Here is a 288,358-nt window from a genome sequence, read left to right as displayed (position 1 = left end):
AACGCCTTCTTTTTTTACTGCGAATTAAATCATGCTTAAACCATTCTGGAATTTATTCGAGGAAAAAAGTGTTTCAAATTTACTTCGTAATTTTTAATATAGATATTTTGAGTTTTTATGTACTTTTGCCTTGTCGGGAACTGAGAACTCAATTATTTGAAGGAGAAATACTGAATCGTCTGTGAAAAACTGTTTCTTTTTTGTTTTGTTTGCTAAATTTCTTTTATACATCTTTTTAGATTTATTATAGTATTTGAATAGAACATGTGGCAAAGATTAGATAATTCTTCAAATGATATAAATTTATATGTATTCTGAGTTATAATATGCATGAAATGTAACGCTGTTAAGTGAACCTAGCGCCAGACTGTCGCTATGGTAAACAAATACAGTGAATTTTAAGGATTGTATTTATTCTATTGTGGTTTATGCGCTATCGATGAAGTAGATGTAATTTAATCCAATAAGTTGAAATGAAATGCAAGAAAAAATGCGTATAATTTAATATTCAGTACAAAATCATGGGTTGTACATATAAAATTTTTTTTCCTAAGAGATATAGTGTAAATAGAACATGTAAGTGTTATATAAGAGGGCGCAAATTACATTACTTTCATACTTAGTGGAATGCAATTTAAATTCGTACAGCTAAAATCGTGGCTCGATTCACCTGCATCTTGCAAAAGTTTACATAAATTTATTCTCGGTATACGGAACTTAGACGTTCTTTTGAAACTTTTCGTAAGTGGAAATGGAGTAAAGCAGACGAGAAAATGTTCTGCATTTATAACACAAATATTAAGAATGTTTTGAACTCTCTTTTTAAAAATGATGCATTCTATTATATGAAATAACAAATAAAATCGAAATGAAAGCAAAAGAAAGAATGATATGCTAAATAAACTGTAGTCTCAATTACTTAGGTAATTTACCCTAAGACTCCGATGTAGAGCTAAGCGAGTCGTCGTTATGTCTAAATAAAAAAATCTGTTGTGTACACCACATGACTTCCTTGTACGGAATATTAAATTATACGCATTTTTTCTTGCATTTCATTTAAACTTATTGGATTGAATTAAATCTACTTCGCCGACAGCGCATAAACTACAACAGAATAAATGCATTCTTTAAAATTCACTCTAGTATTTGTTTACCATAGCGACACTCTGGCTCTAGATTCACTTAACAGTATTATATTTCGTTCATATTATAACTCAGAATGCACAAAATTTATATCATTTGAAGAATTATCTAATCGTTGCCACATGTTCTATTCAAATACTATAATAAAGCTAGAACTATGTATAAAAGAAATTAAGCAAACAAAACAAAAAAGAAACAGTTTTTCACAGACGATTGAGTATTTCTCATTCAATTAATTCAGTTCTCACTTCGCGAGAAGGCAAAAATACATAAAAACTCAAAATATCTGTATTAAAAATTACGAAGTAAATCTTAAACACTTATATCCTCGAACAAATTCCAGAAAGGATTAAGCATGATTTAATTGGCAATAATAAATGAAGGCGTTATCTTTGCTGTTGCGAAGCTAAGTTTCTCTAGATTGGCAACAAATCTAGTAGTCTGCTGTTTCAAATGTAAACAATCAATGACCGCCATAAAAAAAAAATCTGATGTGTACACCACATGACTTCCCTGTACGGAATATTAAATTATACGCATTTTTTCTTGCATTTCATTTAAAGGTGCTACTTTGGTAGACGGCTGCACGGATTTTTGGCGATTTACGTTGGCGCTATTGTTGGCGCGATTTTTACAATCGTCAGCCATCTTGAAAAACGCTATTTTTACGCAAAGTAAAGTATTCGAAACTTAAAAAAAATAAATATCGTTAAAAGTAATGGATTAATTTTTTGTTGAAAATGTCGTTTTTTAAGATGGCAGGCAAGTGTAATAATAGCCTTACTTTAGTATAAAATACTAAAGTAGTATGAAATACTAAAGTAAGGCTATTATTACTTTCATATAGCAAAAAGGAGAATAAAAACACCGCTATAAAAACATTGTGCCAACGTTTAATTAGATTAAAATATTACTGAAATTGAATATCGAATTAAAAACCATCCTACCAACATTTACAAGAATTAGAATATTATTAAATTCAAATACTTTAAAATACGTTATGTAAAATATAATTAACATTAAAACATATGTGACAATAATTATCTCAGCAATTTTTGAAACTAGTGTATTCATTTTTTTAACAAAAATTGAAGTATACAATTATAAAATAAAAGAAAAATATGTACTTACATTTTTTTGAGTAATTTAACCTCTTGTTTATTGATAAGTACCACAAAAAAAATCGAAATTATAATTGAATCGGCTCTTTTAACCATCTTCATCTGTTATCCACATATCTCGCACTTCATTGAAGAAGCAATTAGCTAGGTTTCCTCAAAAAATTTAAAATAAATTTCCTCTGACGCTATTAACAATTTATAAATAAATCTTTGATTAGGAAAGACAGGTTGGCCAAAATAAGGTCTCAAAAGGCAATTTTTTTATTCCAATACCTATAATTCTTGGTAATTACCAATAACAACATTCATCTTCGAAACAGAGATATCCATTACATTTGAAATCTGACGAATTCGAAGAGATGAATAATAAAATTTTAGAATGGCGCGGTAATGCACAAATATTCAGTAACCAATCGGGGAACTGATTACATCACGCATAGAATTAAAATGATTTAAATAATCATTCATAATAAAATCATTTTTAAAACAAATGCAAAATTAAATTGTATTTTAATATTTAACAGCCATAAATAATGTTTAAAACATTAGATTAAATTTATAGATAATAATAAAACCAATTACTTTTTAAGAATGGTGACGTCATTGATTACATCATCAACAACATAAAAAATTATATAAAATATTATAAACAACAAAATTTTTATTTCAAATAAAAATGTAAAATTAAATTGATTTTTAATATTTAGAAGCCATAAATAATATTTAAAACACGGAATTTATGCATATTAAAACGCATTATTTTTTTTAATAGAATGACAACAAAGTATCGGTTACCATAAATAACATATCCAGCAATGGGTTTACCATAAGTTGTATTACTCGCCAAAAGAAAAATCGCCAAAATCCGTGCAACCGTCTACCAAAGTAGCACCCATTTAAACTTATTGGATGGAATTAAATCTACTTCGCCGACAACGCACAAACCACAACAAAATAAATGCACGCTTTAAAATTCACTATATTTGTTTACCATAGTGACACTCTGGCGCTAGGTTCACTTAATATTTCGTTCATATTATAACTCAGAATGCACAAAATTTATATCATTTGAAGAATTATCTAATCGTTGCCACATGTTCTATTCAAATACTATAATAAAGTTAGAACTATGTATAAAAGAAATTAAGCAAACAAAACAAAAAAAGAAACAGTTTTTCACAGACGATTCAGTATTTCTCATTCAATTAATTCAGTTTTCACTTCGCAACAAGGCAAAAATACATAAATTCTCAAAATATCTGTATTAAAAATTACGAAGTAAATCTTAAACGCTTATTTCCTCGAAAAAATTCTAGAAAGGATTAAGCATGATTTAAATAATAAATGAAGGCGTTATCTTTGTTGTTGCGAAGCTAAGTTTCTCTAGATTTGCAACAAATCCGCTACTCAGCTGTTTCAAATGTAAACAAGAGCAATGGCCGCCATCAAATTAGGCTTAGCGGCACTTAAACAATTTTAAAATTGTTGATAATTCTAAAAATATTGCATAGAGATTTACTAAAGGCATAAAACCCTTAACCGGAAGATAAAAACAACATAATTCAATCATTTTTAAAGCAAAAAATGTACAATTTACAAACATATAAGAGTAAAGAAACTGAGATTACTGAGCCGGGTAACAGAGTGGATATATTTATAAATATATTTATGTACGTTTGGCGCGGTCGATTGAAACCAAAATACGAGATGCACATCTACATGTTATAGTAGTCTTATATACAAAATTTCTACGTTCTGAGGCTACTCGTTTTTGACTTATGATAGGTACGTACGTACGTGCGTACGTTTGTACAGACGCCACGAAAAATTCTCTTCAGAATTCATTTTAAAGCAGTTTTTTAGTTTTTTTGGAGGAAAAGAGTCTTTTATTCTGTCCTTATGTACAGATATCACGCAAAAACATCGTTAAATTGTATTCGAAAGCGGTCAAATTGGATATTTTCGTTGAAATATGCTGCCTGAAGCTTTTCGCGATTACAATACTTCCTTTTTACTTCGTACAAAGAAGTAAAAAGGTTTAGAGGCACTTAAACAACTTTAAAATTGTTGATGATTCTAAAAATATTGCACACAGATTTATTAAAGGCATAATAACCTTAACCGGAAGATAAAAACAACATAATTCAATGATTTTTAAAGCAAAAAATGTACAATTTACAAACATATAAGAGTAAAGAAACTGAGATCACTGAGCCGGGTAACAGAGTGGATATATATATTGTAAAGTTGCGCGCTTCCAACCTGCACGCAACAGAGTGGTGACTGCTGAAAACTGGAAATTAGACAGAGTCTTGAGAAGGGTTTAAGTCCCTTTTTATTCAACTTTAGAAATTACAAATGCGTGCTCTTGACGCTCACAAACTACGCAGACCCGGCCATAAAATAAAAATAAGAAACTAAAAAGAGATACTAACAAGTGACTAACTACGAGGCTCTCTAAACGTAACTAACCTCACCGCGTTCTAAAATACCGCTGATAATTCAGCAAACTCTGAATATTACGTTGAAAGATTAACAATTTGCCGAGGCAAGCACACAGGCCGAAACGCGTGGTTCTTCAATTTCTAACTAGCCACCTCCACACTCGTGAAGCAAGAAAAAAAAACCTCTTTCGAACTCGTTTCCTTTCTATTTAACTCAGAACTTCCGCTGATAATTTGAATCCTTGCACGTTCTACTAAAATTTACATACTCTGGCATTGGCAATTCCAGGGGAAAGTAAGGCTTGACAGGAAAGATAGTTTAAACTTAAAATAAATGTTAGTTAAAATAAATATAAACCCTACATTTGCCGCTGCGAGAATTTGGAAAACTTGGAAGCAGGTCCTACAAACGACCTGTTGAAAAGTTTCTACAATTCTGAACTAAATTTTAAGAGCCTCGTTTACATAAAAAAAATCTGTTATCTCACAAGAGGTATAATAAATTTCTATGTATACTTATTTAAATCTCTCTTCTTACAGCAACTTTTCCTGGACTTCAGCAATCAATCTTGTTCTCTTCCTTCCAGCATCCGGAAGGAATAAGTATCAGTATCTTTCTAAATACATTATAATTTATACTTTCTTGCACTGAATAAGTTTTTGTTTTTGATCGATTTTTTTCCTTAGTTACTGCTTAATTCACATTCATTCAAGTATTCAACCATGAATTTAACTTTACCCTGGCTCTCCACCATGTGTGGTGTCAAACGGGAATATTCGTGTTTTAGTTTTGCAACACTTCCCCTAACCACAATGATTTGTTAGAATTCAACGACCAAATAGACACACCTTACTCGACATTCTACAACTCGATGAGCTACTTTAACATTCTTAAAATTCAAGTGTAGGTGGAGAACCCTACAAAACACATTCATTCCAACTTCCCCCTCATTCATCTTTAGACATGCAGGCTTTCGCTCTAAAGCATGGTTTTATCTACAGTTTAATACTTAAGTTTGAATTGATTGCTTTTGAATTGATTGAATTGATTGCTAAGTTTGAATTGCTACTTTTAGCATCTAAAATTTTATGCTTCTAGACTAAATTCTACTTTTACATAACTTTGAAGTATTTACGTATATTTACAAAATTCTAATACATATGATTTTTACAATTTACCATAAAATGAATAAGAGAAAAATAAATTTTTACTTTACTCATTCTTCGCCAAGCTGGCGGCACTGAAACTAAAGTTCGTATTAATACAAGAATACGAAGTTATTTTTATCTTCGGCCAAATTTTGGCTTTAACATAACAGAATTAGTCTTCCGACCAACAGAAACTGCTTGTTCTTAGATTTTATACTTAAAGAAAATAATACTTTTGCCTTAGCTAAATAAAGAAAAACAAAACTAAGTCTCAACCGAGACACATTGACTTCCGTCAAAACACAGAACTTCGTATTTACGCGTAACATTTCGGAACAAAAGAAAAAAAATTATAGAAGATTTTAACTTATCTTTGAGTTTTCGATGATTGGAACTCCGCCATTCTTTTCTGGCAGAACTGCTCCCACGTTATAGGTTTCATGGACGTCAGTCTTCTCCTTAATGACCTCCGAGTGTCGTCCACGTTAATTTTTCTTTTTTGCCCTCTGCATGCTGGCCTCTTGGAGTGGTAGTCGTCGGGTTGCTGTCTTTTCCGTTTTTCCCCTGGACGGTTGGTCTTGGCGTCCTCCGGTCTGGAGTCATTTTTGAATTTCTTCTGTTGGTGGTGGTCTTTTCGTTCCTCCTGCTATCTTTTTACTTTCGGGAACGGCGGCCTTGTTTGCACCTGACTCTCTGGCCCTGGGAGCGTTCTGCTCGATGTATAATTTCTACTGCGATACGTTGTAAGTGGTGTTTTCCTCTTTACCAAGGTTTCTTTACGCGGCGGCTTTGCTTTCTTGTTTTTCTTAAATGCTGGAGTCTGAAAGTTTTCGTTTCTTCTTTTCGGTACCGTCGCATGGGTTGTAGAAGGGCTAGGTTTCTCTTCAGTTCTCTGCTTCTTGGGTGGTGGAACGGGTGACGTTACTTCTGGACCTTCTTCTTTTACGCTTGAGTCCTGCAAGAAACTTTTAAGGATTTCAAAATCATTTTGATTATAATATTTTTTCACCTGGTCGGGACTTGCTTTACAGATTTCCCCTCTCTCGTTCTTAAGGTACAATACGACTCCTTTGATTTCCTGAATTACATAGGGGCCTTCAAATTTTGGAGCTAACTTTGCAGTAAAATTGTCTGGGGCACTTGATAAAGAAAATCCCCAACTTTAAAATCTGCTTCACGGCGTTTTCTATCATAATATACTTTTTGCCTATTTCTAGCCGTATCCGAGCTTTTAACCGCCTTATCAATAAGCGTTTTCACGTCTTTCTGTTTAAATTCTTGCTCTCTTTGTTGCACAAAGAATAATTTATCTAAAGGCGTAATTAACTTTCGGCCTAAAAATAATTCTGCTGGGGTTTTTCCCGTAGTATCGTGATTTGCCGTTCTTAAAGCATAAGCTAACTCATTTATGTAGCCATCCCAGCGCTTGTGATGTGTGCTAACGTAACTGCGAATTATTTTTACAATGTTTTTATTAATTCTTTCTGCTATGTTTGCCTGTGGTCTGTACGGAATCATTTTGATATGGCGTATGCCAAGTCCAGTGCATATGTTTTCAAATATTTGACTAATGAATTGTTTACCGTTATCGCTAATGACTTTTATCGGTGCACCGTATTTTAAAATGTATCTGTGTAAGAATGCATCTGCGACTGTTTTGGCTGACGCGCGTTTAAGTGGAACAATTTCTGTCCATTTTGAAAAATGATCTACAATTACTAAAAGAAAACGATTTTTATTTAACTCACTCTGGGGGAAAGGACCAAGAAGATCTATGCCTAAAATTTCATTCGGAAATGTAGCGCGAATGCTATTTAAGTACCCGGCCGGGCTGTAATTAATATCATTTATTAACTGACATTGATTGCAGGACCTGACATACGCAGTTAGTATTTTGTTTAATTGCGGGAAATATACCGCCTCGTGTACCCTTTTTAAAGTCTTTCTGACCCCTAAATGACCCGCTGTTTTCGCGTCGTGTAATTCCTTCAAAATGCTTAATCGAAGCGAGGCTGGGATGACTGTTTTGTACTCGAGATTTTCGTTTGTTGTTTTCGTATAAAATAATAAATTATGTATTATTTCATAGTTTTCTGCTCTATTTCTTATCGCATCGATATCTGTGTGTTCAAAGCTTTCGGGGTCTTTCAAATATGTATAGATACTTCCAAATTCAGGATCAGCTTTCAGTTCAGCGATAATTGTATCTCTAGAATCTAAAATTTTTGAAGTCAACACAGCGCATTTAAGTTCATTACCTTCATCGTCCAGTTTTATACGAGAAAGTGCGTCAGCTACATTGTTTTCCTTACCCGGTTTATATTTTATTGTGATATTATATTCTTGGAGTTTTAAAGCCCATCTTATTAACCTGGGCGTTAGATTTTTCCCCGAGTAAAGTCTACCAACAGCCGCATGATCCGAAAAGACTGTTACTGGCGCTTTGCCGAAATAAACTCGAAATTTGTGTACAGCCATTAATACGGCTAATGTTTCTCTCTCTGTAGCTGTATAATTCCTTTGTGTATGATTCAACGTTTTACTAAAAAATGCCAAAGGATGGCTATTTTGCATAAGAACCGCACCCACAGCATAGTCCGACGCATATGCTGCAATTTCCAGGTTTTCGTCCCCCTCCGGGAATTTCAAAACAGGGGCATTGCTTCCGCTGTCCACGTGAATTTACTTTTCTTTCTTTTAATTACTAACAAGGGTTCAACAATATTAGCGAAATCTTTTATGAATGACCGATAGTAAGAACATAACCCAAGGAAAGAGGAAAGTTTCTTGGCGGTGTTGGGAGGTGGGAAATTCTTGATTGCTTTTATTTTTGAATCTTGAGTTTCTATACCCTTTTGCGAAATTTTATAACCCAGATATTTAAGTTCTTTAGTTGCGAACTTGCATTTTGAGGCGTTAATTGTAAGACCGGCCTCTTTTAATAATTTAAAAACTTCTTCTAGATCTTTAATATGTTGTTCCAATGTACTACTCGTTATAATTATATCATCTAGATAGATTAAAGTCGATTTTCCTAGGACAGGCTTTAGAACAATGTCCATAGCTCTCTGGAATGTTGATGGGGCCCCACACAACCCAAAGGGCATACGTAAAAATTCATAAGTGCCCGATTTTGTTATAAACGCGGTTTTATGTATGTCTTCGGGTCTCATAACTATTTGATAGTAGCGAGACGTTAAGTCCAAAGTAGTCATGTATCTAGTAGATTTAATCTTTCTAATTCCTCTATAACCGGCAAAGGGTGAACTGGGAATTTAGTAATACTATTCAGTTTTCTGTAATCGATAGCAAACCTCCAAGCCCTTTTATCCGAAGGAGGAAACTCGTTCTTTTTCCTACATAGTACGACTGGACTCGTTTACTCACTATTTATGGGCGTTATTATTTTGTTCTTTAACATTTCCTGAATATGTTCTTCTATAATTAGGTCTTTCTGTTTATCATAGCGATAAGGTTTAGTCCTACAGGGTTTGTCGGCAGTTAACTGTATCTGATGCGTAACTATTTGACAGCTAGCAGGCCGGTCTGAAAACAAGTTTGAAAAAGTACTCACCACTTGCTGGATGGCTTGACTTTCATGGTCATTCAAATGGCTAAGGTCAACTTGCGGTTGTTCCACTGGTTCCACCACCCTGCGGTCCATCTCCAGCACAATAGAACTGTCTTGAAAATTCAGTTTGGCCCTCGCGGACCTTAAAAACTCCATACCTAAAATAAGTGGATTTTGCAGATTTTTACTACAAAAATTAATACTTTGAGGCTTTCATCTTTTACCTGTATGTTTAATGATAACTTCCCGATGCATTGACAGGTTTTTCCTTGCGCCGCTATAATTTCTGTGTTTTTGTTTTTAAATAATCGTAACCTATAAAAATTCTTTTTGAAAAATGTATCACTCATAAAATTAACTTCTGCTCCTGTATCGATGAGGGCTTCTACTGGTACATCGCCAACCAGGACTTGTATAATTGGTAGATGTGAGTTCTTTACGATGACCGTATTTAAGTGTCTTTTTGAGGGTTTTTTTAAAACTTCCGGGGTCTGGACCCTCGCTTTCACAGGCCCCTCTACTCGTTTAAAGCTTTCCTTTCAACTTCTGCCTTCTGGGTACGCGGACGTTTGTTTTCAAATTTCCTTTTTGGGCCTTGACCTTCAAGGTTCGATGAGTTAGCTTGATAGCTCTTTCCCTCATAAGAGCGGTTTGCATTTCTGGTCTGCTCATTTGAAGATTGCCTTCGGATACTTTGAGAATACGATGCCCCTCTAGCTTTTTCCGCTATTCTGCGATCTTGAAACTTGACCGCCAATTCGAAGAGCTCCTGCAATGTGCTTGGGTTTCTAATTTCGAAGTAGTCTTGAACCGCGGGTAACAATCTTGGTAAGATTATTTCAATAATCTCCGCGTCGGGTTTCTTCCCATACAGCATATCTGTCAGCTTAATTTTTCGCAGAATAAAGTCCGTCAACTCTTCTATATTCCATTGATAGAAACTATATAGTTCGGCTTCTAGCCTTGCTCGATCTTTAACTATGGGGAAGGCCTTTAATAACGATTTTTTGAAATTTTCAAATGTATATGTCTGGCCTCCGAATTCCCCCAATAAAAATTTGCCTATATTCTTTCACCATAGCGCGGCCTGTCCTCTTAGTGCAGATGTGGCGATAGCAACTTTTTTTCTTTCAGGCACAGGGTAGAGCTGAAAGTGATTGTCGAGGCTTTCTAGAAATATCGCCACCGAATTTTTTCCGTCGAAATTGACGTTTGGCTTGATTGACGTTCTCAACGTCTGGACCAGGTATCCAAATCCTTCCAATTGGCTTGCCATTTCTTGTTGTTGTCCCGCGGCTTCCATCCGATTTTCGGCCATTTCAGTTCGACAAGTGTTCGGGCGCCAATGTAAAGTTGCGTGCTTCCAACCTGCACGCAACAAAGTGGTGACTGCAGAAAACTGGAAATTAGACAGAGTCTTGAGAAGGGTTTAAGTCCCTTTTTATTCAACTTTAGAAATTACAAATGCGTGCTCTTGACGCTCACAAACTACTCCGACCCGGCGGTAAAATAAAAATAAGAACCTGAAAAGAAATAATCACAAGAGACTAACTACGAGGCTCTCTAAACGTAACTAACCTCACCGCGTTCTAATGTACCGCTGATAATTCAGCAAACTCTGAATACCACGTTGAAAGATTAACAAATTGCCGAGGCAAGCACACAGGCCGAAACGCGTGGTTCTTCAATTTCTAACTAACTACCTCTGCGCTCGTGAAGTAAGAAAGCACACTTCGAACTCGTTTCCTTTCTATTTAACTCAGAATACTTCCGCTGATAATTTGAATCCTTGCGCGTTCTGCTAAAATTTACATACTCTGGCATTGGCAATTCCAGGGGAAAGTAAAGCTTGACAGGAAAGATAGTTTAAACTTAAAATAAATGTTAGTTAAAATAAGTATAAACCCTACAATATAAATATATTTATATACGTTTGGTGCGGCCGATTGCAACCAAAATACGAGGTGCACATCTACATGTTATAGCAATCCTATATACAAAATTTAATCTTTCTGAGGCTACTCGTTTTTGAGTTATGCGAGGTACGTACGTATATACGTTCGTACAGACGCCCCGAAAAATTCTCTTCAGAATGAATTTTAAAGCAGTTTTATTATTTTTTTGGAGGAAACGAGTCTTTTATTCTGTTCTTACGTACAGATATCATGCAAAAACATCGTTAAATTGCATTCGATAGCGGTCAAAATGGATATTTTCGTTGAAATACGCTGCCTGAAACTTTTCGCGATTACAATAGTTCCTTTTTACTTCGTACAAGGAAGTAAAAACCGAAACGTACTAAGGGTGTAAAAGACCCGTACAACGGAAGGCACGCCTTGTGCTTAGAAACTCAGCCAGCATTTATGGCTAGAAATCAAAAGCAAAGAATTGAAATTTAAACTAAATCTAAGTAGAAATTAGCCAAAGATTATGCAGAGATATCTGACGCGTATGTTGGCTCTAATTTACACCGGCGTGACAACACAAGTTTCAAGAACAACGCTGTAGACAGAAACGCTATCATAGACTAACAACTAGTAACGTGGTCTTCAGCAGACGGAACACGCTCTGACTAAAACAATCTCAAACCTTCACTTAAATCCACGCGAGCTAAAATTTGCATTCTGGCAAGAAAACGAAAAGAGAGAAGTGAGAGTAGTTAATTGACTTAAGTACCTTAAAAAACTAGCGTATAAATGCAATTAACATGCATAAAACATAATTTCGTTTTCACGATTCGGAAAGATTGTGTGTATTTTTAAAGGTTAGGAGTGATTGTTGTGATAATGTGTGTTTGGCTAGGTTGCCAGAAGTTAGGTAATAAGAAATACAGGGGTGAAGCTAGAAAAAAAAAAAAAAAAAAAAAAAAAAAAGACGAAAGGTTAAATGGTCAACTAGTTCCTATTATTTGTATTGTTCAGTTATGGAAATAATCATATTTGATGCTCTCTATGTCGAAAGTTGAGATTTGCCATCTGTTGTAACTAAATGAATGTACATAAAATGCTTGAGATGTCACAGTGTGCTTGATTGCTTAGTTTTGCCATTCTTTTTATTGCATATTTTTGCAATAAAGCGAGATCTTAATATTTGCTTTGTGCACTTTTTGCCATTTTTTTGCACTCTTTGCACAAAAATTAAATTTGAATACTGTTCCTACCACTTCTCGTAAAAACGAAAAATTCTTTTCGTATTTCTTTTTGTTAAGGAAAATAGGTAACATATATCCTTCGTTAAATGAATGAATGAAACGAATTTTAGAGAAGTCGCGTTACTTGCTTTAAATTTTTTTTAATTTTATTTTTTATTAATTTTTTTAAAGTAAATAAAGGTATAAATGTATTAACGTTTTAATCTTAAAAGGAATATTAGTTAAATAGTATCTAGATAAATGTGGGGTAACTAGAACTTAGTTTATTCTAAATTCTCTTAGGTAGCACTAAAATAAAAACTCTTTTAACAAATTTAGTTAATTTATAGCTGGGGAAGAAAACTCCCTTTTCAAGTAAAGTAACATTTTTTCAGACGATCATTTTCTCTTGCAGGAAGTTAGATGTATGCAATGAGTTGTGGGTGTTCTCCAGTTTGTTATTCTTCGTGGTAAAGAGCTCTAATGGTAACAAAGTGTCAAGATAAAATGAAAAACGTAAATTCGAACGAGGAAACATATTGAACAATTTGGAAATCTTACTGAGTATCACAGATGAAGATGTTTTCTAGACTAGAAAAATTTGCATATAGTCGCCTTCTTGGCATGCCTTCGTGATGTGGTGGTCTGTACGCTGGGTGCGTATTCCAAAGGTTCGAGTTTCGATGCCCGACGAAGGCGTTTGCTCATTTCACATCTTCTGTTTCCAAAAATATCCTAATGACTCTGCACGTTAACATAAATGGAAATAATGCTAGAAGAAGTAATGCTAAGGTAGAATTTATGAAATAGTTCATGCTAAGATAGAAGATTTTATAAATGAAGACTGACAAAAGTAATGTTGAGAAAAGCAAGCGAAAATATTGTTTAGATAGATTAAATTTCGATTGCAATGCTAAGCATTTATAAATTAAAATGTTTGATAACTGTATTTTGCAGCATATGCCTGAAATGCCTGAAAACATGAAAATGTCTTGAAAAAAATTTATAAAATTTACAGAACATACGAAAGAAGATAAGATTGGTTCAAGGCGTGAAATTCCAGTAACAGAAAATGAGAGTTTGCAGGAAATCTTAACAAAAGCTTGAAATCTTCGAGTGATTTTTATTCATTAAAATATGGATCTTACCTTATAAGCTTATATATAAACAGCATATTCAAAGAAAAAACGTTTATTTAGTGCTTTAATGTAGTTGAAATACCTGTCATTGGAAAAAGTCTTGCAAAAATAACTTTAGTTTTAGTTACTAAATCACTTAAAAATTATAAATTACCTGTTAGTAAAATTTAATAAAATTTAATCAGGAAAAGATGGATCGAAACTGAAATACATGTTGAAGATAGAGTTTAATAATAATTGAGAAGATTTCCATGTTATTCAGAGCATTAACATAAACTGGGTATTGTTACTGATTTTTAAAGTTAGTACATGTGTAAATTCTAAAACTTTTTTCTTCCATGGAAATATGTTTTTCAGAATTGAATTTAAGAGAAGAAATATTAAAAAAGAAACCTTTTGAATGTTGTTAGATGAGATAAAAATAATCCCATTAAATATGAAATTCACTTATTTCTTTTTTCCAAACCTGTGTTGAATCGAAATTGGATAAAACATCCATATAAACATAAAATTGGAATGTTATTATTCAAAAACTACGTGTACGGGAATTTACATTTCGAAGTGGATAAATGTATGGTTTGAAGGCTGTTTACTTAAGAATTGTTTTAAGTAGGCATCAATAATTTTATTTAAGAATCATTTTACTCATAATTCATTTTATTTATGCAGTAGACATTAGTTTTATTTAAAAAGGGTCATTAATTCTTAGAAATATATTCTAAAGGTGAATTAAAAGATTTCGGGATTCTCCGAAGGTGCTTATACGGGAATTCCCATTTAGGTTTTTCTTTATCTTTTAAAACTCTATTCGTGAGATCCATTCTAACATTCTACCTTTTTTCTTTACCTTTTAAAACTATATTCTTTAAAACTCTATTCATGAGATCCCTTCTAACATCCTACGTTTTTTCTTTACTTTTTAAAATCATATTGCATATTCTCTAAAACTCTATTCATGAGATCCCTTCTAACATTCTGTTTGCTATGGCGGGACATGTTCAGAGTATTACAGAACTTACTGTCATCAAACATTTCGGTTGAAAACAAAATGATAAGTAACAATTTTTGGATATTAAAAACTTTCAAAATAGTTTACTTTCCTTGCAGAACATATTGTTACGAAATGAAGGCTCAGCTGAGAGAAGGCTAGCTTCCCCGCCTTGCCAGAAAGTGCAAAGAAATGCAGGGTTGCTATATTAGACGGGAAATCGTTCATTTGGAGACAAAATTGGCGATTTATCGTATACGGAGCGAGAACATTCTAGAATGAATTCCTACCGGTTTCCCCGAGAATGTTCTCCGGAAAACCGGTAAGTCAGGTCAAAAGCTACATATACTCTGCCTGTACGCTGAGTAGAAGAGTATCTTAAAAGTATGATGAGTTCAGTAATAGCGTCGTGACTTCAAAGAATATCTTGAGAATGATCAGCCGAGAAGAAAGCTGTAATTTAGTGCTATGCCACGAAGCTGTCTTCACTGTTGTAGCCTGAAGGTTGTGTTGCTGATCGTTTATTATAGTTTCTCGACGCCTGTAGACGTGTCTTTAGAACTTACCTGTATAATAATGGGGAATAAATTGTGTTTTGATTTTTCATGAAGTGTTATCGTCAACTTCTCCAAATCCATGAACCCGTAGAACGCAACAATATAATAAACGTACGAAATCTATGACACATTGCAATGTGTTTTGCATTGCAATGTGTTTTGCATTGCAATGTATGAGTTTTCCATCTATGACACATTGCAATGTGTGAGTTTTCCATCATTATTCTGAAACGGGAGAAGATGCTTTCAACACATTTGTGGTGAAATTGTTTTGGTGATGTTTGAAATTTGTATTTCTGGTGTTCGAAGAAGCATTCATTCATTGTAAATGCATTTTATTTTATTGTTCTTATTTTGTAGAATTTTGTTCATTGTTTAGTATGAATTTCTGACGTTATTGTTTTTTTTGAATTGTTTGTAATTTATTTTTTTTATTTTAGTTTATTTTGTTGATTAGTGCGCAATGCCTATATTGTGCAATTCGTAGATTTAGAACGCTGTGTACATGGTGTTCTTTGAAATTTATTGTTGTTATGTTAATTTATTTAAGCGAGGTGTGCGTAGTTCGTAGATTCCTTCGTTGCGTAGATTGTGCAATTCGTACATTTTTTTTAAAAGTTTAAACAGAATGCTGTGTGCATGGTATTCTTTGAAATTTATTGTTGTTATGTTAATTTATTTAAGCGAGGTGTAGTTTAATTCGTAGATTCCTTCGCTGCATAGATTGTGCAATTCTGTGATTTTTTTTTTAAGTTAAAATGTAGGGTTTTCTTATTTTGCATAACAAATTTATTTTAAGTTTGATTTTCTGTTCTAAACTTCTCAACTTCCCCTCACATTCTCTCGTCAGGATGTAAATTTCAAGTTAAGTGAAGTGCTGTTTAAACGTGTGAATATTTCAGTTTATTTAGAGCGTGTTTCGCTAGCAAAGAGCACGTTTCGTTGTTATTTCGCGGTCACGCTAGTAAACCTCTTGGCCTTATCAGATTAGTATCACGCCGGACATTTCTGTGAGTCCACCTCTTAGGCGTAAACCTAAGTGAGCTCTTGCACTATTTTTTTCAAGTTTGAATTGTGTTATATTCTACGTTTTAGTTTGGTGGACGGTGTTTTTGTAACGCATGAAGTCGGTGCCTTTCTGTTAAATTAGTTTGAATTAATAAAGGGTTATTTCTCACCTTTCTTCTGTGCTGGTAATTTATTCACGCCTGTGCGAGACTTCGCCAGGTACATTGTAGGATCTAATTTAGTTTATGTGAAATAATAGAGATAGGTCTTATAAAAACAGATCGTTGTGTATATGGATTCCTGTCAAATATTTTTGGTTAGAAACTTTACGTTTTTGCTGTCTAAAGTTCTTGTTTTTGTTTCGGATTTTTAGCTAAAATTGTGTGTTCAAAACGTGGTTTTTGCACGTGCGAAAACCGCATTTTTGGAGACATTTTAGGCTTAAAGTTCGAAATGTAGACAAAAAATTTAGATAGTAATATGGCAGTTTGGCGAGAAGTTCGTCGCCAGGGAAGGGCGTACATGAGAGCAATTCCGAGATTTTACTTAATGATAAGTGCATATCGTTTGTTCAATTGGAATTTCAGTGTATGTGAGAGTGTAGAAATTTAAAGTAAAAGAAAACCTATTGTTTAAGAGGGAAATTCGACTTGTTTTTTCTAATATTTATTTATTCACAGGAAAGTAGATCTCATGCATGGTATATTGTAAGAAATTTTTATGACCATTTTAACCAGTTGTATTCATTCAGAATCGATCACTTTAAACAATTAGTATTTTAGTTAAACTTCGAAAACTAAAAAGAGAAATTCGCATTTTTTCCAATGAATAGGGCGTATAGGCGTTTGCAAATAAGCTTTGGAATTAATAAGGATATAAAGTAACGAAACATTTTTAAACGTGCTATTTTTAAACGTTGCCACTTTGGGTTTTAAAGCTTTATGCTTTTTATACTGCATGAGATTAATGAAAAAATTGCTGATTACTAATAGAAAAAGACCTTATAATTATAAGCCTACCAGCGGCCGAGCGGTAAAGTCGCTGAACACTGGTAGTTCGGTCCTCGGTTTGAATCCCGCGGACGGGCTGCCGCTGCATGGTTGCCCTCGTGGCTTTCCCCATGTGTAACTTGCATACGAGCCAGTTTACCTTGGAAAGTACTCCATGAAAGCACCCTTCCCTTTAGACGGATAGTTCTCGAGGCTAATTACATAAATCAAACCTAAAAATACCTTATGATTATATTTTTAGATCACACAAAATATCATTTTCCCTTTAACGAATTTAAAGTACTTATAGGTAGATTTCATATTCAGTTATCTGTACAAAGCTGCTCTAAATCGTTCAGCAATAATTAGTTTATCATAACAAAAATGCCGTACTTACATTAAGTAAAAAGAGTTTTCAGCATATCTAACACACGTTTTAACTTCTTTGGACGAAAAGAAGAAATAAATATCGAAAAACGTCGGCTAATTCGATACAGAGTTGAACAGAAAGTGCAGTAAAATAAATCATTGTTCTCACTTAGATAATTTAAAGTCAGTTTTGAATTCCAGGAAGTGTTCTTTCTTTCCGGAACTCAGCCACCTGATGTAATATATTCAGATGGCGCAAAGGAATGAAGTAATGAACCTTTAGGAATTTTTGCCTGATTTATTATAAAATGCATTTAGTTTGTTTCTACATGCAAAAAGTATTTTTAATTAGAACTGGCAACGATACAGAACTGAGACAAACATTTCTTTCTGCTCTGATAAACTGTTATTTGTGAATTCTATGTTATTTGTATTTTTATGTTATTTGTATTTTTATGTTATTTGTATTTTTATGCGTTAACTATTTAAAATTTTTGCATTGTAAATAGCTAGCAAAATAAAGTAATGCATTTGACTTTATTTTTTACACGTGAAGAACAAAATTTTTAAACTTAGACTTACATTTTTACAATTAATTCATAAATATACATCATTACAAATTCACAAATATAATTAAAAACATGTTTTGTATTTTCGCATTGGTGGCGCCCTATTGAGAAATGCATCATAATGTTTAGAAATAATAATTTGTGTTTCTTTTACTTAATAACTTGTTCGTTATTATGCCTCTTAAGAAATGTAGAAAATTTAAAAAAGCATGCATATTTCGTCAGATTTTGCATATATGTAATTCTATATAATCTTTATATTTCAAAGTAAGCAATATTTATTTAATTTTTACTAATTTAATTTTCAAATTTTGTAACATATTCAAACATATTTCTTATGTTGTTCACGCATTTTTATTGTTCGAAATGTGTATCATTCAACTTTCTTTAAACGCTAAATAAATCAGAGTAAATTGTGTGGGCTTTATGGTTACTGACGCAGTTTCAAAGTATTTGTTTTCGTCACCTTGCTTATATTATTGATAAAAATACGAAACATATAATTTTTAGTCAATATACAAAATAAAAGCGTTTCTTTTGATTACTTCCTAAAAACATACTGCGATCTAATAAAATTTTCCCCAAGGTGTTGCTACTTAAGAAGATGCTCCAATGAGTTTCAAAATTTCAGATGAAGATTTTAAGTGTTTAACCTACAAGGAAGGTCTCAAAAGTCTTGAACTCTTAAGTTTCCATTAAAAAAATACATACAAATCTGCTGATCTAGAAATATAAAACAGGGAAAAATTTAGCTAGTTGCATAGATAACCATTTAAAATATAAAAATAAGAAGATTTAATGATAAAATGTTGTTTGACCTTTTTCGAAATTTTCAAAGCGCAGTTTTGAAAATTCACCAAGCTGATTGATTTGCTCAACGGAAATATAAAATGATTGATGCACATATAAAAAGCAAAGAATTCCTTCATGAACATACACATACACAAGGTTAAAAGAAAGGTTTAACTGAACTGGTGGAAATTTAATCTTTCAAAAGTTAGAATACAAGAAATTCTAGAAATCATTGCACTGCAGAAAGCCATCTTGTATTGTAGCCATTTTATCACAGTAAAAAAAAAAGTTTACATGATAATAAATATATTGTCTACGGATTAAATGCTTAAACAAGAATGAAATGCAGTAAGAATGATCAAAGGAGTAAGTTTTTTTTTGCTCATTAAATTTTGGTTCTTCCGATGAAATTAGAAATTAATTTTAGATTAATAGCGTCTTTTAAAGTGTATAAAATCAACTATATTAATTTTACTTAGAATTATATTAAAGTGCAAGTAAATACAAAATTAAGTTTTGTTGAAAAAACTGAAGGGGAATTTTCAATAAAATATTGAAAGCAATACGTGAAAAATTGCAAATCCATTTGCTTATTTAGAAAGGTATGTGATAAATAAACTGACAGCGAAACCGATGTAAACTGAAGTATAAAAATTTAACTACATTTGGCAATGCAGCATTATTTTGTGAATTTTAAGAAATTTTAAAATTCTTTCAAACTTCTTCAAAATCCCCATTAACATTCAAAAACTCAATATTTAGTAAACTGTTTTTTGATCTCTATAAAAGCAGTGGTTCTTAACCTTTTTTTCCGCATACTTTCCTTTTGACACTGCTAGAAAACCATTCTTTCCCTCCTCTCCCAAACTTTAAAAATACACCTATATACTTTTATTTTGATTTAGATTACCTTTAACCTGTTTTATAAATTAAACAACGAAAGTATAGGAAATGTAATAGAATGATGGTAAATACCATATTAAATAAAAGTAGTTTTTTGTGTTCAAAAACTAAAACTAAATACTTAAGAACTAAATAAAAGGCTGACGCCCTGAAACTATGAAATTCCCCCTTGGTTGAGAGCCCCTGGTCTGTAAATGTTAATAGTTACTTTTTTTACTCTGACGTATTTCTAGACGAGTAAACTTATTGCACATTTATGTTTGATAAAAATTGAGCTTTCAAGGATGAGATTTGTTTAACAACAATGGTAACCTGTAAGATTTTGAGGTCCCCAAACATTTGGGCCCCTAGGCTTTGCAAGAGCTTGGAGTTTGACTGATTTTTCCGATACATGAGCTTTAACAATTTAACAAGTTTAGTTTTATTGAGAGGTAAATGACTTGTCTCTTCTTAAATTATAATCTTAAAGCGAAGAAATATTTCAGATCTAAAACCATGTTCCACTTTCGTCTCCTTATCCCATTCTGATTTATCGTCTAATCGATTTTATTGATGCATCTAGTTGCTTGATGCTTCTAGAAGTAATTCGGTTTCATTAATTCTTGTTAAATCTAAATGCCTTAGTTCGTAATTTAGGATTAAAGCTCATGAATCGAATCTTGATCTGTCTGTGACAATCTACGATGGTCTCATGTGTCATGATGAAGATGGTGAATCTACGATGTTATACTGAAGATGAGCAGTTGAAGATGTTTACTGAAAAAAATCTTATCCCTTTATTAAAGGAAAATATTCACATAAGTGGGATATTGCATTATTCAGGATTTCCTGACGTCGTATTAGAATTCACACACTAACTGAAATAAACTTAGACAGGGAAAAGTGTTAATACATAAAAACTAAATGAAGCGTTATAACAGAACATAATACGTTGCTTAATTAATAAATAACAACGATTTGGTGTATATAATAATACATCATTCGAAAAATTACATAGGCTTATCATATACGGTTTGGTAAAATAATGAGCTATTCCAGATTTTATTTAAGAATTTGATAAATTGATACCTGATTCTGAATTTGACACCTGATGTTTGATAATATGTGGGAAAGTTCATACCTTTATTCCAAAAGACCTCTTGAAATACTACATATTTTTAGGGCTTACATGTTTGTTGATATCTCTTTAAATAATATAACTACAGATAAGCGGAAAGAAATTATCTATAAAAATTTAACGATAGATATTAAATTATAATATCTATAAATATCTAATATAGATATTAAATTATAATAAATTAATATCTATATTAGATAATTATAATAATTATAATAAATAATCTAAAATAGATATTAAATTATAATATCTATAAAAATTTATATAAAATTTACTATAAAAATTTAACGACACGCAGCTAAATAAACAGCTGTAAATAGCTCCAGCAGAACGCAGATATTAAGAAATTCATCCTTAGTATACAGAAAATCCGAAGTTCTCAATGTCACTAACAGAGTCAGTAAATTCTAAACCGCCGTCAACTTTCAGGTAAAAAAAAAATGAGTTTTACCTGCAAAGCAAAAGTTATGATCGCATGGAGAGAACAAATATGGGAAAAAATTATTATTATTAAACACGCTGAAAGTTGCTGCATCAAGAGTGTTTTGGGAAACGGCAAAAATGAACGTAGTGCTGACGAATAAACACGACATATATATATCCCGGAAGAAAAAAAAGTGCTAAATTAGCTGTTTAGTATTTTTTTTATCAGGCTAAAGATAGTAATATTATTAAGCATAGACACATTAATTATTATTCTTACAAGTAAAACCGATTTTGCTTAGTTTCTAGTAATTATTTTACCTTTTTTGTCAAAATAAGAATGAAAACACCAACGATCGCGTTATTTATTTTCCATTTACTTAGATATTTACATTTAAAACTTCTTGAGTAAGTTTCCTGAAAAAGCGTTTTAAAAACTATTTTTCGAATCAAATAATTTCCTTTGTCTTGCTGAGCTGAATCACCATATTGGGTAGAAAAAATAAATCTGAGGCCCAAGTTAAAAAAGTAAGCAAAATTATTTATGAGAGCAGATTCTTAGTTTCCTTTTAAAGAAAAAATTCTTTCAATGAATATAGACATATTTTTGATGTAGATAAATAGACTTGAGAACTTTTTTCTGGAAGTGATTTAGCATTTTTTTATTGATCCTTTTCATTGATTTCCATCTTGAAAGCACGTAAAGATTGTATTTTCTGTTTCAGATCAACTATTCTTAATAAATATAAAAATTCTCTTACATGTTACATTTTCTTAATCTCTTAAGATAAAAAAGTGAAAATAAGCATTATTTTGAGATTGAAATGGGCTGAAAAACCAGAAAGGAGCTGTGATTAAAAAAATAAGGTGAAAATATGATCACACGAAAAAAATCTGATGTGGACACCACATGATTTCCTTGTAGGGCTTATTAAGTTAAACACAATTTTTGCTGCATTTCATTCAAACGTATTTCCTTGAACTTCATTTGAGGTATATTTCTCATTCATTTAATTCAGTTCTTACTTCGCGATAAAGCAAACATACCTAAAAGGTCAAAATATCTTCATTAAAAATAGTAAAATACACAAAACGTAAAACACCAAATGCAGTTAAAAATATTTTACAATTAAAATTAAAGTTTCTACGCAAAAAACTAGGAATTTAGCCAGCGGACCAGAAAGTAGGCTTTTCGGTGCACAAAGCTGAAAGTTTACTTTTGGGCCTCACTTGGCAAAAAGACACGGAAGGTGCAGAAAGTGACCTAATTCAATATTCTGCTAAGTTTCAAATGTAACCAAGTATGGCTACGCCGTTAGGTTTAGTTGCACTTAACAACTTTTAAATTGTTGATAATTCTACAATTATTGCATGCAGATTAACTAAAGGTATAAAAACTTTAACCGGAACATAAGAAGTACATAATTCAATCACTTTTAAAGCAAAAAATGCACAATTTTCCAACATATGAGGAAAAAAAACAGAGATCACCAGCCGTATAACAGAGTAGGTATATATGTGTATATATATATATATATATATATATATATATATTATTCTATTTATATTACTTTCGAAAGTATATATATATATATGTGCAAGATAAAAATATGTAAATCAATAGTATAGTTTAAACTAACTATAACCCTTTAATTCTCTCTTTCCCTGTTCTAAAAATCGCAATAACTTCTCTGGATTGCGTCACTTCTAGATCACTCCATCTTGCATGAACTGCGCAAAACTTATGACGTAACGCTTGGGAACTGAAACGTTTTAAAACTAAACCAAACCTTCCCTCTTGGTGAACTCTTCCCTCTTGGTGAGTTTTCATATTGGATATCTACGCACTTCAGCTTCTCTCTGTGCTTGGACTTCTTTATCTCTCTCTGCGCTCAGCGCTGCTTGGACGTAATTTCGCTGTGCTCGCTTCCTGTCGCAACAATATCAAAAATGCAAATGTTTTTGAATAGGCACGAGTAGAGTGTCAAGTGATTGTAAGCATTAACGTCAACTGGAAAATAAAAATGGAATTAAAACCGCCTCGAATGCTAGGTTTCTTAGATATTACGAAATCAACATATTAGTATACTACGCGATAAGATTTCTTCCTCTTCCATAAGGATCTACGATCTCTCCTATCTGGGTATTACTCATCAACACTGCTCTGTCTTTCTCTTGCTTTCATTACATATATATACATATATATATATATATATATATACTACTCGTTTTTGAGTTTTGCGAGACACATACATATGCACATACGTTCAGACGTCACGAAAACATCTCTTCTGAATCCCTTTTAGAATCCTTTTTGGCAAAAACAGTCCTTTATTCTGTACGTACGTACAGATGTCACGCAAAACCATCGTTCAAGTGGTTTCGAGATCAGTTTAAATGCATAATTTCTTTGAAATATGCTACTGGAATGTTTTAGCGATTACAGTACTTCCTTTACTTCGTACAAGAAAATAAAAATAGAAATTCAATTTATGTCATTTGAATTTTAAGCTACTTAATTTCGAATATAATTGATAAAAAATATCGGGCAAGCGTTAATTTATAGTTTAGCTGACAAATTACATATCGTTTTAGCTACGAGTTTTTTATTTCTTTTTTTTTTAAATATTTCTTAACTTATACAGTAGTCATTATGGGCAGGATTTCATTCTGTTTAGCATACTGAGATACTCCAATGGTATATTAACGATGATCATTAACACTTCTTGTGTTAGAAATTCAAAGAAGTTGCAGTATTTGCTTTATAAACCAGTGTCACGAATTAGTCTAAGAATTTAATAATTATCAACTTATCATGCTATTAATGCATAATTGACCTACGTATATTACTTTGCGACATGAATTATCTATGTCTGCAAATGAATTAAATTCCAGGACTATTAAACAGTATCAAATTTCACCTCCAAATTCTTTAAATGAACTCAGCTATGCTTTAATACATTTTTATCTCAATAAATTTTATACCCGAATAAAAGAAAAGACACGTTAAATTGAGGTAATCTTTTCAGTTTGGAAAAGGAATATGATGAATGATCGACAATCAAGAAAATAATATTATTATGAAAATTCTACGTTCCTATTCGATGCTAACGTAATACTTCCACTATTTCCACTAGATGGCAGCTAGAGTACTTTTAAGTTAGGTCAGCGAAACTTTCTTTTGCGATATAAATCACGAAATCGGCCGCGTATGTAGATGTTATCCTTGAATAGCAGAGAATAATGAGGTAATGTAAGAACAGGTACCTTTTCAATAAGATAATATTGATTTTAGAAAACAGATGTTTCATAAATATGAGAAACCGCATTTTGCTTTTGTTACAGTTTCAAAAATTTGCATGCTATTTAGGGAAAAAATTAGTATTAAATAAAATTTTACATCTATAGGTAGACAATTGTCCCAGATTTCTTAAGTATTTCAGTCATTTATTAGTATTAACTCGTTTATGTTTGATACATATCCGTCAAATATAAAATTTTGTAATTAAGTCTGTAGTTCATTAATCATTTCACAGTGATTAATTGATTTTTCAGTACATTTGCATTAAATAATTTCAAAATATTCTTACAGTAGCTGTAGATGATATTGCATTTACATATTTGCTACGCCTGAATTAAATGCTAAGGAAAAGCATATTAAATCTTTCAAGATTTTTGATCATTTTAAAATGAACTAAAGAATTCTTACGTATCAGTTAAGCATAATTAATAACTAGAAATTAATCAGTTTTCGAGTTATCTCATAACATTCAGATAGACTAAAAATGTGTATAGAACAGAATTATTTTAGGAAAATTTTGTAGCTAAAAGTTTGCCGGGCCGGGAGAAACAGTTGAACATGTAAGATAATAATCCAATTAGATCCTAAATGAAAGCAACTGTCTTAATAACAACTGCAGAAACTAAGGTATAATACAAAAGTATGATAAGTAAAAAAACTGCATCCTGCATTCATGTATAAAATTTATTTTGAATGGGAATGAAATCCCATTAAAACTCCTTATGGATTGGCAATATAATTAATTAAACTAAGAGGTAGATTAAATTGAAATAATGAAATAACAGCAAAGTTTAGATCTGTACAATGATAATTCTTCCACATTTCTTAAATATTTCAGTCAGATCTTCCATATTTTGTATGTTTAAAAATGTTAAACCATTTTTGAAACTCAATAAAAAGTAACACTCAGATCATCTACATTTTTAGAGCACCTAACGATTAAAATCCCATTCTTATTTCATTTTTACATAAGCATGCGTGCTATAACTTATCCGATGCTTAGAAATGGAAAATAGCATGGAAACGTCAAATGTTGTATCCGCAGGTAAAGATCAGCAATTAAGAAACAAAAATGTAGTTTACTGAACCTAAATTACTAAATTTTACATTTTTATAGTAATAAAGTATTGGCAGGATATGGGTCGTTATCTAAGAAGAATGCATTCTGTTTTGTGTGCCATCATGTTCTTCAACGGTTTTATAAAATGTAATGACTGGATATTTCAAAAATTTAATGATAATGCAAGATCTTGTTTACCACAAGCAAGATTTCACTGTGTGAAAAGCAAGTTTACATGATAAGCCAAGCACTCTTTTTTTAGGTTTGTAACAATATTTTTCGCTTTAAAAAGTAACTGCACTAGTTTTGATTATAATTAGATCTTATTTATTTCCTTCTTTAATAAGTACTTTTTATAGTTATATGGAATTGACAATATATTTTTTATGATGTTTTTTAGATGCAGCTATTAAGAGCAAGCAAACATATAGTTAAAAAGTGATAAATTTTAATTTTTCAAAAATTTGTGAGCAAAACTTCCTCTTCCTCAAAACAATTTGTAATTATGCCAAAAATAAGCAGAAATTCATTTTTAAAAATTGTACGTATGAAATTGCGAAAAATAAAATTGAAGATACATGCATCAAAGAAGTCAGGTGGGGGTTCTAACACTGAGGATTTAACATGAATCATGAATATTTGCTTTCTGAAAATAGTGAAAAATGTTACGTTATAGATCAGTTAGCAAATCATTGTCACTGATAAATTTCAATATACTTCGGAATGATGAATATATTTTCTCTGAAATCTGCAGTTTACAATCTCGAAAATCAAAATTTTACAAATTCGAATCCTTTATTTTCAGTGAAAGAGTGCAGCTGAGTGTATGTTATAAATTTAATGTTCCGGTTACGTAAATATTATTGAACATACTGAATAATCTTTGCAGCTATACGTTTTCAAAATTCTTTATATTATTCGCTATTTTTTTATTTTACCCCCCCCCCCATCCGAAAAAAAAATCATTAAATGAAAACAATAATATTTTTGGAAGTACATGAAGTTTGGTTTTAAGGGCTTCGCACCGGGAAAATTGCCCAAAAAATATGTGTTCCTATAGTAGAAGTCGGGAATAAGACATGAACAGATCATTAAATGTTAGTAATGTTACTTTGCTAGTAACATTACTAACATTGCTTAGTAATGTTAGTGTTGCTTTTGCTTAGTTATAAATTTACTAAAATATAGCTTGTGTTTTACATTTATGACTTTGGTATTAAGTTATAAAGACTGTTAAACTTTTCACTTGGGAAAAGGACAAATAAATGAGTGCTTGCCGGGAACTAAATTACCGATCTTTCAGTTTACTAACCAGGTATGCTAACCACTACACCAAAACAGTAAACACGGAGGAAATACAGAATTTCTCACTGATTAATCTGAAATAGGAAATAAATTGATTTGAGTGTTCCTTGAATATTTGGTTGTTCTCTATACTGTATCTGTATCTGCATGTTCCTTAAACGTGATGATGTCAATTCAGGATGATCTGATAAACTAATCTGATTGTTTTGTGAATATCTTATTGTCTTTTATACTGTGTCTGCAAGCACGTTACTTAAACGTGATGGCGTTAATTCGGAATGATCTAAAAATTTACTAAAACTGAGCTTGTGTTTTATGTTGATTATTTTAGCGTTAAATTATAAAGATTGTTAGGCTTTTCAAAGAGGAAAAAGGTTCTTGCCGAGAGTTGATCTACCGATCCTCCCGTTTATTAGATGTACATCGAGGGCGGCCAGGACTCTTTCCTTTACATACACGTCCTGTATTCACAAACTGTCGATAGCATATGGGAATGATATCGACAATACAATCCTAGAACAATTATCGACAATGATCCTATAACAATTGATACTGATACCAAAAGGACTGTAGACATTTATAAACTGCTTAAATATGAAAACGTAGTAACTCTAACATTCGTTTTAATGATTTAACTTTGTGTTATTCTTACAAGCTGAACACTGAAAACGTGTTCGTAAAGAAGGAACATTGTAAGTTGGGTCATGCATAACCCGCAAACCACCCGTCCCACTTAAAAAAATCTCAAAGTCAAGAGTTTTTATTACTATGAAACATATTGAATTGTTGTCTAAAACATTTATAGAAAATCTGTATTATCTAGAAATAAGCATAATATTTAACTTGATGTATGTTTCGCATTGTTTATAAGTACCTAATATTTAGTTGCTAATTTTTCGCAAAAATTAAATTTAGTTTCAAATTACATGCAGTATCAGTTTTATCTAATAAAAACTGATATTTAGAGCTGCAATGAAATATTTAGTTAGAATAAAAATAATAGTCTCAGATAATGTTTTTTAAAGATCTCCGCCATTCTTTTTTACCTACACTAAATGCGAAACCACACGCAGCAGGCATAGACAAGTAGAAATTCAGAGCTGTTAAATGATTTTAAACGATAATCAGAATGCAAATTGTGTAAAAACAAATTTGATAAAAATGGGCTTCTCTGAAAGCTTCAGCACATGGTCGGTAAAATTCGGAAAAATTAGATCGTGCAATGAGCTGTAGCATTCCATTCATATGCTTTTGTGATGCAATAAGTACCACATCAGTCCAGCAATCTTAAGAGTACGAATTCAAATCCGAAAAAGGACACTGTCCGTTTTCTGACCTTAATTTATGAAAAACATTTACTGTGACAGAAGATACGTTTTCTAAAGATGATTAAATTCTTGCATGTTTTGCCATTCCATTGCTTTGCTTTACATAAACCGCTTTAATGCAATGAATGATATCACGCTATATGGCCAAAGTAATCCATATGAAAGTGTAACTGATTCCGTCCAGAATTTTGCTGTGATACCGTCATCCAAGTCACATAGTTTCATATTTTTCGAAGCCATCCGATGCGTTTGATCATGAATAAATCAAAAGTTCTGTTTGGATGAGATCGTTCCATCTTTGTTTCGGATATATGAAACTCATGACCTTATTATTCTGAGCTCACTGTTTCAGAACTTAGAGTTATACGGAAATGGCAAAAGTTGCGTAAAGAAGGATATTGAATTTATAACTACTTTTCTAACTTTATAGTTCCCTAAATTTTTACGAAAAGTAAAGTGAATGCCGGAGAATTTATTTGGTAAAGATTAATAGAAAAATTATTTTCAGTATACAACTGGAAGTTGTATTGGAAGTTGTATTGTAACTATATTGAAGCAGTAGACCATATTTTTATTAAGTAATTTTTAGTTAGGGATTTTAAAATTACTTTTAAAAATGAGAATTTCACAGTAGCCTCAAACAGAATTTTATAAATTAAAAAAAGGAATATTGCTCTTTCTTAAACAAGACATAAGCAGGATAAGAATTAAAAAATTATGCAATATGCAAAGAACAATTTATTTTAAAACATAGGGAAACTGATTTATATCAGATTGAAGCTGTAGTCTTTGAAGACCGTAAATCAAATTTTAATTCTCATAAAATTCCCACCAGAGTAGCCAAACTCATATGAACTGAATTAAAAAAGATCACTAAAATTTCTCATTAAAAAATATAAATTTTAAGCCAGAAAAGGAGAAATTAACGAATCTACCATAATTTGTCGCTGTTGGACGTGGTCGCGAATCCATCCATATTCAACGAAATCATTTAATCTGAGATACTTACTTTATTTTCAAGTTATTTTCTAAATAAATTTACAAACATCACCTCATTATTATTCCTCTTTCTTTATCCTTTCAATACATTTCATGCTCAATATATTTTATGCTTTTTTTCTCTTTTTCTGAACAGACTGAATTCTAATTTTTAATTTTATTACATTTGATTTTTTTTAATTTTCTTCATTGAAGAGGTAATAATTAAACAGAATAATTTTGTTTCTTGATTTAAAGAAGCCTGCTTTTCAAAAAGATAACTAATGTTAAAGAATCTTGGATTTCGACTAATTTAAAATAATCTATTGGTTTCTTCTTTTAATTTATAGTGTCGTTCTCTTTTGTTCAACGTAAACTAGATTAGATCCTACAATGACCTGCCAAATTCTCGCACAGGCGTGAAGAAACAACCAATGCAGAAAAAGGGTGAAACTAGCCCTTTATTAATTCAAAATAGTTAACAGAAAACGGCACGGTCTTCGTGCGTTACAAAGGCACCGTCAAACTTGCGGTGAAAACTAAGAACGTAGAATATAAGTTAAGTCAAATCTAAAATAAGAAGTAGTGCTAAATAGTACTTAAGTTACTCCTAACAGGTGGACTCACAAAAACCTAATAGGCGTGATGATAATCCGATATGGCCAAAAGGCTTACTAGCGTAACAGCGAAACAACAATGTAACGTGCACTCGGCTAGCGAAAACACGCTCTGAATAAACTCAGAGATTCACCCTTTTAAATATGCATTTCACTTAACTTTAAATTTACATCCTGGCGAGAGAATGTGAGGCGAAGTTGAGAAGTTCAACTAAAGAATCAAACTTAAAATAAATTTGTTATGCAAAATAAGGAAAACCCTACAAATTAAAATACATAATAATATAATAAAAATCATTGCTTTAAAACGTATTAAGCAAACATTTATTCAGTGTTTTGGAAATAAATGTATATAAATGTGTACTAGACACATTAAGAAAACCTGTCTCCATCATGCAAATTAAAGTTCATACAGCTAATGTATCAAAATCGGAAACGATATACACAGATATTGCACCAGCCCAGTATTGTTTTTATCTCAACATGATTTTCATGCAAAAGGTTTATTTGATTTCGCCAGAATTCATGTCACCAAAATCTCATCTTAATCACATCTTTAGCTAAGGTTGATAGTAGTACATTGCTCATGTTATGCATTTGTTAGTTTGTGAGTTACACGCATTAAAATAAAAATTACAGAAATCTTTAGAAAATTTGATGTATCACTCAAACTTTGCGAGACAACGAGATAGACAAAATTATTAACTATATAAAGTATCTCTTCCGCCTTCTTAGCATGCCTTCGTAGTGTAGTGGGCAGCACGCTGGACGCGTATTCCAATAGGTCCGTAGTTCGATTACCGGAAAGGAAGTTGCTCATTTTTCACTTCTCCTGCTTCCAAAAAATACCTAATGTCTCTACAACTATAAACTCATATGGCTCATGTAATTATTATGAATCGCCATTCAGAATTACTATACATGCGATAATTGTATTGCTACATGCTATGTATATACTACATTTATGTCACAGACTATAAATCGTTTGCAGAATGTATTGCTTTGATAGAAACATAGTTATAAGACTTCGCAGTATTAGATAGTATTTTCATTTGAGGTGAATATAAGCCAACTCTCCAGGTTACTGTCTTTGTGCTCAGGCATAGGATAACAAAGACAAGGAGCAAAATACCATGTTAATCACATCTTCAGCCACGGATAATAGTAATACGTTGCTCACTCTATGCTTGTGTTAGCGTTGTGAGTTAAACGTATTAAATACGGTTTAAAACAAGTGATGCTTAACGTGATCTATTGGTTAAACATCCGAAGACAGTAATTTGGGGTCAGAAATCAGCCATCGCAATTCTTCTCTGGGAACCTTCCTGACAACACAAGGTATCTTCTATCTCGTCTGATCTGAAGGGGCGCAGAACGAATAATATGTCTGATGATGACGATCTAGATCATTAAAATGGGCTTAGTGTGTTTGTTGTTACTATTGTTTTTTTATCTTCTTCGATATCAACCTTGCCAAACGCAAACATTTGGTCGTAAACCTTTGATGTGTAGCATTTGATCCTTGACGTGCAATCAATGATGAAAATGAACCAGTGGAAAAATGGATGATTAAAAACGGGTCAATGGCAAAATATGGAGCTTGTTCTTTACTATCACATGTGATAGAGAGAGTTCATGAGTGATATTTATTTCAGGTGGCGGTAGTTGTGCTTTAGGGCGCATTACCTGCACTGTCAGTGATGCGCCAAGTATATAGTGAAAGCATGTAAAACATTAGAAGGCATATTACATGACAAGAAAAAAAAGCAAGTTAAAATAAAAATATTCTAAGAAACTGCATTCAAGTCTAAATATCCCAAGTCTAATCATCCCAAGCCCGAAACTTCCAGCGATACTAGAAGACAAAAACATCTAAACTTGTTGAACTGACGCCATTATTATCCATCTCTGATTGGTACTTAACAATGAGGAATATGCAAAGGATCTCAAAGATTCTCACGGTATGTTACTCGCCTGAAAATGGTAATACTTTATAACAAGTGTATTCCCCGTTTTCGGAAGTATAAACAGGATTTTCTATCCCTTTTATCTCTGACTGGCGAAACTATTTCCAAATGTCTCCTGTAGGTCAATGTAAAGATGTAAAACAATAGACCAACACAATAGGTGAACAATAGACCTTCTCAGTCCAAAAAATATGAAATGTACAGTAGGATATGGAGGATATTATTATCTAAAATGAGCTGATGTGCAACTTTAAAAGCATTTAGTGTTTGTTATATATTAAATTAGTGATATGTTAAATTTATATCTCCTTGGACAATGAGTTAAAATGAGAAGACAAGGAAAGAAAAACTAAACAGAAATTTGTTATTTATATTAAGTCTTTCAGGCTTTTGTTCAGAAGTTAATTTAAATGTTTAGTTATATACTCTTCAGCTATTACTGAAGAGTACATCCGGGTAATAGTAGTTAGAATATTCTACAGAAACTAGTTTTTTAGGATGAGCATTGGGATATTAAAATAAATAGAACCTGGAAATATTATATTTCTAACATCAGTATTTTGGAGACAGTTTGGGTTTCGTTTGAGTTTGGAAAAAATTTAAATGCACGGAATGCTTTCACATATAGGTTTAAATGACCTAATGATTAATGCAGTTCGAGATTTTCACTGAAGAGATTTAAATTTCTATTGCAGTAGCCTCTTAAATAGTTATTCAAAATTTAATATATCAAAAGTAAAATATAAATACCACGGAAACTTAAATACCATAAAATATAAACTTAAATACCATAAAACTTACTTTTATACGACATATTAACAATTGAATATTTTTTATCTTATTGTAAAGTTAAGCTACTTTCCTAATTATCAAAATGGTACAGTATTTATTCGATTTAAAAGTTTTAGATGTGTGGCCAAACTTCATGTCATAAGAGCCTCACATGAAAGAATTCAATAATAATCAAAAGTTATAATTAGATATTTAGCTCAAATTGGCTGTATTTAGATTTTATATCTAATTGCAGTATAAATCAATTTACGATGATATCTAAAATTAAGGCTACAAATATAAAACATGAGGTACCTCTACAGAAAATTGGTTTATTATAACGAATATTTATACACAGATTCCGAATACCAACTAGGCAATCTATAGTAAAATAACAGAAAACAGAGGCTGAAGGTAATGCAGCCGAAGCATTAAACCTCATATCTTCAAAATGATCCGTTAAGAACGTGGCTGGCCATCTAGTACAGTTCTGCATGCTTCACAGGAAACCCTTATACTATAAATGAGGTTGTTGATCATAACTTAATGTAACAAAACCTATTCTCCTAAACACGAGAATTTCAGTATGTAAGAAGTCCTGGGAGTGTACTGACGTCAGGCAACTACTAGTTCTAAAATATTCTAGATATGCTCTACTGTCTGTAGGATTTAGGTCGGTGACTTCGCTAGTCAACAATACAATGAATGTTTTCTTCCGCCGGAAAACAGTCGACCATTCAAGCTCTGTGTGGCTTCATGTTATCATATATAAAAAATTAAGTTTCTCTACAGCTCGCTGGAAAAGCCAAGCATAAGGTTCAAGAATTTCATTCCTATATATCTGAGGGTCACAGAGCCTGACTGGAAGATTTGCAGTGTTGCTGTTCAACAAAATGCATTGCTACAAGAATTTTAGTTCCACCAAGTGATCGATTTTTCTAAAGTTGGAGGGAAGGCAGCAAGCCTCAAACACACCTCTAGACGAATATTTGGTCGACCTCTAGACGAATCACTTTGCACACTAAATCTTGACTCATTACTGGAGAAACCATGGCTCAAATCATGTTTTGCTTAAGAAGGGTGAGTCTGACTCTGCAAATAATGGCTCTCTTCCGCCATTGGTTGAGGAAGATACAAGTTGTGACTGAGCGTAAAGGGACTGTTGGACTACTATATATGATTAGCCGCTGTCCAGCCGGTATAAAGGTTATTTATGCTGACTACTGTAGCATTTGGCTTGGGTTCAAATCCCGGGCAAAGTATGGATATTTTCCTGCGTACAGTAGCTGTGCGGCACTCAAAATACATGGCGAGCAGAAAGTCTTCTCGAGAGGTTAACAGTAGAGGAAAAGGGGTCGAAAATTTCCGACCGCTCTCCGAGTGTGTACTTCTTCAAAAATTGGGCTGAAGCTTAAAAATTAACTAGGTTCAGAAATACCTCAATAACCTGTGGTAGTACAAAGATGCTGGCCTAGCTTTTGCTTGTACCTGTAGACAATAAGCCTGGAAATTCTTGTTCTAGACGCATCACTGAAATCCTAAGATAGCTTTCGAGTTGTAACATCCGTTTTCGGGCAGCCAAGTCGCGCATCCGCTTAAACAATGAGAAGTTGCATGTGGTCACACTCGGGCTGACGCTCCATCCACTTCAACACAGTTTCAAGGCCAGCATACGCTTCACTAGCTGATGGTCCCGTGTCTGCTTCAACTTCGACATTAAGATCTTCTTTCCGACACTTTTTTCTCTCACACTTTCAATAAGATCATCATCATTTAGAATCTGAAACCTAGGGTCTCACGACTCACATACCATCCATATTCTGCTGTATCCTCAGCGCTAACTTCTGAACATCAGGAATTTTTGAAAGAATGTTTCTAATTCCTCAAGTGAAACGCCATCCTCATCTGCTCCTGTCTCTTTCCTTTCCTTTTATTGAGCTTCTTGTTATTTTTTCTCCTCCTCCTCTTTTTCAGTTGATTCTGAAAAATTCTGAAAGCGATTTGGATAGTCGGAGTTCGAATAATTGGAGTTAAACTGTATATAAAACTCTGGAATATTCTTCAGAGATATGCGTACAAATGTTCACAATACCACGCAGTATAATCAGTAGTTATACTTCAAAATGCTAAAATTTTTAAAATACAACGCAATGAGATGCGTATATAAAAAGAAAGTTAACTCCAGTTTATCTCATTTTATGCGGAAGAACAACTCGCAACAGCAGTAACTAAGCAACGATCTAAAAAACTGAACTGAGATGTTCTCTCTCTGGCTTTTTATAGAATTCAACCGGTCAAGAGATATTTCTAGCAATTTCTTCTTTTCGAGATTTCTGGAAAGCAATAAAAGGATGGAATTACTGTTACAGCTAACACAATGGTCAATTACATCCATTCGATCTGAATATAAATTACCGAGATATCGATTTACTCAATGTTAAATGTAGGTGCTCCTGTATTTTTTACTTTTCCGGCATAGCTTTCTCTTAAAATTTGTCTCGTGCTGCACTGTGCGGGAAAATACAACAATTTTAATTAGAATTCTAGTAAGCTATCTAAATACAAAATACGCAATAATATTAATGTACTCCCGTGACTTTCTGCTATTCGGAGAGTCATTACTAAATCTATAAATAGCATCATCATAAGAGAAAGTCTCAAAAATGGAACTATTTCTTTTTTTGTTAGTTACTTGACAGTAAGTGCAAGGAATACAGTTTAAAATGATTTTATTGTGTTAATCATATAATAAAAATAACTAAAATATCAAATTATATCTTTATTCAAAAGAAGTGTCGTAACACCCCTGCTAAAAATGACCCGTAGAAACCCATAAAATTTTTTTTACGGGGAATTGGCCTACGGGTACCCGTACAGCTCTGCGGGTACCCGTAGGCCGAATCCCCGTAAAAATCCACAGACAAAAAACCGTACAACTGTACGGGTACCCGTAGGCCAAATCCCCGTAAAAACCCATAAAAAGAAACCCGTACGTTTGTACGGGTACCCGTAGGCCAAATACCCGTAAAAACCCATAAAAACAAACCCGTACGGTTGTACCGGTACCCATAGGCCAAATACCCCTAAAAACCCATAGAAAGAAACCTGCACGGCTGTACGGGTACCTGTAGGCCAAATACCCCTAAAAAACCTGTAAACAGAAACCCGTACGACTGTACGGATACAAGTAGGCCAAATCTCTGTAGAAACCTGTAGAACTGTAGGCACTATAAACAAAATCCCAGTAAAAACCCATAGCCAAAAATCATAACTTTATGTACATATCCATTTTTTTCAATTTCCATTAAAAAATGGATTTTCCGTAGGTCTATGCCTTGTAAAAAATAGTAAACAAAAGCATGTACACCTATACAGGCACCCATACGCGAAATCCTGTAAAAACCACTACATAAAAATCCACAGACCAATAAAGGTACCTCTTGGAAAAATCGCTGCACAAAACAGTAAACAAAAACCCATAAACAGAACCAATAGCATTATACCATAGTGGAGTATCTATACATAGAATTGTACATAGAACGGGTATCCATATACAGAATCCCTATAAAAAACAATACACAAAAATAGAACTGTAAATCAAATTTCCATAAACACATAAACCAGCAGAAGTACATAATTAGCACTGATGAAATGTACAGAACTAAATGGTGGAGAAAGCATGTAAAGTAATTTTAAATAAAACTAAATGCGAATAAATAAAAATTTTAAAATATCTAAAAGCCTACGAGCCCCTGTACTTCTTAATGCACGTCCTATAAACATATTACAAAATATTTGTATAAATTCTCTTTACAAAATTTTAAACTACCTTTATATAATTCTGAAAATAAAATGAATAGAAAGATAATAACCAAAGTCATGATTCACAACCATCGAATGATATATGTACATATATATATATGTAAGAAAAATAAGGAATATGCAAAAGATTAAATTAGCAGCGTAAAATTAATTTTCCTTCTCTATTCTAAAAGCAGTAATCTTTCTGCACTGCATCATTTCGAGATTAATTCATGTCATATAACCCTTACATAATTTGATGTTGTAAAAGAAACTAAAACTCAAACAGCCAATAGTAATTTTACAGCAGTATTAACTATCAAATACCAAGTAAAAATGCATAGAGAACCAAAATTAACTCGGTCTGAATTAAGATTTCACCCTTAACATAACTAACGCATTTGCTTTTTACGCCTAGCATTTGGCCTAGCAGTCTATCTGCTCCTTGTTTCTTACTACACATTTATCAAAAATGTTAATTTTTGGAATAGGCATAAATAATGTGCCAACTTGTTTGTGGCCGCAATATATTTGCTGAAAGAAAAGTTGAATTAAATCTACCTCGACTGCCAAATTTCTTATTCATTGTGGATTGGAGTTTCAACCTCTCTAAGCCATCAAAATTCTTGCTGTTCATTACGGATTCAGCTGCTTGTATTCGACTACAGAATCTATTACATATATATATTATCATTTCATTTGATGGTTGCGAATCATTACTTTGACTGCATATATATTAATGATTTCATTATAAATATATACATATAGTACTGTATCTCACTGCATATATTTGTATTTCAGTTCTTTAATTGGAAAATTAAACAAATGTATTTAATCACATTAGCTAGCTTGTTTAACAATTTGATACCTAATGAGAAATGTATTGCCAAAGGATGGTACTTTCTAGCATCTGCTTAAATTTTAAGTTACCTACAATGCACTAAACCAAATTAAAAACAAAACTAGAAGAAACCCAAATTTTCAGGAAGAGAAACATTATTAACAAGCAAGCAAAAAGAATACGGGACTTGCAAATTAGAAACTTAACATAAAGTTCAAATTTAGCATACTTGCTATCCCCCTAAAGCTCGCTTACCAATGATAGTAACACCCTGCAGCTTATTATGACACGCATACACATAGATGTTTTGCGTGAAAGGATGAATCCTAGAATATAATGTAGTGAAGAAATAATAATATACAAACACTGTGTCGACCTCTTATTACAATACTTTGAATGTTACCTGTATCTCTCAAAAGATAAATGAAACATGAAGATAACATAAAATAAACTTAATAATACCCAAAATACAATAAATTATATTGTAACAAAACAAATTTAAAAAAATTTACAAGTTTCAACAAATACCAATTCTCAACGCACAGTTCGGGAATTAAGGAAATATCTCATAGCGTATAATGTTTTATTCCGTATCTCACCTTTAGTGCTATATAATCTTCCACAGATTTTATATAAATAAAATCTATAACATAATGGGTATTTATACTATATGTAGTTCTTGATGTAAAAAAGATCAACTTTCGTACTGTAAAAATTCCATCTATGTGAATAAGTATGAATATACTCATATACACATAATTATACTAAATAACTAATTTAATGAAACTAAATTCCTATAGAAAAATGGGGAAAGTATAGAACCGCCCACTGCTTGGAGTGTTTTTAAGGATTGCACATACTCGGTATCCATGTACACATCCACCTATTTTCACTTAAAAAAAATATCCCAGAATTGCACAAAAATGCCATTGTGCACTCCTTTGATTTATTAATGTACACATCGACCTATTTTCCCTTAAAAAGTCAAAAGAAAATTGACAAAAATCTAATTCCTTTTACTTTTTTAAAAAGTGCCAAATAAATAAGTGGGCGATTCTGCACTTTACCCGAAAAAATATATAAAAATACCATTTACCTATATATATTAATAATATATTATCACACGAGGTTTTTCATATATCATCTCAAAGAAACATAAATTTAATTGAAGCGATCCATTATTGGAATAAATTTGAGTTAGTGTTTTAGGTGTAAGTTATTTAGATTTCTATTGTAGAAAGAATACTTTAGAAAATGTATAGAAATATTATTTTGAACCATAAAAATTCTAAATAGTAAAATTTAAAGTACTGAAAAGGTAGCTATTGTTTTTGACAGTAGATTATATAATATAAAAATACCTCATGCTGAGCATTTTCTGAAATTACAATGCCAAATGAAATTTATATAGTCCAGTATTTAGCAATAATAACTTTTTGTAAACAAATGTATCTATATTTGCTTAATTGTAATGACAGTAATTTTAACTGCATTTGTATAAGACTGTACAGAAGATTTATTTATGTGGGTTTTCATTCGCAGAGAACAACCGGATTCTCTGTAGAAGTGCTTCCGAAAATAATGTTTAAATATTACTCTAACTATACTTGAAAGCAATGCTATAACAGTGCCCTTATAAGACTCATGATCCGAAAAGCTTTGGTTTTAATTGTCTCGTAAAAACTTTCAATTACCTCTGTAAAATTCATACCCACGTAAAAATTACTACACCGAAGTCAATTGATTATACAGCAAAACGTTCCTAAAACAATCAACTCCACAATTCGAGATAATGCCAGTTTCCTGTAGCCTGACAAAACTATGAATGATTTTTTAAGTCCTGTTATTTAATTATTGTCCTGACAAATGTGCCATTATCAGAGGTGATCATTTAAGAAAATAACCACTATATGAGGTTTCAACTTAATGTAATTTTTTTCAAATAAATAATTCACTTTTTATACTCCCAAGACTAGTACATTTAAGATTACATAAATCTTATTCACAAATCTATTTCTATTTCAAAAGCAATTTATGAAAAACACATTTGAAATTTTCTTCATCAAACTAATAATAATGAAAATTAAAGTATGCATAAAAATGATTATATGTGTTTTAACAAAATAGCACAAAATATTTAATGTAAAAATGTGGTTCTAGTCTCATACTTGTAAAGAAAAATAGACCAAAAAGGAAAAACAATATAAGCTACTATGATCATCTAAATTTTCACATAATTTTAGTAGTGGAAAAACATTCCTTAAGCTTGTATGTCTTGTCTACCCCATTCAATAAGTAATAAACACATTAAATATTTCAATGTTTATTTCATTAATAAAACTTACCTTTTTTGCTCGCGAAATATAATTAGTACATTTTCTAAAACATAAAAAAAACATTCTTTTTGCTCGGCCACATCACATTAGTCGAAAAATTGAAAATTCAATCATGCAAGATCAAGTAAGGTATGCTCAGATTTATTAGTACATAATATTCAAATGATAAAGCATCTACATGAACAAGCTTTAAAAAAAGTATTTCTAAACTGTAATCAAAAAAATAAATTTTCCAAAATACAGTTTCAGTAGAATGCAAAAACTATATTTCTGCATCTGCACACTGAACCAAATTATCAAGTCTGAAATTATCACTGTTCAGTCTTTAAGCACATTGTTTTTCAGGTTAAAAGTAAAGATGGAAAATCAATTTCACGCACAGGAACTCCATTTCACAACTAGTCAGTTATCAGCAACGTTCTCTCAAACATTAGACACGATTACACGTGCATGGCTTTAGTTGTATATTCATAGTCAGTGCTGGTATTTTATTATTTATTACAAATTTCTAAACAGTAAAACATAGTAAAATTTGTAATACAGTACATCCTAGTAAATAATATATTGCATTACTACAACCACGAAGAAAATAACACCACCATCGCACAACAATAACTAGAGCGGCGCCATATTGCTTGTTTGGGAAACTTCTGAGAGTGGGGGAGGGAGGGCAATTTTTTTCCTCACGTCAGCGTTAACAGGGAGAAAAGTTTTCCGATTGTGAATGAACTTGTTCGCGTTAAAGAGATGTTGGTTGATACCGGTGTTTATTTGTAATATCAGAAATGTAATTGCTTATGTGTGTGTATTCAGAGAACCAACTCGTAGCAAAAACCACGTCTCTAAGACGACCGCCTCTGAAAGAGACCAGTATTTCTAAAAACATAAGTATACTTTGGTATTGAATATTCCCTCTGTAAGGCGACCATTCACAAAGAAAATTCTGCAAGTGTGTCTGGTCGCCTTAGAGAGATTCATTCCGTAGATGCAATCTCCCTAAGGCGACCACCTCTAAAAGATAAACGTATCTCTGAGAACGTGAGTATATACTGGTATTGAGCATCACCTCTCTAAGGCGACCACTTGCAAAGATGAATTTTTATTTGCGGCTGGTCGCCTTAGAGATACCTCGTTGTGTGTGGTGTATATGATTACTGTTAATTTTTCCGAAAAAAAAATTAAATCAAATAAATAAGCATATTTAGTAAAAACCCTCTCTAAAATGACCACCTGCGTTTCCAGGTTACTCTGATGGTCTTAAAGAGATCATATTTTCATTCTGTTAATTTTATTGTTTACAAGAAGTCTATTAACGTCAGATAAAAAAAAATAGCATAAACCCATATAAACCAACAGAAGATTTATTATTATATTGATACCAGTAAGAAAACGAGTAAAAGTCAATATAAACCTATACAAACCAGTACAAAGTTCTGCCATTGAAATGTTGGTTGTATGGGTGTCAATTGATACCAGTAAGAAAAACCCACAGAGATCAATAGAAACCAGTAAAAGTCAGTAGAGACCATCAAAAATTCTATAGGTACCAGTATAAAGTTTTACTGGTTTCTATGGGTCATTTTAAAACCAGTAAAAAAAACCCACAGAGACCAACAGAAACCAGTAAAAGTCAATAAAAACCCATAAAATCTTATGGGTACCCATAAAAAGTTTTACTAGTTTCTATGGGGCATTTTTAGCAGGGACGATCTCTGTTGCAAATTATATTTTAAAAGTAAAATTACTATTTGCTACACAGTATAAACCACATTTTAAGCATCAAAGAACGGTTTATCTGATCTATTCATTTACATCCAAGTTTTCCGATTTTATGTCTTGTCCTATGATTATCATTTGTTTATCGTTTGATAACTGATTGCTTTCTTTATTAAGTTCACTAATTAAGTAATTAAATAATTATCTATTATTTGTTTCATTAGTATACTTATGTATACATAATGAAATGAAATGATGAAAAGGAAATTAAGCGAAACACTTTTGTTACGGTATTATAATTAATTTTATAAACTAAACAAAACACAGTATTATAAATTATTAAGACATTAAATTAGACTAATTACATAATGAATAAGTTCTAAAAAGAAATACACCTTGCCTACCCCCCAAATGGGCAACTCTATATCTCCCTTTCTACAGGGTCGATTGAAGAAATTTAAATTGCGGTTTTCATGTCTCGAAATCACGATTTATGATATATATAAGATTTACATTTAGCATTGTTCTAACATAAGTATTCTGACACAAAATCGTACTTTTTCTGAAATGTCATACATGTGGTTTTTCCATATTTCGATTCTGCAACTCAAATTATACCAAAGTGCCATGTTCTGTATAAATTGCAAAAGTACATTTTAAAAAATTAGCTCTCAAAGTTTTAGCTTCTCAATGTTAATCGAATTTGTTATATTTTTCATTGATATCTTGTTTTATTAAGCTTACTGGATTCCTTTTTTCCCGATTCGAAATTTAGGTTCAATTCAAATAAAATTCGCAGCTATTTTCTGTTTTGTTTTAAAAATTTGTAATTTTTAGTAAATTTTTATAATTTTTTCGAAAAACGTTCTTAATTATATCCTATAAAATTTTTACAATCATCTTAAACTAAATGTATTTCTAGGCAAACCTAAAAAGAATTGGAGTTTATTTTTTTTTTGAAAATTTCTGAAAATATACCAGAATTTATATATTAGCACGTTTTGATTGGCAAATTTGTTAAAAGCGATAATAATGTCAAATATGGCTTCCGCACTTTATTAAAGTTATTTGAAAGAATGAACGGTGCACCTTTTATTCTGTTTGTGCACAGTGAAAGAGAAAGGAAAGTAGGTTACCATAAATTAAGAATTTGGTCAAGTGAATCAATCATTCTCGGCACAGATATATAAAAGTGCACCAAGATAAACTTTAAATTCCTTGATAAGTTTCTTACCAAATTTTATAATATTAAGCATAGTTTGAGGCGCAGAATCGAAATATATAAAAAATCTGTATGTTATTTCAGATAAAGTCAGATTTTGTGTGGAAAAAAGTATGTTAGAACAATGCTGTGTATAAATATAGTATGTACCTTAAGTGGCACTTTAGAAGCATGAAAAACGCAAGTTAAATTTTAGCAGCCGGCCCAGTAGAACGGGTAATACAGAACTGTCCCACTTTTCTTTTGTGCAAGCTGTACTTATTAGAAGAACTCATTAAAATGAAACGAAACAGAATAAATTAAGCTGGAAAATAAAGCAAACTAAAAATAAATATACGAAGAAAAAATTCGTGTGAGAAATATGCATCAGAAATAAAATTTAAGATGGGAAAATGAGTTGGCGTCCTAATTTTTTTATTAGAGAAACATAGGTTGTTCAAAAATTTTGAAACCCAAAATAAATATATCCGCAATAGTAAGGTAAACAAGCTTTTAAATGTCCCACGTAATTTAATCCATTTCTAATCTATTAATAGCATTGCAAAAGTTTTATTCGTAATCCTTTCTAGTGAATATCTTATTCTTTATTTAAGTAGCAGTTTTGACCACAACTAGAATCATCATATATATGAGAAATCATTACCACAACCAGTAATGATTCCTCATATATATTAATATAGGCACACAGACATACATCACATATAATGTCAGACTAATCATCATCTAAAAATAGTTCAAACGATTTCAGATACTAAGTGATTATAAAATGAGAATACTAGTACTACGTTAAAATGAAAAACTTTTCAGAATTTACCTGTAAAGGTACTTTTTCACCCATTAAGGTATGATTGTGGAGAAGGTGAACTTACACTGCCCATGACAAAAATAAATTACGCTTAAAGGAAATGCGCGTGAAATGTAAGCTTGGTTAAAATGGAAGAAACAAACAGAACGCGAAGTATTTGCATATAAATTAAAGCAATAGTAATATTCGATATAATATAGTCTTTTTATTATAGGAACAATGTTTATTTTAACACTGGTGGGTCTAATTTATTCCTCTTCTGAATAAACAGCATAAATCCGTCTATAAAAGTCTGGAATCTTTTCAAATTTTGAGAGGGCAGGGGTTTACCACATTATACCATGGTAAACAGGAAAGAGAAGAAATAAATTAGAATTATCACTTACAAGAAGCATCATAATAAAGTATCGAAGGGTTAATATCAAGTTATCTCCAGAACTATAACATGGAGAAATATGTTTTTGCATTATAATACCTAAGCGTACATTTAGAAAAGAAATATAAAACTACTTACACAATGGCTGAATTTCAATAATATGCAATGTTTTTTGCGTAAAATTGTTGTACTGAGAGAATAGCTCATACAACTTACGAAAAAATGGCTTTTATAAATTACCCAGAAATGATTTTAACTTAAGATATTTTTTTAATAATTTTATTTCTCTTTTCGAAAAAGGATTTTTTAGCCATATTATTTTAAATTTTTAAGATAGGAAATACATTAAAATATTTTATGCCAGAAAAATGAATGACTTGTATACGCATAGTAACATTATTAGCCCGAAATGGTTATTAGTCTAGAAACGCGATTTTGCATCGAATCAATATAAATTTACAACTTCCCTTTTCATTCGAGTCTATTGCCATTCGGCAAAATGTATGATATTTATCTTTCTAATTGAAGTCTGTTGTGAATTAAAAAACTGAGCTATCTGAAAACAATAGACAGGGATCCTAAGAATACTTGTTTCTTTATTCATTTAAATAATAAAAATGCCTTTAGTTTATGATCTGCCCAATTAAAAACATCCAGTATTCATAATTTATCGAGTTAAAAACATTCCTCATAGAATGACGTTATATATCTCTTTACTATTTATTTCATTTTTTTTGTAAAACTTTAACGTATTTTTGATTAATAAACTCAACGACTCGAAAGCCAGCAGTGGCAACATTGGTTGGAATAAAACATTTTTATGTCCAGCGCGCAAGACTGTCTATCGGAAATTCTATCGAAAACATTATGCTGTTTTTAATACATTGTAATTATTGTGTTGAATTGATTTTTTTGTGATGCGAGCGCGAAGACTATGAATTTAATAAATAAAGTTAACACACAAAGTGTTAATAATAGTAATAATAAAGATTTTGTAAGCCATATCACAAGGAAAACAGAATATGGAAATGATGTGCTGAGAAATGACCGAAAGAAAATAGAAAAATGTATGCTAACACTTAACACTGCATTGGGAATTCTAAATATATGCTGCTGTACCGATTTTAAAATTTTTATGATTTTGAGGTTGAATTATATATGGCGGAAGTGGAAAAAAAAAGATGCTTAATAATAAAGGTAAAACGACAGGGGTTAGCAGAGTGAGTGCAAGAGTAGACTGGCAGATTGCGACCTCAGGGAGAACGTAAAAAACCTTAATGAACTCTTTTGGCTGACCGTTAAAAATCTGAAGTCTTTCAGATATTTTCATTTTCTTTTACTTATTTGGGGGTATCTAAGAGGATCACGTTTGGTTTGCAGACCACAGAGGGAAAAATACTTTGTTAAATCATCGGCGGGGGGTAACTAAGGAATTTTCCTCTGACGATGGTGACGGGGACCTCTGAGACTTTTCTTTTTACTATCTTTTCTTTTTACTGTGTAGGTGTTCTTCAGGCTTCCATGGTAGCTCGACAGAGCCGGAAATTTGTATGTTTCCTCCCGCCTCAAAAGGAAGCTGTGCTCTGAGTTTTCAGTTCTTTCAAATTCTTAAATCTCCTTCTCAAAAGATCCTAACATCATTTGACTGCATTTAAGAGCCTAGACCTTATTTCTGTTTAAATCTCACATTAGGTAACGATCAAAATACATGAAAGCGTTAACAGAAAGAAACGATATAGATATACGGAGAGAAAAATTTCTTAATATAGCATTTTATATCTTGACTTTATAATCCATTAGCATACCATTTGTATTGAAAATTGTGCTTTTAGTTCACTACTGTTAAGAAAGGACATGCTATTCAATTTGGCGAATATTGGTCAATTGCATTTATAAATGTCAAAAACTACATAATATAAATAATAATATTAACTTCATAACAAATACGTTAACATTTATAAAACAAATAATAATGCTAATATTAATATGGTAAAATTGTAAATCTGATTTTTATGATTTTAAGCCAATATCTCCTTTTTTGGAGGTCTTTGAAATAGTTTTCCAACAGTTTCGACCTAGATATACAGATTATACAGGTAGTGAAAAAATGCATTTATAATAAAGGCTATATTTCTTTCCGATGAAAAAACAATCAAAGCTATATTGCGTTGCCGTTTTTTGGTAAATATTCTATGACTCGCGAATAATTATACCTCTTGGGCCAGGGATGATAGAAAGACAGTAATGATCAAAGTGGAGGGTTGGTGGAAGCACTACTAAAATATTTTTTATTGTGTACCAGATCAAGAGCCGATTCGAGTGGCATCTACCCCAGAATAGTTTAGAACAGTGGTCTCAGATTTAAACTGAATGCGGGCCAAATGCACGATCTGAAAGCATGTTCCAATTTTTTAAAAAAATAATGAGAGAGAATTTATATGCTTTTGTGCATTTATATATACATAATAAATAAAGAAATACAAGGTAAATAGCAGTTCAAAACCTAATCTAATGCCATATTCAAATCGGAATAAACACATGCAACCAACAAAATACCAGATGCACAGTCGCAAACAGCAAGTAAAAGAGGACAAAACCAAAAATGAAATAAGAAATGTACATCTTTTGCTGCATCATCATCAGTGGTTTGGTGCAACAAAGAAGTAAATAAATCAGCCTGTTTTTGAATAAGTAAAGACAAAAATTAAAGTTTAAAACTTAAAATAAACTTAAAAAAATTACCCTTATTATTATCAGTCGAACCGTTACAAGCCGAATCAAACTGTAAAGACATTAGGATTTTTTATGGTGAGAGACGTGAAAAATGAGCAATACCCTCGTCGGGACTCGAACCTTTGACCTCTCGAATACGCGCCGAGTGTGCTGGCCATTACACCACGAAGGCATGCCAAGAAGACGAGAGCAATACCTTATATAATCCCCCTTTTAAAGGGCGACTGGGGATTAGGAGACCCAATCGCCAAATCCTGGTGGTGGAGAAGCATCATCCACAGCCTTTTTAATTTCATTCGTAACTGTAGAGACATTAGGATATTTAGAAGCAGGAGAGGTGAAGAATGAGCAATGCCCTCGCCGGGACTCAAACCTTGGACATCTCGAATACGCACCGAGTGTACTGTCCATTACACCACGAAGGCATATTAAGAAGGCGGGAGAAATACCTTATAAAGCAATGTAAAAGTTGAAAAAATACAGCATCAAGACATTAAACAAATTTTAAAATGATTAAAAACATTAATTTGGGCAGACCGATTCCAAAACAAAAGAAAAAAAAATATGCCAGTATAATCAATCAATACATGAAAAAATAAAACATATGTAAATTTTGAAATTGTATAGGTCGGGGTCAGATTAAAAAAAGAATTATACCATCAAAATTATAAACAAGTAAAAAGCTTAAAAATCCCATAAGCTCTCTTCTAGAAATGGTGGCAAAAAGTTATAAAATGGCGCTCAAATGTTCCTGAAAAAATATGGAAAGTGCATTCAGGATTAGTTTTTGGCAAATTAATGCTGAGTTTCAGGTTATAAAATTCTTCCAAAATTAATGATCCAGGTGGCTTGATATTATATGAAAGTGAACCAACAGATCTTGTTCATAATGATTTGGAGTGGTATGGTTAGTGGATAAAGAAGATTTAAATTCTTGTGATACAGTTTCGTTTGACTGACATGGAATATGTCAAGAAAATGAATCTTTAGGTTAATGTCCTAGTTAATCTAAATCAGAACTCTAATTCTCTTGCTTTAGATCGTATTTTTGCTATTAGTAATAACTATATGTTCGCGTATTAAATTTTGTTTGCAGGTTATAGTTTATTGTTAAAGAAGAAATATTGTTTGGTCTTCAATGACTAATATTCATTAAAAGGTGTGGAATCACCGTGAGTCATTCTGTATGAGTCATTCTCAAGCATGAGTTGATAATTACGTGAAAACGAAAGCAAAGTAATGAATAACGATTCGCTAGGTTGGCATCTTGGATATAAGTTTCTGTAAGATGTGGAAGTGCCCAGTGAATAAGCCAGTATATTTCGATAACTGATGAAATGGCGACTGTAGCCGAGGTTTTAGTTATAAAAAATCTGTAAAATAACAAAAAAGGTTTTCGTTAAGTGGAGGAGTTTTATTTAATGCCGAAGTGAAATTGAAGAGCCAGGATACTCCATGCTTTTTAGTTCCTAATACGGAAATTCATTATACCTTTAGACTGGATTTAAAATTACGCTTTAAAAGTCTGTAAGGAAAGTAGCATTAAGGTAACGGCCAAATTTATTTCCTAACTCTATTTCAAGTGTAACGATCTCATTGAACTTATCTGCGAAACATGGAAGCTTTAATGAAATTTATGAAAACACGTGCTGTAACTCTAAATTTAATTTATACAAAGCTGAAGTGACTGTAATTGCACAGTGGCAAAATGAAATTATGCTCCTGAAAATTAATTAAAAAGAAGAAAATTCTTGATGAACTGGACTTAAAGATTGATGCTCTAATTACTGGAGAAGTCTTAAGAGGATGAAATAAATTCTTCTGAAGAATATAACGAAACATTTATTTATCATAAAGTAAAAGCAGCCAATTGCTTAAAGTAAGGTAACCATACTTTTAAAAATTTTCGGTCCCTGTCCCGATTTTTTATAACTCGTTTTTTGGTCCCGAATTTATAGCAATTGTCTAGCAACCGCCCCGAAAATCAGTAGTGTGAGAACGAAAAAGTTTGAATGCCTATATTTATTTAAGTAACGTAGATTGCAAACTGAGAATACAAGCGAAAGTTAAAAGACGCGCGCCATACCGGCCGTATAAACAGGAGAATCCCCATCTAGCGTTTACTTAGAAAAATTGTAGAGGGGGTGTTCTTATTTAAAAATTTAAAAAGTTAAAAATCTGTCATGTTCTATTGTTTTGCTACTATTAAAATTTCATTAAAATTTCCAAAATTTTAACTACTTAGACTACTGTAAATTATGCATATATTTGGAATAACTATATATTCTGCAATTAACGTATTAATATTATTTTCTTTTGAAAATTAAAAGACTTAATTTTTCGAAGCACAATAGTATTCACTTCGGAAATATTTACTAAAAACTCAATTACTCAGGCGTAGTAGAAGTATTTAATTGTTAATTTACGTTATGAAACAATAAATTTGGTATTTCAATAAACTAAAACTAACCTGCTATCAGAATGGTATTTAAAATTTAATTTCCAAACGATTCATGTAGCAAATAAAATCTCCTGAAGTATTTAAATTTATACATATCGTAATTCATCTCAAACTTATCAGCTTATCACTAATTAATAAATAAGAACAGATGTTTCATTTTTATTCTACACTAAGGTTTTAAAACTTTAAAGCCTCTGTCATTAAAATGCCTATATTTATTTAAGTAAAAAAAACTTTAAAGATCTTTGATATTCTGATGTATTTTATTTATATTCTTATATTTTACTTAATCTTATGCTTTAATTAATCTTTCTATTTATATTGTTATATTTTAATCGAGTGATGGTTTGAGCATTGAAAATATTTTTGTTCACTTTTAACTATCATTATTTGCTTATTTAATTAGTAAATAGCAAACCTTAGAACGTTCATTATGCTAGTTCTAAAATTTTGCTTTATTCCTAAAAATTAATGACTTTTTTTTAGCATTTTAAACCATCTAAATCGAATTATAGGTTCTAGAACTTACCTCATAATTTTCTGCGCCAGACATATAATATAGGAAGCCCCCCCGAAAAAAATTGGAAGCTGATGATTTTTCTTTTTTTTTTCTGTTTCAAGGAGCGCATCAACCGAATTGGTCGTAGCGGGCAGAAAACCGGAGAAAGGCGGGCGAATTGCAGCAACTGGTGCTTTTCGCGCGCTTCATGACGTCACAATGACGCGCATCACGAGCAATATAAAAGCGCGTCGTTTTGGAACGCCCAAGAATTTTAGACAACAATTTCTCCAATAGATCTGCAGATACACACGGTCACCGACTACAGCAAAGCCTGCAATTAGACCCGGAGAAATTCGTTCCTGACAAAGCTATCTAATCCTTCCGTAGAATCGTTCCTTCTCCTTGTGAGTACTACCTAGGTTTCAAATGCACTTTTGTTTTGGGGCTCAAATTGCATTTAAATTTATGTTAAGCATTTAATACTTTCAAATGTTGCACGAAATTTAAAATATGCATGCAAAGAATATTTCATTGCCACCTTTTTTTCATAATTAATCATTCGTAAAAATGCAAATTATAAATTATGTTTGTCTTTTCTAAGGTGTAAAGCATGTTATTTTCTCAGTTTTTCTAACGAAAGTTCATATTTTATATGTAAATTACACCTGCACCTATAATTTTGAGATTCCAGTGAGTAATATTTTACAAACAAATCAACCAACCAACAAACAAAAATATACAGAATTAAAAAATTAGATAAAATCTTTGGAATTTTCTTTTGTTTGAAACAAAATATGAAATATATCCCCATTCTTTACTTTTCAGAAATCTTACAGGCAAAGATTTAAATTGTTTGTATGATTCACGGAGTTAGGAAATCTGTAGAGAATTTTCACACTTGTTACTTTACCTATAAGAATTTGAAGAAATATATTTTTTCAGAGCTGTCTTAAACTTTAGTAACTTAATAAGGTATTTCTAGATTAATATATAATTATTGTACCAATAATGATATTGGTCGTTCAGAAAAGATATAATATATCGATATGCATATATATATATATATATATATATATTTAATCATGGGAAAATATTTAAATAACTATAAAGTTACTTAATAACTACTGATGTTACAGAAGCATTTTAGTAAAATTCTTGAAATTAATGCGAACAATTAATTTTTTACATGATATTTCTTTTACATTAAATAATAATATAATTATTTCAGTTTTAGTGCAGAGAGTATTAATATATTCTAAGTACAGTATTTGAATACTTACTGATGTTTTTTGAACACATTATTTCATAATAGCACTAGCAAAATTGCATGCAATTCGATAATTTGAAAATGGCTATATTAGCTCAAATGGATACTTGTTTTATATAATACGTATTTAACGAACTATTAATCAGACATACCTAAAGATTTAATAAAGCATAATTATTTTACACTTCAAAAAAAGTTGTAGATTTTATTAAGAAGTCACAAAACATTTCTTAAGCGTTACTAAATAAAAATGCTAATAATGTTCCTATAAAAATTTAGGATATTCATTCTGCGTAATATTTATATATTAAGAAGCACTGTATTTTACAAGAAATAAAGCGTATGTTGAAAATATTGCATTTAATATTATAATATGGATAGATATATTCATAGAAGACAATGAAATCAGAAGACGTGCAAAGATAGAAAAAGATATCTAAAATGCAAAAGCAAGAAAATTTACAGCAAAATGACTTTCATAAATTTTTATGAATCCATCTTATGTTAATTTAAGAAATGCTACGGTATTTGCTTAAAAATATTAACTAAACTTACATTATTGCTGTCTGTCTAATTCATGAATTGTTTGCTACATTCGCTTTCTAAGGTTTTGTGCTTTATTAAAAGGAGGCATAATTTATGAAATTAATGTATGGAAATTGCTGTGGAGATGTAACTTGAATTTTCTCAAAATCAAGCGCCCATCGAACATTTAAATTTTTTGTCAATGTGAAGATTTTACAGATTTATCATTTTCGCATGGAATTGGCAATATCTATCTGTTAGCAAAACAAATATTGTTTACGTATAGAGTGCATAAATATGTATTAATGTAATCTCATTTTCCTCTTTTACTCTTGTTTACACATGCAAAACACAAAATATTTTATTTAATAATGACATAGCACATAAGAGGAGTCGGGCTTTCCTATATCGACAACATTAAATTGGCCATTTCAAATGTACCTCTTCTCAGAATTTACTGCAGATACATATTTGAAATTTTTTATGTAATTAAAATACACCTTTCTAATCATACGGAAACGGGCTTTTGAAAAATTTTGAGTTTTAGAGTACGTAGTTTACAGAATATTGAATTAGGCATAGTAAAATGTAGCACTTTTTTCACAAGAAAAAAAAAAATTCTAAAACTTTTTTTTCTTACTTTATCACAGAAAGCTAATTTTAGTAAACATTAGGAAACATAATAAATAAGGCATAAGAAAATTTCATACCTGTGAGCAGTAGTTCCAGAGAAAAGGTACATCGAGTATAAAAAAAATCACATTTGGAGAAAAACGCAGTTTTATGTAAAAATACTTATTTATCAAAACATCTGATGATAAATTAAAACTAGACTTTTTACAGTTCTAATTTTCATAGAGATTAAACTATGGTATTTTTAGAAAAATGTAAATACAAAGAATTTGAAAATGCAAAAACCCAAAATCACCATTTTTTGGAGATTTTTGGCCATTTGGAGATTCCATTACTCTTTTAAGAGTGTGCGTGAAAGAAGACTACTGAAAAATAATTTCATAATGCGTCAGCCAATAATAATATCAGTTTCCAAATCAGAACTTAAAATTAGCCCATAAAAATAAAGCTTAACTGAAATCAAATAAGTTTAAACCAAACTTTCATTTTAGAGAAGTGACATTCCTGCTGTCGCTTGCTGACCTGCCAACATGCCAACTCATATCTCTCTTTTATCAAACGTATTGTCAATAACGATGTAAAAATGAGATCGAGAACGGGCATGCAAGTTGCCCCCTTCGCGCTGTGTAATTAAAGTTAAATTTGCTTCTCAAGAGTTGTCCAGGTATGAAATGTGTTCAATCGGTTATGAATGATGCCTTTATGTTTTATGCCATCAATTTCTAAAACATTGCATTTACATACACAAAGTAAGAAGGAAATTATTGCACAAATTAGCTATGAATATATTTCAATATTTAAGAAATATCAACACTTAAGTAAGAATTTCAGTTTTAAATAACATGTTAGGAAAGCGAAATTACTATGATTGAAACTGCGAAATTACTATGTAAATTAAAAATTGCACGAAATCATAAGGTTTTAATGGATAGTTGCAAATGTATATCCGCTTGAAAATACTGATGGAAGCTAACGAAGTGTTTCCTTCTACTCGTTGGAAAACTAACCCCCTCAGTGCAAAAATTACTGATCCCAGGCATTGCAAAATGGAAGAGTTTGTCGATCAAGACAGATATCAGGTCTGTGGCATGGGGGCACTCTAAATATGCTGCAAGCCGGAAGTCTTCTCGAGAAGCTTGTGGTAGGGAAGAGGGGAGGGAGAACTTCGAATCCGTTTCTCTGTCATGCTCTCCATCTGAAATGGGGTCAGAACAGAGCAAAGTCGTACTATCACTTGCATGGTACTGAAGCCTGTTGCCAACGACAGACACAATCTTGCATTCCTTGCCACTATAAATTTCGTAGAGTTATTCTGATGTTACTGTCAGACAGGTGAGATAAGTAACAACAGCAACAAGATTTTTTCTAAAAATGCTGTTAGTAGAAAATATAGATAACAGATAGTGATAAAAATAGATATACGATTTTATGGACTAGATAGGCTTGTTGCAGTGACTGTAGAAGAGCAATTAAAAATGCGCGAATAAGGCCATATTGAGAAATGTGTTAAGTATATTATACTATTACATGATGCCAATGTGTTAAACAAAGAATTACATTTTTCAGGTGATAAAAATTTGAAAACTGAAAATCTCCGTAAAGATTATTATCGTTTTAATTAAGTGCTATTTTAATCAGCACATTTTAAGAATATATGAGGATTAGTAATATTTCTGTCAAGATCTCTTCCAGATTACCTGTGCTTTATTCTCAAAATAAATTAAAAATTCAGTTTGTTCAGACGTTTTTCAAAATCACGTATATTATAAGTAAAACATTCAGAAATATTTATGAAATTTCTATACATTTTTGCAAAGAATCTGTAGCAAAATAAGTCTGAAGTCAACGATTGCTATTTACGAATATTTTAGATATTTTGCATACTAGCACAATCATATTCTTCAACGTCGAAACTTTAAGTTCAAAATGTAGTAAAAGTGATATAAATATTACTACTGTCTTGCAATTAGATTAGTATTGTCATATTTTAAAACTTATATTTGCAGTACTGTACAGTCTCAGTCATTCTCTAGTTAGCCAAAGTGCCGCGTTAGCCCAGATGAATTTATAATGCGCCGTTTATTTATAATTCACAAAAGCTTTGCTATTAATGCGACATAAACCGCACGAAAAATTCACACTGAATTTCTCAATCTAAGGTAAAGAAACGCAATTTTTTTACATCGGTGTATTTAATTATGGCAAAGCACACTAGGGCTATCTGCCTAAGAGGAGGGATGCTTTCGTGGAGGACTTTCTAAGGGAAACTGGCTCGTATACACGTTACACATGGGGAAAACCGCGAAAACGCCCATACAGCCAGCCCGTTCGCGGGATTCGAACCTCGGACCGAACTACTACTGTTCAGCGACTTTACTGCTCGGCCGCTGGTGGGCCTTTTTTTTAACATCGAATAATTGACAAAATTAAAAAAACAAATCATTACATTACATTATTAAAAAAAAACATTTACATTACGTCCAAAGCGGCACATTTTGAACATTTTGTGCGTCACCTTTATTTATTAATATGTTCTTCGCATTTAAACCATAAAATTCAATTCAACAGCAATATCGCAAAAAAATTTTAAAATGAGCATATCTTTAGAATTTTCGATACACAGTCTCGCACGCTGGATATAAAAATGTTTTTTCCCTGTACAGTGTTGCCATTGCTCGCTTTGAAATCATTTTGTTAATAAAAAATTCTTTAATGTCTGACAAAGTATGAAATAGATAATAAAACAAATTTCAAATTCCAAATTAGGGCTTCTAAAAGCCCATATTCAGTGGAGGATTACGTTATTCAAAATTGGATGGCTCTAGGTACCATTGTTTTATCACAATGCGAGAAGCATGCATACATTTATGCAGGTTCTTCATTATTTAATATCTTTAAATATAACACAGGGCGATAATATTTCGTGACAAGAATTTGAAAAGTGAAACGGACATTTAAAGTTTTCGACGCAAAATGCCAAAACGAAATGAATAGCCCTTCAGAGATAACGCCTTTTGAGTTAAAAATCCAGGTAACACACAGTACAATGAACAAAATACAGGTAAGACAACCCATTTACCTAGAGTGTGATATTGAGAAGATTAGAGAGTGTTATGGAAAAGAAGGAAAGCAAAAAATTATAAAATTAAAAATACATAATAGGACTACTTTAAGAGAGCTCAGAATAATAAATGCTTCATAAAAGACATATTTTTGTGAAATTTTATCATCTTTTTAAATTTAATATTACACAAATGATTTTTGCTCACACACAACTAGTTAAACTGAGAATGCATCTAAAATTGCTGTAAATATGAGTTGTGCAAAAAATGGTGAACTACAAGGATATATATATGAATGTGCATTTTTTTTTGCTTTTACATAACATTAAATTTTCAAAATTAAAAAAGAGTTAAATAGGATATTGCAATGTACAAATTAGTGAATTGTTTTGTAACTGTAATTTTTAGAGGTGGGACGTATCTTAAACGTTCTAGCATTTGAATATGAATATCGAAAAAAGTTCTGGAAGCACTCTATACAAAAACTTAAAAATCAACTTTATTTAAAATTAAATATTTTTATCCAAAGCAAAACTGATATCTGTGCTTTGTTAAAAAGATAAAAATAAAAGTATTCAAATCAAATTTAGTGAAATTTAAGAGACTGGTTAATATAGTTTAGAAGTGCATGATTTAAAGCTTAAACACTGAGGCTCATTTTCCTCCCATATTGGTAAACACATTTGAGTAATAGTTCAAATGTTTTGCAGTTTTTCAGACTATATCTAGAATAAAGCAAATAAAAAGGGGTGGGGCAGATTGTTTTAAAGGATAACAATATAATAAAGGGTAAACATTAAACGCGAAATGCTAAATTTTTCCAGAACACTAAGAATTAGCAGGTTGTTTATTTTAAGAGTTCATAAAAATATTAAATACTCATTTTTTAGAACAATCTAAAATAACACAGGCCATGGTAGGAAGCATTAGAAGCATTCACGACCGTTTAATGATACATTATCGATGCTTAGAACTATCGAAACAATTTGAGAATTTCCAAGGAAACGTAATGCACTGATTACTAAAAAACGATGACAGATTTAGCTAAATAACGTACAGAAATAATGTGGCATTCAAGGGGCTCCATAAAGTGATATTGATAATCCAAGTGAAATCGCGGCAGTTGTAAAAGTTATTTTTCATGGACACGTCCTTTGGATGCTGATAAAAAGTAGTCTTTCCAAAATTTTGAATTTAAAACATTTAAGTTTCTTTTAGATTAGGATGAGAAAGATTCAAATGCTGAAAAAGGCGCGAAGATTCTAACTCTCAAATCTAGACTTATAGATTCGTAAGATTTGAGTATTCGAGCATAATATTTTCAGCAATTTTTATTCTAATGTGCGTGGCTATTCATTTTATCTGAGTTTATAGCTATTCAAGGTAGCAAAAGTTTACATTATCTAAGATATCGCTGTATATCTGCTACTCAAGGATTATCATATTTATCCAAATAACATGATTCTGATGGTAATAAGTTGTGCGTCACACTGAAGAAATTTATGCCTTGAATACTTTACTTATTTATTTAAGAATATTCCCTGTATATTTTTTATGTACTTTCAGTATATTATCTCATTAACTGAACTGTGAATAACCAAAAGTTGTTGTTTTGACCTGAGGCTATTATGTAATTTTCAGCGAATAAATTGCATTTATGCAAGGCATAATCTGTCAGCCACAGAATATTTCCCGAATTAAAGAAAAAAGCTCTAATTCGAGAAGCTTCTTGGTAATAAAGGCCGAACCCACGTAATTTTCAAGCTTTATTTTAGAGTAGATTTAATCAAGAAATTTTGTTTCTAAAAGCTTAAATGAAAAATACCATATATTTCACAGAAAAATATTTTGAAGAAAAACTTTATAAAAAACTTCCAAAATATTTACGGCTTTGAATTTCACTTATTAGTAATATATAATTATTAGAGCCTAAAACTAATTTTGCGTTACAATATTTTAAAGTAACTGAAACGGTATTAAGTTATTTGTTACTTTATTTTTTCAGTGTCAAGTGAGTAATTGTACATTTAATAAAAAGGAATTTAGATTTTCTGTGTCAAAATAATTTAATAGAGTGATACTGTAATAATTTTAATCCGTGGTAAAAGAAATTGATGACATATGTCTTACGTACTTCTATTGTGTAGCGGCCAACACATCGAACCCGTTATATGGAGATCATGTGTTCTGCTTTGTGGAAAACTTTTCTATAAAACTACCCAAAAAGCACTCTAAGTCTGGAGTAGATTTTAAAACACTATCGATTTCAAGGGTAGTTGCATTATCTAAGATAAAAAAGCAAAAGTTTACATTATCTAAGATATCGCTGTATTTCTGCTACTCAAGGATTATCATATTTATCCAAATAACATGATTCTGATGGTAATAAGTTGTGCGTCACACTGAAGAAATTTATGCCTTGAATACTTTACTTATTTATTTAAGAATATTCCCTGTATATTTTTTATGTACTTTCAGCATATTATCTCATTAACTGAACTGTGAATAACCAAAAGTTGTTGTTTTGACCTGAGGCTATTATGTAATTTTCAGCGAATAAATTGCATTTATGCAAGGCATAATCTGTCAGCCACAGAATATTTCCCGAATTAAAGAAAAAAGCTCTAATTCGAGAAGCTTCTTGGTAATAAAGGCCGAACCCACGTAATTTTCAAGCTTTATTTTAGAGTAGATTTAATCAGGAAATTTTGTTTCTAAAAGCTTAAATGAAAAATACCATATATTTCACAGAAAAATAATTTGAAGAAAAACTTTATAAAAAACTTCCAAAATATTTACGGCTTTGAATTTCACTTATTAGTAATATATAATTATTAGAGCCTAAAACTAATTTTGCGTTACAATATTTTAAAGTAACTGAAACGGTATTAAGTTATTTGTTACTTTATTTTTTCAGTGTCAAGTGAGTAATTGTACATTTAATAAAAAGGAATTTAGATTTTCTGTGTCAAAATAATTTAATAGAGTGATACTGTAATAATTTTAATCCGTGGTAAAAGAAATTGATGACATATGTCTTACGTACTTCTATTGTGTAGCGGCCAACACATCGAACCCGTTATATGGAGATCATGTGTTCTGCTTTGTGGAAAACTTTTCTATAAAACTACCCAAAAAGCACTCTAAGTCTGGAGTAGATTTTAAAACACTATCGATTTCAAGGGTAGTTGCATTATCTAAGATAAAAAAGCAAAAGTTTACATTATCTAAGATATCGCTGTATTTCTGCTACTCAAGGATTATCATATTTATCCAAATAACATGATTCTGATGGTAATAAGTTGTGCGTCACACTGAAGAAATTTATGCCTTGAATACTTTACTTATTTATTTAAGAATATTCCCTGTATATTTTTTATGTACTTTCAGCATATTATCTCATTAACTGAACTGTGAATAACCAAAAGTTGTTGTTTTGACCTGAGGCTATTATGTAATTTTCAGCGAATAAATTGCATTTATGCAAGGCATAATCTGTCAGCCACAGAATATTTCCCGAATTAAAGAAAAAAGCTCTAATTCGAGAAGCTTCTTGGTAATAAAGGCCGAACCCACGTAATTTTCAAGCTTTATTTTAGAGTAGATTTAATCAGGAAATTTTGTTTCTAAAAGCTTAAATGAAAAATACCATATATTTCACAGAAAAATAATTTGAAGAAAAACTTTATAAAAAACTTCCAAAATATTTACGGCTTTGAATTTCACTTATTAGTAATATATAATTATTAGAGCCTAAAACTAATTTTGCGTTACAATATTTTAAAGTAACTGAAACGGTATTAAGTTATTTGTTACTTTATTTTTTCGGTGTCAAGTGAGTAATTGTAGATTTAATAAAAAGGAATTTAGATTTTCTGTGTCAAAATAATTTAATAGAGTGATACTGTAATAATTTTAATCCGTGGTAAAAGAAATTGATGACATATGTCTTACGTACTTCTATTGTGTAGCGGCCAACACATCGAACCCGTTATATGGAGATCATGTGTTCTGCTTTGTGGAAAACTTTTGTATAAAATTACCCAAAAAAGCACTCTAATCCTGGAGTAGATTTTAAAGAAAACACTATCGATTTCAAGGGTAGTGGTTCCCAGCGGCCTTTTTTTCGGGAGTAAAGGATTTTTTTAAAATTTACTTTTGTATACTTATTTTTTCGTTAACGTTATTAATTCTTTATCCCGAATAACTGAGTATTATAAGTAAAAGGAAAGGAAACTCATTTCTAAGCTATCATAAATCTCTATTTGAAAGTGAAACATTTCAATATAGAAGTGAAAATTTTTTTTTTTTGGGGGGGGAAGGATCTTTAAATAGTTACAGTAAAACCAGCGGTTTTTAAGGTGATCAGACATTGGTCCTCTTGTTCAGAGAGCAAAACGTTTTGCTAATTTTAAATTAATTTTAATGTTGTGATAAATAACTTAAACCAATTTTCTTTTTTAAATTTCCCTTTTAACGTTTTCGCATAATTGTTTTAAAACCTATTATAATTATAGAGTTTAATGCATTTGTTTCATTTATAATTTTCTTTAGAAATTCTATAATTTTTTTTCTAGCTTTTCTGTATAATCTATTTGTAAATTAAGTATTAAAATGATGGACTATTCCAGAGCTTCTTAAACGTTTTTCAATCGCGACCGCTTTTTATCACTGAGAATTTTTCGCGACCCCCAGGACCCCATAATATTTACGAAAATTTTGTGGGACCCCATAAGCATTGCGCAAATCCGACACACGCGTGTGTGAAACTGTCAATTTTTTCACTTGTACTGTAATATACTATTGCAGTTTTAGGTCATTAAATTTAATTTCTTATTTTAAGACATAGAACAGTGTGAAAATTTTAAATAAGTAACAGACGAAATGACAGCGTCACGTGCTGCAGGTGCCGCAAATCCCCTGAGGTCGCTACCCATAGTTTAAGAAACGCTGAACTACTCAATTATAAACTGCCATTAATAATAAATAAATAAATAAAACCAATGTATATTTCGAGAAAATCGGTGCCAAACTTCTCTTCTGCGATTGCTGAAAGTGTTATCTTTTACAAAGAAAGCAAAAATATTCTGAGATACAACACACTTCTTTAATTTGAATATAAAAGTACAGGAAATAAATAAATAAAGAACTGTCTACGTCAGATCATCTCAAGATGGATCCTAAAGAATCTTAATCTTAAAGAATCTATTAATCTTAAAGGATCTGTTAAGCTTAAAGAAATTCTGCAGCATTTCTTTAAGATTAACAAAAATCTATAATTAAAATTACACGTAATTTAAATTAAAAATATTTTTTCACATCATATAACAGAAATATTCCTACATAATTTAAACTTAAAAAATTTTATATTTTTCCTCACATTGTAAAGTCTTTTAGAATTTCTTAAAAGCAGCTATGAGCATCAGATAAGCTTTCACCAGCAGTGGAATTCTAGACCTCCTGACTCTTAGCTGGACGCGCTTCCAGTTACACTACGAAGGCACACGGTAAGGAAGAAGACAATTCCTTACAACGTGAATGATTGTTTTTCTTTTCAAATTTAAAATATTTATGCTGTAGTTTAAATTTCTGAGATCCGTCCTTCTTTGATGTCTTTTCCACAGTTTGGCTATGGTCAGGCTTATTTGATATTCACACATCTCTGTAAGGAAGAATGAAAAATTAAAATCCTATCCAATGATGATAACTAATAATAAAAGAACTCTATGTCTCTTCACTTGCGAAATATAGAATATGCTGAGCAAAGTAATGCTTTCATCCAGATATAAACGAATTGGTATATAGCCCGTTATGCTTTGAATTTTTAACGTGCGTAAGCAACTCTGATATTTATCTAATTCAACTTATGCATTTGTTTAAAAATGATTTTGTTCTCTGGTCAATGTGTGATCTTATTCGCTGATCTTGCAAACAGTTATTCTTAACAGCATTTTCTTCTCTACATAATTGATTTTATCATGAGATATCGTTTACCACTGGCAACGCTAATGCTGATCTAATACAATGCTTTATTTTTGTATCTTAAAATTGATTAAATTTACGATGATTCATTATAAGGTGGTTTACAATATCCCCCTCCTTCCTTGAGAAATGCTAAATTTACTTTGACACAACATTATCATTGCAATCAGGTACTAGCGAAAATTTCAAATGTTGGTAAATAGCAACTGAATGAATTGATTTATCAAATGATTTTTAAGTTAAAAAATTAAATACTTTCGGACTTGACTGCTTTGATTTCAGAGAACGAGTCTTTTGTGCAAACCGAGGCTCTACCTATACATATAGGTACATAAGTAAATAAAGTTCGTTGAATCAATAAGGAAAAGTCTGATAATCAGATGATTTACTACTACGGCATATTAAATTATGCACATTTTTCCGTATACTTCATTTAAACTTATTTCCTCGAATTATTTTAACTTAATCAACCAATCAATAAAAGCGAGTTGAAAATGACATCAAAAATTGTAAATTTTAAAATTAAATCTCAAGGTCAATGTTTGACGAACTTCTTTCAATTTCTTTTAATTATATTTTTTCATAACGCGTATAAAACGTTTTCAAACATAAGTACAGGAATCTAGAGACTTTATATTAAAAGTTAGATTTTGTTATTTGTCTAAAATTAATTAAAAAAATTGACGTTGCTAGAACGTGAATATTTTTGTTAATTAAAACACTTGTGTATTTGGAAGTATATGACCACGACGACTAATTGCGATCTAAAGGCAGGTTAAGGACTTTTAAGCCAGTTAAGAATGACATATATATCTTTTTGGCACTGCTGATTTCAACAAAAAAGGAGGTGCACAACTAGATGCTATAGCAGTTTCATATACAAAATTTCAACGGTATACGGCTAATTGTTTTTGAGTTATGAGACGTACATACGTACGTACATCATGAAAACATTCCTTTTGAACTTCTTCCAAATCCATTTTACAATTTGTTACAGAAATAAGAGTCTTCTATTCTGAGCTTATACAGACGTCACATATATAAATTGTCGCCCAAATGGATTTGGGTGCAGTCAAAATGGATGTTTCCGTTGAAATATGATACTCGAAAGTTTTTCGAGATTGCAACACTTCCTTTACTTTGTATTATCAGGTTCAATGTTTCTTCTAACTTTCTTCGGAAACATACAATGACCTGACTAGAACAGAGAGCTTACTAAAGCTATGTTCACTAATTGTAGTAAGTGGACAGGATACAGACGAAGGGTATACAAAACCCTTTATTTTTTTCTTTATATACAATGACTTCCGTACTTCGGAATACAATGACCCTCCACTCGGGGTCTAACTTAAAAGATATCAAAATAAAACTAAACTCTAATTTAACTTTAGAATAAGATTGGCCTTATAATAACAGAAAGCGTATGTAGCACAGAGACTGTGAACACTACAATACGTTTAATTTATCAAGAGGATTAAAACCTCTGGCCTGGAAGGCAAAGTAGCAACTGCGTAACTTCTAAGGTAAGCGGCCTGCTTCGAACTCACGGCTTCCTCTCTTCTGCTTGGCAAAAAGGCCACACTTAAATACTTGGCGTTCGCCAGACAACTTTGCATAAACTCCTTCACGCTTATAATTCTGGCCGGAAGTAGAAAATAAGAAGTGATAGTAAAGATTTAAAATAAAATAAACGTTAGTAAAACTTAAGATCCTTACATACTTCCCGCCAGAGTTAATTAGTTTGAAACTGAGGTCTAAAACGACCTTGTTGAAAACTTTTAGCTCTAGAAACTAACGCGAGGCCAACCTTTAACAAAAAATGCTTCGCTAGAAACTAGAAAAATTTAAAAGAAAGAAATTTGTTACAATAGCAGCTCCCGGAATATACAACAATCTTTTTTCTTTTTCATCTGTACTGCATCAAAACAGGAGCTTTATTCAATTCTGGTTCCTTCCAGAGATCTGGAAGGAAAACTAGTTTAATGAAATGTTACAGAATGACATTGTAAATAACATATAGAATATACTTTTCTTAACATTCTTATTTCATTCATGACTATTTTAATTATCTCTCCCCGTGCTCTCTGACATGTGTTGTAAAAACACCAAACACGAATGTGTTTCTGTCTATGTGTTCAACACTTCCTCCTACAATCAAAACACTAATGTGTTAAAATTCAACATACGAGACCTCTTAACACACCCTAATTTCAACTCTAGACCCTGAGGTACTATTCTGAAAGTGGCTAACTCTAAAGTGTAGCGTCAGAGAGCCTAACTACATCATTCAACCTTTAACACATATTCACCATGATTTAATCTTTACAGTCACACGAATAACAAATTTTTTTAACATTACTTTCACTTTTACCATATCACGTTATTTCTAAACATTCAAAATAACAGTTCACATGTATACAAGAACATATCAAGATGCCGTTAATTTTACACATTTGAAAACATACATTAGTAGTACATTGTTAACTTCTATTCTTTTCAAAGCAAGTGCCAATTCTTTCTACATTGAAATAATAGTACATTTCAAAAAGTCTTTCAGACTAAAACTTCTTTCTTGTTAGAATGTTTTAAATAAAATTTATACAATAACTTTTTACAATATTTAAGTCTTTATACAACGCTATTATACATCAACTTTAGTTTTACGCGCGAGTAATTGAAAAACATAATAAGAAAATCGGTCACAACTCATTTCTCGCCCTTTTGGCGATAAAGGTAGACCTCGCATGAGGTAAAACTTCTTCAAATCTGCCACTTGCAGTAAGAATGAAAGATTAACTTAAGTTTGTAAAGTAACACAAAATTTTACTTATCTTTGTAATATTCAGACATCCTTTTCTGGGCCCAGTCTTTAAAGGTGCTGCAAACCGTAGCTTGGTTGATCCTCCTTCTTGTACGGGCTCGCCCTTCAGTGCTTTCCTCTGGAAGCTTCCGTTTTTCACCACTACGGCCACCCTTGAACATCTTCCTTCTGTCCTCTGCTTGTGGTCTTGGCCGTTTGAAGGCAGCTGGTCTTGGTGGAACCGGGAAACTTCTGTCGTGATCCTGCTTGGACCTCGTTGTTGGCCGTTCAAATTTTTCTTGTACTTTTTCCTCCGCCGCTGATGGCCCTTCCGCAGTTCGGCGACTTTTGCTGCGGAGAGTTCTGTCGGATGAGTCAATCTTCCGTTTCACAGCCGGGTTATAGTTGCCGTCCTTTCTCCCGGTCTTTTCCACATACGTCGTCCTTCTCCCTTCTTCATTCTGGGGGTGTTCGTGAACTCTGTTTTTTGGACGGTGGAACGACTTCTTTTTCTTTGTACCTTCAATTTTTCCGCGGGGCAATTTTCTTTTCACTTGCTTCTGTCTCTCATTGGCTTGCCCTTGTACTTGTCGTTTTCCCACCTCTGGAACTTGTACCTGCGGTGTCTGCCGTACCGGATCCTGCAAAAGATCTGAAAAGATTTGCATTTTATTACGGTCATAGAATGGTTTTATCTGGTCAATGTTTGCGGAACAGGTTTCACCATTTCTTGCCTTTAATACTACAACAGCGTGAGTTATTTTTTCTATAACATATGGTCCTTCAAAGCGTGGGAAAAATTTGGCAGTTTTATCTTCTGGTGCTGAAGAAAGTGAATGCTTAATTTTTAAAACTTCATCCCCTACTTTATAAGTTACTCCCCGTCGTTTCAAGTCATAATAGAGTTTCTGTTTTCTCTGTGCTACTTCTGTATTCTTTTTTGCTTCTTTTATTAGTTTTTCTATATCACCCATTTTAAATTCTGGGGCTCTTTGTTGCACATAAAATAGTTTATCTAACGGTGTTATAATCTTTCTGCCTAGAAATAACTCAGCAGGAGTTTTTCCCGTTGTATCATGTTTTGCGGTCCTAAGGGCGAAAGCAAATTCATTGACATAGTTATCCCAGCTTTTATGAAAATTTTTAACATAACTACGGATAATTTTCACTATATTTCTGTTGACCCGTTCCGCTATATTTGATTGCGGCCGATACGGGACCATTTTTAAATGACGTATGCCCAGTTTTTGGCACATGTCTTCAAATATATTACTTACAAATTGAGGACCATTATCCGATATAACTTTTAGGGGCGCCCCGTATTTTAAAATATATTTATTTAAAATAGAATCGGTAACTAATTTCGCGGAGGCTCGTTTTAAGGGAACAATTTCGGTCCATTTACTAAAATGATCAACTATAACAAGGAGATAGCGACTTTTGTTTAACTGACTTTTTGGGAAAGGGCCCAATAAATCGATACCGATTATTTCATTTGGAAATTCGGATTTAATACTATTTAGAAACCCGGCCGGGCGGAAATTAATATAATTAACGGCTTGACATGTTGGGCAGGACTGGACATACGCCCTTGTTAACTTTTGCAGTTCAGGAAAGTAGACTGCCTCGCGTACGCGTTGAGTAGTTTTTCGAATGCCAGCATGAGAAGCTAAAGGGCTGTCATGGAGCTCTTGCAGGATATTTAATCTAAGACTAGCTGGGATAACAGGTCGAAATTCGTTGTTGGAATTCGTAGTTTTTGTATAAAATAATAGACCATCTATTAGTTCGTAATGGGCCGCCCTATTTCTTATCGCCACAATATCTTGGTGGCTAAAATTTTCAGGATCCTTCAAATACTCATAAATACTTCCAAACTCAGGATCCTTACCCAGTTCGGTTATTACAGTTTCTCGGGAATTTATTGTACACGCTGTCAGCATTGCAACTTTTACGGTATTACCCTGTTCGTCTAATTTAATTCGTGACAGGGCATCTGCTACGATATTTTCCTTTCCGGGGGTATGCTTGATTACCAGATTATATTCTTGCAGCTTGAGTGCCCATCTTATTAACCTTGGGGATAAATTTTTTCCAGAGTACAATCTAGTTACCGCCGCATGATCAGAATATACTGTTATCGGCGCCTTTCCAAAATAGACTCGGAACTTTTGCACTGCTAACAGAACTGCAAGTGCCTCTCTCTCGGTCGCGGAATAGTTTCTTTGTGTTTGATTTAAAGTTCGGCTAAAAAATGCTACTGGCTGCTGATTTTGCGAAAGTACCGCTCCTACCGCATAATCCGAAGCATCCGCTGAAATTTCTAAATTTTCATCCTTTTCAGGAAATTTCAACACAGGGGCTTGCGTTAATGCTTGTTTTAATTTTTCGAAAGCACTATTGGCTTCGGCCGTCCACGAGAATCTTGCCTTTTTCCTTTTTAATTTTAACAATGGCTCAGCGATAGCCGCAAAATCTTTTATAAAGGACCTATAATATGAACAAAGTCCTAGAAAAGAAGAGAGCTTCTTTGCCGTGTTTGGAGTCGGATACTTTTGTACAGCGATTATTTTTGATTCATCTGTCTCGATCCCTTTTTGCGATATTTTGTAACCTAAATATTTTAATTCAGGGGCTGCAAATTTGCATTTTTCGACATTAACTTTTAGACCGGCCTCATTTAATAAAGAAAACACCTGTCTTAAATCCTGTACATGTTGGTCTAGATTATCACTAGTAATAATGATATCGTCTAAATAGATAAATGTGGACTTTCCGAGAACAGGTCTTAACACAATGTCCATGCATCGCTGAAATGTTGCTGGGGCGCCTGAAAGGCCAAACGGCATTCGCAAAAATGCATAAGTGCCAGACTTGGTTATAAAAGCAGTCTTAGGCACGTCCTCAGGCCTGATCCCTATTTGAAAATAACCATTCGTTAAGTCTAAAGTTGTCATAAATTTGGTTGATTTTATGTTCCTTAAAATTTCTTCTATAATCGGTAACGGATATACCGGATATTTCGTTATGGAATTTAATTTACGGTAATCAATAGCGAATCTCCACCTTTTTGGATGCTCCAAAGGATAATCATTATTTTTCTTACATAAAACCACCGGACTAGCATAACTACTTGAGATAGGCGTTACGATCTTTTTACGTAGCATATCGGTAATATGCCATTCTATAATTTTTTCCTTATTCTTATCATACCGGTATGGTTTTTGACGAACCGGCAATGCATCTCCGGTGTCAATACTATGGTTAGTAACCTGGGTAAATCCTGGAATATCACTAAATAAGGAAGCAAATTCACTTACCACTTGTCGGATTCTATCTTGCTCGTCATTAGGCAGGTGGTCGAGATTTACCCTTGGCGGTTCAACCTTTTCTACACACACTGGTTGCATCGTCAGCTTAAGAGACGCTTCATTAAAATCCAGTGTAGCTTGTGCGTCTGAAAGAAAGTCTATTCCTAGTATTAAGTGTGCTTGCAAATTCTTTACTATAAAAAACATCACCTTTACTTGTTCGTCCTTGATACGGATGTACAAAGGTACTTTACCTACGCACTTACATTGTTCTCCTTGCGCCGCTAATACTGTTGTATTATCCGCATTATATATGCGGTATTTGCGAAAATACTTTCTAAAAAAGACTTCTGCCACACAGGAACACTGCGCGCCGGTATCCAGGAGTGCGGTGGCCGGGATATTATTTACCAAGACTTCAATCTTCGGAAGAGTTAAATTTTTCACCATTACTGTATTTAACTTGTAGGAAGAGGGGTTTTCGTGGCCTTCGGATTTCCGCACCCTCTCGTCAGCAGAAATCCGTTTTAGTTTAAATTATTTTTTCTTTCGGTGCTTTCCTTCTTTCTCCACTGGCCTTGAGACTTTTTTCCTGGGTTGCTATTGAACTGTCGACGTTCGCCGGCTGTTTTTGAATGCTCGGGTTTCCTTGCCCACTGATTCGCTTTTTCTCCGTAGCCATGTGCTTGAGTTTGCTGTAGTCTTGGCGTACCAAATTGGTTTCGCTGTTGATATTGGCGTCTTCTTTCGACGTCCGCCGTTCTTCTACTTTCAAACTGGATTGCTAGCTCAAATAATTTTTCCAGTGTAGTCGGATTTCTCAATTCAATAAAGTCTTGCACTTGGGGTAGTAACCTCGGCAAAATCACTTGAATTATTTCAGGATCCGGACGGTTTCCATACAAGAGCTTGAAAACGTGAATTTTTCTTAAAATAAACCTGGAGAGGTTTTCCATTCTTTGTTGATATATACTGAAAAGTTCTGTTTCTAATTTCGCACGATCCCTTACAACAGGGAAGGCTTTTAGTAGGGCAGTCTTGAAATTTTCGTAGGTATAGGTGGGACTTCCTGCTTGACCCAAGAGACTTCTGCCGATACATTTGAACCAGTTAAGCGCTTGGCCCCTCAAAGCGCTGGTAGCTAAGGTAACTTTTTGAAACTCGTGCAGGGGGTAGAGCATGAAGTGGTCATCCAATTTTTCCAAAAAACTGGTTACCTGTGAGTTTCCATTAAACGTTGCTTCCGGTTTCATCGAAGCGCGCATGGTCTGGACAATATACCCAAATCCTTCCAGGGCGGCAGCTGGCATTTCTGGATTCTGAGCTGTTTCTGCAGGCAGCACAGGTTCTTCTTGAAACTCGGCCATGGTTATTCTTCGTCGGGCGCCACTATCAGGTTCAATGTTTCTTCTAACTTTCTTCGGAAACATACAATGACCTGACTAGAACAGAGAGCTTACTAAAGCTATGTTCACTAATTGTAGTAAGTGGACAGGATACAGACGAAGGGTATACAAAACCCTTTATTTTTTTCTTTATATACAATGACTTCCGTACTTCGGAATACAATGACCCTCCACTCGGGGTCTAACTTAAAAGATATCAAAATAAAACTAAACTCTAATTTAACTTTAGAATAAGATTGGCCTTATAATAACAGAAAGCGTATGTAGCACAGAGACTGTGAACACTACAATACGTTTAATTTATCAAGAGGATTAAAACCTCTGGCCTGGAAGGCAAAGTAGCAACTGCGTAACTTCTAAGGTAAGCGGCCTGCTTCGAACTCACGGCTTCCTCTCTTCTGCTTGGCAAAAAGGCCACACTTAAATACTTGGCGTTCGCCAGACAACTTTGCATAAACTCCTTCACGCTTATAATTCTGGCCGGAAGTAGAAAATAAGAAGTGATAGTAAAGATTTAAAATAAAATAAACGTTAGTAAAACTTAAGATCCTTACAGTATAAGGAAGTAAATACGGAACAATATCTTCTTTAAAAATGTGTTGGATTTTTGTGTTAAAATATGAATGCAGCTTCTTGTAATATTTTGAAAAGTTAAAATTAATTTTTTTCTGAAATATCGCAGTAAATCATCGAAATCGTTTTTCAAGGACTACAAGTCTTCCAGCGATATTATTTTATCAGAATTACTCCTGAGGCATTGACTAATAGAAGCGAACGCTGGTAAGGGACCAACCCGTCCCTTAATGGCTGAGTCAGTATATCCTGGAGTCATTCATCAGGTACTAAATTCTTGCTAGATGTCATACTCTATAGATTTATCTGTTACCTCACTCCCGAAGGCTTAATGTGGATCGACCCGTTTTATTGTCCCCTGTGAAGTGCTTTCTTAGACCCACATTCCAGCTTCCATATTGTGATCTTAGTGTTTAATAAATTATTTTTGTTGATTAAAAATGTAAATTAGGTATTATTGTTAATGACTTTATTTGATCGAAAGATGCTCATTTGATGTTACATATATGAACTGTAATTACACACGAGTGCAGCATAAATTATTTGAAGGAGATGAATATGAAATCAACTGATTTTCGCAATAAACGGCAAGTACTCTTTGAAAACATACCAGTTGAAGCGATTAAATGATTTCAGAAAAAAATTAATTTATAAATTACTCTTATAATTTTATTTTACTAGAAGAATTTATGTATTATTTTAATGCTTATAGTTTTGAGGTAATAACTTCCTTTTCAAGTGTAAAATGAACTCAGATTCAACTGGAATTTTAGCCGAAACGTAAATGTAACAAAAGAAAATCTAGTAGTAGCCCTCTGAGGAGATAAGAAAACTGCCGAGCAGTAGCAAGACCATGCAGTAAACGAGGCAGCATGGGGATATCTGGTTTCAAATTATCCTTGCTTCCAAAATGCACTTTTTGCTCATTAATAGAAAGCTGAGTGACTCTTAGGCTGTGCTTCCGCAGACGAGCTATATACAGTCTTTGACTTCATATCTGAAGTATGTTTAGAATAAGATGCTTTTAATTATTATACCTTTAAATTATTACACCTTTAAATTATTATATACAGGAGACAGGAGACCATCAACAGAGCCAGCTGCACCCATCATTACGATTTTCAGCTTTTGTGCTCTATTAATGGAAACTATCTACCATTCACTATCAGCGGCATTTATTTGAAATAAAATTTTACAAAGTTACAATATAGTTGTGCAAATATACGTATGAGATACAGAGACAGATAAATTATTATATACAACAATCTATTCTTGTAACATTTAAAAATTAGGTAAAAGTTTACAATTGGATGCCCCTTGTTCTTTTTTTGGAGATTCTTTTTTGACGCCAAGATCGGCGCCAGGAAGGCACAATTTCAAGGTGGTTGTTATACAGAACCAAAATAAGAAATCAAAGAATTGCACAAACTCTGTGTCCATGTACACATCCATCTATTTTCACTTAAAAAAACAGAGAATTGCACAAACTTGGCATTGCGCACTGCCTTGACTTTTTCCATGTACACATCGATCTATTTTCACTAAAAAATCAGGAGGCTAAAACGAAGATAAAACTATCATGGTAACCAGAAATGGGGTTTCATCACTAAAATTGAACAAAATTTGCTGCCAGGCGAAAAGGCACCTAATTCTGCACTAGAGCCAAAAATTATATTTATTAATCAGATTCTTGTAACATTTCAGTTCGCAATGAGTTCAACTCAGAAGAGGGAAATATAAAAGAAGTCATTCTTGAAAATCTATACAAATGTTAGATTGCTTTAAAGTTAAGAAGATTCTGGAGACAAAAATTTATCGCAAACTTACCAGATCACCGGATCGAATTTCTTTGAAGTCTTTCCAACCCTTTATGAATTCATAAAAGCTTTAAAAATAAATCCTTATTAACATAAAAATATGTTACTTTTAAATTTATTAGAATAATATTTTGATTGTTAGGGAATATGAAACAATTTAAAGATAAATAAAGTCATCTTTCTAAACCTTACACGTTGTAAGTTTAAAAATTTTAAAAAGTCACGCATTTTAAAGAAGATAATTATTGGAGCCATAAGCTTCACAGCTTCACTTTGCGTTGAAGGGAAGATGCGTTTTATATTTAACTCAGACTTTTAGCGAAAATATTGTTATCTAAGAAATGATTGCATTTTGCGCATTATTGCCTATTACTTGAAAATTTCTCTCTGCGGAAATTAAAGTGATTACAAAGCTTGTGGAGACTAAACTTTTATCTTCCTTTATCAGTTATGGGCATGAATGAATTTGTGGCAAAGTCTGAAAGTATAGACTTTTTACCCTCATTAGAAACATGATGTCAGTTATAAAAGTACAAATAAACTCTCATTAATTAAATAATGTAAATCTTGCTTATAGCAAATTATGAAAAATGAACGAGTTCTTAAAAGAAAAAAATCTAATGTGTATACCACATAACTTCCTTGCGCAGAATATTAAATTATACGCATTTTTTTTTTGCATTTCATTTAAAATTATTGAATTGAATTAAATCTACATGGTCGATAGTGCATAAACCACAATAGAATAAAAACACTTTTTAAAATTCACTATATTTGTTTACTATAGCGACACTCGGGCGCTAGGTTCACTTACAGCGTTACATTTCGTCGATATTATAAGAATTATCTAATCGTTGCCACATGTTCTATTCAAATACTATAATAAATCTAAAACGATGTATAAACAAATTAAGCAAACAAAATGAAAAAGAAACAGTTTTTCACAGACGATTCAGTATTTCTCATTCAGTTAATTCAGTTCACATTTCTCGACGAGGCAAAAATACATAAAAACTCAAAAATTAAAAATTACGAAATAAATCTGAAACACTTATTTCCTCGAATAAATTGCAGAATGGATTAAGCATGATTTAATTCCCAATAATAAAAGAAGGCGTTATCTTTGTTGTTGCGAAGCTTACTTTCTCTAGATTGTCAGCAAATCCGCTATTTTGCCAAGTTTGAAATGCAAACAATTATGTCTGCCATCGCAAAATTCATTAGGCTTAGCTGCACAAATTTTAAATTGTTGATAACTCCACAAATATTGCATGCATATTTACTATAGGCATAAAAACCTTAACTGGAAGATAAGAACAACGTAATTCAATCATTTTTAAAGCAAAAAAAGCACAATTTACAAAAATATAAGAGTAAAGAAACTGAAACTGAAACCTTGTATGATCTTAAATGAATTTAAGATCATACAACATTATACATATACATATATTTATATACTTTTGGTGAGGCCGATTGCGACCAGAATACGAGGTACACATCTACATGTTATAGCAGTCGTATATACAAAATTTAAACGTTCTGAGGCCATTCGTTTTTGAGTTATGCGAGATACGTACGAACGACGCCACGAAAAATTCAGAATTCTTCAGAATTCATTTTAAATTAGTTTTATAATTTTTTCGGTAAAAAAGAGTCCTTTATTCTGTCCTTACTTGCGGATGTCACCCAAAAATATCATTAAATTGCATTAAATAGCAGTCAAAATCGATATTTTCGTTGAAATATGATACCCGAAATTTTTCCCGATTACAATACTTCCTTTTTACTGCGTAGAAGGAAGTAAAAATTACCCATCATGTAGAGAACTACTTATCTGTACTGCTAAGAGAAAGTGTCTACACAGTACAGTTGAAATACCATTAATATCATTTTTACAATTAACACTTACTTCTAATCGGTACCGATCATCAGTATGTTAAAACTATAAATCTGTATTATCTTTTCCTGTAAATGACGATTAAAAATGGTGCAGTATTTTAATCATCTTTCTAGTTATGCCATATTAAACTTTTATCTACGAGTCACCTCACTGTAATACGAGCGTTAGATTTCTAAAGCATAGTGTGTGATTCAAATTCGTGTTATAGATAGGCTGTTCACACATATTTTAGACAAAGTTTCTTTGTTTGAAAAAAAAAAAAAAAAAAAACCTTCTGCTTGGAATTATTTTAACTGCAACTATATTTTTGAAAGCATAAATTATCGTCTGCTACTTGTAAAAAAACTTCTGTTTGGAATTATTTTAACTGCAAATATATTTTTGAAAGCAAAAATTATCGACTGCTACTTGGCAGTTTTGTTTTCATGCAAAATGTCGTATTTAAAGAAGCAGTGGATGGAAGGTTATGTTTGTGTTCTTTCCGAAGAAATTATTCGTATCTAGTTATTAAAAAACGTTGTAAAAGCCATGTATTTTTAATATCTAAAGTTACGGTAAATATTAAATAAATAGATATGTAAAGCTAAAGGTAATGTTGTTAACAACAAAGGGAATAAAAGTCACAAATTTAGCTTCAAGTGGAAAAATTGTTCCATATACGTATCCAAGGGGAGAAAAATGGAATGTTTCAAATGTTGCAAAAGTAAGATTATTTTGTAATTTGTTTTATTATCTATTTCATATTTTGTAAAATTTTAACGAATTTGAATAACAAACTCAACGATTTAAAAGCGAGCAATGACAACAATGTAATTTTTACTTTACCTGAAACTTAATTTTTTTAATGCAGTGTTAGATGTGTTTAACGCGATGGCTGAAACTGCGACATATCAGAATCAGTTCCCGCTCCCAGCAGACGTTTTTCACAGGCAGGCGAAAGGAAACCGTATGAACTTTTGCGAGGAGCCCTCTTGGCATCTATTCGACTATTCACGTAAGCAAGGACTCGTCTTACTTCAAACTTTAAGAATGAGGAAAAGAAACAGTCCACAAATTTGAGGATAAAATTCAAAAACCATTGCCCCGTGGTTTCAGTAGCGTAGAAGGAAGAGACTCATCTTTAGACTGACAAATAGTTTAGATGCGATTCCATATTAAAGCAAAATTTTACAAATTCACATCGAAAACCTCAGAAATCAGAAAACTGTTATATTCTGCTGCAAAACATAATGCATATGTAATAATTTTACTGTCATTAAAAGCATTATTTAATGCTATTAAAAATAACCTTTAATGAATTATGGGCATTAATAATATACAGTTTTTTAATAACAATTGACCGAAATTTGCACATGAAAAGAAATTTCGTATCAAAATTGAAGGGTAGGCTGTTTTAGGGATATTTCACAACATTCATTGCGTAATTTGGGTAGGTTTAATGATTTTACCGGCTGTTAACGATTGTTTAATAATGAAATTTGATAATGGGTTTATTGTTTAATAATGAATTTTGATAATGGGTTTAAATCATTGAAAATAAACTATATAATGATGAGTACATTTTAAAAATTTAAGAACATAAACACTTATTATTGCAAACAAGTATCTTTTGTGTAAATCGGTATCATTTTTTCAATTTTTATAATTTTTTCAAGGAGCTCTGAAAATTAGTTTCTAGCGAATGGTAATTGCTTTTAACTCCATTAACAAAGCTGCTTTTATGGAAACGTTGTCGTACCGTGTTTAATAATTACGAAATAAATGTGCGTGACCTGGAAAATTATGTGAAAAAATACCAGTTAATTGATGTAAAATAGTTCCACGTGATTGCAGTCTTTAATTCGAAATGTGTTTTCTTCTAAGCGATCTAATTAGTAAAGTAAAAATAATTTGTATGTATGTATCAAATTATTTATGGTAAGTTATCATCATAGAATGAATCTTAATTTAAATAGTTTCCGTTCTTAATGAGGCATCTGAATCAGAAATGGGGTATTATATTTTAAAGGTATAAAGAAATGATAAAGAGAGCTATTGTTAGTTAAAATTGCTTATTTTAAATGCTGAATACATTGTTAAGTTAATCATTTAAAAAGTATTTTATCTGAATATCTTAACAACATTCTATGCTCCATGTAAAGTTCTCTAAATATTTAGAACGGAAAATATTGCTGGAATTCTATGCTTCAAGATCGAGGTAGAACTCGATGCCCAAGGTAAGAGATTGACAAGATACAAAAAAAATATCTGAAAGCTTTCAGATTTTACATTACGCCCAAAGAGACGTGTTTTTTCGTACACGTTTCAAAGTTCTGAGAGCATTTCGGCTAAAAATATTTAAAAACAGCATGTCTTTAGAATTTCTGATAGACAGTGTCGCGCGCTGGAGATAAAAAATGTTTTATTCTCTACAGTGTTGCCGCTGCTTGCTTTAAAATTCTTGAGTTTCTTAATAAAAAATTCATTAAAGTTTTACAAAATATGTAATAGAGAAGGAAACAAATTCCAAATTCGGGCTTCCAGGTGCTCATATTCGAATGGAGAACTACGTTATTCAAAACTGATGGCTCTAGGTTCCGTTCTTTCTTCACAGTGAGAGAAATAGTGCGATGATATTTGGTGCAAACAATTTGAAAAGTGATACAACACTTTTAGTGATTCGACGCAAAATGCCGTTTCGAGGCTAACAGACCTTCTGGGCTAACTCCCCTTTGGGCTAAGAAAAAGAGGGCAATTTGTATTCACTTTGAAGATCTAGAATACTTTATAAAGTTTGGCATGCTTTGGTAGCATAAATTACTATCAAACTTCTAAAGATGATAACCAAATACTGCTGTATCCGGACTGAGTTACAAAGTCTTAAAAAGGTTTTAAAACAAACATTTTTATTAAATTGGAAATGGAACATAAATGCACGACTTGTGCTTACAACTCCGCCAACCATTTGTGGGGAAGTAATTTAAAGTAACAGTAAGTTCAAATTTAAAGCTAAGCAAGTACTCAAAGACTACACAATTATATTTAATGAGAAATTTATTCACAAATCTAACCGGTAGCTTAACCGGCATAAGCATTTAAATATCGGCACTATAATGCAAAGCGTAAAAAGGAAGTCTTATCTAAGCTAGCAAAAACCTACCGATGTGGCCTTCGAGAGGCTGAAAACGCTTTCTCTTACAATCAAACAATCTCAGCTTAAGTACTCTAGATTATTTTGCATTCTGGTATGTAAACGGAATGAAGAAGTGACAGTGAAGATCTAAATCATAATAACTGGATAAATAAACAAAAAAAATCTGAAAGGTTTCAGATTTTAAATTACGTCCAAAGGGGCGTTTTTTTAACGTTTTGTGTGTTACTTTTATTTATTAAATCTCATGTTCTTCGCACTTAAAATTTAGTTCAGTAGCAATGTTGCAAAATAATTTTAAAATGAGCCTATCTTTAGAATTTCCGATACACAGTTCCGCGCCCCTTGGAGATAAAAAGGTTTTTTTATTTTTTCAAAGAAAGGTGTTGCCATTGCTCGCTTTTAAATCGTTGAGTTTGTTAACCAAATTCGTTAAAGTTTTGCAAAATATGAAATAGATAATAAAACAAATTACAAATTTCAAATTTGGTCTTCCGCATACCCATATTCGTAGCAGGATTATGTCATTCAAAATTCGATGGTTCTATGTACCGTTGTTTTATCACAATGCGAGAAACAGACATACATTTATGCAGATATTTTATTATTTAATTTCTTCAAAATAATGCAGGACTTTAACATTTGGTGGCAACAGTTTGAAAAGTGAAACGGGCATTTATAGTGATTCCACGCAAAATCACAAAACAAAAACAATAGTCCTTTGGGGACAAAGCCCCTTTGGACTAATAAAGTGACAATGTTAAGTTAATCGATTTGGTCTTTTGTAATGATAATTCTACGATTTCTATACACATGTATGATCTCGAACAACATTATTATCCACGTATATAACACTTTAATTTATTAAAATAATACTGTCAAGCAACAGAACACTCCTTAAACTTCTTACGTTGAGAAAATGCAATTGATATTTTAAAAAATATCACTTGTTTTGAAGCTGACAAAATACTTTTTAAAGCTGAAGAATTACTATTGATGTTTTATTAAAAAAGACCCTCAATCCGCGTTTGAACTAAGTGATCTGCAATGACATGAACAACTATTAAAAAACAAATTCTGTTGAATATTTTTTAATATTATAACACAAAGCCTGTTCATAAAGAATCTTTCCCCAAGCTGGGATGAAGAGCAATTATCTCATTCATGTATTTGAAAGAAATTACATTTCAAGTAAATTGTTTTTATTGATGGAATTAAATTAATTTACGTAAAGAAATATTCTGTTAAATGAAGACCTTAGGGTAAATTTTAAGATTGAATGCAAAAGTGTAAAACAAGATAACGCCAATTTGGTTTCAACTACTTAAGGCCGCTGTAATTTATTTTTTCTTAGAATAAATAAATAATATTCGTAGATAATATGTTTGGGAAAATTATTTCTTTGCATAGTCTTTTGCTTTTAATCGCAATTCTTTAACTACTAAGCACTAACCAAAGAACTATCAAAATAGATACTAAGCATAGAAATGAATAAAAATAACGCTTTAAGATGTAAGATTTATCTTAAGTGTATAACAGTTATTTTTAAGTTTATGCATCTTTCCTATCTCTCCTAGCTTCAGCTTACAAATTTCTTACCAGAATGAGTTTTTAGAATCGCCTTTAACGCAAATAAGAAGGAATAGTATTTAAGTCGAAGTTCCACTGACTTCAAGAGATAGAGTCAGAATTTCTGACTAGCGTGCGTTTGCCTTTTGGCCACGACTCTCTGAGCTGTTACAACGTACGGCCGTATTACGGGTCCTTGATAGCTTCTCTAGCAAATTCGATATTTAAGGGCCAACTAGTTTAGAATTATGTTAGATTTGGCTAAATCTCTTTAGTGAGTCATTAGTCAAGTTCTTATTTCTTACACTTTTGTGTTTAAGCTGGAGTGGAGGCTTTGTTGTAAGTCCTGAGAAAAGGACCCTCTATACACCTTTAGTTTGGGCAATAAAGGATAATTAACCCTTCTTGAGTTTTACGTTTCTGTTTCTGGACTTAAGCGATTATTCGCTTAGCAGTTTACTAGGGTCCTCCACACTTAGTTAATAGATAAAAGAGAGGAAAGCTACAAAGTAAATTTTTCATTGCTCGCAGAATGTTTTATTTGCAGAAAAAATTTTAGAAACCCAATAAATGCATCCTATGAACTAGGCCATATTAAATATTTTAATCGAAAAAAGAAATTTCAGAACACCTGTTTTATTTTTTTTCAAATGTCTATGTCTTAAAAAGTTTAAGCGCATATTTACATGTATTTCTGAGCATAAAACCTTTGCAGTATTTAAACTTATAGAGTCATTAGGTTACTTTGGAACAGGAGACATGAAAAATGAGCAATGGCCTTGCCGGAACTCGAACCTGGACCTCCCGAATACGCGCCGAGTGCCCCACCATTACACCCCGAAGCTGGAAAGAAGGAAAATATCTCATAAACTTACTTCACAAAATGGAAGTGAATAATAATAAAAACTGTAGAAGCATTAGAAAAGATACACAGTGCTGCATATTAGAAATTATTAGAAAAATATCATCACCAATTGGTTTTCGCTGTATTGTTTAATTATTGTATTATTGTACATAAGCAACTGAAAATGTGTTGCAAAATCAACGAACGCATTGGAGCTACAGTTTTATAAAAGTACGTTTTGTCTGGTTGGGAAATTATGAACTGATTTGGTATCACACAAGCCCAAACCTATCTTTCCAACTGCAATAGTAAAATTTTCAACAACGCAATGAAATGAGTGTGTGTGATTATGGCAAAGCCTCGAGGGCTATCTGCCTAAGGGGAGGGATGCCTTTCGTGGAGGGCTTTCTAAGGGAAACTAGCTCGTATACACGTTACACATGGGGAAAACCACGAAAGCGCCCATGGAGCCAGCCCGTTCGCGGGTTTCGAACCTCGGACCGAACTACCAGTGTTCAGTGACTTTACCGCTCGGCCGCTGGTGGGCCGCAATGAAATGAGCCGCTTAAAATTGTAACATACTTTTAACAACATTTTATACCTTTGCAGCTGCAAGTTTTATTAGATTTTAATATAATTAATAAAATTATTTTTAACACCACATATTAAATATTTTAGCTATAGAAATTTTTATACCATTTAAAATTTGTTCCTGAGAAGATATCAGTTCATTAGCTGTAAAGATCATAAGTTGGAAAAATATTTAGTTTTTAAATATGTTCTCAGATAATTGAAGAAGACAAATATATACTAAAAAAATCGAAATTAGTTTCCTCTTGGATATATTCATTGAAGAATGCAGCTCATATTGTTTTCAGCAAGGAGATTAATAATTCACGGCTCAAAGGTATCAGTTTAAGAAGAAGAAACTAAGTCATGTATGATAAATATAGTAACAGATGGCTTTTGGATGTGTATAATTAAATCATTTGATGATACAATTTATGGAAGCTGAACGTTTCGATTCAAAGTGTTAACAGATGTACAGATGCAGTAGAGCGTTTTTATACGTAATTTAAGTTTCGAAACATAATTGGTTAAAGACATAAAATATTTTAAAGAAATTCTAATTATATTTGAAAAACATTGCTTCATTCAATTCTTTGTGCGTAAGAAACTATTGCATGCGTTTTTATGCTTGAGCATAAAGCACTGACTATTATATCCATTTCGGAAAATTCATAATTTCCATCTGAATAGCAATCTTATTTTCTCATTTAATATAGAATTAATAAAAACTTGTGTTGGAAAAAATGTTGTGTGTTGCGAAACTTTGGAACTTCCAAACTTTCCGTTTGATTTGAAATTGTTTGGGCTGTTGCTTACAGCAGTGCTTCGCAAATTTCATTTCTTTCGAGCCTTTTAACAAAGAAATATAGTTGTCTTATTGTGCCAACAAAAGAAACATTTTTGCTGATCTCTGAAAGAGAATTAAAAATGCAATCTTTTATATTTGTAAAAAATATTATTGAAACAAGTATTTGTTGGAAATTAAATGTAGAAGTTGTTTGGTATTAAGTTTTCTTCAATTATTGAATTCACACGTGTTTTCTTGGAATTAATGTAAAAGACCCCAAAAATTTGCCATCTTTTCGTAGCTTTAGTTGAGTGGAATAGAAATCGAGAAATATGAGGAACGAAATAGATTTTCTAAGATATAGATAAATAAGCTGCAACTAAATAAGTTAATGTTGCCATTTAGTAAATTTAAATTTAATTATTTTAATGAACATCGAAATAAATTTAATTCAGAGTGATTAAGTTTAATTATTTAAAATTTTACTTTCAAGAAGTTAAAAGAATATCCTAGTAATAATCCTATTTAGGGTAAGAATACGCAAGAATAATCCTTGTTAGCGCAAAGTAAAGTTTCCTTTTTTTTATAACTTTGGTACTGAAGCGCTATAATGCCTTTTGATGCCACCTCTTTGTTTACAAACACTACAACGTTTTCAGTTGATCTGAACTGTTTTATTTTCTTTTCTTCTTTTACTGGCACATTTTACTTATTTTTTTATAATATAAAAACTCCAGATGATATACAATATCTAAAGGTGTCTAACTATCCGGTTACTTCTGCTACCTGTTAACTCATAGAAGTTTCCTCTGTAGGTCGACGAGCTGTTACGTTTATTTAATTCTGTCCTCACTTATGCTGAATTTAACATAAAATATTATTTTAAGTGCACCGTATTTTACAGCACAAAATTAGTCTTTTTTTTTTTTATTTTTTTTTATTTAGCAGTAGTAAATCAAGGGTGGTCCAAAATTATTGAAAGCATTTCATATTTTGGGGGAAAAAAGAACAAAATAAGGTGAGCACATGTTTATTGATTTCTTGAAAAAACAGTTTAAAACAGTTTTACCCAACAAAATTTTAAACATTAAATAACTTTTACATGAGATCTATTTGTGGCACGCAATTCAAATGTGAAATTCGCTCGGTGTTTTGGACCACTATGGATATTAACAGAGTTACCCTCTCAGGAAACCTACTTGAAGCTACACTAATTTGTCGGGCAAACAAACCTCAAATAATATCTGTCACTTACCAACATACGCCGTTTGCAATAAAAGCTGCATAAACCTCAAGAGTGAGCGAGTACGTGACGAAACGAGGCATATAGGATATAATCAATACAAACTTTTAGTCAACTTAAACGAAATGTCACATATGTTTTTAACAAAAACAAAGTAGATCACCCGAAATATTTTTCTCATTTTACTATATATTATGTTTCAGTTCTTTTAAGAGTTTATATGCCATCGCCGATATATTTCACAGCTCGAGAAATCTACCGAATAGTGTTTAGTAACCTGGTTTACAGGCTAAAAACAAGTCGTAGAATATGAAAACGATATGAAATAAATGTCTACTCTAAATGCCATTATGCAGTATGGGGTATGCATTCAAGGTTAGAGTCGGCTATTGAATGTGAATAAAAACAACTTCATTTTGCCATAAATGATGAAATTTTAACATATGGTTAAGACTAGTTACTGAACCAAAAATTTGTTCCATGTACTGGGCACCAGTTTTTAGCTTTACGTTGGCTTAAAGGATGTTTATTCAACTGTGCACTATAAAAATTCTACGTGCCAGGCTTTTGTCTACTAAAAGAGAAATAATCAATCTGGACTAGTTCATAATAGCATCTTGCTGAGAGCTGAAGTTTCGAGCATGTTAAAAATTAAAATAAGCACTCACCAAAAGAGTTAAAGGAACATGCTTCTCATAAGTCTTGGAGATTATGCTTATAACCCAATGCATTCATATTTATCAAGGTGCGTATAGAAAAATAGACTTACCTTACGAGGACTTTATTTTATAATATTTTAGCCATACGCTGTCAAACGGAGAATTCCACTAAGACTAGCCACAAATGCGCCTTGAACCGGAAATAATCCTCACTTCGATTTATAATCGGAAAGCAGTTACAATATAATAATATTATACTTGAATACTTCAACTTTCCTCAATGAATTTAGACTTGTGATGAGAGGTTTTTAGACTAAGACTAATAAGAACTTATTGAAATCTGGATTTTGAGAATACTTAACGGCCTGACTGTGCAAAAATATATGCCTTTTTATAAATACACTTATAAAAGAAAATAATACTAATATTGCATACGTAATTAAAAGAAATTTATAGCAGTAGAAATCTTATTGTAAACGTAAAACAACTGCTCATTTATTAAACTAAGGAAACAAAATCAGCTCATTCTCAATAGAAATGTCGATTCCATAAACAAAAACAATTCAGGCAGGCAATCCTAAGTTCCATTTAAGGTCGTAGTGTGTTCACTAAATCCTCCCAATCGTCTAAAAGGGTGTGTAATTTTCCGAGATTAACGATTTAACGTTGAAAAGGTTTCTGTTGTTGAGGTGTGCTTTAGGAGAGTTACAGGAAGTAATTTACTTTTAGGAAAGAGCATTTCCGAGCCCTTAAAATCCCAGCATAAACAAAACTTTTCAGTATCTGCAAGTGAAATGACTTGCAACAAAGGATATTTATTCTTATAGCCTGGGATAAAATAATCAATTAATTGTCTGTTTTAATCTATCAGATTATAAGGAAAAATATTCAGATTAACATTTCTTCGGATATGTAGCAGTAAAGTAATACTGAATATGTTGTGTGCATTTGTAACATAAACACAAATTCGCACAATTTTATGAAAGCAACCTCAGCATTGTTAAATAAAATGTTCTGGGAAAGATGCATATGTTCTTCCAATAGTAAAAATTTTCATTAATAAAAACATTCATTGCGCTTTAATTCGATGAAAATAAGAAGTTGAGAACACAATTAAGTGAAAAAATTTCAGAAAAACGATCAATAAATATTTAAGTAAAACTAGCTGCGAATTTAACAATGAGCATTGCTTTACAACGGAGGGGACAATTCATTTCCAAAATGAGTCACCTTTTTCGTAACTCCTTCCTAATAATTCTTTAAAAGAGCTGAATTTCAAGCTGTAATGATTACTGAAAAATGTTCTAAGTCAATAAATTTATTCTCTAATATATCGCTGAATTTCGCAGCCAAAGGCGCAGGAAATGTAATAATTAATTGAAACATAATAAATATCCGATAAAGCTTCTGATCTAAAAATTCTATAAAATTTATAGAATTTTTAGCCCGAAGGAGCATTAGTCCAGAAGGGCTATTATTATATTCTCAAAACGGCATTTTTCGTCATTTCAGCATAAACTGCGAATCACTTTTTAAATTGTTGCCCTCAAATATTATCTTCCTGTGTTATTTCAAGAGATTAAATAATGAAGAATTTGGATGAATGTATGTATGTTTCTCCCACTGTGAAAAACGACCTACTGGGCTAACGTCATTTGGTCTAAAAGGGGGCAAATGTTATTACGATCGTCATTGCTTTCAGTATATTTTTGATAATCATATGATAGATATAGTAAAATATGCGAAACAAAATGGTTAATTTTGTCTTTTATTCTAGTAATTGTATGCTATAAAACCCAAGTTTTCAGCATTACCACACGATTGAGAGAAGCTATAATAACTTATATCGATAATTTTATTTTACAATTCTGACATTTCAGTCTCCGACTGGATGCAGTAAAGCATAAAGCTCTATATTCATAATAGTGAAAATTTTTACAAGTAACCAAACAATGGCCATAAAGTTTAAGACAACATAATTGGATTTCATAAGAACAATAAAGAACCTTGTTCGTAGAATTTTACAGTTGGTCACGTACCTGCATTTCACTTTGCCATTTGAAAAGACCATTTTGTTGCATAATAGTCGTCAGTTTTCTTCTTCAAATCGTGAAATGATTTCCCTCGCTTTTTACCAGGCATTTGTTTAACAGGCATTTAAACAAGGTTCTGATCACGTGCTTCTGCAGTTTCTTAACAGATGTTAAAACATAATAAAAGTATATTTTATTCTAGCATGGCATGGAAGTTACAATTTTAAATAAATGTACAAGTTAACAGCGCGTAGGAAACATATGATGTTTGTACATTTATGCAAATCTGTTTTCTCCTAATTTTATTACCATTGAGAGAAATACCTATCCTTTCCATTATAAATATAGAGCTTTTGTGGGAAACGTTTGATAAGATAAAATGCCATAAGCGGTGAAGAGATTATTTCTATGAAAATTACACCAGATATGTATCTTTTTCTGTGAACGAACATTGAGTGTTCTTTTATGACAATATTTTCTGTCCGCTATGTTCTTTAATTATGTTTCATTGTAATGATTTCCAATTATGATTTCCATTCGTTAAGATTATGTTCATATGATTTCTGCCAACTAAAGATTTTTGATTACTATTTATATATATTAGTAGAGAAAGTTAGACACATCTTTTACATTTAAATGTAATATAAAGTAGTACTGCAAATGAGAATCACTAAATAAAAAGGAAAACTTTTTCCCCTTAATGCTCAGTCCTTTTTTAAACTTTATAATATAAAGTAACATGCATTTTATAGCATTAATAGCTGCATAATGATGAATGCGACTTATGTAAAAATTTTTAAGAGAAAAAAATATGACTCCGCAGCAAATTAAATAACCATAATACTGAGAAACTAAGTAAACATATTATTGATAAATATTGTTTCCTTGTATTAAAAAGTAGCAATCTATTTAGTGAAGTTTGGGCGAAATAGTTTGGGAAATTCCTAGTTTAATGCAATGGATGATCATTGTGCTCGAGTAATGCTGTTCGAGTGACGCTGTTCGACACTATAATTCTGCTACCGATTAAATTTAGTCATAAGATTTTATAATAAATATGACTTTTCGTTTCTTGCAATATATAGTCTCTACTGTGTAATAAACTCAAAGTCCTCCTGCCCTGTTAGACTTGACAAAGTCTTATGAGGGTTATCAATAAGCTTTACTTTTATTTAAGCTTCAATGAGTGGAAAACAAAAGCTATGCATACAATCGAAATTTCGCCACTTGCGGGTATTTATTACAGTTTACGCTAGCTATTAACTTTCCATTAATTTAATCAACAAAGGAATTTAAATCATTATGATTGGGGTTATTCTTAAAAGCATATATCCAAATATTGAACAGTTGTGCGAGTATCGGTAGGCTTATCTCTCTCATTAATGTGAGTACCAATATTTTTTTTTATTTTTTAGTTAATAAGATAAAGATTACGGGAGCTGTAATAGCCTTGAATTATTAAAAACGAATATAAAGTTTCTTCTATTAGCTTAATAATTTAATAACAATATAAAGTTATACGAATTTTTATTAACTGTACTTTAAAAATATAAGTATACAAGAAGTAACATATGCAAAATATTGCTTTTAAAGGGAATACGTTTAAGGCGGTCAGCAGAACATTCTAATTTATAAAAAGTAATCCAAACTTAAGAAGACGTTTGAGAAGTGCTAACTTAAAGAGATGAAGTGATGACTAATACAGAAACAAAGCTATACTGTACCCAATAAAAAGAAGGAAATAATTCCTCAGTTCGTGCTACTTATGCTTTTAAAGAATTAAGTTTTTCTTGGTTTTGGTGCAGAATTTCTCGTGGGGTTGGTTTTGGTCAGAGAAGTTATAACTCCTGCCCTTACTGTCCTGGTATATAACTTTTTCCAGTACACACCTTTCACCGTCCCGCCAAATTGGCCAGGAATTAATTTCTTCAGAATTAATTTTGTCTCCCCCCTGGGAGTTGCCAACTCCTATATTCTTCGAGGTTCGTCGATGTCGCTAGGGCTGGTTTAGATACTTTTGGCTCTAGTTGAACGTTTTGCTCTACCTCCGCTGATTTTTGTTGTTTGATTTCTAATTTAATACTTTTCGGCGTGTTATTGTATCTTAAGTATATACATTACTTTGATGCAATATAATAAAATATGGATCTGTTAACTATCGATGTAAGTACATTGCGATCTGTTTGCCTATTGTTGTGGAGTGATTCCCAGCTCAGCGCAGCAGGTACATTATATCTCACTTAAGGCATTCAGATTTATAAGGGGTTACCAACAGAAAGAAGATAGGAAAGAAAGTGATTTATACCGAAAGATAAAAATCTCACCAATAAATCTGCACTAAGACATTAGAGGCATTTTGCAACGAAGCAAGTCACTTCACAAACTAGTTATTTTGGGGTGAAGGAAACTACAGTCTCTTTTTTTTTTAGTTTGATATAAAGTATTTTAGGAGAATTTTGTGACTTTACACGAGCAAATACAAATACTTTACTTATACATTCGCAAAATTTTAAATAAATAAATGATATTGACAAAGGAGTAAAGTCAGAGACAAATGCCTTTAGCGTGCTTATTTTCCTTAAAAATATGTCACTCAAAGAGAATTAAATACATAAACGTGCTGTATCAGCAAAAGCAAAAATCATTTATTGATATTATATGCAGGAGACCACTTTTACATTAACCTTTAAGAAGACATGTTTACTTACTCATTTTTCTTCCCACAAATAAAAAATAAGGTACTAAACAAGCGTGCCTGCATTGGGTATTTACGCTTCAAACTTTCTCGAAAGCAAACATTATGATCATGATGTTTTATTTCTTTGCATAAGAATTATTATGAAAAATTTTTTTTTGAAGTAGATGATTTTCTCTTAAGATGTTTATAATAATAGTGCGAATAGAAAACCGTTTATGCAATGTTTTTTTCTCGATCTCTGTCTGGAGCTTAAATGCATTATTTTCGTGTTTTTGAGCTTTAATGAACAATATAGTTCACGTAAACGTCTAGTACTTAAAAGGGGATTAACAGATTTTTCTTTTCCTCTTCTCTTTTTATAAGGGAGGAAAATTAAATTAAGCATGTTGCATCTGTTATTGCAGATTAAAATATTTATTTGACAAAAGAATATATGTAAATCTACTTCATGATTAATGATGAAATACAATTGCTCTGATTACATGTTTCTTTCTTGATGACATAGAAGTGTTCAATAAGAATCTCTAATGTGAATAATCGCACATCGTTATTTCTGGCAATGAGCAAGCCAACTACCTCGCCAAAGAAGCCAGAAATGGTACTCAGCTTTCCAACAGCTTAACCCTTTTTCATGCAAATGCAATAGCCAGCCGAAAACTCATCTCCCAATAAGTTAAGAAGAAAAATTCTATTCCTGAGCCAAACTTCAACAGTGTTATTTCATCTACCATATGCAGACTGAGAACAAAAGACTTTGAAGGAATGAAAATATCTCCTGATGATTAGCGAAGTTATAGTTACTGCCCTCACTGTCCTGATACACAACTTTGTTAGATTCATACAGGTCCATACTGACTAGAGTCATCAGAACTAATTTTGTGCCCCATCTTCAGAGTGCCAGCTCCTGTATTCGTCGAGGATTATCGACGTGGTTATGGCTGTTTTAGATACTTTTGGCCCTATTACACCTTTCTGCACCACCTTTTGAACAAGATAACAACAACAATGTGAATATAAGGTTTCTTTCTGAATATGTGAACTATATGTTCCTTTCTGAATGATCTCGTTTAAAGAACATATTTTATTTTGATGCAATATAGTAGAATATGGATTTGTTAACTATCGATGTAAGCACATTACTATCTGTTTGTCTATTGTTGTGGAGGGGATTCCCGGCTCAGCGCAGCACGTATATCTCACTTGAGGCATTACGATCTGTAAGGATTTAAGATTAATTTAAAAGAAAAGTCGTAATTCAGTTAGCATGTACAAAAAACAGAAATTTGAGGCTTTGCGTCCGTATGAGTTTATTATAACTTTATATGCAAAGTTTTATTCTTTGAGAATTTCAGTTCCAATTACAAGCTTTATTTCTTCTTACTTTCAAACTCAATGCATTTGCATTCAAATAAGTCTCCGAGTGAACGAAGCAGATGGATTCTCAGAGACTTTGATCAACTTCTTAGTAATGTAGTACCTTTCGGTAAATGAACTAAGTATTTACTAATTTACTTGCCTGGAGTAATAGAAGGCGTCTCCTAGTCGTTTACACATTGCTATTTGGTTATCAATCGTAGCTATTTTTGTTTGAGTGTTTTTGTACACAAGGTTGAAATTTTTATGTTTCAGTTTTACCGCATGTTTATTTTGTTTTATTCACAGTTGGCCCTGTTTTGCTTGTATTTCAAAACCTTAAACTTAGGACAATGCCATTTAAAAAAAAGCAATGATAATTTAGACAGACGATTCAAATGTACGCTGAGTTTTACTTACAAACTCTGCATTTTACTTTAGCATGTTTTATATGAAATTAATTCAGATTTTACAATAAGCGATTTTGAAAATAAATAAGTTACAGAAAATTTATAAAGTAATAAGAAGCCTGCTAGGTTATCAGAAATAAAATGCTATTACTTAACGCAGCAACTGTTTAGAAGAATAAGAAGCAAATAAAAACGTATAAGATATGTAAAGCAAAAGAGAAGACTGGAAAATAAATAATAACCAAAGGAGGGCGGGAAAAATGAATTAGAGTAACTTAAAATTTCAGAAATTTTTGTGTAACTGAAAACTCCAGCCTCTATTCAAGATGTTTTTAAATAAATTTCGCTGAAGAAAAACTCGAATTTATATTCCCGATTTGTAAATTTATTTAGTCTCTTTATTTTACGTATCTTTACTAACAATTCAGAAATTCTGTAAAAGTAACTAATACTTTACATTCATGAATAAATAAAGCAATAGAAATTCGATCTACACCAGTGTAAAAGCTTTGCAATTTAAATCTACAAACAAATATTATAGCATATATATTCATATTTGTCATGGGTTTCCCAAAATGCCTGGTATTGACTGTAATAAATTAGATTCATACCAACAGAAGCAATATTTCATGCAGAATAAATAAATCACAAATATTTACAGAATATTCACTTTCTGTATCTGGCATCAATTTTAGTATTACCAAAAATTTAAATACGGTCATTTTAAAAACAAACTAGAAATTCTTCTAAAAATATTCCGTTTGAATTAAACTGAATGATGTTACTATGACAAGAACTCCAGCAGTAATTTTCCGAATTGTGACTCTACTATATAAAATGCTTTTATTTCTTTCAGATACCTTGTTACAAATCAGATTTTTTTCTTCGTTACTAGCAGACGTTCTAATACTTGAATATTGTTTTGGAAAAAAAAGAATACATGAAATATTTTATTCTCAAAAGTTTTATTTCGATATTTGTAAGTAAGGCGGCGAAACATTCATTCAGGTATAGATTTGATCCTTTAGCAGCATACATGATTATTTGTTTTTACAACTGTCGTGTCACACTTCAAATGGTAAAGGAATATTTTTTTTAAGAATGGTTTTAAAGGAAGACAAAATGCTTAGAAAGATTTCTTTTTAAGCATATTATTTTATTATTTGTTTAAAAAAAGATGGCTTACTCTCTGGTTTGTGTCTCCTGTAACAAAAATTTACATTCACTAATTGGATGGGATACAGATTGATAGTGGCAGAGTAAAAAATACAATTTTTCATACTAACATTTAGGTTTTTCGGTGCAGCAGATGATAAAAGACTCTAAGATAGAATTTTTATGAAAATCTACTATAGCCTAAGTTTTAGTAGAATAGCACATAGTCTGTGAATAAACAAATTTTGGATGTGACTTAGGATTTATGTATATTTTTTATCATAACTGTATACAGGCTACTTGCAACAGTAAGGAAAGAGGTTTTTACAATTTATTGTATGAAATAAGTTTCAGTTTCGTTAGATACATACAGTGCGTGTTAAGGCATTAAATGTTCATAGATGCATTAGATGTACATACATCTGTAGAGATCTGAACAGAAACAGCAGTATCGAGAATTATTCAGATTGCTCAATAATTTGTTATAAAATAATAAGTTTTAATACGTTTGAGCTTGTTGATTATATCGATAGTATACGAAAAAATAAAAAGATAACAGCAAAAACTCAAACTATTTAAGATTTATTACTTGAGAAGGATGAGTAATTTAGTGATTGCAATCGTAAATCAAAGCGATTGCTATGCAGATTCTGAAGAGGGTGGAGGTTTAGAAAAAAAAATGAAGACACCAGCCTTTTAGGAGCTTTTGTCAAGAAAAATGGTACTTCGATTGAAAAAAGCAGGTAGATTTAGAAAGAATGTTCGAACTCGTACTCATAATATCACGTTACACCTTTTTGAATTTAAAAGAACACACCGACTTCAGAAACTCCAATTAGGAAAACAGGAATCCTTTGATAACGGTAGCATTGAAAACTGTGGAAATAATTTACGCATTCAGAATAAAGGTAGTAAAATCTTCCCATGAAAGAGATGAGTAATTTATGTTGTTGAATTTCTCGCCTCAATAAAACTTTCAGGCGTTTTCTCCTTTAGAATTAGCCTTACTCACAGCATGATGTCGCAGTTCTTTATCAGCCCGAAGGAGCGTTAGCTCAGAATGGCTGTTAGACTCGAAGCAGGATTTTGCGTTGAATCGCTATAAATGGCTGAATAACTTTTCGGATTATAGCCATCAAATATTATCGCCCTGTATTATATTCAAGGAAATTTGATAAAGAAGAATCTGCATGAATGTATGTTTCTCGCATTGTGGAAAAACGATGGTACGCAGAGCCATCAAATCTGGAATACCGTAATCCTCCACCCGAGCGTGGTCACCTGAAAGCCCGAATTTTGAATTTCGAATTTCTTTTATTATCTATTTCATATTTTGTAAAATTTTATAAATAATTTCTGATTAACATACTCAAAGATTTCAAAGTAAGCAGTGGCAACACTGTACGGAAAAAATATTTTTATCTCCAACGCTCAAGACTGTCTATCGGAAATTCTTAAGATATGTTGTTTTTAAATATTTTGTGGTATTGCTGTTGAATTGAATTTTATGTGGTTTGAGTGCAAAGAAAAGGATGTTTAATAAACAAAGGTTTCCCAAAACGTTAAAGAAAACGCATTTTTGGGAAAATATGAAAGCTTTCAGATATTTTAAAAAATTTTTTACATTTTCTTATTTTATAATGTAGCGCAAATAATTTATTTGAGTATGGAATGAATTTAAATGCTATTCTTTTTAAATGTTTACATGCATTATTAAACGAGTTTACTCTATTAGCTAAAGATCAACTCATAAAATGAAATAATATGCACTAGCTAACATTCCTTCAATAGTTAAACCATTCTGTAGATATTAATTTAATTTGATAAAAATTAACTTTAGAAACAACTCGAAAGTTATTGCCTTACTTTCTGAAAGAATGCAAAGCAGATTTAGCTTTGCTAATTCATTTATTAGAAAATTCAGTCAAATAAAACTGTTCTTAAAAACATGGAAAAATCAATATAAAAATATAACCCTGCTGAAGGTTTGTTAACGCACATAAAACACATCATACACTCCAAATTTCTAAATATTAAATGTTCTTGTCTCTGAAACGAACTAGCCATTCAAGAGAGCCGATTTCCAAGTACTTCTGTTGTGCTGTTTGATGCTAGAGATTTCTCGTGAATAAAGCTCAACTACTTGAGTATTTAGTCTGCTTTGAACTTGTCGAAATGTGAATTTCCGTTCTTTTGTATAGATGGTTTCAACAGCACTTGACAACTAGCTCAGCATTGTGACGAAATCCTGTGGCTATGAAATGACTGAAGAATGCTTAAATTCGGAAGATGAGAAATAAAATTTAAGTTACAATGAAAAATAAAATTTAAGCTATAAAGAAATTCTAGAGATCTTTTATTTGAAAGAAATGTATCATAAATAAAAGGGGAAACATTTCTTGAATTTTAAATCATTATATGGAACTATTTGGAGTTCAAGGAAAAAAGAACAATTTCTATTTATGTTTTAATGTTAACCGAGTTTTTGATAGGATAATTTTAGTAAAGGCTGTTGAAAACTTTTCTCTCGAATTATCATTCATTATCATTCATTGTACATCACAGTGTCTAATGTTAAGTTAGTTACGTTGGATGAGCTGTATATTTATTATTTTATCCAAACATTTTTACGAAATAAAAATTTTCTCGTTAGAGTATACGTAGTTCTTATCACAAAGTTAGTTTTCATAACGAAAAAATGAATAGATTTTGATAACGTTACAGAAAAATTGACAATAATAAATCTGAGCATTATAATAAATCTTAAGTAAGTACCAGATTATAAGTACCACCTTCTAAGTGCCAGATTTAGACTCTTTATACGGTGTTCTTTTCTTTCGCATTTATATATCAACACATGCAAATGACGTGTTTGACATTTACGAAATAATAGCATTTCCAAAGATCGTCGATATATGAACCTGGGCCTAATTCCCTTAACAAATGCTTCCTAACTATTAAATTTTATAGCTGGATAATGAGAGAGATTGAAATACATCTAAAGTGTCAAAATAGTACTATAAAATGTTATACAAAAGTGATATTAATGTCTAACGTAACCATACGTATACAATATACTAGCATTATCATACGCTTCATAAAATCTCTCGCTTTACAAAATCTTTAAATAAGAATTCTTCATTTACAAAATAAAAGTTAAATGAAAAATCAATGAAAGTTTTGCAGATGGTTTCGCCTAAAAGCACCTGGAAAGATACTGTTGCCATGATAATTAATGCCCTTTATGCAATTCAAAAATTAAAAAAAAAATACTTTTAAAATTATATAATATGCATGAAAAAGTATAAAACTGATTTTTTTGTTAAAATACTAGTTTTACTTGTGAAGATTAGTTTAAACCTAATGATTTCTTTAACTGATAAAAGAATTGGGATAAATCTCTAATTCAGAAATTTTTGATTGACTATAAAAATGCCATTTGGAATTGATTTCTCAGAAAGCGAAATTCATAACATTTAAAAGTTTCACAAACGTCATTATACTCCTAAAAATATAAAACACAATGCTATAGGTCTTCCGGGTCAGTTGCAACAAAAATGGAACCCATGAAGTGACTGTAAAGACATCTAGGTGGCGTCTATATTATTCAAAAGAACGATATATTATATATTTGCGTTACAGAAAAAAAGAAGACTATCAAATGCTAAAATAAAGTGCAATTTCACATAAACATATTTCCACTAGCATTATTTATATCCGGATAAAAACTGAATAATAACTGAAATTTTTATGTCCATGAAAACAGTTTAGAGATAAGTTACAAATAAATCCTCTGTTTTGGAAATTAATGATTCAGTTTATGATAAAGTGGTATTAGTTTAAATTTGTAACTGCTCGGTTGAAAATACTATATATTGTGCATACCTCTCGAATTCTGTACTTAAAAATATGAAACCTTTTTCTTTCTTAACAAATAAGGGATAAGGAAATCCTTTTTACTTCCTTGTGCGAAGTAAAAAGGAAGTGTTGTAATCGCGAAAAATTTCGGGTATCATATTTCAACAAAAATATCGATTTTGACCGCTATCCAATGCAATTTAATGATGCTTGTGCGTAACATTTGCAAGTAAGGACAGAATAAAAAACTCTTCTCCCCCCAATAAATTATAAAACTGATTTAAAATGAATTCTGAAGAGAATTTTTCGTGGCGTCTGTGCGTACGTACGTATCTCGCATAACTCAAAAATGAATGAACTCAGAAAGTTGAAATTTTGTATATAGGACTGCTATAGCATGTAGATGTGCACTCGTATTTTGGTTGCCATCGGCCGCACCATAAGTATGTAAATATATATATATATGTATCCACTCTGTTACTCGGCTCAGTGAGCTCAGTTTCTTTATTCTTATATGTTTGTAAATTGTGAATTTTTTTTGCTTTAAAAATGATTTAATTATGTTGTTTCTATCTTCCAGTTAAGGTTTTTATGCCTTTAGTAAATCTGTATGCAATATGTTTAGAATTATAGACAATTTTAAAGTTGTTTAAGTGTCGTTAAGTCTAATAATATTTTTGACGGCGGCCATTGCTTGTTTACATTTGAAACAGCAGACTAGTGGATTTGGTGCCAATCTAGAGAAACTTAGCTTCGCAACAACAAAGATAACGCCTTCATTTATTATTGCCAATTAAATTATGCTTAATCCTTTCTGGAATTTTTTCAAGGAAATAAGTGTTTAAGATTTACTTCGTAATTTTTAATATAGATATTTTGAGTTTTTATGCATTTTTGCCTTGTCGCGAAGTGAGAACTGAATTAATTGAATGAGAAATACTCAATTGTCTTTGAAAACCGTTTCTTTTTTGTATTGTTTGCTTAATTTCTTTTATACATGGTTTTAGATTTATTATAGTATTTGAATCGAACGTGTGGTAACATGTGTGTGAATAGAACATACTATTGAATAGATTAGATAATTCTTCAAATGATATAAATTTATATGCATTCTGAGCTGAGTTATAATATTCCCGGACTCAAGTCACCGTCCCACAGACACAATACCCTTCACAATCTCAATTGCCACTCTCACGGAATTATTTCAGCAGAGCTGGTAACGTCGCGCTTTGCGCGATACACTATGGTAAACAAATATAGTGAATTTTAAAGAGTGCATTGATTCTGTTGTGGTTTATGCGGTATCGACGATGTGGATTTAATTCAATCCAATAAGTTTAAATGAAATGAAAAAAAATGCGTATAATTTAATATTCCGTGCAAGGAAGTCATATGGTGTACATATCAGATTTTTTTAATCTATTAAAGGATACTGAATATTTTACTTAATGCGTTTATTTTTTGTTAAGATTCTGTTAAATTCTAGATCTTATTTTTTATAAAACTGACCCATAATCCAGCAATGAAATTGTTTTCATAAAAACTGTATTATTTCATTAAATTACCTAACTAACGTTCAAGAAAATTTGTAATTTGAAACACATATTCGGAGTTATTACCCAAAGACATAATACCTATAGTTGTCTGTTTTGAAACCTTAAATAGATTAATAATATATATTTAGTACTTGGACCACCTAGCTTAGTAAGGACAGAATTTGTTTCGTTATTTAGGTACCTTTTTTATTTCAGTTAATTTATTACAATTAATCTTCTCTCCTTATGGGTTTAGTACAAATGCATAAAATATCTAGAAGTTTTCTTATATAAACGCTACCGAGTGTTTCATGGCTCGTACTCATAAATTTCTCTTAGTACTAGATACAAAAGTTCTTTTTTGTTTATCTCAGAGGAATACGTCCAATTTCCACTGCACGCACATGAAGCTACCACAGATACTGGACTAGCAAATAACGATTTAATCATTTATCCACTGCTCTTAATAAGATTCTTAAACAACTCTTCAGAGATATAAAAAAGGAAAAAGAAAAGCTTCTCGGTTATCGTAATTATTTTTTTTGCTTCTCAATGATATTTACGTAAAGAATATAATATGTTTTCTAATTTATTAAGACATTTCAAAATTAATACCTTTTAAGTAAATAAACATTAATATTTGATTTTAAAGAGAATTGCTTAAATTCTTCTTCAGAATGTTGGTCAACTGTTTTCTAAGCTGGCATTTTTCTAATGGGCTCATATACTGAAATTTGCGAGATATATGAGTCCGTTAGAAACATATGTCAATATTAAAGTTGAACATTTTGTCATATAGATTACAGAGAAAATAAAAATCCGCAAAGGAAGGTGTTTAAAAGTGTAATGTGCATTATCTGGAGACAAACACAAGACTTTCTAATAACCGACTCAATATATTAAACAGAACATTACAACATAAGAACGCATGCGAAAGATGACTTAATTACTAGCAAAATTAAATAATTTTTGGTAATAGTTAGATCAAGGCGCACATTAATATTGCGAACTTAACAAATATCATTCTTAGTAAGGTAAAAAATATTACTTCGGAGAATTCAAATAGTATCTCTGTGTCTCAGAGACACAAACACGATATCTGTATTAACTCTAATATATCCAATATATTTCTACTTTTTGTTCGAAATGAGTCAAACAGAATAGAAAGCGAAATTTAGACTATTATTAAATATGAAGTTATTAAATATGACCAAACTTTGATTCATACTAAAACTTCACTTTTAATTTTACTTGCATTAGATAGTAAATTATATTATTATTATTATCAATATATCTTCTGGTACAAGTAGGGTAATAGATTTAAACAAATTCAAACAGATGTACAGTAATGCTTATTTGGATGCTAAATTTATTATTAATTTGATTATAACAGACAACTTCAGACCCATAATCCATCACATTTAATCGCAGAGATGTGATGAAATGTTCTGTAAAATATTGGCTGCTTTATCTCGATACAAATACATCGCTATTTTGAAAACAAAACAAAAACAAAAAAAACAAAAAACAAAAAAAAAAAAAAAAAAAAAAAAAAAAACTCTAAACTTAATTTTTTAACTTTTTACATGAAATTACGTTTAACTTTTATTTATAAGCATTTTGCAGACGTATTTTTGAATTCCTCGTTTCTAAAATTTGTGTGTGAAAAGCTTGCCATAAAATTTTCAAAATCTTAAAGCGGGAAACGAAGTTAGTCATTCAATTAACTTTAGCGCGTTTTCTATACGCAAGAAGTTTGATCTAGTTATGAAAACACCAAATAAAAAAAGAAACGGCTTAAATATACTTAGAATATTTTCATTGTAATAGAATTTAGCTCACTAACAGTATGAATACTTACTGGCAGATATATGCTGTATTTTTCTTTCTGAATTATTGTATTAGGATCTGATTCTTCTGAGCTACCGATATCTGCTTTTAATTAACACAAGAGTCTATAATATTAGCTTCAGAATCTAATTGCACTGATTTTCAAAACAAAAGTTCTGCTTTTATTCATTGTAAAGTGACTATTATTTCAAAGTGGGACTGTTCTGAAAAATACGTAAAGGTGGAAGTGCACTGAAACCTCCGGGACGCAAACAATCATGGAATCAAGGTATTTGTTTATTATTAAAGAAGTGAACTCATCTCTTAATTCGAAAGTTCGTGGATTAAGGAAATGTCTGTTAATGGGACATGTCCGTCAACAGAAGTTCAACTTTATGCGACTTTCATCTGCATTAACTAGAGGAATATTTTTTTAAGGATCCGACAGAAGGTATAAGGTATTATGGTTCCTATAATGACTTCCGTATCTCTTTTTGAAGCATGTTCTCCTCGTTTTACGAATACACAGCGCGCTTGTAAAACCTCATAAGCTGAAACGCCTTGAAGCGTAGATATGATTAACATAAATTTAAAAGTTTAAGCAAAGTTTTTTAATGTTACCCCATCACCAAATAAATATATAAGTCATTTTAAAAAATCTTTTGAAAATTTGAAAAATGTATGTTAAATAGGAAGAAGAAATATCACGTGTTCAACGCCTTTTACCTCTTAAAATTCACGCAACGGTCATCACACTAAAAAGTTCAAAGGTAGTCAAATCGCAGTCGAGCGAAATCGTCTACTAAACTCTTATTTTGTAGCGAGTGAGATCGTCTATTAATCTTTTATATTTTATCTATCAGTTCTATTAATCTCTTATATTGTATTTGTCATTGTGGTTGCAATTTTCTATGCCTCTTTGCCTTAGTAGTGAAAGTCCAACTTTGTTGGGCGTTCTGGCTAAAGCGAAAAGCTTGAATTAAAGCAGTATGCTTAACGGTTTCGAATGCACATTTCTTCCTGACATTCAAAAAGTCATAAATGGTTTTCTAAACTTGCCTGTTATTTTGAATTTCGAGTCACACTTTCTGCACTCATTACACAAAGCAAATGTTGAAAGATATGTTTGCTTTCATCGTTTTCTTAGTAAAAGCGAAAATAGTCTTAAGATTGCTTTCATAAACTGAAATATAGTAATAGTTTAGGACTTTAAAAATGATGCTAACTGTTTAAATTTAAATTGGCATAGATATTTAAAGTATAATATTTTCCCACACTGGATCTCTGTAGAAAAATTTTAAAGTTACATAAAATTCTTTAAGATTCAACTCAACTAACATTACTGATAAAATCTTATTTCTATTGAAAGAGTTACTGAATCTGCCCGTGTGTGTTCTTGCGATATAAATGTTTATCAGAATATTGTATAAATGTTTATCGTGTAATAACTGAAAGAACCATAGTTCGAAACCTCACAAGAATAAAGTTGATTTTTCATCTTTCTTGTTCCCTCAAACGAAACAGTTCCTACAGTGGTAACAAAAGTAAGTATACTATGGCCAATAACTCGTTACCATTTTGATTTGGGCTACTGGACCTCGTATCTGTCTTCAATTGATTTTGAGGTTGGGCAGAATATGAGAAATTATAACATTCATCTAAGCGTACTCTTATATTGAAATGGTTAGCATATACAGATAATAACAAATTAATCCGCAACTTAGCTATTGATCAGGGTATAGCTGAGTTTTGTTTCCAAAAGCCTACTCTGTATCATTATTAAAAATTACAGCTTATTTCATAATGTTTAATAATGTTTTAGTACCTTATTTGTTATTATCGTGATTTACTTGTATAAACAGGGAGAGGAACATGAATCCAAATTTATATTACGAAATGAGGCTTTAAACAGAATTTTAATTAGAAATAATTAATACATATTATAGTTAAGAAAGCATAATAATTTAAACTTTAATGTACTATAAACTTAAAAGCTCATAAAAGAGCCTTTTCTATTTCAATCAAACCATTCACCTTTTGAGAAATATTTACTTACAATAAAGTGACATCAGCAATCATAGATGAGCAGTGTCATAACTGATTTTCACAATACTGAATATGTCCTTGAGGAGTAAACAAAGGTGAGGCGTTGCGAAAGGTTTTTATTGTTTTACTTCATCACTTGTACGGACTAAAAAAAATCTAGTACAAACAAAGTTACCAGTCGCCTGGACCTGGCAGTGAACACAGAACCGGCCTTGAAAAGTCCTGTAACTTGAGTAACTAAATACTTTCTGAAAGAGGCTACAAAATCACAGATCAGAAACTAACAGCTGGTCAAAATTTTAATTTGTCAACCAAGTGTACCTTACACTTTGAGATTCTAGCCTTAACCGAGGTAGTGGCTATTCGCAAAGTGGGAAAGCTGGACGGCAGACAAGCCAATATTAATCCAAACTCTCATACGGTTACGAGTCACTTCTCTTACGTTATACTAACCTGATCGTCAATTTAATCTGTGTCATTTCTGGATTGAGTGAGCCCGTGACGAAATCAGACAACAGAAAAGAAGTAAATTAAAATCAAATTGGGTATATTTATATACATACCCAATTTGATTTTAATTTACTCATATGATATTTGATTTTAATTTATCATTGATTTGATTTTAATTTATCATTGATTTGATTTTAATTTATCATTGATTTGATTTTAATTTATCATTGATTTGATTTTAATTTATCATTGATTTGATTTTAATTTATTTATTTTAATTGAGTACTGGGAACAAAATATTGTATATAATATCTATATTGGATACCTCTCTCTTATATATATATATACATAAAGAAACATAATAAAAGGCTAAAAACTAAAAGCAGATTTTTATACCCGCACTATAGCTGAAGGATTGAAGTAAAATAGACTTACAGCATCTAAAGTTAAAAGTAAATTGGAGTCAAAGCAAGGCAATTTCTCAACAATATTAATAATTGAAACCGTGTATAAGAGGTTTAACACAATATCTAAAACAAAATAAAATTAAAAAATAATTCATAATAGTACAAACTCTAAAAATAAAAATGAAAATGCAAAAGGGGAAAAATATACAAGATAATAAAAATATAAATTAATCTCCTTTTACTCTGAAACTCCAATTCAGAACTCATCAGGGGAAAATGAATTAAAGCTCCCTAAAAGTTGATTAATATGTTTCGAAACCGTGTTTCGTTCTCCTGGTTCATTTAAGATTAAGAACCGAAAAAAAGAGTTTATTAAAATTTCATTTAAAAAACTAAAATTCATATAAAATCGAATCTCAAATTTACCACTTATCGCATACTTTTTCCAGGAATTTTTTGTTTTTCCAGTGTAGCTTTGAACTCTACAAGGAACACAGTTTGGTCGTCTGAAGAATTAAGTACACTTTCATTTAGTAGGTCATCCTAAGATTTCAGAAAGTTTGCGTTTTTTTCAATATTATTTTCTACTTAGTTTCCAGTTTTTAGCTGATTGAAGCTCAGGTTTGATTTTATTATTTAAAGAATCTTTGTGAAAAGTTTTTCGTTTTCTTTTGATATTAAAATTTTAATTTAGCATAATCAAGGATCACCCAATTTTTGAGTGTTGTTTAATGATAATTTGTTTTAAGGTATATTTGTTTTGCTCTTTAAATTTATATGATTTTGAATTTCGGATTTGCATATAATTTTACACAATGTAAAGTTTTGTGGGTTTTTTTTTTTTTTTTTTTTTTTTTTTTTTTTTTTTTTGAGTAGTCCGGTTAGCACAATAGTATGTTTTATTCGTTTTCCAAGTGTTTCAAAGGCACGTTGAGAAAATCCTGGTACATTTGAAATTAGATTTTTCGTTTTATATGAATTTTAATGTCTTAAATGAAAATTTAATAGATTCTCATTTCGGTTTTTGATTTCAAATGAACCATGAGAACGAGACACGTTTTCGAAACATAATAATCGACTTTTATGAAGCCTTAATTTATTTCCCTTGATTAGTTCTGAACTGGAGTTTCAGTAAAAGGAGATTAATGTATATTTTTATAATCTTGTACATTTTTTCCTTTTCCCCTTTTCATTTTTAATTTTAGAGTTTGCAGTAATATGAATTCTTTTTACTTCCTTGTACGAAGTAAAAAGGAAGTATTGTAATCGCGAAAAGTTTCAGGCAGCATATTTCAATGAAAATATCCATTTTGACCGCTATCGAATGCAATTTAACGATGTTTTTGCGTGATATCTGTACGTAAAGACAGAATAAAAGACTTGTTTCCTCCAAAAAAATTATAAAACTGCTTTAAAATGAATTCTGAAGAGAATTTTTCGTGGCGTCTGTACAAACGTACGCACGTACGTACGTACCTATCATAACTCAAAAACGAGTAGCCTCAGAACATTGAAATTTTGTATATAGGACTGCTATAACATGTAGATGTGCACCTCGTATTTTGGTTGCAATCGGCCGCACCAAACGTATATAAATATATTTATATATATATGCACTCTGTTACCCGGCTCAGTGATCTTAGTTTCTTTACTCTTATATGTTTGTAAATTGTACATTTTTTGCTTTAAAAATGATTGATTTATGTTGTTTTTATCTTCCGGTTAAGGTTTTTATGCCTTTAGTAAATCTGTATGTAATATTTTTAGAATTATCAACAATCTTAAAGTTGTTTAAGTGCCGCTAAGCCTTTTTTTATGGCGGCCATTGATTGTTTACATTTGAAACAGCAGAAACAGCAGACTAGTGGATTTGTTGCCAATCTAGAGAAACTTAGCTTCGCAACAACAAAGATAACGCCTTCATTTATTATTGCCAATTAAATCATGCTTAATCCTTTCTGGAATTTTTTCGAGGAAATAAGTGTTTAAGATTTACTTCGTAATCTTTAATATAGATATTTTGAGTTTTTATGTATTTTTGTCTTCTTGCGAAGTGAGAACTGATTTAATTGAATGAGAAATACTCAATCGTCTGTGAAAAACTGTTTCTTTTTTGTTTTATTTGCTTAATTTCTTTTATACATCATTCTAGCTTTATTATTTATTATAGTATTTGAGTAGAACATGTGGCAACGATTAGATAATTCTATTCTTTAAATGATATAAATTTTGTGCATTATGAGTTATAATATGAACGAAATATAATACTGTTAAGTGAATCTAGCGCCAGTGTCGCTATTGTAAACAAATACTAGAGTGAATTTTAAAGAATGCATTTATTCTATTGTGGTTTATGTGCTGTCGGCGAAGTAGATTTAATTGAATCCAATAAGTTTAAATGAAACGCAAGAAAAATGCGTATAATTAAATATTCCGTACAAGGAGGTCAAGTGGTGTACACATCAGGTTTTTTAAATTTTAATTTGCTTTAGATATTGTGTTAAACCTGTTATACAATATCGCAATTGGTTAATCTTTGGATTATGGTAACTTGGCGATTTTTGGCGAAAATCTGGCTACCAACTCTGCTACAGCAACCTTCTAGTTTGTTTTTGGACGCCGTTTTGTTTTCACGAAGAAAAGGCATGCTTTTTTTTTTAATCAACATTTTTTTCCAACAATCTGCTAGCCAAATTACGCTTATGCTAGAACTTTTATGGAACTAAAGTGCTTAGTCATGACGAAGATTAGGTGCGAAATTGGGAGGAAGTGCAGAATCGCCCACTGCTTGCTGCGTTTTTTAAGAATTGCACATACACGGTATCCATGTACACGTCGACCTATTTTCACTTAAAAAAAACATCCCAGAATTGCACAAAAATGGCATTGCGCACACTCGTGACTTTATCCATGCACACTGCTAAAGTCCTAGCTAGTAACCTTTATCGCCTTACCAAAATGTCGCCAAACTACCTGTTACCATATTCCAAAGATTAGCCTCGCAATTATTAATATTGTTGAGAAATTGCCTTGCTTTGACTATAATTTACTTTAAACTTTATAATTACAATTTACTTATAACTTTTTGCTTTTACTATATTTTACTTTTAACTTAGAAGCTTAAAGTCTATATTTTTTTATATATGCACACCCAATATATATATCTATATATATGTAGATCTCGTTGTGTATATATATGTATATCTCTATACATAGTATTGCCTTAAATTAATACCGCATACTGCTGTCGTATATTAATTTCGTAAATATACGTATTTCCTATATTAAGTATTACTGCCGAAATTATACACTTTGTCAAAGCTTTTGTTAGCGACAGTAAGTGATAAATTGACTCCTATTTTTATGTTATTTCCTAAAGAATAATGTGCTATTTTTTTATTCGATTGGCTTAATAGAAATTTTAGATTTATTTTATACATCCCTTCGTAATTGAAGTTCTCAAAGACAGAGGGATAAGCCAATTTTGGAATGAAATCCAACGTGTTTCTAAAATTTGATCATGTTTCAATAAAATATTATGTGTTATTTTAGGAAAAGAATAATAAATAAATTTCATGAATTTTTTTTATCAATTTGTTTGACATTTAAAATAAAGCTACAGGAAATTTTGTAATTTTAATAAAGTATTCGAATTTTTTCGGTTTAAATTTCAGAAAATCTGCTGTTTTTGAAAACATTAAAATGTTTTGAATCTTTAAAATCTAAAATGTTTGCCAACTTCAAATAATTTGCACTAAAATGAAATAAACTACACCCACTAAACTTTCGAAATAAATTATGTACTGATAAAATGTTTTCTCTTCTAAGCATTTTTTAGTTTTTGTTAAAAGGAAAGTAAATAATTATTTCTTATCAGGTAAAACTAAATTAATATATGAAACCTAAGAAAACATAATTTTTTCAATCATGTGATTTGGCAGTAGATGAAAAAGAAGTGTTTGAATGCCTTATTTCTTTAAGAAAAGAATCTTAACAAAATTTTCTTAAAATGCTGTCATAAGCATTTTTATACAAAACTATTGTCAATCTAAAGGTTGCTTAGTTTTAGACATGAGATTACATATCCAAATATGTTGATGAAGTATTTAAACAAGTACCGCGCTATCTTGAATATATATCTGTATATTGAGGATTTTTATTTCAGATATACTATCAAAATTTGATTAGAGATTGTTAGAAAATACTTATCTTACAAAAATATAGAAAATCTGTTGAAATAATTTATCATTTATTCCTTAATTTTTACTTCCAAAGAAATTTTGGTTGCTTTGTTTTATAGTATATTGTTGTATTTAAATTATTGTTCACTAAACGTACTTTAAATATATCCTCATATATAAAATCGTGATTTTATAAATAAAAACTGTTTTCCCTCGTAAAACATTTTCAAAATATTAAAAAAATAAGCTTATATGCTTCAATGTTTTATATTCTCCACTGTTTGGTAATAAGCCATTATAATTTTCAAGTCTTACGCGTTAAGTATAAAAGTTAAGTCTGCTTTTTTTTTCTTTAAACTGGACTCTTAGAAAAATGATCCCGCTGCAAGTAAGCTGAACTCTATAATATGTTCTAAGAAAGCAGCTTCTTAATGTTTTACTCAGAAGCATTAAATGAAGCATCTGCATCCAAACCTTTTTCTAAAAAACAGAAAATAATATGAAAGTTTAGAGATTGTTCTTTAAAACGATGGAAAGGATAAATGTTTGATGAATACTTAAGAAAGTTTACTGAAGGCAAAATATTTCAGTACATAATTCATCTAAAATGAGTTTATGAAATTAATTTGTTACCATACATGAAAAATACATACAAATTACATTTTTATCCAACAATTTCATTAATTTTAAGTGAAAATATCCTAAATTAATTAAGTTGTAATTTAAAACCAGCTTTTATACAGCTTCTTTAAAATAAAATGAACATTACATAAGGCAATATCTGTTCTTTTATTTGAACTAAAAAGGTAGAGATTTATGTCGATAAAAATATAAAAGAAATACTTTCCTTTCGGAGTACATCTTTGTTAATTTCATAAAAATAATAAAAAAATATATTTTAAACTTATAAAAAAGGAAATAGCTTCCTGTTTTGATTTTTATTTATCACCGGTTAAAATATTTATATGGAGAAATTTAATATTTAGGTACAGAATTCTTCATACCGTGTATACTTAATGACATTGAAAAAAAAAACAAAGTAGAAACAATGTTATTTATATATGTAGAAAGAATATGTGCGAAAACCTTAAAAGTGGAAATAATGATTAGAATAATGAAGAAAATATGTTGGATTCTAAAACAATGAAATTAATCATTGCTAAATAATACTTAAAAATGATTTGTTTCAAACTTAAAAAAGCCTTAAGGTAAGGAATAAATAAATTTTTAATTCCTTAAATTAATTTCTGCTGAACTATATTATGTTTTCTACAATTCTAAGATGTATATTTCTTCACATAGCCCACCAGCGGCCGAGCGGTAAAGTCGCTGAATCCTGGTAGTTCGTTCTGAGGCTCGAATTCCAGCAAACGGGCTGCATCGGTGTTTTCATAGTTTTTACCCTGCGTAACATGTATACGTACCAGTCTCTTTTAAAAAGTCCTCCACGAAGCCTCCCTCCACTTAGGCAGATAACTCTTGAGTGCTTTGCTATAATCAAATAAAACAAACAAAAAGAAACCTTTTCCCCGTACAAAGGTTGCTAAGTACGGGGAGGACGAATCACGAAGTCTTAGAATCGCAGTTTTTCTGTGTTACTAATTATTTTAAATTGTTAATTTAAATACTGTTGTTGGTTTTAAATAAAAATCGATTGTTGACTGTTAGAAATAATATAACAAATATCTTCTTTTATTTTATTTGCTTGAAATGGAAGTCTTTTTTTTTTTTTTTTTTTGAAATGATACTGAAATTAATAATACTGAAAATTCTCAGAGAATATTATTACAGAAATTTACAATTGTGTAACTAAATTCTCTTTAATTTATTTTATAGGGTCCTAAATGTATAATATTAATTTAAAAATCCTATGGGACTGAGAAGCGAATTATTGCTTCGTGTATGGGGAATATAGTATAAACAATAAAAAGGTTATTATGGAGTCTTATGGAGATTCAAATAACCTTTTTATTTAACTTTAATTTAAATTGAAGGCATCACTTGTGCATACAAACAAAAATCCGCCCCTCGCGGTTAGTAAGTTAGCATAAATTTTATTTTGCTAAATTTTTACTTAATTTTTTAAAAATTAATTATCTTTCTGTTAGAAGCATCGTAGCCGGAGATTACACAGATTTGGTCTAACTAAGCTGGATCAAAATATTAATTGTGAGTTTTACCTTCGGTTAGAAAAATGAGTAATGCTGGAATATTAACATAAAATACTCTCCCTTTTAAATAATTTTTAACCTAATTTGCATCCTCGTGAGGCTAACGGAAAGGAGAAGCAAATGGCGAAATTTTAAAATTTGGTTAGCACCTTACAATTTCTTTTCTTTATTTTTATCTATTTTTTTCATGCATCGCATCCATGAATAGAAAGAGACAATGACTGTTTTAATATGGAATGTAATGAAATTTATATCAAAAATACTGTGCTAAAGTTATCTGAATAAAATCAATATAAATATCATATTACGAAACTGAAATAGACTTTGTACAATTATCTTCAAGTATATAGTAGAAATTTTAAACTAGAGTAATGTTTATCGATTCTTCTTACACAGAAAAAAAAATTGGATAAAACAGAAGATAGACTTCGTATAAAAGACATGGCTATCAGAATACGGTCTTTTTATATAGCAGAGTCTTCTTTCATAATTTAGTGGATTTTAGAAAGATATATTTTCATTCAGTTCAATGATACATTTTTTATTATGCAGGTGATATGTAGGATTTAAAACAATTTCATTTGTTATATTTAGATTCCATTGTCAATCATTTATCCGAGACTGAAATTAAAAAAATATTATATTTTAATGGTGTCGCGAAACATTATAACGCTTTAAAATTTCTTAAAAGTATCTTTTAGAGTATTTTAGTTTTTATAGCATTGCTTCTCTTCTTTTGCCGCCGAATTCCGTTCTGACTTTAGTGTTAAAATGACTGCAGACATAATGCCTTAATTATTTTCAGCGCTCAAATATTCTTGTTTTTCCATCGAGATCATTTATATCAGAAATAAGTAAAAGATTTTCGCTTTCGGTACGTTAATTGAGGAAGAACATTTTTGGAACATAAAAATGTATTATATCACATTTTTAATATTTATTCCGGATATATGAAATTTCAAGTAATTGGAATTGAGAAAATCGAAATCCTGTTATTCATAAAAAATTGCAAAACTTGGAAGATATAATAAAAATTTGAAATGCTCAGATTATTGAATGTAGTGTAAGACATGAAAGTAGAAAAGTGTCGAGCTGTAAACTAATGAGGATTCGAATAGACATCAGAACTACATTTATTAGACTTAAAGAAATAAGAATTCCAATTATAATGATTATTGTTTTCCTTACTTTAATACAAAAGCTTAATGTTAATTTATTTACATGTTTGTAATACACTTGTTAATGATCGAGCTAAAAAATTTAATGCAGTACGACATTTAAGCTTCCATGTTTTAAGTTGTTAAGTCTTTTATTTTAGGGTAATAAAATGTTTATATTTAATTATTGAAATTAATTATATTGAGCTTTTATTTTATGGAAAAAATATAACTTTTATGTTTAATATTAGCAGAACAAACCTAAGAAGAAAGATGATTTTTTTTGGTCTTTTAAGGCTTCTATAAATGAAAACTAATTTAATTGTTTTACTTTTGTAGAAACAAAACAATTATATGCAAACAAACTTTTTAACCACAAGTAAAGACAACTCTAGTTTATCTAGAGTTTTAAATTTTCAATTATTCTTTGCTTCCATTTAGTAAAGATTTTTTATTTTAGTATAAATTTTTATTGATACAAAAAGTACTTATTGAATATAAAACGCATTATTGTGTGAATGTAAAGAAGGAAACAAAATAAGCAAAGAAAAAAAAATAGGAAACAGAACACAGAACAAGATTTAGCACTAGAACGGCCAAACGTTTCCATGTATTTTTCCCATGGCATGTTCTTGTATAAAAGACAGTTTAGTTATATTTTTAAATTTAAATTTTTTTATTTTAGAAAATTTCTTTATGTTGTTTGCGAAGCACAATCTCCTTTTTATTACTTCATAATTCGGCCATGTAAGAAGGTATGTTTATATTTCGGTGCTAACAATATTTTTATTATTTATATCATTTGAATGCAAATGTTTCTAAATATCGTATGTAATTCTTACTTGATATATGAGCGATCTCTCTTTGCATGATCCAAAGGTTTAAAGTTTCATGATATAAATTATCGTAAAACAGATGATCTGATCATTGCCTTGCGTAGAACTTTTGAAAATTACTTTCTACTCATTTTATCGACAATGTTCTGCAGGCATTTGGTTTTATTGCCAAAATTTTTTGTTTCAGGAGTTTTTACAATGTGCTTTTACCCCACAAAAATATAGAATAATCAGTACAAAAACAATTCTGCTTTATGTTTCACATAATACGCTGAATAAATTATTTTGATTTCACTTTTAAATTATCTGAGACATTTTCCCATCACTAGCTCTAAAGAATTACCTATTATATTTCTCCCTTTATTTTATATGTTTTCATAATCATTAATCACATATTCCATTAATCTTCTAGCCACGATTAGCATTTTTCTAAAGTATCAAACACATTCCGAACGTATTTTGTTTCTATATCTGCATGGAGTGGAAATTTTAACAAAATATACTAATAGAAGAGATATAATTAGGCAATGAAATAATTATTCCTTTTTCAAAATACATCTTTATATTAGTATGATTAAGCCCTTTGTATTTGTAAGGACAAATATATTTAAGCGAATTAGGCGAAAACCATCAGACGTACGATAAAAATTCATTAAAGCATTCCTTTTAGAATCTATGTAAGTTTATTAATATCCTACAAAAATGTAAAAAAGGGTACGATAAATATTCTTCTGTGTTGAAATCATAAAATCTGTCATTCTAGTGTTAAAAGTATACTTCTTCTTTGTTGCTGTTAAGTTGGCATATTACAACATAAACGACTTGAAAACTTCCTGATTTAAAAGTTTTAATAAACAAAATCACTGAAGAGTTAAACAGAATTTCTTCAACATTTATCAAAAGTTACTCTTATAAAGAACTTTAATTCTTTCACTCATCGGTTGTCATTTCCATCTTACTAAGTTCGAAACAAATCTTCAAACAAATCACTTTTTTCACTTTAAATCTTTGTTCACAAGAAATCCAGAGCCTAAAAACTTTAATTTTTGAAAGGAAAATGGACCATTTACAAAGTAAGCTATGTTTTGAGGATTATTTGCAAGTGAAAGGAAACTGTATTTCTTTTTCGGGGAAAATTAATCTGGCGTAATACCAAGAATCCAAAAAGCCGTCTTAAAAAAAGTAGAATTCTCAGTCTTGAAGACAAGAAGATTAGAAATACAGAGATGGAGCTTAGCCATAACTTCAGTTTAGAAGAATCTGGATAAATAATTATCTTTTCAGTATTGTTTTTGTATAACAGTATATGCAATTTTTATATTTTCATGACTTAATTATTTCATAAATATATCATTACAAGTGGCATAGGTTATGAAGAACTTAAGGACAACTTGAACGCATTATATGACTCAGCAGAATATTTTTGGACTGCATATTGGATATTTTATTTTCTTTTAAACTAATGGAAATGCTTACTAAAACAATTCATTAAATACGTTATTAGTTTGAATACGAAAAGGTGATTTTCCACTTTTGTTATTACCTGTACCGTTTTGAAAACTATATATATCATTTCAACACAGTACCAAGCTTCAGAACGTTAATTTTTCCAAAGTTTTAATTTTAACATGAAACTTGATGTATCGTCTTCGATCAAAATGTGGTATTTGAAGAATTAAACTAAACGTTTTGTAACACACCTTGAACACAACATTAATTCTAAATATGTGGTCCCATGTTACGTAAAATATCTCGAAAACTATATTTGTTTTGTCTTGTATTTGAAGTCATCTTATATTCAGGCTATTATAGCCCATTTTACATTATTCATTTGAACTGCATGTAACTTAATATAACAAAAGTTACATTTGTGAAAAATGTTTTTTACATCTGTACAAAAATGAGTTTCATCTAATCACTTTCCTTTTTTATAATTTATGTCTTACATGGAAACATAAGATGGGATATTAAAAAAGGTTTCAACATTTGCTTGAAATGTAAAACAACTGCAGTATTAATATTATAATTGCTTTTGTATGATCAACAGTGACAGAAATACATAACGTAAGTTTCAGATTTTATTTCTCTTTTTAATTTCTGTATCATTTATTGTTTCGTGACTTGTAGGTTTTCCAGACTATCCAACATGCTTGTTATCATTGAAAAGATATTTTACAGAAGTACAAAAATTATTTCCGTAATATGAATCCCATTCAATATTGAATATGAATTTCATTTAATACTGAAATAAAATACATACTATTGGTATTATATGTTCAATAATTTATGCAAAACGTTTTATGTAAACTCTACATGACCTTCTGATTTCATTTAATTTCTATCTGGCGTACAGATGTAATGAAACGTTCTTGATCATTGTCAAATGTACTTTGCATTCGCTACAGATAGTGTGTCTAGAAATTTTTAAACAGGAGCTCATAAAAAAGCAATCTCATGAAAAGAATTTAATGATTGGTTTTCTTCTACTCATATTCCTTCTGTTATTACTTTGACATGTCCATAGGCATCTAGATAGCGTCTAGAAAGTTTTAAACATATGCTCATTAAAACAAATCTGTTGAACACAATTTAATCATTGCCTTTCTTCTATATATAATTCTTCCTGTTGCTACTTTGAAATGTCCCTAGATATCTTCAAATGAGGCCACAGCTTGCACACGTTTTTGGTTTTGGTAATTTGAAAAATAGTACCTTCTGAAATCCGATTTCATTCACATACAACAAAAATCAGCGTTATATTTACAAAATCTTCACAGGACTAGTTTCGATAGTTTTATCGAACCATCATCCTCGGCTGCAAAACCGCAAATGAACAAGATAGGAAATAATGATTAAATAAGATAAGAAAGCCTGGACAAGAATAGGCAAGTGGCGTCATCTGTTGATGAAACCAGAACTAAAACATAATTTCTTTAAAGGTCGAAGGCAAACTTGGATTGGAATTAGGATCGTTAACTAGAACAGAAAGATTTTTATGAATGTGAAATGCCTCTAGAATATCCAGTTTTTGTTGTTTGACTTCTGAGTTAGTATTTATTCGGCGTGTTATTGTGTCTTAATTATAGAAGCCCCAAACAGGCTTATTTTTTGCTTTCTTTTTTGCACATGGTGTGGTCGCCATTTTGTGATTGCATGAATTTCGGGAGGTACTTTTTTGCAATTTTCAAGTCATGTTTATGTTTTGTATATTTGGATATTGTGCTTTGCTTGTCTGATTTCATACATTTTGCTTACAAACGTTTTATTTTGTATTCATTTCAGTGAGGGATTTTTCTGCTGTTTTGTGTGTGCTTTATTATTGCTTAGTTAATTTAGTTCGATTTTCTGCATTGTTTATCATGCCTTCATCCGTTAATCGTTTCACTAAATTACGCCAGAAACGACAAAAATTCCTGAATCATCTTGACTTTTTACTTAAATGTAAATGTAAAAAATTGATCCCCAATTTTATTCAAATCAAATCTAATCAAAAACCTTCGAGTCGCGTTTCAAGAATTCTGTTAAATTGCAAACTTGCCTTACTTCGGTCCGTGATAAGGGATACACGTCAACAATTGTCCAAAATTGAACATGAACTCTATAAGCTTCATCTGGAACTCGCTAAAGCATATCCAAAATTCACTGCCCTTGAACAAAAGTCTTGGTCTAGAACGGAGAATGCAGTTAATCGTCATAAAAACACCCTTGCAGTTAAATTCGATAAACTTCTCTTACAGTCTTCCAGTTCAAATAGTTCAAAAAATCTTCCCATTGTAAACATCAAGCCAATAGTTAACATTTCTAATGTTAGTTTTTCAGAAGAACAAGAGAGAATTCTAAAATATAATTTGAACTTCTCACAAATCTGTAAACCTTCGATTCCAAAGATTTTGGCTCCTATCGAAAAAGGTTTCAAGTTCAGTAAAGTTTCAGATTCACAGAAAGAAATGATTAGGCATTTTATCGCTCATAATGTGAAATTCAATAATAAACCTTTGAAACCAAATCTAACTGCGAGAGAAAGAGCTACAATGCGCGAAATTCATTCTAACCCGGATATTATCATTTCAAAGGCCAACAAAGGTGACCAGATAGTCGTCATGGATAAGAACACTTACATCGATGATGTCACTAAACTCTTAAACGAAGGACCATATAATCCGATCCCTAAAGATTCTTCACCTTCGGACTTGTCAAAAATAAAAACTGCGATCAAATCTTCGCAAATCATTTCAAGCAACTTAAAACATTCGCTTATCCCATCTGTTGCGAATTGTGCCAGGTTATATGCTCTTCCCAAAATTCATAAAAGTGGTATTCCGTTCCGCCCTATTGTATCAAATTTAGGTACTGCCTCGTATCCATTAGCTAAATATTTAGTTTCTAGATTTTCAACTATATTAGACAATAACATTTACACCATAAAAAATTCAATAGAGTTTGTAAAAAAGGTTAAAACATTTCTCCTAGTAATTTACTCATGGTTTCTTTTGATGTAAAATCATTATTCACCAATGTCCCAGTGGAGGGTGCATTAAGATGTCTAGAAATCGGACTTCGCGAATTTCATTTCTCTTGCATCGAAATTGATGAGCTAATTTCTCTCAATCAACTCTGTTTGAAACAAACACATTTTGTTTTCCAAAATAAATATTACAAGAAAACTGAGGGATTAGCCATGGGAAGCCCCCTCAGTCCCATCCTGGCTGATATCTACATGCATTATTATGAATCAAAATTGTTTGAAACTTTAAACTTCCCGGCATGGTTCCGCTACGTAGACGATAATTTTATTCTGTTTGAAGGTAATAAAGATGATTTAAATAAAGTTCTTTCAACAATGAATTCTATTAATCCTGCTATTAAGTTCATTTTTGAACTTGAGACTTGCAATTCTCTTCCGTTTCTCGACATTCTCGTCACACGTGACACATCCAACTTCAGTACTATGGTTTACCGTAAAACTTCATCGGTTTGCCTTCCATTACACTTTAAATCATGTCATCCGACTAAACAAAAGTTAGCTTCATTTTATTCCTATGTTTTCCGTGCTTTTCAAGTTTGCTCCTCCAAACTAGCCCTTGATGAAGAACTAAATTATTTAAAAGCAATAGCTATTGACAAGGGCTTTTCACCCAACATTATTAATTAAGCAGTTAAAAAATTCTCATCTCAACACACTAAAGGCACACTCTTGTTTTAGGAGATTATAAAAATTCTGTTGTCATTCCCTTCTTTCCATCAATTAGCTATAAAGTTGCGCATATTTTGCAGAAATTTAACTTTATGGTTATTTATTCTGTCATCAATAAAATTCCGAGTTCCATACTCAAGGACCGCATTCCGGATATGAATTCCTGGGGTATTTATAGGATTCCTTGCCAGTGTGGTTTAATTTACATTGGCCAAACTAAGAGAGCCTTAAAAGTTCGCGTCAAGGAACATGAGGCATATGTTAGAAAAAAGGAAACACAGAAGTCTTCTGTTGCTCAACATTGTTGGTCTGAAAATCACACTTTCAATTTTTCTGCTGCCAAAATTATTCAAAAAAGTCTTCCATTGGAGAACTGGATTTTCTAGAGGCATTTCACATTCATAAAACACTTTCTGTTCTAGTTAACGATCCTAATTTCAATCCAAATTTGCCTTTGGCCTTTAAAGAAGTTATGTTTTAGTTCTGGTTTCACCAACAGATGACGCCACTTGCTTATTCTTGTCCAGGCTCTCTTATCTTATCTAATCATTTGCCTATCTTGTTCATTTGCGGTTTTGCAGCCGAGGATGGTGGTTCGGTAAAACCATCGAAACTAGTCCTGTGAAAATTTTGTAAATATAACGCTGATTTTTGTTGTTTGACTTCTGAATTAGTATTTATTCGCGTGTTATTGTGTCTTCATTCACATATATCAGGATGACTAAGAGCAGTTCAACTTTCTCTTGCAATAGATAGCTTCACTATGGATGCGTTCTGGGAAGAAAACTTAAATGCTGTCCTTCGTTGCTTTTTGAGTCAATAACAACAGGAAGCTATTGAGCCGTATTTAGCAAAAATTAATGTCTTTCTAAATGTTAGAAAGAGTTTCATTGCTAAGTGCACTTGAATAGTTCTATACTGAGGTAAAGTGTGTAGATGAGTCGGCTATCATTCTAAAATGTTAGACGAAAATGTTTATATTGTTTTGCTGTCATTGCCGAACTTGAAAATCTAGCCTTGCGTTTAAATGATTAAATGATTTTCAGTTCGAGAGGATCTCAGGTCAACGAATTGTTCTTAACTGGTATCTTGTCAGTTTTACGATCTCACATCTACTACGATGGCTACAAGGGAGGCACCAGAGGCTCATTTGTCTATAGATATAGTACTTACTCGCAAGGGGCTGACGGAAGCCAACGTTCCTCCTGTCGATTTCATATGATTGATGTTAGAAAAGACTTAAGGACTCCAAAATCAAGTTAGATTTGGAGCCAACGTTGCAGATGAACTAAAACACTGACAGCAATATTTAATAATTCAATTGTATAGTGAGGAACGTTTGCTCAAATTGGTTGAATCTTTTGAGATCTGTACGTCAAAATGCCTGAAGACGAAAGGCCACCTGCAGTTGGCAAAAATTCAGATTCTGTTGCCATTTAATGAGGAGTTGATCAACATAAGAGAATGTGGAAAGCCACTTTCACACTAGCTTCCATTCCACGTTTTCAGACTGTATTTGTGCAAGATACTTCTGAATTTCAAATATCAAAGTTTGATATTCAGGCAACAACCATCTCAGATATGGGCCTCAACCAGATCTAGAAAATGAAACCGACGGTGAAACTTAGATTATACCTGCGAAAATCGCTACACGAAGCTAGACTTTACCTCCGGTTTCAGATATCTCTCAAGTTAACAAATACTCTTCACTTAGCGAACAGAAGGTAGAAGTCTCTACAATGAATGTTAATCAAATTCAAGATAATTCAAAAAGAGGTCACATTCCTTAAATTTTCTGTCCCAGACCAGATGTAAACTGGAATCTGTTACTTCAAATCTGTTCTGCTATTTCAAAAGCATGAAGTAAATAATTTTATGGAATTATCCCATTTGACTACATTAATCTGCAATATCAAACCTCAGAGGAAAGAGAAAAAGCTATTTTCTGCCTTCAGAAAGCAGAACTATAATACAATGCCTCTCGGTTGAGATAGGATATCACTATTATGGTGGTTTTACTTTGATTAACTGTGGTTATTCCAAAAAGGAAATTTTTGAGCTGCCGCTTTAAGCGATCGATGTGCCGGAAAAATGATAGAACTTGATCATTTAGAGGAATTAAAAGTCATAACAAGATTTCTGTAGGTGAACCTCCAGAAAATCATTACCGATGGTCAGATTCATCTGGCAATCATTGGTAAAACTCGGGAAGGAAGGTTTGACTTCATTCCCCGTGTTGCGCGCTACTGTGTGACGTGCTAGGCACAGAAAAAATCGAATTTGATAAAACGTTTGAAATTTGAACCGGTTTCGTACCCACATCGAGGTGCGTAATACTTCAATCCCGGTCGCGTTACGACGATAAGAGGGATGTGTCGGATTTTCGGATGTAATACTAGGCTCAAAGAGTACCTCCGTAGAAGGTGGGCTGCCTCGTAGGTGCTGGATTCGCTGAAGGAAGAGCTGCAGGAAGCTTGTGACTTCGGTCGACTTCCACTGGTCTTTCCGTGAATCGAGCTTAACCCCGAACTTCCTTGAAAGGAGATGTACTTTCTTTTCCATGTTACGAATGCAAATAGATCTCCTAGGGGATACAGGGATATATACTAATAAAAATGACAACTCTGAGTAGTGTAACACTCGGTTCATGGCTCGATAAAGAATGCAACCAGCTACGAGACTTGGTGTGAATTTCAAGACACACACTGAGCACTGATTTTTTCGGGCTAAGGAGATTGAATAACTGTCTTAATAGATTGAATAATAGTATTTCCTGGAACGTTTAGGCTTATATATAGCAAAACAGTCTTCAGATTACGATTTTTATTCCATCTGACAACTGGAGTAACTCCCTATAAACCCAAGAAGTATCCTCTACAATACTTCCAATGCGCTTTGGACAAGGAGAGCTGGGCTGTTTCAGTTCTTGGTGCTTTTACTGTAAAAAGGTCATCTTCCATCATCCTTAGCGCTAGACGTACATCTCTCGCATAAGCTTCACATCCTGCAAGTCCAGACATATGAATCAAGTTCCAGATGTTATTCTCTCTTCCCTTGGAGGATCACTTGCCATTTCGATTCTGGAATCTAAAACAACGTCTCCTTCTCTACTTAACTTCTGTCTTCCAACAGGAATGCTCACCTTCACATGGTTATTTTTTTCAAACTTATTTCATTAATTAGCTTGTAACGGGCCTGCTAGACCATAAATAAGCAATAAAACATAACGTACAAATGTAATGAAGGAATAGTAACATCTAAAAGAATGTGTAACAGCATAATTTTAAAGTGAAGTTTTAAAAGCATCTTTATTAAATACAGCCAGGGTGAGAGTATTTACAAAATCTATCAGTTAGATGTATCATAAATTTCAGACAAATATCAGTTAAATGCATTGAAAATTACAAGAGATATCACTAAAAATAAAGTAAAGATTTAAATTACTAGGAAATTCATTTGCGTTTTAATCAGTTAGTTAAGCAAAGTAAATTTTTAATATGATATATAAATTAAAACTCTTATATTCTGTCAAATTCGAAAGCTTGACTGGTCGAATAGATGATATATACCGTGGAAGCGTAATATAATGCAGTAGAAGCGTAATATAATTGAACGGTAATGAGAGTAGAAATAGGACTAAGTTATTAGCTAAGGAAGATATAAGCATAGGAAACAGAATGTACTACAGAAGTGGAAAAAATAAAATTAAATTAAATTTCAAGTTTTAGAAAAAGCTTTAGTAAAACGAGAGACTTTAAAGCTGTAAAACGCTAACTTACATTTTCATCAAACTTCCAAAAGAAGAGAAAAGGATTCGAACTTCATATATCAGCACAAAGGTTTTAGCGATCCTTATTAATTTCTTATATTTTAACATAAATACTACTGGCAGATGCCACAGATTACAGGATGCATTCACGCAGCAAGACGTTTCATAAGACTGTAAAGTAATTGCTGTATTCCTATATGTGTTGCGACTTTCTTTGAAAACTTTATTTTCAGTGACATTGAGTTTTTACACCTCTACAGTTAATTGAAAACAGAGATAAAATAACAATCTGCTAACTGAAATTTAAAATAAAAACATTATAAATAACTTCGATGTACTTAGAATATAATTTATCGCTGAAAATACAGCATTGAATTGGGTTACTGACTTTACAAACGTGTGGATTTACTTAAAGTTTCTGCATCATGGTGTTATACGCTATATTAGACTAAAGCAGCTAATTGTGTTAAGAGCCTTGATCAATTTTGGAAGCGATTTTTGATTACTTAGGCTTGAGAAACAGAACTGATGACTGAGCAGTTAAGAAATTAGTGAAGGTTCACTTGTCAGCCTATTCTGGAAAGTTTCTCCCATGGAATATCTGAAAAATTTCGAAAGCAATTTACATTTTGTAACGCTGATGTTGCCAGAAGCAGCTTAATATTAATTTAATTAAATTATTTTTGAAACTTGTAACAAAGACAACATGGCTTTTAGAATTCTTCTCGTTACTTAGAGATTTTGCTTTGGAAATAAAAGTTGGATTAGTTATTTGCTCTGTGATTATAAACAAAGAGTTTAGAATATGGATTTTGAACAAAATAATTTTACAGAGTAGATCAGCTTTAGACTACGAAACTGAATTATTTTCTAATTATAAGTAAACCGAAAGCATTAGTAAGGAAGTAAGTAATTATAAGTAAACTGAAAGGATAAGTAAGGAATTATAAATAGTCTTCGTACGTTTGCTGTTAAATGACAATATTTCATTAGCATTATAAATGATGTTATGGTATCTGTCAAAACTCACAATTTTCAAAGTGTATGAAATTTTATATTTCAAAATTAACTTTTGCTACAAATGAAGTTCCTTTATACAGCAATCAAGTTCATAGATACTTTATAAGAATAAAATCCTTTTTTGGTTCAGTACTCTCAGCAAAAAGAATTAACGGTTAGATTTGAAAATATGAATTATTTTAGCCTAGCAGACAATTTTTTGCAGGATAGTTGCAAATAGTTTAGCGTAGAATAAATTTTAAGCAGATGGAAAATTGAAGCTGAAGTGAGAATACTATCGCGCTATGGTTTTCTATGATTTTAAAGTGGTATTATATCAAGAAGGAAGCGTTTAACATCTACATTTAGCATTTGAAAATGAAGATCCATTTCTTTTGTATTCAGATGGTTCACAGAATTACAGAGGTCACAACTCTCATCAGGAAGAACACACAGTAATCCCCAATAATAACAATTATAACAATTATCCCAATAATAAAAATTATAACAATTATCTCAATAATAACAATTGTCAACTGTAATCCCAATAATGTGTCTGTCATACGGAAAATGTTAATCGGTGACAATCGCTGCACCTACCAAATGATACAGAAGAAACTTAACACTGGATCCGCCGCCATACATAAAATTGTTCATGAGGAATTGTATATGAAGAAACTATTTGCCGTTAGGTTCCCCATAATTTAACTGAGCATCGAAAAGTGGAACGTGCCAAAATTAGTAAAGAAACCCTTAAATTACTCAAATATAGTAGCTATCACATTATATCTAAACTCGTAACTGATGATGAAATGTATACCTCGAAGGTTATATTTGATTTAAATAATTTATTACATTCGCTGAGTCTCGTAGAGATATGATACATAATAATTTAATCGCCTCATCTGTAAGATAAAAATTGAGTTTCAGGTGTTTTATATTTTAATCATTAATTTTAATTAAATAGAGAAGATTTGTCTTCTTACGTTTACTGTTAGATGGCATTATGTTATTAGCATTTTAAATGATGTTGTGGTATTTGTCAAAATTCTTAGTTTTCAAAGTTTATGACATTTTATATTTAAAAGCAACTTTTTCTTACAAATGAAGTTCTTTTTTATATTAATCAAATTCATAGATACTTTATAAGAATAAAATTATTTCTTGGTTGTTCAGTACTCTAAGCACGCAAAGAAAAATACTAAAAACTTTCAAATTGTGGAAGATTATTAACAAAGGAAATGTTATGAAATCATTAAACCTGAGTTTAATGTAGTTTCTGGTTGTAATGTAACTCATCCCATTTTCATAAAATATGCACTTGGATCATAAGAAAAAGCGAAAAAATAAAAGTATTAGTTATTCAATTTAAATAAAATTTTTGATTGAAAATGTATTATATGAAAAATTATAAATATTTCCATAATCGAATTAATACCGATAATGAAAAATAATAATATTTTTTGAATAATAATACTTTTTTCAATTTATCCATATCCTTTTTACCCATATTTCACTGCTATATTTAAGACTAAATTACTGGTTACTGTAGGATGATAGGAGACATAGGCTAAATCGACTACATTTAAGAAGTTAAAAATTCCATTAATCATTTATCTTTTGAGATTACTATTTTCGATATTAAAGAACAAAATTTTGGAATGCAAATCAAATGAATAGTTATCTATTCTCGTTTATTAAATGTAAATAGTGCAATCAGATTAAATAAAATTTCCTATTTTAATCAAGAATTTTTTTTTTTTTTTTGCAAGTCTTTATTTTCAGATTTGTCATAAAAGATTACATAAAGGCTTCTGGAGTACGTTTCTCTGATTTCGCTTGAATAACTTTCTGGTTTGCTAAAAGAAACTTTTTCGTAAGTTGGATTGCAGAAAACGCTGAAATTTTCATTTAACATAAAAAAAGTTTTTACCTTGTGCAATTGAAGCCAGTTACTTTTCGTTTATTCGTCCCCTCAGAAATTTTACTACTGCTAAAATTCTTACCCCCGAATTTTTTTTCTTTTCCTGCCTCATGATGGAATAGCTTTAGCATTTTGGTTTAGATGGTGTAGTAGAATGCCTAGGACAGAATTTCACCGCAGGTAATTTTATAACCTTATTAATTATTCTATTCAGAGAAAGAAATTCTTAAACATATTATTCTCATGCAGCGGAGGCAGCTGTATAATCTTATAAAGTTCTTTCCTTTTTTTGTTACATTTCATCATATTTCAAATAGTCCTTTATCAGATTCAAATCAGCAAAAATGCATAGGATTTTAAGCATTATAAAATCATTAAATTTATTATTAATTGAAAGATAGTCGTTTATAATAAGATTAGTGGTTAAAATTTTTGGAACCGTTCACATATTCGGATCTGACTATTTTCAGAACGTAAATAATGTGCCGCGCTATCTACCTGTTTAAAAATGTCATTACGAGATAGCTAGAAATGTTGGATTTTAAATTGATAAAATAACTACAACTTATGTTAAATTCATAAAATAAGTATTTATCAATTAAACAATATTTCAACTTTTCTTATAGCTTCCAAAATTAAATATACCTTAAAATAAATATAGTTATAATGAAAAATAAATATAGCTATAATGAAAAAAAAATATAGCTTAAAAATAAATATAGCTATAGATAAACATAAATATAGCTATAATTAAAAATAAATTTAGCTATAATTATAGCTTCCAAAATTAAAAAATTACAACTCTTTTAAAAGAATAATTATAAAGCCTACTAACATTGGATGCTACTCGATTGGCGTATGCAAATCAGCGAAAGCTCTTCCTACGGCGAATATCCCGCGATTCTATTAAGACGATGGATATGGGGAAATGGAGCGGTTATCAGCAACCCTCAATGTAATAGGATTGGTTGAAGCTATTTCGCTCTTAAAGCTTTCCTGCGCTGCCCAACTGGGGTAAAGGTTATAAGGTATTTCTCCCGCTTTCCAAGCGTCCTTCGTGGTGTAGTGGTTCTGCACGCTGGCCCGGTATTCCAGAGGTTCGTGGTTCGATTCCCGGCGAAGGCGTTGTTAATTTTTCATCTCTCCGGCCTCCAAAAAATATCCTAATGACTCTACAAGGTTAGCGACGCTCAGTGCCGTACCAAAGAGCATCGTTTCGATACTCGAGAAGGCAGGGATGTTTGTAAATACATAGTGTCTATGCGGCATGGGGACACTTTAAATTTGCGGCAAGCCGAAAGTCCCCTCGAGAGGTTCGTGGTAGGCGAAGAGGGGTGAAATATCCTCGTATCGTCTCACTCTGTATGCTCTCCATCAAAATTGGGAGCTGATGATACTGTCAGACAAATGAGATACGTCCCAACAACAAAGCTTTCCTGCTTCTCTTGTTTTTATCACCCAGTCAGATTGCTAATTACATATAACCCTAGGAGTCTTTTAAATATATTAATAAAAACACCACTTTGTAATTAAATTAAATTTTTTGTAACATTATTAAAATGCGTTTTGAACTTATACAAGTTAAATGTTAGAAGCATTAGCAATTTTCAATAAGCACAAAATAAGATACTAATCTATGCCTTTAACATCAGTGATATTCGTGGGGATGCAATTTCAAAGCAATTAAGTCTTCTGTGCTACTTAAATACGGATGAATAATTTAAGTGAAAATAGTAAATTCAAAATTCTACGTTGATATAACATTAATAACTAATACTTCAAAAATAATAATAAATGTAAGATAGCTTTTTTGGAAATCCTTCAGCTAGTAAATAACCGGAAGCAAAAACTAAAGAAAATAATAGACAGACTGCTAGATAAAATAACAAAACTTAAAATTTATTTTCCGCACTTCAAAAATAAAATATTCCATGAAATTTTGACAATATTGAATTATAAAGAAAATATGAATTTCTTCAGAAATTTAAAAAATTACATTCTATGAAGATAATTTAATGTGCATAATCTCTTTCCTCATGCATTTAAATTTTTATTTCATAAAGCCTCATTAATATTATCAAAAACTTACAGAAATATGATGATGAAAGATTAAAAATTATAATTATGAAATACGAGGGCCATCCAGGAAGTAGATTACGTTTCCGTCTGTGTCCGCTAGGGGCGGGGCTAGCGCGGCTATCTTGGGGTCAGAGCGTTGCGCAGCTCAGTCTGCATCTACCCGTGCTAGTGAGAGGTTCGTGCTGTGCTCCGTTCAGATACTGTGACGGTTTGAAATGTCTGCGTTAATTGAAAATCCCGCGAGCTGCGAGGTGCGCTCAGTAATAAGGTTTCTGACTGCAAAAAACTGTAAACCGATAGAAATCTATCGGCAGCTCCGTGAAGTGTATGGGGACAACATTATCACTGAAGGTGGAGTGCGTCAGTGGGTCATAAGATTTCAAAATGGCCGAACCAATGTTCACGACGAAGATCGAAGTGGGAGACCCAGCATAGTGACCGCCGAACTTCTCGAAAAAGTCGATGCTAAAGTCCGTGAAAATCGAAATTTCACAATAACGGAACTTTCTTTGAGTTTTCCACAAATTTCGCGAAGTTTGTTGCACGAAATCATCAGCGAAAAGCTTGGTTACCACAAGTTTTGTGCAAGATGGATTCCAAAAATCTTGACAGAGGACCACAAAAATCAGCGAATGGCTGCAGCGTTGAACTTTTTGGACGCTTACCATAAGGATGGTGACTCTTTACTCGATCGCATCGTTACTGGTGACGAAACATGGGTGAAACATGTGAACTGTGAAACGAAATTGCAATCAATGCAGTGGGGGCACACAAGTTCTCCCCAAAAACCCAAGAAATGCATGCAAACAATGTCGGCAAGGAAGATGATGGCGACTGTTTTTTGGGACAGAAAAGGTGTAATTTTGGTGGACTTCCTGGAAAGAGGCACTACAATAAACTCTCAAAGGTATTGCCAAACTCTCCAAAAACTCAGAAGAGCAATTCAAAACAAGCGCAGAGGAATGTTGAGCTCTAAGATCTTGTTGATTCACATTTGCCGGCCCCACACGGCAAATGTCACTCGTAAAGTTCTTGAATCTTTTAAGTGGGAGTTGTTTCCTCATCCGCCGTACAGTCCCGACCTGGCACCGAGCGACTTCCACCTATTCCCAGCAATGAAGAAGTGGCTGGCTATGCAGCGTTTTGATGACGACGCACAGCTGCAAGAAGAGGTAACGAAGTGGTTGAAGGCGCAGGCGGCCGAATTTTTCGACGAAGGAATTTCCAAGCTCGTACATCGCTACGATAAATGCCTTAATTTGTATGGTGACTATGTAGAAAAGTAGTATTTGAGTGTGGCTTTCATCTGTATATAATAAAATTTGTTTCCTATACTTTGTTTATTTTTTTATTCCAAAACGTAATCTACTTTCTGGATAGCCCTCGTATATTAAGTAAATAATGTGAAACAGAATAAGCAGACATTTCAAAGTTGCGTCATAAAAATTTTAAAGGAAAAATAGATCACTATGGAGGCCATACAAGGCAAATAAGTTTCTTCGTTATCGTCTTTGTGGTATACATAGAAATGCGTCCTATAATTCTGAGGCTATATAGTGAAACAGAAAATTTATGTCTTGTTATAATTTAAGAGATTTAATTATAAAATGAATTTCATTCACAGATTCTTTTCATATTACTTGCAGTTTTTATGCCCCTGTTCTTGAAAGTTCCTGTTCTTCTGAAGTTAAATGAAATCTTTTCAAATTTAATTTAATTAGAATAAATTAAATAAATAAAATGTAAAGCAATAAAAGTAAAAATTAAACGAATTAAAATTTGCTAAAGGAGTTATTTAAAAAAAAAAAAAAAAAAAACAGAAGGTTCCTATGATATATTAAGAATAGTGTTATTACTTATTATTATTAATTAATGTTTTTCAACTTTGTCAAAAACTTGAATATTACAATAAATAATCATAAAAATATACTCTAATTTAAGCAAAACTAATTTAAATTATATATCTTATATTTTTAGAGGGTAATGTTTTAGATAACATTTTACTCTAATTTATACTTATGATCCTTAGATAATGTTTACTTATTCATTGCTGTATTTAAGCCTCAAGGAATTTGGCTCCTAGTTATAAAATATGTGGGGAAAAACGTGCAGAGTGTTCCTTTTGCTAGAATTCGAATCTGCGTCTAATTGTTATATTTCAGCATAATATTAGGAATTAGCAGGTTAGTATCAGCCATTTGGGGACTAGTGGACTAATGTTTTAGCGAGTTCCGAAAACAGAAAGTTGAATTTATATGTTGAATGTGGTAAAAAAATGCTCTTCTAGCAAAATCCTGTTTTTGTCCCCAAATACAATAACAGTGACAAGTAGTTAGTTACTCTGAAGTTTATCATTTTTAACAGAAGATAAATTATGATTAATTAAACGAAATTGTAACTTGAAAAGTCAACCTGGAATATATTAAAGAATATGGATATTCTAGATATATTTTGAATTATATTCATATGGTTTTCGAAAAAAAATATAAAAATAGAAATTAAATAAAAAATATAATAATAAAATATATTTAAAACAGAAACCCAAATTCCTTCCTTCCATTTCATTTACATAAAATTAATTGCTTTTATAAAATTGTCTATAGTTGGATAATTAATAGGATAATTAAAGATATGCATTGTAGCCAGACGATTATTAAATTTTGAACCGAAACATTTTGAGCTCCTAAATTATTAGACAATGAAAATGCTTACTGTTACACTGTACTTTAAGAACAATTTCGAAAATGAAATAGCTTAATTATGATCCACTTTACCATATGACCTTATTTTTTCTCCTTTTACAGAGGTTGAATTACTTAACCGTAAAGCTGGCATCACTAAAGCTCCTATTAATACATCAGACATGCGAGATTATTACGATAGCCATTACTTATGCCAAAACCAGAAGACTAGCGCCCACCTTCAATCCCTTTTGATTGAATGCACTATTTTAGCAATTAGGGAAATATACTCCAGTGGCCTCAAGAGATGTTATAAATAATGAGATCGGGTAATGAGATCTGTTTCATGATAATCTTCGCAGCAGTTCCCTTCCCTTTTTAATTGATAAGTATTGGATTAAATCTTTTAAAAGGACTATAGCTCCCGCTCAGGTGAGAGGGTAAAAAGGAAACATTTATCAATACTAGGAATAGTGTAGGCATAATTTAAGCATTAAACATTTCGAAGAAGGCTACTGTTAGTCTGGGAAATGCTTATAAGATTTAACGTTTCGTAATAACGTATATATTACAACAATATTATAATCTGAAGGCTGTCTAATTTATTTCATTCAGGTAAAAAAAAAAAAAAAAAAAAGGGGACAGTCCTATATCTCCCGATCTACTGGGCCGATTGACAAAATTCAAATTGCGTTCTTCATGTCTCGAAAGCGCGACTTAGGATATATATTAGATTTATATATAGCACTATTCTAACATAGGTATTTTGACACAAAATCGGACTTTTTCTGAAATAACATACCATTTTTTTTTACATATTTCGATTCTACGACTCAAATTACGCCTAAATATGAAATTTTGTAAAATTTGGAGCAACATTTACGGAGAAATTCACAAATTTATGTTGGCACTTTTTTGTCAGTTTGCGCCAAGAATACTTCACTTGGCGAACTTCTTAATATATGGCAACCTAGTTTCCTTAGGGAAAAAAGTCACCATCGTTCCTTTTTTCCAAATAATATTCTTTATATTATATATTTTTCATTATAACTTATTATTTTAAGTAATTTTTTCTATTCGAATTTCATTTTAATTGTTTAAGTTGCACGTTTTTTTTTTTTTTTTCTTTTTTTTTTTCGAATAACTGTTTTAAAAATTTCTATTTACCTATTCGAACTGCGTAAATAAAGGTGCAGCGTTTATTTTTTTTTTTCAAATAGTTTTCTTTATATATATTTTTCGTCATAGCTATTATTTTAGGTCATTTTTAAATTTTTATACTTTTATTTTAATTGTTTGTGTTGCATTGTCTATTCAGATAATTGTTTTAAAATTTTCTATTTATTCCATCGAACTGAGCATTTTAAATATACCGTATTTACGCGAATCTAATGCGCATCGTTTTTGGCTAAATGTAGTATTCAAAATTGGGGTGCGCATTAGATTCGATGGCGCATTAGATTCGAGTGCAAAGTTCACCGATGACGTCAACCAAATTTCTCGACTACATTTACTTTTACATTTATCGTTGACACATTATTGCATAGAGGATACAAACTGCAGAGTACGTAGTCACGAAATGGAGGGCAAACAGAGAAGAATGTCATATGACGCTACGTTCAAACGTAAAGTAATTCTTTATGCTGAAAAAAATGGCAATAGAAAGGCAGGGAGAGAGTTCAACGTAGCTGAGAGCAATGTTCGCTTGTGGCGGCAACAGAAATTGGCACTGTTTGCAACTAAAGCTAGTAGAAAGAAATTCACTGGTCCTCCCAAAGGAAGATCTTTGTAGATCTTTGAAGATCTTTGATTGTAAAATCTTTCAAGAAATGCTGCATTTCAAATTCATTGAATGGCAGTAACGATGACGTGCTCTGGAACGCCGAGGATGACGATGACGATGATGAGGAAAGAAGAAATGAATCTGCTTCTGACGAAGAGAGCTGCGAGGATTCCAGTGATGAAAACATTAGTGAATAAAGACGTTTACTATTAAGCACTGATTGTAGAAACTGTTAGCTAGATAGAAATGTTACGATTTATTTCATGCTCATATTTTACGATAAGTACTAATAACAAAATACTATATACGGTGCTAATTAACAATGATTGTTTCACATGACAATAGCCCACTAATAGGTTAAATCTATGTTCTGCTACTTTATGTACAAATCCATTGTTGTATAAAATATGTTATCTAAATTTAAATAAAATTATCATACCATTAATTGATAGTTTATATACAAATCCATTGTTGTATAAAATAAGATTCAATAAATTCCTCATATCATTGATGCGCATTACATTCGCCGACAAACAATTTTTTTATTATTTAAAGTTTTAAAATGGGGATGCGCATTAGATTCGATGGCGCATTAGATTCGCATAAATACGGTATTTATTAATATCAATTTTCCAGAATTTGATTTTATTTATTTGAACTGCGTTTTTTTCGGAAGAATACTTTGTAACCCAGACTACGATGCGTTTGAAAACTGCATAATATATTAAAAGAGAAAATACAGTAAAGCACAGTTTTACACGCCTTTCAATGTTCCGTTCAGAAAAAATATATATAAATAAGAGAGATGTATAACCGATATTTTAACTTAGCATGACTTGCATACACTGCTTTAAACAGTTTTATCATTGTGCCCATTGCTTTACACAATTTTATCCTACATTTGGTTTCTTAAAATGTTATTCATATTTTAGTCAAATATTTTATTTTTGAAATCGCAAGAATCAAATATCATAAGATTGAAAAGTTTTAAATTTAAAAAAATACGAATACTAAATTTTACGAAAAAATTTATTTTTCTTCTCTGTTTCTTTAAGCATTCTGAAAGTATATTGAAAAGTATCCAACTTTTCGAAACATTTTGGTATTTCTGACAATCATTTTAAATAAAGTTATCGCCTTCCATTTCATAAAGGCCCACAAACGGCCGAGCGGTAAAGTTGCTGAACACTGGTAGTTCACTCCGGGGTTCGAACCCCGGTAAACGGGCTGGTTGCATGGGCGTTTTCGTAGATTTTCTCATGTGTACCGCGTATGACAGCTGGTTTCCCTTAGAAAGTTCTTCACGAAGTATTTCGTCACAGCCTTTATCAGTCTTTAGAGGCTAAACATTTTGAAGCTATGAGATGAAAGGAAAGACTGGTTTCATCAAAAGGTTTTGGTTTATTTTATTATGACAAAGCACACTACGGCTATCTGCCTAAGGGGAGGGATGCCTTCCTGGAGGACTTTCTAAGGGAAACTGGCTCGCATACACGTTACACATGGAGAAAACCACGAAAACGCCCATGCAGCCAGCCCGTTCGCGGGATTCGAACCTCGGACCGAACTACCAGTGTTCAGCGACTTTACCGCTCGGCCGCTAGTTTATCAGGAAGGGAAAAAACATCTTTAAGTGACATCCACATACATCACTGGATAAACTCCTGAATCTTCAAATAATTCGACTGAGGAAATCATGGGATTCACCATTTATGATACGATATGATGTTCTATAACGTAATTTACACAACCATATAGTTTAAAACCAGTCGCTCTTCACTTTAATCTGCAATGATATCGTTTTGTCTTTTCTGTTAACACAAGCTCAATTGATGGTATTTGCTGGTGTACTCGTCCAAGTGTTTTCTCTTTGAACACCTAAATTCTTTGAAGTATCCTGAAAGTATATTCGAAAGCGTCCAACTTTTTGAACATCTTGGTACGTCTGACAGCCCAATTTCCCAGCAAATTTTTGCTTACTTTTCCCCTAATTTTCTTCTTTCCTTCTACAGTTATTTTCAGTGCTCACACAAGAAAATTAAGATTTTTCGACTGCTAGACTTCCATACATTTTGCATTCTTGTCAATTTTTTAAAATATCAATTATATGAATTGCGTTTCAGCTAAAGACAGCTTTTCATTTTTTAGTCATTTTAGCTATAAATAAAGTTTAAAGCGAAGTCCAAAGGATAAATAATTTAATTAAAAGATTTTTGCTAAATGACAAAGAAATAAAACAGTCCAGCAGGGTTTATTCTGTACCACAGAGTGACCCGATTCTTATATCGGCTGAAACAATCTAAATCATATTAAAGATCATGTTTTTTTATACAATCTATAACGCGAGAGAAAAAATTAGCTTCTTAAAACACGCTTTCTAAGAGAATTAATATAAAAATTTATATTTATATATATATTTTTTAAAGTTGGGACTTGAACCAAACTGTCAGACTTTTAAAGCTTATTTTACATGGTGGTTATTATTAAAGTTCCACTTTGAAATGGTCATAAAAGGAAAACTACCGGACCAAATGTTATCAAACTTGGGAATCGTGTAAAGGAGGTTATGAGAATTTATTTTCGGCGGAAAAAAAAAAAAGAGTTCAAAAACTCACCATCAGGAAAAATGGCGCTGTATACAATATTGTTAAATGAAATAAGACACGAAAACATCTGTTTAAAATGTGTTTAATATTTTCCGAAACGTGTTACAAAGCATGTTCAATGTAGCGTCCAGCATTTTCCGAAAGCAAGTTAAATCATGTTACTGCATTCTCAACAGCAGCTCTTAGCATATCAGGTTTGGTTTTGGTTTGGTTTATTAGATTACGGCAAAGCACTTGAGGGCTATCTGCCTTAAGGGAGGGATGCCTTCGTGGAGGACTTTTTAAGGGAAACTGGCTCGTATACACGTTACACATAGCATATCAGGAGGAATGTTATCAGTGTATCACATTTTTCATTTCTGCCAAATTGTTTAGATTATCACCATAAACAGTGCTTTTGAGATAACCTCATAGACAAAAGTCACAGAGGTTGAGGTCTGGTGGGAAGAGGGGAAATGTTGGCCTATAAGACGTTCATTTGTGAAATGTTGCCTAAGTAACTATGCGACACTCTTGAGGTGATGCCCAGCCCTGCATAAAAATCGTAGTATCTAAAATGCCACGTTACTGCAGTTCATGTATCACGAAACATTTTAATATTGGCTCTAAGGAACTGCAATCGCAGTGGTCCAGCTGTCGACTGCTCTTCAGAAAAAAATGGTTCAGTTATAAAACTAGCTGTCATTCAAGAGTAAACGGTGTGAAATGACTGTTATGCAATCGAATGCAGTAGGAGAATGCAATGGAACTAGATAGATAACATGAGAGATTTCTTTGGCCCAAATCGATTAAAAGCGTTTTGAATCAGTATCTTCATGTTTTAGTGCTGAATTCAGGCTTAAAAAATTACAAATTAGCGATCTGTAAGAAAACGATTTCCAGATTGTACGCACTTGTGAGAGTGATTTGCGATCTCACATTTTCTAATCGCTAATTCGTGGTTTGCACGGACGAAATTCTCACTTACAGGGATGGCGCACTCGACATTTATCGAATTTAACGTCTTTAAATAATAATTTGCCTACTTCAAAGTTTCTTAAGGGTATACAACATATTAAACCCGTTTAACAAAAGGTTAAGTTAGATTCCGACCCATATTTCGTTTAACAATATTGCATACAGCGCCATTTCCCTCCCTGGTGGTGAGGTTTCGAACTTCCTTTTTTCCTCCAAAAATAAATTCCCATGACCTCCTTTACACGATTTCCAAGTTTGATAACATTTGATCCAGTAGTTTTCCTTTATGACCGTTTCAATGTGGAACTTTAATTATAACCACTCTGTATATTATTAAATTTTAATTTGAAGCTATGCGTTATATGTATACCATGCGTAAAATTTTCGCTTTTATGGAAAAATAAAAAATCGAAGCAAATATACTTAGTATAATGGACCAAAACTGAAAACATTTCCCCTCCCTCCGAAAATAAAATATTGAAATTTCGAACTTGAATTTACTGGGTTATCGAAATATTTAATTTGACTTATCTTCTAAGTCCTAGTTCCGACAACAATTCCGTCAATAATTCCGAATTACTTAAGCTAAAGTTAAAGATTTAGTATATATTCACTGTATGTTAATAAAGTAATCAGAGTGGAATAAAAATAGATTATAGAATTTACGCTGATGTAACTTTTTGTCTGACTGCACAACATGTAATGGAAGAGAAGGTTTGTAGAGATCTGTTTTTCACATGCCTCTAAAAGTAGATGTCATATTAATTTTGTCTCTTCAATGTCAAAAAACTTTCCTTTGAGAGGCAACTTTAGTTTTTGAGAAAGAAAAAAAATCACAAGAAGACAAATTTGAAAAACATGCAGGACGATTGAATATACATACTTATTTTCCGAACACAAGCGGTTCTCCGACTGGTTATTGAATAATGAAAAGATGCATTGTCATGCAATACAAAACATTTGGAATACGTTTTCTGGTTGAATAACGTAAGATTAAAAGTCATCTGCTTAATTCACATCCATTTACAAGTCAACTACTCGGGCAATTGCAGAATCGTTTTGATCAGGAGCTTGTAAGACAAACCTAATATCACTGGATTTAAACACTTCTTTAATCTTCCGAGAACGTTCCTTCTTTAGCTCATATTCCAAGAATATTAAGTGAATACAATTATTGCCAAAGAAATTGAATATTCATTTGCACTACGGCTTGGTAGTTTACTAACGAGTTAACAAAACTTAAATTCTGCTTTTTGTGTCTAAGAATACAACAATATTTTAAATATTTACAAATAAAATATTAAATTGGAGATTTAATTGGAGCCTCATCAGTTGCCTAGCATTTGAAAAAGAAAATATTGTTAAATACTAATTGTTTGCTGCTCAGTCTAACCCAGGCTGCATGGTTGGTTTTCGTAGTTTTTTAGATTCTCTTTACAAAGATTCTCTATGAAAGCATCTTAATCAAATAGCTCCCATGTTCTTTCTATGTTCAAATAACCAACTAACCTAGTTTAAGCGCGATTTCCAAGTGAAGTTACTAGTAAAATCCGAATACTCATTAAAAATCCTGTAGCTAGCCAATCGGGAGTAACATGAAAGATACGGAACCAATAATTGAAATGTTGTTACGGTACGCTGTTTCTTAACTTAGATGGTAATTCCTTAATTAAATAGCCCACCAACGGCCGAGCGGTAAAGACGCTGAACACTGGTAGTTCGGTTCGAGTTTCGAATCCCGCGAACGGGCTGGCCGCATGGGCGGTTTCGTGGTTTTCCCCATGTGTAACGTGTATACGAGCCAGTTTCCCTTAGAACGTCCTCCACGAAGGCATCCCTCCCTTTAGGCAGATAGCCCTCGTGTGCTTTGCCATAATTAAATAATCCAATTCAATCCTTAATTAAATATAATTGATTTGTAAATTCTACTAGAACTGACGGTAAGAATTGAAGTGGAAATAAGTAATATGTTGTGCAATCTTGATTAATATTGTTGCGTGCGTACGGGTTCGTTCTGAAATGAATGCACAAGTCCGATGAAAAATGAATAAAAATTTATTATTATTACAACAAAAATGCTTAAATTTTCTCAAATTATCATGCAGTATTACAATATCTCACAGTAGTTATCTTTTAACTACTCAAATGTACAATAGAACGTAATTCAAAACAGCTAAAGAACGCTAATCCGCGAATTCGCTATAATCAACAACAGCAGTTTTCTAAACAACAACAAACTAAGCAACTAACTACAAACTGAGATGTTTTCCTCCTTTTATAAGATTTTAAAATCACGCGCTAGAATTTTCCAGTACTTTCTCGAAATCAAAAAGAGATATTTATTTATTTAATGCACGCGCTCTTGTATTTTTAATTTTCCGGCTTAGCTTTCTTCTTTTAATATTCGTCACGCGCTGCACTGCGCGGGAAATAAAACCAATTAATTTATAATTGAACTAACATTAGCTTTTTTTAAGTACCGAATTCGTAACACTGCCCCCTTCCCAAGGACTGCACGTCCCGGGCAGTACAATCCCTGGAAGGAAGCTAAACTTACAACTGTGGCATACATGCATTAATAAGCATTATATTACAATAATAAACAAGATGAACAATAAATGCAATAAATAAAACAAATCAAATGCTATCAAATACAATTCAAATACAAATCAAATACTAAATGCAAATCAAATACTAAATACAAATCAAATCAAATACATATTTAAAAAAAAAACAAAAAGGACCATGGTCTGATACTATTTACAATTATTTACATTACGTACTATGGCCATTGTAATGAGCTAACCTGTCGTAATATCAGGTTTAGACTTTAGGTTTAGAGTTCGAAGACTTACGAATCCGAACTACGACGTCATTCGTGTTCAGCACTGTATATGGATCATCCGAAGGTGACTGTAATTCAGGCCTGACTCCTTTTCGTCGAATCGGGTTCCACAACCACACCTTGTCTCCTTTGTTGAATCTATGTCCAGTAGCTCTCGCGTTGTATCTGGTCTTGACTTTCTCCGTCGCCAAGTTGACTCGCTTTCGTGCGAAACGGGGCATCACTTCAAAACGGGCCTGGACATCTTGGATGTGTTCCTCAGGCGATGAAGGCGCATCCGTACGGTGGTCACAAGGCAGACGAAGGTCTCGACCGAAGAGCTTCTGAGATGGAGAATAGCTGGTAGTCTTGCGTTTCTTTTCGACCCTAGCATGATTTCGGCGGCTTCCCGAGCTGGGTCTTTCGGACAAGGCGTCGGCATTTCCAAGTGAGGATCTCTTCTGAGGATGGATAGTCATGTCACCAGATGCTGAAAGCAGTTTGTTGTTTTTGAAGTCTAAGGAAAAATTGTATTTCCTTAAAAAGTCCAATCCGAGTATGCATGGATCTGTGATATCCGCCACATAAGCCGTGTGATGGTATTTGCACGGAAACTGAATAATGAAGGTGAGTTGCTTACATTTTATGGTATTTTATATGAAACTACTGAATTAAATTAAAATTTTAATATGGAAAGCAAGTTTACATGTTTATAAAGAGTAACTATATTGTAAGAATTTTGCTTGGTGCAAGGTTTTCATATTTTTCTTAACCATGGTAGAATGAAACTCTCTCACAGTAAACCATGCAACACAAGAATGGACTAGGTTATTTAATGTTTTGCCAAAATAATTTTGAATTCCAAAAATTTCGCTTAAAATACGTTTACTATTTGGAGGTTAATTTCTCTTTAACAATTCATGTATATATTGTGAAAGATATAGCTTTCTATACAGAACCTTCTCAACATGGTATAAATTTTATTTTTCAGCTTTGTATTATGCAATGAATACTTAAGAAAAAAATCTCCAAAGTACTAACGAAGGCAGTTCATTCACCAGGATTCGAACCTAGTCGAAAAACCAGTGTTCATATGTCTTATCTGCTCGGCCACTGGTGGGCCTCAAACTGAAAATAGAGTTTTCTTTCGATACTTACAGTATTTCATTTTAAATACAACTTTTGATTACTGATATTTATATGATTTAACGGATTATACATTTTGAGCTAGATGGTTGAGATTATTTTGAAGGCTACGTAATTCACGGCCAATGACTTAAAAGAATAATGCTTTGCTGCCAACGCTTGAGGAATAGGTATTTTGCTTCTACATGCATTATTTACAGCAAGCCATTGTTACAGGCTTATTAAACCTTTGTTATATCTGAAATCTTAAAAATCGTGTAACATTAATACACAGGAATTCTATACTTGAAATTTTTCATTACAATCACAGAAACATAGAACTTATTATTAAGTGATTGTTCAATGAAGCTCGATGACTAAAAGCTCAAAGAGAATTTTCAGTCCCTTCAGCTGCAATAAAAACAGTGTTTTAGTGAAAATATAAGATGAACAAAGCTCATACATTTTTAGGGCTTAAGAATAAATGGAACGCAAGACACTAATTTCTAATAAACGCATTTTACATACGGGAACTTTTTCTGTACTTGTAAAACTTTTGATGCATCCCATAAGACAGAGCTAATATTTAAGATTCTGGAAAATTAGCATCCACTTCCGAAACTAGAAAAGCAAAGCAATCAAATGATAAAGCTAAAGAGTTATTCTTAGAAAACTATTTTTGAAAGTAAGTTGAGTTCCTAATCGTTTTCCCTGTAAAAGGGCTTTTATATTTCTGCAAAAAATGTGAACATATTTGCTCTGCTGTTTTTTAAAATGACAGCACTTTACTCAAAATGTTATGATAACTAAAAAAGATTTGAAAGCTTTCATATTTTACATTACTTTCATAGAGGCGTTTTTTTATTTACATACACATTACACGCTTCGAGAGCATTTGGGCTAATGTTCCTTTAGGCAAAAAATAAATAAAAACTGTCTAGCTTTAGAATAAAATTTCTGATACACAGTCTCACACGCTTGAGACAAAAAAAAAAGTATTTTTTTAAAAGGGTTGTCATTGCTCGCTTTGAAATCATTCAGTTAGTTAATCAAAAATTCGTTAAAGTTTTACAAAATATGAAAAAGACAATGGAATATTTAAAAAGAGTATATCTTTAACATTTCCAATAGACAGTCTCGCACACTAGAGATAAAAACATTTTTTCTCGTACAGTGCTGCAATTGTTCGTTTTAAAATCATCGAGTTTGTAGAGACATTAGGATTTTTGATGCTGACAGACAGGAAAAATGTGCAATGCCCTCGCCGGGACTCGAACCACGGTCCTTTCGAATACGGGCCGAGCGTGCTGACCATTACACGACGAAGGCATGCTAAGAAGGCGGGATAAATAACTTATAAGTTTGTTAATAAAAAAATTCATTAAAGGTTTAAGTAATATCAAATACTCGATAAAACAAATTTGAAATTCAAAATTCGGACTCTTATAGGATTTCCTAATTCAAAATTTGATGGCTCTAGGTACCGCTGATTTTTCATAATGCGAAAAACATGTCTAGATTCATACAAATACTTCATTATTTAATTTCTTTAAATATAATAGAGGACGATTATATTTGGTGGCAACAATTTGAAAAGTGGATCAGACTTTTATAGCGAACAACGAAAAATCCTGTTTTGAGACTACTGTCCTTTTGGGATAACGCTCCTTTGAGCTAATAATATAAAAAAGAAATAAACTTAAATATTAAAAAAAGACACTACTTAAACTAAAATTTAGGACTTTACATATTAAATGAACAGAAATATAAGTGAGTTAGAAAAAAAAATGGTTTTTAGAGCTAAAATGTAAAGACAAAATTACTTGTCATCGTTACCATTACTGTCAGTGAAAATCAAGTATCTCTAGATAATGAAAGAAGCAATGTAATGACTGGATTTTAATTTCAAGAGCAATTATTTTAAAAAAGAATTTTATTCTGCGGCACAGGTATGCAGTTAAATTTTTTTTTCTAAGTATGCTAATGATGTAAATGTTTATAAAAAATTACATCTAGATGTATATTATGTCATATCAGTTACACCTACAGTCAAACGTAAAATAAAAGTAAAATTACGATGGAATGCATAATTTTATATATGCAGCGCTCTTTTGTTTCATACAAAAAGCAATTTACTGATATTATTTGAAAGATACAATAAATATTTTATGAACAGGGATTTGAAACCACTATAAAAATTGACAGTTTTTCTGGGAGCATATATGATAAATTTGGTGGGAATGTAACTTTAACTAAAGTGAAACACAAAGGATAATAAAAATCGTAATATTTTTAATTCAGAAAAGAGAACTATCAGCCTAGAAACGACTGTATTCGCATTGGTTTTATTTTTAGAGTTAAGTTACGTTGCACTCTGGCTCGAATGATATGTGTTAATACACTTGCAGAGTTATTAGGTTATTTTGAAGTAATAGACATGAAAAAATGATCAATACCGTCGTAGGAACTCGAACCTAGACCTCTCGAACACACGCTGAGTGTACTACCATTACACCACAAAGGCATGCTGGAAGGAGGGAGAAAATACCTTATACACTAACAAGTAGTTATTCTGTTACTGATGATGTTTGTCGCTCGATTGCAGAAATTGAAATTTAGTTTGTAAAAAAGAAAGCAGATAATGCAGACAAGTTTCGTGAAGCTAATTGCGTTAATAGTGCACAGACCAAGTCATTTTTGAAAAGTTCTAACTTTTACTACATCATTACTGAAGATATAAACTTTTGACTTAAGGGATAGACTCACTTGTAGCAAGTTAGCTTTCATACTACAGTTTTGTCAATGCCCAGATGTAAGCATCAAAGTAAGAGTCAGTCTAAGAAGATTTTATTTCTAAAAGAAAAAAAATCACATCTCCAAGGTCAGGTGCAACTTGTTGAGCTATATGAATTATAATTAAAGATAAAATTAACTGAGAAATAAAAGTATGAAAATCAGTTTATGTAAGGGACGGTACTCAGCTTAGGTTAGTTTAATCAGTGATAATTGCCGGCAAGTGTAGAATTCCTCTGACAGCTTTTATGTCTTCTGAAAACAAGCCAAAATAATATCCATGGAAAGAGGAATTCGACTATCTACAGTTTGTCTCAAATTTTGAACTTACATGCGATGAATTCGGTAGTAAGGTAATTTCAAGTAAAGCAAAACATTGAAAGGTTAGATTATAACTTTAATTCAGAAAATACGAAACATCTACATAGAAACACCTTATTGAAGTCCATTTATTTTTTGAGTTACTCAAACACTCGAAGCATCATCTGGACAGGAATAGTTCGAAACGAGAAGTAACGGAAAAAGAAACTTGAAAAACAGCTTGTACGCAGAGTTTATTTGCATCACTAAATCTTACTTAAAAGTAAAACATTTTGGTTACTCGTGAATGTATGTGACTAACCATTTCTGGTAGGAAACATTTAATACATAACTCAAATAGCGTACTCATATCTATCTATATAAAGAAGAATGTCTGTATGTTTGTTCGCGATTAACTCAATCACTACTATAACTATCGTCACCAAACTTTCTACAATTCTTTTCTGGCTCCTGGGAAAGTTCGATGCCCTTTTCTCCCCCCCCAAAAAAAAAACTGAATTCAGAGATATTAATTAAAAACTCTGAAAACGCTAATTTTCGCCCTCCTTTTGCCGAGTGGGAACAGTCTCGCGCATTGGAGATAAAAATCTGCTTTATTTCGAGAAGTGTTGCCACTGCTCGCTTTCAAATCATAGAGTTTGTTAATAAAAAAATTCTAAGTTTTACGATGAAATAAAAATAGCATTGCCAAACTTTAAATACATTATTCCCGATTCCAAAATATCGTAGGAAGCCATTTCGACTGTTTCTATCTTCGTGAGACTTTAATCAGCCGAGATATTAATCAAAAACTCTGAAAACACTAATTTTCGCACTCATTTTTTCGAGTGGCAGCAATCTCGCGGCGTTGGAAATAAAAATGTTTTATTTCGAAAAGTGTTGCTACTGCTCGCTTTCAAATCATAGAGTTTGTTAATAAAAAATTTGTAAGCTTTACAAACATCCCTCCCTCTCTCTCTCTCTCTATATATATATAAAGAAGAATGCCTGTTTGTGTGTTCGCGTTATTGATTTCTGATCAATTATGATAAACGTTTTGGCATATTTAATCGATTAAATTGAATATAGGTGAAATATTGGATGGAATTTGAGCTTCTTCTGACCATTTGATTATAAAGACGAAAATCATTAAAAACTGAGTGTCATTGTTACTGATATAATGATTCATGTAGGTTCCTTATCGCATCATACTGAAAAATGTGTGACTATGAATCGTATTTCTTGCATCGTTATTAGAGAAAGATTACAGCAGTATCGTTCTCTCTGTTGTTAGATGCAATACTCTCAATCTAACTTACATCGTGTACTTCCGCTAGTGTAATTAAACAAAATGTGAAAATTATGGTCCGAACTCACTCTAGTTAAATAAACTTTAGCTATGTAAATATGAGAGGTTGACTTAGCAAAGAGCTCTACAAATAGAACGTTCACTGACTTCTTATAATTGTCTTTCAACAGTCTTATTATAATTGTCTTTTCAACAGTAGAAAATTTAGTACCACGAAATAAAAATTCATTAGAAACAGTTTTAACTCCTTTCTGCAGCAGCGGTTTTCGGTAGCTCTGTTGCTATTACAAATGACTGTAACTATAATTTCTTCTTTACCTCTTTCTTCTATTTGCGTAATGAACTAATTTGCATCTTACGGAAAAGCTGAGATTTTACGAAATTAAAACTTGTATATATAATAACTAACTCCCCATTTTTAAATTAAAAAATAGTCCCATGTTACTAGCTTCTCTAACTCACATTTAATGAAGTTAGTAGTGCAACTACCAGATAGGTAAACATTAATTTAAATGATGAATCAAATATTCTAAATAACATTCGAGGAGATTAAAATAATTGGTTACAGGATTCTTATTTAAACGGAAGGAGGAATAAGAATAAAAATAAAATATAACTTACTAATTTAAGAGAAGCTTTCTAATGTAAATTCCATACGTGAACATAGTCTTTCTCTATGTAAAAAATAAAACGAAAAGCGAAACCGAAATGAGAATATAATATTTAAGATACAAATCTAAATGAACAATGGGAAAATGTAATTAGTATAAAACAATAAAAATCAGATTAAGAGCTGAAATGACAACGTAGCGAAATTCACATTTACATGAATTCTGTACAACAATAGCCATAAAATTTAACATAAAAGAGGCCTTTATTCATACTTACCGGCAATTAAACAATGTCTTGTGTAATTTCTCTTTCCAGTATTTCAAAACTGATTTTAAATTTTCTCTCATGCATTTTAAAATACATTTTAAAGCTATGTATTAAGCCTCAATTTAGTAACGGGTCTATTACTAGAGGACATAAATGTAAAACCATTTATCAAATAATGTGCAGATTATAGTTAAGTTTACCAGCTGATCTTTCGGAATGTGTGTTAGAGAAGTTCGGCATTTCTCAGGTTGTCTAGTTTGATAAATGTTTCAGATTTATAACTTTTGATAGCTGTAAGGTATTTTATTTGTAGAATTTTGACATATAGTTGCAATTTCCTTCCATTTTCTGTCTATGAGTTCGTCAGGTTGGTTTATTAGATTACGGCAAAGTACTCGAGGGCTATCTGCCTTACGGGAGGTATGCCTTCGTGAGGACTTTTTAAGGGAAACTGGCTCGTATGCACGTTACACATGGGGAAAAGCACGAAAACACCCATGCAGCCAGCTCGTTCGCGGAATTCGAACCTCGGACCGAACTACCAGTGTTCAGCGACGTTACTGCTCGGCCGCTGGTGGGCACATGAGTTCGTCAGAGTTTACCGCTGAGGTCTGAAAGCTTCACGTATTCGCCAAGTGATTATGTTAAGTTACTTGGCCATTGTCTCCTGGTAGGAGAAAAGAGTCGGAAATTTCCGCTTTCAAGCGTCCTACAAGAAGAAAAATCAGAATGGGGAATAAATGTGATGGCCATAAGATGGCATTATGTGGTGAAATAAGATACAATGGAGGAACAACCTGTGATTCTTCAAGGTTTACAGGAATGTATCTTATTGCATAGTATGTAAGTTTGCGTGTTTCGCTTTATAGCTCATTATTATGAGAGATCTGCATTGATGATTCACAATATCGCATTAAATTTCATCATTATGGGGAACAAAATTTTATACTCTATCTCTGGTGGCTTGATTATTTCTGTTGTGTGAAATGCCCATCCTTTATTCATTCTGTTTTCACAAAAAAATTTAAATTATATTGCTGTTGTTCGTATTTTGAGGTTTTTCTGTAAATTCTCACAGAAAAGAAAATTAAAGCCGCGAGAAATGTGACTGATTTGGATTACAGAATCATGTTGCTTTTGGCAATCTACCAATCCTACTGTTTGCTGATGCCGATTACTTTTAAGATTTCAGCTTTTTAGTAATTTATTTCCGTGATCAGACAAAAGAAGTTAGATATTGATATTTAAGTTTTGATATTTAAGGTAGATGGAACTCTGTAAGGAATATAGCTTAGCCATACTCCTTACAGAGTGTTTCTGATAAAGCATGAAGTAGAATAATTTTCTGTATTTAATTTTGCTTGTTCTGTTTACAATAAATGTCAATATCTCATATCTAAATTAAAATGTTTATTTTTAGCGTCATAAGGCGGCAGTTCTTCCCATATTAAACAAATTCAATGAAATATAGGTCACACAAATTAACATTCTAATTAATAATGTTATTACACCATGAAATATTAGTTATAATAACTATTGAGCAGAACTACGTTCAAGGATGTTGTATGTAGAACTAATTTACATAATAATTTCAGATGGGTTTTTAAGGATTGAAAGGCTCAGAGAAATACTCTGCGCGTCTGCATATTTCAGCTATTTTACAGAGAATAATTAGACATTCTAAAAGTAAAATATATTCAAAAATGTACTGTATAATGCACTTTACATTTACAATATACTTTTACTTTCACTGCTCCTCCTATATATCAAAGCTTCGCTCTAATGTCAACATTTAACAGAAGATAAAGAATTCTTTGTTTGTATTGCATGATATGGTTTGTAATATACAGAAGAATTAAAAGTTTGCTTTTCTACCACAGCACTGGAAAAACTGAAACGCTTGCATGAATCCTGTATGAGGATTTGTGGTCGATGTTACAGCCGAAAACATCTCAGCAAAAACATCGCAGACGAAAACGCCGGGAAGAAAATAACGCAAGGCGAAAACGTCGTGGTTCAAAACATCGTGGAAGAAAAAAAAGCAAAGAGAAAACAATGCGGTTCTAAAACATCGTGGTCGAAAATAAGGCAGTTCAAAAAAACTTCGCAGTTTAAAAACATCGTCGTCGAAAATATCATGGTAAAAAAAAGTACGTACAAAAACATCGCATGACGATAACATCGCACACATGCGTATTTCAGGTTTTAAGTTTTAAACGTATTTTCTCATAATGATTTGGTAGATCAAGAAGGAAAGAGGGTGAAAATGTTAACGAAACTTTATGAATAAACAGAAACAAAATTTAATTTTCACGACAACAGTAACAGATTAAAAACATGAAAGAAAATAATTTGATAATTAACTAAGAAATTTGTATAGAGGTAACTTAATGCAGTTATCTTCCTTTTTCTAAACATTTTTAGACTGTATTTTTCATGAAAAATTATCAGTAAAACTTAATAGAAAAAGTTAATAAAATTTGTAATTAACTATGTAAATTTACCATTAAGTGCTGTAAGTTATATTAAGTTTATTATCATTTTGAGTTTGCAAATGCTTAAGTTTCATTCTTACGTTTTCAGCAGAAAGTTATTAGTTCATTCAAAAACATGAAATATAAAAGCAAAAATATCCCAAATTATTATGAGAAAATGCATTTACTTTTAAAACCGGAAAAACGCATGTGTGCGATGTTATCGTCATGCGATGATTTTGTAGGTACTTTAGTTTTCACCACGATATTTTCAAAGACAATTTTTTTAAACTGCTTTATTTTCAACCACGATATTTTAGAACTGCGATGCTTTCTTTTCTCCCACGATGTTCTGTACTACGAAGGTTTCGCCTTGCGTTGTTTTCTCCGTGACATTTTCGTCCGCGATATTTTCTGCAGACACCGTGATCGAGACTCTAGGAAGATATGAAGAAAATAACACTGACTGCATTTGAATGATATATTTTTTTTGTTAAGGCTCTGTAGGTTTATGCTATAGCTGGAAGGTTGAGTTAAAGCTCCAATAGACTGATAGCTGCAGAGAGAACTACACTGATAGTGAATTATTGTTGACTTCTGAAACAATCACAAAGTGGAAAGAAGGTTACAATTGGCCTTTTCATTCAAGCTTAAACTGAACAGAACAGCTGCAGTATGTGACATAAACGGACTTCCCCTACCTTGCGGATATTTAAATTAACACGACAGAACGTGAAACTTCAATGTAGGTAACGTAGTCTGGGACAACAAGTAAAATAACCTATTTAGGGCTGGCTCAGATATTTACCTGCGAGAATTTCAAAACGTCTGCTAGCAAGACAACCTTAAGCAGAGACAATCTAAACCGGAATACAATCTTTAGCTGTAACTGTAAGACGCGGTTGACAGACACTCTCATTTAGACATTTAAAGCCCTCGGCTTAAATATAAGTAACAAATAATTTGCATTCTGGTGAGAAATATGAAAAGAAGTTAAGGTTAGTTAGTTAAGATTAGTCAATTAAGTTTAAGGTTAAGGTTAGTTCGTAAGTTAGTTAAGATTAAATCATAACAGTTGTTTAATTAAAATAAAATACTTTACAGCTTATTTTCGATTTAAGCTTATTTTAAACTTGCAAACCTTTTTTTATAGTTAATTTATAAGACATTTAATTTCATGGTAAATTGCGGACACTAAAATAACGGAAATATGAAGGGATTAGTGTGTAGTTTCTATTTTTTAATCCATACACACTCTGTTAAACATTTAAAAAAATGTCAACTGGAAAGGTGTTTGATGTTCAATATTTATTTGAAGACGTGGGCTCACACTTAGCTATTTACAAAGAAAAATCCATACATATAAACACATAATAAGGAAAACAAAATAATAACTATTCTGTTACCCATTTAGTTAAACTTTGGAAATGAGAAAAGATACCTACTATACAATTTCTGAAATGCAAGTTGCTGCCACATCACAGAAAGCATAAATAGCCAGCATAGATTAATTTGTTACAGTACTGTTGCTAATGGTCGTATTTAATGACTGTCTTTACGAAAGAACGACTTTCAAAGAGAAACAGAATAACTTAGTTTCTGTAGCAATTTACTCCAAGACCCCTATCTTAAATTACAAACCGGATAATTAGAACACTTATTTTTAATTAGAAATTAGCGAATCGAAAGAGAAAGAGAGGCTTTGATACCTCTCATCTTCTGATGCCAAAGCTCATCGATAAGACAAAAAGAGCTTCTTAGAGGTGGATTAAAATTGTATTTTCTTCATCTAAAGAATGCGTTCATCCAACCGAAATACTTAACATAACACAATTCATCATAAAAAGCAATTTGTTCGAGCCTTTTTTTTCCTACATACATCTAAGTCTTGCATCTCTGGGAACGTGTCGTATTTGCGACCATCTGCCAAGCATCACAAACGACGTGTTCTTCGAGAGTAATTTGTTGGAAAAAAGTTTTTCTGTTTTAAATTTCTTTTGCATTCAGAAGATATGAGAATTTTCGGTTGAAAAAGAAACATTTGAGTACGGGAAAAGATTTCGATTTAAAGAATATAAGTAAGAGATTCAGAATGCTGATCATATTGAAAAATACTGTAAATAGTTGCTTATTTCATCGCAGTTACATCATCGAAAGATTACTGTTGAATGGAAGAGGGAATGTGAAATAGTTGAACATAGGTATTTGAAAAAATAACGTAGAAATTCAAATCCAGTTGCGCAAGGGAGGAATATATTTTACTGAAAAATCTGATCAGTTACCTCAGAAAGTATTTTGTGAAAAATGAATAGAAAATGATCTGTTTTGGCTGTACATATCTTACGAATAATGATCAGAAAATTTCTTTAAAATAAATTCATGGAAAAAATGCGTGCAACGGTTGGAATGAAAACCGAAAATAATTCAGTCATTTCGTTTCGTGCAAAATAAAAACATTTAGTCTTCATAGTTCTCACTGTCCTTTACCAGGCAAATTGTGTTTTCGTAAACTAAAGAGTGATAATAGAAAATAACTACTGTTTATTTTTTTATGAAATCTGTAACATATTAAACTTCCAGAAGGTTCTCGGCCAGAATTCAGTTGGAGTTGGACAGATAGACCTTAAATGCTCTACGTTCGTTAAATAAATCCAATCCAATAGTATTTAGCTTTACTTTTTAAAAATAAAGTTAAATAAAGTTATCAAAACTCTGAACAGAATGTGTTAAATTTCTGCGTTCTTTTCCTAATGAGGGGGAGGGAATAATTCGATTGATTTTAATGTTAAACAGCATGTACCAACATTTCCCTACGTAACCAAGACTTATTATGCATATTCGTTCACTGAGCAATTACAAATACCACAAAATGTTTTTTATGCCAAAAGAATGGCGCATTCTCCATATTAAACGCTAGAATAAACCACAAAATTATTCATTATCCTTGAAGAAGTCGCTTTTGACTCTCCTACATCTCAATACTGGCAGCTTACTCTTTAAGTAATTAGTAGCCTAAAACAATAAATTGTGCAAATATTGATAGCATTGATCTTTTTATCAGTCCTCGTTTTTTATGATTTTTTGAAGACTCTTGGGTTCGTGGATTTTGTCTAGCCTGCGACTGGATCATATGGAATAAGACAACAGCAACAACATTAAGCTACTAAGAAAACGATTATATTAGATACCAAGTATTCACTTTATCAGAAACTTTACGACTGCATAAATTGCTCAGAAGCATATATTAAATGCATTATATATTTTGGATACATAGCACACAACGTATGCTAGAGAAAGAAAATGTTGACAAGAATTAGAAACTGAATGAAGAACTAGAATTAGAAACTATTAGAAACTGAAAATGCATTTCAGTAGTGCATTTTATTTATCAGTATCTAGGTATGTGTTCTCTTTTGTAAGGCAAATACATCAGCAAGCATCTGTATAAATATTAGCGGTAAAATATTGCAGATGTTTTGTTTGTTACTTTCGCTAGACATCAAGCACAAGATGTTTAACTATATTTTATGGCAAGTAAATGATAACGTGTAGTTTCTATAACTAGTTTCCTCATTCATATATAATCATCATTCATTCATTTCATATATAATAAAAGTTTATTAATTACTTTAAACGTCTTTTGATTTCCAGGTTTTCTTGCAAAATTTCTGCATTGCCGTAACAGTTTGCAGAATTTTCCAATATACTATTTCAAAAGCATTTTCACATGAATTGAGCTGTGTACTTAAATCCCCAGAACTCGAAAGCTAATGGAACTTCAACTCTTTTTAAATGAAATACTGCTTATAATATGAAAGAGATTGCATCTCAAATGTATAATTATTGTTTGAAGATAAAATATGTTATCTTTGATTTTCGATTTCATGCCCTAGACCTTGATCAATACTCCATGGAAACTTTAGCGGACTGTTTTGCAGGTTTGACATCGTTTTTGATCATATTCCGTTTAAATAGTTTTGTGGTGCATTTTGAAAACATTTTAGCAGTTTTCCAGCATTCGAGCTGAAAAGGGAGAAGCAATTAATTCATTTTATAGGTTTCTATCCCTATCTTTCTTGTTTCAATATATGTTTCTCATGCGTACGTTTAAGTGTTGTTTAAGCTTTAAATTTAAGCATTAAATTTTCAACAGAATTTTTAAGTATTTTTTAGCAACAGCTAAAAAAAAGACACATTTCTAAGTTTGAAATTTTTTTGACTAATGTTGTTCTTTGAAAATGCAAATTTTTGAACCCAACAGCAAATTTCACTTTTCAATTATCAGAGGGGTTACGTTGTGGTAAAAACCTCGTAAAATAGAAATGGCGCTAATACCTTTCAGTATATGGCATACCATCAATCGTAGTATGATACAGTCTACCTACAGCATGCAGTGTATTAACCTGCAGCTGAGTAAAGTATTAAGACGTTAAGCTTATTTTATATAGCAAAGAGTTGCATATTTCAAGTAATATATTAAATTCTGCAATGAAAGTAAAACATATGGATTTATGTTAATCATCAGTTATGTACACAACTGAAAGCACACTGCACTTAAAGAAATTTCATAAAAAATTTCATAAATAAAATTTCATAAATAAAAATTTCATTAATAAAAATTTCATAAATAAAAGCATATAACTTGAACTAAATAATGGATATTGCAGATTCTGCAAAAGAAACTAAAGTTAATTAGTGCGATCCCTGCTGTTGAAATTTAAAACAGCTGGTATAATACTTGCTGGTTATCATTAATTGCTGAATGTTTGGCAGGTGTTCACTTCAGCAAGATATTTTAATTACAGTTTACTTAAATTCATTTTGACAAACATTCATACTGACAGTTCGCTTGACTTACAGTTTATTGTCATGTTTTCATTATGTCTGCCTTTTCAGTAAGTAGCAATAACTTGGGTTTACTTTTCAGTTCTGTGCCAACACATACCATTCAAAGCATATATTCGTAGCCTCGAAAATGCTCAAAAATCAGAATTCGATTTACATTTTATATTGAAAGCGTTTAAAAAACATAATCGTACAGGAAACCATTATAAATCGGCGATTATCTGTAAACTTGATTCACCATGAAATTGCGCATCATGGAAAATTAAACTTCAGCAAACATTTTTATGTCTTTTATTGTTCATTACATTTGGGTCTTTTGCCAAAGACCGAATATTTCTCGAAGAAGTTGTAGATACATTAGGTTATTTCGAAACAGGAGACATGAAAAATGAGCAATGCCCTCGCTGGTACTCGAACCTCGGAACTCTCGAGTACACGTCAAGGTTGCTGACCACTACACCACGAAGGCATGCTAAGAAGGCGGGAGAAATACCTTATATACTCCCGCTTTTGAAGAGCGATTGGGAATTAGGGGACCCAATCGCCAAGTCCTAGTGGATGTTCGAAACAGGAGATTTGAAAAATGAGCAATGCTCTGTTCAGGACCTCTTGAATACGCGTCGAGCGTGCTGACCACTAGAACACGAAGGCATGCTAAGAAGGCGGGAGAAATACCTTATAAAGTTATTCAGAGGATGTATGCACTTAATTCAATTGATCTTCCTTCGATTCAATCATTTTTATCTCAAACTCTTCATTTTAGTACATCGTTAGCCTAACAATTGCAAATATAAAAAGTTATAAAAGTCGCAAGTTACAAAAAGTTTCATTTTCTCCTCTTTTCTTTCTTCTTGTTTCATCTTTCAATAGCAAACATATGTGGTTTATTGTTTATTTCGAATGGCAGAGAGGATACATCTTCCTCCCTATTTCCAAACTACAAGTACATGTATCATTTATTCATTCACTTGAAAGCTGAAACTTATCATATGTGGCATAATATGCATCCAGGCTTTTAAGTTCTTATAAGTTTTCCTAAATGCATCCAATATTTGCTTGAATTTATTGTTTTTACCTACCGTTGATTGATTTTGAAGAATTCTTAATTAATTTTCTGTCGTCATATAAAATGAGAGTAGTTACGTAATTGCCAAAGCACAGATATGAAGAAAATTGATTTGCATTAAGAGATAAATGATAAAGACTATATATACTGAAAATGGACTGTTTTTGCAATTGCTAAGAAAACCGAGGTGCTTTGTATGTCTTGGCTGCAGTGCCAGTCACTATATATACTATGACTATATATACAAAGAATATATACTGAAAATGGACTGTTTTTGCAATTGCTAAGAAAACCGAGGTGCGTTGTATGTCTTTGCTGCAGTGCCAGTCACTGTTAGCATAACTGGGAAGTTAGATGGAGGGTTGGTTTACGCAATAAACACCATATTGACGCAGTGGAACTATTAATATCAATAAGAATTACAAATACAGAACTAAAATACTCATTTACATTACTGAGCCCACCAGCGGCCGAGCGGTAAAGTCGCTGAACACTGGTAGTTCGGTCCGAGGTTCGAATCCCGCGAACGGGCTGGCTGCATGGGCGTTTTCGTGGTTTTCCCCATGTGACGTGTATACGAGCCAGTTTCCCTTATAAAGTCCTCCACGAAGGCATCCCTCCTCTTAGGCAGATAGCCCTCGAGGCTTTGCCATAATTACACACACACATTTATTTACATTACTGAAGTAAATGTATGAAATTTCTAGAAAAAAAATGGACATCATTCTGCCATATTCCTTCGATAATGAGGTATATGAATGCTCAACGGTACATTGTCAAGTCATATTCAAACTGTTTCTTCTGGTTTCCTTAAAAACTTGTCCCCCTTAGTGGTTTCAGTAAAATGATCAATTGTCCATACAGCTAGGATTTCTATTGCCGTTTCTAAGAGTTATTTCCAGAGCCATTGACATCAAGTTATGGGCATCAAATGGGCATCTCACGTTAGGGGCACCAATTGGGCATCTCATTTGCCAATGTCATGGGCATCAGCTTCTCAACTGGGCAAGCCGATTACGTGATTTAGATTCATCTGTCTTTTTCCTAGGCGCTACTTCAAAAACAAGAAGGGGGGGGACTATTACTAAATTATAAAGACTAAGTTTAGAGTTGTGCACGGTGACTTCATCAAAAGACGTACTAACTCGCAATCATATTTTTACCACTTCGACTTTAGTCGATAATTCAAAAGCAAAATCATTGTATTTTCTGCGACACAAACCAAGATACGATAGAAGGATAGCAAAATTACCAATAAGTGCTCGTGCATTTTGTAGAGCGGTAAAGGTGGAAGAATGACGAATATGACAAAAATGTTTGATAACTTTAAATAAAAGTTAAATTTTTTTCCTTAAACATGCAAAATATTTTAAATTTCTTTCTAGCTAGAATTTTAATATAAGTTCTATAATTTATATAGCTAAATATAATTTATTTATATGGTATTATTAAGGATAAAACATGTAATTCCAGTATTAAAAATGTCGAAAACATCCCTTGATAACTGAAATACGTTTTTACTTATTTTGTATCCCGAAAATTCACTCAAATTTAACAAGCGATCTAAGGAAATGAGAAATATAAAACATTTCCGAAAAATCAATTCTTATGTCCTCAGTGAATGTCTTCATGCTTATCGATCATATTATGGCGAAATTTATTTCTTTGTGGTTCTTCACTTTGCTCTAGTATGTACCTAAAATAGCGTATTTTAATTGAATTTATCCAATGCCTTCTGATTTCAATATTATTAGTGAAGGCAGCAAGTATCTCGAAAAAGACGGAAGAGAAGCAATTCATAGAATTCTTCATAACAAGTTATTGAAGTTTTAATAAAATTTTTGGAACAACTTTCGGCATTTAATTAAAAAATGTTATCATATTTGCATGGTCTGATATATGGGGAGATAAGTGCAGGCATTACCTACGAGATGATATCTAGAATATATTCATAAGAGGAAGTAGAAATATGTGAAGGTTTCGGAGTACATACAATGTAACTACATGTTTTTATGAAAAGGGAGTTAAATATACAACGACTCCGTAGGTTCTTATCCGGCCTTTATTTTTGCAATCGTTGATCATAGACAAATACTTCCAATCATAAAAATATTTTAGATAAGGCAAGTATTTTCGTTTTTGTATTTCGTTTTTAAAACTAAATAAACCTTGAATTAAAAAAAAAAAAATAAATAAAATAAAAGCTGAAAGGTTTCAGATTTTAAATTACGTCCAAAGGGACTTTTTTAACGTTTTTTATGTTACCTTTATTTATTAAATATCATGTTCTATGTGCTCAAACCATAAAACTCAGTTCAACAGCAATATCGCAAATTATTTTAAAATGAGCATATCTTTAGAATTACCGATACGCAGTCTCGTAAGCTGTATATAATTTTTTTCCCAAAGTGTTGCCATTGCTCGCTTTGAAATCGTTGAGTTTGTTAATCAAAAATTCGTTAAAGTGTTACAAAATATGAAATCGATAATAAAACAAATTTTAAATTCCAAATTAGGGCTTCCACAAGCCCATATTCTATGGAAGATGACATTATTCAAATTTTGATGGTTCTAGGTACCGTTGTTTTATCGCAATGAGAGAAACATACATATATTCATGCAGACTCTTCATTATTTAATTTCTTTATAATAATACAGGGCTGTAATATTTGGTGGCAACAATTTGAAAAGTGATTCGCCGTTTGCAGTTTTCAACACAAAATGCCAAAACGAAATTAATAGTCCTTCAGGGCAAACAGCACCTTTGGACTAAAAAAAATATGAATATATATACTAAAAAGAAAAAACATCTGGGAGGCCTTAGAGTTTAGCGGTCGCTGGAAAGGTTTTTTTTAAATTTTAATATGGTTTATCAATAGAGATTATCGATAGAGATGGCACAAATTTTAAGCGAATATTATTTTATATGACACCGGATTAACATATATTTAGAATTACATGGGAACTTTATATTATTTGAAAAAAGAAAAAAATATATATTTTAATTCTATAAAAATATTTAATGTTTTTAATTAGATATATCATGAATTAAATGCGTTTTTTTTTGAAGGAACTAAATTAAATATTAAAAAAAACAATGTTTACAAGAATTGCATCTCTTGCTTTTAAATAACTTAGTTTGTTAATCAATAACAAACATCTTAAATCTGAAAGACAAATGTCTTATATTTCTCCGAACGGCAACCGGCTCGAATGAAAAGTGAAGCGACGCACTTACTGTCAAATATATTTAAAGTGGATCAATGGAAATTAGTGCTTTGAGACTAACAGATTGGGCTAAAACAGGGACTTTTATATGATTTTCTGGTCTATATTTAACAGATTTTATTTATTCTTACAAGAATAAAACACAAACCATTTGATACTCGTAAACAAATATTGAATGAGATATTTAAAAATTTATATTTTTTTTTTGGATTTTCTGGACCAGAGAACCAAACATAAGCATTCCATGAGAGGTCTTTTAAAAATGTATTACAATATTTCGAGATTGATGTTTTTCGGTTTAATGTCATTTAGTGGTATTCCTTTGCGATTTTCAATTGTGTAACCTTCTTTCATTTATAATTTTGGTATTTTTGGTATTCCGAAAGCATTATATCAAAAGAAAGCATAAATTTTCAAATGCTAAAAATACATTCATTTTCATTAGTGTCCTCCGAAAACATGACGGAGAAATCAACGCAAAGCGAAAACGTCATGGTACAAAACATCATAGAAAAGAAAGCAAAGAGAAAACATTGTGGTACAAAACATCGTCATCGAAAATACGGCGGTTTAGAAACTTTGCAATTTAAAAACATCGTCGTCGAAAATATTGTCGTAAAAAATAAAGTACCTACAAATAATTTCATGACGATAACATCGTACATATGCGTTTTTCAGGTTTCAAAAGTTGTAAATGCATTTTCGCATAATAAATAGGGAGCTCAAGAAAGAAGAGGGATATTTTTATTTTTATATTTCATATTTTTGAATGAACTAATAAAGTTTTGTTGAAAAAGTAAGAAGGAAACAGAAGCATTTAAAACTTGTAGAAAATTAAGGCAACTATAGCACTTAATAGAAATTTGAATTTGAATTGTTTATTAACAAAGCTCAATAATAAATTAATCTTTTTTATAAAGTTTAACTCGCAATTTTTCATGAAAAATAGAGCCTAAAATGTTTAGGAAAGGGAAGATAAATAACTCTTTGAGGTTACCTCAAATTGCTTAGTTAATTATCAAATTACTTTCCTTCATGTTTGTTAATCTGATATTGTTTTGACGAAAATTATATCTTGTTTTGTTTTCGTTTATTCTTAAAGTGTCTTTAACATTTCTTGCGCTTACAAATTTTTATGCGAATATGTATTTACAACTTTTAAAAACTGAAAAACGCATGTGTGCGATGTTATCGTGATTAGTACGTCTTTTATTTTTACTACGATATTTTCGACGGCGATGTTTTTAAACTGAGAAATTTTTGAGACGCGTTATTTTCGACGACGATATTTTGTACCACGATGTTTTCTGTTTGCTTACTTTTCTCCACGACGTTTTTGACTTTTTTTGCCGTGATGTTTTCGACTGTAAACTTTTCATTTAATATTAAAAATATTACTATAAATACAATTCAGTTTTAACATTTTAGAATTATAATTTAGTTATATAAAAACAACATTGGACTCGAATTACTTTATTTTTAATTTAGGCAAATAATGCCATAATTTACGATGTGCCCTGTTACTATTTCGTAGTACTTGAACCCTGTTACTATTTCGTAGAAAAACGAGTTCTGTAAGAATCTGTAAATACCAACTCCTTTTTTTAAAAGAAATAGGATTGATAAAAATCTTTTACGGATGTCCGCATACCAGGTCTCGTCATTTAATCTACTCGAAACTCTTTCCTAAGCAGATGCTTCATTTGAGCTTCATAAAAACGTAAATATCTCGTTTCTGAACTCGTTTACGGTCCCTTAGTTTTCAGGAAGTATGGTTTCAGATTTTAAAATTAAGTATCTCTCAAGAAGTTTGTCATATTAGTGTGAAATATTTTGTGTTTTATTTTTCATAAGAAGTACTATAATCTAAGTATAATTACATGGAAAGGGAAACTGTATAAATTGTTGTATTTTAAAAGCTGATTTTTTTAAACTTAAAAATGCTAAATCTTAGTATTCGTTTCATTTAAAACATTTTTATAACAGAGCAATATGCTTTCGACGAATGGCTTCCAAAATAAAGGACTTTTTTGCAGACAATGTATTACAAATTTGTTTTCAGAGTTAAAGTGCTATTTGGGGTAGAGAATAAATCACATGTTTCTTTAGAGCGAGATAGAAGTCTATTAGCTCATAAGAAAGAATAATTTTAAGTAATATTTTATCTGAGCTTATTATTAACGTATACCAGATGACGCATTTTACAGGATAGTGTAGTACAGAAAGTGTACTTTTCAATTGTGGTAGATTTCTTAGATTTATTCGATTATAAAGTGAAGTAACAAAAGTTTTGCAGTTAATTTTAAAATCATATGCCACAAAAGATTTGGAAAACAAAAATAGAATTAGATGATGCATAAGCACTACAAAAATTACAAAATTATTTATATTTTACAATAATTCGTATATGTAGTTAGTTACTATACTATACATTTCTCTCTCTTTGCATAATGCAATATATTTTAAAAGCATGCAAAATTAAAAAGCTTAAGATTCACGGCTTTGGCTTGATGGCAACTGTACGTCGAGTACGTACGCAATAGGGCGGTAAGAAGAATTCCGGATTATTCCTGCTTGTTATAATGAAATACATAACCAAAAGGACAAACAAACGATGGATTCAATATATCACATAGATTTGAAGGGTACTAATATCAACTAATTTAGCAATATGTGTTGATAGTCTAGTGAAGGGGTTGGCAACCTTTTTTTTCTAGGTGCTAATTTAGCAATAAGAATTGAAACTTTAGTGAACGCATCGCCAGCACATTTTCCTAGATATGCATCTTTCGAAATCGCCGGAATTCCGTGGGCATCGCAGTAATAAGGAAATGTCTCTTCGCTTTACGTTTCTTAGCAATCTCTACAGTTGAATTGCATAAGCAGAACACACGGTTTTCTGTTTAATAAACAAAGGAAACAAGTTTGTTCTTTTCAGTCAATATTAAATACGATGCGTCTTTTGCTTCTTATCTCTTTTTTATATGACAGTACTCTACTTACAACTTTAAATACCAATTCCTGAAATAACAAATTTATATACGAAGAAAGGTTACGGATGTAAAATGTAGCATCGCATGGCTCGATAGAATACAGGGTAGAATAATAGCGACAGAACCATAGTACACTGTATGCGGAATCACTTGTTTGTAGCCATCGAAAATTGTTTCAACTAGTCATGTTCTGTTATCTGGATGTAAATAAGAATTAAATTTTTATCAAAGGCTTGACAGCACAATCAATCGATACATTTGTTGAAATAAGAATTTTTTCTAAAGGTATTCCTTAAAATCATGAGCGTTTGTTGTTCAAATATTGTAATTTAGAACTTAGGTATTTGAACAACGAGCATGTTAAAATTGCTTCGTGGGCATCTTCGAGCACGCGAGTACCACATTGATTATCCTTACTTTAGTGTCGTATACCCAAGTGCCTCTAGTATTTAAGTTCGATCTTGTAAATATACTTTAGATTTAATGTACATTGCGCAGACAAAAAAAAAAAAAAAAAAAAAAAAAAAAAAAAAATGGGACAGTTCTGTATGTCTCGTTTAACTGGGCCGATTGACGAAACTCAAATAGCGTTTTTCACGTCTCGAAAGCGCGACTTAGGATACATATTAGATTTCTATATAGCATTATACTAACATAGGTATTTTGACACAAAATTGGACTTTTCCTGAAATGACATGCCAATTGCTTTCCATATTTCGATTCTACAACTCAAATTATGACTAAATATTAAATTTTGTAAAATTTAGTGCGAAATTTACGGAGAAATTCAAAAAATTATCTTTGTGAATTTTTTTCAGTTTTTTTCTAAAAATAATTTACTTAGCGAACTTCTTAATTTATAGCAACCTATTTTCCTTTTCTTTTTTTCATTGTATACGAGCGGGGAAAAAGTCTTCGCTCATACTTTCAAATAATTTTAACGAAGTGCGTATTATCGTTTGGCGTTATTATCGCTCAAATAAAGATGCCAAATTTCAAAACGCTGCAATACGTACAATTATGTATATCTTAGAAAGGTTTGAATAAAAACTCTAATTTTTTGCAGGTGAGCATAGAAATATATTTACTTTAAGATGATGTTAAAAGTTTTAAAGGTCATAATAAAGATTTTTTTCGAAAAATTTATAAAAAATATTTAAAAATACAAATTTTAAAAATAAATCACAAAAAATGTGCGAATTATATTTGGATTAAGCCTAAATTTCGAATTCTGGAAGAAGGAATCAAGTAAGTTTAATAAAAAAGATATTAATAAATATATATCAAATTCAATTAACATTGAGGAACTACACTTTTGCGAGCTAATATTTTAAAAACTACTCGTAACGATTTCTACAAAAGTTGGCAGTTTGGCATTATTTGAGTCGTCAAATCGAAGTATGAGAAAACATTAGCATGTAATTTAAAAAAAAGGCCGATTTTGTGTCAAAATACCTATATTAAAACAACGATATATATAACCTTAATACATATCGTATGTCGCACTTTCGAGACATGAAAAACGCAGTTTGAATTTTGTCAATTGGCCCAGTAGAATGGGAGATATAGAACTATCCCTTTTTTTTTTGCGCAGTGTACTCTAAACTAAGGTAATTTGATGACATAAAATTGTGCAGTTTTTAAATTTCAGTGCAGTGGTAAATAAATTATGTGAGGTCAATCAAAATTTTAAAATAAGTTTGATGTTAATGATTTTCTTCATCTGCGGATTACTGTAAATAATTAAAGTTACTTACTATAGTAAAAAATAGGATGTTCAGTGTATTAGGTTCATTTTTTAATTTCAATATATTTAACCGAAAAGTGTTCCTTCGCAAATAGGAAAACGCCAGTAAAGCATTTTATGCATGGCTGAAGAGTTCGGTTTGTGCATCTGTATAAAATCATTCATGGAGGCGAATTGCAATTCGTAAATTTCTAATTATATCTCAAAAGAGAATTTATTATCAAAAATTTAGGAAGTTAAAAAAATGTAAAACGTGATAAAAATAAATGAAAAAGGATCACATAGCACTTGCATAAAGTATGGCATTGGAAACAGCTTTTATTAATCCGAAAAACTGTAAATATTCTAAAACGTTATCAATTCCATATGCTTTAAATTTATTCTATTTTAACTTTTATCGGTTTGCCACGTAATTAAAGTGATACAATATTTAAATTGTTAAATGCGTTTACTGTTTATAAATTGCTCAACTAATTAACTAATAACAAACTAACTTTAACATGAAAATTAAAATAAGGATTTTATGCATTGCTAAATAGTTTCAGTTAAAGTCAGTGCTAAATAGTGATCAGTGTTTTACATTCCGCATGCGTGATGGGATTTCAGTCTATTTATAAGTTAAAATCCCTCGTTAAGGACTTGGGAAGTTTCACTTCTCATTTCAGAACGAAAACTATCGAAATAAGAAAGAACTAGTTTATTATTTTCATAAAATATAACAAACACTTTGCTAGACGGCATGTGACTATCATGCTATAGCCGAGGATTTAGCACATGGCATTAGAAACGTCGTTTATGAATTGCGTTAATAATCTAAATGACGATAAAATTATGAATTAGATACGTAATTAATTACATCAAATACTTACATTGTTAAAACAGAGACTGGGATTATTAAGACATATGTATAGCGCTTTTAAATCTCTCAGCTTGTTTCATTAATATAAGCAATGTGATTTCTCTGTCAAATTATTTTAATGCTAACTCTGCAAAGGAAAAATTGTAAATCTTATAGCTGCGCTTTAGCTGCAAATGATTGAGAGATATTATTAAATTCTTAGAACATGTATAAAACTGGAAATAATTTTTTGCCATATAAAAATAGCCATGAAATCTAACCTATCTATCCGTATTTTAGGTCAAAATAAGACTAAACGAACAAGTTTTTTTTACTTCCTTGTACGAAGCAAAGTAAATATTGTAATCCCGAAAAATTCTGGGTATTATATTTCAACGAAAATATCTGTTTTGACTGCTATCGAGTGCAATTTAACGATGGTTTTGCGTGGAATTTGTACGTAAGAACAGAATAAAGGACTCTTTTTTACCCCCATAGAATTATAAAATCGATTTAAAATGGATTCAGAAGCGATTCTTTAGTGGCGTCTGTACGTATGTATGTATCTCAGAAACGAGTAGTCTTAGAACATTGAAATTTCATATACAGGACTTCTATAGCATGTGGTTGTACACCTCCCTTTTGGTGGCAATCGGCCACACCAAAAGTATATATATATATATATATATATATACCCACTCTGTTACTCTGTTACTCGTCTCCGTGAGCTCAGTTTTTACTTCCTTGTACGAAGTAAAAAGGAAGTATTGTAATCGCGGAAAGCTTCAGGCAGCATATTTCAACGAAAATATCCACTTTGACCGCTTTCGAATGCAATTTAACGATGTTTTTGCTTGATATCTGTACGTAAGGACAGAATAAAAGACTCTTTTCCTCCAAAAAAACTAAAAAACTGCTTTAAAATGAATTCTGAAGAGAATTTTTTATGGCGTCTGTACGAACGTATGTACGTTCGTATCTCGCATAACTCAAAAACGAGTAGCCTCAGAACGTTGAAATTTTGTATATAAGACTACTATAACATGTAGATGTGTACCTCGTATTTTGGTTTAGTATTTGAATAGAATACCAAACCAAAATACCACATGTTCTATTCAAATACTTTGTTATAGTCTTTGAATAGAACATGCGGCAACGATTAGATAATTCTTTAAATGATATAAATTTTGTGCATTCTGAGTTATAATATGAACAAAACATAATACTGTTAAGAAAACCTAGCACCAGAGTGTCGCTATGGTAAACAAAGTGAATTTTAAAGAATGCATTTGTTCTATTGTGGTTTATGCGCTGTCGGCGAAGTAGGTTTAATTCAATCTAATAAGTTTAAATGAAATGCAAGAAATTTAATATTCCGTACAAGGAAGTCATGTGGTGTACATATCAGATTTTTTTATTCTTATTTATTCTTATATGTTTGTGCATTGTGCATTTTTTGCTTAAAAAATGATAGAATTATATTGTTATCTTTTGGGTAAGGTTTTTATGCCTTTACTTAACCTGCATGCAATAATTGGGGAAATATCAACAATTTAAAAGTTCTTTAAGTGCGGCTAAGCCTACGTTTTGTTTAACATGGCAGCCATATTTATTTACATTTCAAACTTAGAAGAATAGTAGATTTATTTCCAATCTAGAGAAACTAAGCTTCGAAACAACAAAGTAATGTCTTCTTTTATTATTGCGAGATAAATCATGCTGAATACATTCTGGAATTATCATTTAAGTTATTAAATTATCTCATATATTATTGATTCAGCATAGCGTCCATAACAAAAAAAGTCAGTTTGTACGCCTTCAGTGTCTTTTTGCAGAGTGAGACCAAAAGTAAACATTCAATTTTTTTTCAGCGAAAAATCTGCTTTCTTGCCCGTTGGCCGAATTGCTTGTTGCTATAATTTTAATTGTAAAATTTGTTCTTTAAATTGTTTTAACTGTATTTATATTTTATATTTTTGAATTTTTAATAAAGATATTTTTAGGTTTTACATATTTTGCTTTGTCGCAAAGTGAGAACTTAATTAGTTGAATGAGAAATATATCTCGAATGAAATTCGAGGAAATAAGTTTAAATGCAATGCAGCAAAAATGTGTATAATTTAATATTCCGTACAAGGCCGTCATGTGATGTACACATCAGATTTTTTCATTTTCGTTTTATCAAGGAAAGTTCTTGAGGAAATGTAATAAATAGAAAAATAGAACAGAAAATTAAAATTTAAAAGACGAACTTTAAAGCTATGCAAACCTTTTCTGTACAAGGCTTTCTTTTTCTCATAAAAGTACCTTTCATTTTTTGAGATTATATTACGTAGGTCTTTCCTCTTCAAGAAGTAAAATATTCTAATTTACAAGTATTGAGCATCCTGTTGAAGAAAGTTTGAGGGAAAAAGGTACGAAGAAAGAATAAAAAGATAAGATTTTTCAAGCGTATCTGGTTGAAGATAAAATTCTTAAATAAGTTTCATAAATAACTAAAAATAAATATAAATAATAATCGTAATTAAAAAATATATATGTGAATTGAATTAAAGTCTCGCAGCAGTTTAATGCGGATTGCGATTTTTTTTTATTTAAATAAAAAGAATAAAAATTTTGTTTATGAATGGAGAGAAACTTTAACAAAATAAATTCTTGGCATGCGATATATTTTGACATTAAAGAACCACTGAAATTCAAAATAAACATTGCATTTTTATCACAATCACAGAAATTTAATAATGCATAAATAAAGAGAGAAAAAGTGCTAACAATATTTGTGGCGTATAACATTGACATATTACCAACAGCATATTTATCACAGCATCTCTAATATAATTTATTACAGATGTAACACAACTTGCTCTATCTAAGCGTAGAAAACTAAATTTTAACAGAGAGAAACATTGAAAGGTGGTTTCAGTAAATTATGCAGCATATTGTGCATTGATGAAAATTAGTTTTGGAGAATATAGAGCATATTTAGAAGCAAATAAAGGAAGCAAAAATAATGTTCTTTCTAGAAGGACAATCACACAAAGCCTTGGATGCATTAGACAGATTGGATTCGTAAAACGGAGTGTAAAGGAAAACACTCTCAATCTTGGTAAGTGTTAGCTTTAATTGAACTTTTCGCTGCAACGGGAAGCCTCGCTGTCGTGCATATGAAAAGGCCTATTTAAAGTAAATAAGCATTTGCCTTGTTACTTATATCACTTAATCAGCTTGCATAAAATTTACGTATTTATTTCATAAAGTCGAGTGTATTTTAAATTATGCTAAAAATAGTGAAAAATATTCCATTCTTACATATGGTATATTTCTCTAATTTAGGCGTAATTATGAATGTTTCTGTTTTTATTTAACATGGGCAGAGCGACAGTTATGAATTAGTCTTTCTAATGCAGCGATTTCCAGACTTTTGGCTGCACATTCTTTGGTAGTGCATTTCTAAAACAATCTTAAGTAGATTTTATTTGCATTTTATACCATGCTAATAAACGCTCAGTAATGAAATAAGCAAAGAATAGAATAACAAGATGAAAAACGCTTGCATATATGATGCATATACGACGTCGTATGTTATCATCGAAAATTCAAAAAATACATTACATTTAAGTCAATATAGTATCATTGGCTTACGCTACAGTTTGCAAAAGTATACATCACGCTAATTAACGCATTATAATTGTTATTTTAAGTTCTTAATTGTTATTTTAAGTTAATATATATAGAAATAATATTTTTACAAGACATAACAAAGTCCCAATATTTGTATAAGACACACAATCTTTGAGCATGTTTGATGGAAAAAAGTTTTTAATTTTAATTCATTTGGTATTGTGAGACACTGCCTTAAACATGGAATTTTAATTAAATTATTTATCTTTTGGAAAGAGTTATAAAAAGATTAACAATTACAAGACTACCTATTTAGTTATTCAAAATGACATTAATTAGCGAAGTCATAGATACAAACATACATGCACTATTCGGAAAGGTATTCGTATGAAATACTACAGATGCGTATGATCCATGAGAAAGGAATTTTTTTATAATTTTATTCCTTTTTCTAAATATATTTATAAACCCGGACAGAAATTACGTATAGCTTGAAGATTAGCTGCGAAAACAGTAAAAATATCGCTCTACGATCCTGCATCTTTTTTACGTTACGTTAAAAAATACGCAGATCTTTAGTGTAACCTCCTGTAGGTGTAGTCTTGCTGATGAATGGCACCCTTGTATCATGCATGGATCACTAGTTGATTAACTGAATAAGAAATAGCATGCAGGGAATATTTTCATAAGGGTAAAACATCTTCATGGAAAACGTTTTAAAAGAAATCGTCTTTTATTTACGTCATGATATATAATACAAAAAGGAAGTTATTAGTTAAACTGAAACACATATATATTACACTATCTAATTTAATTTGAGAAAATACTATCGAAATGAATCAACTAAAATTTCATAGTCACACTCAAAAACGTTTTAATATAAAATAGTATAAGCTGAAATTTTTAATAGGCATACAAAGTCATTAAAAACAATTGTACTGCAGTATTAGTTTAACTAGAAACAAGTAATCATAATAAATGTTTCATTAAAATGTGATACAAGTAATATTTAAATATGTTTAATTTATGATACTAAAAATATAAAAATACAGAGATGATAAATTAATTTCCCAGGAGATCACAATCGCTATACTAAAGCATAAAATAAATGAGGATTTAAACTTAAAAGCTAAATTGCTCATAAACACCACTAGAGATTAAACGGCCATTCATTGTTAGCTGAAACCGTTTATGACTAAAACTAAAAAATATATATATAATCCTTGTATACTAAAAGAGAATAATAATTTGTTTACATCATTTCGGTATTTTTCAGATACTCCAGAATTCTATTAATTTGAACTAATTAGAGGAAACTAGTTTGGGATAGACCTTTTTAATTATATCACAGTGTCGATAATTAAAAGAAAAACAAACACATATGTCTTCGTTAAGAAAAAACTACGCACGACAACTAATTTCCACGCATTTTTATTACTATTTACGTATTGTTCATCGAGCTCTACTATCGAACCAGCTTGCTTTAAGACGAATTATACTCATTCACTTTTAAGCTTATTAATTATCTAATAATTTTACAATATGAACATAGCTGATAACATACTGTTATGAATTTTGTACATATACGGATAATTTTAGAGAAATTATTTGAAATTGTATTTTTCCGAATAATGTAACATGAAAATCCAGGGGGAGGATGCTCTGCCAGAAAAATAAGAATGAAGGGGCAAGTCTATGTAACAGTGAGTAAATGGCTATCTCACTAAATTGATCAGATATAGCTAAACTGGCAATGGACAAATTTTTGTCGCCACATTTGGCAAGAAATTGCCAAAACTCGCTGAACTTGGCAACTAATTGTCGATGTTGTGGTATGGTCCATGTATTTCCGTAATAGGTATTGTCGTTGAATAAATGTAATTGGTATTAGCTATAACTCTATCTGACCCTCTTATGCCTTCCTGTAATTTCGAGAAGCAGAAAGTACTAGAAATATCTCAGCGCGGCCGTGGGAAAACTATATAAGACCGGAGAAAGCATCTGCCCTCAATTGTTGTTGTGAGTTGTTAGATGAGCGTGAGTTCGGAATACTGAGGTATCTCCGGGTTAGCTTCCTCTTTAGAGGCGTTTTGCATTTCGTTGTGTTTAAACGTTCTTAGTAATTTGAAGTGTAACTGCTGATTGTACTCTACGAGACTATGAACACCTGTTCGAGTATTTCTGTGAAACGTTCTAGAACTTCGAAGTGTTTCTTTTAATAAAATACATTTTATCAACCTGTCGTCGGACTTGCGTGCATTCAGTCTATTAAAAATCCGTACACATACGCAACAATATTAAACCTCTGCTACAGCACACTTTAATATCTTGTTGCTCGTCACAGAACAGCGACCATAACAGCATAATATAATAATGATTAAAAAGTGGGTCGTGGTTCTTACAAATTAAGGTATCATTAACACTCACATAAAATATGATAGCCTTTAATTTGTAGAAAAAACTTTAGGTATTTTTGAAAGCAGAAGACATGAAAAATGAGCAACGCCTTCTTCAGGAATCGAACCACGGACCTCTGGAAACGCGCCCAGCGTGCTGACCACTACACTATGAAGGCATGCTAAGAAGGCGGGAGGAAATGCCTTATAAATTATACTGATATTTGTATCATTAAAGAGACCGTTCAAGCACGCATTTCAAATGCACACATAATACTAAAAAAATCATGTTCGCACTAAAATAATATGTAATACGAAAAAAAAAGCTTCATTTTACTGAAAATCTTCGGATTGTTTACTTTAATAAATGTAGTTTTTAAACATCATCTTCTAAATATAGATTAATATTTTGTTAAATCCGTTTTAAGAGCAGGTGCATTGTCGTTGCTGCAGTGCAGAAAATGCACTACTTAATAACTAATTATGAGTTAAGGGATATAAAATAAAAGTTCTGGATTTTATTGCTTTCACAGGGCAAAGTCCATTTGTAAATTTTATTTTCAATGCCTTGGATAAAAAACATACATGAACAAAGAGCATAAAAGCTAGGATTAAATAAGATTAATTTGAATTATATATTCCGTTAATAATCTTTGTCTTCCAGTAGATAAGAAGATTACTGCCAATTATGTTATATTCTTTCAGAAGACAAGAGCTATTTTATTTCGAAATATACAGCACGCATTAAACGAGGTATCTTTCGAAAATTTGTACTGTTCCTGATTTAAGAATTTCCTTCTATACAAAATAATGTTCGAAAAATGTGTACTTAAAATTTGTGACGATAGCAAGTACATCTTCCCAGAAAACATTTTAAATATATAAAGCTATTATTGTAATGATGTGTGAAAAATCCTGTTTCATGTTTGGCATTGAGGCGATACGACTGTTTCTTTGTGAGAACAGTGAAAGGAATTTTAAAGAACTCTCATTTTTGTATTAACAGTTGCTTACGTTTTTATTAGCAGTAGCCCTGTCATAAAGCTAAATTGTTGTAAATGAAATAGCCAATTTTAACTAGTTTTAAAAGGAAAGACTAAAAAGAAGAAGAATACAAAGTAATTGAGTAGAATACTTAAACAAAGTACAACCCATTATTAACAACAACATCAACCCATTTTTACTGACAACAACATCACTCCATTGTTACCGACGTGTGGTAATGTTATTTGTACGACGGTTATAAAAATCAACATGTGTAAAAGTTTTTAAGTCCTACACTGCTCTAATAAATTGATGCATCGCTGGCAAAACATTTATGACGTTACTGAAAAATGGTCTTCTATTGAAGGAATATCAGGGGAGTGTGGAAGACGAGGCACAATTTCATATACCAAATGCTTTATTTGCTCTGTCACTAGCACTGCCGTATGAGGTTGGGTAATCTCCTCTAGTGTAATAAAACTCCCTATTACTTTAGGATAACACCCAACCGCCACAAGTATTGCCTGCTTAAGACACAATTTATCATGCATTGAACACATATCTATACAATATCGAACTGATTTAACTTTTCATCTCGTGAAAGGAATGGTACAAGATCACAACACCGTAAACACTATCTTCTTTCGAGGAAAAATATCTGGAATCCTTACAGAGCGTTTTAATTGTCATGAACCTGCACGAGTGTCGCAGAATATCCATTTCTCATACACAGTCACAATTCGTTGCAGGAACCTTTCTTGTTTACCTTTGAAGAGAAGAGCCCTCTTCCAAACGCTGTGCTTTGGTTTCATTAATGAGCTCGTAAAGCACCCATTTATCGAGCTTACTTACTGTTAGTATTTTCGCCAAGTCCTGTGAAAGAGTTAAAAAGTGGCATTTAATATCTAGATCATCTCTTCCACAATTTACCACAGATTTCATTCGAATAAATTCTTAAATTCTTAGAATCAAAGATTTAGGATGATGTCCATACTTTTGTTAAAGTTATATAAATTTTAATTGACATAGTTTATTGATATGCGTTTTGCAGGTAGAATTCAATGCTTAATTCTCGCGAGCGATAGAAATACTACACTTGCATCACTCATGTGTACATTGACACTTGACATAAGAAACTGCGCTAGCCTCAGCGCTTGCTTTCTTCCATAAGCAATAGAAATTAAACTTTATTCAACGCCGTTTCATTTGCAACAGCCCAGTATTATTATCCGAAAACTATTAGTAAAAACAACAATAATTCTGCACATGTAAAAATTCTATTTTACTTTTCTAATACCTATCTTATTCTGAAAGGTTCTGGAACATGTTCCTCATTAGAGATTTTTAAATATTAAATAAAATGAAATTATACTATAATCTTAAAGTTATCGTTTACTTTTTGTTTTCGATTTCAATGTTTACTTACACATGGATCCGGTTCATCTTAAGAGGTGTGGCACAGAAGTCTTCTGGAACTGTTTATCTCACGTTTTGAAACAACTTCATTTGCATGGTACATCGTTCGAATTGCTATCAATAGAGTAATGCAGGGCGAAATTGGGTAAAATGTCTGCGTGCTATACACTATTTTTATACATTTTTATGTATCTGTTGGTAATTATCTCTGGGTCTCACTGCCAAACGCTGAGACTATATGACAGCCTGATATTCGCCATGATCAGGTGCAGCCTCCTCGATTGACTGTATCTGAACTAGGGACATCTTTTCACAAATTTTCTTCTACTTAGACTATGTCAAATGAAATTCACCTTTCATCACTCTAACTAGTAGTTTGTGAAAGGAATGCCGAACAGATAATTCGTAGTAAAGGATATTTTATATTTTACTTAGGCTGAACTTATTCATAGAAGGTTTACATAAAATTTCTCCACAATGAGTACTGAAACGAAAGAAGGGCATTCAACAGAATAAGATAAGCAGAAATTATGCTATGAAATGGTCACAAAACAAAACTTTCTGTACAGAATCGAATGCAATGAAAAATACTATAAATAAAAAGCACGCTCATGGATACTATAATATGTGCATGATTCGAATTACGCATCACTAGTAATCATAGAAACAACTCAGCGCCATTCCAGAGACTGGTAGATGCATTAAAAGCCTGGAAATGTTTGAGAAATGCATGAAAAGAATATTAGTTCGTTTCAAATGTTCTTCTGGTGTAGTCGTAGGGTGAATATTTATTTGATATTCAAATGCCTAAAAACATCAGTTGAGTGATATCGGAAAATCCGGAAGACCTTGAGATGGAACCATCTTCTCGAATTCATTTACTGCTTGATGTACATTTGATTGGAAAATATGGCAGCTCTTAAGATCGGACTGTCTTCTCGAATCCAGTTAGTTCTTGCTGTACATGCGAGTAAGAAGTGTTTTCGAATGGAATATTACTTGATATTGACTCTTGGCTATAATATGGAAGTTGATTATCAAACAGCATTGCAATTTGTCATGAATATTCAGACAGACGTGCATTTTTAATTCGTAAACAGTCAACAAACAGTGAATGAGTGCAATTCCTAACCCGGGTGTACGTGGATTGTTTTATCTACTCCCTCTTTTAACGCCATTTTTTCCACATCGAAATGAGTATGTGATTTATTTGAACGAGCAAAAAGAAAGATTTAGCACGTTGTAGACTATGTGCTTAGGATGTGACTTGTGGAAATATCCCAAATTGCGATATCTTTCTCAGTACAGCCTTCGAATTACTATTTTCCCCTTTTATAGTTTGCGTATTCTATATTTAAATAGTCCGGTATTGTGTGGCCATTAAGTGACGTCACAATTACTGCCTGTAATGTCTATTTCTTATGAAAGCTATAATAGCAAGCATTCCTGACTAAATGCTTTTATATAGGTTTTTCGATTGCAGACACTGCATCACTTATCTGCACATGGAAAACATAGATTTCCTTTTCTTTAGAACACAAAATAATGTTCATATTTTCTCAATCTATCTTCTCTTTTTTCTTTTGTCCACCTCCGCGGATCAAGCAGTAAGCTTCTAGAATTATGTTGTCACTGACATGACTAATATCTCACAGTTCGTAAATACCGTGTTTCCGGCCATACCTTCACAGAAAATTATTTTCTTAACTTAATCCAAAGAATGCATTTCCAGCATTTAGCGTTTCATTTCCATGATACTATGTATAACCTGAGACAAGAGTAAGTTACACTTTTTCCGCATCCTTCTACACAAAACTCTCTTGTCTTATATGTTGTACAGACATAAGTATTTTTTGGAAGCAGGCAAGATGAAAAATTAACAACGCCTTTGCTGGGAATCGAACCAAGGACATCTGGAATACCGGCACAGCGTGCAGAACCACTACAACACGAAGGCACGCCAAGAAGGTGAGAGAAATACCTTATATAGTCCCCCTTTTAAAGGGCGACTGGGGTTTTTAGGGGACCCAATCGCCAAATCCTGGGTGTAGAGAGTCATCATCTATCACCCTTTTAGTTCGAGTGCCAGTGTTCCAAAATAAAATACATTAGGTATTTTATTTATAAATGTATTTTAACTAAAATAAAATACATTAGGTATATCCAAAATAAAATACATTAGGTATTTTATTTTGGAAGCAGGAAAGATTAAAAATGAGCAAACGTCTTCGCTGGGAATCGAACCACGGACCTCTGGAATGCCAGCCCAGCTAGCAGAACCACTATACCACGAAGGCACGCTAAGAAGGTGGGGGAAATACCTTATAATGTTAATAGCTTTAATAATCTTGCTATGCATTTCTTGGTTCAATTTGTTTTTCAAAAACTTTAGAATGTGCTGATCGACTGAGATATCGTCTTAAGTTCTATACACTTATATAATTTCACACATTTGCTACTGAATTTAGCATCTTGCATGCTTGTATTTGTAATTATCTATTATAAATCGTTTTCAGTATTTAAATGCATAGCCAAATTTTAAATAAAGCTATGTGCCTTTGATTACAAATTAAAATATAATAACGTATTTAGAAATGAAGTAAAATTAAAGTTCATTAAATTAGAAATCCAAAATAAGTCCAATAAGTCCAAAATTGTACAAAAGTATAAGCATTAAAATTCCAAATACGCTATTTTACACAAAAATATTTGGTAAGTTCTATGTGTTCATATTATTTAAATAATATAACTTATAGAATGGCAAAATAAGTATGAAGATCTGAATTTCTTATGCGTAGTTTTAATCTCTTATTCTCTTTCATTATTTTTGTATCACTTAGAAAAGCAGACTAACGCAGATTTGTAAAAAAAGAAAAAAAAAAAAAAAAAGAAATGGAGCACATATCAATTTCAAATTTGAAAATTTTCATCACTTTGAGACGTTTATTTCTTGTTTCAGTATAGGAACTAAGTATAAGGATATATTTTGAGCTTCAGTCAGAATATTATTCTCTTTTTCGTTTCTTCCGATTTCGTTTTGTGGGAAGAAACTGCAATTTAGTTTTGGGGAAGGAATAAAATGCAATATGCGCCGAAAGGGAAAAAGAAAACTCTAGAACATCGCTCACAAAAAGCAAGCATAGTTGAAAGCTCTGAAGACAGTCTAGATAACTTGATTCTAAAGGTACATAGCATGCTTGTAATGTAATTTTAGTTCCGGGTGCGAAGTAAAAAATAATAGAACGTGTTTTGTCACCTCAGTTTCCCGACTTTTCCTTGCATTGTCAAGATTTGGTTACTACGCATGCGTAAAAGATGAGCTTTTAGGAGCAATTGCGAATAAAATGAACCGCTATTTAATCCATCTTTTGAATATACTTTTTTCTCTCATAATTCTATCATAAATTCTAGTTACTGCATGTGTGATTCACTTAGTCTTTTAAAAAGCATTTCTGTTCGATGTATTCAGCACAAACACTAAAGTTTGAGCTGGCTTGCATAGGTAATGCTTCATTTTATGTTCAGATTTGATTCGCGCTCTGATTTTAATATTTTTTGTTTAGAAACTGCATTTGAACTTTTAAATTAATGTTATAACACGTTATAGTTTTCTTTGCACTTTTCGCGACAGTATCCATTAATTTAATTTAAATTTATTCAAGTAAACGTTTTGGGTGTATAAACACTAACTGCTCATATATTATGTATTTATCAGCGAACTATTGCCTAAAACTGCATATAAACAGTTTACGATGTTTTCATAAGGATAAAATTACTCTCTTTTATATTTATTAGTAATTCGTAAGATTGAAACTGAACACTTTTATGAGCTTTTTTGTTCATTAATATTTCATTATTTTTTGTTTCATATATTTAGTTGGCCCCACAAATATGCCAGATAGCTATACTATGTGCTAAATATATACTAAATTTCTTATCGATAAGATTTAGATACAATTTTAACAGCAGAATTATAAAAAGCAGCTAAAGATTAGAAATTTTATAGAGGAAGTATGGAAATATGGAACTTTGTTTTCACTCACAATCTTCACGAATAAAAGTAGAATTCTCTTTAACTACTTAAGTACCTTTAGTTTGCTTGCACTTAGGTCGTTACGCGGTACCCAATTTTTGTCTTGTCGCGAAATTGTATTTTAAATTTATACGTCTACTTGTTTAAAAAATGTTAAACAAATTTATTAATTCCATTATGAAATATATACTTTACAAAACTTCTGTCAGAAACAGCAAAACAAAACTCCTTTTTTTGTACTGAGATAAGAACAAACAAAGAGGAATAAAGCCACGTGAAAAGATTTAAAGCAAAAAAGTAGTTTCAAGGAAGTGCTGGCATTATTGCAACGACAGAAGAAGACAACTCAAAAAATAATATCATATATTGAAGAAACACAATGGAAATAACTAATGACAAAATGAATTGTCCATGCACCGACTAGAAAAAAATGAATACCATCAAAATCGTTAATCATTAGAATTAAAACACAGCGAAATATCGCTAAGAGCACGATTTCAGACGATTTTCTCTGGCGTGGAAGTGTCGTCTTAGAGAATATGATTACGGTAATATTTCAGTACCAATATTTACTTATGTTTTCAGAAACAATTGACATTTCCAGAAATAGTCATTTAGAAAGTTATTTCTGCAAAAGGTTAATAAACTCTATTTCATTGTTTTTAAATAAGACAAATACAATACTGTTTGCAATAGTGTTTCTTTTCTTAAACTCATTTCTATATATTTAATTTGATCACCCTCAGCAGTTTCTCCTTTTGCAAACCAAGCATCTGAGAATTTAAATTATTCAGCATCAAGGAATCTATTTTAAATTAGAAATCTAAATATATAATTTTTTGCTTCCGTTATTATCATTTTCTGTGGATCAATTACTTATTCTGAAAGGAAATAAATTTCAGAAAAGTCTTTCTGTTTTAAATTCACTAATCAATATTACCCTTTTATTATACTACAAAAAGAATGAAATATACCTACACAAAAGTTATAGAGAAACCAAATACACATCCTAATGTAACGATAAAATTAAAAAAGTATTGCTGTAGAAAACTCTAGCTGTTACATTTAAATAATCAGGAATTCATTAATGTTTTAGCTAGTATAACAATGTTAACATTTCAATATATATTTTTGCAGATTCCAACACTCCACTCGCCTTCTTGTCAGTGAAAAGAAATGGAAAAAGAAATCAGTTTTCGAATCTTTTTCGCAGTTCTGGCCCTTATGGTGTGTTGCGTATCCTCATTAGAAGCTCAGATGGCATCCAGGTAACATTTATGCTTAACTATATTGTTTATTAAAAATATGAAAGGTTTCAGATTTTAAATTACGCCCAAACAGGCGTTTCTTAACGTTTTGTGTGTTACATTATTTATTCAATATGATGTTCTACGTACTCAAACTATTAAATTGAGTTCAACAGGAATATCGCAAATTAGTTTTAAAATGAGCAAATCTTTAGAATTTCCGATACAGAGTCTCGCGCAGGAGATAAAACAATTTTTTTTCCTTGCCATTCCTCGCTTTGAAATCGTTTAGTTTTATAATCAAAAATTCGCTGAAGTGTTACAAAATATGAAATCGATAATAAAACTAATTTCAAATTCAAATTAGGGCTTCCACATGCCCATATTCTATCGAAGATTACGTTATTTAAATTTTGATGGCTTTAGGTACCGTTGTGTTATCAAAATGCGAGAAACATACATACATTTGTGCAGATTCCAGGATGTCGTTTCAAGGAAAACTGACTTGTGTTAATGTTGTATATGAGAAAAACCACGAAAACCAATCAAACAGCCGGGCCATGCCTAAGTTCAAACCTGCCTTGAATTACCACTATTCAGCGGTCAATTAAAGAAGTAAAAAATGCATTAAACATTGCCACTTTAAAGAGTCCTGCCCATTCTCCATATTTCGAAAATAAGTATTAGAAATGTGCGTGTGTGTTTGCATTAAGGACGCGCTATCCATAATCACCGTAAATGTAAAAACGTACAATGCAGTAATTTAGAAAGCCAACTTATTTCACCTCAACAGAAATATTCAACAGATTTTGCAAAACTGATCGACTACGTTGCCAAATCCTGCTAAAGAAAAAAAATCATATTGTTTTTAGATTGTTTTTAAATGCTAATTTAAACCATGTTTTTAAATATTTATTCTGTTGGATCTACGCTTTGATCAAAGCTTCTACCCAGAAATCTTTTCATCTGCGGTGGTTTAACGGATTAGGAAACTTTGTAACAAAAAGTATTTATTTTCTTAAAATAAATAGAGAATGCAGTCAGGAAACAACTGTCGGAAACTTAAGTTAATGTGATATCAGAGAGAAAAATTATTAGCTATGCGATTAATCGCATAAACGATCCAGAGAAAATATATCTTAGCAAGGTAACTTGTTTAAAATGTCAAATTTTACGAATTACGAAAATGCGGGAACAAAAATGAAGCCACATTCGAACGAAGTAGCTTACTATTAGTCTACACGTATGTATCAACATAACAACTTAGGGCCTAGTAAAAGACCAGCACGTTCTATTTGATGCAACAGGGTTAAAAGCTCAGTTGAATTTTGAGTGAAGCTTATGTTAGCTTTAGTTGTAAATTCTAAAAGGCTTCAGGTAATAAAAATCTGTTCATAGGGAGAAGACTGACTTGGCAAAATAAATTTGTTTAGGTAATCAATGTAGATAAACTCTTGAGGTTGTAGAATAATTAGGCTATTTTGAAGATGTGAAAAATGAGCAATCTCCTCGCCGGGACTCGAACCTGGATCTTTCAATTACGCGCCGAGTGTGCGTCTAGTTATACAACGAAGGCATAGTGGAGGTAGGGAGAAAATACCTTTTCAGGTTTTTATTCAAAACAATGCAGAAATAAAACTGGAATTTGTCTTTGATGGAAATGCTCGTAAAACATATTCTAATTATGTGTATATGAAATACATCTTCAACATAAAAAACTTAGAACCTTACTATGATATTTTTAAAAATATCAAAATTGGTAAGATTTGCAAAATTTAAATTTTACAATATATGAATTTTGTAGTACATATAACAGATAAACAGAGCAAAAAATCTTTGGAACATTAGTAAGAAATTTTTAAAACTGTCTAGATCGGCAAGATCTGTGAAATGTTAATTTTTATAACCGCTAGATTTTCAGTAGACCTTAAGTTTAATAAATTATTCAGCTTATTAAACATCTTAATTTAAATCTGAGACTTAAAGTTTTAGTTTAAATTTTTACATTAAATCTAATCTATGCTTTAATTTTCTTAATTTGTAATAAATTCCTTTAAGAATTTATAGAAGTACAGCGGTCTAATTACATTAAAAAATTCTAAATGAAAGTAAAAAATAATTTCGAAATGCAGATTAAAGGGAAGAATAACGGAAATTTAAAAATTTATTTTTCTCGCAGTTAAAAATGTATTCTGCAACGATGATATTCGAAATAATCATAAATAATGTAGAAATTAGGCTATATTATTGATTATTCCTTTCCTAAAATAAGTGTTCATGAGTTCCGTTTTAATGCTTTGCTACGAAATATGCATTATGTTTCTTTAGTTTGACCATTGTGTTTAACACCAATGATTATAAATGCTATGAAACAAAATTAAAATCTGATTTACAAGTTTTGTCAAAAGAAAAGGAATACAATTTTAAAGATCCAATTTATAGAGAATCCATCCAATTTATCAGCTAACAGAAACCTTAAGTGTGATGAAAACAAGACTACGAGAATTTGTTGCAAAGGGAAAAGAAGTAATAATAATAGTAAGAAGGAAATTTTCTTCAAGCATTTTCAGCAATACAAGAATAATTTTCTCTTTGCAGAAAACAGTATATATCAAAATTTATCGTAGTCTTATCGGCATATATCGAGTAGTTATCAGCATATATCGAAATGTACACTTTTCTCTGTTAAACTAATGCTAGTCAAAGAAAAGTTTGCTTATTTTAAGGAAAAAAAATAAGATTCTGTTTTTCGAAACATGTGCAAAAGAGCCTATATATGTAACTTCTATTCTTAGGTAGTTTTCATTTGATTTTATGTTAGAAATATTCCTTGTATGCTATTCGCGATTTCTGAAAACTTTTGAAATTTATAATGCCATTCAAAAAGATTTAAAGCGGAATATATATCGGTTGATATTTTAGACTTCAAAAACAACTATAATCATAGATATGTAGATCAGATTTTAGAGTTTTATCTGCTGTCTGAATTTTTCATACTCTAGATTACTGCATGTTTAGATTCAGAAGCTGTCGTTGTTTTTAGCCCGAGGTTTTCTACAAAAGGCGTTATTACTACAAAAGGCGTGATGAAGTCTAGAAACACAGAAAAGGAACATGGTCAGGTAAAACTGATTTTATGATTGTTAAATGTTATGTGCTTGCTTAACAGTTCGTTATAAAAGGGCACAAGCGTGTTTGAAAATAAATTTATAGCATTTCCAGGAAACAAAATATCAATGCAATTTACCTTAGGAACTAAACATTTGTAAGAAAAATGTTGAACGTTAATTTGTTAAGTAGTATGATAAAAAAAATTATACTTTATGCCAATTTTTTATGACAGTTATGTACGCAGTTATAAACCTTTACTAAGTTATAAATAGATTAACGAAATGGAAAGGAAACGCAAGATACATTTTTTAAAGGAATCAGCAGAAACAGTTGATTCTGTGATTTCACATATGGCGCAGAATTTCTTGATGAAATATTTGTATACTGAGTCATTCAGCCACGTTGATAGAAAAAATAAAGTGAAAGCAGTTACCTAATTCCTTACTGACTCCTGCCAACTGTAAATGATTGCAATTAGTATGTAGAGAATTTGATAAGACATTTTTAAACTCATTCAAAACAGTTCAGGGACAAGGAAAGCTTACAATTTATATTAATCTATTTTATACATAGATGAATTTTATATCAAGGTAAGGCCCTGTTATCCATAAAGGCCTTCAGGCTTGCCATCCATCTTCTTTGCTTGTTCTAATCCAAGTTTTCAGCTCTGTTGCTTCGTTTTTGCAGAATTCTTATTCAAGTGAACTTTGGTCTGCAACACGTTACCTTCTTGCCAGGTGTAATTATCAAACATCTCTTGGATTATTTTCTGGCAGATAATTTTAACATGTATCCTACACATCTTCTGTATTTATTCCACTCACAATTTCATTACTTTCCATACAATTGGCAATGAAAGTAGGAACAAAAAGTATTTCGAATAATAGCAAGATAATTTACTTGTACAAAATATCAAAAACCTTTTTTTGAACTTTTGTTAACTTTCTACTACGTACAACGCGAAACAAAATTTACAGTTCTACTTTTCCCTTTCTACTGTACCGATTGACGAAATCCAGCTTGCGTTTTCCATGTCTCGAAACGGGACTTAAGATATATATTAGAATTTTATATAGCATTGTTCTAACATAGGTATTTTGACACAAAATCTGACTTTTTCTGTAAGAACATACCAATTGTTTTCCATATTTCGATTCTGCGACTCAAATTATGCCTAGATATTAAATTTTGTAAAATTTGGTGCGAGATTTATGGAGAAATTTAAAAATTTATCTTGGCGAAATGTTTTCAGTTTGCGCCAAGAATAATTCACTTAGCGAACTTTTTAATATGTGGCAACCAATTTTCCTTTCCCTGCCATTATGCCGGAGAGAAAAAAAGGCACCTCTTTCCTACCGTTTTAGATTGTGCATGAGCAGAAAAAAAATCACAACGTTTATACTTCCACATAGTTTTAGCAAAGTGTCTAAACCACATTTGATGTTTTATGGCTTTCAACAAATATGCCAAATTTAAAAACGCGCCAATATATAAATTCACGTATATCTTCGGAAATTTTTAATAAAAAACTGTAATGTTTTGCAGGTATACTTAGAATGTGATTTAAGATGATGGTAACATGTTTACAGATTATAATTCAAAAAGGTTTCTGAAACATTTATAAAAATTATTTAAAAATACAAATTTAAAAAATAAATCATAAAAATGGGTGAATTTTATTTGGAATAAACCTAAATTTCGAAATGTTAAAGGAAGAATCAAGTAAGTTTAATAAAAAAAGAGAGGTTAATATATATATACCAAACACAATTAACATTGAGGAGCTAAAATTTTGAGAGCTAATCTTTTAAAAACCACTCCTGCGATTTTTACAAAACTTGGTAGTTTGGCATAATTTGAGTTTTAGAATGGAAATATGAAAAAAAAAAATGTTATTTCAGAAAAAGTCCGATTTTGTTTCAAAATACCTCTATTAGAACGATGCTATATATAAATCTAACACATATCCTAAGTCGCGCTTTCGAGACATGAAAAACGCATGATGCCATATGGGAAAAATTTTATTGCTATACTAAGACGCTGAAGGTATCTTTAAATAACTAATTCGTTTATGCAATTAATCGTATAGCTAATACTTTTTCTCTCTAAAATCACGTTAACTTAAGTTTCCCACAGTTGTTTCCTGTCTGCATTCTCCATTATGTTAGTTATTTAAAGATCGTGAAATAACTAATTTTGTGTCTGAAACGTACTACCTACAGATTGCAATTTAAATTTTACTACCTACAGATTGTGCTCAGAATTGTAATCGAAAGAGGTGGTATTACTAGAGGCAGCAATATTGTTACTACAAAGTCAATTTTCGTACAAGATTAATATTGAAATTGTAATTTCATTAAGTACCCCTGATGTTTGTATTATCTGCAAGATGTTTAGTTAGGCATGCGTATTATTTTAAAAGTGCTCAATAGGATTTTAATTGGAATAGCATTTGCCACAGATGGGTTAAATTTGAATAAAGTTTCAGATGAAATAATTTCGTGTACTCTGTGAGAGGAATCATTATTCCGCTAACATAAATTATTACCATAAAGGGAGGGATATGGCTTTTTTAAAAGAGGGAAGCATAGCTCAAGGTGTAATATACACTGGAAGTTCATGATTTTCATCAAAAATAATTCCCTGCACTTATTGTTCTCAAAAGAAGGTACCCAAACTATGGCAGAACCTCTCCTGCTAATAGAACATATCTAATACTCACGCTACTTCATCCATATTTCGAGTATGGTTTGATACTCCATGGTTTGATAGTAATGGTCCATGGTCCTCCAGTTACTTTGAGTGCCACCAACACTAAATTGGGATGAGATTTTCTGTGCTCTGGTGATGATGTCTCTTTCAGAGTTTTGAATGCAAAATATTTTTATATATTAATATGTTTTTGAAATGACATAACTCCCGGTTTATCATAGGTTCTTTGTTCATGTTCTTTGTTGTTTATAACTCAGAATACCCAAAATTTATACCATTTGAAGAATTATGTAATCGTTGCCACATGTTCTATTCAAATACTATAATAAATCTGAAACGCTGTATAAAAGAAATTGCACAAATAAAAGAAACAGTTTTTCTCAGACGATTCAGTCTTTCTCATTCAATTAATTTAGTTCTCATTTTGCGAAATGCCAAAAATACATAAAAACTCAAAATATCTATATTAAAAATTACGAATTAAATTTTAAACACTTATTTCCTCGAATAAATTCCAGAATAGATTAAGCATGATTTAATTCGCAATAATAAATGAAAGCGTTATCTTTGTTGTTGCGAAGCTTAGTTTCTCTAGATTGTGAACAAATCCACTATTATGCAAAGTTTCAAATGTAAACAAACATAGCCACGATAGTAATAGAAAAGGAGGCTTAATCACACTTAAAACATTTTTCTATTGATGATAATTCCACAATTACTGCATGCAGGTTAACTAAAGCCATAAAACTCTTAACAGGAATAACATAATTCAATCATTTTAAAGCAAAAAATACACAATTTACAAACATATAAGAATAAAGAAACTGAGGTCACCGAGCCGAGTAACAAAGTGGATATATATATAGATACTTATATTTGTATATTTTTGGTGCGGCCGATTTGCAACCAAAATACGAGGTGCACATATACAAGTTATAGCAGTCCTACATACAAAATTTCAATGTTCTGAGGCTGCTCATTTTTGAGTTATGCGAGAGACGTACGTACGTACGCACAGACGCCACGAAAAATTCTCTTCAGAATTCATTTTTAATCAGTTTTATAATTCTTTTGGGGAAAAAGAGTCCTTAAGTGCAGATGTCACGCAAAAACATCGTTAAATTGCATTCTATAGCCATCAAAATGGATATTTTCGTTGAAATATGATACCTGAGATTTTTTACGTTTACAATACTTCATTTTCACTTCGTAGAGGAAGTAAGAAAGATTCGTAACTGTTTAAACACTCTTCATCTATCACAGTGTTTTTCAACGTGAGATGAACAGTCAGAATCTTAACAGTAACGTCTTAATGTTTTGGCACTTGTTTCATATGTATATAGTAGCAGGATATCCTCTATAACTAATAATTTTTAAGATTATAAATAACTATATCTTAATGTCATGGGGAATTATTAAAATATTTTTAAGAAACTGAAAAGGATATCTATCTTGAATATCTTTATCTATCAGTAACAAATTTGCACTGATAAACAGATATACATTATAAGTAACTACTTAGTACTGTACCGGGAACATATAATTAAATCCTAAATACTTCAGCGGATAATGTAGAAGAAAGTTTGACGCATATTGCTAATAAAGAGATTTTGTACCACAGGGAAAAGGAGACATTCTGATATTTACGCTTTCATTATGTCATTTGTCCCTATTAATGAAAACTTTTATACTGTATCCTGGTATCTTTGCAATCTATGTATACAAGTTTTGAAAATGCTTTAAAGAGTTCATTTACGTACGTCGCTCGGTAAAGGACTGAAAACGTACTGTTTAAATTGAAATATTGTTTGTTAAATATCTCTATACTTCTTCAGCTTCCATTTACTGTAAATTTAACGTGAAATTTGAAACTTGTATCTGTGATTTTCAGTTTCCAATGCAAAGCTTTCTGATTTAAGATGTTCTGTCCTTTTAAATTCTTAAGAAGATCAAAGCATATATTGCCATACTTGTTCATTTAATTAAAATTTAATGGGACAATGTAGTACTCTGTATCTTGTCAACGTATTCACAAATCTAATTAATAGCACCTCTGGTTTGAACTTTTTGTTTCTATGCCGTTCAATATATGAATATTATCGACGGCTTTCATGCAATTCAGAAGCTAACTTGTTTATTTAATATCCCTTTAAATTGTACTTTATCCGTTGCAAAACATCCAATTGCATACGAATTGCCATTAGATTACTAATATGTCTGAACGAGACTTAACATTTAGATAATTAAATGCAAGTATTAAAGAAAAAGCAAAAAATCAAATGGTCGCCTTTTCAAATTTGAATGTAAATTCGTTAGAATTGCATTATTATTTACGGCAAAATATGTGAGGACCATTTGCTCTAGGAAAGAAACTCCTTTTTCAAACCTTTTTTGTAAGAGAAACATGACATATGCTTGCATTACATACAAGAAAGCTTGATACGCGTGACCTGCTCAACCACTGAAATGTATCTTTGAAATAAATTCCCAGTTTTCTGTGGCTGTATTGGTTTTGATAGTTAGGATAAGCTGGGATTCATTGGAACTTTCCTTAAGGTTTTTGAAATACAGATCGTATAAACACTTTATTGATCAAATCAAAGCAGCTTATCGTATTAACATAAGTTTGAGAATAGTCGTTTGAACACCAGCCCCTTTCTGAGGGTGGAGAGTAACGGTAACCCATAAAGAGAAAATTTGAGAAAATCATATGGAAATTTAATCTCTTTTTCTCACTCAAGCGTTGATGCTGATAATTCTCAAGATTTTCCTGCTTTTTTATTTTCTACCTTTCATTTTCTAATTCTTTAAATGCTTTCTTCAAGTCTTCCGAATGTAGAAATTGATCTCTGTTCCACTTCCATAGGCTTACATCGCCCGAGAACTCAACAGGAAGTGATTATTATCTGATCAAACTACTTAATAATAAGGCAGCTAATACTCATTTTAGCCGAAAAAAGACATTCGTTGGAAATATTATTTACGATTACTTCGGTATTCCTAACCATTGCCTTGAATACCTGTAAATAATCTGTCATTTCTCCTCTCTCCGTCGCTTGTCATTGAAAGAAATACGCTTGACTAAACTTTGTTGATACGAGAACAATTACGTAGAGTAGTTTGCGAAACGTGCAGTGCAGTGCCAAATAGAGATGTATGAAGAATTGCAATGAAATTCTTTCAGTTTTCTGAATTCATTAAACCCGGAGTGAAAGCCTCATCTACCGCTCATCTTCGCTATGAGAAAATTGATGATACTCACCATTATATACTCCTTTTCTATCCCATGCATTTTCCTGACAAGTTTTAAGCATATTGCTTGTTAGAAAGTCATTTTTTCACGACTATTAAAGAAAGCTTTTGCTCTAATCTAATGAAAACTAGCTTAAGAATTTCCGTACACACTAACTATATATAGTTACAGAACTAAAGTGAAATGTTTGTATCCCTTTAAGTATAAATATGTTTTTCGAAATAAAGACAACTTTTAGCTGATAATGTAACTATGTAAAGGTAAACCTAATTAATCATTTAACCACACCTGGTTAAAACTTCCTATATTTTGGCCAGCCTCCCACCGGAATAGTGGTTACGATGACTGCAGTGCCGAAAGGCCCAGGCTCGAATCCCTGAGAAGGCATGGATGTTTCTAAATATACAGTGTTTTTATAGCATGGGATCATTCTAAATATGGGGCGAGCTGAAAATTCTCTGGAGAGGCTGTTGGAAGGGAAGAGGGGGTAGGAGACCCTCGGACCGTCCTCCAGGGGTGTTATCCATCAAATTGGGGGCAGAACTGAGCAAAGTCATAGTATCATCTGTATGTTGCTCAAGGCTGTTGCCACGACAGGCGCAATCTTGTACTTCTTGCCATGATGAATTTCGTGGGCTTGTTCTGATGTTACTGTCAGACAAGTGAAATAAGTCACAACAACATACTTTGGGCGAACTCTCATCTTCGCATTTACTAGAACATATTCCAAATACTTATTCCAAAAACATAAAGAATTAAAACTTAATTAAAAGGTTTACTAAGGAAAGCTTACTACTTTACTATTTTAAACTTAATTAAAGGAGCTACATCTAGAAGTACAACTGAAATTCAACAAATTTAGTCACTGCTGCGGTGTCCGAGAGATTCGAGTACTAAATATATACATTACAGAAGTTAATTCCAAATGATGCTTCACTAACTTGGTTCTAGTTAAAGCGGCTTCTAACTCAGTTTAATAAATATTAGCTGGCATAGCTGTGTCTCTTTCACTTACAAATTCATTCGCTATTTAATGAAAGCAACAGAGAGTACAGACGAGATCTAATTAAAAAATAATTTGTTAACTATAATAAATTTTACAATTACCATGCAGTTGCTCAAGAATTTTCTATTTTAACATTGTACTGAAAGTATATGGGTAAAGTTTGATAATAATTCGAGTTTACTTTTTACATAACACCATTTTTGGATGGAAATTATTTCCAATTGTATGGATTGCATTGGTTTCCTGAAGATCTCTCTTAATTCTTTGTATATTATAAGGGGTAATTAATTCTTCAGCTAATGTTCTTATCTTACAAATATTTTCTTAAGGTAAAACAATGTAAATTACCCAACCCTATAATAAAATAGATTATTCAAGATAATATAGCTCTCTTATGTAAGGCATTTGGCTAAGAGACCATAATATAAATTACTCAAGAATTATAATAAATATATTTCCTAAACCATTAGACTATAGTTATCCTACTTGAGCTGTTCCACGAAGAACGTAAGTTGCCATATACTAATAATAAATAAATTATCAAAACACTATAATACCCCAACTCCTTGAACTATGTAGTTCTAAGATTATAATACAAATCAGCCATAAATGAGATACACTTCTAAGATTACAAAATAAATCATCCGGAAACACAATATTACAAACTTTCAAGAGACACTTTAATATAACATTCTCTCGCTTAAAACATTCTGCAATGCACAACATAATTTAAGTTATAATAAAGACTCTAATTCTATTTTTCACCAAGGTTAACTTATTGAGAGAGTCTGTCTGCCTGTTTTTTTTTAAATATAGAAATAAAACGAATATTAATGCAACAGTACTTAAGCAATTATTGGCATACTTTATCAGATCCCAATTTAATGACATTCCTCAATTTACTAAATAGGTTTTCTTTTTTCCAAAAAATATAAATTAAAAAATTAGATTTAACGAATACATTTTTCCTAGCTATCAAATTGCTAAAACAGTTAAAATATTTCCAAGTTCGAAGTTTTTAAATAATTTAATCTGAAAGAGCCAATTTAGTAAGCGTTTAATAAGTACATATAAATTCTCATCCTAGGCAAGTGGGAATTATCTTTACTTCAAGTACTGATATAGAATATTTGTCTTTTAGCACCACAATTTACAAGTGAGCTACAGCTCTTGAGTGGTAATTCAGTCTTTTGAAATGAAATGAAGAATGCTACTTGCCAGACAACTACAGAAAAATTTGGAAATTAAATCTCAAATTACTATATAAATTAAATGGCAGTATTATAATTTAAGATTCGTGTAATGTAATGACTTCGGAGACTTTTAGTAAATTAAAAAAGTTGCACTTTTATTAAAAGTTGCCATTAATTGCAGAGAAGAAACAGAATCAAATTCCTTGGAGTGCATATTTCCACAGTATAAATCCTTTCGCTCTGACGTATCGGCCTTCTATATAACGTGGTAATAATGCAGCAAGCTGTGGATTCTTTGCTGAGTATATAGAATTATCAAATGTCGTGTTTGCGAATGCTCTTTCGGGTGAGCTGCAGAAAATTTTGTACGAAATTTGAAACAGGAAATGGAATATTTTCTGATTTTTCAAAGAAATGAAAAAATCTGGAGGCTAAAATCTTCAAAACAAAACAAACAGTCTTTAATAAATTTCTGTTATTAGGTGGTAGGGATTATTTTAAATTCCTAATGCTTATTTTTAATTTTGAACGCCTTTCCTTGTTTCCCACTTACAATTGTCAGCCAGAATGAGTTTTCAGTATCGCGTTTTATGTAAATGAGGTAGAACCAGTATTTATAGGAAGTCTCGGTCACTTCCGAAGAAGACCTCAGAAGTTCAGAGTACAACGTGTTGTGCCTTCTGGCCACGTCGTTGCTTTGCTTTAAATTTACTACCGGCCGTATTGTTACGTACCTGTTAGTAATCGCCGGGGAGGTTTAAATAAAGGCCAACTGTGTTAGTTATTTTTGTACAACTTCGGCTAAGTTTTAGTTTAGTAGCATTAGTTTGGTTTCTTATTTTCTATCTTAAGGCAAGTCCGAGAGGGACAGACTGTGAAATATTTAATGTCCCGAGAGGGACAGACTGAAAATAAAATGGCATTTTAACACTTCTTGTGACATTGGTTTTGCAGATTTAAGAAGTAAGCGAAGATTTGCTTCACACTTCTCAAGATTTCTAGTTGCAAAGGGCACTCAATTTAACTAGATTAAATTAGATTTTTAAAAATGTATTTTTTACTACCTATGTAAAACACTTGTTATTTATTTGGTTTGCTACGATTTTCATACTTATGTGTGTACCTGACATCCGTGTTCCATTTCATACTTTTTAGTCCAAAGGGGCAATTTACCTTCAAGGACTATTAATTTAGTTTCGGCATTTTGCGTCGTAAACTTTAAAAGGCTGTATACTTCTCAAATCGTTGCCACCATATATTATCGCTCTGTCTTATATTTAAAGAAATTAAATAATGAAGAATCTACATCAATGTATGTATGTTTCTCGCATTGTGATAAAATGACGGTAAGTAGAGCCATCAAAATTTGAATAACGTAATCTTCCATAGAATATGGGCAGGTGGAAGCCGTAATTTTAATTTGAAATTTAGTAGCGATTTCAGATTTGGTAACACTTCAACGATTTTTTGATTAACCCTTTCCGGCATGCTACCTTTTTAAAAGTTGGAATATCGTTTTAATATTGTGGATGTGCCCGGAGCGGGCACACTGACTGAACAGAGCTCCGAAAAGAGTGCTGAAACGAGCATTGCTGGGAAGCGCATAAAAAAGTAAGATATTTTGCCTACAATTAAAAAACACTAGATTCTGAATACCATAGCAAATTTAGCATTACCCAGGGTGTGTCACGGGGAGATCTAGTACTCTACACCCCCCTAAAAAAGCTCATTTTTTTGTTATATGATGATTACATGCTTATGAATGGAAAAAAAGTAACTTGGGTATATGATATTTACATTTCATATTTACACTTTAGTCTATTTTTTTAATGGTGGTACATTACGAAGAAAGTGACACCACCTTTAAAAAAGCACAACCCAATATTGCATGTTTTGCATATGTGCTGGGATCCGTATCAGATTCACTATCTGAGAGCAATTCGTGTACCACTTTTAGTGCTTCAGTCAGTCCTCTCCGATCCGTTTGGAAAATAATTAAAAATCCGAAAAAAATAAACTAATATTATATCTACAATTTGAAATTATAAACTATAAAATAAAAATATAAAAAAAGAGAACTGCTCTGGTGAAAACCCAAACAGCTAACTGATAAAATTATCCCTGACCTTCAGAAAATCAACCCAAAATTTTATTAGTTGATAATCACACGTCCCCCCCCCCAAAAAAAAGGAAAAGAAGAAATAGAAAAACAGGAAATAAAACACAGATGCGGACTCACCTTTCTATGTTAATGAGCTGACCGATAAGCTTCAGAGAAACAAAGATACAGCTGCCTGTCAGTGACCTAGACTCGCAGTGAGCCCAGTCTGGGAACACCTCGGTTCGCCGTTCGATTTTAAGCAAGATTTCAAGGTAAAAATTTAAAACTAATATAGAATAAGAATATTAGCATACAGCCAAAAAAATAACATAGACATTTTCTTTCAAACAATTCCTTTTATACCCTAAAAAAGTATGGAAGATTTCTTTGAAAAATGAGGGTCTTAAAAAACTAAACATGGCTAAAATGTATGGACTGGTTTGTATCCTCTTTATTTAGTATAAAAGAAGAAGGTTCAGAGTAACCTATAAATCCTTTTTCATTCAATGTTTCTGTGCGCACAGAAGGAAATTTTTAGGTGTGCCCCGTACGGGGCACACCGTGTCTCAAAGTGTTAAAAAGCTAAACGATTTCAAAGTGAGCAATGGCAACACTGTACGATAAATAAAACATTTTTATCTCCAGAGCGCAAGACTCTGTATCGAAAATTCTAAAGATATGCTTATTTAAAATTAATTTGCGATCTTGCTGTTGAACTGAATTTTATGGTTTGAGTACATAGAACATGATATCTAATAAATAAAGGTAACACACAAAACGTTAAAAAACGCCCCTTTGGATGTAATTTAAAATCTGAAAATTTCAGATTTTTTTTTTGTATCTATTTTAATGTCTTCCAGCTTAAAGAATTTCCTCAATTTGAAGAATTTTATCTTCAATCGCTAGTAAGACATAAAATTCGGATTCACCTGCATGGCCTTTTTAAAAATGGCTTTTTCAAAGCTTTGTATATCGTTCAATATTAGAAAATGTCAAAACTTGTAAATTAATGAATCGATCACATTGTTACACAATAATGGAAAGAAAACATTTTAGAATCCATGTGAAATACTGTATATATGTGCAACTACAATAATTTATCCTTTAAAAATTCATAGCTAAACTGGATCCTTTCTAAATTATCACTCAGCAAAGCGCATGATATTTATATCGATTTTAGTAACTTTCAGATTGGTGTTAAATCGATAAAACTTCGCATTCTCAGATGTCGAAATCCTTCTCCTTGTCGACCAATCAGAGCGTATCAATATTTGCTAACCTTTCAAATTTTCTAATCCTTCTCTTTAGCTATGGCCATGAGCAGGATCTTAGGCTTTCAAAGTAGTATGTCTGCGACGATGGCAGATGTAACAGCTTATCTGTCTCAAAGACCTCTAATTATATCTGTGTCGCTTTCAATTTCATTTTGCAATTAGATTTCTCTGCTTAAGGGGTGTTACTCAGATTCATTTTCAGAATTAGCGATATTGTCATATTAGATTTCTATTACCTTTGCGGGGTAAAGTTTAGGAAAATGCTTGTAATGTATCTGGTGTTGATTTATTAAAGCTTAAAAATTAGATATGATCTTCTGCAAAAGGACTGATTCGTGTATCGCAAAACTTCTCAGTTTTGGAATTAAATATGACATCGTAGTTTTCTAGAAGATTTATGGGTTTGTTTCCTATGTAGCAAAAAAAAGTCAGTTCCAGAAACATATTTGTGAGCTATGTTATGTATATGCTGCTAGAAATACTGCTATTTGTACTACTTTGCTGCTGCTATAAATACTGCTATGTTATGTATATGCTGCTAGAAATACTGCTGCTAGAAATGTAATAACTATAAAAACGAAAGATTACAATCCTAATGCCTTTAAATTATAATTTATATTTAAGATTGTACTGATGAAAATATGTGTTTTAAAACGCTTACAAAAATGACATGAAAAGAAAACGTGTAACTTTTCTCTGGATAAAAAATTCAAATACCCGTTTTGGAAATACAGTATTTAGATGTATTATTCAAATTAAGGTAACGATGCACTCCTATGGGAAATTCCAAAGTTGTCGTGAAAACGATCACAAGAAGGAAAAGATGTGTACAATCAATGTGTGTCCTTTATAATACTGATTGCAATATACGATTAAAAGTGCATTTTATGAACCACCTACATTATGATGAAAATGAAGGGTTACAATGAAAAATTTAAATACTTGTAGAGAATGAAAAAAAATCTGGTGTGATTAATTCGTTTCTCACTTCATGGCAAGGCAAAAATACATAAAAACTCAAAACATGTCCGTTAAAAGTTGAAAAATATAGGAACACATAAAACACCAAATACAGTTAAAATAAAATTTATAATTAAAATTAGAATTTCTACGCAAAAACATGCAATTAAACCAGCGGGCAAGAAAGCAGATTTTTCGATGTATAGAAGTGAAAGTTTACTTTTGATTTCACTCGGCGAAAAGACATTGAAGGTTCAGAAACTGTCTGAATCCACTATTCTGCACTATTTCAAATGCAAACAAATGGCTCCTCCGTTAGGCTTAGTCCCATTTTAACAACTCTTAAAGTGCTGATATTTCTACAATTATTGCATGCAGATTAACTAAAGACATAAAAACATAAGGTAACCGAACATAACGTAACCGAAACATAAGGACAATATAATTCAATCACTTTGAAAGAAAAAAATGCACGATTTACCAACACACAAGAATAAGAGCTCACCGAGCAGCGTAACAGAGTGAGTTATTATATACATATAATAGTAGGAGATAATATAATCAATATTTCTCTAATATATATATATATATATATATATATATATATATACTTTTGATGAGGCCGAGTGGAACCAAAAGGGAGGTGCACAACTACGTTTTATAGCACTCCTACATACAAAATTTCAACGTTCTGAAGCAATTCATTTTTGAGTTATGCGAGATACATACAGACGTACATACGTCTTCTTAATACATTTTAAATCCATTTTGTAATCCGATTTGGGAAAAAGAATCTTTTATTTTGTCCTTACGAACAAATGTTTCGCAAAAGTAGCAAGAAACGATAGCGGCCAAAATGCATATTATCGTTGAAATATGATATCCGAAATTTTCCTGATTACAATACTTCTTTTTCTTCGTAGAAGGAGGAAAAACAACAAATTGTGTAAATAAAAAGCAACAAAATGACTATTGCATCAATGTAGACGGTAAAAAACGGGAAATATTGTATAGTATTTAATTTTTGTAAATTTCGTTTAATTTTTGTATATTCCGTTTGAATGCGCAGATTAAATAAAACACGGAAAAAAGTAAAGAAATAAAATAAATAAAAAGTAAAAATAGGAATAAAAAATAAATAATCTTAAAGTTTTCAGATATTAATGGTCGCCCAAAAGGGTTTGTTAAGATTTTTTACGCTCTCCCTAAGCTAGCAATCTATTCGTCTACTCTTGCACTCACTCCTGCTAAGCCCTTTTTTTTTGTCTTATTAGATTTATTATTAAGCACCATTACAGTTCAACAGTAAAATCACAGAAGTTTTAAAAGCTACGTAGCAACATGCGTTTAAAATTTGCGATAGAGTGTTTAACTGTATACATATTTTTTCTTTTTTCAGTTTTCCCTCATTTCATCATAACAGTGTACGGTTATCTTAGTAAGATGGCTTACAGAGCTTTTCTTCTAGTCTCTTTATTATTACGTTATTCGCACTTAGCCCCATAAAATTTAATTGAGCAGGAATATCACAAAATATTTAAAAACAGAAAATCTTTAGAATTTTTGATAGACAGTCTCACGCGCTGAAGATAAAAATGTTTTATTTTGTACAATGATGCCACTGCTCGCTTTCAAATCGATGAGTTTTTAAATGAAAAATTCATTAAACGTTTACAAAAAATGAAGTACAAAATGAAAAAAATGAAATTCGAAATGTGGAAGGCTACATTAATAAAATTTTCATGGCTCTAGAATGTTCGTTTTTTCATCACTTAATTTTTTCAAAAATAATGCAGAGTGTTAATATTTAGTGATTTCAGATTCTTCATCACTTAATTTCTTCAAAAATAATGCAGAGTGTTAATATTTGGTGGCAACGATTTGAAAAGTTATTCTTCACTTATAATGAAGCGACACAAAATTCCATTTCGAGACTTACAGCCCGTTTTAGGCTAAAAAAATCTGAAATCTTTCAGATTTTATATTACGTCCAAAGAGAGTTTTTTCATTTACAATGTATGCATATTTCGAGAGCATTTGGGCTAACGCTCCTCTGAGTTAAAAATATATATAACAACATATCTTTAGGATTTCAGATGGATAGTCTCGGGTGCTGGAGATAAAAATGTTTTTCTCTGTAGAGTACTGCCACTGCTCGCTTTGAAATCGTCGAGTTCTTTAATCAAAAATTCATTAAGTTTTATAAAATATGAAATAGATTGTAAAAAAGAATGAGAAATTCAAAATTCGGTGTTCCTGGTGCCCATATTCGGGTGGAGGACTACGTTATTCAAAATCTGACGGCTTTAGGCGCCGCTGTTTATTCACGATGCGAGAAACTTATATTCTCTATTATTTAATTTCTCTAAATATAAACTCAGAGCCATTATATATGGTGGCAATATTTTGAAATGTGATACAGTGCATTTGAGTGTTTCGATGCAATATGCCGTTTCGATATTAATAGCCCATTCGGGACTAACTTTTGGTATAGAAGATAGTATCTGCGTCATACTATAAACCAACATCTCATTAAAAGTTTACGTTTCATAAAATTAACGAAACGTTCTAGAAATTCTCAGCTCTCTTTGTTTGCACTGTGAAGAAGGAAAATAAGGTCTTAGAAATATGCATGTAAATTAAGCATTACATTTAAGCAGCAGTAAAAAAAAGCATTTATTACGAAGGTTATCGATTGATTCACTCTTTTACTTATGTTTGATTCTGCTCCTTTAGAGAGGTGAATTATAAAAGTAACTACGAATAAAAATGTAGAGATTTAGAGCCAATTTAGGAACTGCACTTTTGAGATGTAATACTTAAAAATGGGCATGTTTGCGACTGTAATCTGTAACTTTGTACAAATGTCTTATTAATAGCCAAAGACATGGGAATTTAAACTATTTATAAATACCTAAATTGTGCTTGGACGATTTCGTTTATTTGATCATGTAAGCAATGCAAAGGATATCTGCTTAAGGCAAAGACTGCCTAAATTTCACCACTCTTTCTTTTAAAAAAATTTAATTAAATAAATTTCCAAGTAGTGTTGGATGCTAACAAAAATGTTGTTATTAAGTCTTTTAAAAATATGAGACGATTATAAAATTATCACGTTATATACATGCGAATTTTGTATAAAAATGCATCTAAAATAGAGACATGGTGTTATTTTCGTATACGTATGTACATATTTACGGATAATGTTTAACCTACATACACATATGACCGATCATCTAGCTTTATGTTTTATGGACTATGTGTTATATATTTTACATTCCTATTTCAGTCATTGCTTTTTATTCGCAAAATTTTATTTGAGAAGCATAGAAAAAAAACTTTTGAATTTTACTAATAAATTCATATATACATGTAATATTTGATTATATTGTGTAAATATTCCATAGTTTCTTGAAAAAATGCATTGCATTCACTAAAACATAAATGACCTTTTAACCTTGTAGAGTTCCTCACTTTGGAATTCTAAGTTAATGTTGGAAGTGAAGAATCTAAGAACTGATAACACCGCTTGAGTTCGGTGACAAGGAACAACAAGATAGAAGGGTAACTAACCCTTTATTATTCCAATAAGATTTAACAAAACTCCGCCTGGGAGTGTACAAGCAAAGCCCGCACTTGGACTTGAACTTAAAAGACTAAGAATTAAACTAAAACTAAGATTAACTAAAGAAATATAGCCGAAGCTATCAAGGTTCAAATCGAGTTGGCCTCTTAACTTATTTGACTACTAAGCTTAGCAAGGGCCTGAGTACGGCCGAGCGTAATAACAGCTTTGAGAGAGAGAGTGGCCAAAAAGGCAGACGCGCGTAAATCAGAAACTCTGATTCTCTCTGACTCAGTAAATAACTCCGTTGTTTAAATTCCGCTCCTCCTCATTAAATATTCAGCAAGATTCCAAAAGTACGTTCTGGCCGGAAGTAGTAAATTGAAGTTAAGAATTTGACAGGAAAGGAACTTTAACTTAAAATTTAACTGTTAATAAAATTAACATAATCCTTACAACCTTATCATCTAAAATGGAGTACCGAAGATATTTGTATCACATACTATATGCATAAGTACATTAAAATAATTATATACATTCATAATTATCAGTTTATTATTTATTAAGTAATGTACAATTTTTTTCTAAGCTTTAATAAAATGATTGGTTGTTACTAGTTACATGCAAGATATCCCAGAGCAATATCATCTTATTTTGCCACAGAAAATATTCTGAATCATTAAGTATTCAATTTTCAGAATACTTACTAAATAACGATCAAAACGACTAGCTAATTTTAAAAACTGATTAACGTGAGAATGTAAACTATAATATATATACAAAGAGAGAGAGTGTTTTTTTTTTCTAAACGTTATGGCAGTTAGACCTTTCGTACTTCAAGCAAGCTAAGAAAAATCTATTTTACAGCGAATTTTGAGCACTCAGAGTGATGAAGTAGTCCAAAATGCAACCCACATAAAATTAACCAGCTTAAAAAGGTTTTCTGTTTTCTTATAAATATTCAAATTTCATTCTACCATTTTCAAAGGTAATTAAATATTTTATTAGTTCACCGAAAAGATAAAGAATAATTCTATGCCGTAAGGAAATAGCAAAGAGAACAAAGGTATTAAAAGGAAATGCTGCTGAAAGTCTTTTTAATTAACTTCAAAATCTGGTGCAACCTCAACTGAACGCAACAGTTTCAAATTAAATATTCGTAAGAGAGAAGCAGAATGAGTAATTGGTAAGAAGTATGTACTAGAGGAAAGTAACTGAATTGTTTTCAAAGTTTAACGTGCATTTATTATAATGGATACTGTAAGTTTACATCTACTATACTGTAGCAAAATCCATTACAATTATTCAAATTCGTAAATGTTTTTAGAAGATAATTTGAAGCAGCTGGCAAAAGTTTAAAAAGATTTTCTGCCCTTCTAAATCTCCCTTATTCTTTGATATAAATTCGTGGAGATGTAAACAGCACATTCATTTGTATATATACTGCGTATATCCCATTTTTGCGCCTTATTTTCTTAAAATAAACATCTCTTTAAAAGAGAAGTGAGCCTTAGAATCGAGAAGTGAGCCTTAGGAAAGTCTTTTTCGACTGGTAGCATTGAAATTAGGGGATATCGTTTTACAATCGATGACATCTTAGAATAAAAAAAAAAAAAAAAATAAGGCGCGTAAATTATACAATATTTAACATGTTACCTAGTGCTGGTTTACAGAAGAGCCCTATATATTATATTCAGGAAGTAATAACAACAAGATGAATATTTTTCTTCTTTGATGAAGAGGAGTTCTTGTCAAAACTCTAAAAGTACACTGAATATTTGATAAAAGCGCAGTCAGTGCATGAATATTGAATAACTATAAAGCTCAAACTGGTGTACGTCTGTTCTACACGTAATATACACATATTTTTGAGAATGCCCATTGTTCTAGAACTGAAAGTTTAAATTTATGCTACCTTTTATTGAATCTAAATTAATAAATATCTGATAAATCTTAATATTATTTAAAATTGGTCTCTCCTTTTTACATCTTCTTTTTCAAAGTATATATAATATGCTTCAAAAGGTCTTATAAATATATTAAAGGTAGATCGGAAATACCAAAAATGATTTAGAGGGGAATATGTAGTTGTAAATGCTATGCGAATGTGCTAGGGGTGTAGATGGAGATGTGGCTGAAGATTCTCTAGATGTGCACGTAGAAGTGCATGAAAATCCAAGAGCTATACACCCTAAAGCTTAGGGTGTTTTCATGCACCTCCAGGTGCACATCGAATTATTAGCCACGTAAAAGTAGCTCTGTCGATTAAGAAAACACATGCTAAATATTCCGGTTGTGTGACGCATCGCTGAAAATAACAGCGTGTGAATTCAGTAGTTCTGCTTTCACTAAATCACTTAAAAAAAACAAATTTATGTTCAGTCTGTGTAATGCTTGTCTCATGCTAGATTGAACTACATCAAAATGACGAGGAATAGCTTTTGTACTTGGATTGTGTACCTGCATATGAATTGCATTTGAATGGAACAGGATCTTCCATGGCAGAAATGAACCTCATAGTGTACCAACTGCAACAGGCCCACCAGCGGCCGAGAGGTAAAGACGCTGAACACTGGTAGTTCGGTCCGAGGTTCGAATCCAGCGAACGGGCTGGCTGCATGGGCGTTTTCGTCTTTTTCTCCATGTGTAACGTGTAGTTTCCCTTATAAAGTCCTCCACGAAGGTATCCCTTCCTTCAGGCAGATAGCCCTCGTGCGCTTTGCCATAAATGAGTAATACAATCCAATCCAATTCCAACAATTGTTTAGATCGAAATACCCAGTTTCGTAACAATCTGTGAATCAAACGCTCAAACATTTGTTTATGGACGCAATAGACTGGATAAAAACTTTCTACAGTGCATTTGCATTTCATATTTCCTGTTTTAATTCTCTTCCTCATATTCCTTCCTCCAATTCTATTTCGTTATTACTCTAACAAAGAATCCTGCTTTCGCCATATGTAATGAATGAGAAAGACTCTCATTGCCCAATGTAATTCATGGCAAGTAACGCCTTGTAGAACATGCAAGTGTTATTCTTGGCTGTATTATCTTACGCAAAATTTTTCATTTATATATTCCTCATCTATTTCAAATATTGGGTAAAATCTTTTCAATCACTTTGTATAGTCTATGCAATACGAATTTAAAAGAAATAGTACACAAAGAATTCAAAGTCAGGTGGTACTAATGTTCCAAAAATAATTTTTATCTCTTAAATAGTTCCACAGCAGTTTCAACTTACCCAGCTGCATATACATTTCCTTCCGTTTCTACAACGGGGAAAGTGTGGAATCACCCATTGCCTGGCGCGTTTCTAAGAATTGCACATACTCGTCATCCATGTACACATCGACCTATTTTCACTCAGAAAACTCATCCCAGAATTGCACAAAAATGGCATTACGCACTCCCTTGAATTTATCCATGTACACATCGACCTATTTTCACTTCAAAAGTCAAGGAAAATTGACAAAAATCCAATTCTTACTCTTGTAAAAAGCGCAAATAAATAAGAGGGCGAATTATGCACTTTACTTGTACAGGTGACAGGTGACGGAGGACGGGGACGCCTGAAGTTTAACAGAGGTTAACAGGCATATGTCCCGCGTCCTCCCCTGGAGTACAACGTCTACAACTACTACACTGCTCAAAACAATTAAAGGATATTGTAAGTTTTACATAAAATAAAGATACAAGCGAAATTTTTTTTGCCGAAAATGGAAGAAGAGAATCACAAATGCAAATTTTTCTGATTTTCAAACTGTGGAGTATGCTAATTTTGAGTTCGACGTCAAAAACGTCGCTTCAGCGGCAGCGAATGAAATTTGACTTTCAACTGTACAAAAGACAATGAAGACAAGGATGATCGGCATTCAGTAACTGCTTTGTTTCGATGAGTACGATGTCTCAGCGAAGTCATTTAACCGATTTAGAAGCTTGGAGAGTTGTTGGTAGCTTAGAAGAGGGCCAAACTCAAGCCGAAGTAGCGCAAGCCATTGGAGTGTCTTAAAGTGTGATTTCCAGGATCTGGAACCGTTTTTTCCTTTTGTACATAAATGCGCAATAAAATGCATTTTTTTCTTCCAAACATGTGTAATTTATTCTCATATAACCTACTACGTCTGTCGACCATGTATCAATCAGCTAAAAAGTTTCCCAGCCACAAGATCCACCTAAAACCGCAATATCCTTTAATTGTTTTGAGCAGTGTATTACTTGTAGTCAGATCGGCCAATTTTCTTGCTCTGCGACCCTCTGAAGTAGATATCTCTGCCTTTATTTTGGCTGAATGAATGCGACGCTGATCCGTGTTTGCTGAAAATTTGATTACGCAATCATTAAGTCGATATTTAATTGCATTAATGGTATTTAAGTCTGGTCTTCGATGTATATAATAAAAACCTTAGTCACTGGGGTCTTGTTAGTACTTATAATCATAGATAGAATTTTTAGGACACAGTTTTCAAATTAAAGCATTCAGCAACTCCTTTGGATTCTGTATATATCATCCTAAATTTTTTAATAATAATATCATATATATCTTTTGTAAAAATCACTACGGAGGTGAAACTGAATTTGTATGTTTGAAGTATTGTAGATTTCTGAAAGCACACCCCACAAATCCTCTTCTGTTAGGTTAAAACGATGAGTAGCTTCCATGACGATAGAACATTTGCTGTAAAATATTGCATCTACTGAATTTTTACATATCGCTTACATAATGGCAGTGTTTTCGAATGGTTAATTATCAATTTATTTTGTATTTCCCTATTTGTAAGCCGACACCTTTAATTGACAGTTTTACCTTCACTTGAGTTTCTTTCCCTTTATTTTTTTGTTATTGCAATGACCATACTTTTCTCAATGTGTCTGATGCATTGAAATCTATTTACAGCCACATCTTTTGAACAAGACTGGAATTTTGAATAGTACAGAAAGGTTTTACGTCACCATCACCAATAATATATTTTACATACGGCATATTATGTATAGCGTTGGAAAGATGGAAAATTCAGTGCACCCCAATAATACACACCATCGCTGAAAAGAATTTTTTTAACATTTACCTGAGTGTTCTGTCTACACCATTTCTCCTATGTACTATTCTTCAAATCTCGCGACTTGTAATTGCCAGTTTTTTAAAGATAGCACTTCTACGCAATGCTCTTGTCATTGCGCACACTCCAACTAAAGAGATACGACATAGAATCTTACAAGTACTATCTCCACTGACAGTCAAATCTAAATTATCTTTATTACAGTTAGTTTATTCTTTGGTAGTAGAAGATATGCTTTTTTTTTTATAAATCGCAGATGATGCACAATTTTTTGCTTGTTTGTATATATAGTAAATTTTAAACTTTCGGTATAACACGTGGAGAAAAATTATTCTACAAAACTGTTTTGCACTTGATACTTCTTGTCCTTCTTGTCACTTGATACTTCTAGTCCATTCTAGGACAAGAAGTATCAAGTGCAAAAACATATTATATATATATATATATATATATATATACACTGGTTATCATAAATTAAGGAAAAATCACAAAAATCACGATATCACGATTACTGAAAAAGTTACATGTAGAATTTAATGAAACTTACCTACAATATACAAGACATAGTAAGGTATCAAATAACATAAAAAGAAATTGACAAATATGGTAGTATAGAAATTAGCGCATGTATAAAATGAACAAATAGCCTTCAACAACTTCAACAAAATAGAAAAAGCTAATATCTACCCTTCATGCCTACAACTTAATACTACTAATACAGTGCAACATGATATTGTCTACCTTGATTTGCATATTATAGATTACAATTTTTGAAAATCTACAATAAACGAAGAGAATTCAACTTTCCAACACTTAAATTAACCAACTGGAATTCCAATATTTCTAAAAGAGTCGTCCTCAGTACAATTTACGTACAACTGCTTAGAATTAAAATAATTTGCAATACAACTTAACACCTCCAAGAAGAAGTACTATACTTTGTAACAATTTTGAAAAATAACCTAATTCCGGAAAAAGTAATTTAAAATATGTTAAAAAAGCTGGCATTAACTTTATTTTTTAAATTTTTTGAGTTAGATAATGAAATTTTATTCTTAAAGCCCTATGGAACGGTGTAAAGTGTATGGCTGATTCAGAAGATCTAATGCATAAATGTACAAATAGTTCCTCTCACAACTTCAATATTTCCTCTTAAAATTTGGCACAATACTTTTAATTGTATTCTTAAATAGAGTTTAAGCATTTGCTGGCCAATTCTTTCTAGTTATTTACTCATGGGCCCTTTCGTTTTTGGAAGCTTGAACGCCCTCTAGCTTGAAGAATTTCGACTTTAATTAACAAATAGCTATTTTTCATTATTTCTCTCTTTTGTGGCCATATTATAACATTTTGTTGAATTAGCCATTTTTTCTTTCACTCAGCCCAAATTTCTTCAAACTCGTAAAGCAAGACGCCATCTTGAACAGTTTTAACATATTTTAACGCATTGACCCCCCCTTGCACTGAGTCAGGTTTTTGCCAACGGTCAGTCACTTTTCATTGGCTCTTTCCTCATGACGTTTTTGCCCTTTTTACATCATCCTGCCTTGTTGGTTAGCAGTTTGCTTGCTCGAGGCTTGCACCCACTTTTGAGTTTGATCTTACTTCTATGAAGACGGCGCCTCTACAAGTAGTATCCGAATGAGTTGTAATCGTATCCGAACAAAATAATGAGTTGTAATCGTATCCGAACGAAAAAAAGTTGATCTCGCAAGAAATCTACGATGATGACATGCATTTTTAATGAGTTTTAATGCTTTTTTAATGAGTTTTTCAATTTATATTGAAAAATATGGATGAAACTCGTAAAGCGAAAGTTAAGCTCAGGTTTACTCACGCTGTGTATGATCCTGTAGATGATTGATCCCATCCAATACTTTTCATTTTATTATGAGAATTCTTTAAAAAAATGCATGCTTGCAAAAATTTTATTTTTTCTGTGTAAATTATTATTATTACTTTCTTTCTGTCTATAATTTTTTTAAAATTATTACTATAATTTTTTTCCTGTTTAATTATTTTTGTATTTAAGAATAAATTTATTTAAAAAGCTGGAAATATTGTATTGCTATTTGCTTCAAATGCTGATTTCTTTCCAAACAAACTTCATGAATTAATTTTACTAAAACATCAAATCAATATCAAGAATCTGCTGTTTCTTTTAACAGTAAAAGCATTACTTTAAAAAAAAGAAAAAAATATTTTCACTTATTTAAGAATAGTCATAATAGTCAATTCAATGGTGTAAGCTTTGTATAAGTAATAAAAGATTAATCTTTTGAGAAAATGCTCTTATGAATTCCAAGAAAGAAAAAATGTAGTGAAATATCCTTAAAACAACAGTCAACAGTCTAGACAGTTTTGTCTCCTGTTGAAGTTACTCTGTTTTTTAATTACGTTCTCCATGAAAGGAATTTACTTTTAATGAAACTAAATAGCACACATAATTCATAACATGGACTATAATTTAATGAATAGTATTTGTTATTATTATCCACTCTTTATTACTATCATTTGAATGGAGTTTTGATCATTAAATTCATGCTATTTTTCTGGTAGATATTCCTGGATAAGGTGTGAATGTTTATAATTTTGATGTATTTGAAGACTTGGGTATCTAAATTTTGTCAATGTGAAATTACTTTTGAGATTTGGTAGTAAATAGAAATGACAGCATATGTTGAAATTAAATTCAGGGGTGCGGCTTATACATGCAAATTATTAAAAATAGATGTATACAAACAGCTGGCAAGACAGCAAAATGTATTTAATGATTGAGCATAAAATACATTGTTGGGTGAACGTTTCCTAGTATCGTACTAGTTGTGGTTGCTGGTCATTGTGACCAGTTGTGGGATACTAGTACTAGTGATAATTGATACTAGTAGTGCAGCAAACTACTATAGTGTTCGATAGGGACAGTGAATAAGGAGTGCTAAGCACACATGTTTCACTGTCACAGAAACATGTTCCTTTTGATTGAAAATTAAAAAAAAAAAAAACAATAATAATAACAATGTATGGTAAGTACTTTTTTTAGCTTAACTGCTTTCACACCTGCAAAATGGGAAAATATTATATACAGGCTATCTGTTAGTTATCCTCAATATTTTTTTTTTAATTAGGCATATTTAGAATATCGTATTTCTCCTAAGAGAAATTATATATAAAAATTGAAGAAGGTTTTATATAGTATATAAATATGCATGTGCATGTTTATAGTATAGAGAGTACTACAGTACAATGCAGAAATATTCCATACTGCTTTGCACAGAAAGATAGTATGTGCCAACTAAGTATTGGTCTTTCAAAAAAATATCTCTAGACCATTTCGAAGGGCAGATAAAAGAGCATTATGTTGAACCAGTAAAACTTTGTGTTGAGCTGAAAAAGCCATGACACAAAATAACGAAAACGAGCAGAGCGAGCGCTAGAAATCAATTGAGCTAGAAAATAGCGCGGGAAATGTGTAGACACATCCACGCATGCGCAAATTTAGCTTCTCTCATTGGCCACAGCTTAGACCCCCGTCTCGCAGGTGTGAACGGATGTCCCGTATTTTATACCCTTATGACTATGCCTCTATGCGCTTTACGCCCACGTCTGAACGCAGCTTTATGTAGATTTTTGGTCTTGGCAAGACCCTTACTTAAATTCCTCTGTTTTATTATTATTTAACTAAAGCCGTGGATTTGCATTCATTTCCATCACACGATGTTTAGTTGTGCAAACACTTTGAAAGATCTTGTGCGCTTATTTTTGAAATTCAGTACGAAAATATTACCTATATTTTAGTAATTTAATAATATTATTAGAAAAAGTAATTTTGACATTTCGTTTTCCTCAAGAAGATGAAGAAATTTCTGATTAATCATTTCTACTGGTATAACTCACAATGTCATAAAACTTGTACGCTATTTCTAATTGTATTGTCTACTTTATGTGGTGATTGCATACATTTGTAAAAGTACAGAATTTTCAGTCGATTGATGCAATCAGTTTTAGGAAAGCTAAAATATGGGATATTATTCAAAAATTTTAATTACTTTTAACTTGACGCACACAATTTCAAAGGATAATTTATAAACGTTTGCATTAGGATTATCTTGTTCCCTGTGATGCAGAAATAAATCTATTTTCGAGTTCACTTCTAATCGAGAACATGAGTTTATGATGTAACAATCTCATCCTTTGATATAGCATTAATTAAAATTTTGACAATGCATTTCAATCTCATCCTTATTTTATTGAAAGTCATTTCTTCGGATCCCGGCATTAATTTGGCAACTTAAATTGGTAAAATGTTGGAAGGATACCGATAAAAAGAATTTCCTGATGAGAGACTAGTTCAGCCGTTCTTTCAAACTCGGTAATAGAATCTATAAATATCCAACCCTTCAGAGTATTTTTGGAAATGATATTTTCTTACAGAAGAAAATAAAACCAAGGGTTCAAAAGAATAAAAATAAATAAAAAAATAACATTAAAGATGTAGTTTAAAACTTGAACTTGTAAGCCGAAAACTTTATGTTTTAGTCTAAAAATTCGAAGAAGAGTTTATTATTAAAATTTATATAAAATGAAAAATAAACAAAAATTAAAACTGCAAGAACTATGCAACACTATTTTGGCCCCCTCCTTAAATAAAAGTAATATCCAATGCTTGTTGGTAATTTCTAAACTTAACATTTACTGCTAAATATTCAAAATGGATTACAATTTTAAAATGTTTTGGAGATTTCTTTTTTTTAATTCAAAACAGCATAAAATTATTTAAATATTTAAACTGTACATTTAATAACGCATATACAGGATTTCAGTATCTCCTACGAAGTTTTTTCTTTCAGACTTTAATTTGAATCCATATTATAATGTACAGAAAAAGTGGAGTTAAAAATTTTACAGTCGATGTAATTATAACCTACTTAAAACGCATTTTATTTACATTTTAATAGCGTTAAAAATAGCGGTATATAACAACATTTGCTGTAAAATGATATTAAGAAGTATAGACAGTATAAAAGTTTAAAAGATCCCTGTTGTTTCTTCTTAAACGTCTTGATAAGAATAGCAAAGATAAATAAAAAATATGCACTATCCATTGACAAAAGTGCTCAGGCGTTTTTGATCTTTAATCGTTACAGGAAAGATATTTACCATTAACTGAAATAGCAATACTTTCTTGTAGTGTTAAAATGTATTCTGAGAAAAATACGTGATTTCCAGAAAATAAGGAATTAAGCTCTTGCGAAAGTACTTTTTAACACAGCCAAGTTTCTGTCTTCTTACTTAGTGCAATTAAGAAGTATCTGAACTGTCATTGCAAATTATGTTTTCTATAATAATAAGATAAGTTTAGATATTTAAGGCAAATGTGCTTGAAATTTGACGAAGTGCTCTTGTGCATTTACAGAGAGGAGTATTAACCCAGTAAACAGAAGATGGGAAGATAAAACAGCATGTGTGCCATGAATGTCACTGAAGGATAATAATTATCTTGTTAGAAGCATGTGAAACTAGAACGTTCTGCCTAAAAGCATAATGACGAAGAGTATTCTATTCAAAATGTAAAAAATAAAGTGATGAGAAATTTATGGGAATTTTTTATCACATGAATTTTTGTGTTGAAGAACATTTTCTTTTCTAGCAGCTTCTATGAAAGAACAACTGAAATTATTATTATTATATAAATTATTATTATGACTTAGTGCTGAAAATAAATCAGTGATCGTTTTCAATTAGAGTTCGAAACGTTTCGAATTCAATATTGTATACAAACTTTACACATTACGTTACAGACATCTGCATTAACGTGAGTATCACAACAAATACTCCGTTTATACTAATTAATATATTGTAATTTAATTTATGAAAAAATAACGCTATTTCTCATTTTTATTTATCTCTGTCTCCGCAAACGCAGCTTTGTTATATATTTTTAGAACTTATCACAGCTCTGCTAACACTTTCAAGCAAAAGAAGTAATTTTAGACTATTGCGGAAATAACATTCTTTCTTAAATTGGTCATATATTACTTTTTGTTCAAAAGGAGATAGTTGCTAAGTTCAAACATATTATAAAGTTATTTAAAATCACAACTTTTGCATTATTAGCGAAAATGTTTGAAATACTGCTAAGGGTTATAGCATATGAACTAAAGACTTCGCAGATATTTCATGATCATTTCTGTCTTCTTACTTAGTGCAATTAAGAAGTATCTGAACTGTCATTGCAAATTATGTTTTCTATAATAATAAGATAAGTTTAGATATTTAAGGCAAATGTGCTTGAAATTTGACGAAGTGCTCTTGTGCATTTACAGAGAGGAGTATTAACCCAGTAAACAGAAGATGGGAAGATAAAACAGCATGTGTGCCATGAATGTCACTGAAGGATAATAATTATCTTGTTAGAAGCATGTGAAACTAGAACGTTCTGCCTAAAAGCATAATGACGAAGAGTATTCTATTCAAAATGTAAAAAATAAAGTGATGAGAAATTTATGGGAATTTTTTATCACATGAATTTTTGTGTTGAAGAACATTTTCTTTTCTAGCAGCTTCTATGAAAGAACAACTGAAATTATTATTATTATATAAATTATTATTATGACTTAGTGCTGAAAATAAATCAGTGATCGTTTTCAATTAGAGTTCGAAACGTTTCGAATTCAATATTGTATACAAACTTTACACATTACGTTACAGACATCTGCATTAACGTGAGTATCACAACAAATACTCCGTTTATACTAATTAATATATTGTAATTTAATTTATGAAAAAATAACGCTATTTCTCATTTTTATTTATCTCTGTCTCCGCAAACGCAGCTTTGTTATATATTTTTAGAACTTATCACAGCTCTGCTAACACTTTCAAGCAAAAGAAGTAATTTTAGACTATTGCGGAAATAACATTCTTTCTTAAATTGGTCATATATTACTTTTTGTTCAAAAGGAGATAGTTGCTAAGTTCAAACATATTATAAAGTTATTTAAAATCACAACTTTTGCATTATTAGCGAAAATGTTTGAAATACTGCTAAGGGTTATAGCATATGAACTAAAGACTTCGCAGATATTTCATGATCATCTGATAAAAAGACAGTTCATGAGATAATAATTTTAATACTATTAAAGACCACATAATTATAAATATTTGGTTAAAATTTAGGGCAAAAATTATGCAATACTGAAAATTTAAATATACTGCCAATCACCAGATTATGGTAGAATAACAAGAAAATGCGTTGTTCGAGTAATGTTGATAGAGTAGCTTAATGTAGGACAAAAGCATTTCATTTGCAAAAATGTCTGACATGGACCCCACCCGACTTCCTTGTACGGCCTATTAAATTATACACATATTTTGCTGCATTTCATTTAAACTTATTTCCTCGAATTTCATTAGAGATATATTTCTCATTGAATTAATTCAGTTCTCTCTTTGCAGCAAAGCAAAAATACATAAAAATTCAAATTAACTTCATTAAAAATTGTAAAATACAGAAAAACACAAAGCACCAAATATATTTAAAAGTTCAAAAAAAGAGTTTTTACAATTAAAGTTACAATTTCTACGCAAAAACAAGCGATCTGAGGAGCGAGCAACAAGGCAGATGTTTCGGTGTACAAACTGAAAGCTTACCTTTGGTCCGATACGGCAAAACGACACTCATGATGCAGAACTGGTTTAATTCACTATTCTACTTAGAGTTTCAACTGTCAACAAATGGCGGCTACATTAGGCTTAGTAGCACTTAAACAACTCTTGAATTGTTGATAACTGTAGAATTATTGCATGCAGATTAACTGAAGGCATAAAAACATTCACCGGAATATAAGAACAACATAATTCAATAAGTTTTAAAGCAAGAAATACACAATTTACGAACACACAAGAATAAAAAAACTGAGCTCACCGAGCCACGTTAACTGAGTGAGTCTCTCTCTCTCTATATATATATGCATGTATGCATTTTCTTAATGAGACTGAGTGAGTCTCAGTGAGTTCATTTGAACGAAACATGTTTATCGTCACTCGTTAATCAACTAGGTTTAGGGCTTCAAAACACTTTTCCCTTGACAAGTTCTGTTTGAAGCATTAAACAAATGAGGAGATAAATTTAAAGGAGATTAATAAAAATTAAAAAAAATAATAATAAAATTTATTATAGTTTTGGTTTTGATCTGTACGAAATTCACATTTTTATAAGTTTTCCTCTTTGAAGTGCAATTTTTGCTTTCAGTTAGGTATTTTTCTTTAATTTGAGTTTCACTAATTTAATTTGTTTCACAGTGATAATAGGTTTGGCCTTCAAATATTTAATGCGGCAATTTTCTTCGCTCTGGTATTTGAGATTTTGAATATTTATATATTTATATTTATATATTTTTGGTGCGACGGATTGCAACCAAAAAGGGAGTAGCACAACTACATGTTATAGCAGTCCCATGTACAAAATTTCAACGTTCTGGGTTAGGCATTTTTGAGTTATGGGAGATACATACATACGTACCTACAGACGTCACGAAAAAAATCTCTTCTAAATATATTTTACTATCCGTTTTGGGAAAAAGTTTCTTTATTCTGTTCTTACGTATAGTTATCACGAAAGAACATCGTTCATATGGATTCAAGATGGATATGGATTTTATGCATCATTACATTTTTGTGATATATTTCTTTTATTATGCCAAACATTTTAACTCATGAAAATAGAAACGTTTTTATAACTGTGTGAGAGAACTGAATTTACATTGTTACATAATAATATAGACATATTTATAAGTTCATGAAACATTTTAAAAATGCAAGGTTTGTCCCAGGAGGTAATACATCAGAATTTGTTTTCAGTGTTTTCCGATTAGATTGGTACAATCGTCTAAAAATCTTCAAAGTGGCAGCCTCCTGTTTCAGTGCATGTTTGCTGGCGAGATTTCCATTTGTTGGATGCCCCCAGGATGTCTTAACGGGGATGTCCTTTAGAAGTCTTGTCGAAGTGGTTTTGATGTTGCCAATGGTCTCCAAATGACGTCATTTCAGGACAATTTTTACATAGAGAAACAGAAATAAGTTTGGCAGGTTTAATTTGAGACTTTCACTGTAACCCCGATCCGAGTCAGAAAATCGCGCACCAAAGAAGGTGGTGTGGCCGGAGTGTTTTCATGGTGAAGCATCAACGAATCCTTGTTCTCGTTCCTGACACGGTTGATCCTTTGTTTCTATCATTTCGAAATGCTTAGTGTGTCACCTAACAACCAAACACTAATTCTTTGATTAGAATTTAGTAACTGGCCCACTCGGATCACAGTGTCATCACCACGTGATGTTGCAGGACATCCATTGCGGGCTTCATCAGTGACGTTCTCTTGGCTTTCTCTGACCGAATATTTGAGTCCACTCCTAAAGTGTCACCTTTGGTCTTGCCCACTGATAGCGTATCGCTACTCCGGGGAATTTTCCATCGCGAGTCGCTCTTAAATAGGGCTGTTCATTCTATTGCGCTCCCTGACGTTCCGAGAGCCCACAGTCAAATATTGCGTGGTGGGCTGTTTCCAAAGCCCCTCAAGACGTACCCGCAGAGCGAACGCTCTGCATCGGAGAGTTGCGTCAGAAAATAATGTAACGCAATACTCCTGGGACACGTTTTGTCCTTCAGTAGATAATAATTTTTGTTACATTGAAATAGTGGTAAATTTATTACTTTTTGATTGCATCTCATAATTTATCAGTTGTTCGTCAGACATCTATACTTAAATGGGAGGATTTACACAAAAAATTGGAATGTTTTTTGACATGACAGCTGAAGTGAATAGAATGTCAAATTATGTTACTTTGCCACCACTTTTGTTATTCATTAATTAGTTTGCCTTCACTTTTGTTATTCAGGTTGTTAATAATAATTATATTTCCCTGTAACTATTATGAATTTTTATTAAAACAGCAGATATATGATGCTTATGGCATTCCATGCTCATTCTCTCTGCGCAGCAAAAGAATATTTCTGTTATCTATGTTATATGTCTGTTATTTGAATCATATATTAAAGAGACATTTTACATACGGTTGTTACTCACGTATCCAAATATTCTACATCTGGTTTCCAGTCATGTGTAGCTTATTTACTAAAGTTTTTAAATTTATTCCTCCCCCTCCTTTGGTTGTTGAAAACTTTCAAATGTTTTCTTTCATTAAAATGTACTAAAAGAGCTTAGAAAGAGATCCATGAAAAATTTTAAGCTAAAATAATAATAATTTAACATGCATATTAAAACATGCTCAATAAAATGCTTAATAATAGATTAAATGGTCAGTATTAAAATCTCTTTCAATCATATTTTGCTCTCATTAAAATATCCCCCGAATGACTATCTATATCCCAATTCTGAATGACTTGATCATATCCTACTTCTGAATTCTCTTATTTGCGGTCTAAAGTGTAAACAACAATTTAGTGCAGATTCAAGATTATCCGGTAACACAATTTCGTAATGAAGTTACGTTTGAAATTCAGCTTAGAATTTTGCTTATCAAAGCACATTTTTTTGTTAATATTATTTTAAGATAATAAACTGCAGTTTCACATAAAGAAGCATTGATCTAATTAGAACTATGGGAAAGACCATTATTTGTTTTATAAAATACCACTAATAAAAGATCTGGGCTAAGATAAGTAATGAAGGAAATAAAATATTACATAATAAAAGTTTCCATTAACTTGCTTAAGATAATTTGTAGAATTTGGTATTCCCTGGAAACATAAAATTAGACCTAAAGACCTAATTAGACCTCTAAAAGACAATCTGTGAATTATCATTATAACTTGTAAATATTAAGAGAAGAGGAAAGGATAAAAGAACCTTTTATTACATTAAATGAAGTTTAACAGTCTTCACCATGTTTATAGAAGCCAACAATTACGGATTAAATTTAAGATAATAGATGAACTAAAATTAATGAAATTAAGTTTAGCATAATGGCTTCACAATTTAACTAGCGCGCAAGTTGGCTGTGAGCTATGTCGCCGTAAACAAACATATTGGCAAGAATAACAAAACACGCTCTGATTTTACACTTTAAAACCTTCCTTTAAATACTCTGTACTTTCAACCTCATTTGAATATTAAGCGAGCTAGAAAGTTACATTCTGGCAAAGATGTACAAACGATATCGATAGGAAACCATATTAATATAAAATAACTGGTTAGAAACTTAAATGATACTTTTCAAATTCACAAGCAAATCTGCTATATATTATAAATACTTCTTGTACATACATCCTAAGAAACAATTCGTAGATTAATTGAAGAAAATATATTGAATACAAGATTTAATCTTCTTTAAATATTTCCTTTCCAAAATTTATTAAAAAGTTTTGTAAAAATTGGAAACATCTTTCTAATAAAAAATTGAATAGTAAAAAAATTATTGCTAAAGAAGTATCAAATAATAAATTTCATTGCACCATTAAAACTTAAAAGAAAAGTAAAATTATTTTATTTTGCCGACGCGGTAAAACAGCAGAAGACGCCTAAATGTCAGCAATGTGACCTACGGATTAAGTAGAACTTTTGGTTCTTTTGAAAAGACGAAGAAAAATTTGAGATTATTATCTGAAAGACATATTTTACGTTCTTAAAGCATGAAAAGTTTAGTAAGAACAAAAAATATTCTTTTGGAGAATAATGCAAGCATAGTTTTAGGAAATCTTTTTCTCCATAGCCACAGATACCATAAACACAGAGTCAGACTCGCAGATGTTCTTTAGAAAGACGAAATGCTTTGTTTTCGAGTTTACAAGATGAGAATCTCTTTTTTTTCCGAGAACTCCTAGAAAGCTGCTTTTCGTGACCATATCCCGTCCTCATTTATGATCATTATGAGAGTATTCTTCAGTCTGTTATGATGATATAACAAAAAATATTTTCAACGGATATCTCGTTATTTTTTCCGGAAAATCGGATATTCTACCCTCTCGGCTCAAAGCTTCTCTAACCATGCCTGATTCCCCTTCTGAGACATTTGTTTTCCCAGGCTTATTTTTGAATCAAAAAATATAAAATACGCAGACGTGTAATGCTTTTCAAATATTCATTTCATGCTTTCATTTGGCGCAACACTTCCAAGGTCTTTATATTGTTCTACAGATATGAAAATCTCTACATTCTATGTATTTATATATCCGTAAGAGCTATGTTGCCATTTTATGTTATTTGACAGCTGTCCAAAAGATGATTTTTTTTGACTAAATATACTGACACTTATTCTATTACTAGCGGAAGTACCCGATGCCAGTTAAGTTAGATCGAGAGCAATGTATCTAACAACAGAGAGGACAATACCGCTGTATTCCTTCCCAAATAACGATGCAAAAATTACGATTCATACTCACACATTTTCCAGGCTGATGCGATATGGAGAGTCGTAGAAGCTCAGGTTCCATCCAATATTTCACTGTTTTAATTGATTAAATATGGCAAAAATTTGATCATAGCTGATCAGAAATCAATAACGCGAACAAACAAACGCACAAACATGCATTCTTCTTTATGAATATAGATTTTGCAAAACTCTCAAATTTTTCATTAACAAACTCTACGATTTGGAAGCGAACAGTAGCAACTCTTTTCGAAATAAAGCATTTTTATCTCCAATACGTGAGACAGTCGCTATAATTTGAAACAAATAATTTCATTATGAATGTATGCAGTTTCTTATTTGTAGTGCTCCAGAATTAGAATAGTATATGATTAAAAAAACTGTACAATTTGAAAATAATTCAGAAAGACAAATAGGTTTTTCGTTTGGTAGAACAAGTTTCATTCCTCTCGTTAAAAATGTGCGTATTGCAATACTTATGTATAAAAGGCATGATTAATTCGATTTAGATTTATCGCTGACAAAAAAGATGTGGAAACTAAAACTCTTAAAATTAATAGCAAATATCTTAGAATTTTAAATAAGAAGCAGTAAACTAGTCAATATATGAACTATTCAAATAAAAATACAACCATTCAAGGGTTAGAGTACTTCGCAATTAATCATGGATCAATTCTCATAAAGTAACAAAACAAGATCTCAAACGTATTGCTTGGTAAAACCAAGTATCTTTACGAAAAACTGTAGCTTGCGGTTGATAAACCAAAATGATTTATTAGAACTTCTGTTCCTTGGACATGATAAAAGTACAACTTCTCGAGTCCCAGAAATACTGCAAATGAATTTATGGTAATTGATTAATTGGTAGTTAATAGTTTTCAGTTGTACCATCAATTCCAGTTGGTAATTAATAGTTTCAAATTGTAACCTACGGTAAGTAATAGTTTCCAATTGTAACACTTTTATGAAATATAATTAATTATACCTTTACCAATTTGCAAACATATTTTATCCGTCTAACTTCTAACGACAAGCATTATATAATTCACTTAGCTGACGCTGAAGCTAGGGGAAAGTATTCAGGTATTTTTAAATTTTAGGATTGGATATTATAGGATAAATTGAGAATGATGTGCTTGAAGGAATTTTTTATAGCATTTAAATGTAAACAGGTTTGCTTCCAGCTATAAAATGCCTTATCTCTGCCAACAGCGAAAAGTAGATCAATGCTTCATTTTGGAAATGTAAGCAAAATTAATCTTTTTTGAGATGATTGTGAAAAAATTTAGACCCTTGCAAATTGACATCAAAAGTATATCATAAGCCTTTAGATTCGAGTAACTATATAAATTCGAGTAAATATTAAATAATTATTCATATTAAAAATAACAGTGTCTTCATTACACACTTAAACGAGGACATCTTTTATTAGACCCTCATCCTTTATTAGACTTTTTTCTTAGACAGAGTATCAGTAACTAGGCTATAATATTCTATGCATTAATTTACAGTAAGGAAAATGGCGTTAGTTAAGCTTGTAACTGTGTTTGGTTTCTTATCATATTAATGTTTTTTTAGAATTTACTCATATAGGATAAAAGGCATATGAAATAATTTCAGATCTTTGATAAATTGCAACTTAATAAATAGTCTTAAGACCGTTGTTTTTATTCTAGTTAATTAGCTTACTGATTTATCCTTACTTTGTTCCATACAAAAGCGTATTCTTTCGTGGTTTATATAGTTAAAGTAATATCATAAAATAAGATTACAGAGCATGAAATGACAAACCAGAAAGAACAAACCGAATGCTTATGAACGTATTATTTCTAAATTAGAATGAAAATTATTACTACCCTCAGATTGAACATTTTATTTAATTGCATAACGAATAATTTTTAATTTTCGATTTTGGAAATATCTTAGAGAATTTCGGGAGAAGATTGATTATTTTATTTTCAATCTTTAGCTTCGCTTTTTATTAAAGAAATATTTTAAGCAAAGTTTTAAATTTTGTTTCAAAAAGCATTTGGATCTCTCCGAGACAGATTTAATTCATGATAAAAAATTGTACAATTTCGTAATAAACATGAGAGACTGCATGTGTGGAATTTCGATATTTGCTTTGGCAAATTAAATCACTAAAGTAGAAGTTAGAAGTGTCTCTGGTTATCGCCTATCAAATAATATATATGCCTATCATTTCTGCTACTGTATGTATTTTTATTTATTAGTTCAAATGGCACTAGCTCAGAAGGGCTATTAATTTCATTTTGACATTTTGAAAACTTTAAAAGTCTGAATCACTTTTCAAATTGTTGCCACCAAATATTAGAGCCCTGTATTATATTTAAAAAAATTAAATAATGAAGAATCTGCAAAAATGTATGTATGTCTCTCTCATTGTGATAAAACAACGGTACCTAGAGCCATCAAATTTTGAATAACGTACTTCTTCACCCGAATATGGGCACCTGGTAGCTCAAATTTGAAATTTGGTTTATTATCTATTTCATATTTTGTAAAGCATAAAAGAATTTTTGATTAATAAACTCAACGATTGCAAAGCGAGCAATGGAAAAACTATAGGGAAAAGCACTTTTACCTTCAGCGCGCGAGACTGTGTATTGCAAATTTTAAAGGTATGCTTTTATAAAATTATTTTGCGATATTTGCTGTTGAATTAAATTTTATGGTTTAAGGGCTAAGAACATGATATTTAATAAACAAAGGTAACACACAAAACGTCAAAAAAAGCCCCTTTGGGCGTAATACAAAACCTGAAACCTTTCGGATTTTTTTTCTTTTCTTCATTAATTTATTTATTTCTTGCTATAGGAAGATTTTAGAGGAATCTCGATTTTGCTGCGTATTATAATAAATCGTGTCGCATTCTTGAGCAAACAAAATCCTTGAGCTGCTAGAATGGTAACTTTGTTCCTTTGTTTGTTTTCCTTTGTTCCGAATGACAAATTAACGCAAACAACGAAAAGAGAGATATACAACTTCAATCGTGCTTAAAGATCTACAATATTCACCTTAAGAGGGAAAGAAATAACGTAAAGAAGCTTTGAAAATACAGCATCACATAGTTGTTTTTGAAAGAGGTCCTGAAGAGGGGGTAGGTTGCCACATTTGGCGAGAAATCGCCCATTCGGCGACAAAATTGGCGATATGTCAAGGACGGATGAAGAACTTTCTGAAACGGTTACCGGTTTAGCCCAGAATGTTCTCGAACACCAGCCAAAAGCTATATAAACCCTGCTGGTCGGCAGTCAGGAAAAGTATGTGCCTCGTCTAGAGTGCGAGATAGTTAGTATCGAGTGTGTGCCTCGCCTAGCGAGCTGATAGTGTGTGTGTGCCTCGTCTAGCGAGCTGATAGTCAGTCATTGAGAGAGTGCCTCGTCAAGAGTAAAGAAGTTAGTCTCGAGTTTGTCAGTCCGTGCGGAGTCAATCGAGTTGACAACCGGGCAGCGAGTGCCGAGTGGGTCGTCGGGTGCACCGAAAGAGTCTCGTAGTGTATCGCAGTTAGTGAATCGTCGAGAGAGCGAGTTGAGCTCCGGGAACGACTGAACCGAAGAGTAGGAGAGCCGTGCTGTGTGTGTCGTCGAGTGCATCGCGAGTTGTAGCGTGGAGAGTCTCGAGAATGCATGGAGTTCCGAGAACGACCGAGCAGAGTCGGGAGCTGTACTCTGGTGCTTTGCAGTGAAGCTTTCTCCACCGTTATTGCCTGATAACCTGAAGGCTGTGTCGCTGATTATGTCAGCGTGTTTATAGTAGTTCTTCGACGACTGTAGCGTGATTTTGGAGCTGTCCTGATTAATACTGGCTAAATAAAGCGTGTTTCGATACTTCATCAAGTGACGTCGTTATTCACTCCAAATCTGCACGAACCCGTGAAAAAAATAACATAACAGCTGGTGTCAGAAGAAAAAAAAACGCAACAATGTGTACTTAATACAGACATAATAAAAATAAACCGAAATGAAAAACAAATATGTACAAATTCACAGGGAAAACGATGTATAAAACAGATACACAAATATTCTTTCAAATTCTCTAAAATATTAATGAAATATAACAAAAAAATAAGAAGAATCGAGAGAATTCCGTTGATATCTCAACCATTTTATCTCTCGCAGTTTATTACGCTTCGATAATGCCAGTTCATAAGATTTCCGAAGAATACTACCATACAATTTGTGTAAATCTCATTTTCAAAGATTGAAAAGCGATGAAGCATAATAAATACAAACGATAAACGTATCCATGATTCTTAGTGGATTTGCTAAAGGTCAAATAAATTGAACTATTAAGCATAGAATTACAATAAGAGAAGATTCTAACTTATTCGAATACAGTCATTTTTGAAATAAATAAGAAAGTAAATACTAGTTTTAAATTTTCTCAAAATGGATGTTGTAGGAGAAGAATAGTTGATATCGAACAGTTATTTTAATTAGAAAAGTGTGTGTTATGTATAATATAGGAAAGGCCTTTATCAATAAAATAACAGTTGAAAAAAATCAATAGATTTTATTAATTGTTAAAATTTGACAAAACACAACTTCAGCTTGGTCGATTTTATAGACGACGTTATACATTTAAGGTGAAACTGGCAGTTAGTCTTAGTATTCAACGTACAGGAAAGTATTTTGCATCATTGGCTGGAACATGTCATTACAATAGATACAATGAAATAAATAAGTAAAAAGGCAAAAAAAAAAAAAAAAAAAAAAAAAAAAAAAAAAAAAAAGAAAATTGAAAGATTTAAGATTTTATATTCCTCCCAAACGAGCGTTTGTTTCCTTTACAGACATATACGCGTTTCGAGAGCACTTGGGCTAACTCCACTTTGGGATAAAAATATTTAAAAACAACATAGCTTTAGAATAACTGGACAGTCACGCACGCTGGAGATAAAATTGTTTTAGTTTCTACAGTGTTGCCACTGCTCACTTTGAAATTGTTGAGTTTTTTAATCAAAAATTCGTTAGTTTTACAAAATATGAAATAGACAATAAGACAAATTCTAAATTCCTGCTGTTATGTACGGATGGAGGACTATGTTTTCAAAATTTGATAATTTTAGCTACTGTTGTTTTCATACAGTGGGAGAAATGTACATACATTCATGAAGACTCTTATTTATTCAGTTTTTTTAAATATAATACAAGGCGATAACATTTGGTGGCAACGATTTGAAAAGTGATTCAGCTGTTTATAGTGATTCAACGCAAAATACTGTTTCGAGGCTAATGGTCCTTCTGGGCTAACGTTCATTTGGACTAATAACGGAAAAAAAGTGCCACGTAGCGAAAACCGATACTTTGCGCCATTCCCCCGTCTCCGAAAGAAAAAGAGAAATGTAGGAATTGGAACATTGTGAGATAATGATTTAAACTCTTCAATAAAATTTGGTGTTTGATAAAAGTCATATTTTCAACAAATTTTTAGTACCAGCAATAAAGAACATGATTTGAATAAAATTAAATAAATGTAATTAAACATTAAAATATGTCTAACGTATATTTGAATTCATTAACAACAAATAATTTATTAATGGTATTTAATATTCTTTTTTTTTTTTTTTTTTTTTTTTTGAATAATTATCAGAATGTCTTCTTCTTAGCCTTGGTATCAGCATTTTATCATTAAAATTTATTTCACATTCAAAGTCTTATACTCTGTAGTCATATTTATGTTCATTATCTTATAATAAATTTACCCCACATTTCGAGCTTTAATCTTGAGAGTCACCTTTACGTTTACCATCTTATAATAAACCTACCTCACGCTTAGAGTCTTATTGAGTTATTATTAATTTCATTATCTCATAATGACATTTAAAATGTTATGTTATTTAACATTTAAATGTTATTAACATTTAAAATGTTATGTTATTATGATAGGACTGAGACCTTAGACTTCTGAGCCATCATTATTTTAATTATCTCTCGATAAATTTGCTGCATATTTAGACTTCTGCTCTTTTGAGCCTTGCTTTATTTTCATTATTTCATAACAAATCGTTTTTAAGTGAAGGAAAGTGTTAATGATGCATATTTGGTACCGAAAACGAGTACAAATAAATAATTAGATGCAATGCGTACAAGAAGTGGAAATTTGAAAAAAGAGGAAAACAATTGAGTTAATTCTAATTCTGTTTTATGACACGTTTGAATGGAATGAAGCGTATCTCAAAATCTAAGAAACGAGAAAATTTTACTAAAACATAAGAAACTAATTTAAAATTCAGCTTAAAAGGAAAATCCGAGCAATTTTGAAACTAAGGGAAGGGAAGATTATCAATAATATTTTTAACTGTTTCTAGCAAACATTTATTGTAAACTGTTACATTACTATTAGATCAATAACCTGAAGCCTAAACGCTACCTTTCCGAGTAAAACTAAATAAAATACATAAACTGTATGATAAATAACTGTTAACTGATTGACTCTTATTATTTTATTACTTGTCTCCAGTTACATAATATATATTATTCACATATGAAAGCAGAGAAATTTTTAAAATATAAAGGGAAATTTTTGATTGGCTTCCTTCTGTACTCAAGATCTTAAGTCTTACATTAGAACAAGCCCACGAAATTCATCGTGGTAAGGAAAGCCAAATTGCGCCTCTCGTTGTTAGGAGCACTGAGCACCATACAGGTGACATTACGACTTCGCTCAGTTCCGCCCCCTTCCCCCAAATTTTGATAGAGAGCACCACCGGAAGGGAGAAGGTCTCCCACCGCTCTTCCCCTACCACCAAATTCTCGCGAAGATTTTCGTCTAGCCACATATTTAGAGTGCCTCCATTTCGGAAAGACACTATACATTTACAAATATACATGCTTTTTCTGACATTCGGAACCGGGACCTTTTTTACCGCAGTAGGCTTCCCAAAACACTAAATCGTCTGGGAGGCTACTGTTCTAATTACTTAATGGTTCTTTCTGAATTTGAGTTATTAGGCGAAATTTTAACCCGTGGTTTTCTAAGAATTCATTGTTTTTTAAACTTCAGATCACCGAAAAACAGATAAGTAGATAACACGTGTATATCTTGCTTAAAGCAGGGTTGTAGCTGGTTGCTTAAGCACATGTCTATGTTTAAGGATGTTTAAGGATGTTTAAGGAATAGGGTAGCCCATATAACATGTTTTGCAGCATGTTTTGCAGCAGATATTAAAGATATTAAATTTTCTATTATATGTAAACAAAATATATTGCTTTTCTAATAACAGTAGAGTTTAATTATCTGGAGCTTCGGATATTCTGAATTCCAGTTATCCTCTTTATTTATTTTTCTTTCTAAGCGATGTAATTTTAAGCTTATAACTTTTTTTACTGGTTTCTAATATGAAAAAGCAGTACAGTAAAAATGAAAAATGTTTTTAAGAAGTATTACATTAGTTAGTCACTTGCATAAATTAGTGTACAAGGTTCGGTAAATATGCAAGCTGTAAATATCAGCGGAAACACTAGTTCATTTTTCACAGCAAAGTCATAAATGTGTTACAAACTTTAAATTCAAGGTATGTTAGTTGCATTATTGATTTGCTATTTTATGGCAATAAAAGAAATAATGCCTTAATTTAATTTTAGTTGAGTAGAAATAAGTTATACAATTTTTAACAAAATATAAACAAGTGCATTTAATTTTAGTATAGTAAGAGTAAAAATAATTTTGTTTTAATATTGTTTGCCCTAAATAAATGAAATTTAATTTAAGAATTTTATTCCAGTTAAAATATAAACGAGTTGTGCGATTAGTCAAATGCTAAGAAATTTTATTGATAAACTGCTGGTAGAAAATGTCTTTAGCATTTGCTTCGGGGAAATAATTTTTACAAATTTTTAAATAAATTAGTTTAAATGAAAGATAAATATTTTCCCTTGTATCGCAGGAAATATATAGTATTTGGTCCGCAGAAAAATGTCCCAATTATCCAAATAATTCCCAATTTCGGATATGCTGTGGGTCTATTTATTTTGGGTGTTTAGAATTCTATTGTGCTTCTTTTATTTCCAGAAAACACGTATAGAGACCAAAAAATATAATTATGCTTTAACACATCAGCAGTTGGTTTCCGCGATATTTAGTATGCCGAAAGAGTATTAAAGATTACATTATTACATATGTAAAATATATTAATTAATTTACTTGGTAGCAAAGTTACATCATTGTTTTATTACCAAGTTCTGTCATTCTTTTGTAAAATTTATGATCAAATTGGAGGTTATTTCAGTTACGTTTTCCTTCAGTTGCTCCCTATAGGCATGATTGATGTATACCAGCGTTTTTTCCCTCAGCCAAAAGAACAAATTAATTCAAACATCAATTTCGTAGTACTTAGTTGTTATATTTAATTAAGACAGTCTGTATTTATCAAATTATGGAAATAAGCTTCGTTTGCAGAAAAATAATTAGTGCTAAAACTTGAATAAAGCAACTCATATGCGTTTATTTAAATTTGAATTCAAAAAATTTCCCGCCAAGCTCCGCACGTTTAGTCTGAAAATACTAAAAGAATGTGAAATATAAACATTAATGTATATTTCATTTAAATATTATAAACTGCTCAAGTTTTGGAATTAATAATGGAGTGATTGTCTAAACTGTAATATTTCAATGAAGTTCTTCAAAAAGCTAATGCTACACGATAAGTCCTTACGGGTATCACCAGAAATATAAACCATATATAAAATGCAGTTAATCACATGCAGTATTTCTGCCAATGATATTATACCGAGAATTCAGCAAAGAAACGATCTTGAGAAATACTAGAAACGGTTCATAGCTGCCTGCTAATGGATATGCTAGCAGTTTCAAGTCAATGCTAACTAATTTTAAACATTTTTACCTGTGCCTTACAACGACAGCCTTACATTTTAAGTGTTGTTGTTGGGTAGTGTCACTTGTCTGACCTAATCAGAACAAGTCCACGAATCTTATCGTGAAAGGTAGTGCGAGACTGCGTCTATCATCGTCATGAGTCTTTAGCGTCTTGAACATCACACAGGTGGCAGTATGATTTTGCCCAATTCCGCCCCAATTTTAAATTAGAGCATATCAGAAGGAGAGTTTTAGTGTTTTCCACTCATCTTCTCCTACCACCAAACCACTCAGCAGCACTTTCGGCTCGCTGTATATTTTGAGCTTTCCCATATCACACAGAAATCTCCATATCAAGCATGTATGAACATCCTTTCGAACCTTGGCCTTTCGGAATGGCAGTCATCGTCACTACCGTTTGGGCGGCCGATAACTGTAATCTTTTCCTTCTAATAAAATTTCAACCATTTTAACTTGAAGATCTTAGCAGCTTTCAGTTTTCAGGTCTAAAATATGAAGGTCTTCTTTAAAGGAAGCTTATGTTTATAATTTCGGAGGATGCTCTTCGTTCAGAACAGGGAATAGTACATTATAGAAAAAGAAAAAAGGTACTCATCGTCGAAGGCCTTATTTATAACACAGAAAATGAAAAAGATTCCGGATAGGCAACATACTGGATGCAATTATTTTGGCGAGATAACTACTATGATGAGTACTTTTAAGGAAATAGGTGGCAGATAGGCCAATGTGGATCGTAAGGACATACTGGACGATGTTGGAACACTTGACTTGTTTAACCGTTTGACTGCTACGCGGCGCAAAAGCGCTGCGTTCATTTATCTCGAAGCGCTGCGAGTTTCAGTGTGTCTTTGTTGCTCCATGGGTGTGAACGTACGTAGTCTGACCTCACGCGTACTTTGTAACACGAGTGCATTCTAAAATAACTAACTGCGTCGCGGTTTTCGACAAAAATGAACGCAGCGCTTTTGCGCCGCGTGGCAGTCAAACGGTTAAACTCCTTTTTGCTTTATCATAGAAATTATTATTATTTTTAGGAGGAATTCCACAGTCTCAATTTGAAGATAATTTTTACTAATTCATTACGCAGCTCTTGTAATTAGATGAGGAAATTTGTTTAGAGCTCCAGCAGTGGTCATGTACTATAATTGCTTTTAAAGGGAATTTTTTGATAGCAGGTGCTTTTGAAATTTGCATAGCTCGAAATTTCTTTTAACATTATTAGAGTTCAGATGTCAGAGTATATTATGAGGAAGTCATGGTTTTGAGACAAGAAACATTAGACGCCTTTGAAATCACTATATTGCTGAAATAGTATTCACTTATGATAATTTTAATTACATGTGACTTATCCATGTAAAAGTACAAAATCATTGTGGGAGTAACAGTGTTTAACAAGAGTGAGTGAGTGCACCGCTACGATGGCTTCCGATCACGGAGGTGAACCAAAATATGGAAATAAGCTTCGTTTCCAAAAAAATAATTATTACTAAAACTCGAATAAACTAACCTGCATGTGTTTATTTAATTTAGAATTCAGAAAATTTCCCTCCAGTCTCCAGACGTTTAGTATGGAAATGTTAAAGGAATGTGAAATATAAATATTAATGTATATTTCATTTAATTATTTTTTAAGATTTTTAATTCAAAAATTAAAGCAATTGTAAATAAAACAACGATAAGATGCATTTATAATTAACATTCGTTTTTAACATACATTGATTTACGAATGAATGATATGAACGATTTTCTAAAAACTATAATAATTTCAGTGCTAAAATTAAGTACCAGTTAAGAATGTTTCATAAATCATTCTAATTTCAATTTTGAGAATAGAAGAACTTATGTTCAATTCTGTTAAAATGTTGTGAAACTCACAGTGAAAATAATATTTTCCATATATTATATCTATTCCCCAAGTTCTATATCACCAACTTCGAAAGTAACATACTTCTAAAAGTTGCTAAATGTTGCAATGCGTGAAAAATCGTATGCAAAAAGGCCACGTCATATCTATTAATTATTTTCTGAAGACTAAGCATAAAATTTAATACTTTCTCATAAATGTCTGATTTTCATAACTTTTTTTAATTTACTGACATTTCTTGTAATTTTTTTAAACTTTTAAAATTTTCTAAATATTTTTGCTTATTTCAGCTCATTCTGGATTGCCTTTAAGGAATTAAATTAATTAAATGCCAAATGAATATGTAGGTGAAAGAAAATATTTGATAACATTTAAGATGTGCAACTACAAATTAAGAACGGTTATAACTGAGTTCAAGCTATGGAAGTGTTGTTGATTTTTTTAAAGTTTTAATCATATTGAAAGTTTAATTTCATCTTAATGACAGAAAGGAATTATAATATAATATTAATTTTATATTTTCGGAAGCTTAATTTTTTTTAAATTTAAAAGCATCAAACTTGTTTTAATCCAACAGCCCAGTACTTGCTAATTAAGCATTCATCGATTGTAGCAGAACTCATAGATCATTTGGCAATCTCATCTCCAAGAAAGTTGCTAAGGATGAATCACAGGAAGTGATCAATATTACACCTACTAATCACCATATTCCAAAGCAGCGTAAAAAATGGCGCATTTTAAAGCTAATAAAATTGACTATTTTATAGTACATTAGATATATTTATTGAAACATTACGCGTTTTGTTTGATTTAATAGTAATTTGAAGGCATTTATTTTTCGATGTTTTAAAATTGGTTAAAAAATGTATAAGGTATTTTTCCCACTTTCCTAGCGTGCCTTTGTGGTGTAGTGGTCAGCACACTGACCCGGTATTTCAGAGGTCCGTTGTTCAATTCCCGGCGAAGGCGGTTGCTAATTTGTCATCTTTAAATTTTAAAGGGAGTCAATGAGGATCAAGGGGTCGATAGTCAAATACGCATCGCCATTTAATAGACGTGATGAAGGTCCCATTGATTAAAAAAGAAATATTCATTGATAATTAATTTTAATTAATTTTAATTAAAGCTATTTTCATTTTCGATTTTTGTTCTAAAGTAGACCCATTTATATCAACATCGAATCGGTATATTGTTACATACATGCCACTTGCAAATGATATAAATATATTCTTCCAAGACACTGAATATTTGAATGTGCTAACATGTCTCATAGAGCCACTAAAATGCTATCTCTGTGATTTTTATGTTATGATGTTGAAAGAATTAATTGCTCTGAACGAGGGTTTTCAGGCACACGCATTTTTTAAAACGCATAACCGGAAATTTTGGAATTCATAAGTTATTCCGGAGAAACATTCCAAAACAAAAGTTTTAATCGAGCCAACATTACTGACTTTTCTGTCTTTAAATTATCATTAAATTATTGTTATTGTTATATTTAAGTTATTTATGTGCAGTTATTTTTATTTCGGCTGTAGAGAATGTAAGAAGTCGGTCAAGTAAACCATTCTTTTATAAACAGTTGGTTCGAGAAAAAGTTTTAAACTATTCCTTTCATAAAGAATCGATGCGAGAAGAATTGGAATCTATGCAGTAGGGAATCATATAAAAATATGCGAAGAAGCAGCATTCTTTAAAATTCATAATCTGGAACATGTTAAACGAAATAAGATTTTTGCTTCTTGGTAGAAATAATTAATTCGTTGATACAGAAAAGGAGTCTCAATTTTTAGTAAAATAGTAATAGTTAATGTGTAAGAGTATAATAGTTCTGTCTCGCCTTTAGCTATGGATAGTATTCCGATAATACATTTTTTAAATATATTGTATTTAAAAGCATGGGAAATTGCTTAAATATTATACTATTATTTTTCCAATAAACTGTCATTTAAAAAGATTTTTCCAATTTTCATTCAGTATTAAATACTAAAGTATGGGAGTGATATCTCTTAATTAATGTACTTTAAACATTTTGAAAGTTTTTGACCATACCTGTGTGTTATAATGGTATCTAAGGAATCTGCTTTCGAAAGGCTATTCAGAGCGTCAAAACCATATATCATTAGATTTGGCAACGCAAATCTCTTTTTACATCTAAGAAACAATCTTATAATTTCAATGCATCTAAGAAATAGCCTTGCAGTATTCTGGCAAAAAGAATCATGCTAATTCATTTAGTGAAATTAAGTTTGATGATAATAGAATATATTATTATGCTGAGCATTGGCACTGTACTTTGCTTACGGTTCATACCTTAATGCGCAATAAACTTCAACAGGATATAAATAAAACTTAGTCGCAGCTATAGGGAAATCAGCATAATCATGTAGGGAAGCTTCGTAAAATCTTGAGTTGTGAATCCATCTAAATAATTCAGATCGAAATGTTAAATGTTTAAGCTTCTTAAATAAGCAATCCTAAATTTCGGACGATCAGATAGAATAGGTTAAATGTTATTTACGCGCAATCAAGCATTTGTATACTCTTGATAATTATTTCAAACGGATGCAAGCGTTTTAAGTTTTACTGATATTAAGAAACCATATTTGCAAAAGATGATTCACAAGTCTCTTTGGAGTTGTGATTCAAACGTTACTAATTAGGAGTTAGATTTTAAATGGCATTGAGTTAAGCATTGCTACTAAAATCGTTTAAATAATACCGCAAGAATAATTATTGACAGAAGAGGAAGTAGATGTTAATTACAAACGAAAATTACTCATTTTCATATTATCCTTGCTTAAAATGTTTGCAAAAGCGTAGACATAGCCTAATTAATTTGTTAAATTTTTATATTTAATGGCACAAGAAATAAATTATAAAGTATAATTAGCTTCGAAATATGTCATGGTCTTCCTTTTATAACAGTTGTATTTTATTGAATAGGCTTTTACGGAAGCTGAATGGTTGACAGCAAAGCACACATGGTCTCTATGTGTAAGAGAAGGAATATATTAGTGTAGTAATTAAGAGAAAATGCTTCGTTTTAGCATGAAACATGGAAAAGAACACGAAATCACGTATGCAGCCAGTCGTCTCCGAGTATGAACTCAAGTCGAACCACTAGTTTTAGAGGTGTTATCTACTTGAAACCTTATTTACTAATCTTGTAGGAATTAATTCCATTGCTTTTGTATTTAAAATGCAATGGATTGTATGTGTGTGTATTTAATTATGGCAAAGCACACGAGGGCTATCTGCCTAAGGGGAGGGTTGCCTTCGTGAAGGACTTTCTAAGGAAACTGGCTCGTATACACGTTACACATGGGGAAAACCATGAAAACGCCCATGCAGCCAGCCCGTTCGCGGGATTCGAACCTCAGACCGAACTACCAGTGTTCAGCGACTTTACCGCTCGGCCGCTGGTGGGCTAAAATGCAATGGAAGCAAGCACAATGTTATGTTACAACACTGTTAAGAACTTGATTTCTCATGCAGTATTTCAGATCAAAATGCAGAAATTAAATGTAACTTACAAAAGGCCTGAGAGCGTATTATATTCGAAAGATATTTAATACAAAATGGTGAAAGTAATGTAAAAACAATACGCATTTATATGACATGGTGTTTCTTCTGTCACAACAATTTTTGGAAAATTTATTTGAACATATTTCTAGAAAATCTATACAATATTGCCTCAAGAAGCTTTTTGTATTCTATTTCCATTTCTAATTGATGTTGTTGACTAGAATTGCTGTTGACTAGAACTGGGACGAAGCTCAGCAACAACGCTCGTAAAATTGCCAATATCAATAACTTTAATTTACAATGCAAAAGTTGGTCTTTGAGTTACATTTACCTGAAGAATGAATAATGTCATATGGCACTATATAAAGTGCACGTTGCATCTACATTATAATACATTACATCTATATTATAATACACAACATCTGCACTATAATGCTGCTTTTATTATAATACAGTTGCTCACTTTTCATGCAAGCAGTCTTTTTCAGTGACAGAAACGTGTTCTACTTTATCGTGATAAGATTTCCGAGACTTTTTTCATGAATAAAATGTCTTTTTACAATATAATTTTTTTTGGTAGTCGAGCGTTAGTATTTATGATCTCTTAGGACAATACCAAGGAATCCATTCATCGTGGGCTTTGTTATTTATTTTTAATTTTTTAATAATTTAGTTTAGAGCATTAAAAATGTGGCAATGCAGACTGACTGCCATATGCTGACTGAAGAATTTTGCAAGTTTCTTCAGTTATTTTGCCAAAATCAAAGCAAAATTGAATGGTATATCATTCCGCACAAACAGTAATTTTCTCAAAAAAAAAAAAAAAAAAAAAAAAAAAACTAAATATAGAAATAGAAGCAAACATATTATGCCATGCTAAGCTTTAATGCGTTATTCTTGATTCAATTTATGCATCCCGAAACCAATTCTTTCGCCATATGCATTTGTAAACTCTACACCATCATCTGAGGTTTTTTTTTTTTTTTTTTTTGTAGAAATGAGTGGCAGTTTTGTTAAATAACTTATAACAAACGTCTTGTTTTTTGTTCTTAATTATCATTCACCGTTTTTCTGCTATTTCCCTTTCAGAAGAGTACTTAGTTGTCTCAGCATAAACATTTGACTTTTTGCACTGCGCTGTTCCATTACGGGGATGGTTGATCATTGACCATATGGCTAAAGGCTGCTAAATACCGGTATTTCGTCCGAAGTTCGAACCGACGTGAACGGACTGGCTGCATGGCTGGTTTTTGTTTTACTATGTGTAATACGAATACGAGACAGTGTCTCATATATATTCCCGTACGAAAACATCCCTTACCTTAGTCAAAGAGCCCTTGTAGTATTAAAAAAACAAACCATTATGGAGACATAGATATTATACATAATTTTTAAGTTACTGATGTTACGGCGTCCTGTAAAACTAGTGCAATGCATCCAAAAATCGAACTGAAGTCCTAATACTGTCACAGAGGTATTAGAATAGTATTTATCTAAAAAATGAGGTTTTCAGATCACATACATTTCCCGTCAGAAATAAACATCTTGGCACAAAAATATCTTGGAGTTCGTTTAAATTATATTATATATTTCTGAAAAGGACGAATGTAACTGAGCTAGGAAAATGCATTTAAATTTGGTGTTTCAATAGAATCTCTGCTACAGAAACATTTTGAAGTGCTGAAAAGTCTTTGAGGATAATATTTTATAAAAAAAGAAGTCTTTGATTGATATAATATATTTTATGAAGAGGATATGTCTAGTGTCAGCCATGCTTTGGTAGATCAACGAGCAACACGTCAATCAAGCCATACATTTGATAATGAGTGATTCTTATTTTACAATATGGGATATTATTGAACACGTTCCTATGCGATTTATTTATACTTGGTTAAGAATTGTGAAAGATTGTTCGGGCTTTTCTGATCATATTTCTCGAGCTGCTCCAAAAACTCTAATTTGTTTTCCGAAAGCAATATTGTGTTCAAGTGGGGGATTTAAGAGCTGCCTTCTTCTCACAGTCATTTTTAAAATGCATCATTACAGGTCATAAAACACAATTTTAAGTTTTTGGTACTGAAACCACTCAATAATCAAACGAATGGCGCTAGAAAAGTGATGGAAGACCACGCCAAAGTCGATCAAAAATCAAATAATGACATTTTCTTTGACTGTTCTGGTACATTGTTTCATAAATTCCTACTCCCCAAACTTTGAGAAAGAATATTATTTCACTGTATAGGGGCATCTGCGAGAAACAGTTCGTAGAAAACCATCTGTACTGTGACGATATTACACACGGATTTTCACCACGGAAAGAGAATTTTATAAAATGACCATTTTAAAAGAAATCTCGCAAAGCTCTTGTTCATGAATTTCTGGTTCAAAACTAAGCAAATATTACTATGTAAGCTCTAGATTCACCCATATAGCACCATATAGCTTTCTATTAATTAATTTCCATTAAAACTGCTCGTTTTTGTTTCTATTATGACTCACAGAAAGAAATTCATTGCGAGTCGTGCAAATCTTTCACGGAAATGGGTTTGAAGATGGGAAAAACTGTTGGCCTAAGAGCATTGCAGTCAGCAAAGATTACTTTGGAGAGGATGTAAGAAATATTAACGAATACTAATTTGAAACCTTGTGTTTATTGAATCATTCTTCATTAGGGTTTGTTTACAGTAGTAATTAGATGAATTAAATGAGTTAATTATATGAAAATGCTATATAAGATTATCCCGCCAAATCCTTACACACATACGCACATCCACTCATACACATATACACACAATAAAATGATATCAGAATAGAAAATGTATTGCATATTATGAATCATGATTTCGTAGCGGCCTCTAAATGCTTTGTTGATCATTAGCCTTTAGATAAAAACTAAGGCATCCTGATGCATAAAATTTCAAATCATTTAAGTTGCTTTTGAAAGAATTCTACAATTTTACAAATCCTGTAATCATTCTTGTTGTTTGGAGTGAATTGTAACATATGTAGTGCATGATAAAGGCGGCTAATAAGTTTATTTTCCTTAACTATTATTTAAATACGTACATCTAACCACGGATATCTATAGAATAACATTAAGAAATTTTTAGATTGTACATTTTATGTGTGAGATTTAGTCTACAATTATAATATTATTGGAAATATCCTTGTGGAATTTATCAAAAAATTTGTTGCTCAAGTTAAATAAAACTGCTATACAATTTACGTTTTGTGTTGGCAACAGTTGCCATTACATGACGCTGTTCCACATCAGTGATTATCACTCTAAAGTCACAAGTTGGCAGTAGTGAACTTGAATTCAGTTTAATTAATTTTAATAACAAACTAAATTTATTAAAGTTAGCTGCATTGGCAGTCATTCGCCTAATTTGTGAAGAATAGTTTTGATGGCCTCAATGTCCTTCACTTTAACTTTGAGACAAAAAACGTCTTAATAAACATTAGTATTTTATGATGGCGATAAAATTCGTATAGACGGAAAACAGATGACATGTAGATAAATTCATAATTAGCATGCAATATCGTTCGTACTAACACTTTTAGAATTTGGTTAATTTTTGCGTATATTAATTATTAAGTACCTATCAAAACTAGGATTAACATGTTGTAAGAATATGTAGATGTAAGAATGAACGATTTTCAGTTCTGTGAAATTTTCAAGAACAAAATACGTATTTACAAAATAAGTTACGTATTTGCGAAGATGTACTATGACAGAATATGTACCCGATTTTCAGTTTTCAATAGGCTGAAAAAAAGTATAAACTAAGGAATTAAGGAGCATTTAGAAAGACAATTTGGCATCCATCAAATTTCCTTTTATTAAGCATCTTATCAATCAACCTGTCTATTTATTAAATAATAAAAATATGTTGGAATTTCAGCAATTTGTAAGAAATCAAGAATATTTATTAATCTTATATACTGCATATAAGATGGCGTCATGTAAGATGATCCTGGTTTTTTAAGGTATTTTACCAAATATTATGTAAAAGCTCAACTGCTAAGTTGTAAAAAATAGAATAAAAAAGATTACACTATCCTAGAAAGTTTTTTATTTGAAATTTAAAAGAAGTTTAGAGAAAATAAAACTTAAAAATAAAATTAAACTGAAAAAGTTTTTTAATTTTTTTCACAATTTAAAATTACGAAAATGCACATTGATCATTCACATTTTAACTGTTGAAATTTTAATATAATTGATATATATATATAGCGTTCTACATAACATGGTCTAGCATATATCATCTTGACATAGAAAAGGTGTAAAACATGAAACTTAATGAAATGGTCTAAAATTCGTATATAGATTTAAGTTGAGTAACTGTGTTTTCTTATTTAACACTTCAAATAAAGCGATAAATGTTAAATTGAAATTCTTAGCTATACAAATAATACAAGTGTGACTTTAAGAAGTCAATTTTAAGAGGACAAAATTCTTATTCTTTCCAATAAAGATTATTCCATCAAAATTTCAGGATATACATTTCAATGAAACGAGAGTCTCCCCTTACATTTCCGAGAAAACGCAGCTTTAAAAATAAAACCACAATTTGTCTGATAACTGCTAACTGACAGCATCAGCAAAGTACAGAACATAAATTAATATGCTTCTGAAAATAAGGCATGGAGTTCAATGAAAACAATCCCGATATAGTGTATTAAAGGATTTCATTAAATATTAAATTCAAATATTTATGTGGTTACATAAGAAACATTACCTCCTATGAATCCATGAAACTATAATAAAAATAAAATCTGACATTTATGAGCAAAATTCATTGACATGTGCTTCCTAAACATTTTAAGGGAATGTATACAAAATTAATATCGAATAATTATAATCTAAAAGTAAATTACTAAACATCAACACCACAGAAGCAATTTTTGAATATTTTTAATATATGTTTGATATTTTTAATAATCTTACTTTGTATTTTTATCATTTTCCTTCACTTTGAGGAGTACCAGAATTTTCAGGTTAACTATTAAGAAACAGATTGAAATGGTTCATCAGCATATTCTGGATACAGAAAAAAGAAGGATTTTACTTTGGAAGAGAAATTGTAATTAAGTTCGACATACCTCCTCCCGACGACGTTATGACGAAGTTGATTGGATTTCTCTTCTTTCTTATTCTTCTATTGTTTTTTTTTTTTTTTTTTTTTTTTTTTTTTTTCTAGTTTTGCTTGTGATGGTTTATTTTAATTTTTACAGTTTAAAACATTCTTATTCTGCATTTATAGGATTTTGCCTTTTAAGAAATTATTCGTATTTCTGTTACATATATATACATTCAGAAAGTCGCAAAACCAAATTAAAATTTAAGAAATATTCTATTTATCAGAATTTTAGGACATCAGGCTTTGTTTTTGGAGAATGAATTTTCTGAAACTTTCTTTGCATTGACGAAACTAGGTTTCCACATCTTTTCCTCTTCGTTTACCGTAATAAATAGACCTTTTTTGTTACAGTCATTTAGGTAGTCCACGCTTTATCAAGGGTCGCAATGTGTTTCTATCTTGCTGAATAGAGTTCAACAAATTGTTCTTCGTTGAGCCTCAGGAAAGTTTGCGAAGATTATGCTTTTAAGCATTTTGTAAAATCTGGTTAATTATTTTATTTATTGTTGCTACAGATGTATTTAAAGCCTTTTGCAGTCAATTTCTGCATCAGCATATTTTTATTTTAGGAGCTTTTCATGATACTGCCTTGGAGTCTTCTTTCCATACACAAGTGATAGTTGACGGGTTTTCTCTTTTCGAGTAATAATGTTGCATATTTTGCACTTAGGAGATTTAATGCCATACATTTTACAATGCTTTTGAAGCATAGAGTAGGAATATATCTCTTCAGAAAGCACAAAACCTTATCTTTCAATCCACAGCTTGTTTACTTGCGACGTAGGAATATATCTCTTCAGAAAGCACAAAAGCTTATCTTTCAATCCACAGCTTGTTTACTTGCGACGTATTGAAGGAAGAATAAATTTAAAAAAAGCAGACGATATTTCCCATTTCGATTAATAAACAGTTGCCAGAAATATTTATTCCGAAACATTTGTTTTTCTCTTTGCAATTCTTTATCGAAATACATACGAGACCAAAGGAACATTATGTATGTTAAAAGAATCTTTCTTTTCCGTACGATTGAAAATAATTAGAATTTTGCCGCTATAATTGCAAAAGATAATTAGAACTTTTCGTCTTCCTCAGTTGTAAACGGTAATGATTCCTGAATAATCGAACCGGCAAATTCTGTATGCATTTCTAACTGACACAGACTGCACTTCTTCAAAAACCGATACCTTATTTCAAAATAGATGTACTCCTTTTTTTCAATAACTTGAGTTAAAAAGGTACTTGAGAGATGTTATATTTTACCTGAATTTACGAATTTTATTTTGCTTTGCTAATGTTGCGATATTTACCTTCAGTTTACGTATATATACTTACGAAAGTATCATATTTTTTATATCTATTTATATCAAAAATACGAGCATGAAATGCTTAAGAATAGCCTTAAAATTTTACTATGAAATTCTCTGACTTAGTGTTTCATTTACTGCTAAGTGGTTTAAATTATAACACATTGCCAAGCTTTGTCTCGTAATCCTTCTGTCTGTACTTTTAAGGTTTATGTTTGCATAAACAAAACATGAGACATTTTTCCTCTCGAAGCTCTTCAAGAAAATAAAAAAGCATTATTTCTTTCATTTATTATGAAGCATGATTTATTTCATTAAGCAAGACTTACTTCATTTATTATTCGCATGATTTACTTCACTTTTTTAAGTTACATAGTATAAATGTTTCTGTTATTTATACACAACGTTCTGGTGAAATGTAATTATTTGTTGAGTTTTGTACAGAAGGTTGACCTAGGGGATTTAATTATGCCATAAAGCCTGGCTAATTAAAGCGAAGAGGTATTATGGCTTTTGTGTAGGGTATATTAGGATTTTGTTTTCAATTTCATAGTGTTTTTGTGACTATAACTGCCTCAAATATTGTCCATTGTCTTGGGTTTTAAATCTTGTATTATGTCTGAATGAAGATATATTTTATAATAATGAAATAGAAGTACATTCAATGCTATGTTCGAGGAACATGTTTCATCGAACATGCAGCTTATAAAAGGAAGCATCTGTGAAATACGTTTTTAATTTCTTCAAGAATAGCATATGCGAACTTTTCTGAAACTATTTTTTATTTAGCTTTAGATTGTACAATATATAAATAAACAGCAATTGTGAAGAATTGAACATGTGAATAGTGAATGTTTGTTAGCTTCGGAAAATTTTCTTCATGAAGAACGTTCTAAAGAAACTAATAATTGCCATGACCAAAATTTTCAGAATACATGAACCAGTTAAGATTCGTAGTTTAACTGGTTTATTGTATTAAAAAACATCTGATGTGTACACCACATGACTTCCTTGTACGGAATATTAAATTATACGATTTTTTCTTGCATTTCATTAAAACGCATTGGATTGAATTAAATCTACTACGCCGACAGCGCATAAACCACAATAGAATAAATGCATTCTTGAAAATTCACTCTAGTATTTGTTTACCATAGCGACACTCTGGTGCTAGATTCACTTAACAGTATTATATTTCGTTCATATTATAACTCATAATGCACAAAATTTATATCATTTAAAGAATAGAATTACCTAATCGTTGCCACATGTTCTATTCAAATACTATAATAAAGCTAGAATGATGTATAAAAGAAATTAAGCAAACAAAACAAAAACGAAACAGTTTTTCACAGACGAGTGAGTATTTCTCATTCAATTAATTCAGTTCTCACTTCTTCAGAAGCCAAAAATACATAAAAACTCAAAATATCTGTATTAAAAATTACGAAGTAAATCTTAAACACTTATTTCCACGAAACACTTCTAGAAAGGATTAAGCATGATTTAATTGGCAATAATAAATGAAGGCTTTATCTTTCTTGTTGCGAAGCTAAGTTTCTCTAGATTGGCAACAACACTAATCTGCTGTTTCAAATGTAAAAAATCAATGGCGGCCATAAAAAAAAAAGGCTTAGCGGCACTTAAACAACTTTAAAATTGTTGATAATTCTAAAAATATTGCATACAGACTTACTAAAGGCATAAAAACCTTAACCGGAAGATAAAAACTACATAATTCAATCATATTTAAAACAAAAAATGTACAATTTACAAACATATAAGAGTAAAGAACAAGAAACATATAAGATCACTGAGCATTAAAACATATAAGATCACTGAGCCGGGTAACAGAGTGGATATATATATATATATAAATATATTTATATATGTTTGGTGCGGCCGATTGCAACCAAAATACGAGGTGCACATCTACATGTTATAGCAGTCCTATATACAAAATTTCAACGTTCTGAGGCTAGCCGTTTTTGAGTTATGCGAGATACGCACGTACGTACGTACATACGTTCGTACAGACGCCACGAAAAATTCTCTTCAGAATTAATTTTAAAGCAGTTTTATAATTTTTTTGGAGGAAACGAGTCTTTTATTCTGTTCTTACGTACAGATATCACGCAAAAACATCGTTATATTGCATTCGATAGCGGTTAAATGGATATTTTCGTTGAAATATGCTGCCTGAAACTTTTCGCGATTACAAGACTTCCTTTTTACTTCGTACCAGGAAGTAAAAAAGAAAGGGAAAAAAAGAAACTCATCCTTTTAATCAATACTTTCCTCTGTATTTTCTTCGCATAAGTTTCTTCATTTTGTTTTAATTTTAGAGTATAAATGCTTCTCTTATTTATATGCAGCATACTGGAGAAAGTTTATTCTATTTTTCAAATGAAAGAGCGTAATGTAAGTACTTGTTGAATCTTGTATAGAGGTTTATATTAATTAATTATAGTAGTATAGTTTATAGTTTATATTAATAGGGGATTAATTATGCTATAAAGCCTGACTAATTAAAACTTTTCAAGAAAGAGCCGTTAGGATTTTTGTACAGAAAGAACGATTAGGATCGAATCGAAAGCCATTAAGAATTTTGTGCAGGTTTTTTTGTTCAATTTCATAAGTGTTTGTGACTATAAATGTCGCAAATGTTGTCGATAGTCTCGGATTTTGAGTCCTTGATTATGCCTGAAGGAAGATATATTTTATAATATTGCAACAGCAGTACATTTAGTTCCATGTTAAAGACACCACATGTTTTACAGAACTTGCATATTAGAGAAGTAAATGTTTACAAAATAATTTTTTAATCCTATTTCAATCATGTATCACGCTTGTAAACGTAAAGGAAGAAATTTAGATAACGATCGAACTTTAAGCGAACCACATTGAAAAAGAGAAAAACAGATTAAAGATTCATTTTGTCAAGATAATGTTTTAACAGAGGAAAGTGAACTAACAACGAATTATTGGACAAAATGTGATATTTAAAAAGATTTGTAAGTTATTAATGTGTATTAAAAGAGTTTGTAATTTTTAGAGTAATACAAGTTTTCAAAAATCTTTAAATTTAATTTTGCATTGTCAATGTGACTTAAAAGCATAGTGGAATTTAAACATAATGGAATTTAAAATAAATGCAATGGAAAATAAGAAAATAATATCGAAATACCTAGATGATTCATATACAAAGTTCTCTTGTAAGAGGGCACTGCTTCCAGGGATTTGATTGTAATTTCAATACTGAAATTACCACAACTTGAATCAAAAGGCACAGAGGCAATGTTAGCAACGATACCACCGACAATCTGGCAAAAACAGCAGCTCTTTCCCAAGAAGACGAGTACTTTAACATCAAGCTTCCAAAATCGCAACTATGACAAATCCTAAACAAACATTTAAGTTACGAATGGCAAGAAGAGTGGAATAATACTATTTATTCCACTCTTCTTGCCGGCGTACTCACCAGTTCTTTCCCCAAAAATTAGCATAGGAATCAGAAGCCCCAAGTCTTTTGTAACTTATTAACTCACCGGTCATGGCCCATATCCAGATTATTTTCTCAAACGGAGCCCCGCCCCCAATAGCGACAACTGCGTCTGTGGAATCAAATAATATGCAGAATATTACCTATTCTTCTGCCCACTTACAAATGACCTACATATTCGGAAACCCACCAATCTAGATCCTAACTTTAAAAGAGTGGCGATATCTCAACGCTACCTATAGCCCAAAATCACAAAAGTACACCAAACGCTTAGTGCTCTAGGACTGGACCTATGCTAATCACACCTTAAGACCGAGAATAAAAAAGAGAAAAGAGAAATGTCTATGCTACACCCCAATAATTGACTACGCGCAACATTAAAAATTTTCATAATGCTCCAGAACACCGAACCTACTGAACTGAAACCATAAACTTTGGACTCTGGATTGAAATATCTGAGCTCAGTACAATTTTACCCGTATCAAATAATCCTTACATAACAAGAATCACACTCCCATTATATTAACAAAATCAAATCCCATATATTTATCCACTTACATAAAATGCAAGATCTTCAGTGCAATGTTCTCCAAAGTCCGGTGGTGACCGGCTGTGAAAGAATAGTCCCAATGTAGCTCAGGCATGTCGTAAAAGGCGACTAAAATGGGTACCCAGGGTCTGGGGGTATAGCTGGGCACCCTGCCCCTGGGGATTATACCAGGGGACTGGTCCTCCAGGTTGGGGGTTGGGCCAACTACCCCACCCCGTAAAAAATCTTACTGTTAAGAAATCCAAAGATAGAATTAGCCGGACTGCTTCTACTGGAAAACGACTTGGAAATGGACTAATGACTTTTCGTTTTGGAACCTGGAATTGTGCGAACACTGAACTACAGTAGGGGACTGCTTCACTTACAGAAAAACGAAAATTTTAATTTACAAAAGCTTAATCAGATCCATTCTTACATACTGTGCTGATACCTGGGGAATGATATAAAAAGCTAAAAGTATCATTTCTGTCTTTGAAAGAAAAATTTTGAGAAGTATTTTTGGTGGCACAAAATGTAACAATATCTGGAGAAGAAAACTAACTCTGAACTCTATAAATCCTTTAAAGAAATATATATAGTAAAATATATAAGGGTTCAGAGAATTAAATAGGGAGGACACCTGTGCAGAATGGATGAAAATCGAGTAACTAAAAAGATCTTCTCGGCCAGACCATTTGGCAACCGAAAAAGAGGGAGACCTAAACTTAGGTGGCTCGACTGTTTGGAAACAGACTTAAGAATTTTAAATATTAACAAATTGGATGTTCATGGCCAGGGATAGAAGAGCTTGGAATTCGATTCTGAGGAAGGCAAGGGCCCATCCTGGGCTGTCTGGACATTGAAGAAGAAGAAGATCTCCAAAGTATCAACTTTACTATTTTCACGTAATCCAATATTTTAATGAATATACTAAACAGTTTGGGTATTTATGTAACTTTGTGTGTATATAACTTTGCATGTAATTTTATGTTATTTTTCTCTTATGCTTAAATGTAACAACTCCGATGTTTAACTACAGTATTACTTAGAAACAGCATATAGTCAGTTCAAGTTTTTCATATTCTAGCTGGTTAGTGAATTGGAGCAATACCTGTATAATTATGTAATGAAGCATCTGGTGCCCTTTTTACCTATTTACCTGTTCTGAACTACCACGGCTTTGGGCTAATTAGTAAACATTGTGTGTTAAACATATGATATTTGATGTTTTCTATGATTTGCCATAAGCTCAAAACTAGTATATTTCTGTTGCTTAAGCTTTATTTCCATGTGTTAGTAGAGTGTGCTTTATTTCATGTGCTTTATTTCCATGTGTTACCCTAAGTTTGACAAGAGGCGCTATATCCTCAGTAATTATATTACGATTGTGTTTATTGGAAAACATGCAGCAAATTTAGTTGCATATTTGGTAAAAAATAATACCGTTAACCTGAAAAAAATATACCTATAAAACTATAATATAATATAAACTATACTATAATATAAACCTGTTTATACTGTGAAAATTAAGTGTCGAACTGTGAAATCCGAAACTGTGATATCATAAAATGCGATATCTCCAAACCGTGAGAAAAGTTTAGTCATGGAAAAAAGGAGAGCAGAAAAACATCCGTGCAACAGATAGATATTATGTAAAATCGTTTAGAATATTATGATTTTTATGTGCTTAATTGTTTAGTTAACTTGTATTACGAAATGTAACAACTCTTAGTTGTTGAAGTAAAATATTTGCATCAAAATTCTTTTATTTGTATTTATTAATTAAGATTTTCCAAAGTTACAATGATTGTGGATTGGCATAGGGAAAAATATGGTGACCTTAAACTATGATATCTATCACATGGAGTTTATATGAACTCGGAACTCAGAAATCCACTCTCAATCGCATAGTAGTTAGGCGAAAGAAACCGGAATATATTCGTGATCTGATTTAAAAATAATATCGGTGTCCGGAGACAACTTATAAGTGCTATAAAGCATTTTCTCGACTTTTATTTTTTCTTTCTACACGCACAATAAAAGAGCTGAATAAACAGGTTGTTTTTTTTCGCATAAAAGGATTTCCTAAAAAGCTCACTTTAAGCTTCATATTCAAGCTGTTAATCCTTTCAAAGAATTCAAGCAGGCAGTCCGGAATGAATCCTTTTACACTTGAATAACCTTTTTGCAACGTAAATACGAAGGAAATATAATTAGCAATTAAAAATGTTTTTTCTTAGTGTACTTTCAACCACCAATACACCACGAGTCTTTTGAAAAACAAAAATGTATTTCCTTTTGATTACTTATTTATTCCCACTTTTTTATTTTGATGAGATACGCCTTCTTAAATAGAATAATCCCAATTATAAATAGCGAGCATTAAGAATTAGTTAAAACAATGAATATTTTTTCATACGCTGTCTTTTCATGGCTCACGGAGTATTTTTTCAGCAGTGGTTATTTCCGGGGGAGAGGAAGAATGAACTGAAATTTTACACCAGCAAATGGTTGCATTACTTGTATGGAATCCATATAAAGTTTGTAATATTTATGATTTAAATTACCTAGTTATTTATAATTTAATCTTTTACTATAACTTCTCCAGAATGTAATACGAGTTAGAGAAAATTTAAATTGAGGATTTTGGATTGTAAGGTAGAGAGTGTTTTTTCCCCTCGTGACCACGTTACGTAGTTCCTATCAGCTCTGATAAATTTGTAATTATTCGGCTTTGCGTTATTACTGCTGATATTTAAATCTGATATGTTGGCTATATTTTGTGTATAGATTTAGATTAAATTTCGTAGTCTTTGAATACTAGTCTACGTTTTAAATTTTAATTTAACTGTTACTGTAGTTACATCGCCACAAGTGATGGTGTATTCTTTCAGCATAAGAAGTGCGTCTATAGTCACAGTTATGTGTAAAAAAGATAATTGTTTAAACCTTCTCAAGTCTGCAGTTTTTACAGACAGAGAAATAATTCGCTTTACGTCTAGTTCCTGTAACTAGTTTATAGCCCCAAAATAAGCCAGACTCTGTAAGTTGTAATTAGAAAATGCGCTGTATGTTGTTGTAGGTTTTCCGTTAACACTTTTTTATATTATACATTCTGTTTATACTGTGAAATACTTTTTTCATATCAGTCAAGATTAAAAATTTACCATCTTCGTTATGGGGAAAAGGAAAAAAACCACTTATACTTATTTTCTTTGAGCAAGAAAGAAACCATGATTCGGAATTGCTCACTTCTATCATAAAAACATCTATATGCATGAAAAACTATCTGTTTAAATTTAATGTTTTTTCCACTGCAAATAACGTAGAATTTAAATAAACCAGTTCATGCTGATAAATTTCAAGTTTTACTGAAATTAGTGCCAAAAATCGAAAATGTTTTGCATTTACTTAAATTTGCCTTGTAGTCGTCTCAGTCGTCTTCGGTATTTGTTATAGCAAATACAATCAAAATATTCTCTCGATTATTCTTTGTAATAGTGACTAATATATATAATGCACTGAATTCATATATTGCAAAATCGGACCGAAAATATATTATTTGTTTATAATTTAACAAACATTCTCTATTCGTAAAAAGCAAATTTAAAGCTCATAAAATTTTAAATGAAATTGAATCACTAATAAATGAATATTTGTTGCGTTTTTCTTTTCTGACACCAGTTCTTACGTTATTTTCTTCCTTCATATTCGTATAGGGTTTGTGTGGATTTGGAGTGAATAACGACGACACTTGATGAAGTATCGAAACACATTTTATTGACCGGTATTAATCAGGACAGCTTCAAAATCTTGTTTACAGTTGTCGAACTGTTATAAACACGCTGGCACGATCAGCGACACAGCTTTCACTCTCAGACTATCACGGTGGAGACAGCTTTACCGCAAAGCACCAGAGTACAGCTCCCAGCTCTGATTGGTCGTTCTCGGACCTCCACGTACTCTCGAGACTCTCAACGCTACAACTCGCGATGCACAAGAGTATAACAGTCTAAGACAAAACTCGACGCACTAATTCGCGATACACTAAAAGACTCTCGATGCACTCGACGACCAATTCGGCGCTAGATTTCGAGACACTCGCTCAATGACTGACTATCAGCTCGCTAGACGAGGCACATACTCGATACTAACTAACTCGCACTCTAGACGAGGCATACTCTAACTGACTGCGGATAAGCAGGGTTTATGTAGCTTTCGGCTTGTGTTCGAGAACATTTTGGGCTAATCCGGCAAGAATTTGGTCCAGAAGGTTCTCCATACGTCCACGGCATATCGCCAATTTTGTCGCCAAATGAGAGATTTCTCGCCAAATGTGGCAACCTTGCCATTTTATGGCAATCCTAAAACTGCTTTACGGGGAAGCTATCTTACCGTACCTGTACATTTCGTAACAATATTATTTGTTTATAGTTTAACAAACATTCTCTATTCGTAAAAAGAAAATTTAAAGTTATTTAAATTTTTAATGAAATTGAATTACAAATAAATGCTTAATTATTGCTGCGAACTAATCTACAATATCATTTAAATTCTGAGAGCATATGTAAATCAAGTGCAATTATCAAAATCCATGAATATATAATAAATGTATAATATATAATTCCAATAAATGTTCTAATCCTAAAAATTTATATAAATTCATAAGGGAATAATTGTTAAGCAGGCAGGAGACAGACTATTCAAGGGGAAATTGTCTCCAAACCTAACTCTTCAATTATTCAATTCGTGTTTCGTCATCCACGTAGGATGACCAAATGTTGTGAATTAATAAAAAGAAATTTAAACAAGTGGAATTGAGAGAAATAAGCAAGTAAAGACTAGAATAATTAGAAGTCAATTAAGAGTAGAAAAAGATTATTAGAGTAGATTATTTGTTTATTTCTCCCGTCTTCCTAGCGTGCCTTCGTGGTGTAGTGATCAGCACACTGAGTCGGTATTTCAGAGGTCCGTGGTTCGATTCCCGGCGAAGGCGTTGCTAATTTTTCAATCGCTCTTGCTTCCAAAAAAATCCTAATTTCACTACAGTGGCGCCCGAACTAAAAGGGTGTTGGATGATGATTCTCCTCACCCAGGATTTGGCGATTGAATTCCCTAAAAACCCCAGTCGCCCTTTAAAATGGGGAGTATATAAGATACTTCTCCCGCCTTCCTAGCGTGCCTTCGTGCTGTAGTGATCAGCACACTGAGCCGGTATTTCAGAGGTCCGTGGTTCCATTCCCGGCGAAGGCGTTGCTAAATTTTCAACCTCTTTTGCTTCAAAAAAATCCTAATGTCTCTATGCGTTTATAAATGAAAACTGTTAAGAGGTTAGAAAGTCGTCGCAGAAACCATTAAAAACTGAAGAACACTTGTCTTTACTTAATTAGCAAAGAGAAACACAGCAATGGCGTAAAAAGTGTGAGCAATAAAAAAAATCACATTCATATCGTCTGCAAAATTAAAATAGTTAGCGCAATGCTCCTGAAAACGTGCCCATTATATGTAAATTGTCATGCCTTTTTCCTCTAATTAATAAAAAGAAACAATGATAATTTTGTTCTTTGTAAGAAACGGGATTTAAATGACAGAAGAAAACGATCATAAATTACTAAAAATGTAGCAATCAATTCTGAGAGAGGTAAATTAAATCTAACCGCCTAACACTCTATTACCTTTGTGTAATGAAGAAGGCTTTTTAGATTTATATTTCTTGTTTCATAAAATATTCTGTGAATATAATTAAATCCATCTTCATTTCGATAATCTCTGCCTGAATAGATAAATCTATTAGCTATTTTCTAGTTTATTTCCAAGTAAACTAACGCGCGTGTTTACCGCCGGGAGTTTAAGCAGTTTTCCTCAGGTGAATTGGATTTCCTAACAAAGTCCCTTATTTCCATTTTCTACGCTTTAAATATTAAATACAGATGTAAATACGTATAACTATAGCATATAATGGATATTGATTCAGTAATGGCTGTTTTGGACTCAAATGAGCAGAGATAACGCCTTGGAAACATTTAAGTTTTATTTGTCCATTAAATTACGATAATTGAAATGTTCAGAAGATGTATGGATACTCGAATACTTTCATTTATTACATGAAAGATCACTTAAAATTAAAGTGTTATTTTTGTCACCATCAACAGAACTGAAATTTAGGAATCTTGTTCTGATATACAGCATTTCTGAGAATTGAGGAGGAAGAATAAATAAAACTGAGCAGAAAACGAATTGAGGCTCTGCCCTCTTTGGATTGGTGAAGTAGAATTGTACAATATAAGCAGAGCAACAATAAGCAATGAAATAAAATGAAGTTAAAATTGAAACTTCCAAGCTTGTTGCTAAGGCATTATAAAGTTATTATAGAACATGGTTATTATAAAAAACATGAAAACTCAAATGCAAGAAGCACGCAAGACGACGAAAAGATTATATAAGGTATCTCCTCCCTTCTTACAGCATGGCTTTGTGGTGTAAAGGTTAGCATACTTGGCGCGTATTCGAGAAGTCCAGGTTCGAATCCCGGCGAGGGCATTGCACGTTTTTAATCTCTACTTCTTCAAAAATAGCAATGACTCCACAGTGGCGCCCGAACTAAAAGTTGGTGAATGATGATTCTTCACCACCAGAATTTAGCGATTGAGTTCCCTAATTCCCAGTCGCCCTTTAAATCCCACGTAATACAGTGCAGACCTTGTGGCACCATCTAGCATTACTTATTACATATAGAAGCGAGAAATGTTAGCACTGCTCCGGAAATTTCAAGAACCACAAACCAACCAGTTTCATCATGCAGCAAGCTTATGAAACCGCTCTTTATACGGACATTTACGGCTACGAGAGACGGATTTATCATTCATACCTTATTACCTTGCCTCCTTTATCGTAGTTACGTGGTAATCTAAATTCAACGTATGCACTAGCGGCGCGTTATTTTTAACACATTTTAAAAATGTTGTCTGTCACAATGTCGCTTTCGTAGACCAAGATACTACATACATGGATGAATGGTGTGATTGCATGTATTGCAGGATATATGAAAAACTTATAATGAAAGAATTTTAGTGTCTAGAAGCAAGCTTTGCTTCATTAATTATCATCTACAAAATAAGAAAATAGCGTAGCGCCGCCTATTGGCGAAAGGTTGAACTATGATTTTTTTCTGTTGCTGAAAATCTAAATTCATCTAGAGAATTTCGTGCAAACTGCGTTCCTCATACGATAAAATATTCATTTTTAATGAATTTGGATAGAGGCAGGATCGTTGTCTAACTAAAGTGTGGATTATCCTTCCGTGATATTACCCGTCGCACCTGGGTTGCTCAGGGTCATACTGAACGGCATATAGGATCTTAATGCTCTCCCATGACTGACGCCTGAGAGGACAGATATACGGGGAAGTCAGCCCTGAAACATTGTCCAAAAATTAATTAGGAAATGGGCATGTTTGCAGCACTTCCAGTATCTGGTCGTACGGTGCGTCGACGTTTGCAGCAGCGTAGACTATCAATACAAGTACCATTACTTCGGCTTCCCTTGACAGTGCAGCATGGAGAGAGATAGTGCCTTTGATGCGCCGATCGACGAAGCTGGATATAGAAGTGGCATAACGTCGTCTTTTTAGACGAGTCTTAGTTCTTCGTACAGTATCCTGATAGTTGTATACGGCTTCCCTTGACAATGCAGTATGGAGAGAGATAGTGCCTCTGATGCGACGATCGACAAAGCTGGATATAGAAGTGGCACAACGTCGTCTTTTCAGATGAGTCTTGGTTCTTCGTACAGTATCCTGATAGTCGTATACGGCTTCCCTTGACAATACAGCATGGAGAGAGATAGTGCCTCTGATGCGCCGATCGTCAAAGCTGGATATAGAAATGGCAAAACGTTGTCTTTTCAGACGAGTCTTGGTTCTTCGTACAGCATTCTGATAGTCGTATACGTGTCTGCAGGCTCGGAGGAGACCGCACGTCGCCTGTTTGCATTCGACATGAGCATAGGGTTCCTGCACCTGGTGTAATGGTTTGGGCAGTCACTGGGCACGTCGTGTTCTCACCTTGCTCGATACACAGGGTATTCGATTGCTGCCCTGGCCTGCACAGTCTTCAGACCTGTTACCCATCTTGGGTTGCTGAGAGTCTGTCCCGCCACCCTTCTACAGCTAATACGGTTGATGAAGTGTGGCATAGACTGAAGCAGTATGGAATGTGTCCGTTTCTGTCATCCAAGTCCAGTTCGACTCCATGCTCTAACTGGGTAAGGGCCGTTTTAGCTGCCAAGGTTGGCATCTATTTCTAGTAACTTCGCACCCCTGTAAAACCTTAATCTTCTTATAAATTTATTCCTTTTACCTTTATGCCGCACTTCTTTTATTCCTTTTATCTTTATGCCTCATTGTCTTTTTTGTATTTTCTTTCCTTCATCGTGTTGCAATTTTAATAACGAGCAGTGTATATATATAGATTTTAGGTGCACCTTGTATATAATGTCTTACTTGAATAGTATATTTAAGAAGTAACGTTCCTGTGATAACTTTCATTATTGAAAAGTATTGGTGACGGAAGCTGGTCTCGTGAATTATGAATCAATCTATACCATATTATCTAGGAATGCATATGAAAGCCAAATAATAAGATACGTATCTGTATACAAAGTACTAGTGAAATGTTTAAACGCATAAAATGTGCCAAAATAAATAAAAACAAAGATTACGTAAGTTGAATGCATTTTTTTAATTTATAAACAGGAAACTGTGAGAGAGCAGATCACTGAAAACGCAAGGAACTCTCATTAATCAAGTAATTGCTTATTATAAGATCTAGTTAAATAATTAAAACAAAATTTTAATTAACTTTTGCAAATTTCTGAATTTTTTTAACTTTGATGGACTGAATCATCGTTTGCATTTCTTTTCGATATCTTTTTCGATATATATTGGTTAAAACTAATTATGATTTCAACATGAAAATGAGCATATTGTTGTCATTTCATGATTTAAAATTAAAAGGTCTCTAATTATTTAATTTTAGATATAACTAAACGCTATTTAATAATGCTGGTTAGTCTCATTTCAACTGACATGCAACTTATTGCAACATTTGAAAGAAAAGAAACTACGAGTACAATCAAATTATGAAATGTATATTCACACGTAGTAGTTTCTTAAAAGTGCAGATATATAACGTATATTCTGTACCTTTTTCAAACCAAATAGAGGGACACATCGATATTAGATACCTCTCTGTTTTATAAAACGTTAATAATAATGACAGGGTACCTGAATAAACTTCCTGTGAACAATACTACCTTTTCAAAAGATACTATCTTATACGGACAATGTTTTTCCAAATATCTCTACGTCACATAACATTATCGATAAAATGTTTATTTGTCTTTTCAGATACAAGCGATCAGTAGTGGAGATCGACAATCCCAAAGAAACTCTGCAAGTCCTTGGTAATTTAGCGCAGCGGATATTAGAGGCAGAAAGTATTTCCAAGTAAGTTCATTAACCCGTATTTCAAAAGCTACCTAGATTTAAAAAACGCTATTTTTTAGCATATTTTTATTAATGAATCTGCAATTTTAAATTGCGTAAATTAAACATTTACGCGTTAATATAAACTGAATGATCAATATTAAAAACTTGAGAATTCAAACTTGTTAACTTTTACAGTTACTTTCATTTTTTTCAAGACGAAAGAAAAGGAAAAACTCTATAATCACTAATAATATTAAGAACAAAAATACAAATTAATATTTATGTGTAGCTTATCTTTGAGCTACTCTTTTGAGTAATGCCTTCCAGGATTTGTTAAAAGGTGGAAAAAATGCTCTTCATATTAAATTTCACAGACATTTTACATTTCATATATTTCCGAGAAATCTTAGGATGTTTCCCCAGCACTCTTTTTATCAGAAAAAACAAAGAAAAATCATATAAATAACAAATGTAGAAGTTGACCATGATTACAATAGTTAATGATCATCTAGTCCATGGAGAGGTTGAGATAATGAATTTTATTAAAACTGTCCAAAGTCTTCAAAAAAGCGAACGAAATTAAAATATCAAACATATCGCAAATGATAAAGTATCTTAAAAATTGCTACAAACATTATGTTAATAATTTTGCTTTACATAAGAGAACTTCTTTGTTCTGTTTGCAAGCAATATTAAATGACTTCAAAAATTAAAAGAAAATTGCAAAGCATACTTGATTATGGTTATAAATCATGCTTCATAAAACAAAGGAACGAGATGCGTTAAAATATTTTGATTGGAAAATGTGAATTGTTTTCATACCAGATGATATTTGCAGTCACTGATTATCAAAATATAAAATTTGTACTGCATAAAATTTCATTTCTTTGCATTTTAATACGACATCATACTCTTATATTACGCTACATTTTCCTAGAAATATTGAATATAATAGTTCTAGATCCCACGCGGAAAGAAATGTAACAACATGCACAATTCCTTTGTGAAAACGCTATTCACTGTACCGCAGTTGTAATTTCCATATTACGCAGGTGTTTCATAGACTAAACACAGAGACCATGGTTTTGGAATCTTTTTTCCTGTTCTAGAAATGGTTAGATATTTTAAAATAGAGATGATTAAACTTATCAGGTGCAAGTTTATGGGTGATTACATATATATTTATACAGAGTTTTCTGAAAAATGCGTACTATTTTGGCATGAGTAAACACGTGACGTCGTTGCTGTCAGAATTTACAAGGTCGTTCGAAAACATAAAATGGCTACTGATCAGAAAAGCAAGCTTAGGATTAAAACTAATTCTGGCCTAATGTTGCGAGGAAAAAATACAGTAACAAAGATGACAGTCTTCGCGTAATCGAGCTGCAATACATCTTATATAAGAAAATGGCCGTTTTATTAGTTAAAAGGAAAGTTGCTAGATTAGTCATTTCTAACTGATAAATTAGATGCATATTTCACAACAGAATATTTACATTAAGAGGGGATATTAAACAAAATTAATTACATATGAACATTAAATTGCCTTATAGTCATCCTACTGAAACCGCCTTATCAGTTTAGGTTACAAAAATCATATCTAGCTTAAAAAACACGATCTAAACACAAGCTTAAAAATTACAGTTAATGCCAGATTTTTTTGGACGTTTTTCAAATTTTAAATTTAGGAATTTGATTATATATATAGAGAGAGATGATAGAATATAGATTTTATGTATGCTATATCTTTATATTCTACATATATAATTTTCTATATTTTGATGATGATATATATATATATATATAATGTAAGAAAAATAAAGAAAATATGTAAAAGATTAAATTAGCAACGTACATTTCCCTTCTCAATTCTAAAAATAGTAACCTGTCTCTGCACTGCGTCGTTTCTAGATTAATATACGTCATATGACTCTTGCATAATTCTGGTGATGTAAATGGAACCAAAACTTAAGCAACGAATAGTAAGTTTACTGATATATTAACTACCTAAGCAAAATCCATTGAGAACCAAAACTAACTCAGTCTGAATTAAGACCGAGTTAGTTTTGGTTCTCAATGGATTGGCCTAGCTTTGGCCTAGCTGTACTGCTGTCTGCTGCTTCTTTCTTACTGCAAAGTTATGAAAAAATGTAAACCTCTTGTAAATTTGCACAATTAATGTGACCGCAAGATGCTGAAATAAAAGATGAAGATTTAATCTGCCTTGGCCTCTAATTTCCTATTCATTATGGATTAACACTCCTGCGCCATCAAAATTCTCGCTGTTAATTACGAGTTTAACCGCCTGCGTTCTACTACAGAATATATTACATATATATATATATATATATATATATACGTTTTCTTTACGTTTTTAAAAATGATGCAAGCGAAGGAAATTATAATAAGGAAATGTAAAGATAAAAGAAATGAAACTAAAAAATATGCATATATTTTATCAGTATTGAATTCGAACTTTAACAGTTTGTTATGTTATAATTAACATAACAAATGTACACTAATAAGCTAAAATATTTATAAAAATTTGCTAAGTCCTAATTTTTGTCAATGAATTGCAATGTTTTTGAATAACGCTCCTTTTAATAACGCTGTTAGATGTACCCCCTTTCGAATATTACCCGAGAAATAAATAAACAGCACGAGTCTAGAATAAAAAATTAAGTGGAGTTAATGTCAAAGAAATTTTGATTTTTGACGAAATTGAAACCGGAGACGAAAAGCAAGAGAGGAATGCAGTAGAATAAGCAATATCTTCAAATCGAATGTTTTTAGAGGCAAGACTGATCTAACTTAACTATTTGGTTGTCCTGCGTCTTATTTTTCCAATCGTGTTAACAATAATGATAAGTCAAACTTATTTCATAAATGACAGGATAGTTACTTTTACTTCATTATCAGATATGGGGTGTTTAGAATAGATTTGAGTTTAAAACTCGAATTGGGTCACCTGTGACCCACAACGGGATCTTTTGCTCATTGCACAGCCATATTTCAAAATTAAGCTTTCAAATTGTTGGACTTTTTCTAAGTATTCAGTATAATGCCTTAAAACTAATTTAATTGAATTCGAACGATTTCTTTTATATTTCCATGTCTGTATACCTAGAACTACCATGGGGTCATAACTAAGCCGAAAAAGATTAATGTCTTTTTCCTTTATTTCAATTGCATATTTTTCAGTTATAAAAGAATAGTATAAGGAGAGGTATTGCACATAGTTTTTACAAATAAGAGGAAATGGGAAGAGAGGGTGTCCACACATATGGCGTGCCCTGCTAGGCAGATGTGTGTGCTTTTGTGATTGGAAGCTACTGTATCTGTGTACTGGAATATTGTAGAACATTCTTATCTCTGTTATATGCTAGAAACTAAGTAAAAAGAATCCTTTCCCTGTTGTAAACTGCACGGGAGGAAAGAAAAATTAGTGGCATTCTAGTTTTGCACACGTGTAGTTTTGGCACCCAGCAGGAAAAGTCTTTTGAAGGAAGAAATTTTGAAATTGCTAAATAAACTTTCAGAAACTGATTCCCGCGATGAAAATGCATCTGGTGATGATGAAAATTTTGTTATAAATGACGAAAGAACTCTTGGGGATATAATCTGATCTTCCGAATCCAGTTCAAGTGAAAGTGAGCTGAATAAAAGTATTCGTAGTAAATGCAGTTCAAGAGTTCATAAAACAACAGAGAAATTTTAAAGTGCTAAGAAAAAAATAAAGGAGAACAATCACACCCCTTTAAAGTGATTTGGAAGAAGCAAAAGATGGAACTGTATGGAAAATACATTAGCAGTGTTCAAATTCTTCTAGTCGACAACCTATTCAAAATATTTTAAAAGAAAATCAGTGACTTAACCGTACTCCAAAAGAAATATTTCTGATAACAGTCGTATAACTTCCTGGAGACTTTTCATAACTGATAAAATTTTGAATATTATAAAGAAATGTACAGAAGTGGAGGCAAGATCAAAACTATATAATGAGACTTTGGGGACTTCTCTTCATGAACTGGCTTTCTTAATGCAATATCCCATTTTCGAGAAGCTTTAGCTGCAAAAGGGGTTTCCGTCTCTAGACTGGGGTGAAATTTTTTCCCTTCAACAATGAGCTGGAACAGATGTTTAGAAATTATATGCGTTTTGAGTTCAAAATTTCAAGATCAGATAGATTGAAAGCTGATAAATTCACACTATATCAGATGTTTGGAATATTTTCATGGAAAACTGCTTCATGAAAAACATGCTGTAGATTTTTGCAATATATGCCAAATAAACAGGATAAATTTCGCATCAAATTTTTGTTGGCTGTAGATGGGAGTTCAAAATGCATAAGCAACGCATTTACGTATTTAGGAAAATATAATTCCAAATGAAATGATCTAAGTTGGCGAAAATGCTACTTTTCGGTTAATAAAGCCTTACCTCAAGATAGGACGAATTATAGCAAGTCGTTTTTACATCTCTAAAATTTGTAAAAGGTCTAAAAGAAAATGGTTTGAGCTATGCCGCAATAATCAATAGAGCGAAAGGAGAAGCTCTTAATTCCTTAAAGAAAACGAAAAACAAATTACATTCAACGACTTTCATGACACACAATACCATCATTCTTGCTTTCTACTAATGTAAAAAGTACAAAAATGTACTTTTTTTGTACTTAGCACATTGCATTCTTTATTAGAAATTACTCAAAATGAGAAAAAACTCCTGGAATAATAAATTTCTGTAAGTACAAAAAGTTTGAAGTCGACGTTGTAGATCAGATGGCAAGGAAATATTCCGTGAAATCTGCATCAAGACGTTGGCCAATGCATGTGTTTTTCAATATTTTAAATCTAGCGGTGATCAGTAAATGGTTAGTTTTTAAAGAGACAACAGGTTCTAACAATGAAAAGACAATAAAACTAATACTATTTGTGACAAATGCTCAAAATTAGTATGCGGATTATGCAAAAAAAAAAAAAAAAAAAAAAGAGAAATACTGTAGTATTCTGTGTGAAATGTTTTCAGAGAAAGTAGTATAAGTGTCATGAATATTTAATTTTTATTGTGATTTAATGTCTTACAAATCTGCAAGAATGTTAAGAAATTTAAATTAATTAAAAAATATGTTACTTAAAAAAATTTCTTCCATTTAATTTTCTACGGGCTACCAAAATCTTAAAGTATCTATTCTGAAATTAAAAATTTAAATTTTCTACTGCGGTACTTTTAACTAAATTTCATATTATGTATTATTTCAGAAGCTAAATTTTATAAATCATTAATTAAAAAATCATTATAATAATGGAGAAACACTTTATTTTGCGCATGTATCTCCCATACAAATTAAAAATAGCATCACTAAAGTCATGGGTAAGCTATGGCCCACCCGGATTGTTCTAGGATTACAAGAAATGCGGTAATTCTAATGTTAATTTTAATTTTGATGTAGCATTCCTCGTAACGTTTTTTGCATATCCATATTTTGAATAGGATCCACTGAAACGTTTTAAGTGTTAGCATTTATTTTTCAAGTACATATTTATAAAATTAATATCACTTGAAAATAGTGACTAATCTTTTAAGAATCATTTTTCACTAAACGAAATTTATTTTATTAAATAATATTATACAATTGACTAGTTAGTACGTAATCATAAAATTTGCGGAAGAGATTTCAGCAAAAATTTATAGTCATAAGTTAAATAAATGAAATTTCTCATTTTTTAACGCTATTAGTCATTATATGGATATTAACAGATGTATAGATATTATAATTATCGTACAAGATATAACAAATTCTATAACAAAATTCACTAAATGTAATATATTACGTTTTTAATATAAGAAATTGGTTAAGGTTTCATAATTTGAGCTTAGGCTTTAAACAAAATGCTTCCTTTGATTGATTTTAATTTGTATTCTAAGAAAGATAAATACATATAGATTACATCGACATCAACAAATACTTTTTCAGAACCATACAATCATGCTTGAAATATGTGTTTCATTTTATCGTTAGTTTGTAAACATTTTGCAATATTACATGCATCTTTAAATGAAGGTGGAGAAAAAGGATTCAGCGTTTTTGCTTTATGTTTAGCAATTTTACTTGTACACTATTTATTGAAATGCAGCTTACATTGTAATAGCATATGGTTTACTGTGTTACGATACGAAAAAAATTTAAAATAGTTACCTTTGTCATGATTTTATCTTTATCTGAAAAATCAATATATCCGTAATAAGCATTGTTTTGTAAAATATAAAGAAAGAGTCACGTAAAATTTTATAATTTCAAAAATAGATTAATCATTTTTAATTTAACTCATTTAGAGATGTTATATAGATCAATAAAAAGGAAAAATTCATGTACGTTTTCTCTTTCTTTCAGTAATAATCAATATTTCATTAGCATTTGAGTAATATTTATTTAATTAAATTTCATTAAACATTTTAATGGATATTCAGAATTATAATCACTAGTGAATTATTAAAGTTTAATCAAATTTTCTACAGTTATCAGAATATTTCTGGGAAACATGAGTTTCAAGTGAACCAAATAATCCAATATAGGTTCTAAATTTAAATAATTGCTATGTTATACAGGATTTTATTTAACAGATATAAAACTAGCTTCTCTGGATGTTGTGATTCCTGAAATATGATCAGTGTCTAGTGATTATTCTCTAATGAAAATCCCTATACTAGTAGAGTAGCAATTAATTCCTGCGTTATTTGGAATTTTAACAATATTATTAATGAAGTTCTGCATCCAGAAAATGAGTTCAAGCATTAAAATTTAATACTATTCATATTATAACCATTAAGCTCAAACAATATTAGCAAGTTTTAAATAACTATCATTGTTATGACTTTTTAATCTAGAATCAGGAACATTTTCTTGAAAATACTTACCAAACTCAAAATTTCCATAATGCTGAAAGACAAGGCTCTAAGATAGTATCTTTTGAATTTTTAGCTGTTTAGATGTTTTCAAAATTAGCTTTGAAAATTTTATACGTCGCGTGTAATGAGCATGGTACTAGATGAATCAAAGTTAGCTTCTTAGAACCAAGTATATTTATTTAATATTTAATTTAAAGTTTAACGAACTGTATAATGAATTAATTATTCAAATCTGTTTTATGGGAAATTTTCTCACATGTATTGTAGTTTCCTTCATAATTCAGGTATCTAGAATTAGTAATGACTTCATTAGAATATATTTTTATTGGAAAGCTGCATTTACAGTGTTTCATGTGTTATGATTCAACACACAAAATTTAAGTCAAATGTAATTCAAAGAAATAAAAACATAGTTTAATGTTATCTATTCTTTAGGGATATGGAACTGTGCAACTAGCAGGCAGTAAAGGTGAAAAATATCAGAATACGAATTTTTCATATTACGCTTTTCTTAAAAGACACACTTTGTTTTCTCCCATTTTAAAGTACTCATGATAATTCGTTTAAAATGACGATGATAAGTTTATTTTTCGGGAAAAATATATTCATTTACGTGAATGTTGTACACAGATTTACCCCCATGGAAATTGTGGTACTCCAAATATGGTGTTACTCTACAGCTCAATCATACCTACTTTCAAGTATAACTCTGACATTTTATGGATTAGCAGTGAACAATGAGATCATGAAATTAGACGTTTAAGCAAAAAAGCAAATCAAAATATCTCAAAGAAATTTTACTGCATGCTAAACTAGAGAGAGCGGTTACATATATTTTAAACGATATCAGGGCCGTTTAATTAATGTATAAAATGCAAAGCCTATTTTTTTAAATGTTCGATTTGTTAGCGCTTTTTTTCTGGTTAAGGTGCTTCGAAATAAGTTTGCTCCGTGATTTCCATGATAGAAGAACTTGTTGTAAAACTCCTTGGGGTAATTATTTCCATTCCTCTTCTATATCTTCCCAGAATCCCTTATTCGTGGTAGGTTTTCACTTAGAAAGAGCTTTTATCAAGGCACGATAGTACATAGGCGAAATGCCAGGAACTTCGCAGGAATACATTTAAAAAGTATACATGCAATACCTGTACGAAAGTTAACCAAAGTGTTTCGCCACCGCAAATATCGTCTGCACAAACAGTTCGCGTTGATGTGTGTAATAATGTTTTCTTAAATGATTATTGGCACTTGAAAGAAAGAGATTTGCTTAAGAACGCTGTGTTCTGAAATTTGTGAAAACATATCGTTATCATTAACTACAAGGTGTCTGAAATGGAAGTATCACGCTAGCAGATTAGAACTAACATTTACTTCCACTTCTGTTGCTAAACGTCAGCTGCAGAATCTCACCAAATAACGTGTTCTACCTTATGACACTGAGAAGGTTTGGTACTGACAGTTCAAAAACAAGAACATTCAAGAAGCAGAGCGCTCTGGCCGGCCTACTGATGTTGATGAGGCCAGAATGCGAGAACTTATGTAAGAAGATCATGCATACTTATGGAAGAAGTATGCAACCACTCTAAAGTTTGGTAAAGAGTTAAACGTTAGTGTCATGCCCTTTAGTCGCGCATATCCATTCGTGCCATGTCCATAAACTTGACTTACAAGTTCAATCCCTGGGTGCTGCATGAGCTGACTCAAGTAGATACGTACGGGCGTGTTCGGGTCTGCACTAGTCTGCTCGACACTAAGGACACGCAAGGACAGAATTCTCGACCGGATCGTTACTTGTAATGAAAGATGGATTTAATTCGACAACACAGGCCAAAAAGGGGATTGTGTGCACCCGATGACCCCGCCAGCAGCATCGCAAAGCGCAATTTGACTAACAAAAAGGTCATGCTCTATATCTGGTGGGATTACCGTGGAATTATCCTCAAAGATTGTCTGAGGAAAGGTAAAACCTCGACAGTAAGGTGAACAGCGAAATACTAGTCTATGTTGAAGCTGCTATCTGAACTGAGTTCCGGCGCAAAAAGGTAATGTTCCAGCAAGATAATACAATGTCTGCAATGCAGCCATATGTGTCTGCATTCACTGGTTGGACTCTATACGGACTCGAATGTGTTTTTTTCCACACCCACCATATAGCCCAGATATCGCTCCTTCGAACTTCTACCATTTTTCACACCTATAGATGTATTTTGATGGTACTATCTTCCATTCTATACCAAATGTTCAAGATGAGATTGATCTGTTTTTGGACTCGCGGCCACAAAGTTTCCGGGCCGAAAGCTTTGAGAAACTACCAAAATTTTGGCAAAAAATCATAGATTTGGATGGTGATTACTTACCTGCACTAAAGGTACTGCTTTCATAGGTTTCTTCTAACTTTATTAAGAACGCTTTTTTGTGGAAAGAGGTTTCGCTACAAACAGAGGTATGCGCTTAAATTATTATTATTAAAATAATTTTTGAAGGGAAGGTGCAAATACATATAATTTTTACGTAAATACATGAACTAAAATAAAAATGCATTCATGCATAATGTAAAGGGTAATATGTCCAAGCCATGTAAAATGCAAGTAGAAGATGTAAATATATTAAAAAGTATTTTAAACTTCAGTAACTCATTTAAATTCTCAATTTGTCAACGAATGATGTATTTAGATTTTCAGAAATTACTGCGTTGGTGTGATCGTGCTGAAAATAAAACGACACCTCTTATATGTGTACGAAATTTAGTAAAATAAATGTGTTAAATAAATAGTCTAAACATGGCTTTTCATACGGTTATTGATATAAACTTAGAATGAAAATAACACAAAAAGCGAAATTAACTGCATTAACCTTTAAGGCCTAGATTTGTATAGCCATAAAATAAGAAAAACAATGAAATTATTAGTGAATAAAAATCTCGTTTAAAAATTCAGGACACTGAGAAAGATTCATGGATTTATTATTGAGTGCAACTATCTCCTAAAGAATACGTACTATTTTCAAGTGAAGTACATTTGCTGTATTAATGATTATTTTCAAAAATGTTTAAATGGCAGTTTTGACATTTTGCGTGCGCCTTCGCCCGCAGAGATGCCTTTAATTTGAAATTTTAAAGTTATATTCGAGGAAGAGTTGGTAAGACTTAAATATTATGCAGTACGATGTTAAAAGAATTTTGTTTTCCTCATAACTATTTATAAATGTCAAACTTTTGATTATTCTCATTACTTTAAATTCTTGAAATAATTTTGGCAATAAACTGGAAATAAAAATTAACTAATTTAAGATTTTCAATTTTTCGCTTCATAGTCATACAGAGATCTTCCAAATTGCGTGCTAATTCTTACGTCTCGCCACAGAGACATAGGACATAAAGAAAAATTAAATGTGTTTCATAAGTTATTAATTTTTTTAAAATTTTGTATTTGCTATTAGAAACGTATGAGTGTATTATAAAAACATGGAGATTTAACATTTCTGAGACTAACACTCATCTTGTACCTTGCCTGTCTGCTTATTTAAGATGCTACGAAAAAAACATTTTCCAAGCAGACTGTCTATACGTTGCTTCAAGTTCATTGTTTTCCCCTTTCTGAATGTGGCAGAATAATAGCGATCATCTTTTGTTAATGAAAAAATTTAAATAACATGTCTTCCGTTACGGATGTAACAAGAAAAGACAGAACTTAAGATTACGGTATGTGCATTTCCATTTTTTCCTTATGAACCATGACCTGAGCGGAAATTTCCCGATTTATGAAGCTTTACAGATAAAGCTGTAAGAATGAAAAAACGCCCACACATACCCGGTGGCAAAGGAATTTAAGTACTTTCGGATTTTATCGTTGACCAATTCTACAAAAAAAAAAAAAAAAAAAAAAAAAAGGAAAGAAAAAAAATCTTCGTTAAACAACATGATTTAACAACTATAAGCAATAAGCGTAATATCACAACAGACTCATAAGATCTTGCCTTTCGTGTAAGCCCAATTAATTCTTGATAAGCCATTCCAGTTTTTGTAATAATTATAACTGGGACTTGCATTCAACAAAACAGCATGCGGCGAAGTACTTTAAAAAATTTCAGGATTTGTGCATCAAAAATTGCGTACTTCAATGGGCATGAAACGGAACTTTATTTGAAAACGATTAAACAATTACGATGAAAATAAGCAAGTGTCCATTCGATAAAAAAAGTGGTTCGAAAGCTCCGAAAAGATATATTATATCCGCGCAAAGTGCATCTTTTGATTATCTAAGTAAATAAAGAGCGATGTATTTGTTTCTTTAAATTCTTAACGGTATGATTACCATTAATACTTTTAAATTTTGTATCGTAATATGAAAATTTTAAGTAATATTGCTTTTATCATTTAAAATTAAAAAAAAACTAAGTCGGTGCTAAATGTGCTGAATCTGTTAATCACTACGGTAAAGACCAGGTGTCCCCATTCAACGTCAATTTCTTCAATGATTTGTACAGATTTGGTGGTATCTCCTACAGCTTTCGTGGTCAGCAGGAAGGTACTTTAAGTACCTAAATGTGTAATGGCTGATGCAGCAATGTCAGTTGCAGAAACTTTCATTTTGTGTGCCGATTAAGCTTTTAAAGTATTTTTCTTCCTGACGTTTTTGCAATCTGCTCAATGGCTAGTGTTCAGCAATCGATAGGCACATTTTGAAATCAAATAGAATAAGATAATAATCTAAATATATCTCTTTGCAGGATTCTGTAATTACATTTTACCTCACAGTATTTGCTTTGTTATATTGTTTTCGTAAATTAATGTATCTCATAATAAGATGGATAAATTTCAGCAGTTTGAATGTAAGTATTTTTAAATTGTTTACATTAAAATTCGTGGCTTTTTTGTGTCTACTGTACATCGCAAATTTTCTTTTATATTGTAGTTTTCGCCACGTGAAACGTGAGTACGAGCCAGTTTCCTTCAGAACGTGTTATAATCTATTTCCGAAGCCATCGTTGTCCACTTACTCATTCGTTGAGTATGACATTAATCAAACATTAATTAAGGAAATCTTTCAGCTACGGTTAAAGCTTGATATACTTCATTGTGAGCTAAATTGCATTATAGTGAAAGGACCCAAGCTCCTAGATTAGTTGTTTCTTGAAGAGTCTTCAAAATAATTTAATTATGATAAAAAAACTCATATTAAATTCATTCATTTACTGCAAGGAATAATATCGTAGATATCTTTTATACTATCAAGCATTTTCGATCATTGTACTCCCTTCTTTCCTCTTTCCTTATCGCCATGGGCCCACAGCGGCCGAATGGATTTCGGTTTGTGGTTTGAATCCCAGTGAACGGTCTAGCTGCTTGGACGTTTTTGTGTTTTCAACCAACTGTAACATGGATGCGAGCCAGTTTCCCTTAAAAGTTTTTTTCACGAAGGTATCCCTCCTCTTAGACAGATAGCCCTCGAATGCTTTGCCACAGTCAAATAAACCAAACCCTTATCCCCACAAGCTCAAATTTCACCTCATGAAACTCGTCCCAGGATTACGACTGTTTATGTCATGACACTAAGTGGTCAATAATAAAAGTCCAGGAAACATCCAAGGAGTTGCCAAAACTTTCATTGTAACATAAGTCCCTCTTTTTAGGTAGATAGTTCACGGAAACTTCGAGAAACTCAAATAAACCAAACCTTTTATATTGTTCTGTTGTGATTACAGCCTGCTTTTATCGCAATTTAAATTTCTGGGTTTTCTGGGTTTATTTTTATTAGATGATTTAAAAATATGACAAATATTAAATCTTTCCGTGAATGTCGAAAAATTCTGAATTTTTCCATTATGTTTATTTCTTGTTAGAATTCTTAGAGTATTTTTATATTTGAATAAGCCTTATGGTTTTTCCAATTAGAATTTATATTAAAAATATCGTAAAAGAATTTTATTTCAAAATGGAGCTGTTGCTTTGCAAAAGTTTTGTTTTGATCTGGTAGGTTTCTCTTCGGAATTGTTGCAAAACTGTTACATTAATACTAACCCACAAATAAAAAAACACTTCACTGTTCATTCGACACCGCCCAGAGGAATTTCCTACCTACAACAATATAATTATTACCGCCCAGAGGAATTTCCTACCTACAACAATATAATTATTACCGCCCAGAGGAATTTCCTACCTACAACAATATAATTATTACCGCCCAGAGGAATTTCCTACCTACAACAATATAATTATTACCTTATTGTTACATATACATACACAGAACTACTAATGTAAAATAACACATCTTCTTTAAAATATGTCTCGTTATACAGCTAAGTAGCTAATGCAATTGGAAAATCAATTTTTTCTAGTTATCTGCATCCCATTCAAGCGGTCCAACATTCTAATCAACTATACAATATATGTGGCAGTCCTTCATTAAGAAAATGTTAAATTAATTCCTATTTCTTACGTTTTCAGTCGAGCTCTGTTTCAGAATGCTGCGTCACACACGGAAATGCATTAACATAACCTCAAATATTTTCTTTTGCATTTTATTTAACATTCATCCTTTCGCTGTTTATTATTAAAACACATACACTTGTGAAATTTATTCCCTAGAAAACTTTCTGTCAAATAGCATTCGCATTCAGGATTTAATGCGAAGAAACGACTTTGTGTGGCTTTTGATTGCAGTACTTGATAGCAGAGCATCGAACATTGTCTATCATCATCAGAAAAGTGCATTATCTCTTTAACAATCTTTCTCGCCCCAGTGGAAAGATAAGTTCGTATAGTGATCTTTAAATATTCTGTTCATTACTGATGGAATGCACACAGTGTGCATATTTTCAGAAATTGTTTAAGTATTCCGATTCTACCTGTTCTGAAATTTATGATCTTGCAAAACCAGTACATGAACCGTCAAGGAAATACTGCGAAAGTTATTACACTGATTAGCATGAAGTATTCATTTTGTTTTCCTAAAATGTCCAATATCCACACTCCTTTTATACATCCAAAGAATGCAGTAAACTTCGCTTGAATTATTTATAGGTTCACTACAGAAGGAAGAATTTATTTGAAATGTGAAAATATTTATTCATGTATAAATATTAATAAATCTTTTAAAAACGAAACTTTTTAAAATTAACTTTCTTTACTCATCTAAGTCAGCTTTGTCATCAGCGGACTATTATTTAATTTCTTTCCTTATTTTATGTGAGAGAGTTTGAGAAATACAAATAGTTAACAACATACCTATAAACAAGTAATATAAAAATTAAAGTCCATTCCTATTTCAAAGCAAAATTTTTAAAGTAAAACAAAATTAAATACAAAAATTTTTTTAAATTTTTAATATGTGAAAAAACTATATCAACATTGTCATCCACTACAAGTTTAAAAAAATGTATTTGAACTTGAGTGGCCGAATAAAAAGTATTTTATGAATGACTGAAAAGTAATTAATTAATAATTAGTTAAATATAAAATGGGAATGTACTAATATAGATACAATTGTTAAAATGCCAGGTAAATTTCAATAAATACATTGCTATTTCTATTAAAAAATTGCTAAAAAGCATACTTTGCTATTCATTACAGCTTGAAAGATATTTCGAAAGATATTGTTGAAAAGTATCACGTGATTATATATGATTCATCTATTTCAATTGCAACCGCTTTAATTATATTTTTACTGGAAATGTTCGTGAGAAAAAGCGTGGGACTTCTTTAAGTTAAGCATGTTATATAGCAAAAATAGGAATTACAACTAATAGGTTAGGTTGAATACGGCAAAGCTCGCTATGGCTATCTACATAAGGGAAAGGATACTCGTTCTATCTGACGCTAAGCATAGGAAAAGAAATAAAAAACAACCATGTAGTCAACCCTTTCTTTAGGGTCAAACTCTCAGTATTTTAAGAAATGAATCACTCCACCATTTTTAGGGCATAAGGAATAATATCACTGAAAAAGAGTTAAATGGTACCCGGTAATATAACAGCAAACATTTAAAGATTTTGGCACCCTGAAGTCGAATATGATAGTTGTTGTGTCTAAAAAATTGTTATATTTCAGCATCAACATTACTTACTCATGAAAAATTTCAAAAATTGACCAATATGTTGGGAACAATTAAAATTAATAACAAAATCTCCAGTTATGTTCTTGTGCTTAAAGTCGATGGAAAAGAAGGATATTTATCTAGAGCGCTTACTTATAGATGGATTTGATTGATTCTGAAATGAGACTTCTGATTTTCTAAGATTTTTTTAAAATTTTTTATTTTTGGAGCCTTTGTTTTTGACTTTTTTGCCAACTTTATAGACATAAGTTTTTTATTTAATATCATTTTAATAGCATTCTTTTAATAGCTTTATTCTATTTATACCATTATCATTCAAAACTGTGAATGAGTGAGATTTATAATTCTTCCAATGGCTTTCTATCTTTGTAATTGCAATTATATGTATTCGGGTTTTTTTATTGTACAACAGCACTAAATTATATTTTCACCTGTTTTTCTAAGGAATTTGAAATAAATATCTGCAAAATAAAATAGATGACATTTACACAGTTCTTAGTTGAATCTGTTGAGTGGCACATTTACTTTCATTAATATTAAAAGTACTGATAAACAAAGAGCTAAATTTATTTATTAATTCTTGTTTCGAAGACCCGTTAAAGAGTGCTTTAAAAATTAATGCTGTTTAAACAGAATGGAAATAATTTATACCAATTGGAAATATTAAATTTATTATAATTTCTTTTGTAATATAATGTAGATATATCAAATGTTCTTTTTTCTTATGATTTATTACCTTGATTTTATGATTCTATAGAAACAACTTTTACGGCATGCAAAAGTATTCGCCAAATCAGTCTGACCACCATTTGTAGAATATTCAATGAAATCTAGCGCAAAAAACATATTTTGCAAACTAATTAATTAATCCATTTTGTTTAGATTAATAAATTAGTTTGGATATTGAGAAACATAATTAATCTTTTAAATTTCTTCTAATTTCTATCTTTAGGCGTCATAAATTGTACAAAGTGTGTGTGTATTGAGAATACGGCAAAGCACACTAGGGCTATCTGCCTAAGGGAAGGGATGCCTTTCGTGGAGGACTTTCTAAGGGAAACTGGCTCGTATACACGTTACACATGGGGAAAACCACGAAAACGCCCATGCAGCCAGCCCGTTCGCGGGATTCGAACCTCGGACCGAACTACCAGTGTTCAGCGACTTTACCGCTCGGCCGCTGGTGGGCAAAAATTGTACAAAGATGTCTATTCAGAATCAAACCTACAGGGCCTGATATTTCATAACGTTAAAATTGTTGTTCAGTGTTATTAACAGTTTCATTATGACGATATCTTAGCTGAAATATGAAAACATTTGCTTATAAGTTAATGCAGCTAAGTAATTAATATAAAATGGATTAATAGCTAGAATTGGGGTTCTCAATGAGAAGGGTAATAATTTTATAGTTTCAGGGCAGGAATGCGAACAGCATTTTATTTACCTGTTCAGTATTTAGTGTTAGTTTGTAAATATAAAAACACTTCTATTCAAGTTCTGGTATTCATCAATATTTACTATATTTTTTCTTGCACATTTACTATACTTTTTCTTGTACATTAAAAATATTCTAAACTTAAAAAAAGGTATTTGTATTTTTCGTGTTTTGAAAAAGGGGAGGAGAGCGATTATCTAACAATGGTGAAAGCGGTTCCTGTGGGAGCTAATGATCTGGAATATAGAAACGGCTTTTACCACATCTACGTAGATGCCACAAAATTAAGCAATAACCTGTACTACTAACTAGATAATAATGACTTTTACCTGTATCAGCCAGATAAAAATTAATCGATAATAATAGACCTGATTTGATTAGGATATCAGAAACATAAAGCAATATATCCCAGTTTCTAAATGTATAAGCTACAAATACTCGTATATTGTCTTTTAAATGCTCCGTAAAGCCATTTTTAAGATAAATATTTGCTATTAATAAATATTGATCTAATGAGATAAATTAAGAATAAGACTATAAGGTATTTCTCTCGCCTTCTTAGCGAGCCTTCGTGGTGTAGCAGTCTGCACGCTCAGCGCGTAATTGAGAGGTCCGCGGTTCGATTAATGGCGAAGGCATTGCATATTTTTCATCTTGCCTGCTTTCCAAACATATCCTAATGTCTCTATAAGACTTAATGTAAATTTAAAGAAATTAAATCTAGTTATCTGAGAATATGCACATATATACTAAATGTTAATTAAGGGGTTATCACTTTCAAATATTGATTAAACGGAATTTATATATCCTTTTTTATTGTAAAGGAGGTAAGAATTAAATTAAGAAATAATTAAATAAACTGCAAACAGAAAATATGAAAATCAGATCGCATATGCATCGCAATAAACATATGTTTATTGACTTACAGGTTTTTCTTTATTTATTCAACTAGAACTCATATTTTGCTATTCTAGGAATCTGCTTTCATAGCTGCTGTATTCATTAAAGTGCAGGGTGTTGCGTTCACTGAATTAAATTTTTATGGCTATCTTTAAACTTATTTCATAGTAATAAAATCCAATATCAATACAGTTCTATGAATTGGAACAGGCCTGGATTTTGATGAACTTTTCACGAAAGGGTAATATTCTATTAACTCATCCTGAGTTAAAACTAACATGAATAGAAAATGCATGTGAAATACCTAAACATTTGAAGATTATAACTTAACATGCTTTAAATGCAGTTAGATAATTAATACTAGCTTGTGTTCAGGCAAAATTGTTTAACGATGGTTTATTTTGCACAATAAATGTCATATAATTTATTGACTATTATAAAACTGAAAATGAAAAACAGTGTGGGTTTACTGATACTCATCATTTAAAATAAATATTTTGGAAATTCATTGGTCAAAAGAATGCTTGAAACATTAAATTAAGTGTTGACTGTAGGGATTACTAGAGCAAATGCATCAGTTTGACTCTGCTATAATGACATTCGAGATACCTACTACATGAGTATTGAGAATGAGTATTCAGCAGGCACAATATCACTTAGTAAGATACTAAGATTTAGCTGTAAATTTGTTTCTGTTATATATATATATATATATTATATACATATATATATCCACCAAAACAGAAGGTACTATTACACTGGCGAAATAAATTAAGAGAATTTTCATATTTGATCCACGATCTCCAGAACTACTGGACAGATTTTAATAAAATTTGGTGTGAACATAGGTTGATATAATACAAACAAAATAAACAGTTAACAGTTATAATAGACACACATGTTCGTGTTTAACACTCATGGGAGTCTGAAGGTCTAAAAGAGCGGTTGCGGAAAACACAAAAAGAAATGGGTTAATAGAGGTTACGGTCCCCTCTTACAGCCATACAGGCCTCGCAGCGTGATATTATACTGGAAATAAGGCAATTTAGCAGTACCTGTGGAAACGTATCCCACTCATTCAGCAACGCTGTTTTCAGTTCCTGTATGGTCCTCGGAGGGGGTTATTGGCTATGCGCCACTGACCAGGCTTCCGACCTAAGGTAAAACCGAACGGAATGATGCCTCATCAGTGGATCGGAGGAGGTTGAGAGTAGTAATTGCCCTCCCCAGAGCGTCCCAGACATGCTCTATAGGGTTGAGGTCTAGACACCTGGCTGGCCAATCCATCCGGCCAATATCCTCACTCTCGAGAAACTAGTCGACCAGAAAATTTCTATGTGGTCTCGCGTTATCGTCCTGTAAGATGAAATTGGGGCCCACTGCACCCCGGAAAAGGCGAATATAGGGCTCCAAGACCTCACATGAGTCACAGAGCCTCTCTCAAAGACTCAAAGACGTAGAGAGGTGTGCAGCCATCCAATATGATGCCTGCCCAGACCATTACACCAACACTTCCATAATTGTTGATTTCGCGGACAATGGAGGGTAAGTAGCGGGGGCCTAGTTCTCTGCATAGAATCAGTGTTTAGGCTAAAACGGGACTCGTCGGTCAACAGAACGGTCGCCCATTGCTCCGTACTCCAATCACTGTGCTGCCTGCACCATGCTAATCGGACTCTCCTGACCGTAGACGTGAGCGGGACGCAAACAGCCGTTCTTCTGACAAACAATTCTCACTCATTCAGTCTTTTGGAAACAGTCACCCTTGTTACACGTGTTCTTGTGGCCGCATACAGGTCCCAAGAGAGCTGAGAAGCTGTAGCCCCTCTGTTACGTCTCGCTAAAATGGACAAATAGGGATCTTCTCTAGCCGGCGTGGTTCTTGGACGACCTTGCCCAGGTTTTCTGTCGACGGATCGATTATCCTGGAACTGTTTCCATAGGTTACACACGACGCTGGGCGTTAAATTAAACTCTGCATATCTGGAATTCCTCTAACCTCCCACAATTCGCCACCTCATTCTATCGTTTAATCGTTGTTGGTTACTCTTTTTTACTGCTCCGATGTTAATTTAACCGATTGCGGCAAGATAACACCAAGAAATTCGCCGAGGTTGGCTGGCAAACGCAATTCGTCTTTCACTCCACGCACTTATAAAGCCTTTTTCTGCTGTCCCCGCTTACGCTTGCGTATTTGCCGTACAAGATTTGCATTTTTATCTAGAAGCATTGGTTTTTCCTTCAGTTCAATTCTTTTCATGCAATTCGGTAAAATATGCAAATTCTCTGAATTTATTTCACCAGTGTATATGAAACATACGCATGTTGCTATCCAAGGAAACTATCAAAATTCCGAATTCGACAGTATTTCTTACAGAATATACAATGTCTCGACATCATCGTAAAGTAAAAAAGTTAAGGAATTCTAGAAATGTTCATGTTTGAAGAAATTTACCACATTTCTTTTTGTTTGTTTGTGGCCTATTCCACCCGATCGTCAGTAACGTCAGATCAGATCTCTGATACTAGAGAGAGCCCACGAAATTCATGGTAGCAATGGGTCAAGATTGTGGCTATCGTCGGCAAGAGCCTTGACCACCATATAGGTAACAGTACGACTTTGCTCAGTTCCACCCCCAGTTTTGATAGAGAGTACCCCGAGGGGGGGGGCAAGACGGGTCAAAGGTCTCCAACCCCTCTTCCTCTACCACCAACTTCTCTAGAGGACTTTTGGCTTGTCGCCTATTTAAAGTGGTCTCCATTCCACATGGACAACATACATGTACAAACATCCATGTCTTCTTCGGGATTCGAACCTGGACCCTTCGATACGGCAGTCAGAGTCGCTAACCACTATCCCGGTTGGGCGGCTCATACATTTGTATTAGTAACAAGCAAAACAGATGCTCGTTAGCTCTTTCAAATCTCCTACTTTTGAAGGCCCACCAGCGGCCGAGCGGTTAAATATCTGAACACTGGTAATTATGTTCGAATGCTGTGAACGGGATGGCTGCGTTGGCGTTTTCGTGGGTTTCCCATGTGAAACGTGTATACGTCAGTTTCGCTTAGAAAGTCCTTCATGAAAGCATCCTTTACCCTAGGAAGATAGCCCTCGAGTGCTTTCCCGTAATCAGGTAAACCAAACCAAAAAGTATTTTTGAGGACTCACTTAAGGATTTTCCATACATAAATAATTGTTTTTGATAAATTCTCAAAATCTCTTCTCAGTAATTTTACCAAATTAGTCCTTTATGTAGCATATAGTTTCAATTATTTAAAATCTTTGATTCATTAATTATTTAAACAATTGAATATATTTACTTGATGAACTAAAAGTTGTAAGGGTAAGTTCTGATTACTGTGTTACGTAATATATAATAATTTATATTTTAATCTTCTTTTAATCATAATTCTGATAGCTTAATTTTAAAAGAGCTGTACGCCAGTCGAATCAGTTTCTAAAATACAATCATTTAAATTAACAAATCTAGTTTTATTTCATTAATCTCTTTATGCTAAAAGATAATTCACTTATTTACATATAGATTCGTTTATTTTCTTAAATCAAATTAATCACTTAACAAACGGAGAGAGAACGCATGCCTATGGAGATGTAATTAACGAAAGTTCTACCGAAACATGAATTGGCATCCTTAAGATTCCATATCTGAGTAAGGAGGTCTTAATGGCGTAATTTATTCCTCAAATGATTGGGACTGGATACTCTTCCCGATTTCTCCTTACAGTTTGGTGGTATTCTGAATATAAATGGCCAAATGCATGGTTAAGATAGGCTGAGAAAAGCAGTAAATAGGAGCGTATTAAGAACAAACCTTTCAGTGGCTACTTCTTTAACAATGGATGGTGAGAGATGCCATGAATGTTAGATGTAAGATAAGCTACTTCTGAACTATTATACATTATTTTGCTTTCGCTTATATCTGATGCAACTAAATAGGAAAGCATTAACATGTAGCTCAAGAAATCAATTTCGTATTATTTGCTTTGCAAGGTGAATGCGCATTATTAGATTTCGTCTCAACTTAATACAGATATGTGAAAGAAATGGATCTGCAAATGCATGTTCACACAGTTTTACGAAGTAAGCAAGACAATCAAATATAAAACTTTACGAAATTTATCTATTGCTTGATTGCTTTTAATTTATGAAAACCAACCTTGCGAGCATATAATCGTAAATAGCAAAGATGATTTTTGGCGCTCTTATACATTTATTTAATTATAAAAAATATTGATAAAATATTTTAAGTACATAATTTAAAAGACAAAGTAATGATAACGTAAAGCATGCAGCAAATGAAAGAAACATAGATATGAACTTCTAAATTTATAAAAAGGTTATTATATATAATTCTATAAAGAAGGCAAAACTGGTTGTTAAAGAAATTTTTATCACTAAAAAACAAGAATTGTTTTGTCATTAAAAATATTGACTATGGAATGTGACTATAGAATAACTATGAAATAACTATGACTATGGAATAAATATGAATTGGTTTCTTTAGTAAATTAATAATTACTAGTTCCTCGATTTGATCGTGAATTGCAGTACGTTTGATTGGTAACTTAATCGCAAACGTTAGTGAAGTGTATTTAAATTTCAGTGAACTGTTTTTTCTTTAACGATAAGGAAATATTTTACGAAAACACTTTACAATGTGATAAGTCATTCAACGTATCTGGAAAATCCATGCTTTCCTTTCTTCGAAATAACTATGCGAATTAGTTCAAAATGTTTAGGTTAGATTATCTGAATATAGCAAATCAATCGAAGGAAATTTGCCAAAAGGAAATACAAATATTCCTTTTAGCGAGAACATTTGTATAAGGTAAAGGATAACCTAAATTAAATTTATTCCGCACGTTACACATGCGAAAAACCTTGAAAATCAACTATATAGCCAATGTGATTGACTGAAATCGAAGACGAGATGAAGCATGAGAATCAATAATTTTTAACTGCTCGGCGACTGGTGCTGCAATCTAAGGTTTTAAGTAACTTGTGTGCTTTTTAAGTTATTTCGCTTAACGAAGAGTAGTGTTTTGACAAATTTATGAAAATTGTGGTCAGAAGTAGAGCTAAGGTCTTGAAAGTGTTATGTATTTTTAAGCTTACATAGGTTTTCATTTATTTCCAAAGATATTTAATTTTTAAAAAGCAGATTTAGTAGAATGAAAATAATGATGTCACACTAAAATTATCAAAAAATTAAAGACTTTTGTTTTGTTTCACCATGTTACATATTTTGTTCATTTACAGTTAGTAATATTTATCACATAAATGTTCAAAACATAAAATACTTTGGGAATGTGCACAATAAAAAATAATGTTTTATCATAACGCAATGAATGATTATACAAATCACATGGAAAGTATTTAATTCGCCATGTAATACTTGCATAAAGGAGAAAGTTAAATATAAAAAAAATTGACATGCATCATAATTTTATATACATAACAGAGAACTAAGCCTTATAGATAGGTATTCTTCCTTTCTTTTCATCATATAGGTTATCAGAATGGAAACTGCTTTTTATAATAGACATTATAAAAACTTACAAGGCTGCCGTAAGATAGGCTAGATATTTGTCCATTACGATGCAACTCAACTAAGTTTTCGTATTTTTTGTTCTCTAAACAGATAATAATACATCTTTTTACAAATATTTGCTCCCATTATTGTTTATGTTTTTGTTAAAAACATTTTAATTATTATTTTTGCTCAGGAGTTTTCTGTTTATGAACTTTCTTAAAGTATATATAATATTATATACACTAAGAGATAAATATTTTATTTACTTCTTAAAAAATATATATATATATATAATTTTTAAATTCAATTTAAAGAATTTTTACATTACGATATAATCTTTTTCTTCTAATGGAAAAATTCTTCAAATTGTATTTAAAAATTATATATATATTTTAAGAAAGATATATTTTATTTAAAAATTATATATATATATATATATAGTGTTGTATGATCTTAAATTCACTTAGTGCGAAATCGAGTTATTCTACTACTTGCGCAATTGTTGCAAAGTATTTTCAGCAGCATATTGTGCGGAATATTGAGATATTTCTGCTTAAAACAATTTTATGATACTGATTTATGATTATGTATTATTGATTATATATATATATATATATATATAAATAATCAATTATCAATTTCGAGGGGAAGGAAGATAAAGATAAATAAAATCAGGTTCATGTGTGAAAGGGAATCTAAGGAAAAGGGTGGTGAAGTAATATAATAAATCCTATTTGTACTGAAGAATATGAATCGTAACAACTTAAACATGTATTAAAACTGATAAGTAAATTTATAAAAGCAACAGTGAAAGTACACTTGAAACTTTGCCAAGAGACTGACAAGGAGTTGGAGAAAAAATAGTATTAATCTCCCTTTGTTTAACGTTTGAAACAGAATTTGCCAAGGACAGAGTGTTTGAAACTTTAAATTTGGTCAATTAGTAAGCTCCGAATACTATATACTTAACATGATTTATTTAAATTCAATTAATATTTTTTATTGATTATTATCTCCTATTAAATGAAGAGTAAAAATTGTTGTTAATTGAATTTTGGGGATGATTTCGATAAAACAATTAAAAACATGTAATGGACTTATAAGAAGTTTAAAATTGTAATGCAAATCGTCAAAAACTTACACAAAAATGCAAACAGCAAAAACAAAAAATAAAAAAAAATGTAAATCACAATAAAATTAAAAGAGCTAATTGTTGCTGATCTCATGGAAGAAGGCTGACTTACAAAGAAGAATTATCCTTATTCTATAAAATCTGCAATGACTGGAAATGATCGAATTATTTATTGAATTTAAATTTACAGTCTTAGCAGAGATAGCGTTATATTATTACCTTTAAAGTCCGCTTATGTATTTAAGTTTTTGACTCATTTCCTTTTTGAGTTATGCATATGTATGCCTGCGTATGTATTAGTGAAAAATTTTAATCTCATTGTAAAAATGCATAGCTTTAGGATGAATTCAAAGAAAATAAAACTAATGTACAAAATTATTCTGTGTTTTCTTTCATTAATTATGCCATCTATATTTAGCATGTTATTGTTTTAAAATATGTTTATACGCGAAACGAGGAATTAATGAAATTGCTGTATAAAAGCTTTTATTCTTAAATCATTTTCATTTAGAGATTACCTTTTGTTCGTTTAACTTGAAATTGTAGGAAATATTTTCTTTAAAATTATGGTATTAATTAATATTATTATTATTAATTATTAATTATTATTATTAAATTAAATTAATACTATTAATTATCAAATATTATTATTAAATTAAATGTATTATTATTAATTATTAAATAATTATTTATATTAAATATTTTCTTTAAATTATTTTCTTATAAAATTATGGTGTGTAACATTTATATTCATTCCTACACCGCTTGCTTGTGATTTAATATATATTTCTCTTTTTATAGCGAAAAAAGAGGTCTTGATTTGGGACTGTCGCGAGGATTCTCTGGAAGCCAGGCAGCCAAGCACTTAATGGGCTTATCTGCTGCCAGCTTTGCCAATGGTCCAGGTCGGAAACGCCGTTTCGTGGATGAATCTCAATGAAATTATTAAACTATTGGGCCTTTTTAGTTGGATTTGCTTAGCTTGACATTTTGGTTCAATAGCAGTTTTGCTTCTCAGCGTTTTGAAACATCTGGATGTTGGATTCTTTTGATTCGCCGATTTGTCTGCATCCTATATGTAAAACTACAAGAATTCTATTTATAGAAATGTATTTCTTTTATTATATAGCTACAAATATATATAAAATCATATTAAACAATATATTTAATGTGCATTGCGCTGTATATCTGTAGACTGTAGATTCCAATAAAATATTCTGCTGCGGCGGATTTCTTTGTTCAGTATTTTTCCTGTGGTATTAGATAGTGTGATTATGATTATAACACGCATAATTTTTGTACATTACTCTTTTATTTAAAAACAAGAATAGATGAATATAATCTGTATAGATAAGAATCATTTTTTTCCCTACACATACAAAAAAAAAATGGAAATCAGACATTAGTAAATAGACATATATTAAACAGGATAACAGACTGTAAAGCTATGAAAATGTAGATAAATATTTTGTTTATTCCCAATGTATGCCTTCAAAATTTACAATGATTACCTCAAAAATGGCTTTTAGTTTACATCTCTTCCGGGACATAATCTTAACTAGATTGTAATTGATTCAACATAGTCTTAACTAGGGTCTTTATATCAGTGACCAGAAAATACGTCTTTAAATTTTCAGCATGTAGAAATTCTGAAATAGATAAAAAATACCGCTCTTTTTTCTACACTGTGACTAATATTTAGGTTTTTAGATGATCACCTAGAAAATCGTTTCAGCGAAGATAAGAATTTATTTTTCATTTTATTTATTTATCTTTTTTTTAAATCAGATTTTTTTCCAAACAAGAATTTATTGATTTATATTTATCCAAACTCAGACTATTTGGTCAGAGCCCACTTAGGGAAACAGGAACTTAGTTATCAGAAATTTATATTTAGGATCAAAATTTAAGAAAATGTTGCCTTTAGCCGTAATGTTTTGCACCTTTTATAACTACAAAAAAGTAAATTTTAACTTTCTTATATCGAATGAGGTATATCAACCTATTTAATTTAGTACTCTTTATTGAAATTTCAATCCTTATTAAAATCGGTTAATTGATTAAGGTTAACTAAGATGTGCACAGTGGTACATAATATTAGCAAGTCAATTTGTCCAAAGTTAATAAATGCAGCCATTAAGGGACCTTCTTGTACATTTAAGGAACATTATTGTGCATTTATAGCCTGTTGGGTAATTAAAGACTAAATTAAAAAAGGTCTAATAATATTTAATGCCAATTAAGCAAATTAAAACACGATAAAAAGAACTCACAGATGTAGATGTTTTGGAAAAACATAAAAGTTCATTAGATGTCAAACACATGGTTTTGGAACATCATTACGAAGCCAAATTATATCATTTCTACAAGCGAGAGACGGAACGGATTTTTGCAACTCCAATATATTTATACCGTCGCTGAATACTGGTAGTTCGATCCGAGGTTCGAGTTCCGGCGAACGGGCTCGCTGCATGGGCGTTTTCGTGGTTTTCCCTATGTGTAACGTGGATACGAGCCAGTTTCTCTTAAAAACGACCTCCACGGGGCATCCCTCCCTTTCCGTGTAGTGCCTAATGGCAGAGCACGTAATAAGCACACGTACAAAAAAAAAGTACATTTATACCATATGTGCGTAAAGAATTTTAACTATATTATCCAAAGTAAAGCCTTATGCTTTACCCTCATATAAGACAAGTGTGAAATGGGTTGGTAATAGAAATAAGAATTTCTGTATCATTAAAAGCAAAATTTTCAGTAACACCCTCTGATGGCAGATTTCCCATTAATTCAAAAGAAGTAGAAGGATTTGCTTTAAAACAAACAACGTATTGATGGCACATTTTTCTGCAAATATTTCTCCCACTTATGGTATCAGGTTCAATGTTCCGTCTTACTTTCTTTGGGAACATGCAAGGACATGACTTGGAACAGAGAGCTTACTAAAGCTATGTTCAATAACTGTGGGAAGTAGACAGGATACACAAGAAGGGTATACAAAACCCTTTATTTTTCTCTCTTTACAATAATTTCCGTACTTCCGAATACAAAGACCCAATACTTGTGGTCTAAACGTAAGAATATAAAAATATAACTAAACGCTAACTTAACTTTGAAATAATAAACGTGGAAGATTGGCCTTATATTAACAGGAAGCCGTATGTAGTACAGAGAACTGTTAACACTACAATACGTTTAAAATTATCAAGAGGATTAAACCTCTGGCCTGGAAGGCAACCAGCAACTGAGTAAAACTTCTAAGATAAGCGGCCTGCTTCGACTAATTCCTTCCTCTCTCTCGCTTGGCAAAAAGCCACAACTTAAGTACTTGGCGTTCGCCAGACAAATTTTGCATAACTAAGTTAACGCTTTTAATTCTGGCCGGAAGTAGAAAATAAGAAGTGATAGTAAAGATTTAAAACAAAATAAACGTTAGTAAAACTTAAGATCCTTACATACTTTCCGCCAGAGTTAATTAGTTTGAAACTGAGGTCTAAAACGACCTTGTTGAAAACTTTTAGCTCTAGAATCTAACGCGAGGCCAATCTTTTACAAACATTTCTCGCTAGAGACTAGAAATTTAAAAAAAAGAAATTTGTTTCTACAATAGCAGCTCCAAGGACACGCAATTTTTCATCTGTACTGCATCTAAACAGGAGCTTTTATTCAAATCTGGTTCCTTCCAGAGATCTGGAAGGAAAACTAGTTTAATGAAATGTTACACAATGAAATGGCAAGTAACATGCATATTTATATTTCTCTTAACATTCTTATTTCTTTCATGGCTATTTTAATTATCTCTCCCAGTGCTCTCTGACATGTGTTGTAAAAGAACACCAAACACGAATGTGTTTATGTATACGTGTTCAACACTTCCTCCTACAATCAAAACACTAACGTGTTAAAATTCAACTTACCAAGACCTCGTAACACACCCTAACTTCAACTCTAAACCCTGAGGTACTATTCTGAAAGTGGCTAACTCTGAAGTGTAGCGTCAGAGAGCCTAACTACATTCATTCAACCTTTAACACATATTCATCATGATTTGGTCTTTTTACAGTCACACGAATAAAAAAATTTTTTAACATTACTTTCACTTTTACCATATCACGGTATTTCTTAACATTTAAAATAACAGTTCACATTGTATATGAGAACATATTAACATGCCGTTAATTTTACGCATTTGAAAACATACATTAGTAGTACATTGTTAACTTCTATTCTTTTCAAAGCAAGTGCCAATTCTTCTACATTGAAATACTACATTTCAAAAAGTCTTTCAGACTAAAACTTCTTTCTTGCCAGAATGTTTTAAATAAAATTTATACAATAACTTGTACAATATTTAAGTCTTTACATATTCCTATTATACATCAACTTTAGTTTTACGCGCGAGTAATTGAAAAACATAATACCAAAATCGGTAACAACTCATTTCTCGCACTTTTGGCGATAAAGGTAGACCTCGCATGAGGTAAAACTTCCTGAAATCTGCCATTTGCAGTAAGAATGAAAGATTAACTTAAGTTTGCAAAGTAACATAAAATTTTACTTATCTTTGTGATATTCGGACATTTTTTCTGAGCCCAGTCCTGGAAGGTAGCGTAGATTTTCTTTTCATTTATCCTCCTTCGTGTGCGGGCTCGCCCTTCAGAGCCTTCCTCTAGAAGCTTTCTTTTTTCTCCAGTTCGGTCACCCTTGAATACCTTCTTTTTCGCCTCTGCCTGTGGTCTTGGCCGTTTGATGGCAGCTGGTCCTGGCGGAACCGGGAGACTTCTTTCGCGTTCCTGCTTGGACCTCGTTGCTGGCCGTTCAAATTTTCCTTGTAACTTTTCCTTCGCCGCTGGTGGCTCTTCCGCAGTTCGGCGACATTTGCTGCGGAGAGTCCTGTCGGATGAGTAGATCTTCCGTTTTAGAGCCGGGTTATAGTTGCCATCATTTCTCCTGGCTGTCTTTGCATACGTCGTCCTTCTCCTTTCTTCATTCTGGGGGTGTTCGTGAGCTCTCTTTTCTGGACGGTGGAACGGCTTCTTTTTCTTGTTACCTTTAATTTTCCCGCGGGGAAACTTTCTTTTCACTTGCTCCTGCCTCTTAATGGTTTGCCCTTGTACTTGTCGTTGTTCCACCTCTGGAGCTTGTGCCTGCCGTGTCTGCCGTGCCGGATCCTGCAAAAGATCTGTAAATATTTGCATTTTATTACGATCATAGTAGGGTTTGATTTGATCAATGTTTGCGGAGCAGGTTTCACCATTCCTGGATTTTAACACTACTACAGCGTGAGTTATTTTTTCTATGACATATGGTCCTTCAAATCGTGGAAAAAATTTGGCAGTTTTATCTTCTGGTGCTGAAGAAAGTGAATGCTTAATTTTTGATACTTCATCCCCTACTTTATAACTTACTCTCCATCGTTTCAAGTCATAATACAGCTTTTGTTTTCTCTGTGCTACTTCAGTATTCTTTTTTGCTTCTTTAATTAGTTTTTCTATGTCACCGATTTTAAATTCTGGGGCTCTTTGTTGCACATAAAATAATTTATCTAACGGCGTTATAATCTTTCTGCCTAAAAATAACTCAGCAGGAGTTTTGCCCGTTGTATCATGTTTTGCGGTCCTAAGGGCGAAACCAAATTCATTGACATAGTTATCCCAGCTTTTATGAAAATTTTTAACATAACTACGGATAATTTTCACTATATTTCTATTGACCCGTTCCGCTATATTTGATTGCGGCCGATACGGGACCATTTTTAAATGACTTATGCCCAGTTTTTGACACATGTCTTCAAATACATTACTTACAAATTGAGGACCATTATCCGATATAAATTTTAGGGGCGCCCCGTATTTTAAAATATATTTATTTAAAATAGAATCAGTAACTAATTTCGCGGAGGCTCGTTTTAAGGGAACAATTTCGGTCCACTTACTAAAATGATCAACCATAACAAGGAGATAGCGACTTTTATTTAACTGACTTTTTGGGAAAGGGCCCAATAAATCGATGCCAATTATTTCATTTGTAAATTCGGATTTAATAATATTTAGAAACCCGGCCGGGCGGAAATTAATATAATTAACTGCTTTACATGTTGGGCAGGACTGGACATACGCCCTTGTTAACTTTTGCAGTTCAGGAAAATAGACTGCCTCGCGTACGCGTTGGATAGTTTTTCGAATACCAGCATGAGAAGCTAAAGGGCTGTCATGGAGCTTCTGCAGGATATTTAATCTAAGACTAGCTGGGATAACAGGTCGAAATTCGTTGTTGGAATTCGTAGTTTTTGTATAAAACAATAGACCATCTATTAGTTCGTAATGGGCCGCCCTATTTCTTATCGCCACAATATCTTGGTGGCTAAAATTTTCAGGATCCTTTAAATACTCATAAATGTTTCCAAACTCAGGTTCCTTACCCATTTCGGTTATTACAGTTTCTCGGGAATTTATTGTACATGCTGTGAGCATTGCCATCTTTACAGTATTACCTTCTTCATCTATTTTAATTCTGGATAGGGCATCTGCTACGATATTTTCCTTTCCGGGGGTATGCTTGATTACCAGATTATATTCTTGTAGCTTGAGTGCCCATCTTATTAACCTTGGGGATAAGTTTTTCCCTGAGTACAATCTAGTTACCGCCGCATGATCAGAGTACACTGTTATTGGCGCCTTTCCAAAATAGACTCGGAACTTTTGCACTGCTAACAGAACTGCAAGTGCCTCTCTCTCGGTCGAGGAATAGTTTCTTTGTGTTTGATTTAAAGTTCGGCTAAAAAATGCCACGGGCTGCTGATTATGCGAAAGTACCGCTCCTACCGCATAATCCGAAGCATCCGCTGAAATTTCTAAATTCTCATCCTTTTCAGGAAATTTCAACACAGGGGCTTGCGTTAATGCTTGTTTTAATTTTTCGAAAGCATTATTGGCTTCGGCCGTCCACGAGAATCTTGCCTTTTTCTTTTTTAATTTTAACAATGGTTCAGCAATAGCTGCAAAATCTTTTATAAAGGACCTATAATATGAACAAAGTCCTAGAAAAGAAGAGAGATTCTTCGCCGTGTTTGGAGTCGGATACTTTTGTACAGCGATTATTTTTGATTCGTCTGTCTCGATTCCTTTCTGAGATATTTTGTAACCTAAATATTTTAATTCAGGAGCTGCAAATTTGCACTTTTCGACATTAACTTTTAGACCGGCCTCATTTAATAAAGAAAACACCTGTCTTAAATCCTGTATATACTGGTCGAGATTATCACTATTAATAATGATATCGTCTAAATAGATAAATGTGGACTTTCCAAGAACAGGCCTTAACACAATGTCCATACATCGCTGAAACGTTGCCGGTGCCCCTGAAAGGCCAAACGGCATACGCAGAAATGCATAAGTGCCAGACTTAATTATAAAAGCAGTCTTAGGCACGTCCTCAGGCCTAACCCCTATTTGAAAATAACCAGTCGTTAAGTCTAAAGTCGTCATATATTTGGTGGATGTTATGTTCCTTAGAATTTCTTCAATAATAGGTAACGGATATACCGGATATTTAGTTATGGAGTTTAATTTACGGTAGTCAATTGCGAATCTCCACCTTTTTGGATGTGTCAAAGGACAGTCATTATTTTTCTTACATAAAACCACCGGGCTAGCATAACTACTTGAGATGGACGTTATGATCTTTTTACGTAGCATATCGGTGATATGCCATTCTATAATTTTTTCCTTATTCTTATCATACCGGTATGCTTTGTGGCGAACTGGCATTGAATCTCCGGTGTCAATACTATGGTTAGTAACCTGAGTAAATCCTGGAATATCACTAAATAACGAAGCAAATTCACTTACCACTTGTCGGATTCTTCGTTGCTCTTCATTAGGCAGGTGGTCAAGGTTTAACATCGGCGGTTCAGCCTTTTCTCCACGAACTGGTTTCATCGTCAGCTTAAGGGACGCTTCATTAAAATCCAGCGTTGCTTGTGCCTCTGAAAGAAAGTCTATTCCTAAGATAATATGTGCTTGCAGATTCTTTACTATGAAAAACATAACCTTTACTTGTTCGTCCTTGATACGGACATACAGCGGTAATTTACCTATACTTACATCTTTCTCCTTGCGCAGCTAACACTCTCGTATTATCCGAATTATATATACGATATTTACGAAAATACTTCCTAAAAAAATCTTCTGCCACACAGGAACACTGCGCGCCTGTTTCCAGGAGTGCGGTGGCTGGGATATTATTCACCAACACTTCAATCTTCGGAAGAGTCAAATTTTTCACCATTACTGTATTTAACTTGAAGGAAGAGGGGTTTTCGTGGCCTTCGGATTTCCGCACCCTTTCGTCAGCAGAAATCCGTTTTAGTTTAAATTATTTTTCATTTCCGTGCTTTCCTTCATTTTCCACTGACCTTGAGACTTTTTCCTGAATTGCTATTGAACTGTCGACGTTCGCCGGCTGTTTTTGAATGCTCGGGTTTCCTTGCCCACTGATTCGCTTTGCTTCCGTAGCCGTGTGCTTGAGTTTGCTGTAGTCTTGGCGCACCAAATTGGTTTCGCTGTTGATATTGGCGTCTTCTTTCAATGTCCGCCATTCTTCTACTTTCAAACTGGATTGCTAACTGAAATAACTTTTCCAGTGTAGTTGGATTTCTTAATTCAATAAAGTCTTGCACTTGGGGCAGTAACCTCGGCAAAATCACTTGAATTATCTCAGGATCCGGACGGTTTCCATACAAGAGTTTGAAGACGTGAATTTTTCTTAAAATAAAGCTTGAGAGATTTTCGATTCTTTGTTGATATATGCTGAAAAGTTCCGTTTCTAATTTCGCACGATCCCTTACGACAGGAAAGGCTTTTACTAGGGCAGTCTTGAAATTCTCGTAATTATAGGTGAGACTTTCTGCTTGACCCAAGAGACTTCTGCCTATACATTTGAACCAGTTAAGCGCTTGGCCCCTCAAAGCGCTGGTAGCTAAGGTAACCTTTTGAAACTCGTGCACGGGGTAGAGCATGAAGTGGTCATCCAATTTTTCCAAAAAACTGGTTACCAGTGAGTTTCCATTAAATGTTGCTTCTGGTTTCATCGAAGCGCGCATGGTCTGGACGATGTAACCAAATCCTTCCAGGACGGCAGCTGGCATTTCTGGATTCTGAGCCGCTTCTGCAGGCAGCACAGGTTCTTCTTGAAACTCGGCCATGGTTATTCTTCTTCGTTGGGCGCCACTATCAGGTTCAATGTTCCGTCTTACTTTCTTTGGGAACATGCAAGGACCTGACTCGGAACAGAGAGCTTACTAAAGCTATGTTCAATAACTGTGGGAAGTAGACAGGATACACAAGAAGGGTATACAAAACCCTTTATTTTTCTCTCTTTGCAATAATTTCCGTATTTCGGAATACAAAGACCCACTACTTGTGGTCTAAACGTAAGAATATAAAAATATAACTAAACGCTAACTTAACTTTGAAATAATAAACGTGGAAGATTGGCCTTATATTAACAGGAAGCCATATGTAGTACAGAGAACTGTTAACACTACAATACGTTTAAAATTATCCAGAGGATTAAACCTCTGGCCTGGAAGGCAACCAGCAACTGAGTAAAACTTCTAAGGTAAGCGGCCTGCTTCGACTAATTCCTTCCTCTCTCTCGCTTGGCAAAAAGCCACAACTTAAGTACTTGGCGTTCGCCAGACAAATTTTGCATAAATAAGTTAACGCTTTTAATTCTGGCCGGAAGTAGAAAATAAGAAGTGATAGTAAAGATTTAAAATAAAATAAACGTTAGTAAAACTTAAGATCCTTACAATGGGGCAGTATTTTTCTCTCACATAATATAATAAAGTTAGCGGTCCTGTTAAATGGTTTTTTGGTAGAAGCACCACAGGATGTTTTTTACAGAACTCACGATTAGAATTTTGGAGGCGACCACCAACTCTAATAATAGAATTATGATCAATAAAAGGGGCTAAACCTTTTAGCTTCCTATTGGGGGCTACTGTTTCACTCTTAGATAAACTTTTCATCTTCGCCGAAAATTCTTGAGATTGTACTTTTCTGATTAAGAAAATCTGCTTGGTCTAGTTCAAAAGCGGTTACAAATGTGCCAAATGTCGCTGAATGTGGCAACCCTGCCTTCCCTTGCCATTTTATGGCAACCCTAAAATTGCTTTGCTGGGAAGCCATCTTACCGCGCCTGTACATTTCGTAACACAGGGAATTATCACGTTTCATTCCCTTAACAAGGTTTGCAAGTCAATTTTTTGCAACATCATAATTATCGTTAAGTTCCTCCCAATTTCTCTTTTAAGGTAGCCCAACCTCATATCGTCAGTGTTGAAAACAAACTGTTGAATTAAACATGTCTACGGCTTTATCTTCCTCATTTCTCAGGCCGGTATCTTTAACACAAAGGGATTCTAACTCTCAAAAGTTTGCTAATTGATTATCTAAATTTTCGAAATTGTTTACTAATCCACAATGACATCTCTTTTGTTTACTTAAATTCATAGTCCCACTTACTACCCAACCAAACACTGTCTCTTGCAATTTGATTTGATTTGGTTTGAGCAGCAGGTAAAATATATCAGCTGCCAGAAGAGCATCAATCTTCGTTGGTCTATAAAAATTTGTGTCAGCATAACAAATATTTAATGGAAAACAAATTTTCTTAGTATCCAAACGCTTCGAAAGAGTAAGATTAGTAATATTATCTACAATTAAAAATTCAGTATTTCTTTTAAAGTCTCCATTCGAATTTTCCACTGATGTTACTACCTTACTTTTAACAGTTAGAATCGAATTTTTCAGACCAGATATAGGAGCATTTATTGCTTGTTTTTTTATTTGTAACATATCTGCGATTTCCTTTCGAATTAGGCTGACTTGACTACCTACGTCAAGAATGGCTAAAATGTTTATTATTTCTTCGTTCCCATTCGAACTTTAATCACAGCAGTAGAAAAAAACGTGTAAGTTTTTCGATCTTGGAAAGGAAACCTTTGCTCTGGCGCCGAGTAGGATTTATGTTCACATTCATAACTCGTTCCGACAAATGACTGATTTACGGAAGGAGTCGCATTTTTAGTTTCGAAACTAATTGCTTTCGGATTTAATTCGCTTGAAGTATTTAATTCACATGCATTATTCGGGATGAAAGATGCTTTTTGAGAATGCACCTTATGGGATGAATTATTATTTCTTTTCTCAAAGTGAATCAGGCTGTTATATTTTTTACCGCACTTAGAACAAGAAAATTTTGAAGAACACTGCTTTACACTATGGTTTAAAAAGCATTGGAAACACAATCCTTGCTTTTTTAGAAATTCAAGCTTATCATTCACTGATATATCTTGAAATTTAGGACATTTATATGTAATATGATTACCCAAACAGAAACTACACTTAGATAACTTAACAGTACAGTTCCTTGATAACAGTGCTTTTGGTTCGTGTTCTTAGAAACTTTAAAATAAATGTTGAATTTTTAATTGTAGATAATATTACTGATTCTTAGAAACTCTAGACGCTTTTCAGGTTCTTGCATGATTTTTTAGAAATTCAATTAAGTCATTAAATTTGCTAACATTATTTTTCTTATCAAATTCGCGTTCGAACCATAATTTTGTTGAAGCATCTAATTTTTGTAACAAAACATATGCAAACATTGTATCGGCAAACCCATCAATTTTGTATTCTAAAATTCCTAAAGCTCTTGCATTCAAAGGTAATGTTAACTAAATTTAGTAAAGCACTAGCAGATTCACTGTGAATAGTTGGAATTGACATAAATCGCTTAATGTGGACAAAACCCTGTTCTCTATGATTTGAAAATCTTTCTTCTAACAGTGACCAAGCAACTTCATAATTTTGATCCGAAACTGGGATTGACTTTACGACTCTGAATGCAGCACTTTTAAGGGCTGATAATAAATATTGAAGATTTTGTCCTTTTGATAAATTATCGATGTTATGCACAGCGGCCTTAAATATATCATTAAAAGTTATTCACTCATAAACAATACCAGTAAATGCAGGTAAACTCAATTTTGGAAGCTTTGCATCTGGGGCTATTTTAGAACAATTATCAACTCTTATTTTACCTTGTTCATTCTCAGTACTTTTCACAGTTTCACATTTAATTTATGTAAGAATGTTTTTAATCTTACTTCGATTTTTTACAGACGAATTTCCATCTCTTCTAAATCCGATTCTGCTTCACTAATATCCACTTTTATAGGCAATTTTAAGTAATTCTTTTGTAATTCAGCTATGTATCCTTTCACGGTGTATACAGTTTCTAATTTTACTTCTAATTCGGTTATAATATCTTCACTTATCTGTTCAACCACCAATTCTACAAAGGTTTCTAAACAGGTGATTTTACCCTTTAGGGTAGCTTTTTCACGTTTTAAAGAATTAATTTTTTCTTGCATTATTATGAACACAGGTTACGCAACCCAATCGCTTCGGAAGAAGAGCACACTTTCGTTTGCACGAAATCGCTATTTAGATGTTCCTGATTCGTTTCTAACTAGGGCTCGACGGCCCATGAACGATCATCCGAGGAAAGTGCAGAATCACCCACTGCTTGGCGCGTTTTTAAAAATTGCACATACTCGGTATCCTTGCACACGTCGACCTATTTTCACTTAAAAAACATCCCAGAATTGCCCAAAAATGGCATTTCGCACTCCCTGGACTTTATCCATGTACACATCGACATATTTTCACTTAAAACGTCAAAGAAAAATCCAATTCTTCTTACTCCTTGTAAAAAGGGCCAAACAAATAAGTGGGCGATTCTGCACTTTACCCGATCATCTTATAAATCACAACTTCTCAATAACTCGAAACCACTTATAAAGTTAGGACTGTAGCTTTTATTTCACATCTATGTAACTACTTTAATACTTTCGCCACAAAAGCGGGAACACTCACTTCTCCAAAGCGAGAACACACTGGGTTTTTCCCTTTTTGTACAGCATTGCCCTCTGGAGGCATTTGCTACATCTTGCAGTTCATATATCGTGGAGGTAAGACTGATCATTCCAAACTGGGCGCAAACTTATAAATGCTCTTTCTGAAAAATTTCTTTTTTTTTATGGAGTCCAAAAATTGTGATACAGCTTTTGTTACATAGTCGAATTTTCCGAATTGCTGTTCACGCAGGTGGTTATTCATGGCCACAAATAGGTAACAGTCAGATGGGGCGATGTCCGAGGCCTAGCGTGGCTGAGGAAAACCTTCCAGCTGGTGTTCTGATCACCTCATTGATCGCCTTTTCCGTATGAGGTCTGAAGTCATCGTGGAGGAGGAAAACTCATCTTCAGTTGATCAATGCTGACTGCTACTGGTGCACTGCTGCTGAAACTCTTTGCGTTTTGATGTGTAGACCTCGGCTGTTATGATTTTTCTGCTTTCTAAATATTCATTGGGGAATATGTCAGCCCTGTTCCATTAAACGCACAACATTGCCTTCTTTTAATGAGAGTTCGGTTTAGAGGCCAATGAGACCAAACCAGAATTCGACCAGTGATGTTTCCTCTTCCTTTTATCATACATGAGCCATTTCGTCACATGCCAAGATTTGGTCCAGGAACGAGGCTTTTTTACGGCGTGACAGCAAAGACAAGTAGATGTTCAAACGTTAGAGCTTGTTCTCCTCGGACAGAACATGAACAATGCACTTGATTAGTGTCCATATGATCCCAAGGTTATGAAGATGGAATCAAATAGTTTCATAAGATACTTCAAGTCTCTGTGCAAGCTCCTGGCAGTTTTGGTGAAGATTGTGCTTGATTTCCTTCTCCCGCTGAACTTTGTATAAAGGTGGATGGACAACCAATATGAGATTTATCTTCAAGCCTCTTGTCTCCAAAAGAAAATCGGCTGAACCGCTTTTGAGTAGTCCGTTCACTCACTGATGTCTCTTCAAGCACGGAGCATATTCTTTTTACGGCCTGTGCAGCTTTGTTTCCTAATCTGTATTCGTAAAGCAAAATAGGTATCAAAATCTTCTTTTCTAACGACATGTTCTTTGAAGATTGTGCTACCTACGAAACCAATAGTTAAAGGTGCGATGCACTGAATAACTCTCTAATGAATAAGGTTTGAAAAGAAAACAAGCATATGATGTCATCATAATCAATTTGACCAAATTAACGTGCCAAAAATAACTGTTCTCGAAAACCGCAAGAACTTCCTTGGTTACATGGTGTTTTCCCACTCCGTTAATCTTAACAACTTCTTTAGGAATTATTGAACATATCGATCATTTCACTGAATCGAGTTCGTTTACTTTGCAGCTTTAAATATAACTCTATAAATTTCTCCTTAAATTTTATTTCAAATTTTAGAACTGAAGGGGGGCATAAATTCTTTGGTGGGAAATTATAGAAAATAACATTATAAATTATTTCTTAATTTGACAAAAATGTACAGTCTAACATTTAACAATCATAATTTATTTTTACTTACTACTGTTATTTTGAAGTGACCCTGTTTATTATTCCAGCATAATGAAAAGAAAGCACTGTGCGTCCCATAGTATTCAAGTCAGATTCGAATTGGCCTATATATGAGAAAAATTAGGCATTTGTTCTCAAAATTCTGCTTTTGTCAATAATGCAGTTTCTGTCAACAGCACAGTACGGTTTTGTCAACAACAACAGTTTATTCGGTAATGTTGTGGTTCCTACTGTCTACTGCCTTTAAGTGTGCAGTTAAGATTTCATCATTTCAGTCGTTTTGGGTAGGGAGTCAGACCAATGTTAATGAAATCTTTTGCATTCATAAAGTAATATTCAAGCAAATGCCCAGGAAGGTGGAAAGAAGAGTTGAGATGTATCTTTGAAAACAAAAAAGGACGGAGACATTTCAGCATTTTCTGTAAACATAAGTTATCCCTCCATAGGTATTCTGTATTAAGTATAATAAAACTGTTGCTAACATTATTCTTAGATAACAAGTACATAATAAAACATAAATGTCACCTCAATCACTATATTTAACACCAACAGGTTTAGCAAAAACTCTAAAGGCTCTTGAATTAATTCTTCTTCAGATTTTAAGAAGTTTCTTTCTCTAAAACAAAGAAAAGCTCACAAATTAGAACTTAATATAAATTAGTGATTAACACTTTAAAAATTGAACTGTTTCTAACTTAATCAACATTGATTGCAAAATGAAAAAGTTTAGAATACAGTAATAAATAGTAGTAAACTGAAAAAAAAACTAAAGAAAAAAATCTGAAAGCTTTCAGATTTCATATTACGCCCATAGGGGCGTTTTTCTAACGTTTTGTGTGTTACCTTTATTTACTAAATATCATGTTAGCACTTAAACCATAAAATTCAATTCAACACCAATATCACAAATAATTTAAAAAAAGTATCTGACGAATTACCGGTGTCCCCCGATAACATCGCGGACGAAAACGTCGCGGAGAAAACAACGCAAGGCAAAAAGGTCATGCTACAAAACATCGCAAAGAGAAAACATCGCACTTCTAAAACATCGTGGTACAAAATATCGTCGTCGAAAATAAAGCGGTTCAAAAACTTCGTAGTTTAAAAACGTCGTCGTCGAAAATGGTAAAAAATAAAGTATCTACAAATGGTCGCACGACGATAATATCGCAGACGCGCTTTTTTCAGGCTTTAATAACTGTAAATGGATATTCCCATAATAATTTGTGAGCGCAAGATGGAAAGAAGGATAATTTTTACTTTCATACATTTTATTAACTAATAAATGTTTGCTGATAAAGTAAGAAGGAAACTTAAGTATAAAAAATTAATGCAACTTATAGCACTTCATAGAATTTTAAACCGACGTAGTTAATAACAAAAACCATTAATAAATCGTTTCTTATGAAGTTTTTACTGGTAATTTTTCATGAAAAGTACAATCTAAAAAAGATTAGAAAAAGGAAGGCAAGTAACTACATGACATTATCTATAAAAAAATTGCTTCTGTAAAAAATAAAAAAACTCTAACAGCAAAAATTTATTAGTTAATAAAAAATATGAAAGTAAAAATTGTCCTTCTTTCCATCTTGCGCTCACAAACCATTATGGGAATATCTGTTTACAGTTATTAAAGTCTGAAAAAAGCGTGTCTGAGATGTTATCGTCGTGCGATCGTTTGTAGATACTTCATTTTTTACCACGATATTTTCGACGACGACGTTTTTAAACTGCGAAGTTTTTAAACAGCTTTATTTTCGACGACGATATTTTGTACAACGATGTTTTCTCCCACGATGTTTTGTAGCACGACGTTTTCACCTTGAGTTGTTTTCTCCGCGACGTTTACGTCCGCGTTGTTTTTGCCGCGATGTTTTCGGCTGTAACCGAATTACCGATACACAATCTCGAGAGCTGGAGATAAAAATGTTTTGCAATGTTGCCATGCTCTCTTTGAAATCGTTGAGATTGTTAATCAGAAATTCTTCAATGTTTTACAAAATAGGAAATAGATAATAAAACAATTCCATATTTCAAATTTGGGCTTCCAGATGCCCATATTCGAATGGAGGACCACGTTATCCAAAATTGGATGTCTCTAGGTACCGTTGCTTTTTCACAGTGCGAGAAACATACATCCATTCATGCAGATTCTTCATTATTTAATTTCTTTAAATATCAAGCAGGGCTCTAATTGATGGTAACAATTTGAAAAGTGAAACGCCCCAAAATGCCGAAACGAAATCAATAGCCCCTGTGGGATAAAGACGTTTGGGCTAATAAAAAATTTAATTCTAATTCATATAGAAATTGCAATAATATTTTATTTAAGTTAATATTTTTATTTAAGTTACTTATATACTTATTTACAAAAGAAAATTAAGAAATAAGTACATTAGTTGCAAGTCGAAAACAGCATTCATTCTTTTACAAAATACTCAAATTCTGAATTCTTATTTTAATTATTCAGTTTTTTTAAACAAAATATGGATAAATTCTTATGGTTGCAAATTTCTAGACTATTTTGTATTTATTCTTAATATTTTGCCCATTAGTATATTACACATTCATACGTATAAATAAGATTAAGAAAAAACTGATGTGAAAGATAAACTTTTATTAAAAATATTGTTCTTAATTAAATAAACATAAATCTCTTTATCATGCGTTTAATTCATTTATATTAATAAAGGAAGTTTAAATAAAAATAAAGACATGAAACAGATATATATTCCTAAGTAGCACGTAAACAAATATTAATTATCTGCAGAAATTTCAGATACTCCCAAGTTCTATATAATTTATTTTGAACAAAGGAAAGATTAGTATAAAAAATTCCTAAATCTTCCTAGCATACGTTGTTGAAACCTAAAAACAAAGTAATATTATTTTAAGTTATCTAATTTTTTTGGAAACACTGCACTATATTTTTTTTCCTTTTCGAAAATAATATTTCACGATAATTCACAGAAGAATATAAGAATTTTAATGTCTCCCAAGGATTTTAATTTCGTTATGAATAAATTAATACTAATAAAGACAAGGACAAAAACAACATGACGGGTTGCTGTGATGTAATTAAATAGGACAACGTGGAAACATTTCGCAGTATATATTTTTTCTTTTCTTTATTTTTTTATTCAAATACTTTAGACATGACTTTTCTTCCCAAGCACAGAAGCATATCCAAAATAAAATCATAATGTTCTTTCTGAATATTTTATATGGTGCTGTTAATGACAAGCCTGCTAGAAAGCAATCATTTCAGAAACATTTTTTGTGAGTGAGTCTCTTTTATATATTTTCTATTATACGCTTTCTCATTATCTAACATCTTTTTATTAAACAAAAAATATAATTTTTTGTTGTTAAGCTGATAAATTTCTCAACATGTAACTATCTTAGCGGCATCATATAAACCCATACCCTAATTACTTACGTTGGTGTTATATACACAAGTGCCCACGAAAAAAAGAAAGCAGGTAATTATTAGAAATTTATCAAGTGGTTTAAATTTATGTTACTTGAAATATTTTTTCCCTTTCTGTAACAAAACTTGATAGAAATTTCCCGATGCCATAAAAATTATTGCTAATTTCATCTAACTCCCTTGAGTTATTATAGGATGGTAGGAGAGGGCTGGAATATTGAGAATTAAATTAATATTACTCCACATCGTTCCTCAAAGAATTAATTAACAGCATGATTACGAGTTGAGAAAGCATTTATTAGATGGAGATTCTGTTACATTTATGTAGAAGATGATGTTTAGTATTAATACTGACTGGAAGGGTTTTAATTCCTTTTCTTCAGTGAAACAAAGACACTGAAATAATCGTTTCCGTCAGAAAGCAATTCTCACGGATAGATTTTCAACTTAGCATATTAGATTTTCAACAAATTGCGGCCTACCTCTTCAGCATGCATTTGTAGCTTTTTTGATTAGTATATGTATTTAGTAAACAGTTCAATTTCCAAGGACAAAGTTGAATTTTTTGAAGTTCTTGCTTGGAAAACATTATAGCGACACCCGAGCAATATATCGAGCACCCTAGCTCGATTGCTTCTATAGCAAAACCCGAGCTATGACGAAAAGATTACTCTTTATCTTTGGAACGACGCTGGCTGGGATTCGCTCGTTTTCCCGAATCACCCTTTTTAAGGGGAATACCCTTATGGTATAATGATTAGTTTATTCAGCTAACAAATGGAAATTCCGTGGCTCGAATTTAAGCGCGCGCATAGTCGAATTTTTCCTCTTCCTGTTACCAAGCCTTCTAATAGCTTCATAATACACTAAATTAAGATGACAAGAGCGTTTCTTTAGTAATTTTTCTCAATAAAAAGTAACAAATCTTTTAGCAAAGTGACGTATCGGAGGAATATGTCATGACTTCATTTCTTTCGTTAATACAAATCTCCACGTTATAATAAAATAAATAGCTTGTTTTTTCCCAGATACTATGCACACATGCCTATTCTGATTCCAGTAAAGTGAATTTTACCTTCCGCCAACTTCTACAGATGGATAAGATGGTAATGGTTTCGGTATAAAAATTCGATTCTGCGTTTTCAGTGAATAAGCATGAAATAGGGTTTCTCAAACACGTGTTTACACTAATGTTTACTTTAGCTTTTACACTAATGTTTGTCATTTGGCTGTCTGTGTGTGCATGTGCGAGACGATGTTTAGCCTACTAAATCACTCATATCAAATTTTCAAAATTTCCCGAACTTCTGCTTTCTGTTTTAAGCTTTCTGCAATCATATGAAGAGTTAATTAGATTTTGGGTAAAAATGGAAAATACAAGGGATGTTTTACTAGAAGTTCATAAAACGTTTTAATGAAAACAGAAATATTATATTAAAATATAAATAAAAACATTTCAGTTTTAGTATTTAAGACTTATGTCGATGGAAACAACACATTAGATTTTGGCTAAAATTGATAAACCGGAATTGATACTTTACTTGAACCGGAATTGATACTTTACTTATATTTTATAATATAACATTTAGAGTTTTTACTTAAGACTTAAAGATCTGCTAAATAAATGGTAATGTTTATCATTAAAATTATCCTAATGTTGAGAGAAGTGGTAATCTGCATCTAGCAAATCTAGGCATCTAGGAACAAACTTGGTAGAATTATATATACCTGAAATGGTATTTATGAATGTTTTACCATCAGATAGGTTTGCTAAATATGAGACATGTTGCTGAAGAAAGATGTTATGTTTTTTGACAAATTGACTGTTTTACATATAAAAGGAGTAAATATTAGGTTTTTAGAGCAGAAAATGATATATAGATGTACAGATGTACTAATCACTACACTACTACGGCATAAAGAGGAGAAATGCCATATTTCATCATATTAACTTATGACGAGGGGAAGCGGACTAGACCTAGAAAGACATTCAGCTTATTAAGAAATTACAGAATAATTAAACGCGAAAAAAAGTTCTTATATTCTGCTACAGTAGCACTCAGAAAAATCTACGTGGTAGATAAAATAAAGATGCTTTTCAGAAAGACAGCTTCTGCCAAGAGTAATGTAGGATATATGCGTTGTAGTGTAATATAATGTACCATGGCCGTTCCAACTCAATAACATTGTGGTTTTGTATAATCGTTTTAAATAACGTCTTAGAACCGTTGTCATCACTATTTTCAAGAATGCTAAGATCCGAGTTATAAGCCCATCAGTCTTCCCACTACTGTTATAAAGTTAACTGTGAAAGCTATTCTCGAACAAATTAAGAGTTTATTAATGAAAGACCTCAGTTTGGTTCCCAACCAGGTCATTCTATCATTCATTCTGAGAACAGTTGAAGTAATCTTCGAAAATCGGAACAATAAAAACGCTATGGCTTCCTGTTTCCTGGACTTAAATGCATTCGATAACATTTGGGCTCCAGGTCTGATTTCGAAACTTGTCGCTCATGACTTACATACTAAATACAGTTGTTCATATGTTTCAGATTACTTGAAAAACCTCTAAGTAAAACTTGGTATTTTTCTCTCAAATAGGAACCTATAAAATATAACGACTCACAAGGATCAGATCTTGATCCTTCTTATCTGCATTTTCACTAATGAGAAACTTTCACAGACTGCAAGGAAGCAACTTGTGCGGATGATACTATCTTAAGTGCAAGAACAATTAGAGCTAACCGTGAATTTAGGAAAAATACAAGAAAGACTTGACGAAATTTATGAATGGTGTAACGTGGCAAGATTCAAAATAAACACAGATAATATTCGATGGATTGTTAATTAGTTATTTTTAGGAAACATCTAGAGTAATCCTAGATCACAATCTTTTAGGAATACATCTGTGCGTTAAAAAAGCAAATGTGGCTCGCAACAACGGCAAATGCAACAACGTCTTTTAGATTCTATCATTTAGATGTTATTAAAAATTAAAATGACAATTCAAACTACCAAGAAATATTTTATTACTTTCAAATTACTCAGTTTGTTAAGCAATTTCTTAATTGTTAATCTCGAAAAGCAAATATGTTTGTATTTTGCCGAATAGCAACACGCTGAGAACTGGATATGCGAGAGACACACAATGTGTGTTTTGGTGTTTGTGCGTGTATATATCAAATGCATTATGCTTCGCACAGTGACAATACTTACCTACGCGTGTGAATGATATGTTCGTCGAAGCCTAACGTAATTAACTTAATCACGTTTTTAGCATCAAAAGTCTGAAAGGATTCCGGTTAAGAACATTTCTGATACCAAGCTGAAATCGAAGCAAACCAGTATGTGACAGTGCAGTAAATTTAGAAAACTATTTTAATTAAAATTAAATAGAAGCATAATGGTGTTGTTCAAGGCCATCTTCAACCAGCAAGTCAGCAGTCACTATAGGCTAAAATTATCAAGATTATTAGTAATCGGCGACCCGCAGGTTGAAAGTACTACGCTGGTACTCGTCAAAACTGTTCGTCATTAGTCCCAGTTAACGCTGTTGGCCAAAAATGACCCGTAGGTTGGGGACAACTCGACGTTGTAGGACAGTGCAGTAAATCTATAAATCTATTTTCAAACTGAATCGTAGACATCAGTGCTCACCAAGACTTAAGTTACTGGCAGTGAACCCATTAGACACTTGTGTTTTTGCTGAAGTACATTAATACTCATTTTTAAATTAAAATTAAACGCATTTTTAAATTAAAATTAAACTACTTTATCCATGAAGAAATTACTTGCGAGTTAATGGTCACTACTTGGTGATCCACTCAGATTTGCGATCATGGCCTTACACAATTATTACCAACAGGTCACCAATATAGACTGTGTGAATCAATTTAGGTAACATTTCCAAACAAAACTGAATTAAAGTTACCAATGCCCGTCACCAAAGTTGGTAACTTGTGATCTATTGTTTGGTGACTAGTGACTTTTCGCTACTGGCGGTCAACAGAGGTCACTGGTGTGGAGCTTTGCAACAAATTGACATAAAGTGTTATAATTAAAAGTAACCGAAGAACACTGGTGACCGTCAAGGTCACTGATAACTGGGAACCCATAAATTCTGTAGTCACTAATATTGCATACTGCAATGACAGTTATTTACTGTAACCATAACAGTATGGGAGAGTAACATAATGTTTAAGCATGTTTTAAACTTCCTCACGAAAGGAATTTCAAACGTTAATACACTGCTGGCCATTAAAATTGCAACGCCATGAAGGAAAGCAAATACAAAAAATATATTTATTTAATGTAAACAGTAGGGCATGAAGACAAAATGACCAAATTTTTAAGCAGTTTGAGAGTGTACAGGGGTGCGAAATTAGTACAAACAGCTGCCAGCCCTGACAACTAACCCTTACCCGTTTAGGCATGGAGTCGAAGTGGGCTTGGATGACAAAAACGTACAACGAATTCCATGCTGCTTCAAGCCTATACCACACTTCGTTAACCGTATTAATTGGAGAGGGGTGGAGGGCCAGTCTCACAGCAATCCAAGACCAGATGTTTTCAATGGCTGACAGATCTATAGACAGTGTGGGAAAGGCAGCAATTGAATACCCTATGAATCGAGAAAGGTTAGAACACTACATTTGGTCTTGCATTATCTTGTTGGAAGATGGCGTATGGCAAGCCTCGAAGATAGGGCAAAACTACTGGATGTAAAATGTCAGAAATGTACTGATCTGCGTTCAAATTACTGCCAATCCGAACTAGAGATGTGCGCATAGTGTACCCAATGGCTGCCTAAACCATCACACCAGGTGCAGGCCTCCTATGCCGATATTGAAGGAGGTGAGATGAGGTCTCCTCGGAGCCTCAAGACATGTATACGGCCATCAGAATTCAGCACGCGGAACCAGGACTCAACTGAAAAGATGACACTGTACCCAGCTTTGTCGTTTGGCGCACCAGAGTGGCCGATCTTTCTCTATCCTGCATTGTCAAGGGAAGTTGAAGTAATAGTCGCCGTGCTTATAGCCAAAGCTGCTGCAAACATCCAACACACCGTACGAGCGAATACTGGGCATACAGCAAACATGGCCATTTCCTGACTAATGATCCGTGATACGGTTGTACGGTTTTGCAGGGCTGACTTCACAATATGTTTGTATTCGCGAGCGTTAGACATGGGGGGCATTGAGATCCTACATGCCGTACAGTATGACACTCAGGAACCCGTTGAATCCATATTTGCATGACAGTGGTTGGATGTCGATCTGGTGCGATGGGCGATATCACGAAACGATAATCTACACTCTCGATAGGCAACGTTCCTGCTTCTATCGAATTCCGACACTTATCGGTAAACATTTCTTCTTATTATAAGAGACATAACACGATATTCTGAGCAATCTTACAAAGCGCTTTCCGAATCTTATCCTCCAATCTATCCGATCTTATCTTCCAATCTTACAAAGCACTTTCCGAATCTTATCCTCCAATCTATCCGATCTTATCTTCCAATCTTACAAAGCACTTTCCGAATGAGAAATCCACTAAACAAAGTTTTATTAATGCAATGCTTCAGATGTCGTTTCTCCCTCCTGCGCCGTCTAAATGCGCTGAAATACTAATAATTTGCATATCTCAACCTCTTCTTCCTTTCATGTGATTTTGACATTCGTCAGATCATTCCTTCCTGGTGTTGCAGTTTTAATGGGCAGCAGTGTACTTGCACCTGATTTGAATTGGATATAAAGAGCTTCAAAAAAAAAAAAAAAAAGGTTTG

The 288,358-nt window shown here is 32.0% G+C and overlaps 1 protein-coding gene across 1 annotated transcript; it reads left to right on the top strand.

The window, feature by feature from the left end:
- Positions 1-49,778: 49,778 nt before the first annotated feature.
- LOC118197847 (diuretic hormone class 2-like) lies at positions 49,779-265,904 on the top strand. Its single transcript, XM_085816374.1, has 4 exons — positions 49,779-49,936; positions 169,731-169,861; positions 240,600-240,698; positions 265,464-265,904. Exons 2-4 carry the CDS (start codon positions 169,770-169,772, stop codon positions 265,600-265,602), a joined length of 330 nt encoding a protein of 109 aa, XP_085672500.1. The 5' UTR covers positions 49,779-49,936; positions 169,731-169,769; the 3' UTR covers positions 265,603-265,904.
- Positions 265,905-288,358: the final 22,454 nt, after the last annotated feature.

The sequence above is a fragment of the Stegodyphus dumicola genome, chromosome 5 (assembly GCF_044657685.1).
Source record: "Stegodyphus dumicola isolate Sdum_Otavi_A_Nest chromosome 5, ASM4465768v1".
Classification (NCBI taxonomy): Eukaryota; Metazoa; Arthropoda; class Arachnida; order Araneae; family Eresidae; genus Stegodyphus; species Stegodyphus dumicola.
Note: the sequence above shows the minus strand (reverse complement) of the source record. Positions and strands in the feature narration are given on the sequence as shown.

What these genes read in the sequence shown, in the direction of transcription:
- LOC118197847 (XM_085816374.1), top strand. Translation starts at nt 169,770, where the DNA reads ATGGAAAAAGAAATCAGTTTTCGAATCTTTTTCGCAGTTCTGGCCCTT. An exon ending in GAAGCTCAGATGGCATCCAG is followed by an intron (nt 169,862 to 240,599) that starts GTAACATTTATG and finishes TTGTCTTTTCAG; the next exon opens with ATACAAGCGATCAGTAGTGG. An exon ending in GAGGCAGAAAGTATTTCCAA is followed by an intron (nt 240,699 to 265,463) that starts GTAAGTTCATTA and finishes CTCTTTTTATAG; the next exon opens with CGAAAAAAGAGGTCTTGATT.